General features: G+C 47.9%; 1 protein-coding gene across 2 annotated transcripts; it reads right to left on the bottom strand.

Annotated features, from left to right (window-relative positions):
* Nucleotides 1-105,407: 105,407 nt before the first annotated feature.
* Nucleotides 105,408-274,379, bottom strand: CDK5RAP2 (CDK5 regulatory subunit associated protein 2). 2 transcript variants are annotated; one of them, XM_044265030.1, is made up of 38 exons: nucleotides 274,151-274,379; nucleotides 263,594-263,661; nucleotides 260,238-260,305; nucleotides 244,613-244,723; nucleotides 241,030-241,106; nucleotides 234,358-234,481; nucleotides 231,541-231,695; nucleotides 225,951-226,113; nucleotides 224,800-224,853; nucleotides 223,840-223,959; nucleotides 222,897-222,989; nucleotides 214,206-214,424; nucleotides 200,595-200,765; nucleotides 196,691-196,828; nucleotides 188,928-189,025; nucleotides 184,123-184,253; nucleotides 182,582-182,691; nucleotides 180,325-180,453; nucleotides 173,762-173,857; nucleotides 171,765-171,949; nucleotides 166,421-166,853; nucleotides 161,001-161,232; nucleotides 157,473-157,595; nucleotides 152,719-153,295; nucleotides 150,691-150,923; nucleotides 140,266-140,314; nucleotides 137,492-137,667; nucleotides 132,890-133,009; nucleotides 129,022-129,138; nucleotides 126,902-127,091; nucleotides 125,756-125,877; nucleotides 124,465-124,713; nucleotides 121,699-121,776; nucleotides 120,407-120,672; nucleotides 118,450-118,593; nucleotides 111,372-111,498; nucleotides 105,968-106,014; nucleotides 105,408-105,503 (listed from the first exon to the last, which is right to left on the bottom strand). In XM_044265030.1, exons 1-38 carry the CDS (start codon nucleotides 274,204-274,206, stop codon nucleotides 105,447-105,449), a joined length of 5,706 nt encoding a protein of 1,901 aa, XP_044120965.1. In that variant the 5' UTR covers nucleotides 274,207-274,379; the 3' UTR covers nucleotides 105,408-105,446. The 2 variants fall into 2 exon arrangements, with proteins under 2 accessions (XP_044120965.1, XP_044120966.1); XM_044265031.1 differs by lacking the exon at nucleotides 157,473-157,595.
* Between the last annotated feature and the right edge of the window lie 13,979 nt (nucleotides 274,380-288,358).

Below are 288,358 nucleotides of genomic sequence, written 5' to 3'. Positions count from 1 at the left end.
TACTTAGGCAGCACAGAGGAAGAGTTTGGTATCCAACCTTGTGTGATTAGGGGAAGGGAACCAGAGAAGGCTTCCTGGAGGAGGGGGCATCCAGGCAGACTCAGAAATGATCCAGATTCAACAATTGTTTTTGGAATGCCTGCCAGACACCTCTCAAGCAATCCACCAGCCCTTTTATGTGCCTGTGTCATTAAACCCTTGTATGGAGGCATTAGTGTCCCCACATGACTCATGAGGAACTTGAGATTTGGGGAGCAGAGCTGGTGAGAGAGGGTTGGACTGGAATGCAGATCATTCTGACTCATGCGGGTGCTGGATCCCCAGACAAGGATGTGTGCCCTCGGAGCAGAGAGGGATGTGGGGGTGGACATGCCCTCAGGACACCAACTCAAGAGAGAGCTTGGGGGCCAAGAGCTCTGGGACCCCTTCCCTATCCTGACTCCCTGGAGTCAGGACAGCTGGGTTCTAGTATCTGGGCTGTGCTATCTCTCCACCCCAGAAGGTCAAACTCACACACTGAAGCATACCTGTAAGGCCCTTTACAACCCATCTCCCAACCTCCCCTTCCCTCCCCATCCAATCCCTGTCTCTGCCTTATGGAACATGTCCTGAAGTTTGAGTGGCCTGCAGGCCTTTTAAGGTCTGAGCAGAAATGGTCGTCAACCCCTCTGCTCTGTTCCCCGTCTTCTCCACCACCCCTGACACATGAAGCCAGAAATATGGAAGTCATTCTGGACCCTGACTCTTCCTCCCTCAGGCCCGACCACAGACTGGCCACCACATCCTGTAGATTGCCTCTGAAATGGATCTTGTCTACCCCATCCCCCACCACCTGGGGATCCTCGCTGCCAACACCCTAACCCAGACCACATGTCTTCCCTTTGTGCCTTGCACCCAACCCTACAATCCTGGCTACCCCTGCCACCACTCCCTTCCAGTTCCCCCTCCACACCTCCTGTAACAACAAAGCTTTTTTTGTGCAAATGGTATTTTATTACAGAAGACAATCTAATTTACAAATCAATACACATTTCAAGGAAAACATTTAGGCATCATAAAAGAATGCATGAATATAAAAATTTCAATGTGCAAAATTCAACAAGGAAATGCACAAGAAAACTTATGTTTAAACTATGCAGTTATTACTGTGCCACTGTGAAGGCAAAATAAAACTCCTCTTCCAGAGGCTAAAAAGGGAAGAAGAGCCGAAGAATGTAGCGAAGGCATTTCCACACGCTGACTTCAGTAGTCTGGTGTGTGCAGAAATGTTTCCTCTAGATTCAGGAAGTGTTTGCTGTTTGGATGGGGAAGAGAAAGATGTTGCACCTGGCTGCCCTTCTGGACATTCTGCCACTCTTCCCTATGAGCCACTGCTGCTGGGTGATTTCCATGAGCTTCCAACACTCATCAGGAGACACAGCTTCCCAGGGTGCTGGATTCTTTTCTTCAATTAAAACATCAAATTTCCAACAATGGGATGGGATGGGATGAAAGGGATGGGATGGGATGGGATAGGATGGGATGGGATGGAAGGGAAGGGATGGGAAGGGAAAGGATAGGATAGGATAGGACAGGATGAGGTGGGGTGGGGTGGGGTGGACAGCAACCACCTCATACCTATTAGGATGGCTACTAGCAAAACAAACAGGAAAAAAAGAAAACAGACAACACAGATTCTCCAGGATGTGGAGAAACTGGAAGCCTGTGCCTTGCTGGTGGGAATACAAAATCAGGTAGCTGCTGTGGAAACCGGTATGGTGAGCCCTCAAAAAATTAAAAACGGAGCTACCAAATAATCCAGTAATTCCACTTCTGAGAATATACCCCAAAAAATTGAAAGCTGAGACTCAAAACAGAGATATGTGCATCCGTGTCCATAACAGCATTATTTGTAATAACCCAAAGGTGGAAGCAACCAGTAGATAGACAAAATTTGTTCTCTACATACAATAGAATATTATTCGGCCTTAAAAAGGAAGGAAGTTCAGACGCAGGCTGCAGCATGAATGAACCCTGAGGACATTATATGAAATGAAACAAGCCAGACACAAAAGGACAAATGCTGTGGGACTGCATTTACATGAGGTACCCAGAGTGGTCAAGTTCATAGAGACAGGAAAATCGAGGCAACTGCTGGCTGCTGGGAGATGGGGGAGGCTGGAGCTGTTTCACGGGTAGAGAGCTTCCGTGTCGGGAGTGGAAAGTCCTGGACATGGTGGTGACGATGTTTGCACAACAGTGTGAATGTGCTTGATGCCACCGAGAGGCACACAAGAAATGGTCAAGTCAGTAAATGTTCCGTTACATGTATTTTGCCCCAATTAAAACCTTAAGCGTATCCAAAGGGGAGGGAGGGTGGTTGTACAGCGAAAGAAGAAACTCAGCTGCTGCAAAATTTGTAAGAACCACTAGTAAGGGGCACCTGGGTGGCTCAGTCATTAAGTGCCTGCCTTCAGCTTAGGTAACAATCCTGGGGTCCTAGGATCGAGTCCCGTATCAGGCTCCCTGCTCGGCAGCAAGCCTGCTTCTCCCTCTCCCACTCTCCCTGCTTATGTTCTCTCTCTCAATGTCTCACTCTCTGTCAAATAAATAAATAAATAAAATCTTAAGAAAAAAAAAGAAGAACACTAGTAAAAGAAGTTTTTTCTCTTCTGTTAGGATGTGGAGCGGGGACGCCAGTGGTGGCCTTGAGGCCAGCCTGAGGGATGCAGCTGAGTGGAAGGAAGACAGTGATGATCCCATATGATGCATTGCCTTCTTGCCCAGGAACTTGCCTCAGTCCCCTGGCTCTGGGCCGAACCAGGCAGGAGGACCACGCTTGCTGCACGGGTTGTAATGCAGCCCTTGCACGCCTTGTCAGAGCCTCAACCTCCTTATCTATAAAATAATAATTCCTGCCCTGCTCTTGGCACAGGCACAAAGGAGGAACAAAAGGAATCACAGAAAGCAAAGGGCTTTCTAAACAGACATGAAGGACGGTGAGTTCAAGTCCCTGCTGTGTCCAGGTGAATTTTGTCCTTTTGGGAGTCTCGGTCTCCCCATCTGAGAAATAGGCAGGGAGCAGGTAGTGCAGGGGATTGTTTCTTCCAGCTCTAGCGTCAACTAAATTTTTATTTCCTCTTTGTACCATTAAGCCAAATAAGGAAGTAACTGTCTCTGCTAATGATCCGTATCAGAGTTTCCAACCCAAAACTTGACTCCCCTAGACTGGAAAAATTGTCCAAAAATCCCCAGAAGACCACAGCCGCAGTTAGCCCCAGTCACCCAGCAGAACGCTCACGCTCATGTCAGTGTCCTAGGTATAGGGAATGTCACGACCTGGCAGCTCAGTGGGACCTGTAGAAGTGTGGTCCAATGTCTCTTGGGACCTATCCCCCTTCTACGTACCTTCCTATACAGCAAGACTCAGAGCCTGAAAACCACATTTCCCAGATGCCCTTGCAACCACGACATTGAGGGCAAATGGAGCTCCATCCGCATGAGATTCGGAGGGCAGAAGGGAGGTGGCACGGGAATGGGACCTCGGCTGATGGACTTCACTGGCACGTGGGATGCCAAATGGATGGTTTTGCGTTTGCTTCTGAGGACCGCTTGGACCAGTGCTCCTCAAGGCGGGGACTGTGGACCGGCTGCATCAGCATCCCCTAGGAGCCTCTAAGTAAAGCAGATCCCATTCCACATCCATTGAATTTGAAACTCTGGGGTGGGGCCCAGGAATCTGTATACTAACACTCTCTCCAGGTGATTTTTATGCATGTGGACGTTTGAAAACCACTGACTTAACATGTCCTCAGCCAGAGCAGTACCTGACACCTGTCATGTGGACCCTGGTTGTTAACATACACATACACACAGGGGGCCTATTATCTGATGTTTTATTAATATTTATAATTTCTCTGTTTATGTATTTTTATTTATTTATTTATTTGAGAGACAAAGAGCGCATGGGGGAGGAGGGGCAGAGGGAGAGGGAGAAAGAGTGTCTTAAACAAACTCCCCACTGAGCACCATGCAGGGCTCAATCGCAAGACTCTGAGATCAAGACCTGAGCCAAAACCAAGAATCAGAGGCTTAACCAACCGAGCCACCCACGCATGCCTCTTTTCTTATTTTTAAGTAATTTGCATACAGTAACATGCAACATTCTAACAGGTGCAGTTTGATTAATCTCCCATTAGTACTTACCTGTGAAGCCACCACCCAAATCAAGACATAGAACATTTCTAGCCCCCACCAAACCTTTATACCCCCCCAAATCACTTGTCCCCAAAGGAAACTACTGTTCTGAGCCCATCTCCATTTGGTACTTTTACCTGTTCTTAATTATCATATAGATGGGATTATACCATAAACACATTCTTCTGCCTGGCTTCTTACCCTTTGATATTGCTTCTGTGACCTTCTATCATTGTGTATAGCACCTATTTGTTCTTTTTTATTGCTGTGTAGTATTTCATTACATGACTATGCTACTATCTATCCATTCTGCCATTGATGGACATTTGGACAGTGTCCAGTTAGGGGCTATTATGAATATAGCTTCCAGGAACATTCTTGTCCTTGTCCTTTGTAGGATTTCATTTCTGTTGGATAGATGGATACCCAGGGGTGAGGTGGCTAATATTCAGCTTGCTTAGATACTGCAGGTTTGCCGAAGAGGGCATACCAACTTTCATCTGACAACAAAGTCTGCACGTTTATGAAATTGCATTTAATCCACACAGCTCAGCAGGACCTGAAATGTACCCAACCCACATTTTACAGGCAAAAGATCTGAGCTCAAGATGTCAAGTCACTTCCTCCTGGCCCTGGGTTCACTCCTGATGTGCCCTTGTCCATGTGGGCAACTCACTTTCTCCAGCCAGGCTTCATTCTCCCTATCTGTAAAATGGGTACATTGGCTGGCCAAACTCTTTTTAGCCACAGAACTTCTTCTTCAGGTGAACTCTTCTGCAGAAGCCTGACATCTGACAGGAAGAAAATCTGGGGGCTCTGGTGTCAGCTGGAGGGTCACAGAGCCCCCCACCCCAGACCACCCTCTACCCCACCTGACTCCTAGGGCTCCTCCCCATTGAGTAACCATTTGGAACAAGGTTAACTCACAGAATTCCTAATCCATTCTAGGAGTCTTCTCAACTCTGCAGAAGGATTCCATTACCCTGTCTCCGGGGGCTGTGCACAAGCCTCCAGGAGTCCATGGAGCCCCAGGGCAGGAAAGCTGGGGAAGACAGAGGGAACCCAGCAAGGCTGCACTGGCAAATGCCCTTTCTGGAGGAAGTTTCCCGAGGGCTGGTTCTTTCCTGTCCCACACAGAGCCTGAAATCTGAAAAATAAAGTTCACAATGGAAAATGCTGACCGTACCTTGACTAGACACGGTTGAATGAAACAAGATCCGAGTTTGTTGCCCTCACCTCCCCTCTGCACCGGTAATGCAGAGGCGACTTTTAATTTCCATCATGCAAAGATGCAATACATTAATTTTTGAAGAAGAAGAAAATATATAGCAAATTGGGAAGGAAAAAAAAAGCATTCATTTATTCCCAGGGCCACTTCCCAGCCAGGGTGCCAGAGTGGAGGTAGGGAGGTGGTGGGGAACAGAGGGTAAGAAGCCAGGAAGGGGACAGCAGAGGCGATTGCTGCCAGGCTCCACATGGTGTGGACCTGTGTGCAGTGCACAGAAAATCGGGCTGGGGACAACTCTGAAAGATGAAGTGAACCGGCACGTCCTTCTTCTCTCCATCCCTCTAATTTTGTCACCTCAGCTCCTCCGCCCCCAAAGAGCACCCTGTCTCTTCCCTTCCCCCCTCCACCTCCGGGTTCATCAAGCATCTACTGAGCCCCACTGGGTGCCAGGCATCATGCCAAGCAGCAGGGATCTACTGATGAACAAAAAGACACCTTTTCCTGGAGTTTTAGGTCTCCTGGCCTGGTGAGTCTCTGCCAAGGGGACCAAATTGACCTTCCCTTCTTGTTGCCACTGCGACCAGACACAGTGGGACAGGCCAGAGTCTCCCAGGTGGCCTCCTCCCCTTAGTCTCCCCTTCCAGCCCTTGCTCTTCACACAGGCTAGCTCCTCATGTGCCCCCCACTGGGATCCTATCACTCCCCCACGTAAACCTTCATGGAGCCCACTTGCTGCAAGGATGGAATCAAGGCTTAACACTGCGGCCCCTTCCCATTTACCCCACTACCATCCCCTACCCTGCCCTTGCCCCACCAAACCTGCAGTTTCCAAGACCTACCATTTGCAACCTCATTTCTCTGCCTAAAATATTCCTCCCACTTTCCTCTGAAAAACTCCTACTCATACCTCAAGGCCCAATTCAAACTTTTTACATTCTGTATTCAAAATGGACTTTTGTGAGGCCGTCCTGTCCCACCTTCATTCTTCCCAGGGGGACTTAGTAGCACCCGATCTCACTGTGTCCCAGGGAGATACTCAAGCGTCCTTCTCCCCACACTAGACCGCGAACACTTCCAGAGTGGCAGCTGAATCGTGTTCACATCTAATCTCCAGGGCAGAGCAAATCTTCTCAGTAAATGCCAAAGAAATGAATGGGTGGATAGAGGAATGAATGAATAAATTGTTCCAAAATCATTTGGTTTTCTACAATCATAAAAAGATATAGCTGGAAAGAAAACAAATGCTTTCAAAGCATTGGATTTTGTATAGCATCAGCTGGACAAGCCTGTGTTTGTTGGGGGTGACAATCAGCTGGATGGAAGAACAAAGGAGTTTGTTTTTCTCTTATTCAGCAGAATTTACATAAGTAGCCTGGATCGGGGAGCAGCTCTGCTCGGGAACCCACCCCTTTGGTCTTTTTGCTCCGCCAACCCTAGGAAGGTGTCATCATCTCCTTGGTCAATACTGTGTCAACAGGATGTCCAGGTGCAAGTCACAGGAAGGAAAAATAGAGAAGAAGAAGCTAAAGTCAAAGGCTCAGAACCAGGCCTCCTGCTGATGCGTCCCCCGCCAGACCCCCTAATGACGGGAGAGTCTGAGAAATTCAGCACGTGCCCAGCTGCAATGCAATCATTGTGAACAAAGGGGAGAAAGGATTGGGACTGACACTCACCAATCTCTATAACCCCATCCATGTGCAGATGGGAACTAAGGTTCAGAATGAGGAATGACATGACCAAGGTCGTGAAGCTCACCTTCTCCTATTCGCACCAGCTTCCTGTTCTCAGGATAAATGTCTGTTCTCATGTGTCTGCTCATAGATCAGATTCCTGGGAATGGGCTCTAATCTGAGACAGATGTCTGCATGCACGTGATTTACTGGGGTGTTCTCGGGACCAACACCTGTGAGGGAGTAGGGAACATAAGGTCAGGCAGAGGGAGAAGCTGACACAGTGCTAACAGAGGCCCCAGCTGAACCCAAAAGGAGCTCTTAATTGCAAAGAGATGATCATGTATGGGCACCTGGTTGAGCATCTGACTCTTGACTTTGGCTCGGGCCCTGATCTCATGGTTCGTGAGACTGAGCCCCGTGCCAGGCTCCACACTCCGTGCGAGTCTGCTTGGATATCTTCTCCCTCTTACCCTTCCCCAACTCTTGCTCTCTCTCTCTCTCTGTCTCCCAAATAAATAAATCTTCAAAAAAGAGAGAGAGAGAGCTGACCTTATATAGGTAACCCAAATGGAGCCATGGGAGCTAGGCCTTTTACCCCAAATCATATGTGTTCCCCAGGATGAATCATGACCTTGGGTGAGGTGTCAAGGCAATTGCCAAGATAGCCCAGCTATGAGCCAACAGCACCCAACCCTTCCAGCCCCTGGGAGCCAGGGTCCAGGCAGGGGACAGGGGTAGCATGCCCCCACATCCCCTGCAATCTCCCCATGACCCAAAGAACCGAGCCCAGGGCCTGGATCTTGGAAGATATTCAATAGTTCGTGGATTGTGCGGTCGGTTCTGAAATGTGCGTGACACTATGGTATTATGTATTCTTCCCGGTACTGTTCTCTCTCTCGTTGCTTGATGCAGGTGTGTGTGCTGCCCCCACACAATGGAAGGGAGCGTGTGGAACGCGGCAGATGGTTTGGGGATAAAAAGACAGAATCTCTACCATCCAAAGTTTCACAATCGAGTGGGGGCAGGAAAGACAGATTTAGAAGGAGCTGTAAGAAGTGATGAAATATGATGAAAGCACATAGTAGACCTTAGGCCAATATCTGCACAAATATAATTAATAAATAAAATCTGCATTGCTCTTTCCCCCTCCCATCAATGGCTTTCAATGCTTTGAAGCTTAAAGATGATGGTATCGTTAAGAGGATTGTGAAGTCTCTCCGATTCTCAGAGAATCTGAAATAAAGGGAAGGGAGTTATCCATAACTGGGGGCCTTCTAGAAGCCCTGAACTTAGTAGATCAACTCCCTGGATTCTCACCCCACCTCCAAGAGAGGGATGTGAGCACCTCATCTGCCATGATGGAGTTTCAGCTCAGAGAGGGGTGTGACCTGTAAGTGAAGAGCCAAAGTTAGCAGCCAGTCTCCGGGGTCTCAGAGCCCTGCCCTCCGGCCCTACTGCTGAGAGTGGGAGCCCGAGACAAAGTTGCCACTCCAGGATGACGCTGCCCAGGGGGTTGTGTATGTGGGCACGAGCCAGCCGGGGGCGGCTGAACAGGGACTCCAAGAGGGGACACTCGTGCTCTCAGAGCAGAGCTAGATCCCGTGGCTGATACACTGCCCAGAGCATGAGTCGTATTAGAGGTATTCAAACAGCCCAGCCAAAGAGATTATGTGACATTATTATTCTTAGACCATAAACCAATAACCAAAACAAAATAAATTGTTGGGTCTGGGCGGCGTAAAATATGGGCACAGACAAAGAGACATAGGGGTCCAGTTTGCTCTAAATCAGCTTAACCACCTAGTAGCTTCTCACATGATGGTCGTAATCTAGCACATTAGCGAGATTAGTACGTGGTTTTTGCAATTAAATTGCATATTTTATCACTTCTCCTTCTTTCATGCTATATAAACTTCCAGGAAATTACAGACTCATAAACTTTGGCACAAAGCATGAAGCAGTGGGAAGTGGAGAAACCAGAAAGGCACTTGGGGGCAGCTCCAAGTTGCACATTCCATATTTTTATTTGATGTTTTTTGGGGGGGGGGAAGAAAAGTCCTCCATTAGTATCCTCCATTAGGGTAAAGAAATGTCAATGAATAGATTTAGAGATGCGTCTTCTGATGCACATGACTGAGACCCCTGAGGATTACAGGCTGGTTTTTTTTTTTTTTTTTTTTTTTATTGCTAAGAGGAAATGTTTAAGATTTTAATATAGATGGATAAAGGGTGGGGAGTTATTCTGCTCTAAGAGCAAGAAAATGTGTTTTCTTCTGAATCTTCGTTTCTGGCTTCACCATGGCCCTAATACACATGACTTGGAATCAGAATCTATTACTTAGTAAATGTGAGAGAGAAATCCATTTGGTAGGGGCATACCTGGTGAGCTCTTTCTTGTGACTCTGTCCTCGTGATGTTTGAGGGATTCATCATGACACATGTACACACACATGCTCTCAGGTGCTCAGACCAAATTCGTTTCCTGGAACAAATGTCCAGGAAATTCTGTCGAGACTCTGTCAGAAATTCAGAGTCCAAGGCTCCAATCAGCACACCATTTCAAGGGCTGGACAGGGAAAATTCTTCTAGCTCATCTCTAGAACTCTCCTCCATGAACGCAGAAACATGAAAAGTCTAGGGACTTACCCAAGGTCTCCAAGCTAGGTGTTAACAGAGGCTCCACCAGAGGGTAAAATGTCGTGCAAATTCAGGGCTCCTTAGGCTGTCCCCGGAGGTGAAGAGCACAGAGCTCATGAACATGGGTATCAGACAGACCTGAATCCAGGTCTGACCCTCTACCTATGTCACCTCCCCTGGAACATAAGAAGAAACCTACTTCAAAGGACTTCCTTAAGGAGGGAGTGTGTATACACAGTGCTTACATCAGTGCCTGCCACACAGCAAGGTCTTCGCAAGTGTCAGAGGTTCTATTCTGATATCAAGATTATTATTGTGTGCATAAGAGGCATGGCGGTTCTAGGAAGTTGGTGTTCGAGTCAACTCATCGAATGTTTACCTACTAAGATATCTACTAAGTGCCAGGCCTTGAGCTGCCTGCTAGGGATACAGATGTGTGCCACACTAGCTCAGTTCCTTAAAGGCATCAGAGTCTGACGGGGCAGGTGACCACAAAGCCAGGAAGGGACTGCCTTGTGTAGGTATGTTAACAGAAGCTCTCCCAGAGGGGTAGCCCACAGTGGCAACACAAGCTGGAGAGGTCCAAGCCTGTGGTCCATAAAAGTCAGGCATCCAAAGGCCAGGCTCCAAGCCCCACAGCGCCACAGCTTACAGCAATGCGCATGAGGCTCCCTAACCTCCCTGGATCCCAGTCCTCTGTGAGACGGAAAGAAGGAATCCCAGAGCTGGAGCTGGGTAAACCCCACCTTGCAGCTCTGCTAGGAACGGGACTCAGGTTCCAGAAGGTGCTCTGAATTTCAAGGACATCTCAGCCACTATGGTGGATTAATTAGGCTCCTCCAGAGATCGGAGTCTCTGCACCCTTTTCCAATACGCGAAGCTCACATACTGAAATGTCCCCGCAGAGGTAAGATGGGAAGCAGCTTCCAGTCTTCTCCTAGAAGGTGCCACAACTCTTTCTTCTTTTTTTAAATTGTTTTCGTTTGTCTGGACAGCCAGGTTCTGCTAGGCCCTGCCCATCCCCCTTTACCAGCTTCTCTCCCCAGGCCCATGTGCCTGCCTTTCACCTTTGCATCAAAAAGCAGAGCCACGTGGTCCTCTGAATCGCTGTGTGGCTTGACGATTGCTCTCAGAATCCTCTGAATGGAAAATTTCTGTTCCATATGGTTCTCCCTGAGATAAGGCAGGAGTGCCCCAGAATGGAAGGCAAGGTGGGGGAAATGAAGGAAATTTCATTCATTCATTAATAAGTCATCAGGAAATACTGACGCAACTAATAAAGGGATGAATAAACACCCAGGAGAATTGGATTGTGGTCCACGCACGGCCTGGGCCCACCTCTGCATCCACCGTTTTTCTTCCTTTGCTCTTTCTTATTGATGCCAACTTTTGGCATATTTTATGAAACGCTCTAAGACATGTGAGTGTCTTTCTAGATTAAGGTGAGGTGTAGGTAGATTAGTCAATCATTTCTAACCCCAGTGTCACACCCCCAGGACCTATGAGAGAGGAAGGGTATTGATTTGAATGCAAAGGAGTCTTGCAAGCCAACATCAGCCAGAAATCAAGCTGGCGCTAGTTGGACCCTGGCCATCTCTGAAAGGGGAGAATCCCACAGCCTGTGCCACTCTCCACATTCACCACCAGGAACCCACATTCTGACCCCAAGACCCAAGTGTAGAAGAAGCAGGAAGAGAACCCGACCCATGGACACTGTGGAGAGGAAGCGGGAATGGAAATGTGAGCAAGCAGAGGGGACAGGGGAAAGGCTGGTGAGCCAGGACAGAGGAAGGAGTGCAGGCTGGGGAATCCAGGGCGTGGGGCCCTCGAGCTATCCCACAGATCCACTGGGCAACTTTGGGCAAGTCTGTCCCGGCTCCGGGTCTCAGTTTCCCTGAGGAAGTTATCAGTCAAGGGAATATTTTAGCAAAATAAAGAATGTGATTTCAAGCATGGATGCAGCGAGGAGGCGTTAAAAAATCCTGGTGGTTGGCTCCACCCACCACAATCCTGCTGTTGCCTGTGACGTCATCCACGTGGCAGAGGGTGGCGGTCGATCTCAGACTAGACCTACAGCCCATGGTCCAGCCAGCTTCACGGTCACTTGCTTGGAATAACCACTGCCCAAGAGGTCAGAGGCCATGTTGAGGTACAGTCTCAGCCCTGCTGAAAACCATAAGCTAGATCCAAGCCAGTGGGTGGACACACTAGCACCTGCGGTCATACCAAGGGAAGCAGAGGTCCTCTGTGCCTAGTGTTGTTCCCAGCATTTTTCCTAGAAGTGATTTTCTCCTTTCAATGGCACTATTAGAAGAGAGTTGCTATTATCTTCCCCCATTTTACAGGTAAAGAAACTAAGGCACAGAGGGTTTAAACCATTTCCCCAAAGCCACACAGCTTGTGAGGGGCAGAGGCAGGTGGGTGCCCAGGCCGTCTGGTCCCCCAGTAGGCTGTGTTGCCTCTCTGAGCCTGTGTGTGAGGGGAGGATCTTGACTCCATCCATCCAGCAGCCCTGGGGACCCCTTCTGGCTGGCTTTGGAGAGGAGGATGCCACCCTTCCATGGTAAGGTACGGGCTCTGCAAAGTGAGACCCAGACAGTCTGCCGAAAACCTGTCATCCTGGAACCCATCTCTGGGGCCACGTAATACTCCTGCCGCAAGAGCCGTCTTCCTGGCTGAGAGCTAGAGCCACCTTTTCCTTAAATAACAATTGGGTGGAACTCTGCTCTAGCCTTCTGAAAATGCTGAAGACAAAAGCACATCCTCGCACATGGGTCGGGGTAATTCATCAGCTATTAAGTTTAGCCGGCTGCGCCTTGCGATCATCTGCTGAGTTCTTCAAACTCCTGATACCCAGGCAGCACCCCAGATCAGCACCATGAGGATCTTTGGGGTGGGGCCAACCACCCTTATTTTCCAAAGCTCCCGGGGTGATCGTAACACGCGGCCAAGTTTGGGAACCACTCGAGACCTAATTTCTTAGCAGGCAGCCTGCGAGGGAGACACCCAGGAAAAGTTTAATCACTGCTTGGCTGCCTGTGCTCAGGGTCCAGATAGAGACACCCATGAAGGCTTCCTGGAAGACGTGGCACTTGATCTGGGCTGTGAGGACAGATGAAATCTGGAGAGGCAGGCATGAAGACCTGTCTTTGGCCCTGAAGTTATCCCCTTTCGGGAGCCACAGCCTCACCCCTCAATGTTTTTCCTCTTTCCTCTCCCTCTCCCCACATCCCCCAGGAATGAGCTGAGCACTCTAGACAAATACGATGTCGAGTGAAGAACATATGTCCTGCCTGCAGTTAAAGACCATTTCCCTACCTCCTCACCAGTCTCGTCGGGAAATACGTTCTCTCTGCTTTCACATTTTAAGGATGAGCAGATGGCCAAAGTTTTGATTCAGGAATAATGTCCATCTGAAAGGCCCACGCTCAGGGGCTCCTGACTGTCATCAAAGAATCATCACGGACACACAATCTGGACTCTTTAAAAGTCCCTGTTTCATCCAAAACTGAAATCTTCACCTCCCCGCCCTCAGCCCAGCTTCTCCTCCTGAGACTCTACCCCAGGAAATAGAACCCTGTCACCTAGCCTTCACTACCCCACCCCCGCAACTCACCCTGTTGATTTTACCTCCCAAATGTGTCTTGGCTCAGCCCCTCCTCCTCCATAGCCCGAGCTCGGGTCTCCCAGGTGTCCCAGGCCTCACTGCTCTCCTTTACTCCAAGTTTCTCACCCATCAGCATGTGCTCTACATGTGGCCTCAGAACTTTCTAGAAGGCTCAACTGACCAGAACATGTCCCAGCTCAACAAGCTCCCGTGACCTCACAGAGCCTACAGTGCTATTTCCCACCTTGGTCACGTTACAGCTCACATCGAAAATGGTAATATGTGTCTAGCACACTGGAGAAAACAGATGAGTGGTTCATTGCTAGAAGCAACCAGCCTGGGGCCCTGGCCAACCCAAGGGCTGTTAGGCTTAGGATCTCGGCACCTTTATGAGCCATTAGTGTCTGACTGACTAGAAAGCTCAAGCGCGCAGCAACAATCCCAAATATGTGTGACCATCAGAACTGTCTCAAGAACTTTGAAACACAGATCCCCGGGCCTCCTCTGACTACCACTCCTCCCGCACAGTCCATCTAGTGCAGGATCTTTTTCCTTAAGAGCACTTATCTCATTGATAATAATACAATCAAGGCATCAGTATCTAATTACAATCTGCCTTGCTCAGTGAACCTTAAGCACCAGTAGTCCTGCTGTATACCAAGTCTTCCTCACTCAAATCAAGTGTTGCTGCTCCTCCCAGAAAGCTTTAAGGATCTCTTCTTCTTGGCAACCCAGACTGAGTACTTTCATCAGGCTTATATGATAAACTTTGCACACTTTTGATAATGCCTGGCACATAGTAGATCTCAAAAATCATCTGTTGATGATGGATGGATGGATGGATGGATGGATGGATGGATAACTCTGTAGCTGGACACCAGTGAGAGCTCAAGGGGAGCTGTGTGGAACCCACAATAATAATAGTAATAATAGCAGTAATAATAGTCACAGTTCTTGCCGAGCACTGAATATGTGCCAGGCACTCTGCTAAGACCCTTATACACAAAATCTCTTTTAATCCTCACCAAATTCATGATTGGAAGAACACTCTGGAGCCATACTGCACTCCCTAGTGGTTATGTGGTATAGGGCAAGATGCATAATCCCTTTTCTCTGTGGTCTGGGCATACTATTGTCAACTTCATGGGGCTGTAAGGATGAAATGAATTAATTTAATACACGTAAAGTGCTGAAACCACAGCCCATACATATAGTAAACATACTTTAGTTGTTAGTTAGTATTTTAATTAGCTCCATTTACCAAGAAACTGAGACTCAGAGGGGTCACATAGTAACCAAGCAGCGGAGTTGGGATCTCAACCCACCTCTGTCCAATCAAAGCCCACGTTCCTAACCACCAGACCATATGCCTACTGGAAGAATAAATGGGTGGATGGATGGATGGATGGATGCACGGATGCATGGATGCATGGATGCATGGATGCATGGATAAATGGACAGACAGATGGATGGGTGGATGGATGGACAGACAGATGGACAGATGGATGAAAGAATGGGTGGACGGATGAGATTCTCTCCACCTCTAGTGCCTTCCACCTCTGCTCCACCAAACATAGACTCATTCCCTCTCAGTGCAATCTTCCAACAGCAAATACTTCCTAAGTGACTATGCAGGTCAATACCAGGGAGATGCATAAATGGATTAGACCCAGTCCCTACCTTCAGGTAGCTTCTGCCTAGTAACAGAAGGACCTGTGTATGAGTATGAAGATACAGAGTTAAAAGGGAGCTCCTTTATTGGCTGCCTACTGGGTGTTGGGCTAGGTTCTTCCTTATTTGCTTCCTCACTCTATGAGAGAGTGTTATTATTCCCATTTTATAATGTGGGAACCAAGGTCTAGACAAGTTAAATCACCTACCCAAAGTTGTAGAGCTAGGAAGGAATTTGAAATAAACTCTGCCTGATTCTGACCCACTCATATCACTCTGAGCTAATGGATGACATATTATAGCATGGAAAAGGGACACTGCTAGGATGTATACATCTGAGGATACTGTAATCTAGGGGTCACAGAGCCTCAGGCTGAGAGGAACTCTGTGGGAAGGGCTCAGATGGTGGTGACAATAAATTAGCCCAAATTGTCCATTTTCTAGAAATGTATAACTTATTGACATAGACTTGAAAACAAATCTAAACAAATCTTAAACAAATCTAAACCCTGAAGAGATCTATAACTATTACAGAAACTCAATCAATAATGTCTGCCTACCAAAACGCACACACAAACACATACACACAAATTTGTGTAAGTAACAACAGGGAAATCTAAGTACAATGGGTTGTTTCATGTCAGTCTCCTCAATGTGATCTTACATTACTGTTTTGCAAAATGTTACTATTGATGGACACTGCACAAAGTGTTCCATGGATCTCTCTGTATTATTTCTTATGACTGCATGTGAATCAACAATTATGTGTATAAAAATTTCAATTAAAAAATTAGTGAGAAAATAAAATCCCAACAGGAAAGCGAGCAAAGTATATGAACAGGCAGCTCATGGAAGGGAAAACATAAACGGCCAATAAACATATGTAGAGACCATCAAATTAAACAATGAAGTATCATTTCACACGAAGTTAATTGTCAATTTTTTTAAAAATCTGATAACACCAAGAATTGGCAAGGATGGAAGGAAAAAGGTATCCATCCACTGCTGTTGAGAATGTAAATCGGTACAAGCACTCGGGAGAGCAATTTTGGCAATATCCAGGCAGCTGCAGATGTGCGTTTTCTACTCTTGGCAACTCTGCTTGAAGCCTTTACCCGAGAAACACTCTCATACATACGCACGAGGAGACGTGTATAAAGACATTTACTGCAGCACTATTTATGAAGCAAGATAACCCAACTGTCCCTCAGTAGCAGACTAGATAAATAGTGACTTGTTAATAGGATGGAATTCAATGCAGAAGTTAAAATGGCTAAAACTGACATCAACTCAACAACCAGCTATTCAGTGGGGAGAAAGCAAGTTGCAAAATAATGCCTTGTGATAACATTTATTTCATTTATATAAAAATGAGACCGACAAATGGTTACTGTCTATTGCTGATAGGAACATAAATATGTAATGAAAGTTCAAACACACATACGGAAATATTTATGGGGGGACGCCTGGGTGGCTCAGTCGGTTAAGCGGTTAAGCGTCTCAGGTCATGATCCCAGGGTCCTGAGATGGAGCCCCCTACGGAGTCTAGAGGGTTCTTGCTCAGCGGGGAGCCTGTTTCTCCCTCTCCCTCTGCCTGCTACTACCCCCGCTTGTGCTCACTCTCTCTCCCTGTCAAATAAATAAATAAAATCCTTTTTAAAATGTTTAAAAAAGTAAAATAAATTTTAAAAAATAAAATAAAATAAAAATATTTACGGAAATGACTCACACCGGAGAATGGGTAACTCTGCAAAGAGACTGGGGAAAAGACAAAGGTGTGCTTTTCACGTAGCCGTGATGTTTTATTTCTTTGGAAGAGAGATTTGAAGCAAATATAGCAAAACATATATAACATTATTACATTTGGGAAATGAGAATGTAAGCAACAGTTATGTCTTTCCATTTAGCATGTTTTGGAATGCTTCAGAATTAAAAAGAAAAATAACAATCAGGAGAGCATACAATCCCTGATTCAGCAACTGCACTTCTAGGAATTTAACCAACAGATGATTTTGTGCACATATTCACAAACACCTTTACTGTAGCATTGTTTGCAGTAACAAATACCTAGAAACAACCTAAAAGTCCATCCAGTGGTGCCTGATGACACAAATTATGTAACAGCCCTAAAACAGAATACTACATGGCCATTAGTAAGACTGACATAGCTCTTTGTGGGCTGATATGGAATAGTCCCTAAGATGTACTCAGAAACAGGAAAACAACAGGTGCATAACATACACAGAGTGTGGCTGTCTATGTGATTATGTATGTACATGTGTGTTTTAAAGGGACAGTGCTAAAAAATCTTGTACACATATAACAACTTATAGAACACCCTGAGGCAGGAATAGGATGAAAAAAAAAAAGAGATTTTTAGTTTTCACCGTATGGTCTTATGTCCTGGTTGAAAATTTTTTTATCAGGTTCCTGTGGCTTATTTAATTCAAAAAAAAAAAAAAAAAACCTAATTTCAACAAATTAGAGTCACTGATTTCTAAAACAGCCTTCTATGAGAAAAACCATTTATTACCTGAATAAACCAATTTTGTAAATCAAAATTTAATCTACCTTTGTTCAAGTAACGTTTTCTCTTCTAAGCTTAAAAAAAAAAAAACCCAAGTGTTTGCAAAGCACCTGCTGTGTGTGGGCTCTGACTACACAGGTGTAGTCAAGACTACTTGGTTTTCCTCAAGGAACTTCAACAGTCCGGTGAGGGAGTGGGTAGATAACTAAGGAGAAAACCAGACAGAAATAGACCATTAGTACTATAAGTATGATGAAGACAGGCCCAGAGGACTGTGGAAATACCGAGGGGTTTTCTCAAAAAGGTTTCCCAGAGGAGGCGTCTACTGAATGAATCTTAAAACCTGAGTAGGCATTCTCCGGGGAAAGTGGGGAGGGTGTTCCATGCAGGAGCCAATGTAAAGCCATAAGTATGACTCAGCAGAACACACACTGAAACTGTGAAGAGCTCAGTGTGGCTAGAATTGGAGGGGGAGGTACCCTTTTTATAGACCAGGAAGTTGAGGCTTGGAGATGTTAAGTAACTTGCCCATGGTCTCCCAGGCAGTATGTGGTAAACCCAGAATTTGAACCTGTCACCTCCAAAGAGGGTGGGTCAGGCCTAGAAGATGGTGGGAGATAAGGCTAGTTAGTGAGCCCAGGGCAGACCCAGGAGAACTTTGGGATCATGTGGGCAACGGGGAGTAACTTGGTCAAGCATGAGTCTGTTCCTAAGATTTCATGACTCGGGCTCTCAGGAAAGATTTGCTGAATGAATGAATGAATGAATGAACGGTCTGCCCAAGATATCTCTGAAAATCAAAGCAGAGACCAAAGCAGAGGCTAAAAATGGTGACTCTGAAGAAAATGGTGGCAGTGGTGACACTTGTTACTGGTCAATTCTGTTTCCCTTTCAAACCCTCCTCCTATGAGCCCTTCCAGATCCTTAGACCCTAATCTACAGACCCTTGAGTTACCCTCACTGCTTTGTTAACTGTGACAAGTTTCCCACTATTTCTTCACCAAGGTTCTTTGCCTTTGACTAGGACTCCATAAAAACAGAACAGATTACAGAGACAATACTGATGTGGTTCAGTGTATCAGGTGAAGGGAGATTTAGAGCATTTGCTTAAAAAGAAAGACAAACCTGTCCTGATTCGTGGTCCTTGAACTTGACTTAAAGGAGCATTTCCAATAAAAGAACAGAAAGATGTACAATCAAAATAACAAATACTAGTATTACTAAAAATCAGATGTGACAAAATGAGAGGACACTTATCTTGAAGCCACTTGGTTGATTTGTAATCCCAGCTCCACCACTGTATCTGTTAGCTTTGCCAAAACAATGCTGTGTAACAAACAACCCCACTATCTCAGAGGCACATACGGTGACAAAGATTGGTCACTTGTGTTCCATGTCATCTAAGGTTTGGTTGCAGTGCTGAAGCTCTCTAACTCTGTTCCCAGCCACAGGTGGACTTGAATCTTCTTCTTCTGTCTCATTCTGTGACTCAGGCTAGAGGAGCAGACACCATCAGACACATGACCAGACTCTCCAGAGGACTGGTGGACATATGCAATGATTCTTAAAGCTTCTGCTCAGAACTAAACTCATTGACGCTTCCACTCAGATTTCACTAGCTGAAGCCCAAAATCAATGAGTTAGGTATGTGCCTTCCGCCTACCAGAGGCAGGTGAGTTACATGGTAATGGATGTGAATCTATACTTTCATGGGGAAGGAGGTAGTGACAAAGAGTTGTGAAGAAAATCAAGTTGATTATAGCCACTTGCTGAATGTATTTACTACACCCAGGAGATTTAACCTCTCAGCATCTGTTTTCTCACCTATGAAATGCAAATGATAAGGCCTCCTTTACAAAGTCATCCTAAGAACCTAAAGAAGCAATGATTATAAAAGACCCTAGCACAATGCCTGGGATATAATCAGGAGGTCCTTGTTTTTCCTTACCCAGGGGCTGGTGGTGTATCGAGATGTGAAGTGGAGATTTCCCAGAGCAGCGCTTCCTAAATTATGTTTGTTGAAGGAGCAATATTTTGTTTTGTTTACTCCCAGCTGGTATTTTTGTAAAACACAATAAAAATGAGTTGCTAGAAAAATAAAATAAAAATAGAGACATAAAGTGCTAGCCCCAATTTTTTATTATTAGAGTCAACAGGTTTATCAAATTGCATCCCACAAGAGACAGCCCGCTATAGCAGAGGTCACTGACGGTCAAGTTCCAAGAGTACTGGTCTCATAAGACTTGTCCCTTCTCCCATTATCCCTCCACTGCCCAGCTTGACCCTAAAGACACCAGCCAAGGGAGGAGTGTTCTGAATTCTATGGGAGGTTGAAGTTTCCACTTGGACCAGACTAGAATTAACCCCTGAAAGTAGGGCTATTTTTAACACCTAAAAGTGACTGAATAACAATAATGTTACCAATATTCGTTCATTAATTGTAACAAATGTGCCATACTAAAGTAAGATGTTAAGACTATAGCAACTCTCTGTACTATCTTCTCAATGTTTCTGTGAATCAAAAACTGATCTAAAAAGTAAAACTCAGTTAAAAACTTTGCCAAAAATAATTGAAAACCTCTGGGATCTGTCAGGGATGCCTTGGAGGGGTGAGGCATTTAGAGCCAACAGAACATGTTGGAAAGCAATGGAGAGAGAAAAGGAAAGCTGTTCCCGGTGTGTACCCTAAAAGGCCAGTACATCAATATCAGGTTGTAGTAGGCATCTGTGAAGATGGAATGGTCTTTAAAGTATGACAACATTGAGCTTTATCATTTTTTCCCTCTAATCCAAATGTAGTAAAACTCATCAGCCTTTCTTCTGTTTCAAGTACGGTGATACAGAAATGACCAAAGACCCTGCATGTGATTATCTGGAGCCTGTTGTTGTCCCTGTCCTCATCTCCCTATTTCTGGTATCAGCTCCTTCATGTTCCTTCTGAAAAACACCCTGTCCCACTCACCATTCCGGTGACCCAGGTAGGACTGAGTCCAGCTTCCACCCCTCTGAACCATTGATCAGATATGATCCAGGTCTGGCCAGTTCCCCAGGTCAGAGTAATTCACTCTGAGGTGGTCATACATTCCACCTTAGTCCTGTGGGTTCTGCCCCTAGGATGGCAGAAGTTCCCGTTCAGCTCTGTGGTTGGGAGGGAGCTGCAGCGCCCTCTTCTGGTGGATATTGTACCAGAGGGTCTGACTCATAAAGAGAACTACCTGGAAACAAAACTAACCTGGAGGAAAACACAAAAGAAAGTGCTAAATCCTTTAGCACCTAGATCCAGCCCTACCTGACTCAATACCCTGGGACTTTTCAATTATGTGACCCAATAGTTTCTTTTCAGTTCTTGTCTGGTTGGATGCTTCTGAGTTTTTGTTTAAGCCAATTTCAGATGAGTTCTGTTCCTTGCCAAGAAAAGACTGATGACAAATTTTGCATGAGTCCGGTCCTAGAGCTAGTTTGACAGGGGAGACAAACCTAAGAAGGAATATAACCAAGATGGCGGCTGGGCTCTCCTGGCCCTTAGAGATGTAAGTGCCTGGCTCAGGGATCCTCATTCCAAGAGTGCAACACAGCTTCTTCTCATTCCCAGAGATGGGCCGCTTCCTGGGCTTCTGCCCCACACCTGGGGCTGAGGCTTTGCTCTCTGTGTCTATTCTAAATCCACTCAAAAGCAGAGTCTGAACTTTAGCAACTTCCCAACATACCCAAAAGCATTTGTGAGTGATACAGACTTAACCTAAAAACTTCTCAGGGAAGATGAGGGAGGCATCATGCACATCCCATAGGGATCAACTTCAACCTTCAGTTCTAGACATTTCCTCCCCCCACCACCCCTCTGCTGCCTCTGTGGTGGAGGGGAGCCGAAGGACTTGCCCAGCCTCAGAGGCCTCTCCCTGGCCCCACCGCCAGTTGTTTTCCCATCCCGGACCCTATACTCCTAGATCTGCAAACCTCTTTCCTCTTATTATGCAAAGTGACTTAACTTTGGCTTCTGCCTGGAAGCTGTTGATTCACAAACACACAGAGGTGCTTGGCAGAACAAAAGCTTGCCTGTTAACTTAATCCACTCTCTTTAGAAGCAGTTTGGGTTTTAAACAGGAAAAGAAAAACTTATTATGGACAAAAAAAAAATGTTACAACATAATACAATAAATACTGCACTAGGTGAAGATGACAAGGTTTAGAGAGAGAGGGGAGGGGGAATCATGGACTCTGCCCAAGGTGCCTCTAGGAAGGCTTCCTGGAGGAGATGACATTCCAGGGCATCTTGAAACTAAGGCAGTTTTGACAGGCAGAGAGTAGAGGGAGAACGTGACCAGTGGAAGGAAGGACACAGACTAGAGTACAGAGATGGGAAAGTTCGTGGTCCACATGGGAAGCACCTTTTGGAGAGTGCCCACAACGCAGAGTGCTTGTGGCAGGGCCAGGAAGTAAGTAGGGTGAGGTTGTGGGATCCCATTCCAGCAGGGGTTTGGATGCCCATGAGCACCCAAAGTGGAAGGAAACTCCTAAGAGATCTTAATCAGAGCTGTAACACAGCCAGAGCAGAGGCTGTTTCAAAAGATCAGGTTGGTCACTAGATTGGAGAAGAAGGTGGAAGGCTGCTGGAAATGGGTAGAATTGGTGAGGCAATGATTCCAAGCTAGAAATGTAAGCAATCGGATGGGATTGGGCAGGGGAGCATCTACACACACCGCAGAACTTGGTAACCAATTGAAGAAGGCTGGGAGGAATAATTATCTGTCTCCCCTTTACAGTGTGCGCCCCTGACCAGTGGGTCTAGACTTTTCTACTTTGCATTCCCAGCACAGCCCCTGGTGCAGGGCAGGCACCCAACTGTGCAACACACTGTGCACGTGTGGGTGCGAATGCAAGGGTACTAACTGATGATCTGCAGGGGTGGGGGGTGGGGGGGGTCTGTCCTGAGCACTGAGGAAGAGGTCGCTGCCACAGAAATGGGGACCAGGGCAAGACCCGGGTTTCAAGAAGAACGAAGGAGAATGTTTAGAACTTGCTCGTGGACAAGGATACCATAGACCAAGATGAACAATGAGAAAGGATCCACTGAGGAGCCCCAGCCTTCATCGCCAAAGAGGTCACCAGGTGAGCAACTCTGTGAGTGGGAAGTACTTGGGTGCTTACCAGGACAGGGCAGGGCTGGCAGTTCAGGTCCAGGCTGGTAAAGGAGTCAGAGATCCACCTTATGGGACAGTCAATCAGACAGGCTAAAAGGAACCTTGAAGAACCAACCAGGGGACAAATCTCAGGCAACATTCCATTGCCACCATGTCGAAGATAATTAACGCTGCTGAGCAAACCAGCCCAGAACTCAGTGGTTTGAAACCAGAGGCGGTGACTGTCATGCTGAGACCCTGCAGAGAGGCAGGTCATCATGGTGAACAGCAAAAGCACAGGGGCCCACACCAAACCACACAGGCACACAGGCCTCTGATCAAGTCTTATCTGCTACCGTTCCATTGGCCGAAGTGACGCACATGGATGAGCTCAACAGATACCCACAGAGGGCAACGCTCGGCAAAAGGCGAGAGTATATTAGGCTATTACAATGGAGTGAACTGGGACGGATAGCCCAATCCCTCATACACCATTTTCCTTCCCCCAGAAGCTCCAGGCTCCCTCTGACACCAGCCAATAAGGCAAAACCATCATGTGAAATGCTCCCACCAAGAGAGGCAGACACCAGGATTCTGGAAAACCACAGCTGATGGAGGTCTAGTAAACCATAAGATCTGGGCCCCCGTCCACTCATTCGTACAACCCACACATCTGAAGCAATTAGAAGTCTTTTAAGGAAGGTTAAGTTGGAGGGTCTAAGAAATGTGACTATGTCCTTCTGACAAATCTTCCCATCTCCTTGAGAAGATCAGAGAGGAGACTTCCGTAGTGAATTCCAACCACGTAAGCCATAGCCACCAAGGTTAGCTCTAATGTCACCCGCTCCTTTGTCAGCAAGCTCCTCCCTGCGTACCACTTCATGCATATTTCATCACCACCTTAACGCCTTTATAAAATATTGATTGCTCATTCCCATGGCCCAGCCCAGGGCCCCAAAAGAGCTTGCGTGCCGATGTCTGGAGTGTGGGGCACGTTGCAGATGGCAGGACCCACTTGGGGGACCAGGAAGACCTTCTAGCCCCAGCAGGGAAGAGACACTTGGAGAGTTAAATTAACACCATGTTTGCTAATGAGAAAATGAGGATCCAGGAGGAGGGTTCACGGGAAGGCAGATGAAAGGAAATGAAAAGGTCAGGAGGAAGGAAAAAGGAAGTACTGGAGTTGGTGGTGGGACCAAGCTGAAAGTCTGATCATCAGCCGCATTTGTTGTTAAATTTAATGGGCTGTGGGTGTTGATTGCTCAATCCATAAAATGAGCTATTAATTTGCTGTTCTAACAGGATAGGACCCATCTTATGCAAATTGGTTTGAAAGCCAGCATCAGCTCTGAGGAAATGGTTCCCACCTCTCTAAGTCAGAAGTTTCCCAGAATTTTCCATTAGAGTGTGCTCAGTCTGCTTGGCGCTATGCCAAGGGGGAGGGTCCCTGAAGTCAGAGAATCTAGGTCCCTTGTCCATCCCCTACAAGGCAGATCCTCGAGGCAGGGCTATGTCTCTCTTAGTCACCTCCGAGTCCTCAGCACCTTGCACCGAATCTGGCACTAGAAGGAATGATTGACAGAAGGAATGTGTGAGCTCCAGCAGCAGATCTGCCACAGCCCCATGTGGTAATTTAGACAAGTTACGGCGTTTCCTTCTACCCCTCGTTCCACCAGCTGTAAAGTGAGGGCTTTGGACCAAGCGTGGTTGTGGAGCTCCCATGGTCTGGGTCATCAGTGAGCTCTTTGCATGGACTCTGGGGCTGTGATCCCTGAAACATGAAGGGGACTGGGACAGGCTTAGAGCCCTGTACGCACATGCCTCCACCAAGTTACTGTCCAAGACGTGGTCTTGAGGAAGCCCTAGCCTGAAAAGCCTCATCTACAGTCTTGCTCTGGTGCTGACTGGCTGGGGCAAAGTCACTTTTCTTCCGTGGGAATAATGGCTTTGACCTCATGGGGTTTAGGGAAGCTCAAGCTGAAACAATGCGGGTGGGGGCAAAGAGGTGCTTTAAAACTGAAATGTTGTGGGAACACATTAGCTGAAGGAGAGTGGGCTGTGGAGACAAAGGGATCGGGGTTCAAATCCCAGCTCCATCACATGTCAGCTGTGTAATTTGGGGCAAATTACCTAACCTCCCTGAGCTTCAGTTCCCACCTCAGCAAAGTCGCAATGATAATTCCTATCTCACAGGATTGTCAGGAGAATCAAAGGACATAAGGTGCATAAAGTGCCTAGTCCTACAATGTCAAGTACTGCAGGCCTAGGTTCACCATTTGCAGGACTCAATGCAAAATGAAAACAACGGTCTCTTGTTCAAAATTATTGAGAATTTTAAGGCATGATCACAGAATATTAAAGCATGTACAGGACCTTTCTCTGTGCAGGGTCCGGTGGGATGTGAGCCCAACACTGCTGACACAAAACAGCTGCCTAAGATATATTGGGCCTTTTCTTTTCTCTGCCTCAGAACTTGCTCTCCTCCACACATATAAATAGGATTTGGAAACTGTTTTTAGAAGAAAATCACTATTATTATTCCTGAGACGGCTTCACTTTTCTTCCTCTGAGCAGAACAGAGTCACCCGTCCTGATAGACATCAGATAAAGGTGGAAAGGAATCAGCTTGCTGGCTGCCAGCACACGCTGCCACTGGAGTCACAGGTTTACAGGATAAGCCGGGAATTAGAACGAGGAGGCGTGACCAGCAATGTTTTCCCACGCATGGCAGGAAACCATACGCAAGTTCCTGAGCACACCATGTTCCTTGTTTATGAACCTTCCGTGGTGCCCCTGGCAACCTCTGGCATCTTCAACGTAAAGTTCATTATCCCTAGAAGGCTGCTCAGTGGCCTCTGTGGTCTGATTTTCCAGCTGTCTTCCCTATACACCCTACCACGGTGCTTTGTGAATCTGTTTTTGCTCATCGCCTTCATGCACTCCAGTGTATATACCCATGCCTCCGTTCACTCAGCTTCTGCCTCCTGGAATGCACTTTCCCCATTTCTCAGTCCAATAAAAGTTTTTCCACCCTGAGTTTACATGCTACCTCTTCCAGGAAGCAAGCACAATAGTCTCTACAATATGGAGACTGTATCAGTCAGCTTTGATGTAGTAACAAGCAATCCCCAACTCTCAATGCCTTATAGCACAAACATGTGTTTCTTGTTCACATTACCAGAGGGCCACTCACTGAATGTGGATCAATTCTATGTGTCTGCCTGCTCAGTTTTGCTCCAAGTTTTTTCTCATTCTGGAACCCAGAGAGGGAAGAGCAGCACCGGCCCCAGGGGTGGGAAGAGCAGCATGTCTCATGTTTCCACGTGGTGGAGAAGAGGAAGGCACAAGAGGCAGAGCCAAACCACATGGGTGTCTTTTTTTTTTTTTTTTAAGATTTTTATTTATTTATTTGACAGACAGAGATCACAAGTAGTCAGAGAGGCAGCAGAGAGAGAAGGAAGCAGGCTCCCTGCTGAGCAGAGAGCCTAATGTGGGGCTGGATCCCAGGACCCTGGGATCATGACCTGAGCCGAAGGCAGAGGCTTAATCCACTGAGCCACCCAGGCGCCCCAGCACCCCAGCAGAAAGCTGCTGCTCACACAGGGTGTACCTCATGCTCCACTAGCCAAAGTAAATCATGTGGCCAAGCCCCAAGTTAATGGGATGGTCAAGGACATGCCACCTACAGGGAAGCATAAAGAGGAAGGGAATGAGAGATTGTGAGCAAATCACAAAATGGACTCAACAATCAGAGACCTGGTGCTTTGAAGTCAAATACTTCTTTCTGGTTTGAATCCCAGTTCTTCCACTTATTTATTGAGTGTGCTCAGGCAAGTTCTTAACCTTTCTGTGCCTCCATTTCACCATCTGCCCAAACAGGGCAATAATACCTATTTTAAAGACATCTAGGAGGGACCAAGTGAGGTAAGGGCTGTTGACTGTTTTGCACAGTCCCTGGCACATGGTAAGCACTCATAAATAATATTTTTATCAATATCTTTTTTTTTTTAAGAGAGAGAGAGTGCCAGGGGTAAGGGACAGAGGAAGAGGAAGAAAGAGAATCTTAAGTAGGCTCCACATTCAGCATGGAGCCAGACCCGGGACTCAATCTCATAATGCTGAGATCATGACCTTGATGTGAGAAACAGAGGCAAAAGAATTTCCTTACTACCTAGACCCCACTGACTAGTCCTTGAAACAGGCAGAGTGACCTTCCTCTAAGAACTCAGCTTCTTCAATGTTACTACTTTGTTAAGAGTAAAGGCAATCTTATCCCAGCCCCCAGGATCCTATAAGTCTACTTCAACATACAAAAATTCTTTCAGAAACTTCCTTTATCTCTACTCCCCAAGATACATGTTGGCACTCATCCCCCAAGGGTAAGTCCCATCAATGCCCATCTAGAGTGTCTCATGACTTAGGTTTTACTAGATAGTAATAAGTGACATTTTCCCAACAATAGTTAGCCCCCTCCAGGTCCTAGAAACCTTGCTTCCAAAATTCCTTAGAGAGTTAAGTGATCCCTAACCCCCTCCCAGCTTGAAAGTATACAATGGGCCACTCCTTATGACCCCAATGCAGCTCTTTTTGCCCCCCACTTCTGTCCCCATGTTTTCATAACACCACCTTTTGGCACCAAAGACATCCCAAGAATTCTTTCTTGGTCATCGACTTTGAACCCTAACGTTCTTCTTACAATAACCTGAACCAAAATCAAGACTTGGATGCTCAAACAACTGAGTCACCCAGGGGCACCCCTAGCAATAGCATTTTAAGTGCATTATTACTAATCATAATTTTTTATTTACTCATTTGTCCATTTTCACATTCATTTATTCAACAAACATTTCCTGCACATACATCAGCATCTGCCTGACTCCCCTTCTTAGGGCTTTTGTCCTGAAGAACTTGGTTTCCATTAACAAGTCCTGTGGTCCCCAAACCAAGGTTTGGCTGACATCTTCAGTCACTCTACAACTGCACACATAACCTCATCTTCATAGGAGAGTCCTGAAGATGTTTCCCTCTTGGCCCATTTCCATTTCAATCTAAGGAATCTATGATCACTCCAGTAAAGGAATGTAGGCACATAAAACTTTAATTAGTTTCATGAAGTTAAAATTGCTTTCATGGGTGGAAGGAATAAGGTAGGGGATGTTGAGACTAAACTAAAAAAAAAAGAAAGAGGAAAGAAGGTTGTAGGGAGAAAGAAAAAACTCTCACATGAGGCTAAAAATGAATTGTCTGCATTTTGCTAAAAACACTGCAAATGTCAGCTGATTCTGCTAAGGAATTGTCTTTGTAAATCACTCAGCTTTTCAAATGAATGAGAACAATGGGAGAACCCTGAGCTGGATAGCCATGTAGGTCTCAGCCCCAAACAAAGGAGCAGACAGTTCCCTTGAGGACAAATGGGGAAACAAGCAAAGAAAGGCACACTTGCCCAAATGCTTCCAGCATCTCCCAGACAGTTTGATTTAATAGAAACCCCACAAATCCCAGCTCTGCCTTTACCATCTGTGTAGCCATGAGCAAGCTGTTGTTCTGCAGTGAGTCTCAGTTGCCTCCAGTGATGAGAAGCAGCTGCAGGATCCCCTTCTCAAGGCTGCTGGAAGACTAAATGAAATACTGTGTGAAAAGCACCTAGTCGGTGCTTGGCACAGAGAAGTGAGGTGGAAAGAGTTAGATTCCTTCTCTCACTGTGTTGAGAAGCAAACTGTATTTGCTTTATTCAGAGTTGGGTGATTCCTGGGTTAAGCAGCATTCTCCAGAGAAACAGAACCAATAAGAGAGAAAAAGAGATGTATTAGAGGAAATTGTCTCACATGATTGTAGAGACTGACAAGTCCCAAGATCGCCAGCTATAAGCTGGAGACCCAGGAGACACATTGGCCTATGGAACCAGGAAGAGCCTATGTTTTGGTTTGAGTCTGAAGGCAGGAAAAGCCACCAACGTCCCAGGTTGAAGGCAGTCAGGCAAGAGAAATTTCTTTTTATTTACTAGAGAGGCAAATTTTATTCTATTCAGACCTTCAACTGATCGAACAAGACCCACTCACATAAGAGAGGGCAATCTGTTTTATGCAATCCATTTATTTAAAGGGGAAAGTCATCCAAAAATACCCTAACGGAAACACTCAGATAATATCTGGCAAAATACCTGGGCAATTCATGGTTCCATCAAGTTGGCACATAAAATTAACCATCACAGCTCTTAAGACTTCTGTCTAAAGCCAAGGTCTCCTAAAAAGACAGTGTCATAGCTTGCAGGTAGGCACAAGTCAGATTACTTTCTATTTTCCATGCTACTGAGAGGGTCTCAGCAACCCAGAGCATATGGCATGATAATTGCATGTGGTAAAAGACATTAGTACTGAGCCTGTTTAACAGAGGCAGTAATGTCTTGGTTCTAACCAGATACTGTAGAGGGTCAAAAGGAAAAACCTGATACATGTGTGCCTGAGTCCTGTCCTATCCAGTACACATGTGGCAGGAGAAATCAGGATGAAGTCCTTGTACCAGTTGTACCAATGAGCAGATCATGCAAGTAACAGAACAGGCCAATAAAGAAGTTCTTGAGTAATAAAGATATGGAATCATCTCACATGACAGGGAGTCTGGATCTGTGCCCAGGATTGCCTTATTCAGCAGTTCAGTGGCATCTGCACACTTGTTCAGCCTCTCTGGGGTCCATGGGGTCTTCTGGTCTGGTCTTAAGAGGGCTAAAATAGCTCCCATTCCTGGAAAAGAGGACCAAAGTGGGGAACAGGCTTTCTCCTCCTCCATCTCTCTCTCCACACAGGAAAATTTTGCCTGAACTTCCCCAACAGACTTCCCTCATGTCTCATGTTCATGACATTTGCCAAGAAGAATAGTATCTACGTCATTGGGGTAGGGGGCGATCCTGATTTATCTCCAGAGATTGGGCACATTGCCCTTCACCAAAATCAGAATTCAATCAGCAAGAAAGAAAAGAGCGTAATTGGATAGGCAACCAATAGTAGCCCCCATTGCTTTCAATTCGGGCTTGCCAATTAAGAGTAACAGGTCAGCATGAGGCTGTGTTAATGTGGCTATGAAAATAAATAGGTGAAGCAGAGGGACAAAGAAACTCTTGATCCCTTAGTAAACCAGACCATGTTTTATTTAAGGACTATGCCTCCATCTTGAGCCAAATAGTTATCAAAAAACATCAGTAGGCAAAAGACAGCATAACCTAAAGAGAATCTGGTTTTAGTAACACAGACAACTCCAAAGTAATACCAAACTGACATGGTATGGTCATCAAATAGGTTCTTTTTTATTTTTTTATTTTTTGAGGAGGGAGGGAGTTGAAATCTCAGTAGTAAATAGTAGTTTATTATTAATTCCTTTACTTTGCTCTAAAAGCTCTGTCTTATTAATTTTGTATTATGCTTACTTAGTTCTGCTATTTGCTCATGAATACCTCATCTTTTGTTCATAAAGTTGGAGAATCCAGAGCTTTTGTTTCCCTTGTTTCTGAATCAAAGATAGATGGTCTGAGAGCTACTTTCCCAGACTCTTACATCATCCTTCATCAAACACCTGACACCTGCTTACCCCTCAGGGCATAGAATACCTGTTTGCCCCAGGGGGTAATAACACAAAACAGAGGTAAAACTCTTGTCAGAAATCTGCAAGACCAAGTCAAACAGACATTGCTCATAGTAGGTACTGAATAAATGTTTGTCAAATTAATGAATGCTCAAGCACAACAAATAAACTCTAGCAAGGAAATGACATTTTCCTCAGTTTTCTTCTGGGACAGGTATTGTAGCTGGTTGGTTGGTTGTTTGGTTCATTGGTTGGCCAGTTTGTTGGTTGGTTGGTTGGTTGGTTGATTGTTTGGTTGGTTCTTTAATTCATTTGTTTACTGGCCAGTTGGTTGCTTGCTTGCTTGCTTGCTTGCTTGCTTGCTTGGCTGGTTGGTTGGTTCCTATTATGTGTAAAGCACTCTGCTCAGTGCTGATCCTTAAAAAGCCTCTTGCAGGAGTGGCACACACAGATTTTGCCATCCATTCCTTCATCTTCTCCAAGCCAGGACTTAATGCTGGGCTATGAAGAGAGAGACACCCAGGCCCAGCTACAGACAGTGATAGAAACAAATGACAAATAACCCAAAGGGGTACTGCCAGGATAGAGAGCTGGAAATGCAGGAGACAGTAGATCAAGTGCTCAGATGATCTACTGATGGCTTCTGGCATCCAATGCCTGATCGAATCTCCTCACCATCACTGACACACTGAATCATCTTCTGTAAGCCACTTAACCTCTCTGTGATAGGATTGTGGTAGGAAATAAATAGGAAATGCATGAAAAGTGTTTATCACAAGGCCTTAAGACCCATTAGTTACTAGGATTATTATCAGGAAGGTCAGAGGAGACTTGATGTAGGAGAAAGGGGCACTTGAGCTGAGCTGCAAAGTATAAGTAGGTGTTTGCCAGGAAAGGTGTGACCAAGGGCAGAAAAGTGGGAAAGGATGAGGTATGTTTAGAAATCTGCTAGAAGAAAAGCAATCCAAAGTGGGGAGCTATTTAAGACACAAACTTGCAACTAAGAGATAAATAAGTTCTGGACAGACAATGCGCAACATAGTGATTATAGTCAGCAATAATGTATTACACACTTCAAACTTGCAAAGAGAGCAGATTTTACTTGGTCTCACCACAAAAAAGAAATAACTATGTGACATGATAGAGATGTTACCCAACACTTAGGTGGTAACCATATTGCAATATATAAATTATCAAACCAACATATTGTACACCTTACACTTGCACAATGTTGTATGTCAATTATATCTCAAAAAAGGAGGGAGGGAAGGAAGGAGAAAAAACATTTTTCTCCAGGGATATGGGCTACGATCAGGCCATATGTATAGGGAAGGAAGGAAGGAGGAAAGGAAGGAAAGAAGAAGGGAGGAAGGAAGGAAGGAAGGAAGGGAGGGAGGAAGGAAGGAAGGATGGATGGTTGATAAGGGGATGCGGGAGGGAGGAAAAAAATCAAGATGGAGGTAGAAGTTCTAACATTTAGATAGGAGATCCAGAAAGAGAGAAATGAAAATGAAAACAATATTTGAGAGAGTTAATGAAGATAAATGTCCTGCAGTTTAATAAAAGGTAAAAAAAAAAAAAATTCTAATTAAAAGGGCTGAGGGGAGCAAAGAAAAAAAGCAAGAAAAACCCACACCAAATACCTCATGGCAATGTGTGAGCCTCATTCAAGATAAAGGATGAAGCCAGAGAGTTGGAGGGCAAGGAGGGAAAACTCTGCATTTCAAACCTGTCTGACCTGAGCCTTTCTCCAGTCCCCAAACTAGAAAGCCCCATCCCCTGCTCTATGGTCTCAGAGACTCTTGTGACTTTCTCTCAAGCTGAAGTTTATCAGGCTGGTTTCATCACATTATTATTAAATTCAGGTCTCCTCCTCCTTTGTAAGCACTAAAGACTCCATATATGCTTTTTGGAGTATATTAAACACAATTGCCACTGAGCAGCTCGTGGTCAAATGAGCTAACTCATACTCCAGTCTGAGCATCTCCCTGTCCAGTGACCATTCCTTGGGCCCATCTCCATCCACGGGGCTCTGGCATGTGTAGCTGTGACCCTGACACCCCACTGGGCTATGGCCAACCCCTTCCACCTCAGAGGACTAGACCCAGCCTCCCTGACTCCCTCACTGCCATACACAGGTAGAGTCTAATGGAATTAGACTCAAGGTCCGTGACAGGAATCTGCTCTTGCTTCCACCATCCGCTCACCCCACCCACTTTGAACCCCCAGTCCCAGGATTGCATTTCATAGTTGTCACACATGCCCAAATGCAAATGGACTGGACATGGTCACATAGTGCCAGGGTAAGAACCTCAGGTCTCCTGGGTCCCAAACCAGGATGCTTTGTCTGTCATGCTCCACTTTGCCTTCAGAAGACGCCTGTGAGAGCAAGTTTTTCCAACTGAGTTACCTGGTAGCTCTAGGTCTGAAGCAATGAGAAACCACAAAGTCATATGAAGCTGGATAGCCATAGGTGTCCCTCTCTTGTCACTCCTGTGGCAGTGGCTCTGAGTTAGAGAGACCAAGGTTCCCAACCCAGCACTACCACTGACCAGCTGCATGACCTTCAGCATTACTTCTCTCTATGACTCTCAGCTTCCTTCCCTCTAACGGCTAAGTACGGCTAAGTATTAATCCCTGGATCTCAGGTGTGAGGACAAAAGCAGATCATGTGCACCACTTGGGCCACAGAGCTGGAACTCAATAAATCTATCTTCCCTACCCCTTTCTTCCTGCAGCTATGTTGTAGGGAATTCAGTGAATACTGAGATAATGTCTCTCTAACTCACCACTGTATCTCCACACATATCAGAAGTATGGAAGGTGCCCATTAGATGATGGATGGATGGATGGATGGATGGATGGATGGATGAGTGAATGAGAAGTTTTACATTCTGATTATGCTAGGGAATTGATGGGAGGTATTAGGTTGTATAATGACATTTATTGGTATAAAATGAGTCACTAAAATGACTCAAAGAAATCCTTTCTGTCTTATTACAAAATCCAAGGCAATCCTCACCCTGGTATTTATTGGGCCAAGCTCTCTGTGTTGGGAAAATGGCTAAATTCTCAGGAGAAGAGTAATATGTTATGTCACATAATCTCAGCCTCTAATACTTGACATTATAAGCTCTGCTAATAACTCTAGGTCACTTGTCTGTGAAAGAAAGATAAGGATTTGAAAATTATGCACATTAGCATATGTAATCTACTACCCAATGTTGTTGACTCTGAGACCAAGATGTTTTAATTCACTCCCCCCACACCTGTCCTCTGACAACATTGTCATTTCAGGCATGTGAGTGGAGAGGGATGACTACAATGTGACTCCATTCTGGATCTTTCGTGTCATTCCATGTAGTGCTGGTTTCCACACATATTAGGAAGATAAGACCCTTCCCTGGAAGAAGGAATGTTTCTAGAGCTAAATACTAGCAATAATAATCCTTGAGGAAAGTCTGGGCTCACCTAGGATCTGCTGTGTGGCATTCTGCAAATTTTCTAGCTTCTCAATATCTACTCATTCATTCATTTATTCCCTACCTTCTTCCATCCTCTGAATCCATACTAACTTAATCATGGAATATAGAGATACACTTTCGTACCAGATGAAAGATGGTTACTAATCCCTGACCCTCCTCCTATGAAGAAGTGACCTGTATACACTCTTCTTTTACCTGGGCATGCTCAGTGGCTGCTTTGGCCAACAGAATACAACAGAAGTTGTGCTGTGCCAGTTTTCAGGTCCTGACTTCAAGAAACTAGCAGTTTCTACTTCTTGTATCTGAGACTACTCTCCCTGGGAATTCTGGAGGTCCTTGAAAGAAGCCTAACTTCCCTGAAGCCACCATGCTAGAGAGGACACATGCAGGCTATTGATCATCAATGGTCCCAGCTGAGCCCAGGCTTCCAGCCATCCCCACCAGGGCACCAGCAGATGCCACATTGTGCAATGACTAACTGTCCAACTGAGCCTTTCTTAAATTGCTGACCCAAAAATCATGCACAAAATAACATGGTTGCTTTAAGTCACTAAGTTTTGGAGTAGTTTGTTACGCAGCAGATTGCCAAAGCATCTTTTCCATAGGGAACAACAGAGCACATTGTGATTCAATTTAAGGCTTATTTGCTCTTAAGTTCTTCTTGTTTGTTGTTCATTTGGGGAAACCATGTCTGTGGACAAAAGTCCAAAGAGAAAAAAGCCACCTAGAAAGAAGGAGATAATCAAATATAAATAGACAGTTCCAGAAAGAGTAAATAAATGCAAGTAGTTAAGAAATGTTATACTACTTATTTGCCCATGCTACTAAACAAAGAGATGCAAGCCAAAATAATAATGGATACTCTTTTCACCTATCCAATTAGCAAAGTTTCTTTCTAATGATAGTAGTCTATGCTGGTGAAAGGAGGTGGGTCATTGAACATCCTCACAGACTCTTGAAAAAAGTAAAAATGGAGTATAAAATTTCTGGAAACCCAGTTGACTAGTAAGTTTTAGATCTTGGTGTCTATCCTAGAAAAATTATCTGATGTGTGGACAAAGATTTATGTACAAAATATATTCATCACGGTATCATTCATAAAAGTAAAATATTATGGGTAAAAAAGCTTAAATGTTGGGTTTTGGGGGAATGGCTAAGTAAATTGAACTGCCTCCACAAGATGGAATATCGTGCCACCATTACAAATGATGCTTATGGAGTGTTCTTAACGACATGGAAAAAATGCTTAATGATATAACATTAAGTAAAAGAGCAAGATAGAAAAAGGTTATAAAGTATTATTTCAGCTACTTTGAAAAGCATAAAAAGACTGTAAGGAAATACGATAAAATGTTAATGGTGTTTATCTGTGGGTGGTGGGATTATGGGTTCTTGTTTTTCTTATTTATTCTTTGCTGTATTTTCAACATTGGGAATGCATTACTTCTGCAATCTGAATTTTTTTTTTCATTGTTGTTGACCAAGAGTTGGTCAACAGTGGTAAATCTTAGGTCCAAGTTGAGACGCATGAATATGGAGAAAGGGGTATCAGGAGGCTTTCGAGAGTCTCTGGAATTGAAAGCCTGTGGTAATGCAGACCTTTCAGGGTGAAGTTTACTTTTGTCCTTGTCTGTGATAGGAATAATATTTGCTGAATGCATGAATGGTGTAAACACAGAGTCTGCTTCCACAGCAGGGCTTGATTTGATAAATAATCCCCACCTTGTTCCCAGGAAGTAGCTCTGGGCTCACCACACGCACACCATTTGGGACTGAGAAACTTACAACCACTGAGACAAACGGAAATGGGTCAGAATCCAGGTAAATTGTCTTCAGACTCAAAGTGACAAAGTCCTTGAATTTCAGACACCAGGAATCTGCTTCTGCGGCTCCTTGGGCACCTGTTTGGGGCTTTTTGTGGCAATTTCATATAGTGTTATTTATGAAAAAAGAAATGAGAGAGCAGAACTGTTTAAGGACGTGGAATTATAGAATTGTGGGCAGCAGGGACTCTCGAGGTCATATTTCTAGTCCAAACTGTTGTTTCACTAATGAGAAACAGAGACCCAAAAGGTGAGGTGCTTTGCCCAAGGTCAGCCCATGAGTCAGTGCAGAGCAGGACTAACACCCGGGTGTCCTGACTCCAGCTGAACTTACTTCTCAGTGCTGCATTCCCCAAGGCCGCAGTGACATTGATTCACCAGGTGATATGCAGCTTATATATTTATTTCTTTAATTGTCTTTTATCTGTATTACCTCATGAGGTCATGGAGCTTGCCTACTTGGTACATGGTAAGTACTCAAAAAATATTTGTTTCATGGATGGATGATGGAGGGAGGGAGGGCGGGATGGATGGATGGATGAATGGATGGATGTATGAACAGACAGACAGACAGATGGGTGGATAGATGGACAACCTGAGGCAGAACGGTATATTGAAAAGACCATCTGCTCTGGAGTCATGCTGACCTGGGGTTAGATCCCAGTCCTGCTACTTATTGGCTGTATAACATCAAGCAAGTCATTCAACCTCTCTGAGTCTCATGTAATTGCCTTGTAAAATGACAATGGAGGGTTTCTGAGAGTTAAATTAGCTACTATATATAGTATCTAAAGCTTTTTTGCTAAATTCCTGTTGCTATAGAAATTGCTAATTAGGAGAGCCTGGATGGCTCAGTCAACTCAGTCCATGATCCCAGGGTCCTGGGATAAAGTCCTTGCTGGGCTTCTTGCTCAGCCTTGTCCCTCTCACTCTCCCTCTCCCTCTGCCACTCCCCCTGCTTGTGCTCTCTCGCTCTCACTCTTGCTCAAATAAATAAAATCTTAAAAAAAAAAAAAGCTATCTGTCAAATAAAAATAAATTGCTAGTTAAATGCTACCTTCTCTTCTCCCTCCCATGAAACCAAGTCTGAGGCGTAATTGTTGTCTCCTGAGTCTTAACATGGAGACATCAGCTTTGTCCTGACTTCAAATAAACTCACTTGGATATTCTGGGAAAACAACTTCACGTATTACATCCATCAAAATAAAAGCCAAGTCAATTCAATGAAATTTGTTAAGTTTATATTGGGTGGCCAGATTGATGCTAAGACCTATACAGACACAGAGAAGAACAAGGTATGGCTTAGCCTTCAAATTTTTGTAAAGAAAGAAATTCCACATGTTCAGCCAAAGAGAAATTCTATGCCTCCAGAGCTCATCTGGTCAGAGGAACAATAATAATGCCCCCACAGCAGGTACAGGTAGTCATAAGACAAGAGCGCCAGCCTTGTTCAAGGTCTTCCCACCTGCACAGAAATCCCGAGGAGCTATGTCCCATGAAGTCAAACTTAAGAGAGTCTGGAGTCAAACTCCAGGTTTAGTGATGATGTCAAGACTCAAAAAGCTTCAAAGAACTGACAGCCCACTGTGTAATTAAAATTAGTAATTAAAAATACCTCCAGGAAGAGGTGGCCCTTGGCTTAGATCAGGGATGGTACATACCTGTCACTTGTGCCTCCCTCTTCACCCCATGCCATCAATCATAGCACACACTACACTGAGCCCAGGATCCTACTGAAACCCAAAGCCATTCTCAAAGACAAATAAAAAGATACCTACTTGCTCCCCCTGAACCAGTCACTGATTTGGGGTCAAGTTTGGGAAGCAGCATGATGCAACGACAGAAGTACATCTCAAGTCACACAGACCTGGATGTGACTTCTAACTTTTCCACTAACCTGCTGTGTGGCATTAGCTGTGTCAGTTTAGTCAGGAAATCTTCCCTCTCAGACCCAGACTTATTTACTTCTTTAAGAAACATGTTTGTGGCATTTACCATATGACAGACACCCTTCTAAGCACTTTACAAATTTTAGCTCATTTATTCACTGCCACTCTGTATGGTGGATGCCATTATTATCCCCAGTTCACAAATGGGGAAATTAAAGGTTAAGCAGCTTTCTCAAGGTCAAACAGCCAATAACCAATGGAGTCATGATTCAAACCCCGCCCTTAGCCAACATACTATGACTCTATAGTTCCTTTATCTGAAAAGGGAGACTTTAAAAGGACCCTGGATGAGCTGCTCTGAGAATTAAGTGATGTGAGATCAAGATAAAGGGAGAAGCAGATAGCAAAAGTGAGCAAAGCACAATGGAGTTCATCAACAAACCCTGAGGTTGATTCTTTACTTTACCAGAATTAACCATATGTGGTCTATATATACAAGGTAAATCTCATCAAATTTCAAGAACTGAAATCCTGCAGGGAAAAAAAAGTGAAAGTGAGCTACAAATTACTACCAAAACAAGAGATTGCTTTAAAAAAAAAAAAAAAAGGTAAAGAAATGCATGTTTTAAATAACTCTTGTGTCAAAGTAGAAATAACACTGGAAATTAGAAAGTACTTTCAACTGAATGATAATGAACATACGACATTTCAAAACTAACAGAGCTGCAGCTAAAACCATGTGCAGAGGCAAAATGCTAGCCTCAATTGCATATATAAGGAGAGAAGATAGCTGAAAGCCAAAGATCTAAGCTCCCATCTCAAGAAGGTAGAGAAGACAACAAAATAAAACAGAAGGAAGTAGGAGAAAGGAAATAATGGGCAAAAATCAATGAAAGAGAAAACAGCACAATAGAATTGATGAACAAAGCCAAAAGTTGATTCTTCCAGTACTAATAATATTGATAAGTGCCTGGCAAAACCAACTGAGGATTAAGAGAGGGCACTGATAACCAATACCCAGTATCTGTCATGACAAGGAGAATGTCACTGCAGGGTCCCATAGAGATTCAAAATATAAGGAGATATTAGCAGCAACTTTTTGCCAGTAAATTGAAAATATAATTGAAATGGGCAAATCCTAAGAAAACATAGTCTACTAAAATTGGCACAAGAGGACAAATAATCTGACTACTGTCCAAGAGCTAACCAAAGAAAAAGAATCCACCATGGAAACTTTCCCCAAAGAAAACCTCCAAGCCTGCCCAAGAGGTTTCTTAAAGGAATTCCACCCAGTGTTTAAGGAAAAATGCCATTTTACACAAACTCTCCCAGAGACTGAAACTCTTCTCAACCCATTTTATTTTACAAAGCCAGCATTATCTTGATACCAAAACCTGAAAGATAAATTAGCAGAAAATGACAGACTAATTTCTCTCGTGAACTCAGAGGCGGAAATCCTCAGCAAAATATTAACGAACAGAATTTGGTGAGTTGGTCTCTTGCCCATGTTTGAGGCCAGCTTAGCACAGTAAAGTTGCTCAGGGAATCCAAAACAGAAGTAGGAGTATAAACTGAGGTCCCTCTCTCTCCCAGGAAGCTGCATCCCCAGCCCATCAGAGGGCATCATCAATACAGTTAAGAGAAAAAAGGAAAGGCAGAAAGAGAATGAATGAGAACACTGTGATTATTTTAGGAAAGGAGAATGGAGATATCTCAGGCAAAATCACCGACCCATGGGCTAATTCACCCTTTGAGAAGGGAGCAGCATGCATGGAAAAGGTAGCTGGGGCGGACCCAAGGAGCCTGCTGGGAGGCTGGACATCTTTGTGGCTTAAAAGCAGAGGAGTCAGGGGGAAAGGGTCAGCATTTCGACACCTGAGAATGGACTCCAAGAGCCTCTATTTATAATTGAATCTAATACCCTCTGCTCCCTCCCACCTTCGTTCTCTCCACAGAGAGAACAAATGCATCTCTCTCCTAGCTTGGCAGAAGCGAGGCAGATTGGAGAGCTGAGCTCCTTTTGAAATGACTGCCCATCACGTGCCAGCCCTGATTGAAATGAAAAGGTCTCCCCCACTCTGAACAAGTCAGCTACTGAGGTGATCTGGGCCCTGCTGGAGAGAAGTGAGGGCCACTATCCTGACCCACTCACTGCCCTCTGTTATGAGCTCTGGGGAGGCCAGCAAATGGCCAGACACCATGGGAGTCCCTGAGGACCACCATCAGTGTGACCAAGAGAAGGTCTGCAGATGGAGGATAGTCCAGTCTTCTCCTTCCCCATGGGAGTGACTTGCCCAAGGTCACCTTCAGTGAAACCCAGGGCCCTCCTGTTCCTCCAGCCACTCTCCAAGGGGCTGTGATTACAGAACTCAGGATGACCTTCCACACCTAGCTCATCACCTCCTTCATTTACTGGACAATTTCTACCCTCATTCCTTGCACCCTTTCCAGTCCTAAAATGAGAGAGCCCATCCCTCCCACTTTTCATTCATTCATTCATTCATTCTTCGTTTCATTCATTCATTCATTCAACAAGCATGTATCTAGTGTGTGCCCTTTCTACTCCAGTTCGCTGGAGTAGAAAGGGCACACACTTCAGAGCCCTGACAAGTTTACCAAGTCACTTGATCAAGGCACTTCCCTCTCTCTGAGCCTGTGTTCTCACCTGTAGTCTGACTTCAAAGACCAACGCTGAAAAGCAGTAAGGATTAACTGCGAATTTACTCTTGAAGCCTGTGATATACTGATCGGTGTTTAATGGGTGTTCAATAAATGTCTGTTTCTTTTCTTCCTTATTATGTGCAGGCAATAGGATGACATTGGTGAGTCCAGTGTTTTTGCCTGACATCAAGAAGCTCATAATATAATTAGGGGAGATAAAAGATGTACAAGAGGAGCCGGAAGGAGAGGAGAACATCACGCAAAGCTAGGAGAATGTTTAGAAGAGAAGGAGTGGCTAAGCTACCCAGGATGGTGGTGGGACAGTGGGTTTTTCTGCTCATCACGAGGAGAGCGAGACAGAAGAGCTTGCAGCTGGCAAGATCTGGAGCAGACCCTGGGGGATCCTTGATGTCAGGTTTCAAGTGTGGGCCACGTTCTGGGTACGCCATGCCATGAAAGACAGGGGATAGAAGCCACTTAGGATCCATTGCCAAGTGAGTCTTTCGGACCACACCTTCCGTCCTTCTTGCACTGAGAGAAGGCACTCTGTCCCTGCTGCTCCCAGCCTTCACAGAATGACCTCCCCAGTTCCCAGAGAGTAACTGGCTCTCTGCTGTCTGTTACCACAAAGAGGGTCTGAGCCTGGGGGCCTCCATGTCAGGCTTCTCCTGAGGCCTCAACCACGGGTGGGGCCCCCAGCACCCAGATGAAAGAGAAACCAGGACACCATCCTGAAGCTTCCCTTGTCCTCACCCCTCTCCAACCAACCCACTGGGAAGCACTGCTCAACCCCCCTCTCTGAAATCCGCCTGCTTTCTCTCACCACTGCCTCCCCCAGGTCTGCCAGCTGAGACCCCCAGACCCACAGGCAGAGAGTTCTGTCCCTACCACACCCTGTGTAAAATTCTTCATGGCTCCTTCTTCTTCATGGACAAGCTGCGGACTCCTCTCCAAGTCTTTGAGATTCTCCCAGATCCGACCCCAACCAACCTCTGCAGCCTCACCTCCGGCCTCCGCCATCTGACCCCAAACCCACCCAGTCAGACCCAACAACTTTCATTTCTCTGGACTCATGGTGCTCTCTTGCCTCCAGACTTTGCACATATTACACCCCACACACACCATCCCCCCTCCCCCTCACGGCTTTCCCCTGATGTTATAGATTCATCTGTGTCCCCTCAAAATTCATGCAATGAAGTCCTACCCCTCAGTACCTGTGAATGTGAACTTATTTGGAGATAGGGTCTCACGGAAGTGGTCAAGGCTAAATGAGGTCCTCAACGTGGGCTCTTAAAAAAGGAGAAGATTGCAAACAGACACACAAACAGGAGAACATCATGTGAGGACGAGGGTAGGGATCAAGGTGATGCTTCTAGAAGCCAAGAAACTTCAAAGACTGCCCACAGACCACCAACATCGGGGAGAGGCATCAAGCAGACTCTCTCTCACAGCCCCCAGAGGGGACCAACCCTGCTGACACCTTGATTTGGGGCTGGTGGCCCCCAGAGCTCTGAGCCAATAAACTGGTGTTATTGAAGTTGCCCCATTCGAGGAACATTGTTATGGTTGCCCTGGCAAACCGATAGAGCCAGTGAAACCCTAATCACCCACCAAAACTCATCCTAGGTGCCTTTAACCGATAGAGCCAGTGAAACCCTAATCACCCACCAAAACTCATCCTAGGTGCCTTTCCTCTGGGAAGCCTTCCTGGACCCCTGGCCCTACACTCCCAGAGCCTCTTGTCTGTCCGTCCCCATACTGTAGCACCCATCACACTGTGTGGCCTCTGCGTGGGGCTCATCTCTCCTCAGACAGCCTGAGCACCTGCAGCTGCCCACCATCCATCTGGCTCACCAGTCCCAAAGCCCAGCATCCTGCCCAGGGCAGAGAAGGGCCCAGTCTGTGTTACTGAATGAATGAATGAATGAATGAGCAGAGGCTCATAACAGCCTGGGCTGAGTGGAGAGATGAGAAACTTAAAATTTCAGTGTCCACAAAGATGTGGAGGACTCGGGATGGCGGCTGTTCTGAAAGCTCAAGGCAGACTGGCTGGGAGCCATGTTCAGTCAGACACCCCAGGCTGGCTCAGGGTGTGATTTGGAAGAGAACACAAAGTGCTCCCCAAGACTGGGGCAGGGGATGGAGACAGGGGTAAGAAGGGTCAGCCAGGAGCCACCTCATGAAGGGTGGGGACCTCTGGGAGCTGCGTGTGGCAGCAGCGGGTTCAAGGGTCTGCTTCAGATCAGCAAAATTCAGACTGTGAGAAATTTGATGGAACTAATTACCTGGTTTCATCCACCAGATATCGCAATGAGGGAAACGAGAGAGATAGGATAGGAGAATCTATAGATTGAAATGAAGGCCAAGTGTGTTGGGGGATGGGGATACCTTCTATGCCAGGCCCTACAGATTGAGCTGAGTGAGTAATTTTCAGAGCAAAGTAGCAACTTGTGGGCACCCAGGAATCAGACATCCTGGAGAGGAAGCTCAAAGCAGGGGCCAACGCCAGGCTCTGCATTGTCTACACTGGCTGAGAGGGTAGGGTTGTGCCCACTGAGGGAGGAAGAAGGGGCCGTTTGGGTGGCAAAGTTTCCTGGACCCTGGGTTCCCTCTCAGTTCACCTATGGAAGCTCCTGGGGCTGCAGAGGTGGGCAAGGAACCTGTTCAGTCGGGGGATGGGGCAGGAAGCCGGTTATGGTAGCTCCGTGTACCCAGAGCAAGTGTCCAGGTGGGACCTGCAGTCTGGATGAAGGGAGAAATCTAAACCTGCCTTGTGCTCTGGGCATTCTAACCACAGGGAGAGAGCCAACATGGCCAAACCACAACAATCAGGAAGAATTTTCAAGATCAGAGAAGCGGCCCAGCACCAGGTCCTCTGGAGCCTTAGCTCCAAGGGACGGTGGATTTTACCCTGAGATGATGGATTTCAAGCAGATGAGTGTTATGATCGATTGTGTGTTGGGAATGACTGACTGCCACAGAGAAATGATACTATAAAAGGTAGAGCCACTGTCCTGGAAAGCCCATACATTCTGGAAATATATCTGGGTTCAAATTTCTGCTTTGGATCAGTAAAATTTTGACTGTGGGAAATTTCACAGGACTAATTACCTGGTTACATCCAAAAAATATTACAAAGTGAGAAAAGAGATGGAGAGGGGACCTATAGATTGAGATAAAGTGAGGCAACGCATCACCTATCACAATGTATAGTCCCAGTACAAACCCCAAACTAGCAACAAGCCACGGATAGGGGGGGAATGTGGACACAGTAGGTATTTGATATTTCAAAGAATTCTTGTTAATTTTATTTAGGCAGAATAATGGTATTTGTTTTGTAAAAGTCCTTATCTTTTTCTTTCTTTCTTTCTTTTTTTTTTTTTTAAGATTTCATTTATTTGACAGAGAGAGCGAGACAGCATAAGCAGGGGGAGCTGCAGAGGGAGAGTGAGGAAACAGACTCCCCACTGAGCAAGGAGCCCGATGCAGGGCTCCACCCCAGGACGCTGGAATCATGACCTGAGCCAAAGACAGACACTTAACTGACTGAGTCACCCGGGTGCCCCAGTCCTTATCTTTTAGAAATATGATCTGAAATATTTAGAGGTGAAATTAACTTTTTAGCATACAGCTTCCCTAGCTGTGTGCTGTGTGGGGTCTGGCAAGCCTCTTCACCATGCTGGATCTGTTTCCGCATCTTTAAAGTGGGCATCACAATATTCGGTGGGCATGTGCCTGGCACAGGGGAGGCTCCCAGTAAATGGCAGGGTTATTAGGACCAGTGCCCTGCCTGGAGGAGGTTTTCTACTGGAACTCCAATCTCCTCATTGACCTGGGAGCCCCAGGGACAGCCCCTTTGGTGGAGTGTGGGAAGAGGAGAGAATCTAATTTTCCAAGGTAAGCCTACCTGGGCTCAGAATGAGGTTGTCTCCAGATGAGAAGTCCAGTCCAGGGGAGTCCCCAGGCCAAGGTCCAGTCTGATCTCTAAATTTCTCCCAGCTCTCAGGGCCCAGTGCAAAGCCGCAGGGCCCGCAGGCGGGGCAGGACAGGACAGGACATTCCTGAGCATCGGTGGTCTGCCCGTGTGGCTAAACTCTGCTGGTTTTCTGCATCCTCAGGGGATCTAGCCTGCCCTCTCCCTTTGGCCATTTTACTCATCAGCCAGTCCCCCAGGGTCGTAACCACTTCTCCGAATGGCCTTTGATTAAAATCCAATGAAGCTGAAAACCAAGCCAGATTCACAGGAGACAGAAATTTCAGCCACTACCTCAGGGACTCAGTTTAATTCATTCAATGCACCAGGGAAAGGCTGGCCCCAGAATCGAGCCTTTGACCCCAGGGACTGGAGTCTCTGCACACCTGCCATGCGCCAGGTCTATGAATTACGTTGTCTCACTTGCTTTGCCGGCGCGGGTGGTTTTTCCATCTGCGCCCCTCTCCTGGGAGCCCCTAAAGTCAGAACAGAAACCACAGGTCTCTGCTCCGTGTAAAGGGAAGTCAGGTCACTCATGGCCTCTGCCCTGAACATCACCTTTCCGTGACAGTCAGATGTGAACCAACCCCGCCCCCCCCCCAGGCCGGCAGAACTAACTCCCCCTCTTTCCCCACCAATCACTTGCTTCCAGTAGGCAACGCATGGAGGGGGCGGGGAAGGGGCGGGGAAGGGGCGGGGAAGGGGCATAATGGTAAGGGGGCGGGGGCAAGTGAAGGGGGCGGGGCATGATAGTAACTGATGCGCATGCCCACTTCCATCCAGACTCCAAGTCCCTTGAAGGTATTTTCCAAACTGGGAAACAGAAGGACTGAACTGGTCCGGCCCTTGAGGAAGCTGGGGTGGAGACGCTGAATGAGAAGATCAGAACATGTGCCGTGTGCTGCCTACACCCTGGGCTCTGAAACAAGTCCTAGACCTTCGGCAGCACAGCTTAAAGGCATCTTCGTGCTGCAGATCGGGGACATTGCTCCTCCTGCACAAATGCTCCCAACACAGATGGAATCCAGAGCCGACATAGACTGAGGGGACACACGTGACAACACCAACCCCCTCGGCTCATCCCCTCCCAGGACAAACTGTGAGCCAAGGAAAACTACTTTGAGTAGGTGGCCTGGAAATCATTTCCCCCGTCCTTTGGCCCACGTTGGTGGCTGTCCTTTATTTTGATCGGTCCAACTCATTGGTTTTGATGGGACACGGTGGGTTGTTCAGATTTCATTTTATCAGTGTTAATCAACCAGCTTGTTAGTGGAGGCACCCTGACGGTAATCTCGAGAGCTATTTATAAAAACGCCCCTCCCCTACAAGAAAGTCACGAAGTGCGAGTTTTAAATGTGTTGGCCCGACTCCCTTATGAAAAACAAAACAAAACAAAACAAAACAAAAAGCTTCTAAAATGCAAGTTTTGAGAACATGAGGTTTCTGAGGAGTGCAGCTGTCGTGTTGGGGCAAACCAGACTGTGTTCTTCCCATTTTAGAGATGAAGAAGACAAGCAACGGGCTCAGCCACTACATTGTCATCACCACCGAGCTGGGCACGAAACTGAGGTAATTTCTAGTATATACCTACAAACAGAATTGCTGGGTGTATTGAATATTGCTAAACTCTCCACCCAGTCAATGTACCATCACACGACCACCAACGGGTCAGTTTCCGGGTCCCCATTCTTTTTTAATAGGGGCCATCTGCAATACATAAAGAACAAATTCACTTTCATTTTAGATTTCGTTTCTGGAATTATGAATGAGGTTGAGCATCTTTTCAGATATTGATATTCTTTTATTCTGGAAAGGGCCTGTTTGTAACTTTTGCCCATTTTTCTCTTTGGCTCCTCCATTAGAATTTCTAAGTACTTTTTTTTTTTAAGATTTTATTTTATTTATTTGACAGAGAGAGAGATCACAAGTAGGCAGAGAGGCAGGCAGAGAGAGGAGGAAGCAGGCTCCCCGCTGAGCAGAGAGCCCGATGCGGGACTCGATCCCAGGACCCTGAGATCATGACCTGAGCCAAAGGCAGCGGCTTAATCCACTGAGCCACCCAGGCGCCCCTATAAGTACTTTTATTAATGAGGAAGTGTTCTATCATGTGTCACAAATATTTTTATCAGTTTGTCATTTGCCTTTTCCATTATTTATGCCTTCTTGCCATACAGAAATATTTTTAAATTATAGGTAATGGGTTTGTCTATCTTTCTTGCCTTCATGGTTTTATGTGTTGGTTAGAGGAAACCTTGTCACTCAATGTTCTCTTAATTTCACCCACACCTACTTCTAGGACTCTGTGGTTTCATAATTTACATTTAGATCTTCCTTAAGTTGCTATTTATTTCAGTATAATGAGTGAAGTAGGAATGTTGCTTGTCCCATCCCAACCACAAACAACCAGCCAGAAGACCCAATACCATCTCTCCATCTTTACCATTCTGAATTAAATGCCATCCTACTAAACACAAAATCCTTTCACATTTTTTAATCTGTTTCTGCGCTCTCTATCTACATCCAGTATTGTATTATTTTCATCGTTACCATAGAGCAAATGTGTTCTAATATCTCATAGGGTTGGTCCCTGCTCCCCATTTTCAGATTTTTACTGTTTTTCCCATGCTTGGATTTTCATACGAACCATCATGTAATTTTGTCGTTACCTACCATGACTTTGTTACTGTTAACACATTGAATTTATAAGCAAATTCAAAGAGAATCATCAGCTTTACAAAATTGATACTTCCTATTCCGAATGAGGGGTGCCTGTCCAATTAGAGGTTTTTTTAAGGCCAATCATTGTTACAGGTTGAATTGTGTCTTCCCAAAAACTCATGTGTTGAAGTCCTAAGCCCCAGTCCCTCAGAAGAGGACTGTATCTGGAGATCAGTCTGTCGTGGCAACAGCAGAATTTAAGCCTACGAGCTGAGCGAGAGGCAGCCCCAAATTCCCACATTCCACTTCGAGGGGCTGTTAGGATTAAAGGTGCTGGTCAAGGCACTCTGCATACACTGAGCCCGGGCTACTCTTGAGGTATCTGGTATGTCCGAGAGGGTTGGGGTTGAGTCTCCACAGCATATCCCACACTCTACACAGACAATTTATTTTTTTTAAGATTTTATTTATTTGACAGATAGATCACAAGTAGGCAGAGAGGCAAGCAGAGAGAGAGGAGGAAGCAGGCTCCCTGCCAAGCAGAGAGCCCAATGCGGGGCTCAATCCCAAGACCCTGAGATCATGACCTGATCTGAAGGCAGAGGCTTTAACACACTGAGCCACCCAGGCGCCCCTACACAGACAATTTAAAGGCTTCCTTGACCCTGGGAAGTCTAGAAGTTAATCACGAAGGCATAAGGAATGTTCCTGGACTCAGAGAGATCCAGGGGACTGCAACCCTTGTGGCAAGTTTTGATGTCACCAAACTTGCGTGGGGACAATTTTCCTTGCCCACCACAGTTCAAGTAGAAAATGCATGGAGGATTCTATCTCGGGGTCTGGCACAGAGGAGGGGCTTACAAGGGAAAAGTGAATCCCTTGGAAGAGAGAGTAGAAAGAACATTGAAAGCTCTGCAGAAAAAAAGTGTAACAAGAAATGAGCCCCTTTCCCTCGAATGGGCCAATGCTGTGTGGGCCAAGGACAGTTTCTGTGGTTTTTATTTGCCCTTAGATGTTGACTTCCTTCTGTGGAGTTATAGATAGTCTTGACATTCGCTGCTTCCATTAAGTAAGAAGATAGGGAGCACACAAGAAGAGGTTGGGTGGGGAGGGCAGAAAGATTTTTTTTCCAACAGAAAAGAAATGTCATTTACGGAGCCATATCAGGCATCAGTGTTGCAGGGAACAGTTCGGATGGGGCAAATTAGGCAAATGTTCCCGTGATGAACCATCCGCGCACGATCAGTCATGTGACGGTAAATCTGACTTGAGTGGCAGCCCTGTTAGCAAACTGGAGAGAAGATTGATGCCCGTCCACAGCCAGGGAACGCACGAAGTGAAGAGCTCTTCCAGACACGCACCAGTCAGAGTATAAATATGTATCACTGGCTCCTAAAGTGAGTTATGATTTCATTCTCCTACTGGTACATGAAATCTAGAGAGGGCATTTGTCTCATCTTTGTATCGGGGGTGACAGCTCCAGCAACGTGGTCGCACAGGGGAGAATCTGCTTGGCAGATAAATCAGGTGCTGTGAACGAACCTGTTGTTTTCAATTTGATCTTGCGGAGGGGGGAATACCTCCCTGCACACGGACAGGACCGTCAGCGCACCGAGCGGTGCTTCCCTCCACTGTATCATCTGCAAGTGCTGTTTTCTCTAGCCTGTCGTGTCTCTGGACAGGCTGGTGTGTGGCCACCGGCCCCCAAATCTCATACAAGGTGCCATCTGGCTTTCCCACTAGAGGGTGAACTCTCTGGGGTGAGATCTGTGTCCAGTGATTCTGTATCCTTCCCTATCTTGAGGACAGGATCTACCACTGTCTGTTCATCAAAATGAACAGAGAGGTCAAGCCAGCAAACTCTCTTCCACCAGCTGCCAAAGAAGGACTGGCTGGGAGTTCTGAGCCAGGAGCTGGGGTGACAAGGATGAACCAGACATGATTCCTGCCTTCAGGTGGGCTATGGTTCTCTGCAGAGCTCAAAGTCCCCATCTACCTCCTCCCCATTATGTGAAGGCAGCAAGAAATGTCACTGTTCAGAAGCACATCTTTGTCATCTACACACAACAGAGATAATATTCCTTACCTCCATTGCTGGTTTTATGGAAGGAAGAAAGGAAAGGAGTGGAGGTGGGGGAGAGGAAGGGAAGGAGGGAAGGAGGAAGGGAAGGATGGAGGAAAGGATTGGAGAGGCAGAAAGGACTAAATGTGGGGACCAAACTGTCCTAAGACGTGAACAGGTGAATAAATGAGTGAATGAATGAAGAAACTCTATTTCTCCCTGCCATCTCCTGGTCCATCTCCTGGTCCCACAAGCCATCCTTCTTCTGGCCCATGTGGCAAGATGCCTGTGCCACGTCGTTATCATTCTACCTGGAGAGAGATTTCATACCCCCCCTCCCTTAACAGCCCACTTTTCAATAAGTGGAACCTAGTTAAAGGCCCACTGCTCTGAGAAAAGGCATCATTGGACAGAGAGCCCACGTCTTCACCCATTTACGACTATTAATAATACATGGCAAAAAGCTGCAGCTTTATTTTATGTTGTCCTCCAAGTCAAGCTCTTTAAATCAAATATTTAGGGAAGGAATATTTACTCACACATCCTCGAGGAAGCATTTCTGGTCTTAAAGGCAAATGCACCCTTTAGCCGTCATGGGCTGATACACACAACAGCCGAGTGTGGTTTCTTGAGTTCTCAAGTCACCCCTACCAACATAGATCAATTTTATGGATAAGGAAACTGAGGCTCAGAGGGGGATCAACTCATAAGCAGAATGGCAGGGGTTCAAACCCAAGCAGTGGAACTCAGGGCTCAACCTGAGTCCCTGAGCTGCCTGGAAGCCACGCCCCCGCTCCCCACCCCCCACCCCCGGGCCTGGGGCAGGAGGCTGAGACCTGGAAGTATGAGCCAGCCCACACGTGGGTGTCCACTCCTGCTGGAGGCAGAGCAGAGACATGGAGCCTGGTTTGAGAAGAGAAAACAAAAGGAGCCAAAGCCCTGAGCTAAGGGTGCATCTGAGCCATTTGCAGAAGTGAAAGAAGCAGTGGCCTGACTTTGGAAAGCTGGAGAGACCGTGACAGACCCAGGAGCCCTCAAGGGACAGTCCAGGAGCTTGGAGATGATCTGAGGGCCCTGGGAGCTATAGGAGGGACCTGGAGCAGGGCGGGGTGCAGCAGGGAAGGTGAGCACTCCATCTTCGGCCAATCACTCAGAGGCAAGGACACACCCCAGGGGTTCTGATGGAGATGCCCAGCACTGAGTCAGGAACAAAGTTGCAGAAAAGGGCATGCCACAGACCTTTCTCTTGAAAAAAGGCAGCAAATCCCTACTCTCTGTGGGGCTCTAGCTGGACCCTCTAATGGTTATACCCTAGGTAAATGATAGCTAATCCGGTTCCCCTTGTATGTAGGAATGCACTGAGGTCAAGGAGGTTGCAGGAGCTGGGGCTGGACAGGGAAGGCAAATGCAAAAACAGCCAGCCCTCGTGCACAGTAGTGAAACAGCAGCCAGCATTTAGTAGGTGCTCTACAGTTCCAGTCACAAAGGACGCACTTTCCCAGTGCATACGTTTTTTCCAATAAACCCTGTCAACACCCCTGTGGGGTGGTGGGGAGAGATCATGGTCCTTGGTCTGTAGATGAGGCTCAGAGAGGTTGAGTAATTGCCCAAAGTCACACAGCTAGCAAGGGGCAGAGCACATGGACTTTCGGCCATCACGTTTCACTGCCTCCTCTACTCCCTGCCCACAGCCCCCACTTGGGTCCAAGGAGCACTGAGAGTAGGGGGCGGAGGGACTCAGCCAAGTGGGTGAGGTTTGAGGAGGAGGAGGCGTTTCCCAGACACAAAAGGGAGGAAAGGGCCTGCCATGCAGGTGACAGCATCCAGGGCAGGTGAAGCCCACAGCGGGGTCAGGATCCTGCCGCTCAGGGAATGTGGCAGGAAATTAGGTGAAGGAGAACCTGGGTTAGAGCCTGAAGAGCACTGAGGTCCGATTAAGGAGTCGTAGCTTTATCCTGCCGGCACTGGAGGCCGTCTGTGCGGCTGATAGATGCACATGGTGCTTGAGGGAGCACTTGCAGGGTTTAGGGAGGACAGGTTAAAGCAAAGGAAGAGTGGCAACCAGGATATTGCCTGTGATGGCCACGGCGCCCAAATACTCAGCATCTGCTGTCCTCTCTGGGCTTAACTAGACTAGTAAATGCAATCATAGTTGTCTCCTGGGAGCACATTAAAGCCACTCCCTGTCCTCTCCCAGGTCAGCCTCCCCAGTGACCCAGGACTTTCCCTTCTGCTCCCCCCACTGCGAGACCAGGGTCCTCTACCTTCACACCCACCCTGGGGGCCTTTCTGGACTCCTCCCACCTGCCGGCCCTACACAAGTCTCTGGGTAAGACTCCTGGACAAAGCATGCTGTGTTCTCACTGCTGATCATCAAAAGGCAACAAGTCTCTGTGAACCCAACTATCTCCACCCCCAACTCCTGTCCTGGGTTCTCTAAATAATTACCTCCAGGCGCATTAGCAGCCTCACGCTAAATGCTGAAGTGTGTGTTTCCTGCTCATAGGGGTGGGTTAGCACTGACTCTGCAAGGGTCTCTAAGTGCTGGACAGCTGGATAGGGCCAAGCTGAGCGAGGACCAGCCCGAGGGTGTGGGCCTGCCCTCCCCACCTGCAGCTCAGGGGAAGGAGCTACCACGGAGAGGGGGTCATGTTTAAATGCACTTTTAAAAGGCCTAAGACCAGACAATTTCTGCAAGTGGAGAGGGGGCAGCCAGGGAGGAGCATGAGTTCTGCTTAATGCAAGAAAGGGAAGGTGAGATAGCAAGTAGAATGGAAATTGTGGAAGCAGCCAAAGCCCGGCGTTGTCCAGAATTAAGGTGTTTCCGAGGGCCCAGGTCTAAGACACTACTCAAGGTCCATTCCCAAACACAGACATTTACTGAGAATCTGCCTTGATGTCAAGGTCACACAGGTAACTGCCAGGATTCCCTTGCAGCTTGGAGAGTCAAATGACATTAAGTCTGACCCATCTCACCTTGCAGGTCAGAGACCCAGAGTCCCCCCTCAGCCTCCCTCTGGGCTTCCTGAATGTGGAATTTCAATTTCTTCTAGTCCACTCAGGCTCCCAAGGGGTTTTCTGCTTCAGTGACTCTGTTTGTTGCCTATAAGTACTGTCCCTTCTCCACGATGCATCACCCGCAGTGGACACCCACCAGCACCCCTGCCCCAAGATGACAGGAAAGGCAGACTTTGCTGCAGGTATCTTGGCACCTGGCAGAATTCCTAATACTTTCCTGCATCCACATGTCCAGCCAAGGGACCATCCTTGTCCCAGGCATCCTCTTGTCTTCCCACATGGTCTGACTCCTGCCTCTCTCTTTAGCTCCGCCTCCCTCACCTGCCTTCTTACACCCTGAGCTCTAGCCACTCTCCTATTCTTCATTTTATTGAATTCACCACACTCCTTCCTGCCTCAGGGCCTTTGCACAAGCTGTATGCCCTGCCTGCGATGTTCTTTCTTTGTTCTTTCCCAGGGGAAGAAGGAGAGGACTCCTACTCAATCTCAGCACAAATGTCCTTTATTCGGTGAGTGCTCCCAGGACTCCTCATGCTAACTATCCACCAGGACCCTATATTCTTCATCATTCTTTGGCTTTTATTGCACAATTTGCAAGAGTGTCACATGTCAAATTTGCCTACCAGATGGCAAGCTTTAGGAGGACAGGGATCAAATGTTTGGCAGATGACCAACAAATATTAGTTGAGAAATATATATATAATATATATATATATATGAGTTGAATTAATGAATGAATGGTGTGTTTGGGATAGAGAAATAGTTTAAGAGGAGTGGTAAATATCACTGTCATGTTGAAGGAGGGCTTCAAAGAGAAGGCAATACTAGTACCTTTTTGAGGTACAAAAAGCCCATCAGAGGGCTCAGATTAGGGACAGGGGCCAAGGTTCTTCAGAAAGAGCACAGCCTGGGGTTACGGAACAGAATAGGTATCTGGAGAAATTACGCATGGTTTCATTTGACCTGGGAGTTAAGTGCAAGAGAAAAAGGGGTTGAGGAGGCAGCTGGAAAGATGGGCAGGAGACGGAGTTAGAATTTAATAAAAAGGTAGCAGGAGCCATTGAAGGACTATGAGCAGAAATGATATGATCAGAGCTGATTTCAGAGCCAGGACACAGGCGTTAGTGGGGAGGGAAGCAGCCAGGTGGGAATGGCGTGGAGAGCAATGAGATGGCTGTCGTGGTGGCAGGGATAGTGAACAGTTGGGTGACTGGGGTGTGTGCAGTGAAATGAGGACTTTCCCTGGAGGACCGTGCATGGGAAGGGTTTGGGAAGTGCCTGCAGCTGCCACGATGGAAGTGTCCATAAGGCTGTGGGTTCTGTGATCAGCAGCACCTAGGCTAAAGGTGCCAGTCTTGGAGGCCAGCTTGGAGGTGGCATGGATGAGAGAGCACAGGAAGAATGGCTGAAGGGAGAAGAGCTCCTAGCTCTTTGCAGTCGTGGCAGTCGTGGTTTCATGGGTGAGGGAAGCTTCACTTGTGGGGTGAGGCAGGGCAGGTGGTGTTGGAGTTCAGGCTTCAGCTCCAGACCCAGAAGGCAGGAGTCAGAGGCCGTGGGAGAGATGAAAGGACTTGTCATCTTCTGCCTCCTGCCATCAGGCATCACTCAGGTGGGCCCTTGATTGCCAGCACCAATGAAACAGCACACCAGCGGCCGGCGGTCTGTCATCAGGGGCTCACGAGGCTCGGCTGAGCTGCCTGGGCTGTGTGCCCCCGAACCCGATGTGTCTTCAAGGGCACGTGGCTGGTCTTCTGCAGAGTAGATTTCTGCTGGTCTTGCAAAAGGACGTGGACCAGTGGAGTGGTCACTAGCAAAGGTCAGAATCTGTTTCTTGGTGGGGTAGGGGGTGGGGGACGAAAACAAAGGACTGGAGAAGGGAAAGCCACAAATCCCTGGATGGAAGTTGCCCTGAGCCAGGCAAACTCTGTGAGCTGGGGGTGATGATAGAGAGCTCGCTGTCCCAGGGAGTGCAGTCTGAGCGCCCCTGCAGAGCTCACGGTATAGAGAGAGCTCAGATCTCCAAGAACAGGTCAAAGGAGGTGACTCCGACTTCAACATTTCACATGCAAGGTTTTCTCTCGGTGCTCCTTCTCACACCTCACATGCCCAAAGCCTAGAGAGTTCTACCGAGCATCTCTCCTCAAACTCTCTGGCTGCGGTCTCAGCTACCTTTGCCCATACTAAGTGGCTACAGGCATTCTGAAGCCACATCTCCCCGTGGACCAAATCCTGCCAGCACCTCCCCTCTCTGCCAAAGACCAGCCTTACCACCTCCCCCATGCAGCCCTGTGGGGGGTGGGGGTCCTGTGAGAGCCACAGACGCCAGCAAGAGGGAAGATGAGACCCCGCTGTCAACAGTAGGCACATGGAAATCCAGCTTCGGGCCATGGTTTCCAGCTCAGTGTGGTGGGCAACCCTCTGTGAAGATTCCTTTGCTGCGACTACACTCCTCCCAGCCCCAGGGATCTTTAGTAGGGGGCATTTTGTGGAACCTCATCTCCACCTTCGGGAGGGGGATCCTGTCACCACAGTGACCCACACGGCTGGGGAAGCCGCTGTGGCAGCTGCCTCTCCCATCTTGTGTTGCTCGTGGGTTTGACCTGACAGCACCACTCATCCCCGTCCCCTCCCCATGGCCACTGACATACTGACCGGACGTGCTCAGGGACTACACGGGAGCACCGGCTCACCCCCAACCCCGGGACCACAGCTGCAAGCTGCACAGACAGGGGGACACACTTCTGGCTCATGTCCACTCACTGGCCCTCCTAGAGTTTAGCTCCCCCGGGGCCACTGATGGGGTACAGTCGTAACAACCTGGACATTCAGGGGAGCTGACAGCTCCTAAGAGTCAAATTGGACCAATAGGAAAAGGGAGCCTTTGGCCACATTCCTCCGCCTTCCGCCCTTGGACAGACTGAAGATACAGCGCTTTCTGCTGCCCCTAATGGCCAAGACGGTCACCATAGCCACGGTCTACCTGGGGTCTGCAGAACTTCTTCCTGGCCTTGCTGCCCCCAGCGCCGTGCTTGCTTCCTTGGGACTGCCTTCTCCAGACTGATAACCTGGAAGGTTGTGCCTCAGCTCCTATTTTCTGGGAAACAGGAGCTAATCAATCACAGTGTGGCCCTGAGATCTTAGAAACTTCCAATTCCGGGCCAGCGAAGACCCAGAGCTTCAGTTCATCCCCCTCCGGAGCTGCTCCACCAGGGGGCGCTTCTGAGCCACGCTTTCCTGACTCCCGGGACTATCGCAGGGCATTCTGGGTCACAGTCTGTGTGCCCAGAAGGGCAGAGGACAGGGACAGCACTTGCCAGACGGGCAGCAGCAGTGACTCCTGGGCTGCAGGAGTCCGTGGAGCCGTCGCAGAGCAGCAGGGCTGGCAAGCAGGGGACCAGACAACCCCAGCCCCACCCCAACTGCACCTTCGGCCGGTGCAGCTGGTGCTCCTGTGGTCTTCAGGCCTCCTTGAAAGGGGCGAGCTCAGTGCCGGTGTCCCTGAGGCACCTGTAACAGAAGTCCCCAGAATTTGGGAACTTCTTAGCTGGAGAAGCCAGGGCGCAGGACAGCCGGTCTGCCCGCCTGGGCTAATGGGAAGCAACATGGCTGTAACCTCGGCAATAACGGGGACTTCTCAGAAGTCCGGGTTCTGGGTATGGTTCTGGGAGATGCTGCTGACATTCAACCTAGGATCTGCTTCTTTGGTGCCACCAGTGATTCCACAAGCGCGTGACACTCCACAGTAAGACCCCTAGGGATGGGCCCCCGACCCCAGCCAGTACCATCTCTCCCGATGCCCTCCTCCAACCTGGTAAGGCCGGACCGAGAAGACGAGGGACGGAGCCAAGACAACCCGAGGGTCCATGTGTCTCAGGCCTTCTGATTCCAACCCCGTGCCCTTCTCCAGGAACAGAGAGAGGGTGAGAGCGACCAAGGCTCACTTCAGACAAGGGTCCTGTTGGCCTTGGAGGCGTCTTTTCTTAATTTAGGATACTGTGCACCAGTTGGCGCTGAGGGGTCCAAGGAGGGTGTCAGGCCTTAACCACATCCTCCCCAGGAAGTCCCGGCCACCCCACCCACCCACCCCCGCTCACCCGCCCCAAAAGCCGCTGTTCACTCTGCCAAAAATAGGCTTTAGTAGAAAAAACAGTAAAAGTCAAACATACCATCTAAACAAAATAAATGCATGTTCTAGAAGACTCCAAATCCCCAAAACTAACCAGATTTGTCAAAATTAAGAACCATCTTAGCGAGGATGAGAAGTGCTTGTGTCTGGTGAGTTGCATCATGGGGGCCCTGCTCTTTGTCTTTTTCAATACTATCATTTCATTTTTAAAGTCCAGGCATGGATTATTTTTATTAAACAATGTTTAATTATTAAAATGAGACTAATACATATAGAAATCATTATGTATTATTATGCACTAAATACATATGCTTAGACATATATACTATATATTATTTTGTGTATATTATATATCACAGGCATTCAGAAAGTCCTAATTTCATGATACAGTCTAGTCATATGTGTTGAACAAATTCACCTTAAAGGAAAAAGGGAGGGGTTTTGGTTTTTTCTTAACATTTTATTTATTTATTTGACAGAGAGAGACAGTGAGAGAAAGAACACAAGCAAGGGGAATGAGAGAGGGAGAAGCAGACACCCCACTGAGCAGGGAGCCTGATGTGGGGCTCGATCCCAGGATCCTGGGATCAGGGCCTGAGCTGAAGGCAGTTGCTTAACAACCGAGCCACCCAGGTGCCCTGAAAAATGGAGTTTTTAAAGACACCTGCTACAGCAGGTAACCACTCCTGAATTATAGTCCTCGGGATTCAAAAACGCATTTTCTCTTAAGCCAGTGTTATACCTTTGTAAGTCTTCATGCCGGCCCTGGTTTACAACATGATGTCTTTTGCTCCCCTTAACATTCTCCTTTGTTTTATTTTTGCAAAACTTGGTAAAGTGTTTGTGCAGCAGCCTTTCCAGGGATAATCATTACATTAAAGACGCATTTTTCTGGGCCTGTTTTAAGGAGCTCTGCACTAAACAGAGCTCTTCCGTCCCACGAATTTTGAGTACCTGGAGTATAACTGTCAAGTTCCCATGTCACGAAATACAGCAAACGCCACCCCAGTTGCTGAGATGCGTGTGCATCTATGAGAGAACACACCTACCCTCCTCTCATCTCACAACTTTGGTGATATTCCCCACCAAGACTAATGTCGGCATTCAAGACCCTGCAGATCGTACCCCAGTGTTCATAGCAGCAATGGCCACAGTAGCCAAAAAGTGGAAAGAACCGAGATGTCCTTCAACAGACAGATGGGTAAAGAAGATACGGTTCATATATACAATGGAGTATTACGCCTCCATCAGAGAGGATGAGTACCCAACTTTTATATCGACATGGACAGGACTGGAGGAGATTATGCTGAGTGAAATAAGTCAAGCAGAGAGAGTCAATTATCATAAGGTTTCACTTACTTGTGGAGCATAAGGAATAACACAGAGGACATTGGGAGATGGAGAGAAGTGAGTTGAGGAAAATTGGAGAGGGAGATGAACCATGAGAGACTGTGGACTCTGAAAAACAAACTAGTGGGGAGAGGGTTGAGTGAGCCAGGAAGTGGGTATTGTGGAGGGCACGTATTGCATGGAGCACTGGGTGTGGTGCATAAACAATGAATCCTGGAACACTGAAAAGAAATAAAATAAAATAAAAAAAAAAAAAAAAAAAAAGACACCGCTGAAAGTAAGGCATCCTCAGACACATGACGTGTGGTCCCCACCAGCTCCTGAACATGTATCACATACCCCACTGCAGCCAAGTTCACCTCCCCCGGGCCCTCCTCCGCCACCCCTCTATGCACTTCCCTGTCTCCCCCAGAATGCCCTCCCCTGATACCCTCACATGTCCACATTCCTGCAGGTGAGAACAGTAGTACAAAGAGCCAAGAAGTCGAGCAGGGACTGTGTGCATGGGGCACATTCTAGCATCCTAAAGTAGCCCGCATTTACCAAATGACTCCGACATACAAAGTCTCTTGTACCCACTGCCGTGTCATTTGCACAGCCATCCTACGAGACCCACCTCCAGAAAATGAGCAGCAGAGTCCGGGAACTTGCCCAGGGTCCTCCAGATCGTAGTGTAAAGGCAGGACGTGGACCAGGCAGTTCATCACCAGACTCAAACCTCACTGCAACACGACACTGAGCTCTGGGGAAGCAGGAGGCAGAAATGCCGTAAATACTTGTGGTCACAGAAGAAGGCTATAAACATGTCCAACAATTAAACTTTGAGTTCCCAGATGACCCAGCCATTCCATGCATAGGTGTCTGCCCAAGAGAAATGAAAACGTATATTCACACAGAAACGTGCACACAGGAGCCGAAAGGTAGGGGCAACACAAATGTCTGTCCATAGATGGACAAAATGCAAAATGGAACATTCTCCCGCCATAAAAAGGACAGAAGGAATGACACCTGCCACTACATGGGTGAACCTCAAAAGCTCTGTGCTAAGCGAGAGGAGCCAGGTACAAAAAGTCACCACGAGACATCACTAGTGACAGAGGCCGTGTGTGTGCCTACGCGGGACCCAGGGGGTAAACGGGAACTCTGTGCCTTCTGCTCAATCTTGTTAGAAACCTAAATCTGCTCTAAAAAAGAAAGACCATTTAAAAAATAATAATAATAATCCCTGTGTTGGTTTGCTAAAGCTACTGTAACAAAGTAGCACAGACTAGAGACACTTAATAGCAGAAATCTTAAACAAGAGAAATGTACCTAGTACCATTCAGGACACTGGGGGTCTTGAGATCAAGGGGTCAGGGGCTGGGTTTCTTCGGACGCCTCTCTCCTTGGTTTAGAGATGGCCGTCTTCTCCCTGTGACTTCACGTGGTCTTTCCCGTGTGGGTGCCTGTGTCCTAAGCTCCTCCTCTTTGTGAAGACAAAGCCTGTGAATACCCAACTTTTACATCAACATGGATGGGACTGGAGGAGATTATGCTAAGGGAAATAAGTCAAACAGAAAAAGTCGATTATCACACGGTTTCACTTATTCGTAGAATGTAAGGAATAGTATGAAGGACATTAAAAGAAGGAAGGGAAAAATGAAGGGGGTGGGGAATCGAGGAGGAGATGAACCATGAGAGACTGTGGACTCTGGGACTCAAACAAAGGGTTTTGGGCGGAGGGTAGGGGAATGGGTTAGTCTGGTGATGGGTATTAAGGAGGGCAAGGATTGCATGCAGCAATGGGTATTATATGCAAACAATAAATCATGGAACAAAAACTAATGATGTACTGTATGCTGACTAACGTAACATCATTTTTTTAAAAAGTTATAAATACTATGGACTTAAAAGCATTAAAAAAATTTTTTTAAATCCCATTGGATTAGAGCCCACCCTATGGAACTCAGTTTAACTTAATGACCTCTGCAAAGACGCCATCACCAAATGTGGTCACAGTCTGAGGGGCTGGGCATTAGGACACCAGCACATGAATTTTGAGGGACATATTTCATCGCCTAACGGTCAAACATCGCATGATCACTTTTATATGCAATATGCAGAGTAGACAAATCCATGGAGAGAGAAAGAGATGAGTGCTTGTCAGGGGTCCTGGGAGGGAGAATGGGACATGATTAGTTCATGGGTACAAGGTTTGCTTTCAGGAAGATGAAGATGTTTTGAAAGTAGGGAGAGGTGGTATTTGGGTCTATGTAGCAAGTGAATGTACCACAAGGCACGGCATCCTATGCTTGAAATGGTTAATTGTATGCTCTGTGAATTTCACCTCCATTTTATTTTAAGCTTAAAAAGAAGGCAAAAAACATAGGCTTCCCTCAAGATGCCTGCTCCCCCATTCCCTCCCAGCCACGCTTTGTGATTTCTGCCTCTCTTTGCCGAGGGGAGAGCAGGACTGGGGGCTAATGGGGCCCTGCATTTCCCTAAGAATGGTACAAGATTAAATCAAATTTGCCGAAGGAAGAAGAGAATGGCCCCCATTTTGGGAGAATGTAAATGAACCAATGCTCCAAGCAAAATATCAATCCAAAGAACCCACCGCCATGTGTCTGAGACAGGCCAGGTGTGACGTTTACTCCTCTGTTCTGGGCCTCCTGCCAGCGCTTTGCTGTAGAATCTTGGCAAATGCCATTGGCTGGGAGCGACTTCCCAGACTGGGCATAAGGATGTGGTGTTAGAACAACAGAGTAGCTAAACTGGGGGGCAGTGACAGGCTGTATTAATGCCTCCCTGGGGCTGAGACCTGGGACCCACCTCTTCTAGGGAGCCCCTGGGACTCCCCAGGTCTCTAGGTCACCCCTGGGTTCCCTCCAATCCAGAACTTCCCATGGTACCTTGCAGATGTCTCCCACTGGGAACTGGGAGGTCAGGGACAGCGTGGCATCCTAGCCCGAATGCCCATTACCAGGTGCAGGGTCTGAAACAAAAGAGCAGCTCAGTTAAAGCTGGAGACAAGAGAGAGGGGAAGAGAGACAAGGGAAGTCATACCATATAGAGCCACAGTACAGCTCAAAACAACTTATCTCATCTTGGGATCTGATCACCTCTGGCCTCACTTTCACCAGAGAGAGATGTTTCCAGACAACCAAAGAAAAACTGCTCCAGAAATACTATAAGTTCAAACAAGCACAGGTTTTGAAGACACTACATTGTACAAATCTTTTCCTTGCTCTGTCTCTGTCAAGTCCAAGTCCAGACCAGAGGCACCAATAGCACCAACAGCATCATTCACCATCTCAGAAACTGAAGAGCTTTTGCCTAAACCCCTGGGCACGATGATGATGTCACTGCATTCTGGGCTCCCGGGCAACCCCCATTACTCAGGCTACAGATTTCTCTGCTATCTGAAAGCATCCCCTTCCTGCAAAAGCTCCCTCCACCTTAATGTCATAAAGAGAAGTAACAACTACCAGCAACTTACATGGAAAAAAAAAAAAAAAAAAGCATGCATTCACAGACCCCAAAAATCACCTCTTGCAGCCTTTTCCAATACCAGAGGACACATCTTGCAGACAGAAGCGCAAGGTACATGACAGTAAAGCAAATGCTCGCAGACGCAGGTTAGAGTCCTGGTGGCAAATGTGGAGATCATGTGACTTAGTGGAGACCTAAATCACCTCCACTCCCAGCCACTCACTACCTTTGAGATTTAGCAGAACACACCCTTTGTGTAGTACAGTTTCCAAATCTGGGCTTGCACCCTCCCTTAAGTTGCGTGTCCAAATACCGGTTATTATCCAGACATGTAATCATTCACATGCTGTGTGCTTTCCCATTGGGATGTACCAAATTCGCATGAGACTGAAGGTCTCCTCCTCACTGGAATGAAGAGAAATCTCTTTAAGGTCAGCTACTTTTGTTTGCTGTGTATGAGCTCGAATGCTTTTCAATGGTGACCCTGTGCTTTCTCTCAGTGGTGGCTTTGCAGACACTTGAGTTTGTGAAAGGATAGGGCTGCGCCTGCACTGTGTGAATGCACGCTCAACTTTAGATTGCTTGCACTAAAATTTTCGATGCCTATTACTTGTTGAATTTTTGTGTTTTTATGTTGGAGTAAAAAAAAGAAATCTGGGAATGGGCCAAAAATATCTAGGAATTACTTGGTCTTTGGAGATACCTAAAAGTAATGTGAAAATGGAATTGGACTGAAATGTGCTATAATCCCGTTGTACTTTGATCTTTTATGGCTGGTGCATGGGGAGCCCAGCTCAAAGATGGCGTGGCAGCTTTGTGGCCAGGAACGTCGCTCCTTCTGGGTGGGAGTTTTTTGGCTTTCACGTCTTAGGCCACTCTTTGTGAATAACTTCGGTAAAAATAGGAACATAGAACCTGCACTTGAAAAGTTATGTACCAGAGGGCTGTAAGAAATTGGAGGATGAGGTGTAACACGGTTAACAATGGAAGGGGAGGGGCGCCTGGGTGTCTCAGTCAATTGAGCATCTGCCATCATGTCTCAGGTCATGATCTCAGGGTCCTGGGATCAAGCCCCACGTTGGGCTCCCTGCTCAGCAGAGATACTGCTTCTTTGTCTCCCTCTGCCCCGCCTTCATTCTCTCTCTCTCTCTCTCTAGTGCTCTCTCTGTGTGTCTCAAATAAATTAAAAAATCTTTAAAATAAAAAATAAAAAAACAATGGAAGGGGAAAGGAAACAGACCAAAGAGGAAGCCCCCAGCTTGTACTTTGCAGGTGGAAATGTAAAATGGTGTCACCGCTGTGGAGCATAGAGTTACCATGTGAGCCAGGTGTCCTGGACATGGGAGACTAGCCAAAGGAACTTGGGAAAGAGACTCAGGCCCTGGCATTCCAATGTTGACTGCAGCATTATCACAAGAGCCAAAAGGTGCAAATAACCCAAGTGTGCATCAACAGATGAATGGATAAATAAAATGTGGTCTATTCATACAAAGGATTATTGTGCAGCCATAAACAGTACAAATATTGTATGATTCCATTTATGTGAAATGCCTAGAATATACCAATTCATAGGGACAGAAAGGAGATTAGACGTTACCAGGGAGGGACACCTGAGTGGCTCAGTCAGTGAAGCTTCTGCCTTCAGCTCAGGTCATGATCCCCGGGGTCCTGAGTTCAAGCCCCGCATCAGGCTCCCTGCTCAGTGAGGAGCCTGCTTCTCCCTTTCCCTCTGTCTGCTGCTCCCCCTGCTTGTGCGCTCTCTCGCTCTCTCTCTCTCTCAAATAAATAAAATTTTAAAAATAAAATAAAAAGTTACCAGGGAAAGAGGAAAGGGGAGCTACTACTTGCCAGTACAGAGTTCCTGTTTGGGGTTTTAAAAAAAAAAAAAAAAGGTTTGGAAACAGAGCAGTGATGTTGCACAACATGGTGAATGTAATTAATGTCATTGAATTGATTATACACTAAACAATGGTTAAATGGCAATTTTTATGTTAGATCTATTTTGCACAATTTTTTTTAACTTAGGAACAGAGGAAGAGCAGAACTGAGGAACCCTAACTAGGTACCTGTGGGGCTGAACTGGCAGGAAGGTGGGGTGGGGGGGTGGTTCTTGATTTATTTCACTGTTTAACTGCTCATGCATTTGCAACATGTTCATAGTGTATAAACAATATTAGTGACTCTAGAGGATCCGTGTCTGTCCCATTACACCATTCAAGACTTTTTCTTCCAACTTTCTAAAAAAAAGTGTTATGTGGGGTTCCACTGGGAACCTCCGAGTTCTCAGCAAAAGATTTTTTTAAAGACTTTATTTGTTTGTTTGTTTGGAAGAGAGAAAGAGCACGAACCAGTTGGGGCAGGGCGGGGCGGGGCGGGGCGGGGAGAGGGAGAGAGAATGAATTTCAACCAGAGTCCACACTGAGCACGGAGCCCATCTGGGCGGCTCAGTCTCATTACCTTGAGATCATGACCTGAGCAGAAACCAAGAGTCACGCTCCCAACCGACTGAGCCACCGAGGTGCCACCCCCTCCCCACCACAGCAAAGGATTTTGGACAGAACTTTCAGCCTCAGTGCATGTCGGTGGGCAGCCCGTGATTGTCATCTTTCTCGGGCATGTGGAGATTCTGCCTGTGATGTTGAAGGGGCACATGCCACCGTGAACTTCAACCTGAGGGCAATTTGCACGCATCCCCCCCATCTCGGGAGGCAGCACTGGTGCAGCCACGCGGGAACAGAATGCTGTGTCCTGGAAGAACAGAAAGTAGGATTAGAAGAGCCAAAGCAGGTGGGATCTCCTCCCTCCCAGGATACAGACCCTCTTTCATGGTTTTGGTCGGAACTTTACTCTTGATCTTCGGAAGGCAGCGAAATGAAATAGAAACAAAGGAGTTTGTCAGCTCCCAGGTAGCCAAGTGGTGAGAAAGTTTAAATTCAGAGGACATGACAGGATAGTTAAAAATACACAGAGAGACCTGGCAACACCCAGAACAATGAGATAACAAAGTAGGTCAGGGCCGTTCGCGGTGGTCAGAGGATGCAGCTCGGCGCCCGGCACACAGGGAGCCCACACTGGGTACTGGAATAGTTGATACTGTCTGTTGCTTAGCATACAGAATTATGTATTTCAGAGCGTTGTCACTCATCCGTAGCAAATAGCAAAGTAACAAGGAAAGAAGAAAGGAGGAGAGACAGGGAGAGAAGGAGGTAGAGAGAAGGAGAGAAGAGAAAAGAAAGGAAAAGAGGGAGGGAGGAAGAGACAGGGGGAGGGAAGGAGGGGGGGTACGAAGGAGAGAGGGAAGGGAAGGGAAGGGGAGGGAAGGGAGAGAGAGAGGAAGGAGGATGAAGGAAAGGGAGGGAAGAAAGGAAGATGCTAGAAGAGGAAACTCACAAACGAATTCCTTTCAATAGGGAGATAAAAATATAAAGCAACACTTGGGGAAGGTGGGGGACTATTGACTGTGACGCATTGATCAATGAGAATCTGGTTTAGGGGATGGAAAGGATCAGAGTAGCTAAGAAAGAGCCAGAACAGTACCTGGTAAATTCCAGAAAAATGCAGAATGACCAGTCCCTGATGTAGAGAGGGTATGTAGATGCAGAGAGGGGAAACAAGGAGGCAGAACAGACAGACTGGGGGAGAGTTACATATTTTTTTTTTAATCTCAAGAGGAGAGCTTCCTGGGGTAAGACAAAATCTTCATCAAAGCCACCTGCCAATATGCCATCCCAGGTGCCTTGAAAGCAGAAAGGCCACTTTATGCTAATGACGTGATAATAAAGGGAAAGACATATAGAAGGGAAGAAACAGTGCACGTGTGGTGTATGAACTTCCTTCTGCCTCTAACGAATTACCACGAACTTAGTGGCTTAGAACAGCACAGGTTTGTTTCTTTTCTTACAGTTCTGGACGTCAGCGGTCCAAAATGGGTGTCCCTGGGCTAAAATCGAAGCATCTGCAGGACAGCTTTTCTCCTGGAGGTTCTAGGGGAGAACCCACGTCCTTGCCTTTCCTGGAAGCTGGAAGCCGACAGTCCTGGGCTCGCAATCCCTTCGTCCACCTGCAGAGCTCACAACACAGCACTGGGAATGCCTGTCTCTCCTCCTGACCATGGCTTCTCTTATGTCTCCTTCTTGTACTTGTAAAGACCCTGTGCTTATAATGGGGCCATCAGAGAAGCCTCCCTCTTTAAAGGTCATCTGAATACCAGCGTCAATTCCGTGGGCGACCTGAACTCCTCTTTGCCATGGAGCGTAACATTGTCCCAGGTCAGGACAAAAATGTGTCCTTGAGGGAGCCATGACTCGGCTTCCCACAGGATGGAACCACCATGATTTAGTTATCACCATCCCAAGAAAAGGTCTGAGAGAAGTCTGGGCTGGGCTTTGCCACAGATGGAAGCTGGTATTTAGGGAAAGACTGTATCTTGCAGCCACCTTGAACCTCCAGCCCAAGGAGAGAGACCTTCCAAGTCTTGGCCCCCTGTGTCTCTCCCTGGCTCTAGTCGGACGCCGTGTTGAGGAATCAATCATGCAGCCCCATATCCCAGCTACCTCACCAGGCTGACACATCAGCCTCACTGCCCGGAAGCAAATCCCAAATTCTCCTCAGCCAAGACTAAAGAAAGACAGACGTCTGTTCATCATCCTGGAGCTCCTTTCGGAAAGAAGTGGGGAAGCCTCCTGCATGGATCATTCCCCTGTCCTCCCCCTCTCCCTGGCAGGTTGGACCCATCCAGACAAGTCCACAGTAGGCTTCATTCTTAGATCCATTCTGCAGGTGAAAAACTAAAGCCTGGAGATGTTAAATGGCTTGTCCATGGCTTGTCCATGGCTTGTCCTGACAAGTAAACATGGAACTGGGATTCAGCTCCAGATCCAACTGACCCCCAACGTTCAGTTGCCCATTCAACGAGCTTGAGTATGCCATTATTTGGATTGTAAGTACACAGATACAAGGCCAGGATCTATTTCCAATGCATTCAATTTAAAGGACACGCTGACAAAGAAAATGTATTATATATAGAAGAATATATATGATATATTGATATCACATATATAATGGATATTATTCAGCCATAAAGAAGAATGAAATCTTGCCATTTGCAATAATATGGATGGATCTAGAAAGTATAATGCTAAGCAAAATTAGTTAGTCAGAGAAAGACAAATACCACATGACTTCGCTCATATGTGTAATTTAAGAAACAAAACAAAAAGAGAGACACACCAAGAAAATAGACTCTTCACAGTCAGAGTGGGTCCCAGGTCATGGGCACTGAGCCCTGTACAGAATTGTTGAGTCCCTCTCTCATCCACCTGAAACTACCATAACACTGGATGTTAACTACACTGGCATTGATTTTTTTTTTTTTAAGGACACACTGGCATTTATTCGGTTAGACATAACAGCATCAGAGTTTGCACCAGAAAGCCAGGGAGGCTGTAGTAGCTCCCAGGAATGACAACTCACCCTGTCCTGTTGGCCAGGGGATGGTTTCCGTAGAAAGGGACAGCTAAGCCGAGTCACAAGATTCAGGGAGGATTCATCCGGGCGAAGATGTCCTTAATAGGGGACCTTACGGGCAGCTCTGTCTCTGCTCTAGGTCTTACTCCAGGTCCCAGAGAAGCCTCTGTCTACCTGAGTTATTGTCAGTCATAACAGCAGAGGAGATCATGCAAACCAAGTGCTGGTTCTGGAAGTTTCTTCCTTGAAGTCACACACGTCACTTTCCCTCTATTTATTGGCTCGAGAAAGCCACGTGGCCAGAGCCGGCAGAAATGGGGAGGACCAGCAAGGGGTGATCTGTAGATGTGAGTAAAATGTAACCCATCATACACAGAGGCAAACTCAGAGCCTGTATTTCACATACCCGCCTAATCACAGAGGACTCGATCTTCCTCTCCCTGAGGCAAGAAGTCATCAAAGGCAGGGAAAATTTGAGTTCACAACACTGTGTCAGATGGACCAGTTCCTGACTGTGGGAGTAGGCATCCCTCCCAAGGTTTTCCTAATAGATGAATAATAAACATTCCACTGAAATCTTTAAACGGATAGAGGAGTTTAATTACAAGAATTTAATTTTTCACAAGCAAAAGCTGCCTTTATACAATTACAGTGAGACAACTTTTAATTAACTTTGGAAACTTTCTTTTGCTTGGAAAATCTAATTAAAAATACTTAGGGAACTATTAACATAACACAAGATTCGGGCGGGGGCAGAAATAATATTGAAAAGGCATGGGAAAGAGACAGGGAAGAGATGTCACTGAGAGGTCCGTGTCACCTAATTTCCCTGAGCATTCAACGTTTCCTGGACCTCCCCAAGCTCTGGGGACATCAGGGAGGGATTTTGCCAGCAGTGGTTTTGTGGGATTCCTCTCTGCAATGGAGTCCAGCAAGACTTCTGTCTTTCCTTCTTGTGCTTTTGGGGCTCCCTCACCTCTGATGTATGGGATACAGAGGAAGGGGCGAGTGGCTACAGTGTCCCTGGGAGGGGGCAGCCAGGGTGATGTTGTTGACTTTGCAACCTGTCTACCCCTGATGTGTGCCCAGGGAGATGTCAACCACAGCGGGTCTCGAGAGCGGTCCCCGATCCCACAGCACCAACATCAACAGGAAGCTGGTTAGACAGAGAATCTTCCAGACCCTCAGGCCCCTCCTGAGAGCCACTGGGTCTGAATGGACACTGGCACATGATGTCCAGGTGGGACATGTGCACGCCTCGAAGTCTGAGAAGCACTGAACTTGGCCACGGAGATCTCCAAAGGTAAGGTGCCAACAGTCTGCTTGGGTCTGATGTTCCTAACATCGGTTTGGGGAGCACGGACGTTCCCAAGTTCGAGTCAGGAAGTCTGACCTCCACGTGCTCCTTGAGGTGCCCCTCAACCATCCTGGCTTGTTTCCTCACCTGTGACTTGAAGAGAGCAGTGCCCACCCTTGCAGGTTGGCCAAGAACATGGGTGGGCAGCGCTGAACCAGGGACAGCCGCCTCAAGTTTCAGAGTTCTTTGCCAATGACGTCATCAGGCAAGGCTGGTCCCATTGAAAATCAAAGATCCCCTTGGGGGTGAGCTGACCGAGAGTCCAACCCGGTCTGACACCAATTCACCAAAGACCTGGGGCAAATCAAATCACTGCTCTGATCTCCATTTCACGACATTCTCAGCAACCAAGCAGACAGTCACAAAATGTGCAGGCTCAGCTGAGATCTAAGATCATTTGTGAGGCTCTTGAGGGCTCTGGCGTGTGTCATTTGAATAGAGCTTCCTTGTAGGCAGACCCCACCTCCCCAGGTGAACGCAGACTGAGGCAGAGGGATTTCTGGCAAGGGCCGGCCCCCTGGAGGCTTGCGGAGGGAAGGGATGGGACCTCTGCGTGTTACAGAGATGTGGCTTTCTCACTTAGTCCCCTCTGCGACCCTAAAGTCAAAACCAAAAAAAAAAAAAAAAAAAAAACCAAACTAAACTGATTCTCAAGTGGCTCAGCCTCCCCCGGCCCACCTGGCCTCGCACCTGCCCACCAGGGGCTCCGAAGACAACCAGTTGACCCAGATTCCTGAATCCAACGGCCTCTGTCAGGTTGTGCAGGGCAGAGCCATAGGGAGGAACTTTAATGTTACACTGACCCCCTGTGGAAGTCAGAGGTGGCTGACAGGGCTCCCACCTCCAGCAACCCCCCACGCGCCCCCCCATCCACCCAGCAGGACTCCCGAGGACCTTCCTAGATGCCCTCAAGGAGGGCCATCCACCAGCTGCCTCTTCTGAGACAGAGGCCACTGGCAAACCTGATTGTATTGGGGGGAACCCACCAAGGTCAGACAGAGGACAACAGAAGGGGGCAAACCCTCTGCTCTAGGCTGAGCCCCCCCACCCCCGCCAGCTTCCACCACCAGCTCTTGCCTGGATCTTGCTACAGTCTTCTCAGTAGCCTCCCTGCCCCCAGATTCACCCTCCTCCGGGCTGGGGTACATCCCTCAGTCTGGCTTTCAGAGGACCCCGTGATCTAGCACAACCTGCCTCAGTGAGGCCAGGAGCATAGAACAACTCCCACGCCCATAGCTTCCCTTTGCTCAGGCTGTTCCCCCCACCTGGAATCCCCCCCCCAGCCCCACCGGCCTCCTCAGAGTCTTGCCCAGGACTCGAAAGAACAGCAGAAACGCCCCCTCCTCACCTGCCTTCCCTCCTGGGCTGGCGCCTGCTCCTGCCTCGACCCAGACAAGTGGCGGGTCACGCACCCTCTTTATGCCTCTATTTTCTCAAATATCCCATCACGGTATCACATCACTACCCCAGCCAGTGAGGCCTGCAGGAGAGGCATGGGGTGTGATGACATCACAGTGGCCGTGGAAACCGTTAGGTCTGTGACTCGGTCACATTACACCCTGGCCGTTTCTGCCACGCTGTGTCTTGCGTCGTAGAGAGGTTTTGTCTCGCACTCTGACCCAGAAGGATGGAGCGTGGGCCAACGGAACCAGCGAGTGGCAGAGTCGGGCCCGGAATCCTGAGATCCCACTCTGTGCTGAATGCCAAAGACACCAAGAGGCCCTCAAAGAGCCCCTGGTTGGTGGCGGGGCCGGCCGGGAAGATTACGGTTCAGGCTGCTGAGGGCTAGTGCAGAGGCACCACATAGCAGGGCCCTTGACCCAGCCCTGATGGTCAGGGAAGGCTTCCTGAAGGAGGTCACATCTGAACTGAAACCTGAAGGGCCAATGTGTGCTGGCCAGACGGTGCACGCGGGTTGGCAGGGAGGTGTCACGGGTGTGGGCGATGACCCCCAAGGGGAAGGGACCACGAGAGGCCAGTGTGGCCAGCGCAGAGATTGGGAGGGAAGGCGGCAAGGCTGGAGGAGCCCCATCAGGCAAATACTGCAAATCCGAGCTCAGTGGAAAGGCTCTGCCAGCGTTAAGCAAGAACGTGAGATGGTCAGATTGTGCGCTAAAAACCACTCCTGTAACTTCAAGATTGGGGATGGGGAGGAGGTAGAGCGCGTCAGGCAGTCCCTCCAGCAGACACTGCCCCTACCCTTGGACTCTGCCCAGCAAAAGAAAGCTCCAGCCTAAACTGCAAGTCTATAAAACTGAGGGGACCACAGAAATAGAGTCCCAGAGCCCACAAGGAACTTAGATCCATGTCACCACTGCCAGACCGAACCCCCAGCACGGGACTCGCGGCTTCCTCTTCCCACTTGGTCTCGCCCAGTGTCCGCCCAGGGTCCACAGGCGCCGGTGCGAACCGTCTCCCAGGGAGAAGCCGAGATCTCGCAGTATCAGTGTCCCGGTCTCCATGAGCCTGATTTGGATCCCAAAAGGCCAGAAGGGCATTTTCTGAGAGCCCAGAGCCCAGAATGGAGAGAACACACTGCTTGCCGCGCTTCTGCTCCGTTTTGCCTGGTTACTCTCCAGGTGAGAGTCACTGGCGGGAAATGCCAAGGAGAAGGAAGACTAAAACCCAGCAGGGTGAGGACCCAAGCCAAAGGCCATGGCACCTGCCAGGGGGCAGCCCCTGATAGGACAGGCACTTATTGGGGGGAGGAATGGGGCATCTTAGGGCTTCCCTGCTTCCTTCAACCACCTCACTTCTGAGGGTTTTCTCTCCATTTGTGAATTTCTGAGGGGGGGTGGTTCAGGGAGGGTGTGCAGAATGGACACAGGATTTTCCACACGTACGTTCGAGACTCTGCATGTCTGTGTTGGAGTGTTCTGTGTGTTTGCCTGGAAGTGTTCCGTGGGCAATTTTGCTTGTTTCTTTATGGGTACAATTCTTCTCAGCATTCAAACATGTGGGGTCCCATTTGCCCCTTTGGGGGTGTTTGTGTAGGAACCCACGCATGCGTGCAGCTAGGTGTGAGCTCAGCTAGGCGTCCGTTACCCACACCCCGGGCACCAAGTAAATTTCTGAAATGTCAATCTGACCCCAACATCCTCCTCTCACACTGATTTCTATAACGGCCCACCTGTCTGTCCATGTGCAGACCGGGAACAGGAAGGGCACCATGGGTGCGGGGGTCTCGCGATCTGGCATCTGATACCATGGGTGCAAGTGCCCGTCTACCTCTCACTAGCTGGTGAGCTCAGGACAATGAACTAATTCAGCTATCAAGTGCAGAAGATAGACAAGTCCACGACCTGGATTAAATGCTGTGTGTGCTGTGCATGGTCAGGGCTGCACGGTCAGCCCTCATTCTGCGCCCCGAGCATGCCAGGCCTTTCCCAGCCGGGCCTTCTCCCATCTATCCCCAGCCACTCACCAGATATGCCACTGGCCCCTGTGTGTCACACACTCTGCGAGTCACAGACAAGCTGCCCTCCACACGCCAAGCAGTAGGCAGTACCAAAGGGGAGCAGACCATACCCAAGTCGTGTGGAAAGAACATGGGAGCACAGCGGAGGGCTGGGGAATCAGGGAAGGCTTCCTGGAGGAGGCAGCATCTAACCCATAACCCAAAAGATAAGAAGGCATCGGCTGGGTGTAGGGAGGAAGAAGAGACAGCCAAGCAGAGGGTACAGTGTAGGACGATGAGAAAGAGGCATTGGAAAGACACAGGAAGACCAGGGAGTGTCGGCTGTGACATCAGCGCTGCCCTCAGTCCCTTCCACATCTACCAACACATTCCTTCTCACCGCAACGAGGAAGGGCTGTCGTCCCCACTTTCAAAATGAAGAAGCCGAGGCCTAAAGATGTTAACTAACTTCTCCGAGGTCACACAACTGTAAGGCTGCAGAGGGAGGGGAGAAGAGCCAGAGCAGCCTTGAGAAGCAGATGCAGGGCCCGCCAGGTGTAGGTTCCCAAGTGCCCTGGCTTCGGAACAGCAAGACTGGTAAGACTCTCCTGGTCTGCTCACTCAGTTGGATGAGCTCGGGCCACTGGTATCTCCCTCAGCTGCCAGGGCTGCAAAATGAGCAGGATGAGAGCCTCAGACTAACGTCTCATAAGGAGGAGCTAGAGAAGGAGTGCCTGACCTGGGGCCTGCGCCCAGGAGGGCTCCTTTCTCCTCTCCCTCCCCTGCAGGGCAGCGTGTTGAGCACCCACACGCTCACACTGCAAACATTAGGAGCCGCCAGTGGAGAGCAGCACCCCTGCCCTGCTTCCTTTCACTCCTGCCCCTCGTAGGCTCGTTTCTCAGCCTGCGCAAGGCAGGACATGGTGTCCAGCATTTAGGAGTCTTGCCCTTGCAGATACTGAGAGGATGTTCTGGAGAGTGTTGTTCATCCCAGCAGGGAGCTGTATCTGAGACTCGGGAGGATGGGCTCTGTCAGCCTCTCTCAGAAATAGTTATGGCTTCTCTAGGCAACAGCAAACAAGCTGTAGATGCTGCTTTCCCTCTTTGCTTTGGCTGCTGGGGAGCTCAGAGCCAAACATAAGTTTGATCATCCAGCCCTATCAGTTTCCTAGTGCTCACTGAGAGGGAGCAACAGAGGCCCTTTCCACAAATGCAGACAACTTCCCAGCATATAATAGAAGCTCAAACCTTCTCTTAGGTGTTTGTTTGGCATGCCTTAAGGTATTTGTTCACTCCTAGCTTCAACTTTCTTACTCTTTTCCCCCACAAAATAAAAATACACACTTCCCACTGGAAATTCCACCCCTCAGAGATAAGGCCCATGTGTGTATTTTGGTGACCATACTTCCAGACAGGCATGAAACAAAAGTATAATTTTTATAAAAATAGCGTCATATAATTCACTCAACTATATGTCATGGATACTTTTCACATCAACGGGTGAAAGCCCACAGGGACGCACTGTGTGCCCTAATATGGATTACCCCAATTTCTTTAGCCAGATCCCTGTTTCTATGCATTGAGGCTCTTTCTCATTCCGACAATTATAAGACAGGCGGCCTTGACCTGTTTTATGCTGGTGCCTCATTTCTCCCATTTGTGTGATCTTTCTCTAACAAACACCTCCCAGAAAATGTGTCTTACTTTTGTTTTTAACCTGTCCATATTCTCCGAGTTGTGCAAGTGGCAAATCCTTTTGGGAGCTAGAAAAGAGGGGGGAAAAAAGATATTTATAAAATGAAATAAATGATGGTATATTACCCATTTGGCAAAACAATGGAGTATTATTCAACCGTAACAAGGAGTGAAGCACGGATATGTGGATGAGCCTGGGAAACATGCTAAGTGCAAGAGGCCAGGCACCAGGGGCTCCTGGGTGGCTCAGTGGGTTAAGTCTCTGCCTTCAGTTCAGGTCCAATCTCAGGGTCCTGGGATCGAGCTCCACATCGGGCTCTCTGCTGAGCAGGGAGCCTGCTTCTCCCTCACTCTCTGCCTACTTGTGATCTCTCTCTCTGTCAAATAAGTAAATAAAATCTTCAAAAAAAAAAAGGCAGCCAGGCACCAAAGGGCTCAGTTTTTATGATTCCATTTATGATTCCATTTGTATGACATGCCCACAACGTGCAAAGCTAGAGAGACAGAAAGTAGATAAGCACCTGCCTCAGCCTGGGAGATATGGGCTGGGGTGGGGCGGTTGGAAAGTGAGAGGTAAAGGGTAACTAACGGGTTTGCTTCTGAAAAATGAAAATGTTTGAAAATGAATGGCGGGATGGTCGCACGACTTTGTGAATAAGAGTAACATTCAACGGAAGTGACTTGCAATGCCGTTGAATAGCGCACTTTCAATGGGGGGGGTGGGTTGTAGGGTATATATCTCAGTAAAGTTGTCCCCAAAATAATAAAATATAACAAAACAAAACAAAATAAAATAAAAAACACGCTGAACAGATCCCAGGAGGCTGAGAGGAGACAGGAGGTCTGTAGGAGAGCAGGGTGGACATCGATGTCAATGGTTGACATCGTGGGGCTCCTTGTCTGGAGAAGAAACCAGGAGGCAGGGTCTCGCCTCCACCTCACTCTGGGAGATGGTGGCCAAAGGCTCCTCTGAGGTTTGGGGACACACAGGAGATGTTCCCAGACCTGCAGTGCCTCCCGCCAGACTGGCAGGCGTCCCCAGCCTGACCTCCCCAAACAGCTGGCTCCCACCAGCTAGGAAGGTCAGGAATGCAGATAGCGTCTCCTCGGGGCTCATGTCCTCTACGTGCTTCCTCTCGAAGCTCTCCGATTACAACCACTTTTTATCATTTGCCAAGCAAACCTATTCCCTTGAAATTTGCTAATAAAAGCCAAGAAGCAGCAAACTGAAAAGAAGAAGAAAGAGCCCTCAGAGTCCGGAAGGGCGGAGGGCGGGAGGAGGAAGCAGCCCCTTGGGGCCCATTTCTGTTCTTTCTTTCTTTTTTTAAAATATTTTTTTAAAGATTTATTTATTTATTTTAGAGAGGAAGAAAGGCATGAGCAGGAAGGGGCAAGGAAGAGTGGACCTGGAGCAGATTCCTCTCTGAGTGGGGAGCCGGATGTGAGGCTTGAGCTCAGGACCCCGAGATCACGACCTGAGCCAAAACTAAGAGTTAGGTGCTTAACCGACTGAGCCACCCAGGTGTTCCTCAGGGCCCATTTCTTGCCCCCATTGTATCAGGCTGGATCGCTGGGGCGTCTGGGGGACCGTGGGTATGGCAAGAGTCCCACCACGGCTCCACATGGCATCAGCCTCCAGAGAATGTGCCATGGGGACACTCCCAATGGCTGAGGGCACAGGGAGGGGGGCAGCTGGGGGCCACAAGCTACCAGGTGGCCTCCGACTTTCCAGGAATATTCCTCCTTTCCCGTCACCCTCCCGAGGGCCTTGCCAGTCCATTCAATGGGGCACTGGAGTGGCCCGGAGGCTCAGAGGCAGGCCAAGGCTTCAATCCCACTCCCCAGTTCCAGGGCCCCGACCAAGAGACTTTTCTCCCCTGAGCCTCAGTTTCCTTATCTGTAAGATGAGGATGATGGCCACAATCTACAGTTCATTTTGTTCCCTGGGTGGTGTGAAGATCCTGTGACCCACTGGACAAGGATGAAAAGATTTAGGGCAGCAGATCCTGAAGACCAGACTGACGGTCCCCGGATCCCTGAGGACGCATATGAAAATACAGATTCCCAGGTCCCCTCTCAAGGGAGGAGTGGTTCTTTGACTATGGAACCCAGTGGGACCCAGGCATCTGTATTTGGAAAAAGCCTTTTGGCCCTTCCGGGGGGGCAGCCAGGCCCGGGGAACTTCTACTTTACAAACAAACGTGGGTGCAGCGTCTCTGTGAGGGCCGGGGCTTGGGCAGCAAAGGCAGGCCGCTGGCCGACCCGGGGAGCAGCTCTCGGCTGACCAGTTACTTTTCTACTCTGGGCCTCAGTTTCCTCCTCTGGGAAATGGGGGATCCCACCCGTCTTTCAGGTATGGTAGACAGGATGTGAAGTACTTAGCCCCTAATGAGTCCCCAGTAAAGGGCAGCTGTTACCATTTTTATATTAGTTCATAGTTCGTATTGTTTTTAGAGGCTCTTAGCAAGTTCTTCATATGACTTAAAACCCAAAAGCCATCATTTTTTATGTTCTTTGCCTAAATTTTTTTTCTTTTTTTTTTTCTTGTTCCATTCCACAAGTAATGTATGTTCATTGTAAAGATTCAAATAATCGAGAAGGATTGAATGCTACTCCTTACAGTTTGGGGCACAGCTTTCTGGACATTTCTGTAAACAGGAATAAACCTACGGTTGCCATGTCATTCACACACACACACACACACACACACACACACTGGAATCCTACACTGCAAGTTGTGCTGAAATGGGTTTTTCTCCATCCAACAATCTATCATGAACCTCCTTCCAGACCAGTATATTGATCTATTGACCTAAGGCCTAAAAAGTGTTGTATTGGGGCATCTGTGTGGCTCACTGGGTTAAGCCTCTGCCTCTGGCTCAGGTCATGATCTCAGGGTCGTGTAATCGAGCCCTGCATCGGCCTCTCTGCTCAGCAGGGAGCCTGCTTCCTCCTCTCTCTCTCTCTGCCTGTGTCTCTGCCTACTTGTGATCTCTCTCTGTCAGATAAATAAATAAAATCCCTAAAATAAATACTTTAAAAAAACAAAAAGTGTTGTATTAAGTGGGTGTGCCATGATTCATTCAACTAGCACTTTCTGAGGGACGTTTAGGTAGCATTTTTCTGATTTTCCAACCGCGTGAACAAATCCGCAGGCCCATCTTTGGACATTTATCCTTGACCCTTCGGCAAGCCTTCCTAGCAGCCACCACGGATCCCATATCAAATATTTAAAATGCATTTATCTCATTTAATCCTCGCTGCATCTCTGCCCAGTTCGACAAGTAAAGACGCTGAGATGGAAAGTTTCAAGTTCTGTGCCTCTGCTCCTAGAGCTGGTAAAGGGCAGGGCCAAGATGAAGCCCGTGGTGGACTGACAGCATCCCTGGCCCTAACTTTCGCTGCCTCCCTGTGTCCCTCCCCAGGCTGGCCCCTCCCACACTGACTCAGTGACTTTGGCCAATGACACACCAGCAAACCAGATGCAAGGAGAAGCCTTAAGAAACGTTTGCATATTTCTGCATCTGCCTTCAAACTCCTGCTCTGCCATGAGAACAAGCTTGGGTGAGTGGGCCAGAGTTGGCCAGAGAATGAGCAAGGCCACGAAACATCTCCTCCAAGGCCATTCTAGACTAGCAAGCCCCCAGCCCTCTTGCCAGCTGACCTAAGATCTGTGAACAAGCCCAGCCAAGACCAGTCAATCCTACCCAGATCAGCAGAACAGCATAGGTGACCTGCAGAGTTTGAAAATGAATAGATAGTTCTTATCAGAGCCACTAAGTCTTGGTAAGACTTGCTCTGATTTGTTACACAGCAATAACTAACCAATAAAAAGCCAAACTCTGACTCACAACCCCTGCTTTCCCCAAGAGCCCACAGCCCTTGTTAGGGGTCAAAGCCCTACCCATAGCCTATATATAGCAGACACCGTGCTGACAGGTCTAGAGGTCAGGACTGCATAAGATAAGGCCCCGCCACTGAGGAGCTGATCGTCCAGTGAGAAAGAACCTCATGAGTGACTACTGCTCAGAGATCGGAACCTGGGGCTCAGAAGGGATCTGGACACAATCACACAGCACTTTAGTTACAAAGAGTAACTTCAGGCTCTTGACCTTAAATCAAGACTTCCTGGGGCCACTCAGAACTAGAAGCTTTCTTGAGTGTCAATAAAAATTACTTTATTGGCCTAGGTGCTACCCCTGACTATAGCAGACAGCAACCCAGGGACAGCCTGTTCCCAATTTAGTGAGTCAAGTAAAAGACCTCCAGTTTCCGTCTGAAGGCATTAACTGCAAATTTATATTTGAGGCCCTGTGTGCAGTTTTTTATGCATCCTTAAATACCAAAACATAATTACCAATGTCAATACATAATGTTTATTTCTTTCAGAACCGACATTTTAATTTTCCTGAGCAGGCGGGAAAAATGATATGCATAAAAATAATGACAAATATTAAAAGTCTCCCAAATAAGGGACCGGGATCACCCGCGTAATCCTAAATTTAAATGCATTCACGATCACAGCCATATTAAAGGTCTGATAAGCCAAATTAGGTTCCATGTAAGCATAATTAATCTTCCTTTTCAATGAAGATATTACAAGGGCGTTAATTTGAATCCCAAAGGCCTTTGGGAAATTGAATTATATAGATAAAGCAAATATTTGACCTTTTACAGATAATTACTATTTAAAAAAAATTCACAATGCAAATGAACAGCAAGTAAACCTCGGGTGTTCCTAGGTCCTACCGAAATAAAGTTCTTTCTAAATATTCAGCAAAAAAGAGGCAGATAGTGTGCTCTGTTCCGCCTACCGGTTTTTCCATTTCAAATTTGGAAGCATAAAACTCCAGCCAGGGGTCCTGGTGTTTATTAACAAATAATTGAATGGAATTGGCCGGTGCCGATTATGTCAAATTTGCAAATTATCTGTTATCGTGCATAGGTCATTAAATTTCAGAAGACACAGCAAATGCAGCTACAGGGATGATCCCAGGCCAGCATTCAGCGGGGCTGATGCTTACCCCGGGGAATGACTCAGCCCGGGAACTGTGCTCCTGACATCTGTGAGTCAGGTCCCTGTGTCCCCAGGGAGGGTGGGAAGGCGGAGCCAGTGTCAACACGCCGGCCCTTCCCTGCAGACAGCTGGTGGTGTAAAGGAAAGAACAGGTGCCTAGGGCCACGCGAGGGGATGAGTGACCCTGGACCGCCTCTGGCCTTCAGTTCCTCAACAGTGAATGAGTAGAATGGCACCAGCGGTCATGGCCTTTCCCGACCTGAAAGGAGATTGTGGAGCCCTAATGCCCGAGGCCTAATGTCCTTTGCCATTGAACAGACCTACCTTTGTGTCCTGGTCCCCACCCCCTGCCCCATCCCCTCCCATCAGGTCCCCTGAGTTTTCCAATCTGCAGAAGGGGTCTCTACCACTCACGCGACATCCTGAGGTTCCAGCGAAGAGGACGTAAGGAAGGGCTTACCGGCACCTGGCAGAAAGGAAGCATTCCTGGATGGTCCCCTGGGCTTCAGCATGCCGTGTCCCTCCCCCACACCCCCGAACAGCAACCCCCTCCCCGATTCCAGAGCATTCCTCGTCTCTGGGCCCAGGATCTCGCACATTCGCTGCAGCTCTGGCCCTAGCCCCTTCGCAGAATGAGGCAAACACAGAGGTTCAAGGCCAGCTTCACCGAGCACTAACCTCCGTGCTGTTCTAAGGGCTTTACCTGGGGATTTCACGGAATCCCCTAGCAATCCTATAAGGCAGGCCAATTACTGTCCCCGCCTTAGAGAAGAGGGAACGGAGAGCCGGAGACATGGCAAGACCAGGGCTCACACACACCCTCTTTTATCCCACGGGTGCCACCCCCCACAGCGCACACATGCTGAGCTGGGGCCCAGCCACATTCCCTCCCCACCTGGGCCACACCTTCCCAGTGGCCTGAACGCAAGGACAGGCGCCCCCTCCTCTCCAAAAGCCAAGGCCTTTATTTCATCGACCCACTCTAGCAGATTCCCAGGCTCCCCAGCTGGCCAGGCCTACAGCCGGAAGGAACCATGACCAAGTGACATCGAAGAGTAGACCTGAGGTCCTCCCTAGTCCCCTCAAGGGGGACATTCTAGAACAGTGTCTACTTCTGCTTCCTCTGAGGACTGAGCTTGGCCCCAGCTACAGGGGCCAGTCACGTCCCCAGGATGTTCAGATCTGAGTTCAGAGCTAACAAAAGGGCTTCCGTGAAAAAAGCAGGCTCACGGGCAGAAGGGCACGAAGAAAACTCCGTTCCCAGTGACGGGACAGAGCAGAGAGGCCAGCTTTCCTGGGCTTTCAGAGGGAACAATTCTTGAGCGGATTTTGCAGGATGAATGAGAGGCCAGCAGGTGAAACCGAGGGAAGACCGGAAGCAAAGAGAAGCCGTGGTCCTCATTCCTTGTGCACCGTTCCAGCCCCAGACTCCCCTCAGCCCCAAGAGCTGCCACCAGGCACTGACCTCACCCCTGGGCCCCCAGGGGCTGGCAGGATGCAAAACGGGACCCGCTCAGAGCGGGGCAGAGGGATGATTGCCCCCATCGAGCCTATTCCCCATTGCGTTCCAAGCTCACCCAGGCACCATCCAAAGGCCTCACCAGGGCTCTGCAGGAAAGGAAGGTATTAACATTGAGACCACCTAAGGAAACCCCACCAAACCCTCCCCCTCCCCCACAGCCCCAGCAAAACAAGTCCAAAGCCTCAGCTCGCCGGGAAGTGTTTTCAGGGGGACACACTGAAAATGGCCAGAAACAAAGTCATCTGCCCGCCATGGTCACGATGGAGTCTTCTATCGCTCTGATTAGAGCAGAACCGAATCTGGCCAGGTGAAATTGAGTTTGTACTTTTCCCTAATCATACAATCTTCAAACACTGAACGTCCTAGACCCAATTAGTCTGCCTTGATCTGAAAGGAGAGGGAAGTCGTCCTTATTGACAGGAGGGGAGTGAAACCCCAGAGCCTGGAGTTATAGGTGATTGATCAGCTGAGTCCCCAGGAAAAGGGTGCACGGCCATGCTCCCAGGCAGGGGGTGGGCTCCCGGGGAGGTCTGCCTGCTATAGGCAATTTGGTACCCCCACGATCTGGGCCTTTCCAGAATAGGAAATATTTGTTTGCCAAGTGGGCTCCACCGCCAAGAACAGGACCCCCGTTAAACCTCAGATTGGGCTCAGACCGTCCTCAGGACCCCACTGTCCCTTTCCCAAAGACGGTCTCCTCCCGCAACCTCTTCTTGCACTGAACACACTTTCCTGGTGGTTTAATCTGCCCCCTTTGGCTTACTCTGCCCCCACTGTCTCCACCCTACACCTCTCTCTTGAGATCCAAATGCAGAGATCCAGAAGCACCTCTGGGCCTCTCCATTCAGTGTGGCCCAAATGAAGTTGGCATCCCCATGTATCAAAAGCCCCAAAGCAGTCAGAATGAATGGAAACCCCAAAGCCAGAGAATATCCTAAATGTTGAAATCCATGCATATTTCACTTAGCTTTCTCCTAACCCTATAAGGAAGTACTCTTATTAGCCCTATCTTAAAGACACATGTTGTAAGAGTCTTTGGAAGACCAGAAAAGAACTTGGCCATGACTCTGTAGATACTGGTCTGTTGCTGCAAAGGAAGGAAGTCTGAAGCCAAGCTTGACTTGTCCCTTGCTGGGTCACCTGTTAAATACTTCGCTTTTTTCCTTCTTGGATCCTTGCAGGTTATTTGGTTTGCTCTTTTTCTTTGTAATTCAACACATTATCCAGAATTCATCGAAGTGGTGGTCTTCCACTGGCTTGGTCAGGAAGGAAGGGGCCTTTGGACCTACACGGTGTGGCTTTAATTTCTGCCTTGGTGCCAACTGTCCCACTCTTTCCACAAGACCCACCATCATACCTACTATTTCCCCATATTTTCTGTCTTTGTCCTTTTTTCCTGCCTTCTAAGGAAGCTTTTTAAGATTGTCCTCCACACGGTTGATTTGATTTTCTGTAAAGCCAATTCCACCATGAAGGCTTCCAAAGATACTGTAATGATTCCATTGTCCTCTGGGTCCCTTGTCAATCTTCCCTGTCTCCTCCAACTCTCTTAATATTTCATGGAGATTCCGTTCATCTCCGCTTCCTCTCCTTATAGCTTTCTGCACGAATTTCAGAAAAGCCCACCATCTCCTTGCATTCTCCCAAGGGTCCAAAATGAGTTTCTCCCATTTCTTTTTGGATCCAGAGAAACCACTTCTGAGAGGTCGAATCATTCTCTGAGTTTTGAACAATAGCCTCTTTTAATTATTTCAGCAATATTTTTTCAGAGGTCCCAAACCATTTCTTGAAGAAGAAGGTGAAACAACACTGGTTTATTCACCAAATATTTACTAAGCATCATTAGGTCTCCAGCACTGCGGAGAAGGCCAGTGAGGCCTTCGGGAGCTCCTGCCCACAGGTATAGAGAAACTCCAAATCTGTTTCTCCTCAGGGCGTGGGGTGGCTCTACAAAGGGAACAGGCTGTCTTCTGCTCCTGCCACAGGTCTGGCAGAGCTCTATGGATGGTACACTAAATCCTGAGTAGGATCCAATGATGCTCATCATTTGGGGGAAGAAAAAGAGCGCTCGCTGTCCCTTCCCAGGGCTGGATTTACACAGCCGGTTCCCAGGAGAAGGGTTCTGCTCCTCCGTGATGGAGACAGGTCTCTCCCTGAGCCCTTGCCCTACCTGCTGAAAGGGACCAACCACGGAGTGGAGTGGGGAACCTGGATCTTGCGGTGTAGACGGGAAACTGAGGGCAGCTGGCTCCAAAGCTGAGTATATGAGAAACCAAAGCAATTGTGGCTAACAGAGGGCAGCTCCTGACAGCCGTGCCCAGCCCCCCTGCTGCCTAAATCCTGCTCCCTCCACAGTACGGGGCCACAGCACCAGGGAATGGGAGCAGAGCCCACTGTGGCTTGGGCAAGGCAGTCAGTGGGACAGAGAAATTTCTTTGTCAGCAAAAGATGTAGCTCTGGGATTTTTTTTTTTTTAAGTACTTGTACTGAGGTTATCACTGACACACAAAAACCAGCACATTTTTAGCGTGCACAGTTTGACGAGTTCTGATGTGCGTCTACACCCACGAACCCATCACCACCATCAGCTTCATCCCTCCCTAAGTTTCCTTCTGGCCCTGTTGTTGTTTGTTTTGGGTTTTGGGGTTTGGGGGTCAGAACACTTAACATGGGATCTACCCTCTTGAAAAAATGGACAATTTTTTTGGCGTGCAATGCAGTGCTGCTGATTATAGGAAGTATGTTGTTCAGAGGATGTCTGGGACTTATTCCTCTCGCATAACTGTAACTTTATACCTATGGCTTATCGCTCCCCCGGTCCACCGTCCTCCCGGACGTGACAACCACCCCCCTCTTCTCTGCTTCCACGAGCTTGACCATTTTAGATCATCTCATGGAAAGTGGAAGCACACATGGCTTGTCCCATGACCGGCTTATTTCACGGAGTGTGACGCCCTCCAGTTCCATCCGTGTCACAAAGGGCAGGATTCCCTTCTTTGGGGAGGCTGAATAACATTCCGTTTTATGGACAGAGCACATTTTCTTCATCTGTTCATCTGTTGATGGCCATGTGGGTTATTTCTACATCTTGGCCCTTGTGAATAATACTGCAGTGAACGTAGGAATGCAGGTAAAATGAAGGATTTCTTAATCTCAGGTCAGAGGGAAGGTCTTGTGGTAAAAAGGTAGGGGGGGAGAAAGCTCCATACCAGACTGGTATGATTCGTGAGAAATAGCTAGAACTGTCCCTGCCTTTGAAGAACAGACATAATTCAGGAGAAGAAGAAAGTTAGAACTCCATGTAAACTAAGAAAATACACGCACGCATCTTTGATCATTTCAGAGGTGCACTGATCCCGCACGTCCCGAGCCCTGCGCTCGGGGGGATAGGGATGAAATCCATGACACCTGCAATTTGCCGCTCACGTGCAGCCCCTGGGACCAGCGGCATCAGCTTCAGCCGGGAACCTGTCCACAATGCCAGTTCTCAGGCCCCATCGCAGACCTGCTACCTCAACGTCTGAAATTTAACAAGATCCCCAGATGACCTGCTAGCACATTAAATATTGAGAAGAGCAGATTTTTAAAAAGAGACAAGTACTGACTTAAAAAAGGGGCAGGTGGGGAAGGGAGAGGAAAGCACATAGAGGAGAAGAAAAACCGTGACAGCTGTTGCGTCCAGATCACCGGCACGTGGGAGCTCGCGGCACTAGTCTCCACTGTCACAGCAATTTGAAATGTCTGAAGTAAAAAAGAGAGAGAGAAAAGCACCAATGAATGGATGGAAAATATCATGGTCCAAAGACAGCAGAGGTCACCACTTCCAGGGACTTCCGGGGAGGCTGAGAGAAGGTCCAGCCTCCGTGTCGCAGATGCCATGCCAGCCCCAGGGACAGGACGTCAGAGGGTGGTTTGTCAAAGGGCTGCCTTTAGGGCACTGGGGGGTGGGTAGCCGTGACCTTGAAGACCAGAAAGTACGAATGGCACACAGGGCGAAAGAAGAAAACCCACCAAGGCAGCTCCTGGTGGGATTTCAGCTTTCTGCAGGTATAAAGAGCAAACGTGAAAGCCTTCTAGAGTGCAGAAAATCCACCGGGGTCAGCCCCCAGGGGATGCCATAGACGGAGCTGGCTTCTGTACCAGCTGCCTATGGCCGCTGTGACGAGTCCCCACAAAGTTGGAGACTTACATGGACACAGATGTATTCTCTTGGAGCTCGGGAGATCAGAAGCCTAAAATCACCTTCACCAGGGGCAAGTCAAGGCGTCTGACTACCTCTATCCAGAAACCCTAGCAAAGAACCGGTTACCTTGCCTGGCCTCTTCTGGCTTCTAGAACTGCATTCCATGATTCCTTGGCTCTGGGTGCCTTCCTCCATCTTCCAAGCCAGCAGTGTGATGTCTTCTCTCAGCGGCTACCTGGCCCCCTTCTTCCTCTGTAGACAAATGCCCCCACTGCCACTCTCCTGTAAGGACACTTGTGATTACATTTAGGGCCTACCTGGGTGGTCCCCATCTCAAGATCCTTCATCATACCTGCCAGTCAAGGTCATATTCATAGGGTCCAGGGATTAGAACCTGGATATTTGGGGGTGGAGGGGCAGGGGGTGTTACTCAACCTGCCACAGCTTTTAAATTCCAAGGAAAAGTGGTTTCCGTCGCAGGGTTCTATACAAAGCCAACTCATCAAACAAGTTCCCGAGAATGCAGAATATTTATCCTTCTGCACTTGAACTTAAAAACATGTGTCTGAAGATGCTTCCATAACTAATAATAACTTTTAGAATTTTTGAAACAATAGAAAGGCAAGCAATCCAATTTGAAGGTACACAAAGACCTGAATAGATACCACTCCAAAGAAAATGCACGGTGGTCAAGAAGCACATGAAAAGATTCTCCAGCATCATTTGTCACTAGGGAAATGCTCCTGCTTCATACCACATAGGGTGGCTGTCATCAAAAACCAGAGAATAGGAGCACCTTGGTGGCTCAGTTGGCTGAACATCTGACTTCGGCTCAGCTCATGATCTCGGGGTCTTGGGATCGAGTCCCGCACCAGGCTTCCTGCTCAAGCGGGCAGTCTACTTCTCCCTCTCCTTCCCCCCTACTCTCAAAAAAATAAGTAAAATCTTTAAAAAAAAAAATAAAAAGAAATCTTTAGTAAAATCTTAAAAGTAAAAGTAAAAAAAAAAGAAAGAAAGAAAGAAATCTTTAGTAAAATCTTAAAAAAAAAAAGAAAGAAAGAAAGAAACACAGAGAATATCAAGTATTGTCAGGGACAGAGGGTATGGAGAAATGGGAACCTTCCTGCATCGCTGGTGGGAATGCCAACTGATGTAGCCCCTGTGGGAAACACTGTGGCTGTTCCTCGGTGAGTTAAACATAGAATTACTCCATGACCCAGCAATCCCACTCCAAGGTATGGACCCCAAAGAAGTGAAGGCAGGAACTCAAACTGATTCTTACTCACAGATGTTCATAGCAACACACTTTCCAACAGCTAAAGATAGAAACTACCCAGCTTAGTAGATAAAACATGCTCTATCCCATGATGGGGTATCATTCTTCCAAGAAATGAGGTAGTTACTGTTGCATGCTTGGAGACATTATGTTAGGTGAAAGAAGCCGGACACAAATGGCCACATACTGGATGATTCCATTCATTCGAGTGTCTGCAATAAATACATCCACAGAGACAGAAAGAAGGTTCGCCGTTGCCAGGGGCTAATGGGAGAGGGGAATGAGGATTGACTGCTTCGAGGGGACAGGGTTTCCTTTTAGGATATGATAAAGTTCTGGAAGAAGATCATGGTGATGGATGCTTGACATGGTGAATATACTTAATGCATTGCAAAGCACCTCTAAAATCGCTCAATTGGTCAATTTTATGCTTAAAAAACTTAGGGAAGAGGAAAAGCATAGACACAGGAAACGATAGCTACTCAATATAAGTTAGGACCAGCTTGCAAGAAACCTTGCAGACGCTGGTGTTTAGAACATTCCTGTGAGCATGGAGGGTTCCCAAACACAGGATTCCCTTCTCCTCTCTACAGATAGAATCACATCACCTTGGTTCTGCAGTGACGATTTCCACGATCTAATGAGTATAAATGGTATCTCATTGGGTTTAAAATTTTAGAAACAACCTATAGAGAAATCATGAGAGATCATCGTGGTAACAGAGAGAATGTAAATGTTACAAACCTTGACAGCGCAAGAATAATTATTTAACAAGAATCGGGGGGCGAGCAGGAGACAGGGGAGGAAGTGTAAGTATACTGATTCTTTATTTTTCAGCTCAGAGATCGATACTTACCATCTGAAAGGAATAAATCAAGAAATAGAGACTAAGTATGGTATTAAAAGTTACAAAGGCAATCTGTATGAAAACTCAGATTAATACCAGAACTAAATTCAGCAATGGAAAGAAGTGGAAGACAGTAAAACGTGGTCAACGTGGTCAGTTTCTCATCTTTCTTCGCAAGGGGGAAGCAGATACTGCCTGAAGGAGGTAAGTCAAGAAATAGAATTAGATTTAAAACTTTGATTGTTAAAAAAAAAAAAAAAAAACTTTGATTGTTGGTCAACATGAGTCTTTGTCTGGCTTCAGATACCTTCTTCCCCTGGGGATTGCTCACTTGTGTGGCTAAGGTGGGGTGAACCTGCCTCTGTGGCCCAGGGGGAGAGTCACCCACTCCAGCCTGGCCAGTTAGAAAGTCCCCTGGGACTTCCAGCTGGTGCTCTTGGGGAAGGTACCAACTTTCAGCCAGTGTTGTCACGTTGGAGGAATGTGAATCGGGGCCTTTCTGTGCCCATCTTTTTGCTACGGGCATGCGTCCAGGTAGAGGCTGAAGCAAGTCGGACCCAATGACGTAGAGGAGTCCCTAGACGTGCCTGGAGCCCTTATCACCCTTCAGATTCCTGTGATCTTACCCGGTGAAAGGCTCAGTTGGTTAAGCAGCTGCCTTCGGCTCAGGTCATGATCCCAGCGTCCTGGGATCAAGTCCCACATCGGGCTCCTTGCTTGGCAGGGAGCCTGCTTCTCCCTCTGCCTCTGCCTGCCACTCTGTCTGCCTGTGCTTGCTCTTGCTTCTCTATGACAAATAAATAAAAAGTAAAAAAAAAAAAAAAAAATCTTAAAAATAAATGAAGTACCCAGGGACAGCCATTTGGCTCCTGTGCCATGCTGATGAGTGGTGATGACCCAGGGAATCCTCCAGAAGGAAGGGGGAGCTCACCAGCATTGAAAGGGGTCAGAACAACAGCCCATGGACAACCTTAAGGCTTTCAGGACCAGGACACAGACGGAATTCAGCGACCAGACCATCACTCCTTGTGGGAATAATGATCGTGGCAAGAACTTGACCTTGGGACGGCCAGACCAGTGTCCAAATCTCACCACCCAGGATCTGCACAAGTTGGACACTCTGACGTTAGTGTCCTCATTACTGAAATAAAGATAATACTATAGGGCGCCTGGGTGGCTCAGCGGGTTAAGCTGCTGCCTTCGGCTCAGGTCATGATCTCAGGGTCCTGGGATCGAGTCCTGCATCGGGCTCTCTGCTCAGCAGGGAGCCTGCTTCCCTCTCTCTCTCTCTCTGCCTGCCTCTCTGCCTGCTTGTGATCTCTCTCTGTCAAATAAATAAATTTTTTAAAAAAAGATAATACTATAATGCCTGTCCCACAGGGTAACTGAGACGGTAAAATAATGAATGAAAAGGGAATGTATCAATGACACTAGGTTTTCTTTCTTATGACCCTTAGTTTGGTCCCAAGGTTGGCCAGTTAAACTGATTCTGTTGTCGGACCATGGGCTGTCCCCTTAATTAGATACTAACCACCTACAAATGTATGCTGTGGTTCCCAGGGCTGTGACAGTGTGCAAGGTTCACTTCAACCCCTTCCAAACACTCAGGGTGCAGGTGGGTGAGAAACCACCCAAGGGTCACAAGTCACTCATCTAAGATAATCGTCAATCTCCCCCATCTTTTCCCATGGGGCACCTCACCCTTCTGGTCACTTCTTCTCTTAATTCTATTGTGTTTTTTTTAATGCCATCCTCATGAAGGGACAAAGGGGATTGTTTTAAGTAACAGGTATGATTCAGATGATCTGTGTGTCTGAAGATAGGAAGAGAAATCATCGTGGGGGGGCACATCTAATGGCTTGGCACTGAGATGGGGCAAATTATTAGTGTTAGATTCCCTCTGTAAAACTTTATGTTTTCTCTTATTCTAAATGTAATATTGTGTCTTGTAATCTTTTATTGTAAGTAATATAAGTAATATTATTTATCGCAGGAAACATAGAAAGATAAAGAAGAAAATAAAAGTTACCTACAATCTCACAATCCAGATTTAAACCCTGGTTAGCCTTGTTTAACATTTTGGAAGACTTTCTTTTTTCTTTTCAGACTTTATTTATTTACTTGATATAGAGAGAGTATGAATGGGGAAGAAGAACAGAGGGAAATGGAGAAGCAGAATGTCAGCTGAGCAGCGAGCCTGACGCGGGGCTCAAACCCAGGACCCCAGGACTGTGACCAGAGCCGAAGGTGGATGTTCAATTACTGAGCCATCCAGGTGCCCTTGAAGACTTTCTTCCGCTCTGTTATTACTAATACTCTTGAAATCATATTCTATGTTCTACCCTGCTTTTTCCATTCAACATTATGTTGTGAGCATACTCCCATTTCATTAAAAATTCTTTTTTTTAAAGATTTTATTTATTAATTTATTTGACAGAGAGAGAGATCACAAGTAGGCAGAGAGGCAGGCAGAGAGAGAGGGGGAAGCAGGCTTCCTGCTAAGCAGATGAGGGGCTCGATCCCAGGACCCTGAGATCATGACCTGAGCCGAAGGCAGAGGCTTAACCCACTGAGCCACCCAGGCGCACCTCATTAAAAATTCTTTTAAAAATATTTTTCACCACATATAATGTTCCAAGGCATCAAAATCCATTTAATCAAGCTCCCGTTAGTAAAGAGTTTAGATATTTCTGGTTTTCCACTACTGATCACTCACCCTAATTTTTTTAACCTATTCAAAAAAATTTTTAAAGATTTTTATTTACTTATTTGACAGAGAGAGAGAGAGCACAGAAGCAGAGGGAGAAGCAGGCTCCCTGCTGAGCAGGGAGCCAAAAACAGGGCTTGATCCTAGGACCCTGGGATCATGACCTGAGCTGAAGCCAGATGCTTAACCAACTGAGTCACCCAGGCAGCCCCATTTTTTTTTTTTAAACTTACTCAATAAGAGGCTTCAACCACGTGTATGTGAAGTAACTGACGGGTTCAGCCCTGCAGCCCTCTAGGTTCACAGTAACGCACTCAGGATCCCAGGTCCACCCTGAGGTCCATGGCCACCCACACAGGGGGCGGTGACCCTGCCCTAAAGGTCTTCTGTCCTCCTTTGCCTCCCGATCCTCCAGGGGGGCATGCCAGTTCCCCCTGACTCTTCCTCCAGTTTGTATCTCTGAAAGCAGAGACTGAGGCCTCAGCCATGTCCTTCAAGAAGGCTCTAGGCTTCCTATGCAGGCAAATCCCTCCCCCTCAGACCCTACACCCTAAGGTAAATATGCAGCTTTCTAAACCCCCAAAAGAAATGGTCTCTAGACACCCTAGCTGCAAACCATTAGGTGCCTACAGACTGTGTCTGTGTCATTGAGACCCCTGCATCTGCCCTCCTTGCCCGGGCTGGGGGTGGGGGGCGGAGCACCATAGGAGGCATAGCCCAAGAAGACCAGCCAGAAAGATCCTGAGCCGGGGCTCTATCCTACAAGCCAGGGAATGGAGCTCACACTGGAGACAGCATGGCTCTGCGTTCTCAACACACTCCAGCTGCTCATATCCCCTACATCCCATCATTCCAGAGTCTGGGCTGGGACAGAGGCCATCTGGGGTCCAGTTATAGCCCAGTTACTTACATGTTCTGTGTCATTGGGCGAGTGCCTTCCCCTCCCTGGGCTGTGGGGAGGGCGGAAACGGGGTATGACCAGATGACCTTCAAAACCTTCCTGGGTCTGAGCCCCACAGACAGGACTCCATCTACAGGACACAGTGGGAAGGGAGTTCAGCTGACCGGGGCCTCAGGGACACAGACGCTGAGCTGAGGTGCACCGGCTTCTTCCTCCTCAGACCTTTCCCTGGAGGGCTCTGGGCAAGCGCTTCAGCAAGCACCTTGGCAAAGGCCTGAGGCCAGACATGAAGGAGAGCCAACGGTCTCCCCTTCTTGAGGCAAACAACAGCTGTCACAAGTCACAGGGCTGCTGAGGTCAGGTCTCCCCAAAATCAAGTGTCCTCGTCAGAGAGACCAGACCGGGCGTGGACGGGGAGCGGGCAGGGGGGCCTCCTGGCGGCCGGCCCTGCGAGGCGTGAGCCTCGGTAGGTAACGGGAGTGACAGCTTTCCGTCCACAAAGCAAAATAAGAAGCCGTGAGTCTATGCAGATATAAATAAGTAAGTGAACAAGTTTAACGAGGAAGGGGATACTTGCGCAGTTTTAAAAACCGTCCCCACAAATAATCACTAATTTCAAAGGTAAAAGAAGTGTTGTCCCCACGCGAACTTCCTAATGGTGATGGTGACGGCCTCTAAGACGGTCCCCAGGGGTTGTCCCCTCCCCTTGAATGAGAACACGGCAGAAGAGGTGGGATGTCACTTCTGAGGTTAGGTCTTAAAAAGACTGCGGCCTCTCTCTCTCTCTCCCCTTCCCCGCACCCACCGTCTGTCTGTCACAACCCACTCTGCCGCAGGCAAGCAGCCGTATTGTGTGCAGGGCAGCGGAGAGGCTCTCCTGTCCCGAGGTAAACTGAGGGCCCCAGTCCAATGGCTCGTGAGGACCTCAAGCCTCCAACCACCACCTGAGTGCGCTTGCAAGGGGGTCCTTGAGATGCAGACAAGGCCGAGGACGGATGTAATCCTGGCCAGGAGCTGGGCTACAGCTTGTGGGTCAAAAGCATCCAGAATGCTCGAGCCAGACGCATCTGGCTGAGCTGCACCTGGGAGACAGCCTAAGCCCCTGACTTCGGGGGGTGATCTGTTCAGAAGCAGCAGGTAACTCAGCTTTATCGTGGTTCTGAGGACAACGTCCGTGTTTGCAGAAATAGACGCTGGCGCGTGGGGACAACAGCAGATGGGGCGCTGTTCTCAGACGGTTCGGGAATGAAGAGTGCTTCCTACGGACGACCTCCCTGAACATCGAAGGTTGTTTTCAGCTTATGATTTACTTTAAAAACAAGTAATCTGGGGACACCTGGGTGGCTCAGTGGGTTGGGCCTCTGCTTTCGGCTCAGGTCATGATCCCAGGGTTCTGGGATCGAGCCCCGCATCGGGTTCTCTGCTCAGCAGGGATCCTGCTTCCCTTCCTCTCTCTGCCTGCCTCTCTACCTACTTGTGATCTATCTGTCAAATAAATAAATAAAATATTTAAAAAAAACAAAACAACAACAACAAAAAAAACAAGTAATCTGCTCCATGGTCACAAGCGTGGCTCTGGAGGGGCAGTACTCAGGACACAAGGAAGTCAGTATGCTGTGGGACTTCAGCCATTGGGATCTCTCTCTCTCTCAAATGGGAGGGAGCCACCCCTGCCTTAGAACCTTCCTTGACTTTCTGTTGCCCTGAGGATAAAATCCACGCTCCTGGGTCTGGCATTCGAGGCCACTTCCCCACGCCCACTCCACCCGCACACCTTTCACACCCTCCTCCAGATAGGGCACCTTCTAGCAGCTCCTGGAGCCCTGCACTTTCTACACACACACATGCACACACAGGCACACACACGCACACCCGTGTTTTCTCTGCCTGGAATGCCCCACTCCGCTTCATCCCTGGATGGTCCCCACAATCCCCTAAGCCTTGTTCCAGAGCCTCCCCTCCCTCTCCACGCCCACCCTCCCCAGCCCCTTCTCCCTCTTGAGTCCTAGCACAGCACGCTACTGTGCGGTCGGGGTTGGGGGACGTTGGAGGCTCGGCCCAATTCCCTGTGGGCACTATGCACCCACAGCGCACGGTGGCTGCTCCCTTCCAAGGTCCCCTGTGCCTAACAGAGATGCAACCCGGGAGGGAGCCCCCAGCCACTCGCCACAGGGACTGTCACTCAGTCAGAGAAATACATTCAAGAGCCAGTCTTAGGGGGCGGAGGGCCCAGATTCTGGTCCCCAGAAGTGACCTCCCTGTGACGGGCCCTCGGTCCCCAATGGAGCCTTAGAAGGCCCCCAGGGGATTTCAAACCCTGCAAAGGAGCAATTTGTACTTCAGGCCCGTTAATGAATCCCTAAACGGAGGAATTAATTACTGTCTGTCAAAATTAGACTGCTCCTTTCCTTCGAGATGCATCTTCTTTTTATTCTTAATTAATTTTTAAAATTACGACGTCAGTGCGAAGAGTAATTTATTTTACTTTCAGCATTATTTCTCTGATAAGCAATTTCATTTTATGCCAGGCGCCTGCCTTGGTACCCATTTGTCACCTGGGCGCTCGCTTCTGGGGGCTGAAGCAGACCCGAAGGGACGGGGAGCTCAGGCCACGGCCTGGCAAGTTTGGGGTTTGTAAAGTGCCCCTGCACGGCTGCCCCAGGACCCCACAGAAACCCTTCAGAAGCAGAGCCGGTCATCTCCATGTTCCAAAGGAGGAAACTGAGTCTCACAGGAGAGAAACGACCGGAACACGCTGGAAGAAAGGGTCCCCATCCAGGCTCAGACTCCCAACCTGACAACTCTTCCCCTTCACCCGGGTCCTCTGCTGGGGCCTCTTTTGACTTAAAGACCTTCGATTTCGACCCCGGGGCTGACAGGACGGGTTCTGCATGAGTGTGGGGGAATGCCCTCCAGGCGTGGGGACGCCCCGCCCTGCCCAGGGGCCCACCGCACGCTCCAGCCCAGAGTCACACGCGAGGCTCCTGCTTCGTTCTGCCCCAGCGAGGGTGCACAGGACGCGCCCTTCCCTGGGCCTCCGCCCCCGGCAGCTGCAGGAGGGAGCCCCGCTCCCCTGCTCGTGAAGCTTGGAAGATGTGAGCCTGGACGCCGCTGGGCAGTGCGTCCCCCACTGAGGAGGGAGGACCGTGGCCCAAAGAGAGAAGGGGAGATGGAGGTGTGGTGAGCCCCCCCCCGCCCCAGTCCCCGTTCCAGCGCCTTCTGTGGCCTGCGCCGGCCTTGCTCCTCCCAGCTGGTTCCGTGAGATGGTGAGCCCCGCCAAGGTCTCAGTTGCTCTGAGGGGGATTTGGGCCACTTTCCGTCCGCCCTGCCGGTTTTCACTGGCCCAGGTGCACTCACAGAGCAGGAAGGACCAGGTCGCTCAGTCCGTCATGACTCAGGCACGGTCAGGTGACCCTGAGCGGTGAGGGTTAGGAGGTGACATGTGGACCTTCCGCACCGTAGAAATGGTCTGTCCCTGCCTGTTTGTCCCCTCTTGCCTCCTCGGGAAGAGCCCACGAGTGGGGAGGCTGACATGCAGGCCGCCCGCCCATCTCCCAGCCCGTGTCTGTCCCGACTGTCTCCGCATCCTCTCCCACAACCTTGGGGGGACAGGAGCTCACAGCCCTTGTTCCCTGCCAGCACGTTTTTGCCAGACCCTCCGACCTGCCTATTCATATACAACCACACCTCCTCCAGAAGGCCCTCAGGCCACCCCAGAAAGGGTGACGCGTCCCCTGTGATGCCCGTCCCGTGGTGACCCACATTCCTGGAGCAGAGCTGCTGGGTTGGGACGTGTGTGAGCTATTTCAGGTCCCTGGACCAGCTCGCCCAGGCCCCGCTCCGAGAAGTGTCATTTATCCAGCAGATGGTATGGAGGGCTTACAGGTGCCAGGAGACGAGGTCCCCGCTCTCACCGAGGGTGGCATCGACGAAGGGAAGAGGGACAGTACACAGAGGGCACAGCATGGGTAAAAATTACGCATGGGAGCAGGAGCACAGGGGGCAGGTCGTGTTTGCAAATCGGGGTCTGTGTGGGCCTCACTGAGAAAGCCTCTAAGGGGATGAGGGAGTGAGCCACGTGTGGGGAGGGCGTCCGAGGCGGAGGGAGCGCCCAGGCTCTGAGGCAGGGGCATCCCGGCATGTTCAGGTGTGAGCGGGGTGGAGCCAGGGAGCAGGGGAGGCTGGGCTGGAGGGAGAGACGGGAGAGAGGACAGGGGTGAGGGCAGAGGGTGACCCCATGGGAGGCTGGGAGGGGCAGGCACAGTTGGTCAGGAAACTCCAGAAGCGCTAGGGGTAAGTGAGTCGTAATTTGGGAAGGTTCCCATAATCTAGGTAGTGAGAACCACAGACATGGCTCATGTCGGGGAAGGCAAATGACATCGGGCTACGTGGGGATCAGGGCACAGCTGGGACCAACCAGTCAGGCGTGTTCCCAGGGGCAGCGTCTCGAGCTGGGACTTGGGACATGTGTCCCAGAGGCCGTGCTGGCTTCCACCATAACAAAATCTGGGGGGTTTTGTCCACCTGAGGGGACTTAAACCAACAGAAGTTTATTCTCCCACTATTCTGGAGGCCGGACGTCCAAACTCCAGGTGTGGGCAGGGCCGTGCTCCATCCCAGGCTCTGGGCAGAAGCTTTCCCGGACTCCTCTTCCCTCCTTCCTGCCGGTGGCTTCACTGGCTCGCGGTGACGTCACTCCAACCCCTGCCTCTGTGGTCCAATTGCCTTCCCGCTGTGGATCCCCATGTCTTCACCTGGGGCTTCCGCCCACCCATGTCTCTCTCCGCCTCTTACAAAGACACCCCTCCTGTGGGGTTGCGGTCCCACCCCCCTCCAGGATGACCTCATCCTCCCCAGTGACGTCTGCAACAATCCCATTTCCATAAGGGCCCACTGTGAGGTGCTAGGGGTTAGGAGTCGAAAGCGTCTTTAAGGAGAGATACATAGTTTCAACCCAAACCAGACTTCTAACCTCCCAGGGACCCTGTGTGTGCCTTTGGCTGTGCCGCGCTCCCTCTCTGGGCCACAGTCCGTCTTCCTGTAGGACAGAGGGGCTGGCCACCCAATGCCCCCCGCAGCGGCTGGTGCCTCTCCAGGTCCTTCTGAAGAAACCCCACTCCTTTTCTCGCTGGGCCGCCTCTGATCTCCATCACAGCAGCGTGAGGGCAAGAGCTTAGATGCTTCCAAACTGTATCTTCGCCATAAAACAAATATTTTGAAAAGCCTTTTGATGTCGCTTTAATGGAGTACGGAAGACACTGTTCAATCCCCCACATTTTTAATTCCATCCTTTTTGCTGGTTTTTTTCCCCCCTCTTTTAAAGCTTATGTTTGCTTTCATGTTACCCGTTATTTATTTAGTTGCTTGTCAATTAGTGTCTATTCTCCAAGCGACAAGCACATTAGCAGCTGCAAAGACTGGAATTAAAATTTGCAGCCCAGTGGGTGCTCCGGAAACCGCGCCTACCACCTCTTTGTCATTTCAAAAGATGACCTTCCTCTCCCTTCTTCCCGTTCCTGATTTAATTCCAGCCGACTCCTCCACGGTCCCTGCGCTGACGTGATGGCTTTGAGATGGAACTTTTTCAAATGCACAAAGGAAGATGCAGCTCCTGTTCACGGTGGCCTTTGATGACAGTTGGTGTAAGACAGGAGTCGGCTGGATTTGAATAACGTGCTCTAAATTGTCAGTGCAGGGGTTCTAACTGAGCTTGCCTAATATGACACACACCCCCGTTCAGCAGTTCAGCAAACACTTAACGAGGTGATGCGAGATGGTGGGGACACAGTCCCAGCTCCAGGGCTGGCTCCTTGATTTACTGGGCACTGCCCCCGAGCAACTGAATGAATCACACTGAGATTTATTCCCTTGTCTGCAAAATGGGAGAATTAAAACCAGCTGCAGAGGATGTTGCCAGGACGGAGACTGAGTGTGTGGAGGTTTGCAAAGCAGGCTTCAGCCCCCGATTGTTCCAGCAAACTCGAGGCATTTATATGTGAACGTTCATCTCATGGCCAGAAGGTCTCCGGGGACAGGAGATGGAGGATGAGAGTCCCTAGGGCAGAGACAGGAGCCTGTCCCCAGTCTAGGCAAGGACAGAATCTGACCACAGTGCACAAGGCTGCAGGCAGCAGGTGGAGAGATCATGAGACCCCAGCCTAAGCAGAGGGGAGCTTCAGAGCCCAACCTCAAGGCAAACAATCAAGGAGCCAGGAGGGCAGCATTTTTCTTTCTCTGTTCCTAACATACTACTGCACAGATCCAGGCGATGGAGGAATCACGATGGCTGAGCAACACCTGCAGCCACCACATGCCTTTGAAAGGCGCCTTTGTCTGTCCTTTGTCTCCTGGAAGTGGGAGAGATTCTCCTAGAGGCTCTAATGGGAAGACATGTTCCCGCAGGGGACAATGTGACTGAGTGTGATTCTGCCCAGATCCCATTATAACGCAGTGCCCTGCATGGGACCTCGGTTCTGTCACTGCTGGAACCCAAGCGGCCTGAGGAGGACATCCCAGCGGTTCCCCTTTGGCGAGAGGCAGGACAAGAAGCCCGCTTGAGCCCTGGCTCCCCCTGACCCTCTCTGTGACCTCAGGCAGTTGTCTTCACCTCTGAAAATTTCCTTCAAGTATAAAAGGAGATAAAGCTTAATTTCCAGGCAGGACTGTTTGCTGAGAGATTAACAGTGGAAAATACACTTTAAAATCTTAAATGGGGCTTCCTTCTTTTCTCCAGTGTTCTTCCTGGGTGACCACACCCCGGTCACAGGGAAACCAGATGCTGGGCTGGAGGTAGGAGAGGGAGGCTGCTGCTCCACACCTTGATATGCCCATGCCTGCTGGCTCAGGAGCCAGAACGATGCTCCCACAACCCATCAGGCCACCCCTCCTCTCTTCAAGAACCCCCATTGTCCGCCCTCTCCCTCAAAGTCACACTGACCTCTGAGGACCCTGGTCACCTCTGAGCCCTTGTCCCCCCAGTCACTGGCCTCCCCTCTGCTCCCAGCCTCCTGGCTCCCTCCTGTTCCCCCACCCTCCGTGTTGCTCCAGCAGCTGTCCCTCCCCTTAGCCTGGGACACACTTACCTCATCTCTTCCCGCTGTGCTCTCCTGTCCTGGGGGGCCAAAGCACCTGCACCCCTAACAATGGAGACTGCTCCCTCCTTCGTTCTGCTCCTGCGTTGTTAGAACCGAAGCCAGGGCCCACAGATGCATCCCCCAAACCCAGAACAGTGCCTGCCACTTGGGTGACACCCATGCAAGAGTGACAGCGGCCCAGGTGACAAGGTCTGGATCAGCTTAGGCCAGCGAGGTCCAGGGAGGAAGCCCTTCTAACCCACTGTGCCGCAGGGTCCCTGGGGCGCCTGGTCAAACTAGGGACAGCACAGAGCCCCACACCCCACTCGCAGGCTAGGCACCCCTCATCAGGTTGAGAGATTGACCCCCATGCAGCTAGGGTGGAGAGGCCTGAGTCCCAGCTCTGGCCCCAATTTGGGGTACGACCTCAGGCAAGCACTTTCCACCTGGACGAATAAAGCATCGGGCCACTGGTCTGCAAAGGGGGCCCCTCGGAGACCCAGTATTCTGTAGCTGGGTCTCAGAGAGGGGATGGACATGTGGGGGGCTGGCTGGCGGTCAGGCCCCCTTCTGTCTGCCTGGTCTACTGGCCTCCAGTGAGATCTTCCTGACGGTCGGTTGGGATGCTGTTCCTGGCAATGGCTGGGACCCGGGGGACGCTGGCTTCACACTCCCCAGCTGTTGGGTGGGGAGGGTGGCGAGTGACCCCGAAGTGCCCTCCAGACTCAGAAGCTCAGGTGCTTGGGGTGCCCGGCCGTCGAGAGGTCATGAGGCTGCGTGGGAAGCAGGTGAGGAACGGGCGACGGCGTCTGCAGACGGACAATTAGCATCACACAATATAACACTCTAATGGCAGAATCTTTTATATTAGAAGAGACATTATGGAGCGCGGTTCCATCAAACGAATATAATAGACTTGTTTTATATTACAATGCACACTGTAATTACACATTTCAATAATTCCTTCAACGCCTAACCTAGAAGCATCCTGCAGTAATGGAGTCCAGTAACCATATATAACAACCCGCCTCAGGGGAGGACGCTGCGGGGGGTGACGGGTGACAGAGAGCCGGCAGAGAGAACCCTAGTCTCCTCTCCCCTGGGGCCACTTGGCTTCCAACTCTGGCTCTGGACGTTCTTCAGAGGGGGCGCCTGCCCATCTAGACAGGGATGCCCTCTTTGACATCTCCAGCTGCTCTCCTGCAATCCTGCAGTCCCCTCTGGGGACGGGGAGCTCACTACCCCCCGGGCTACCTATCTAATGGGCCCTGTCGTTAGGAATTTACTCTACACTGATATCGGCACATGGCTTCCGGTCTCTAAATTCATAGGGTCATATTTACATTGACGATTTCAGGCATTATATTAGATTTCTATTGTAGCCATAACAAACCACCACACACTTGGGGGCTTCAAACAACACAAATTTATTCCGCAGTTCTGTAGGTCACAAGTCTGATGTGGGCCTTGCTGAGCTAAAATCAGGGCGTTGGCAGGACTGTGTTCTATTCTGGAGTTTCTAGGGAAGAATCTGTTTCCTTGCCTTCCCAGGCTTCCGAGGCCATCTGCCTCCTTGACTCAGGGCCCTTCCTCCACCCTCAAAGCCAGCCGCTCGCTGACCCTTTTCTGTCTTTACAGCTCGCTCTGACCACGGCTGGGGACGATTCTCCTCTTTTAAGCACCTCTGTAATGACCGTGTCCTACCTGGATAATCCAGGATGATCGCCCCATCTCAAGGTCTTTAACAGTAAGCACACCTGTAAATTTCCTTTTGTCACATAATGTAGAGATTCACAAGCTCTGGGGAGCCCAGAATGGACCCCTCCGTGGCACAGTGCTCTGTCTGTCCCGGGCATTATTTTCTTATGACAATACCAAACAGGCTGGGAGTTCCTCTTTTATGTAAAGGACATGATTATTTATAGTATTAAATGTGACAATGTTTTGTGTAGTGTTTGGCATATACATGTTTGATGAATGAAAAACAAATGCGGTGAGCCCGGGGGGGGAAGGACCAGTGATGATGGAGTCCCCTTTGTCAATATCCCTCCTAGAGCGAGGTACAGGAAATGATCACAAGGCTCACCGCCCATTATGACGGGTCATGGACAGAACAAGACTATTCACCTCTCGTTTGGACTCTGCCTCTACCTCTATTAATGCAGCCAAGGTAACATCAGCATTTGAGGCCCTTTCTTTGGATAGTCTGTTAACTTAGCTGCTTGCAATCCATTAAAACCCCAAGTCTGTCTCCAGTTACAAGGGGACAAATAGGATTGTGCCCATTTTCTAGGGAGATAAACTGAGGCTTACACGTGAGGGGCTGAGGTGATGCCTGAGGGTATCCTCAAGGATGTGTGGAGTCAGGCTGAGGGGGGTGGGAGACGGGCACTTCAATCCAGGAGACACACACAAAGCCTGGCTCTGCAGGGGAAGAGGAGGTGCCTCTGGGCCGTGAGGAGTGTGAGAGGGCGGGCCCCTCTGGGTGGGGGCAGACGTCCCACCAGTGCGGAGCCCAGAGAGATGGGAGCCCAAGGCCGGGATCAGACAGGGGAGGGCCTGTCTGCCACGGAGGAACAGGAGCTCGGTCTTGGGAGGTGTGCAAGCCAGGAAGTGAAATGACCCTCGGCCTTCTGGTTGATAAGCTCTTATCCACAGAGACCAGATGGATGCAGGAGGCAGCGAGGCCCACGGGGAGGCTGCAGCCCTCACCCCGGTCGTAAGGAGGGGGAGGAGGGAGGGAGAGGAGAGGACAGAGCAGAGAGGCTAAGGAGAGAGCAGGGTACACTTGGCTGGGAAGAGGCAGCGAGAGGCCAAGGGCAGCCCTGGGGAGAAGGGAAGGGTTAGGGGACAGGAAACTCCCAAGGGAGGATGAGAAAGGATGGATTAATATCCTGATCTCAAAGATGAGAAACTGAGGCTGGGAGAGCTCACATGCCCTCCCCAAGGTCAGGCAACCAGGGGGCCACGGAGCTGAAACACAGGCCATTTCCACACAGCTGCCTGGACCACCATCCTGGTCCTGTCTCCAGTGCAAGAGCTGCCCACAGCCGGGTGCCCAGGCCACCTGAGGGCGGGACCCCGAGTCAGCAGACCCAACAGGAGTCCCAGCAGGCCCCCAGGAGGCCACCTCAGGCCACTGTCCCCCTGTCCCCTGCTGCCCCAGCATAAGCCTTTCCACAGCAGCAGTGAGAAGAGAGCAGGGTCGAGCGTCCTTAGGTTAGGCCCACCTGTCATGGAGCTGCTCTGGGTCCTCATTTCCAGCCTTTTTCTCCCCACCTCCTCTTCTCTGGCTTTCCCCTTCATCTTCCTTCAGGCACCACTGGTTCCTCCACGCTGAAACTGGGCCTGAATCCTGGGTCGCTCATATCCAACTTCACGCTTGGTACCCCGAGCGCAGTTCACTACCAGGGGGTCCTGATGGCCTCTGTGCCTTTGCACAGGCCGTTCCCTCCACCTGGCATCTTTCCCCATCCCCTACCTGTAACATCCTGCACTCTTTGCAGGACAAAGTCGGCGTCAACACGCTTCAGCGCTGTCCCTTCTCCATGAATGAGGCCACACCATGGCCATAGCTGGACCCAGAGGCGCTGACCCTCCTGTCCCTCGCCCTCACCCGCGTGTGTCCACACACAGCCCCACTCAGTCAACTCAGCAGTTCCCGAGTCCCCCAGAGTGGCTCAAATCCACCCCACCTCCTGCACCCGGCCTTGCCCAAGTGAGGACACTGGCCCGGACACACGCCGCAGTCTGCCCCCTATCCCGGCCTCCTGGTCCCCCGGTCCCTCTCCACAGCTGGCTCCATCCTCCCCAAATACAGATCCCTCTGAGTGTCCTCACTGCCTGACATCCTGTCCAACGAAGCCTGCCCACTTCCCATGGCACCTCCAACCTGTCCTCTCTCTGTTGCTGAGTAGATCCCAAGCTCCGACCAGGCCAGCAGACCATGCACAAGCCTTTACCAGGCTGTTTGCTCTGCCTGGAAGCCCCTCTTCCTCCCCTTCCCACCTCACAAACCCCTGGCACCACAGGGCCCCCTCCCGGTCATGTCTGAGGGCTGTGGGGAGACTCCCTCCTGGGCACCCATGTTCCTGTCACTTATCACCACCTCCCAGAGCTGATCGTGAGCTAGAAGGTGAACGTCTCCCACCCCACCGGCCCGGCAGGAGTCACACACATTCCAGGTGGATCTCCAGCCAGTGGCCTCCACCACCACTGGGCCTTGTCAGCGTCCATGACCCCCGACCCACGGTCACGCTGGAGAACCAGGGCGGACTGCTCTGTTTCCACGTCATCTGCCATCACTGGCCATGCAGTATTACCACTGCGTGGCCACAGCCACATGTGGTTCTGTTTGGCAGAAGAAAGTGGCGCCAGTACAAACAGAGGGTCTAAGCCTGAAAACCTGTAATTAAGCCCTCATGTAATGCCTGTTAAGAAGGATGTGACTACGGGAAGGTGTCCCTTAGCCACTGTGCATTTACTAAGGTGGGGCTCAGGTAGGAGAGGGGCCCACCGTGCCCAGCGAGGCCCCCTGGGCAGAGGCAGGGCAGCGGCCTCCCCAGAGCTGGGGTCAGATGGACAGAGCTGGAAGGGCAGGAGGACGGAAGTCCTAGAGGGGTGAGCGAGAGGCAGCTCCCACTCCCCATCTCCTGTTGGGGATGGAGAGACGAAGCCCAAGCCGGGGATGGAGCTGGACTTGGGATCTGCTGGCAGGAACCTTCTGGACACTGCCAGTGTGGATCCCGCAGGTGCCGCCCCGGGCCATCTGGGCACTTGCCATGCTGAACCACCCACACACAGCACACCGGGGGTGGGGGGGCCTGAGCTCCCAGCTCCGACTACAGGCCACATGACCTCGGGAGGGCCGCTCCGGAACCCAGGCTCTCATCTGGAAAAAGCAGCAGCTCCCCCACAGGTCTGTCCCATGACTGCATGAGATAATGTTATAAAGACAGCGTGGCCCCCAGGTCCCCCCTGAACAAGGCTTTCCTATTGCCATTTTTAGTCATCTGTTCTTCCCACCAGACTAATTTCTTCCAAAAGGACATCAGAGAAGCCCTGGGAACGTTTGGCGACTGAATATACTGGCTCCCCTGTGGCTGACACTAGGACTGGAGTGGGGAGCAAATCACACCAGTCTGTGCCTTCACTGACCTTCTAGCTACTGACAGGGAGAGGCATAACCCAAAAAACAACACGTGACAATCCATCACAACAGTGGCTATGTTCCTGTGAAACGGAATCATGCCGAGATAGTGTGTAACAGGGTTCCTGATGGAGAATTCCCTGACGAGGCTCTGAGGCATGAATAGGAGCCAACTAGCCAGAGAGACAAGAAAAGCCAGAGATGTTGATGGAAGCATGTTAGGCAGGTGGAAGCATGTACAAAGGTCCTGTGGCTGGAGAGAGGAAAGCCCTATGAGGCTGCAGCATGGGGAGCTGAGAGGGTGGGCCACTGGAGGAGAATGAGGAATGGACAGGACTCCATGCACCAAGGGCCTACAGGTCATGCTAAGTGCAATGGGAAGCATTCAATGTTTTAAATGGAGATAATATGACCAGCTTTGCATTTTAAAGAACCCCTCTAGCTGGCATATGGGGGTATTTGGGGAGGGGAGGGCTGGATGTGGATAGTCCAACTAGGAAGCCAGCAAGTTATCCAGGCGAGAGATGATGGTCACCTGAACCAAGATGGAGATAAATGGAGAGAAAGGAGACAGAGTGGTCGTGATCGTGGATGGAATATGGAGGGTGAGGAAGAAGGTGGTGACAAGGGTGACTCCAGCATGTGCAGCTACCCCAGGGCAGAATCTTGGCTGAGATAAAGGAACAACAAACCCCCGCGATGTGGCCATCGTCTGGGATATGGTCAGCCACACTCTTTATCTTTTTGCATCACCGTCTTGCAGATGAGGAAATGGAGGGCAGGTTCTACTCGGACCCCGAAGGCCAGGACAAGATCCTGGGTCTCCGGACCTGCCCATACCCAGTCCACCTGGCGCCAACAGAGTGAGTCGGGAAGGTCTCCTCTGTGGCAAGAGGTAAACACGTCTGGCCCTAAGGCAGAGCCCTGGGCTTCTCAGAAGATGGGATGAGTAATTTTGATAATTGAATTTTTGAGTTAGACTTAAAATATAGCCAAGATTGAAGAGGCAATTTGGCAGGGTCGGCAGCCCCCAGGCAGGTCTGCCTCCACAATGCTGAGAGCTTATTAACAAGATCACTCTTCCTCCCATTCCCAGCCCCTATACAAGTGGCTCTCGGGGCTGCTGTGTCGAGGAATTCAATTGTGGGTCTCCAGGGCTCCTCTCAAGTCACCGAGAGACGTGTCGTTGGGAAGGATAGTGAGAATACTTTGGCTTGGAAGGTAAGGAAGGGCTGCAGTTTTTTGAATAGATAACATCCTGGGGTGACAGGATCATCAGAGGACAGGACAGAGAACAGGTTTTGAGACTCAGGTTCAAATCCTGGCTCCCGCATTTACTAAGGGGACTCTCTCCCTTCTCTCATTTGTGAAATGTGCAGGGTGGTGCAGATTAATGAGATCAGGGGGGGTACAGCCACCGCTGTTAAAAGTGGGCACTGGCCTGGGAATGTGGGGATTAACCTCAGGGCTCCCGGCAGGGAGGTGGGCAGGTGGGCCAGGTGATGTGAGCAGGGGGCTCCCAGGTGAGCTGCAGGCCCTGTGCCCCTCCCCCCTCCCGCTCCCTCTCTATATGTTTAGCCCCTGCAGCTGCCGCTCTCAGGTGCAGCTCCTCGGCTCACGTGGTGATTAATTTCACCACCGGGGAAATTGACACAGCCTCCTGAATTCAGCTGCTGGTAAAATTAACTCACCAGGGACAATGGAGCTTTCTCCAAGGTCCAAATTGTCCTTATTGCAGTTTGTTCTTGGCCTGAATCCAGCCCCAACAAACCAGGCTGCTCCTGTACCCCCCAAAGAGGAGGGAGGGCCTTCACCAGCCTAAGGTTGGGAATATTTTGCCCGAATCTAAACTGAGCGGCGAAAATCTACTTTGCTTTGAGTTACTGTGTTCATGGACAGCTGCGGGTGACTAAGCGAATAGCCAGCCAGATTCCCAGAGCTCCTGCCTCTGTGGGCCCTGCTCTCGGGCATGCCTGGGCTTACCAACCAGATGGACCTACGATGTAGTAGAATCCAAGGTGGATCACCTCAACCCTCCCAGCACATGCCCTTGCCAATGACCAAGTTGTGCCCACGGGCTGGGCAGTAACCGTGTGCAGGGCACTATATGTACCACTTTCCCTGCTGGTTCAGCTGAACACGGCTCTGACCTGCAAGCCTCGCCTGGGCACTGATGACAGACTCCCCATCCCACATGTGCGTAAGCGTGCATGCACATGTGCACACACACACACACACACACTCCTATGTGCTTATGTGCATCTGTGCACATCAGCCACGTGAATGCAAAGCAGTGCTTCAAAAATCTGCTTGAGACCAGCCACTGAGAAACACCGAAGACTCACTGATTTTTGGGAAAGGTCTTATTGTTCAGCAAGTTCCAAATTTTGAGGCTCATGACTGTAACCAGGACTGAGCAGAGGGGGGGAACTGCCGTTTCACGGGCACAGAGACTGGGAACGAAGCACACCACCTGCGACGTGGCTCCAAGCCTCCTGCTGCCTCCCCCGGAGTGCACTGAGCCATCTCGTATGCAGACGGGAGCTTCCGTGGAGGAATCCATTTGTGCAACTTCTCGAAAAGGTGGTTACTGCGTTATTTTATGGCGAAATCTGAGTTTTCACACACCGTTATGTATTAAAATAAGGCACATCTCTGCAAATATTTGTCATGAAGAAAGCTCAGACGACAGGAACTCAGGCAGAGCGGGTCCCTCTGACCCCCCCCCCTTGCCCTGCCCCCGTACTCCATGGGAAACCAAGGCCGAGAGGCAGGAAGACCCGCATGAGTCCCTGCCCCCCAGCCCGGGCTCCCGCCACTCCCGATGCCCCTGGTTCACACAGTTACCTCAGTCATCGTCGTGTCCGCGGGGCTACGGGGCAGCAGCGAGAATACAACAGGGCGGAAAAGGGATTCAGACATGGGAGGCAAGCCTCGAGAAACCTGGCGGGAGGAGAACTAAAAAGACAAGGAGCCCAGGGGTAGGCAAAGACCTCCAAGAGGTCAAAGCAGAGGAGGGGACACGGAGCAAGCAAGCTGATGGAGAGGAGGCGATGATTCAAGGGCAAAGTGTGAGAATGAGCGGGTGGGGAGGAAGGGCAAGGTGACGTGTCCCCCACACGGACACTGAAGTCTGCGGGATGACAGCCGGCATGGGCCCGGAGGGAGGTGGCGTGGGGATTCACCATGCTCCCAATGGCAGGCTGCTCTGAGGACGCCTGCCTGCTCACGGGCATGGAGGCAGCACGGGGCCATGAGGCAGAAGAAGCAGAGCTGAGCAGAGCCCGTCCTGCCCACAGAGCTGGGCGCTCCTGGGCTGCCAGTGCCCCTCTGGGGCATGGCGGGCTTCTGCGGACAGGGCTGAGCCCCACCCGGCTTACTTCCCGGGGCTATCACTAAGCTCAGGTCAAAGACAGGGGATGATTAACCACAAAGGTCGATGACAAGAATGGAGCAAACCACGAGGCAGTGTTATGGGACAACAGAATGGAGAGATCACCGTTGTCACTGCAATAACAAGTCCCCGCTCTAAACCTCGCTTGGATCTCTCCTCCTTGGGAAGGCATCCCCCAGGGGACTGGCCTGGGATGCGACCACGCACCGCTCAGCACAGGCACCAGAGCCTGGCTGTGCCATAGGGTGTCGTTCCTCTCTGGACACCCGAGGGACCTTAGCGGAGAGCCTGGGAGGCATCCGAGGGCCATGCCATTCCCTAGACCCTGGCCTGTCCCACTCTGGAGTTCGGGACCCGGGCTTCCAGGTTCTGCACGGAGTCACTGAACCACCACATCAAAATGACTCATTCAGTGAGGTCCCCCACCGCAGAGCTGGCTGAGCACGAAGCCAGTCTGAGGTGGACCCGAGGCCGCCACAGTGAGGCCACAGCCACAAGGTCAAGGGCCCAGCGCCCCAGAGCTCGGGGCCTGCTCGAAGCCTCGCAGCCAGGCACCCGAACGCTGTCTGACGACGCCCCTTAAACCAACTTTTGGAGAGAAAACACAAAGTGGAAAGCAGATTTCCTTCAGCCAGACAGTCCTTTTCTTCCCTCAATAAATCGAAACCACGCTTGTAACAAAGCCACAGCGGGAGCTCAGTGGGAACCGCAAGCTTTATTGGCTGGAATTTCTCCTCAGGAGCCTGGTCGGCTGGGACTGGATGTTCCTGGATGGGCACCCCCAGGCCTAAGCTAGGAAAAGGGAGGGAGAAAAGGAGAATTTTAGGTCCCATGGAGGGCTTCTGAAGTAAGATCCCCAGCAGAGTTAAAGGTGGAACTGTTACTCTGAAACTACTTTCAAAGACACACTGTTTAATCACTAAATATTTACAGAACCCAGCGCCCATGAGATCATATTATATTCCCTCATTCGAGAGATGTTTATCAAACGCCTACTACGTGCCAGGTGCTGTTTGCTGTACTTCTCACTCATAAAAACAGCAAACAAATGTAATAATTAGAATAAGCCCTGAAACCACGCCATGATAAAATGAAACCTTTTATGTGCTGCTGGTGGAAAAACGCAACTGTTTGTGGAGGACCTGCGGCCCGGTGTCACCTTCAGCTTCATTTTTCAAAAGAAGTCCTTTCCTGCCCTGCGCCCATCCCCCATGCCCCAATTGGGCTTTCAATAACAGAACTCAAAGGGGCATTACCTCCAGGTTTCCTCTGGCCTTCCGAAGGATTTTGTGGGTTACGACCACTGAGAAGAAAGAAAGAAAGGACTGTTAGACACAGACGCTCAGGGAGACGGTGTAAAAGCCAGCTGCAGGGAGGAAGCACCCCCCGAAGCCCAAATGGGTCAGGAAGACGTGTGGACGAGCCCGAAGCATCCAGACCCGAGAGAGGTGTGCAAGGCTCCATCCACCTGATGAGGGAGCAGGAGGCTGGCTGAGGACAAAGCAAAAGCTGGCGCCTTGCACCCCCTCTTCACCCGCTCCCCTCCATATGTGTAGCATTCCTCAGGCACCCCTGACTGCCATAAAACGATAAATAGTTAATCCTGCAGAACAGGAATCTCCCTTGCTCTACAGGTATCCTAGAGAACTAAACAGGGAGGTTACCTTATCAATAGCACAAATTTCCAGAGGCAAATAACTCTCATTTCCTGAAGCCCTAATGTCCCCCTCCTCACTATAAACTGGAGGAGACTGAGGTAGAAGGGAATGTAAATGATAGCAGGGTCATAATACCCCACTAAGAATCTCCGAACTATCTTGATGTTAATGCCTGACCTAAAAACGACATTGATCAAGCCATAAGGGCAAGGAGTCCCCCCTGCCCCCCGGAACCTTGTAGGCCCACCTTAGCACGTGAGAGCTCTGTTGAAATCTCCCATCCCTTCACCACCTCCCCCCAACCGCAAGGTATGTGACACGCCTACCCTCACAACCCGGGGCGGCAGCATCTCCGCCTGCCCACGGGTCCTGTCCCCGTGCTCTAATAAACCACCTTTTTGCACCAGAGACGTCTTAAGAATTCTTTCTTTAGCCGTCGGCTCCGAACCTCACCCCACCGAACCTCACCTAGGTTCTAGAACTTCATCACACCCATCACAAACTCCAAGACCAAAGAATCCATGGCGGACCAGAGTCACCTCTTCAAGGTCAGGCTAAGCTACAGGCTCACAGCAATACCAGCCCATGTTACAGGCCTGGCAAGGCCTGCGGATGCCCAGCGCCCCCAAATGACCCAGGGCTCACGTCTATGGGTCTGAGAGGTGATGGTGGGCAGAGGCCTGGGCCTGACTGGCACCCACACGCTTTGGTCTCCTAGGCCCTCTGGAGGCACAGCTCTGGGAAGGCGGTCTGCCTAACTCCAAGCAAGCCCATGTGCCAAGGCCCAAGGCAAGGGTCGCAGGTAGTCCTAAAAAGTCAATTTTTACCCTTAAAGCAGGACTTTGAATCAGTTGGGGGAAAGCAGGAACTCTGGGCATTTTTTCCTCCTTAGGTGTCCTTTAGCTGGGAAAAGATCTCGACATGGTTCCCTGAACGGGAGGATTCCAGGGGTTCCATGGATCAGATGCTCTAAGCTGTGTGCAAGGCAGATGCCCAGTGTATCAGAAGCCCCGGGAGAGAGCAGGTGCCTGCCTTTCGGGGCAACAACTGTAAAGTGAGACCACGTCCTCCCTGAATCCTTCTCTTGTCCAAGACACACACCAGCAGCGGTGGGAATCCCGCCACTGAAGATCCTGGCCCAGTCAGGGGTCCGCTCTAAACGCGCCTCAGTGAGGGTCACGAAATCCACGGGCTCCCCAGGTTAGACAGAATCAAGGTTTCTGGAACTGGGCCCTTGGCCAATGGTGCCCAAGGATGAAACAGACTCCCCATCAATGCACACACGGCGCAACTCCCCAATGGCTCGTTCAGAACAGGAGCCATGTGGTGGCCTTGGGAAAATATTTATTTCTTGCCTCACAAAAAATTTCCATTGAAGTAACAAAGTCTGTTTGCAATCTGGGACACCGGGGTGGGCGGGGGGAGAGGGAGGAGAAAGACAGCCAGTGTGGGCTTCATTTTTAACTGGCAAAATTCGATTTCAGAGGTGCCCACTGTCTCTCTGCACCCTCCCCCCCCACCCCTGCTCCAGGGCAGGGGTTCTGCACCTGCATCCGGGGTTATGCTTAGGAGGGGTCCTAAATCCCTGGAAACTACATGTGGGTCTTTGCATGTGTCTGGGTAGATGTGTTCTGGAGAGAACTCCTACCTCCCCGGAGACTTGCGAAAGCGCCTTGACCCAGAAAAGATTAGGCACCCCAGGTGTGGAGGTTTAAAATCATACCAAAGGGGGACCAGAAGTACCAAAAGCACAAGACTCCCCATGAAGAATGAAGACTCACCTGCCCCAAGTGTGAAAGGGCCTCACAACTGAACAGTACTGCTCACCTTCCAGAGCCCGGAAATCCCTGCTGCCAGGAGAAGCCCAAAGGACAGAGCAGTAAAAAAGCTCATCCCAAATCCAGGCGTGCCCAGTGCTGAGGCGGGACTCGAACCCAGGACTGTCCAACTCCACGCCGGGCTCTCACCTCAGCAGAGGGCTAACAAGGAAGACACCAGCTTCGGCGTCTAGTTCGTGACAGGCAATTTGCCAAATGTGACCTCAGGGAATACTGCGAGCCTGTCGGGACAGCATCCCTGGATCAGAGGCTGGAGGGGAAGCCATGGTTCCCAATCACATGACAAGGGAATGGCAGGGGTCCTTGGGTCTCCCTGTGATAGCTTTCCTTCCTTTCCCCTGCAGACTCTGGGACCAGACGAGGTGTTCAGCTTGACCCAGGAAGGGAGGGGGGCAGAGGAGGGGACACTATACCCACTTTCGCTTCATCCCTCAGAGCCAGGAGCAGACCTGAGCAGCCTGGCACTGGAGTCAGTACAAGCCAGGGTCGGCCACCAGCTGGGCCACCTTGGGCAACCCCTCACCCAGCTCTGAGCTGAGCGCTGAAGGCACGGAGATGGGTGACATTGCTTCCGTGGGGACAGTGGTCAGAGACTTTTGTGGTGCTATGAATGGTTTGCCACCTGTACACAGAGACTCCAGTCTGAACTCATGGGAAAAAGGAGGCAGAGAACTAGCATTTGTTGGGCACGTGCTCTGTTCCTGAAGAGTACAGTAAAAAGTTTAGGTATCATTACCAACCCAATTTACAGATAAGAAAACTGAGGCACTTCTTACTAAGTTGTGATTAGAACCCAGGCCTGTCTGGCCAGCCCGAGTCCTCTGGGGTTCTAGTCTCTGGTTAGAGATGAGGAATCAGAAGGTCGGGGAGTTGGAGTCATTTATTCCAGGTCACACAGGGGTACAGAAATTTGATCTGTGCTCATTAAGGACTCCAGGATTCCTGACGCGGGGCTCAGAGGCGGGACCCACCACAGAAGCTTGCCCATCTGGACCTACTGACACTCCCGAAATCTCCTCACCGGCATGAGAGGTGAATTTCATGTACCCCGCGACTGTCTGGGGGCTGCCACAGAGCGACGCCACTGCAGAATCCCGACTGTCCCTGGACTTGGCGGCTGTGCAAAACTGCTACTTCCCATCCCCGCCACCCTGGGGCTCTAACCCAGTGCCCCACAGCCGCCTCACGCATGACCACGACCGGCACTGCTCCCCAGAGGCCCCGCCAGCACTTTACTCTCTGAGTGATGGGAAGCCCAGGCCAGAACCCCGTGACAGCCACCACTCGGTCAGAGCTGGCTCCTCTGTCTGCCCAAACCATCCCCTTCCCTCCATGCCCCAGTCCTGCCAGGCATCCCTGCTGTGGTCAGGGAGACCGCCACAGCCCCCGCAGACATCTCTCTGCCTCCTGGCCCCTCCCTGCTCAGCCACAAGGACCTTCGAAGATGCAGTGGACCACATCGGTCCCTCCTGCTCATTCTGGAGTCTGTCCACAGGCCCCCTGTGACCTGGTCCCTATTTAGCTCTTTCTCTTTGTCTCACAGAGCAAATCCCTTGGCATATCCTAAGTACATTCCTGAATACTTAGTTCTTACCCTTGAGGCCACCTGCCATAATCCTTTCCCTACCCTCCTCTAACTCCTACTCCTCTCTCAAAACCCCATCAGTCAAGAGCCTTGAACCACCTGAGGCCGCTGGGACACACTCAGTGTGTTCCCCTGCAGCTGACTTTTGCATCTGCCCCACAGCTGACTTCTGCGTCTGCCCATTAAGTAGCGCTCTGTGCTGGCAGGAACCATCCCGTTCACCTCTGTGCCCACATGCGCAGGGAGGAGCAAGTTAGCACCTGCTCCAGGTCTGAGCCTCCTCCTTCTGCAGTTCCAACTCTGCTAGTCTCGCAGAGTCTGTTTTCAGAAGGTTCCTGGGTTGGGGGGTCGGAGGGGTGTGGCTAAGGAGAACTCCTACCTGACAACCACCTATGTTCTGTGCTTCTCAGAAATGCCCCAGAAATGTAGGCCTTGGATAAGAGAGCAGCACGGGGCAGGCTGGCGGCTCCAGAGGAAACCGCCACGGTCGGCAGCCCTCCCAGAACAGGGACAGGGATAGGGGACAGCGAGGCTCGGCCAGGGCTGTGATGCCCACAGGCACAGGCAGAAACTAGGCAACTGCCACTGCTCTAAACACTCAGGGTGCGGTAGTGTGCAGGTTTCTACTGGGGACAAGGATCTGCTCCCACCATCTCCGAAGCTCCTGGATCAGAACGAGCGCTGCCATTACAAATGTTATTTCGCCTCTTTGAGCCCGAGTTTCCGTATATGCCTTGAGAAATATTTCTCAAGGGACGCCTGGGTGGCTCAGTTGGTTGGACGACTGCCTTCGGCTCAGGGCGTGATCCTGGAGTCCCGGGATCGAGTCCCACATCAGGCTCCCAGCTCCATGGGGAGTCTGCGTCTCTCTCTGACCTTCTCCTCGCTCATGCTCTCTCTCACTGTCTCTCTCTCTCTCAAATAAATAAATAAAATCTTTAAAAAAAAAAAAAAATATTTCTCAAAACCATCCCCTCCCCCTGGAGCCTTGTGGCCCGGCCAAGGCCCTCCTTCTGGCCTGCCCGGACCAGTGCAGCAGCCACCAGCAAGCTCCGGTCCCAGCGACCCCTCCCGCCTCAACCTTCCACCTGCAATCTTATTCCAGCCACGGGAACAGCCGTAGGCTTCTCACACACAAGACCTTCCTTCTTGCCTCTCTGCCTCTGTCCATGCTGCCCCCTTTCCACCTGACGCACACCCACTCCTTCCTGAAAACTCAGCTCAGCTGTCCCTGTGTCCAAGAAGCGGACCCTCCAGGACAGAACGACGCTCTTCCCACGCCCCTCTCAGTGTTCCCTGAGACCCTACCCCACACACATTCCTGTCAAAGCACACGCCATGCACCTGTCTCCCCAGCAAGAGGACAGTGGCTGGCAGCACGTGGCCTCTCCACTGAGGTCTGTTAAGTGAATTTATTTGTCTGCAGGTCAGAAAGGACAAAGTATGAAAGGAAACCCATAAATAGGAGGCAGGATGACAGGTGATCTGGGCTCCCAAGTGGGTGTCCAGGACGGGGTTTTTAGTCCTCAGAGGCGTGAAGTGGTCAGACACGGCGGCCCGCCCCCAACCGCTCACTTACGCTGATCAAAGATGACTTTTTCCTGGTGCTTGCTCAGCTGCAAAAGCTTCACAGAGTTTTGCAACTTCTTTTCTTGTTCAAACAGCTTTTTGTGTAGTTTGGTGATCTCTGCCTTCATTTCTCCAGTCTCAAGAGAAAAGGAATTGGAAAAATGAACAAAGAATACAAAATATCCTATCACATAGGAGAGAATTAAAACACACACAAAAAGATGCTCAACCTTACTAACAGCAATATTTGAATGGAAACTAGAAGCCATTCTCTGCTGGTCGGACGGGCAAAACCAGGCAAAATCCAGCGGGGCCAGGGTGTGGGGCGAGCACTCACGGGCCTGGTGGGTCTGCCAGTTAGCATGGTGCAGGCGGAACAGCAGGAAAGACTTAACCAAACTGTAAGATGCGCTTAACCCTCTGATCCAGCACGTCTACGCTCAGGCGTGTACCCCCAGCAATAACTCTGTGGGTACAGACGATGCCTGGGTTCCTGGGTGCTCATCTCCGCGCCTTCTTAGTAGAAACCAGTAAACAACCTGGTTTGCTTCGACAGGGGTCTGCATAAAGAAATCACGGTACTCACATACAAAGGCATAATTTTGCAGCTATTAACAATGATGTTGGAGGGGCACCTGGGGGGCCTCATTGGAAAGGTCAAGATCTTGGGGTCCTGGAATCAAGCCCATCAACGCTCCCTGCTCAGCAGGGAATCGGTTTCTCCTCCTCCCTCTGCCCCTCACCCCTCACTCACTCTCTCTTGCAAATAAAATCTTTAAAAAAAATGATGTTGCAGAACTCTATTTATTGACGTGGGAAGATCATAATTAGTGACAAAAGAGACGGAACTGCTGCTGTATACCAGGCACTCCTGTCTCATAAAACTGAATACACAGCTCTGTCTCTGCAGACGCGCACGTGATGTCTAAAACATGTGATGAACAAAGAGAAAATATCAAAATGCTCACAGTGACTTATCTCTGAGACGTGATTTGGAAGTTTCATTTTTCATTTTTAAAAATGTATCAGAATTGTTTGAGGTTTTTTTTTTAATAAAAACTATAATGCTCATTAAAACAAAAATTTTAATGATAAATTTTAAAAAGAGAATATAAAAGTGTGATTAGGAGAGTATGATCCCTGGTGAGCTTTCATCCTTCAGAGGTGTGGGGAGAGTGGACGGGTGGCAAGCCAGAGTTCCCAGGCCTCTAACATGAAACAGACACACCCCACAGCCTCCCTTAGCCAGTCTCCGCTGAGCTGGTTCACAGAGTTAAGGACACTCCTTTCTCATCATCCCCCCCGACTGTACAATATGCTGGCACAGGCTACAGTCTGTGACAGGGAAAGACCTCTGCTCCCCAAAGGGGAGACGTCGGGCTGCCCGCTTACAAGGAATCCCACTTTACTTTGTTCCCAAACTTGTTTATGGCAGTTGCACTTGCAATCAGCTATGGGATTTAATTAAGCATTAAGTAAACCCATGAAATGTGTATATGGAAAGAGAATTGGTTGTATGAAAACTAACATATGCCTCAGGAAAGACCTGATAAAGGCAAGTCACTAAAAACCACATTTCTGGCAAATTAGGTGTGGGTGAATCAACTCTGAGGGGTGTGGGAGGAACGCAGTCTAGAGGAACGCTGTATTCGAGTTGCTTTACAAGTGTCTACACTTTTTCTTCATCTTAAAGAAACAAAAATCGGAAGTGACAGACATACATTATGGATGTGGTTTATGAAAGAAAGGAGATGTGAAATTCTCACCAGCAGACCCACATTCAAAGAAAAGGCCCTGGCCCCACATCAAAAGAAAGGCAACCGAATGTACATTTAACTGTTTTCAGTTAAACTACGCTGTTTAAGGTATGTATCATCTCCTGATTCCCTGCTTTAACCTACTTTCAAGATTAGCCAACTGTCTCAGCTACAAGGACGTCAGCTGTTCGTCCAAAACAGAACTAATTTAAACTTCAGGTTTTCTCTGATTCTTTCCTTGCGCTAAGAGCCCTCAAAGACTTGTGTTCAGGTCATGGCCTCCTAGACCACACATTCTGGGACAGTCATTCTCATACAGCCAGCTGTGGAACTGGGATCACCTCCGACCACATTCATCTAGAGTGAGATGCAGAGAGGATGAGGCCTGAGGACGGACCATGGTTTCCTCACCCCTGCCTGGCTGACCTCTAGTCCTCTGTCAAAACTCAACTTGGGCAACATCTCCAGGAAGCTTTCCTTGAGACTCCTCCCTACCAGAAGCCTAGGTTGGTTACTGCTCCTTTGGGCACTCGGTATGCCCAGTCCTTTCTTCGTCATTGCCCATTTTGTGTTGAATTTAACTGATCATTTACTTGTTTGCTGCTTCTCCTGAGACTCAAGTCTTCCCTCTGACCCCTAGTGCCTGGTACGGAGTAGGTGCTGTTGAGACCCTTTGCCGACTGGTAGGTTATATTTTCACCTGCACTCCCAACACACCCTGTCCATCTTCTATCCAGCACCTAAAACGAGGCATTATTATTCGGCATGTCTGCTGTTCCTCTGAACTAAAATCTTCAGTTTTACAAGAGGGCTCCAAGACCAGCTCGGTCCCTTCCAGCTGTGATGATGACAAATCCAGGAAGTTTCCGTTCTCACATCTGGAAAAAGGTAACATAATACCTCCCTTTCTGGAGGCTCCCGTAAGGCATGAAAGGAGATGGGGTGTGTACAGCACAGTGCCTGACACTGAGGAGAACCCAACAGAGGATCTCATCCCTCAGGCCACAGAGCCCCGCTCAGAGCTGGGACCCATGCCCCTTCCAGGAGGCCACCCACTGATCAGGAGTGTTCGGCCTGCCTCCTGGAGCTGGCTTCTTGAATTCTGTTTTATACTGAACAATCTCAAACATTCACAAAGTAGAAAGAATGGGATAATGAACTGCTGGCTTTAGCGATTATCAAACCAATGCCAAACCTGCTTCACCTACACCCCTGCCCATCCATACCTTAAAAGTATTTTTAAACTCATCCCCAGAAGCCTATCATATTTCATGTCCATAAAATATTTTGGTATATAGTTCTAGAAAAAAGATTCTTTAGAAAGAAAAACAACATTGTCACCACACCTACGCTGATAGAACAAAAAAATCTGATAGAACAATGACAATAAAAGAAGACGTGATGTGCGTGTGTGTATGCGTATGCGTATATATTATGTATATACACACACACACACAATGGAATATTATGCAGCCGTCAAAAATGAAATCTTTGCAAAGATGCTGATGAAACTAGAGGGAATTATGCTAAGTGAAGTAAGTGAGAAAGAGAAAGACAATTATCTTATGATCTCACATATATGTGGAATTTAGCAAACAAGGCAGGGGATTACAGAGGAAGAGAGGGGAAGAAAATGAAACAAGATGAAACCAGAGATAGAAACAAACCATAAGAGACTCTTAATCTCAGGAAACACACTGAGGGTTGCTTGGGAGGAGTGGGGGATGAGGTGGCGGGGTGATGGACAGTGGGGAGGACATGTGATATAATGAGTCCTTGGGTGTTATTTAAGACTGACGAATCACAGACCTGTACCTCAGGAACAACCAATACATTATATGCTAATTGTACTTAAATAAAAAATTATTTAAAAAATAAAAATTGCGGGACGCCTGGGTGGCGCAGTTGGTTGGACAACTGCCTTCGGCTCAGGGCGTGATCCTGGAGTCCCGGGATCGAGTCCCACATCAGGCTCCCAGCTCCATGGGGAGTCTGCTTCGCTCTCTGACCTTCTCCTCGCTCATGCTCTCTCTCACTGTCTCTCTCTCTCAAATAAATAAATAAAATCTTTAAAATAAAAAATAAAAAATAAAAAAATAAAAAAATAAAAATTGCTTAGTATCACCATGTATGTCAGGAGATACATTTCCCTGAGCCCATCATTTTTTTTGAACAACTGGTCCAATTCACCAGCATCCAAATGAACTTCACGTTTTGCATTTGATAGGTCTCTTAAGTTTCTTTCAATCCAGTGGTTCTCAGGGCTACCAAGAGGACTTATAAAAACAGACCACGGGGCCCACTCCCAGACTTTCTGATTCAATCAGTCTGGGGTGAGGCGCTAAACTTTGCCTTTTTAACAAGTTTCCAGATGGCACTGATGCCGCTGGCCCAGGGACCATAATTTGAGAACTGCTGAAAATCTGGAAGTTTTACTCCCCCTTTCCCCTCTTTTCCCCCAGGATGAAAAGATGCTCTACACTCATATTGTACATTTCCTGTCCGACCTAGAATCAAACCATTTCTCCAAAAAGTACTGGTTCCTATTAGTAGGAAAAGGTATTTAGAAACCACAATTTGGCACTAGAGGTGCTCACTGGTACTGGAGTGGACATTTTTAAAGACTAAACATAAGTGTTTTTAATAGGAAATGTATCACATATTGATATTTCCAAATCAAAAATGGCAGGATTTTTACTTCTTTGTTTTTAAATTTTTCTCTTCCCTGATAGTAAAAATCTTAACCTACTTAGCTATTTGTTTTATCCTTCAATAGAAATTTAACAGTTTTAAAATACCAGTACCAACATCACATTAACAGTATCATCGCTGAAAACAATTAAAATATTTTTTCAGTCCTTTTTACCCTTAGAGTACTTCTCTCTAGGGATATAGTCAAATTACTGTGTTTTAGTCTTGAAATGTTTCCTTTTTGCATGGGTATGCCTTCAATACTGTATCTATAGTAAGGTTTGTTTCATTTTGCTACCTATTTTAAGAAACTGTTTTTTCCCATTTTGATTTATTTTTAATTATTTAAAGCATTTACAGTTTCAACATCAAATTTACAAAACGAGATCTTTACAGAGAAATCTGATATCCATGCCCTTCCCTCCTCTTCTGTCATACCCCTACAAGTAGCCTGTTTTCTTATTATTGTTTAACCTTCCAGTTAAACAAAATTTTTATAAACAAATATGTATATATATTTGTATCTCTTCCCACAACTTTCTTAGATAAACCAATGTGTATGACACACACTTCCCAGAGTAATTCTAGGGATTGCAGGGGATGGCATATTAAATGCAAAAGGCAAATTAATGACACTCAGAGAAAACCCTAGGTCGTAAAAAAAAAAAACAAAAAAAAACACACACAAAAAAACCATTGGGGTTCCTGGCTGAAAACTTGTAAATCTGCTTTACACACATTTCACACTAAGAAAAAGTCACTGTATGAAACATAGGCAGGGACAGAAAAGTGGCTTGAGGCAATTTAACACATCACAGGGGGTCTGTGTACACCAGCAACTGTATCAGACTGACTCCAAGGTCCTTTTTCTGGCTCTAAAATTCTATGATGCTAAAGTGAGCATAATCAATTATATAAGAAGCGCCTGGAAAGAAGGGTGAGTCATCATAAGCACTGGCCAGTCCCCAGACTAGTCTCCTGGTGGGGGGCAGGGAGGATGGATGTGACTATAATTTATATTTACACACACAAAAGAAAGAAGAACTACATTCCGTCTATTTAACAGACATTACTGTGTACTGGGGACAAAAACATTGCATCAAGTTTCATCCACATTGTGCTTTAAAAATCACATGGGCAAGTTCTTGTTCGGGAAGATGAGAAAAAAATTATTATTCACTAAAAAATATGAACAAAATAAACATGGCCCTTCCTGGGAAACAGAGAGACATAGACATTAAACAGACAAATAAGTAATTTGCGACATATGATGAAGCAGAAGAGGGCGCTGGGCCTGGGTGACCGGGGAGCCCTCTCTGACCCTGAAGTAAGATGGAAGCTGAGACGGCAAAGGTGAGAAGAAGCCAGCCAGCCAGCCAGGAGGGAGCCCGGGCAGACAGACAGTCAGAGCATCTGTGTTATCGAGCCTAAGATGGAAAGAGCTCAGTGGGGGAGCAGAAAACGAAAGGCCAGTGTGGATCTGGCACCCAGTGGGCCCTCTTCCTCTCCATGTCCCCACTGGCTAAAAGTGGCTTAAACATGATTTCCCTGCAAAATGACTGGTTACCTACCTCCCCGAGCCTAGTGCACCCAAACTTCCTTCCTAGGATCCTAGAGGGAAATCACAGGACAGGCTCATTAGAACCTTCCGAGCAGAGAGAGCTGTTTCGCTGCTGCCTCTTTGCCACAGCTGACAGATCTGAGAGCTGTCAGAAAGGGTTTAACTAGATGAGTAACGACAAGGAAGGCAAATTTCCCTCTGCCGTCCTGCTGGCCTTTGGCAAAAATTTATAGGTTGGATAAATGCAGGGGGCAATATCTATCAGACCACCAGGCAAAGTTCTAACCCTTCCTTCATCTGCCTGCTCTTCCTCCTGGGAGGCTTCTCGGACGACCAGAGCGGTTGCTTGCCATGGCATGATGCCAGCTGTCTCCTGCCGATGAAAACCCAGGGAGGGCCTCCACTCCGCCTGACTCCTGGGTTGTGCCATGAAAGATGGGAATGAGGATGGCTGTGGGATCAACCATTCTTAACTCGGTCACATTCAAGTTGCTGCAAAGTCAAGCTTTCGAGGGAAATTTCAATGATTTTATAAGAAATGATTTTCAATAGTTAAAAGAAAAAAAACTTTCTAAGTAGTTAAAAAAGATTGAAACTAGAACCCCTACAGTATGACTCTGAAAGCTACCAAAGGAATTAGATGGTCCAGAGAAAGGCACCAAAAATGCACGAGATTTAGAGTGGAAGGGAATGAGCTAGTCTATAAGGACAAACTAGGACTTAAAATCTACAAAATGAAAGCATGCCCTCTGGATTCAGATAACCGGCTCTGTCACCTCAGTTGGGCCTCAGCTTCCCTGTGTTAAGACACAGTTAGGACTTCCCTCCACAAAGACAAGCTAGGAGTGGGGCCATGGTCAGGTCAGGACCACAGGCCGAGCCCACAGGGGTGCCAGGGGAGAAGGCAAGAACACACTTGAAGCAGCCAGCACAATGCCTGACACATCACCCTTAAACACGGCACCTCCCCCTCCCTCTGACATGTTCCCCAAACTGAGAGCACGTCTGCCCAGGCTGGAGACTGAGACACAAGCCCCAGTGGCATCCCGTAGCCTCGGGGTCCACGTATCACCACCTACCTGTTCACACTGAAGCGTGCACTGGCCATTTGTGGGGAGCGAGACCCTCCAGAAAAGCGTCAATAATCTCGCGGCCTCTTCGAGGATTAGCCTGGCTGTGCCCACACTGGTGACGAACCTGCTCAGAGGTGCCAAGTGTGGACCCTGCACGAGGGACGGGGAGGTGGGGGGGAGAGAAGGTTGTTACATGCAATTGAAAAAGATTATGGACAAGCCAGCTTTAACGAGCAGCATAAATCTCCAGACCGTAGGCTTGTGCCCACATGCTGGGCGGGAGCCTGGGGCCAGACGACACCTATTTATTGTTCCTAAAGACCGATGAATCACAGATTATGAGAGAATTTCGGTGATGATTTTAGCCCAATCAATAAGCATGATTAATAACCACCTGCGTAAAGTGTATTTACTACGCCAAGCAGAGGGAAGAGGGTCCACAGAGAGCCACTGGCACTGCTCCACCCCACAAAGCCTCTCCCGAAGGCAAATGGTGCCAACAGCAAGGGACGCAACATGAACGTTTCTGTCTTCAGCAGCCCCTGCTAAACAGCTCTACGCACTGCCAATATGAAGTCGGCGCCTCGTAAAGTGTCCCTCACCCTCCGCCGACACATGCGAACCCTAACTGGGGGATGTCAAGGGCAAGAGAAAGCCAAGCGCATGAGTCAGAGAAGGGAAAACAAAAAACATTTTAAAAAGAGAAGAAAAGAGCACTGTCTCCACAAATAAATAAAATCACTACAAAATAAAACGATGCCCTCCTTTTAGCTGTCAAATGGGCAAAAAACCATTTATAAATAAAATCACTCTACGAAGAATATGGTGTAGTGAGATCCTCTCACTTGTAAACGGGGACACATATTTTTGACAGTAATGCATCAATAATTCTCACCAAGAGCCCTGAAAGGTTCATGACCTGGGAGCTGCCACACCAGCAATTCACCCCTGATGAACTAATCAAAGATGCCCTGAGCGATCCGTTTACAAGGACGCTTGCCACATCCTAAATGTCGAAATATGGCCAAAGAGTAAATAAGTGGTGTTACAGCCACATACTGGCTTATTTTTCAGCCAACAAAAGTTCTAGAAAAATACTGAATAGGATAGGAAAATTGCTTATATGTTAACTGAGAGTCAAAACATGAAATTCATGTGGAGTCAGTTTTACTAAACTTTATGAATGAGCGAAAGAGTGTATATATATGTATATATCAAAATTTTAAGCACTGAACACTATGTGATGTTTTTATGTTCTTGTATAATAAAGATTATGATCAGAAAAGAACAGTAATCCTATTAGCATTTACTAATTCATTCAACAAACATTTACCAGGCACCAACTGCACACCAGGCCCTGTGTGAGGTAGTAAATATGCAACACTGAGTAAGAGAGACACTATCCCTGCTCTCTTAAAGTTTATTGTCTAGTGAAATGTAAAATACAGAATGACTTTTACAGTAGGGTAAAACAAAATAAAACAAAAAGGCAAATCAGGCACCAGGAAGCCGGGGGCCTCAGTAAGGACCTGAGAAGAGGGACTAGAAAACATGACTCACGGAAGCTTGGTGGTTGGGTCCAGTCTGGGAGGACCAAGAAAATGTGACCCCCACCCCCGGAGGAAGAGCGTGAGTAACTTTATGACAAGCACCTGGCACTCGGGTCCTCAACAAAAGGTAACTTTAAAGTGAGGAGGATCCAGTGGGATGAGGCAGGAAGGAATGACCCCAGGGAAGAGATCGCACGAACACAGAGTACAGACCTCAGTAACTGCTCCCCCCATAGAACAGCCCCAGACTGGACCTGACCTCTGAGCTCTCGTGGGCTCCATTTCCTGGTCCCTCCTCTCAGGGCCTTACTGAGGATGCAGGCGTCCTTTGCCTCTCAGAGCCCTCAGGTGGCCCCTTCCACTTCATGCTCCCCGTGAGCAACCTCACTCCCTCCGGCGGTCAGTCAGGTTACCTTTGGTTCCAGCTCTGGGCTTGCGGGCCGGGGAGCCTCTTGGATCTGCAGGGCCATCTCAGCAAAGAGCTTCTGGCCCTGGCCAATCTGCTGGCACAGGGCCTCGTAGTCCCCAGTCAGGCCCAGGACGTGGCAGCCACTCGTGTTGGCCCACAGGCGGTGGCCAGCAACCAGGTGGGACACACATGGGTTGCTGGTGACCGAGCTGCCACTGTGGCAGGAGAGGGAGTCCGTGTCATTTTCAGAGGGCGGAGGAGTCTCTGAAGCTACAACAGGAGAGGGAAGACGTCAGAGCCATCTGGGGCACCATCCTGTGTTCGATGAGCTGCGTTCGGCGATGCTGAAGCCAGGTGCGAGGACAGAGAAAGGCCTTCAGGCCCAAATGCCACCGTTACAGACAGGGGAAAGTGGCCTGGGACCTTCGTCTGTCTGCTCCCCCACCCTGGCCTTATTCGTCTGATGGGAGAAGCTCAATTCAGGTCAACCAACACTTAGCAGGCACCCACTCTGCAAAGACCCCCGCTCTACACAGACGAATCCAGCTAGTGTCTGCACTCCATGAGCCCACGGTCTCATCAGTCCCCACGCGGGAGGGGTAGCGGCACGATGACGAAGAGCCCGAGCTCAGAGGAAGAAATAATCAATTCTCTGTGCAGGAAGAGAGATCAGGAAAGGCTTCCTAGGAGAAGCAACAATTGTGCTGGTTGAACAAGCAGCAAGAATTACACTGAACAGAGGTAAAGCCTGTTGCTTTTACCTTTGCATCAACGAAAGTACAGATGAATAATTCTGACGGGGGCCTCTGGAAAGGCGTGGCACCAAGAAGTCTGCATTCGGGACGAGTCTCAGGGCGGAAGGAGGATTTGCATGGGCAGAGAATGAGACAAGGGTGGCTTGGAAAAGGACGGAGCCGCACCACACGGTCCCAGCGAGAGGAGAGTGTGGGCCCATCTGCAGGATGGGGACCCCTCTGGATGGTCACATCCATATAGGAGGACAGGGCGGGACGGGCCCACTGGGGTGCACGCTGGACGCCTTAAAGCCACACTGAGGTGCTCGCGCTTCCATCTGAGGCAACAAGGACCCAGTGATGTTGCTGAGGTCAGTAACCCTGAGGAACCGATTAACTGGTGTCGGGGAGGAGCTCACCAGCTAGACATGCTGAGAACATGAAGCCCCAAATCCTGACAAACACTCTCCTGATTTGGGACCAGGGACCCCGTTTCATTCCATTTAAAAAGTCCTACTGCCAAAGCCAACCCCACCGGAGAAACCCGGACTTCAGCTTCTACCTGATCGTGGAGGCACCACCAGTGTAGAATCAAACAGGTCACCGGAATCATCTCTCGCCGTGGGGCCCGTGTCACCGCCTACAAGACGCAAAACAAGAGACAGAAAAGAAACTGTCATTGGTATTGGAGAAAGAACTGAATGAGAATACAGTAAAGTATTAAACACACAACAGGACTAGGATCCCCTCAGCAGGACCCCAGGCACCGAGACTGAGCAGGCCCAGCGTCCTCTCTGGAAGGACCCCCCCATCCAGCAAGTAAACACGCAGCTTCACTGGTAGGTGGCCAGGACTAAGGGAGGGAAGCATGGGGCTGTGGGGTCCTGGGGAGGGGCTAGCCCAGAGGAGGGAACATAAAGCAGGCGCAGGAACGAGCAGATACAAAGGCACAGAGGCGTGAGCCAGCAGGACGCACTGAGGGGTGGGGGTCAAGCAGGTGGGAGGCTGAGCCCAGGGTGCAAGGCAGGGCCGCGGTGGGACGCAAGGCTGGAACCATGAGGACTGAACGACCCCCCAAGGGCATCGGGCAGGGCAATGCCGAGCTGAGGGCAGTGCTGTGGACTGGAGGAGTGAGTCTGGAGGTTTCCACAGCTATCCAAGCAAGAGACAAGAGGGACCCAAAGCAGAGTTTAGGAAGTGGAAACGATGTCAGGAAGCAAAGTCAGCTGGACGCTGTCCGAGATGACCGCCACACCGTGAAGTCTAGAGGGTGTGCACATGTCCGACTCTCAGGAGCACCGTGGATGGGACAGCACTGTTTCAGACCTTGGGGAGGAGCAGAAGACAGAGGGACAGGGACAGGAGGTGACCCACCCAGCACTAGCAGAGTGTCGGCAGCAGAGCAAGGAATGTGCCGAGTCTAGGCCTTAGGATGGCTCGCCAGCTCCTTCTTGCCCAGGAACCTTGAGGCACCATTGGGAGCCACCTTCAACGCCGGGTCCAAGGAGCTGGCCCCTAAGAGGGATCACTTTCTGCCAAAACCAGTCATCTTTAGAGCAGAACTTTCAAGTAAGTGCACTAACTATGATCCTGAAAAGGCTTGTGCATAGGAAGAGAGGCCGCTGTTGCCGGAATTCCCACCTTCACTGGAGGCCACCTTGGCACTGAGGAAGCCCTGTGGATTCTGAACACACTGTCCTGAATGCCTCCTGCGAGGCTGCCCCACGGCTGACCCTAGACAAATTCCAGAAGCAGGCGAAGGTTGCTCCACGGCCGCCTCCCTTCAGCTGCCCCAGCTCTCCCTCCCAGGCAGCCCCGGCCCTGAATCATCCTCCCTGCCCCGAACTCCCCAGCGGCCCCCGCAGACCCATCGGTCCCATCTCTGCCACACCCGAAGAAGGGCCAGGAGCAGACCTTTATTTCAAGCAGAGATGCCACTGCCAATGGACAGCCCATGCAGAAGGCGGCGATATGGCTCCTTTCCAACCCTCTGAGATTCCGCTGGTCGGATTTTTATCCTAAGAAGTGCTGTTTAACAGCAAAAATCACATTAACGTCTATGTTTATTAAAGCTCCAAATCAGAGACCACTTTAATAATCACCACGGTAATGGTTTCGTGACTGAGGATCCTCTGAAAACAGTAATGAGGAAGCCCGTGTGAAAGGGTGGGAAATAGTTCTGAGGTAATATTGGGTGAAAACAAAGACAGGAGGCAGAGTGGCACAAAACCCAATGCGAATGATGTAAGTTCATGCCTGCATGTGATCGCCAAATGAAGAGAAATATGCAAAGGAAAATATCATCATTCTGTAGAATCGTGAAGGATTTTTTTTTTCATTTTCTTTTTTTCATAACATCACATCATCTTCTGTGAAAATTTCAAATTCCTTATCAAGGAGAGATCACTAAACCAATCACTACAAGTCCTAAAGCATGCTGACTCGGTGCTCTCTAACAGATTTTAATTTTTTAAAATTAAAGGCAATAGAATTCCCAATCCCAGAAGAGATTAAGTCCAAATTTTCTACAGTACCTGTCACCTGTCTATAAAGTGTGCAGACACTCCCTGTCCCCCGGGATGTGCGCACCCCCGGCTCTGTGTGTCTCAGGACACTTGAGGCTCCGAAAAGCCAGGCGCTGCTCCAGGTACAGCACTGGTCTTGGAGATGAAGAATCATTTCTAGCTCCAGTCCTGCCACCTACTTGCTGTGTTGCTTTGGGCAAGTCCGGTACCCTCTCTGGGTCTCAGTTCTTTCACCCACAGCGCAAAGAAGATGGCCCGGCCGATTGCCTAGAGCCTGACAATTTGCTGGCTTATTCCTAGCCCAGTGCTGGGCAAGTGACAGCACAATGACAGGAAACCCTTGTCCCTTCTCTGCTATCCTACTCAGCTTAGTAGAGTTAGACAATAAGCCCATGAGCAAATGCAAAACAGAAGCAGTTTTCAAACCGACCAGGATGCTTTTCTGCTCCTACAAAACACTGAGAGCCAGAGTAAGATGTTTCGAATCTCTCTGAAAGGCAGTAGCAGGAGGAACTAAAAAGGACTTTCAGCCGTGGCGTGCTGTGGGCAGGGCTGAATGGAAGCGGGGATGAGACTGGAGGTGATCAGAATGCTGGTGGCCCAAACCCCACTTCCTGCCACCAAGAGGCCCCCAGACGGAGACTACACTATCCCGCCGAAGAGGACAGCTGAGCAGCGATCAGGCCCCTGGCTCCTGGGGCAGCGGGTGGTCTGCTGTCAACGGAGGGCACCAACTAGAAGCTCCCGTGTCCCATCGACACACACAGGGCCATCATCTCCATGAGAAGGAGCAGGGGCAGTACCGTGCTTGTCCGGCTGCGGGGGCCACTCCGGGACGGACAGGGTCTGGAGAGCCGCGGTGAAGGCTGCTTCATGAGCCTTCTTCCCCGCCGTCGCCAGCTGCTCCTCCAGCCTGCCCTGCAGCGCGCTGTTGGTCTCAATGCTCTTTTCCAGCTGCCCCCGAAGAGCCTGGATCTCTGTTAGGAGACCACGCAGGTCACTGAAAGGGTCCTGCCCCCTCCAGCCTTCTCCTGATGTCTCTGCTCCGGCCTCTGCAAGCAAGAGCAAGGGGAACACCTGATGGCTTCCGCCACCAAAGGGTCAACCATCAAAGGAGCTCCACAGTGTTTTAAACCCACCACCACCCTCCCCTCCCTAAGAACTAGGTACAATTTAAAATAACAACTTGACTTTAAAAACAAAAATATTGGCAGACTTAATTGCTGCTATTCCACAGGCTAAATAAGAGCTGGAAATTAATTTTCGCTTCTGGCCATAAAAGCCTAGCAAATTGCACACCAAACCCCGAAATTATGTCTAGTAGTAATAAAATCTATTTGGGCTAGAATTATAGAATGAAAGGGGCTGATTTTAAGAACCACAGTATATTAAAAAGGCACAACAGCAAGAATAAGAAAAGCAACTTGAGGAGAAAATGGAAGGTGTGAGGTGACCCTTTTCTAGATAAACTTTCAATAGGGAGAAATCATCTGGAAAATTGGTTTTAAAAAAAAAATGCTACCACACCTCAAAACTGATTCTAAAACATCAGCGTTTGCAGTCAAGTCGCTCTGATCTGGTATCTGTCAGAGGATCTGGGCCAGTAACCATTTCCACAGCAATGCCCTGCATGTGGTAGGCGCTCCAGAATTATTGGCCAAATGAATGGGCAAAAAGAAACGCACTCTAGTGGAAAACTCATAATCAAATTATTCCTTGAGTGTCTGCGACGTCCCACGTACTGTGGTAGGATGCTTTTCATAAATGATCTCACTGAATTTTCAAAACTCCACAGACTAGCTATTAGAAGACACGTTTCATGGAGGAAAAACAGGCCCAGAGGGGTGAGGTGACCCCCCAAAGGCGGCATAGCCAGGAGGCGGGGCAACGAGAATCCAGCTCCGGAGCCCAAGCCCATCCACACTGCTTCAGAAGAAGAGGAAGCCAGAGGGCTTGTTGCAAAGTGTGCCCCCGTTGCCCAGCAGGCCAGCGAGGGCTGTGATGACAGCATTTCAGGACAGTGAGCTGAAGTGAGCTCACAGCATGGACGCAGCAGCCCCAGGACGGGATGTGCCTCGGGCCAGCGCGCAGTACCTCTTGGCCTCCTGTGCTCTTCCTCCAGCCTCTTGTACACCTTCAGCTCCACGCGGAGGGACTGCAGGAGCTCGTCATTCTGGGAGAGCAGCTGCTGCCTCAACTTCGCCTCCTCCTGAACCCTGGAAAGGCCCCACGGCCACAGGGAGGGGATGTTAATTCTGACGCCCGGGGATGGACTCTGACTCCACAGAGCAGCCCTTCCACCTGCAGCAGCCGGCAGAGTGCAGATGAGACCGACGGGGTGGGTCAGGATTCTCAGCAGGACCCCTCTCCCCCAAGGACCACCCGGGCCTGGCCTTGTCCGTGTGCTATCCACCCCATGCCGTCTTCCCCGCCACCCGAGGGGCACGTGCTCTCTGCTCTTCAGCGTGCGGAGCCGAGGAAGCGAAGCGTACTGCGTTACGGCTTAGCCAGGGGTGCAGAGCTCGGGAGGGACCCGCACCGTGTGACAGCTCGACAATGATCTTGCTAGGTCAGCGTACCACCCTGGGCGACCAAGGGTGACATCGGTAACTGAAAGAGCGTGGCGGCGCTCACGAGCACTGAGGAACAACAGGAAACACGTGGGACAGGACAGGGGCGAGGGCAAACTGCTAGGGACACTTGGTGTGGGCCCTTTAATGTCTAAGTAGGCCTCCGACCCCTCAGCACAGAACCTCCCCATCTCTTCTCCAGGCACGCCGACTGAAAGTCGAGGGCTTCCCACGGCTGCAAAGGCCTGTGGGCCTGGGCAACCCGCCATCTCTCTGCCCCTTCCCTCCAGGTGCACTGGCCTCCCTGCTCTGCTCTGCACAGGCCAAGGGCACCCCTCCCCAGGGCCCCATCCCTTTCTGCCACAGTGAGCTCCCCCCGACCCTGCTGTATGCAGAGCTCATGTCCCTTTGCTGCCCTCGGGTTGCGGGTCAAATACCATTTTTTTCAGAGAGGTCTCCCCTGACCTCCCCAGATAAAGACCAGCATTCTGCCCCCCATGCCCCGGCCTGCTCACTTAGACGACTTTGCCCCGAGTGCTTGATTCCCACCCGACATCATGCGCCGGACACTTGCTGGCCTTCCGGGCGCTCAGACAGGGGCCCGCACACCTGGCTCTGTGACCGGACGCCTGGCACGGCCAGTGGCGATGGGGGTGCCCCTGAGCCCTACCTGCTCAGCTCACCGCGGCTGCTGCCCACCTCCCGGAGCAGCTGCTGGCTGTGCCGCTCCAGCCCGCAGACCTCCCTCTGCAGCCGCTCGTTCTCCCCCTTCACGCAGGCATACTCTCGTTGAAGGAGCTCGAGGTTCGCAGCCTTCCTGGAGAGGGACTCTCGTAACTTTTCATTCTCCTTCTGTTTATCTGCAAACACAAAAAAGCGCCACTGAGAAGAGACACCATTTGTTTTTTCCAACCTTTTTACGCAAATACGGCACTTCAGCTCGAGCACTCCAGGAATACAAAGCAGAATGAGATTTAATCTGGCATTTATGATTTTGGCATTCCAATTATCTTATGCATTTTGGGCAGATAAATCTGTCAACATCAAGGCTGCAGATTAAACGTCACTGGGATGGAATGGGCCTGTTTAATTTTCTATACAATAATGGGCCGTGCAAACCTACTTTGCCTTCGCAGAGCAAACAGTGGGTATAAATTACAGACAGAGGCAAGAATCTGCCCCAGACTCTGGCAATGCATGTGAGGGAAGTCTGTAAGCCCCCATCTGCTCCTCAGACCAGGACAAGGGCACCACCCCCAAGGAATAAAATGTGCCCACAGCTTGGAGACGGGCAGTTAAGAGTATGACCTGGGGCAGAGAGGTGTGTTCAAGTGCACTCTGCTGCCCACTGGGGCCAAAACCTCGATGGAGTTTCTTGACTTCTCTGTGCCTCAGTTCCCCCACATGCATCGCTGTGAGGCTGAACCGAGATACTGCACACAAAGGGCTTAGCTCAAGGCTTCCCGAGAGCTCCCCAGGCCAGCTCTTCTCTGGGCTGCTGATGGCGGCGGCTACCAGGTCTGCAGCTCTGACGGCAGGCCTCACACCAAGAGCTGCATGGCTATCATCTGATTTCATCTTCGTAGCAAACCTCCGAGGCGGTACTATTTTTCTCATTTTCCAGATCGGAAACAAAGGATCGCAGAGAGGAAAACTTCCCCAGGGTCACAGAGCCAAACGGGCCACAGCCGAGACAGAGACCCAGCTTTTCTGATGCCACCCTTCACCACGGCATGACCATTTCTGAGAAAGTGCCCCCTCCCCCCTCAGACTCCAGCCCCACGACACTTCCTACAATTCCTGACTGGTCGACACTCTCCCCGCCTCTCACACCTAGGCTTCTGCCTGCTTTCTTTCTTCTATTTAGAAAACCCTGGCTCTTCTAAACCTTAGGCACGGTGGCTAACCCCTGCTTAGCCTGCTGGACTGAGCTCTTGAAGCCGAGCCTCTCCTGGGTGAAGACACGGTCCCCAGGGTCCTGTGCTCCCCAAGCCTGCCTTTGTCCTGGCTGACCCCCATGCTGGCCTGCCGTGGGTTGCCTGGCAGTCTCTCCCATCCGCCCACAAGGCCCTCGAGGAAAGGGACCAGGACCCACTCTTTCTGTATCAGTCTACACAGGCCCGGACACATTTGCTGAGTGCGTGATCTTCAAAAGCCTCGATTCTATCTCTTAAGCCAAAAACAGCATCAGAACCCTCCAGAGAGAATGGGAGAAGCTGGCCCAAATCCTAGCTCTACAGATTTCTAGCTCTGGGACCACCAGCGGGTCAATTCCCGAGGCCTCAGGTTCTTATCTGTAAAACATGACTAATAATTCCTCTGTCCAGAAACATTTTAAGTATTCAGAGATAATGTAGGTGAAAGCTCGCCGGGGGCTAAGCTCCAAAAAGAAACAATTAAGAGAAGGGATCCTCCTACGAAATACTGGAAAAACCTTCCTGATAAGAGGGAATCTCTGGATGAGATTTTGGCAGTAATAGATTTCAGCAGTAATAGATTTCCAGTCTTTCTGTCTTCCACTGTAACCTGTGTGCTTACTAGAGACGCCGTGCTGAGGGCTTCACAGGGCTGACTGTCACGACAGCCCCATGAGGTACGTCTATTTTACAGCTAAGAATACTGAGGTTCAGAGAGATTAAGTAAACTGAGGCACAGAGTCACAAAGGTACAGAAGCCACAAAGTCAAAGAGCCACAGAATGTGAACCTGGGTTGGTCAGACTCCAGTGCGTTCTTCCCATGCCACAGAGGGCTCTGGGGTCCAGACTGCCGGTGGCTCCTTTAGTTCCTACCTCTGGATCCCTTGGCCAGCATCATATTGAGAGCCTGGTTCTGCTTCCTCAGGAAACAGATCTCTGATGTCAGAGAATTATGCAGCTCTGATCCATAAGCAAAAGCATTTGTAGAACCTATAAAAATATACATAAATAGTGATTTATGGTCACCAGATCAATATGGATGGAACTTTCTAGAAAACAGTTTTAAACAACGAGGAAACACAACATGCAATGGAAATCATTCCAGATGAGGTATCACCAGAGCCCAAAGGGAAATGAGAGTGAGCATGAAAGAGGGGGCAAGAGCCGCCCCCATTCTTACCTCCTACACGTGAACTGAGGTAAACAGGTTCGTTTCTGCCCTCCCCAGCAGACGGTACCTCTACCATCCCTACTCTGAGCTGAAAGTGGAGTCATCCTCAACACTGCTCAACCAAGCGAACGTGACTGCTGGTTCTTCCTCCCAAGTGCCTCAGACGCTGGCTCACTCTTCCTCTGTCCCTGGAGTTCAGACCTTATCAGCACGCCCTGACCTTGCCTCCCTGCTACTCTGCCAGTGGGGCTGCACACACTCCAGTCATGATATTCTCTGCTAAGAAACACTAGACGGCCCTCCCCTGCAAAGACAGACAATCAAACAAACCAAACACAAGGTCCAAACTTCAGGTCTCCATGACTTCACTTCAAGCTCACGCACAACCCTCTCTCTCTCCACCCTCGACTCTAGCGTCCTCGAATGCAGCCGGACCGGGCTACACCTGTGCCCCCACACACTATGCGGTCACACATCTCCCTGACTTTGTAAAGTGAGGTCTTTATTCCCTGTGCCTAGAATGCCCAGTTCCTTCACCTTCACACTCGTCTTTCAACTGTTAGCTCAAGTTCACTGTGTAGTCTAAGTGTTTACTAAAAAGATCCGGGTCTGAAGCCAGACAGACTGGGTTTGAGATTACTTACAAACTCTGATCAGTTTAGCTCAGGCTACGGTCCTTCTCCTAAAATGCTACCCCTTCCTCTGGCCAGACAGCTGCCCTGAGACACAACCCCCTCCAGCTCTCTATCCCTGCACCATATATGACATCCAGAGCACAGGAACATGAGACCCTCAGGAGAGCACAGGGCTTTCTACACGGGGCAGGCAGATGCTTCCCTCCCCGCCTCCCTTACCACCCCGCAGAAGCAGACTGCTTTCCTAAACTCCAGGGCAGCTAGAACATGAAACCTGAAGGGAAGCCTGCTGGAGGCTTCTGGGAAAGATTTCGAACTCGGATGAAAAGAGGGAGGAGCCCCGAGCCCCACCATCTTCATTCTGATGCTGCAGACACTGTCCTGAGAGGAGGTTATTTATGCTCAGAATGACCACGGTCCTCGTGGAGATGGACCCCAAGCCCTGCCAGCCTATCACTGAGCCAGTAAACCTGCCTGGAACTGCCTGTGTCTGGTTCTCTTGTTAGGTCAGAAAATATAAATCCCCATTGTTTACACCAGTTTTCACTCATATTCTGTTCTCTGCAGCTGCAAGCATCCTGGTACACAACTGATTAGAGGTGAATATTCAAACTCCCCATAAGGACGGTGGGACATCAGGCCTCCCAGAAGCCAATGTGGCACATTCTCTCTGCTCTCCAGCACCACCTTTCCCCATGAGAGTGATTCACAAATCACAGCGCCATGTAATCTTTCATTCCCGTGTGCCTCTCCCTGCCAATCCCCTCTACTCTCCCCTATGAACTCTAGTGTCTTCTCGGAGACACCTGGGTCTGAATCATGGCTCCGGCTTCTTAATAGCTGTATGACCTCGGGCTGGTCATGTTACTTCCCTAAGTCTCCACTAGCCCAGTAAAAATGATCCACGTTGTTATTATTACTGCTATTATCATTTATGTTAATATCCTAACGGGTGGTGGGCTGGAGCCAAAAATAGGACCGAAGCGCCCTCTGGATGAACAGGAACAATCCTACAGATGAAGTCGGCTCTGGCCACAGCTGGGGGGGGGGTCACTTCTCGAAGGAAGAGTCAGGCCAGAGGCCAGAGCCGGACAGAGCCTGAGCTGGCAGGGTGTCCTCTGAAGGCCGTCACTACCAGCTCCTCCACCTGATGACAAGTTAACCCGCGAGGTGAGAGTTTTTAACAACATTCTGCCTCAGCATCACAAGGAGCCCTGCCTTTCTCAGACCTGCTCCCAAGATGAACGCCTCACAGCAGGGGGGAGGCGGAGCCACTTTTACTCCCTTGTCTTTCTAGAGGTTGTGACAACAGGGCGAGAACAGCGTGTCTTTCCAACACTGTAAATACTTTATGAATGCCTTTTTGTAGACCTTCCATCACAGTGAATTACTCTCCAGAGCAACAGTGCCAGCTCCACTGTAGCTGGTGGCCATTTGAGCCCCCAAATAATTCTATAATTGGATTTGCCAGGAAAAATGTAAAACAGAATGAATCTAATTCAGGCATTACCACGAGTGAATGTGAAGGGCCCAGGCATGTATTTCTTCCCCGCGTTTCATAGGACTAATGACTCGGGTTAATCAATTTCCCTGGGGGTGAGAGAGAGGGCGGAAGCCGGGTGGGGGAGGGAGGCAGAGAGAGTGGCGTGGATCCACTCTGGACCTCACAGACCACAGCACATCAGCACGTACATGGCTCTGGAAAGACCTTCTAGGCAGAGGGCTGCGACGGGCCAGGCAGGAATGAGAACTGGACCAGGGGTCCCAGGACTCAAGTGCCGCCGCCACTGAGTACATCTTGCAGAACTGTTGTCTCGTCTCTAAAAACGTACGGTCACCACTTGTGGCAGGGCTCTGCGACGGGACGCTAATAATGTGATACAAAATAAAAGGGTAAAATAACTTGGTAATGACAAAGAAAACCACCACTTACTGAGTGAGGCACGGAGCAAGGCCCTGTTGAGAGCACTGCTTCACTGACTCTCAGGGTGGCTGTGTTTGATAAAATAATTCAGTCTGGAAGAGGCGGGGTGACTTGCCCAAGTCCCAGAGCTAATAACCAGAAGACCTGGGGTCCACACCCAGCTCAGTGCAACTCCCTAACAAACTCGGGCTTTTCCTGGGGCACAAAGCTGCTCTCCAGACACGGTCTTCGTGGAATGAAAACAATCTCTTTGGAGCAATAAGGAAAGATGTCCAAAACACACTGCTCAATGAAAAAAGGGACAGAATGACAGATAGGAAGTATTCTAGGAGAAGGAGAAAATGAGCATATGCATTTGTATTTGCATTGAGAAAGCCCTGTTAGCGTGCGGAAGACAACAGAGGGGGGAGGAGAGAAGGGAGAGCAGGATGAATGGTACAGAAGGGAGACAGTGAGCTTCGCACTGGGTGAATGTCTTCCTTATGGGAAAAATACGTATTTTTAAGTCTTTCATGGAAGAACACCATTCAGACCTAACCGAGTTTCCATGCAGGCATACCGGCAACCTCGTGGCTCACCAAACTGCTAACAAGCTCATACTTTTAAGGTCCATTACTGATGAAAAGACGAAATACCGCCCTGTTTTATTTTAAAATACCTCTACTTCTCTCCAGCGACCAAAGTCAGAAGAGGAGCCGGCCCCGCTCCGGGCTGCAGAGGCCAGCAGACTCCTTCAGGGCCAGGGATTGTGGGGGTCGCTCTGTCCAGTCAGCTCACCTGACTCATCGCCACGGGATAAAACGGGGATGATTCTCCCCACTTTATAAATAGTCTGCAGTGTTTAGCGAGGTCACCGTGGAGGCAAGCAGCGAGGTCAGGATCCGAGCTGAAAACTCTCTGGCCACCAGTGAGTGTGAAGCTCACCAACACACAGCAGGCGATCCAGGCAAGTGCACCCCAGCCGAAGCCCTCGCAGGCGCGGCACAGCCCTCTGGGGCGGCTCTCCCTTACCTGGATCGAGTTCAGACCCTTGCCGTTCCAGCTGTCCCCGAAGCTTCTCGTTTGTCTTAATAGATTCTTCTAAACGTTTCCTCAGACTTCGAATTTCTTGAATATGTTCCATTACTAAGTCTACAGGAGGGAGAGTTATTTTTAATTTAAAGTCTGAAGCCCCCAACAAATTGAATAATTTACAAATTATGCAAGGATCTTAAAATTCCAAGTCGTGCTGGATGTATTCAGATCGTCGGTAACTGGCAACACTTTCCCGGGCTTGGTGAGGCTGAGCGACTGCCCACAGCCCACGGACACAGTTCTGTAATGGTTCTCTGCAGCCCTCCACGAGCAGGGAGTTCTATATCACATGGAAAAATTATATTCCATACAATTTTAATGCTAACTCTAATGCGGCCCTTTATTCTTCCAAATATCAAATATTAATTTAAAACTTTCCTCATGGTGAAACTAACAGATCACTTTCAAGTCTGTCTGAATTGCCTGAGCGTGGATTAAACCACTTTCATAATGAATCCAGATATTTCTCTGAAAGGACTATGTTTATCCATTTATCATTTACTCAGTTGAGACTCAAAAACAGAGCAAAACAGTAATCCCAGAGCTCGTGAAAATGGTAAGAAGTGTGTACTCTCCAGAGCACATCCTGTTCGCGTGAATGTAAATGTGCGTGACTGCTGGGCTATATTTTTATCATCAGCCTTAGAAAGGTTCTTTTCCAAAGTCTTTCCTCAAATAATTCTACTTCCAGGAATCCACTCAAAGAGATCACCAGAGATACTGATAACCACTTGCCAGAAAGCATGAAAACGTTCATCTGAAGCACTATTATAGAGCAATAAAAACTGAACATGACTCAAATTATTAAACCAACTGTATTACATTACATTGCTGTGATACAGTATTCTACAGCTACTGAAATTATAATATGAAGACTGTATCATCTTACAGAAAAATACAGATACAAAATGGATTATTCAGCATAATTATAACATTTTTAAATTTTAAAATTTGCAGACAAAAAAGACACATAAACACAAAATAAGAAAATCTATCCCGAGATATTAACAGCAGTTGCCTTTGGGTGGAAGAGTTCAGGTTTTTCAAAACTTCTGTATTCTATCTTTTTTAAATTTATTTTTATTTTTTCAGTGTTCCAAGATTCATTGTTTATGCACCACACCCAGTGCTCCGTGCAATACGTGCCCTACTTAATACCCACCACCAGGCCTTCCCAACCCCCCCACCCCTCCCCTCCAAATCCCTCAGTTTGTATTCTATCTCAGTGTAACATTTATTCATACGTAAAAATTTAAGTTTCCCAAATTTTCTACCATGAGCATGCCCTATTTTTTCAGCCACTGCCACATCTCACTTTAGCAAAGAACGAAGGATGCACAGTTGCAATCTGGAGGTAGGTTTCTAGAATCAGTGTTTAAAGCATAGCCACATCAAGTATCCAAAGCCAAAATTAATGTCTTTAATTCATCAATTACGGTACACTCAGTATGTCTTCGGAATGTTTGTTTTAAAACATTATACTAATGTTATGACCCAGTTTTAATTCCTCCAAAATGGCTTTCGTTTAAAAGTAGTACAATGTTACAGATCTTTTCCTAATTAAATAGTAATTCTGCCATGAATGTGAATGTTTATGAGACGACTTAATTCCCAGACCTTCAGCTATCTCCTGTTAATGCCAGAAGTGTGGCAGTCATTTGGTGGGATGCATGAGGCCCTCCTGGCCAGCCCAGCGCTAAAAGACCCTGTGCAGCAAACTCCTGCCACACCTCCCGCCCCTGCCCTGCTGCCCTGCAATCGTCCAGCCACTAGTCAGGTCCGAGTAAGGCAGGAACTTATCTATTCTGATCGCAGTCCTCCTCGCTGGTTTATATCCACATCCCACGCTGCCGGCTTCTTGGGTAAATTGGTTCGCAGCACCTGCCACTGAGCCTGTCCAGGAGCCAGACTCATCATCAGGGCTTAAGGAAACATTCCCAGTTGAACTGGACACCACTTATTAATTATGCAGCCCCAACCAAGGAGAAGGAAACACTAGACTCGTCTTTACAAAATGGGAGAAAAATATCTGTCCCTCCTCTAATAAACATCCTTCCGACAAATGCTAACTCTTTAATACCATAAATCCTGCGAGAGGCAACCAGCAAAAACCGTGTGTGTATCTTTGGCCTAGTAGTTCCACCTTACAGAATCTAGGTTAAGATAATGCACTGAAATAAGGGGAAAGCTTCATGTTCAAAGACATTCCCTGCGGCAGTGTTCACAATTGTGAAATTTTAGAAATGACTTAAATGTTCAGCAAAAGGGGAACATAAGGAAAACTGCAGTTCAGCCATTCAACGGACTATTCTAAAGCCACTAAAAATGATGGTATGTAACAACATGTCAGAAAGCTTATGATAGAATGTCAAGTGCAAAAAGGAAAAATACTAAATTATCTCTCTACTTAGAATATAAACATGACAAAAGGAAAAAACAGATGCAGAGACCAAGAGTCTGAAGAGAAGCAAACCAAAAAAGCTAAGAGTGGGCTTATTAGAATGGCTCCAGAGCACTGCCCCCCCCCCCAGAAAGTGCCTGCTAATGCACAAGGAGGGCGTGACAAGCCCAAGGTCATGAGTCCCCAGAATCATAAGACATAAGGAGATGCCTAAAAGGTTCTGTATTAGAAATAAACCAAGACTGGCGTGGCAGACATGTGGGAGGGTAGAAACAAGAGGGGCTGACAAAAGAAACCGAGAGTGAGGTGCCCAAACTGTAGCAGAAGGGTTTGAAAGAACAGGGGTCCCACATATTCCCTTTAAGTGATCTGGCTTGCTGTACTGTTAACCCTCACGCCCTTGTAATTCCTCCAGCCCTCAATCAAAGGTGTTCCTCCCACAAAAAAGAGTCTCAGGGGTTCTTGGAAATGGACTGAATTCCTTGCCGGGCTGATGGAGTGCAGAAGGAAGTGCAGCTAAGGACAGGAAAACAACTCATGGGTCTGACCCACACGAGGAGAAGGCAGATCAAAGAGCCAGAAATAACCGAGAGAAACCTAGTACGTAGAAACTCACAGAAATCATACAGGGATACAGCCAGAAACCCAAAGAAAGCAAATCTAGGTGAGGAGCCCGGCTGACACCACACTTCTATCAAACACGGGTATTCGTTGCTCTGGGTATTTTCCAACTGTGCTCCTCCAGGCCCAGGGTGTCCCAGAGGAGCCTCAGGAGCCGCTGTAGAGGACAAAGTCTCACCCATATCTTAATTACATATTAGGCCTCCATATAAAGTTCATCTGAAACAAAGTGGGGAGTTGTTGCTAAAACAGACTTTGAATTTTTGAAAACACGTTCTGTGTGATCAGGTGTCAACAAAAAGCGTTTAGAGGGGCGCCTGGGTGGCTCAGTGGGTTAAAGCCCAGCCTTTGGCTCGGATCATGATCCCAGGGTCCTGGGATCGAGCCCCACATCGGGCTCTCTACTCAGCGGGGAGCCTGCTTTCTCCTCTCTCTCTCTGCCTGCCTCTCTGCCACTTGTGATCTCTATCTGTCAAATAAATAAATAACATCTTTAAAAAAAAAAAAAAAGAAGAGTTTAGAAAGGAGGTGCCAGCGTCTGGTTTGTGCTCTGCATCCATTCTGGCTGCCTTGCAAATAACCACTGGAAGAAAGGAGAGACCAGAGGATGTCAGCTAAGGTCCAGAATCTATACCAGGGGTCAGAAAACCACAGCTCCTGGGTCAAACCCACCCACCACCTATTTTGGTAAATAACGGTTTATTGGAACAGAGCCACACTCATTCACTTACATTTTGTCTACGGCTGCCTTCTGCTACAACAACAGGATTGAGTAATTACAACAAAGACCATATGTTCCACAAAGCCCAAAATATTTACTATCTGCCCTTTCCTAGGAAACATTTGCCAATCCAATACCTCATACCTAATACCCCAACAGGAGGTAATGGAGACTACAAATACAGAGGAGGTAAAGGAGAGCTCAGGGGCACGTGGAGGTTCGGGAGGCTGATGCTGCCAACTGAGCCCATGGCCCAAGGTCAGTGGCAGGACGAAGGGGCTGACCCAGTGGACAAAAGGTCACACCCTGAAGGGAAACACTGCAGATCGCTAGAATTACAAAATACCCTAGCAGGGGTTCAGGGGGACGGTGGGTGGTTAGGTAACTGGGACAGCTGTACAATTCCAAGCATGGGTCTTCAAAGTGACAGGGTCTCAGAAGAGCCTGAAGGGGAAAATGGGAAATTAACCAGACTTGGAATGGACACAGAATCTCAGGGTCTGCCAGTCTGGTTTCTGCCACTGTTAGAAGAGTAAGGAAATGGCGAATCACATAATAAGTCATCATTAAGAAATAAAAATGACTCTTCCCCAATCACCAACACTTTCAACAACCACAGCTTTCCCCAGTGATAAATGAGAGTCTGAATGACCAGCTCTGGCCCTGCCAGGATCTCCCTCCATCAGACGAATATTCAAATGTCACTACACTCTGCTTACTCAGGCAAGATGGCAAATTACTGTTTAGACCAGGAAGCCTTGGCCGCCTCTAAAATGCTTAGCAAAGCTTAGCTTACCTTGAGAAAAATGGTTCGTCAATACCGAGGTCTTCCCGGTCTCGCTGTCTTGCTTCTGGTCTTGTGAGAGGACGGACGACTTCTCGGACATTTCATAGTCGGATAACGCATGAGAGGCAGATGGCTCAGGAGACTCAGGGAGGATGTGCTGGTAGGTGACACCGTCTTCTTCCAACCTTCACCATCGGGATTGAGAGAGAAATTGTTCCCCACACTAAGATCCCAAGCCAGGACCAGGACTTGGGAACACTTAAGGTTACTTGGCCCCTTGTAATCTCCCCGTATTTGCAACTTTGTTTTGGAGCCCTTTTGTTTCCCCAGAGCATTTTATTAGGGAGGACACTCTAAAACCAAAAAGCGCTCAGTGGGCTTGAGTCTGGAGCCAGTGAAGATGGGGGAGCCACTGTCTGACTCATGGGGAGGGGCCCTCCACGAGAGCACGAGTCAGTGCCCACTCTGTACCAGGCGTGTTAGACATACCGTCTTACTCAGTCCTCACAGAGACCCTTTGAGCGCGAGAGGACTATCCTGCAGACTTGGGGAGCCTGAGGCACAAGCTTGCCCACAGTCTCACCACTTGAGCCCAGGTTTGTCTGTCTCCGCAGCCCTAGGAGAATGCGGGAGGCCAACCCAAACCCATGAAGCGGCCTTATGGGTTTAAAAATCTTAAAACCCTCAGGGCCCCCACACAGGTCCCAATGCCACCACTCTGGCAATCATCTGATTAACCTGTATTTCCCAAGAGCCACCTGAACCATGAGGAAAAACACCCTGAACTGGGTGAAAAGCCCACATGAATCTCCATTATAGATAAGCTCCTTAATTTAAGCTCTTTTTTTTCTTCCACTTTTTCCTATTACTTCTTGTCTCATTATTCATGAGCTCAGACAAGAGCAAAGGACTCCAAAGCTGCAACGCATTCATTAACAGGTAAACACCAGATGCAACTTCACTCAGACAGCGTGATGGATGCACGGGCTTGCCGCTGCCTTGCAAAAGTGCCGAATGGGCCAAGGGCACCCATTTAATTAGCTTAGGAGTGACCCGTGTGAGTGCTAAGCCTACAGCGGAAAAAGGCAGAACAGAAGGAAAAGAAACCAACCTGTCAGGGATGGGAAGGGTGACACATGGCTGAGGAGGGCTGAAGCAGACTCCCTGCCTCCTTCCAGCCCCCTCTCCAAGCAACCACGGTCGTCTTTCACGACAGCAAATCTGATTTTGTCTGGCCCCAGCTTATTCTCCTTCAAAGACCCCCCTCTTCCCATAGTATAGAATTTGGACTCCTAATACATAATCTGAGGACCAGCCCAGCACAGTCCCATCTGCCTCTCCAGCCTCGACCCTCAAGTTCCCTGCACCAGCTCGCAGGGGCCACATCGCTCTTGCCTCATACACACTCTCCGACAACCCCTGCCCAGGCCTCTCATCCTTTAGATCTCAGTTGAGACTGTCTGCGCATTGGGAGGCCTTGCTTGCCCTCTCCATAGCCCGCCACTGGGATGCGATCCATTATTAGGAGGATGGAAGTAGAGGGCTGAACAGGGAGGGATCTGTGAAAACACTGTGGTGGGAAAGGAGTGCTTCTTCTGAACGTACAGATGCTCTGACTGAAATGTCCTCCGGTAAGCTGGGATGTGTCCCCACCTGCTTACTCTGTGATGCTGTGGCCTTCGTGATGCCAAGAAAGTCCAAAATTCTGGTCTCTGTCTCTTTATTTTACCTCCAGAAGCCCAAAGGTCTGCTGCTCCAAAGAGGAGGGAAATACACGTAGCACTCCCAAAGGTCAGAACCTTTAAACAAGGAACCAGAGGGGGCAAGGCCTTGACATTTCCTGTAGGCCATCAAGGCAAACTAAGGAAGTACACAACACATTTATTCCATCAACAGTTTTTGAATTCTAACTATGAGCCAAATAATTAAGGCGGAAGCAGGTATAGAGATATTCAAGACACAGTCTTTGTTCTCAAAAGGTAATATACAACAATAATAAGAGAACAGAGTCTGACAGATTCAAGTTCAAACCCCAGCTCTGCTTCTTAATGGCAAGCATGCAGTTCCGACCCTTGTCCTAAAATGGGAACGGTGCTTGCATGGTAGTGTCAGAAAGGATGAATGTGAATGCCTAGGGTAGCAGCCGACACACACCAACACCCACCGTTCACGCTAGCTCCTTTCCTCTGTCGAGGAAGTCTGGGAGTGGAGAGACAAATGCAGGGCGTACTACAACGCCATGTGCTAAGTGCTGTAATGTGACAACATGCCAAGTACTACAGGAAAAATAACTGATCCTGGAATGCAGAAGAGAGACGGGGATGTTGGGGAGAGCCAGGTTCACTGCTATATCAATGGACTCTGAAGAAGGATTTTCAAACTACAACAGGAAGAAGTCAGGCACAGGCTGCAGAACAGTAAAAAGTCAGGGAAGACTGAAGCATGAGGAACACGAGAGAAAGAAAGATGGGTCCGACTGAGCAGGGCCTCAAAGCTCAGGCTAAGGCATCTGAAATTGATCCTGCAGGGCCCAGGAGCCAACAGAAGGAACGTGTCATCCTCGTCAAAGCACCAGGCAGACAGACGTCAGGAATGGCCCAAAACAACTGAATGAAGGCTGCAGGGTACACGGAGTAAACGCCTGCTTGTGCGCGGCCACTGTCAGTCTCACAAGTGTGTGTGCCTTGCCCACGAGCAGCGGGAAACTAGCCCACCAGGAGGGAGCCGGCACACCCAGTGGACAAACCCACCACACATGCTTCTCCCCCATGCCACACGCTCACCTCTCCATCGCTTCATTCTGGGGACTCTTGTCCACTTCAGCTGATTTCCCTGGGAGCAGAAAGAACATCAAGAAGAAGGAAAACGTTAAAAATAAACAAATACTGTACCTCTGGGACAAATAATACATTATATGTTAATTTTAAAAATTTGAAAAAAGAAAGAAAGAGAGAAAGAATAAAACCCAGTATTCCCTAATAATTTCCTGCTGATACACTTGCAGAGGCCCCATTCCATTTGCTTAAATACTCTTTGGAACAATCCTGGAAATTTAAAGGAGGATCACCAAGAACACACTCAGACCAGCGGCTCCTCATTCATCCCCGCTCTGGCAGCAGTTCTAGGAGGGAGGGGACAGGCCTGAATCTAAGAACCCATCCCCAAGGTGCTGCTAGGTGCAGGTTCTTTTCCCACCTCTAAAAACTCAGATACTAACAGAATACACGCTTGTTACAGGAAATGGGTAACGAACAAGAAAAAGAACGTAACATAACATGTCCTCAGTACGGACATGTTATGGATTTCCTTCCGTTCTTTCTTCCGTGCATTTTGGCATGGGTGACACTGTACGTGACTTCATCTTTTCCCTTCGTATTTCATTCTAAGGACGCTTCTTACTGAGCTTTGCCTTGGAAACCTAATTTGGAAGGACTGCATTACCATTCCACTGCAGGGAGGCATGCACCGTGGTTTCTGCCAGTCCCCTATTTGACATGTAGGTCATCTCCAATTTTTCACTTTTATAAGTCAATGAAATAAACATCTTTGTACATACAGCGTTATCTGCATTTAAATGATTTCCTAAGGAGAGACTCTCAGAAGTGGGATTAGCAGGAAGAGGAGTATATGAGTGCAGATGAATAAGCCAGGGCCTGCGGCAGGGGAGGGACGACGAGAAATGGCGAAAGAAAACAAAATAAAGCTGAGAACGTAAGTGGGCAAAAGATGCACTGCTCTCTCCTGCACGGCAGGCTTTGCTGTTTGAAAGGAAACACAGGAGCCCAGGTTTCAAAGAGACTAACAACTTCATGTTAAAAATACTTCAGAACTCTGGAAATTGCAGACTGGGATGAGCTCTTTGAAGAAGCTAACGCGTGGCTAAAGAAAAAAAACAAACCCTTCTCGAGCTGCACTTGAAAAATGAGACTATAATTAAACGGCACCCACACATTCCATTTTCAAAACTACTCCAAAAAGGGAAAGTTCTTGAACACCACAGTGCGGAGGAAAAGAGCACCAGAGACTCACGCATTTGCCTTGTGCCTCGTGGACCCCACATGTGTGCTCCCCGGGGCTAGGAGGTGCTGCTATTGGGGCTCCCTCAACACCCCAGCAGGACAACAGTGGGCAGAGAGAGCCAGTGTGACATCCCGAGGGCTTGAACATCACCTGCCACTGCAGGGCACTGGGGGGCACCAGCAAGGAGTCACACGGGCCCCCCGAGATCAGGTGCCAGGCCCCAAGGATGACGACGACAACGTCCTCTGGCCTCACATCGATCCCACTGGCACAGGGTCAGGATCTCCATGTAAGAGTGAAGCGGAAATCCAAGAGGTCTGCCGTGTCCCCTCTCTTCCTCCAACATCCCATCACCTACTTCACTGTAAGCTCCAGCTAAGCAAGGGATCTGGAGACACTCCAGAGCTAGCTTGACCACAAATCTAGGTCTTGATCCTCTTGGTTACATCCTGGCCAAAAACACCACGACATTTTGACACCCCAGAAGGTAGGGGGAGGGTGACAGGCCCTCTACTGCATAGAGGGGCTCCACGCCTGTGTCCTCTACACTCAAGAGGGGAAATCGCCATCTGCCTGGGGCAATTTCCCAGACACTGACTGGAAGTCCCAGGCCTCAAGACCACCATGAACAGGCAGAGACAACTGTTGTTAGAACAGCTCAGCACTTTCCATCTTGCACCTGCACAGGGCTGCTCCCCAACATTCAGCTGTCACCCTGACGATGGGCCATCTGCCCAGCCCGGCCCTCCAAAGGGCTCAGGAGTCTACACGCACCAGCCATGCACATGACAGCATCGTCTCCTGCTGCAGCGGACCAGTGTGCTTTCAGAGGACGGACACACACCTCAGCAACTTCACCGGCTAGGGGATCACTGCTCTGGGGCACGCTCTAAGCACTCTGGGACTCCTGACCATAAATTCATCGTGTACCTATCACAAAAACCTCTCTTCGATTCCTGACAAAATCCAAGACCAGAGAAGGAAATGCCCTGAGGCCATCCAAAGCCCGGGCTTCTCTGTCTTCGAATAGGACATCCTGTGCAGAGCTGCTAATGACTCCACAATTATATTCTGCCCATTCCCCTGCCACGATGGAATGCTTTAAAGCCAAATGACAAATTGTTAGTGTGGGATTCACAAGGCCATCATGACAAGCGATGCATTGAATTCCATGGTGGAAACTGCCTTCACACAGGTGACAGGGTACCATCTGTCAGCCTATTCAGGAAGCTTAGGAAGCATGTCATGAAGGCGCTGCTCCCATCTTTCAGGCAAATCTCACCACTACACTGAAAAGCTTAGAGTAGGTGGCAGTGACAGGGGGAGGGGGAACTTCATCCTTTCAAACAAAAAGACTTGTAGTTATCCGATCCATACCGGAACCAGCAAGAAAACTATCCTGCACCACAGTCTTGTAACCGGTCGGCTCTCCCTCTTCCCTGCACTGATCCATCCCGAACGCTGCCTGTTTGAAAAGCCTCTTTTGAAACAGTCCCCCTCATTCCAAATCCACCAACCGTACAGAACCCAGTTCTAATATCATAGCCTGGCATCTCCTACGTGACCCAAATGCTCCTTGCTTTGCATCCACTAGTCATTTGTAGAATGTATTTGCAGTTCCTCCCAGATGCCTGTGCCTGTGCCTGTGCCTGATGCTGAGGGTAAGGACGAACGAGGCTCCATCGTAACCTCAGTGAGTTCACAGCTGCGGGGGGATGAGGGACCCAAAAGACAAATACACTACAAGGCTGTGACAAGGGGTGGCACGAGATGCCATGGGAAGGCCTGCAGAGGAAAGGAACGTGAGCCAGCCTGGACCACCCGGGACAATTTAGAGGAGGTGACCAGGGACACACGTCTGAGGCAGGAAAGAACTGCTGCATAAAAATACGAAGCTGCTAAAGGGCCACATGGAGGGCTGATTCTATGGATACTTAGGAAAGAGCTTCCATTTTCTCTGATCGCCTGCCTACCATGCTAATTATACCTCGCACGCCCCCTTTACCACTCCTAAAATACCCTTCCCCGGTGATTTGCAATATGGAAGGTTGAGCTCTAATACCCTTTCCTCCTGGAAGCCTTCCCTTTGGAGCTCAGGGGCGCCTCATTCCGAGCCCCCACTACGTGGGCCAGACAGTGTCAGAGGACCTGAATCAAAGGGCTCCCGAGAGTAAGATCCAAACCACATAAAACTATCAGTATTGTCACCAAATCCTGACTGAACACTACAAGTATGGCCCCAGCTTAGTTTGGGAGCCAGGACAAAACAAGGCCCCATCTTCCAGGAGTCTATGCCCTGAAGAAATACAATGTGCCCACAAGGCTTCATTGCTGTCACCCCCTGTGCTCCCAAGAATGGTTAGACGGGATACCACACTTCAAATAATCTCATTTAATCCTCACAAATAACTGGGCAAGATGGGTACTATTCCCTCCCAGAGGAAATGTGACCATTAAGAGGGTACGAGAAGCATAAAGCTGGGATTTGAACTCAAGTCTTTCTGGCTCCAAAGATTCTGTTCTTTCCGCCCGGCGAAGAGCGTCCATCACGAGGCCAGACACGACTGTCATAGGCAAGCTACAACCAACCCAGAATAAAAAACAAAACAAAGAGTTTTGCATCTGCTTGAGGTGAACAAAGAAAGCTTGCTAGAGGATGAACAGAATTCCTAGAAGAGAAGAGAAAATACAAACCTTCTAGAAAAGGGACTGGTTTGAGCAAAATCCCGGAAGTGGGGAAATGCAAGCAAGGCCTGCAACACAGAAGTACCAGCTGGGACGCGCAGCTGGGCAGGAGTGTGAGAGGCACCACATCATGGCGGTCAGGAGGCTAGGCTGTGGAAGCAAACTGCCTGGGCTCAAACCCAGACTCGGCCACTCCTTGGGTGACCTCGAGCAAGTAACTTCCCTTCTCAGTTCCTTATTCATTCAATGAAGGTGATAGGTAGTAGCTACTCACAGGCTGAGAGCATACCCAACACAGAACACACAGCCTATAAAGCCCAGCCTTCCTCACTGCTTCTCCATCATCAACACCGTCATTCTCGCTGAGCGGGGAGTGACCCGGGACAAGGCAGACCTGTAGAAGGCCTTGGAAGAAATGCATGGTGTAGGTTCATCCGCGCAAGCACAAGAGAGTCCAGAGAAAGGACCCCCACAACTGTCCTCTACCCATGTGGCTACACCCTGACACATGTGGTGAGCTCATGGGGGAAAGAGACCACCTCACAACCTTCTCGGTTCCCTCCCCAGTGCCGACTCAGAAATACCCGAGGAGCACACAGTATTCCTGACGTTTGCTACTGGCCTCGGGAGGCACCAGGAACAAGGACACCACGGGACTGCAACACCAGCTCTCCAACTGCTTTGGGTCCCAGCGCACTTCAGGAATCTGAGCTATAGGTCCCCTCCCTGAAAAAAGGCACTCAGAAAATCTTGCAGGATTCTGGACCCTAGTGAAATCCCTAGCATGTAAAGCTAGAAAAGATCCCGGCTCTGGTCCTGACGAAGAGTGGGAAAGCACACTATCATCCTACTTCCTGGGTTCTACCACGTAAACATTATTAAAGGAAAGCAAGGATATGTACAAAGATTCCAATACACTGTTCTTTTAATAGCCCCAAACTGGAAACACCCTGAATGTCCACCTAATGGGGAATGATTAAGTAGATTATAGTACATTCATACAGAAGAATGTTCTGCAGCCACTAAAACTTACAATGTAGGTTAGTATTTATTATCTACAGCTGAACAAAGGGGAAGGTTGCAAACAATTCTGGTTCTACAAAAAATACACATACATATAAAAAAGATCTGGAAGTATAAACTCCAGGGTGTTCATTTTTGCTGTATAAATAATGCAACTATAGGAGTATTTGCTTATCTGTTATTCCACAATAAATATGTACTGCTTTGTATTAAGAAAAAAAAAGACTATATTTAAAATTTTTAAGAACTCATGCTATGCAACTGCCTCAAATATAAAACTATTCTACAATAAGCTCCTTTCATAATTCAGAAGCCAAAGCCCTTAGATAGCATCCAAAAAAGAGACCCACCTCTGTTACATTTTATTCTCTAAGAATAGGAGTTGTCGTGAGGTACCTGAGACTTTTATGTCTTTTGTACAAGAAAATAAAGTTCTATGTTTGTGTTGTCTGCGAAGCCTGAAATGCTTCTGCTTCCAGAACCCGCAGGAAACAAGAATTGAGATCTCCTTGGGCTTGTCAAGGTAAATAAGTAAAAAACATATCAAGGGGGGGGCAGTTGGATGAGGGAGGGAGGGCAGCTGGTGCCAGAGGCACTCTCTCTCAGCCTACCACTTCCTCGGGCCCTGGTTGAGGGTTTGTAGGAAGAAGAGAGAGACAGACAGAAAATGCCTCAGGCCAGGAAGATACAGCTCTATCTTGAGGACACAGTTATTTCTCCAATATTAAAATAAAAACTAGCTTTTTTGGAAACTCTTAGTCAGGAGAAAGTGGATTTCACAAAGCTGGGAAAAGTCACCTGTCCCTGTGTCCTTGGGCCTCGAGGTCCAGGGCAGCTGGTACTAGGACAATAAGTCTGCAACAGGCCTAAGCTGCTGGGTTCCGTAGAAAACCTGGGAAACATTCCCTGGGCCCAGAAGCCCAGACTATCCCACGTTCCATCTTGGAATTAAGTTGAACATATGTGGACCCTCACGAGCCATCTGTTTTGTAATGTATGAAGACAGAAGAACTAAGGTCAAACCTTGGTTTCGCCAAGTCGGTTGTAACTTTAGGCAACTGATATGCCTCCGTAAGGCCAAGTTCCTCCAGTAAAACAGGTTGTTCTGAGGACAAGCCCCCGACTCACAACAGGTAGAGACACTGGCAAGCGCAGAGCACCTGGGAGCCATGCACCCAGCACTGAGTCGAGGCTCGTGATCTAGCTCTTACAGCTCACCAAGGAAAGCCTCTGATCTCGAGCAGAAGGAACATGACCTGACTTACATTTTGAAAAGAGCACTCTGACTACTGTGCAGGAAGGGGCCACGGCAGGACATGGGGGGGAACCCGGACCCCCAGGGGGGCAAGGACTACAGTAACCCACAAAAGGAGACTGCAGCAAACCAGAGCCATGGCAGCAATGAGGTGGTGCGAGTTGGTCAGATTTACAACACACACTGAGGGCAGAGCCTCGAAGGAGCAGCGAGTGGGTGGGAGGAATACTGGGTGGTAACCACTTAGAAATCCAGGGAGGAAAGAATGTCCCCCAGGAGGGAGAGGACTGACCACATCCAATTCTACTGTCAAGGTGAGGGAGGTGCAGCCCAAAACCAATGGCCAGGTTCAGCAAAGTGGCAGGTGTCAGTCCCTTGGGCACATGCCGTTTCCGTGGAGAGGCTGGGATGTCTGAAAGCCCAATTCCAGGAGCTTTGAGAGAGAAAGGGGGGCTGGAAAGCAAACTAATGGATATAAAGGAGAGAGACAAAAATAAAGACTTCATATAGGCAATTAAAATGGATAAAGTTTTAACTTTGGAACCACTTTCATATTTTTCATTTTATTCAAAAAATAAAATTAAAACAGAAAAATGGGGGAGGGGAAGCCTAACATTGAGCACAAGGAGAACTAAGTAAATGTAATTACATTTCAAGTGAATAACATATCAACACTGTAGAAAGAATGAAGCCAAGGAACTTTTACATTTAATATCTGACTATATACCCTTAGCCTAAAAACTAGAAGAACTACGGGGCGCCTGGGTGGCTCAGTTGGTTCAATGTCTGCCTTAGGTTTGGGTCATGATCCCAGGGTCCTGGGATCGAGCCCCACGTCAGGCTCCCTGCTCAGTGGGGAGCCTGCTTCTCCCTCTCCCTCTGCCTGCCGCTGCCCCTGCTTATGCTCTCTCTCTCCTTCAAGTACATAAATAAAATCTTTAAAATAAAAAAAAAAAATAAAAGAACTACAAACAAATCATGATGTTTTAGTAGGTCTGTTTCTCACAGTGGTATGGAGAGGGCAGTTCCGGACCTATTTGTGTGTATTACAAGGAAGTGAACACAAGAGCGGATACACTGATGTAGTGAGCACCGGGACCCTCACGGCTGGAGATGGGAAATAACGTGGAAGCAGAAACACCACGAAAGGACACAGTGGGTTGGTCTGGAATTGGAGGCACCTACTGTGAAACAGTAATTTTTTAAGTAAATTACCTATATGTATGCATGCATGTGAGATATATCTTAGTGCTGCCTGTTAATGGGCAAAAACACCCAGCACCAAATCAGTTTTTAAATAGCATGCCCCTTTCAGATGAACCAGGGGGCACCTGGGTGGCTCAGGTATGATCCCAGAGTCCTGGGATCAAGCCCTGCATTGGGCTCCCTGCTCAACGGGAAGCCTGCTTCTCCCTCTCCCAGTCCCCCTGCTTGTTTTCCCTCTCTCACTATCTCTCTCTCTCTGTCAAATAAATAAATAAAATCTTTTTAGAAAAATAACAAAATAAAAAAAAAATAGAGGCCCTTCCCATTGCAGGGAGAAAAATCTGTGACGAAGAAAGAAACAAAGAAAGAAAGATAGATAGATAGATAGATAGATGAACCAGGGCTCCCTGGAGAAATGGCTAATTCAGGGCAGGGACAGTATCAGTGAGGCTGAAACATCTTTTTTTGTTCCAGAAAGTACAGAAGTGCTCCCCAAGAAGATGGAGACCCGTCAAAAGGAATTACCACTCTTCAAATCCCAAACAATTTGAGCATCAGTAGAATGATGGAATGAAATATAGTCTATTGAATAAAATAAGAAGCTACAAGTCGACAACATTAATAAACAAATATAAACAAGTAAGCAACAAACATATAAACAAAAAGGGAGATGAAAGGAAGAGTTCATCCTCCCAGCAGATGCCACCTGATAAAAAATGAAGAAGGAATGATGGTATGAGGAAAAAGATCACCATATTTCCAGCAGCGTAGTGACAGGAGAGACAAGGAAAGTCCAGGAAAACTCAGGTAAATGTCTGAAGAGGAGACAGACGCTTACAGGATCACATAGTACGCCCCACTGATTACTTGTATATCACACAGGAAAATACTGTCATTTATATTGACACACACCGGACACACATCACCTCAACCCAAGTGATCAAAATTATTTTCACCGGCGTGCCTGGGTGGCTCAGTGGGTTAAAGCCTCTGCCTTCAGCTCAGGTCATCATCTCAGGGTCCTGGAATCGAGCCCCTCATGGGGCTCTCCGCTCAGTGGGGAGCCTGCTTCCTCCTCTCTCTCTCTCTCTCTCTCTGCCTGCCTCTCTGCCTACTTGTGATCTCTCTCTGTCAAATAAATAAATAAAATCTTTAAAAAAAAATTATTTTCACCAACAACAGGACAAACCGATGGCACGTGCATCATAAACACGATACCAAGAGAACACAATACTTAATGCAGCATTCTTCCCAAAACCACACAACTAATCTCACTGAATTTATCTAATCTAATCCCAAAAGAAACAACAGATAATCCTAAATTGGGGCAGTGGCCTGAACTCTTTAAACAGGTCCTCATCATAAAAGAGGTTAAAGACAACCAAAGACACACGACAACTAAATGTAATGTGGGGAGTGGGTCCTAGATCGGAATCAGGAATAAGACTCATAAGACATTACTGAATCAATTAGTGAAATTTTAATGTAGACTGTCTATGAGATAACAACCCTATGTCATGGGTTTAATAATGGTGCTGTGGCTATATAAGAGTGTCCCCAGTTTGAGGGGCCACACACTCCGACACTTCTAGGGGGAGGGGAAAAGGGACATGATATCGCCAATCCACCCTTGTAAAGTTGACAACGATGATGATGATGACAATGATAATAATGGTGGGCTCCTGCGTAGTAATAAAAATAATAATGATAATGTTGGGCGCTTAGAGGGTGTCTGGCTGGCTCAGTTGGAGGAGCGTGTGACTGTTGATCTCAGGGTCATGAGGTTTGAACCCCACATTGGGTGAAGAGATTAATTAAAAATAAAATCTTTAAATAACAATAATAATAAATTGTGTATACAGATGGTCCCTGACTTATAATGGTGCAATTTACAATTTTCAACTTTAGGATGGTGTGAAAGCAACAGGCATCCAGCAGAGACTGTATTTCAAATTCTGAATTTCCATCTTTTCCTGGGCTAGAGATAATGCAGTACGACCGTCCCTTGCGACCCTGGCAGTGGCAGCGAGCCACAGCTCCCAGTGAGCCGTACCATCACGAGGGTCATAATGGATACAACCATCTTGGACCCACGCGGCCATTCTGCTTCTCACTTTCAGTACAGCCTTCAATGCAGAACATGAGATAGTCAATATTTTATTATAAAAGCGGCTCTGTAGGAGGGTATCACCCAACTGTAGGCTGCTGTGAGGGTTCTGAGCACATTTATGGTAGGGTGGGCTAAGCTATGATGGTGGGTGGGTTAGGTGTGTTAAACGCACTTTAGACTTACGATGTTTTCAATTTTATGATGGGTCTATTGGAATATAATTCCATCATAAATCAAGGAAGATCTGAATACACAGAAAGAAAGAGAAAATGACAAAGCAAATATGGCAAAACTGATGAAGTAAACAGTATAAAAGAATTCTTCATTCTAGTCTCAAAAAAAATTGCAAATGATTGTATTTTTTATTTAAATGCGATAACATCTACTCAAGTACCTAGCACACAGCAACTGTTTCACAAAGGTTCTCTTTCATCCCTCTTCTAACCACCTCTGACCCTTGAAAATATTTTTTTCACCCATAAACACCTGGGGTTTTTTGTTTGCTCGTTTTGCTGAGTCTTGCCAACATTTAAAACTTAGGAGTTCTTAGCACCTCTCCCCTAACAAAAAAAAAAAAAGAAAGAAAGAAAGAAAGAAAAGGAAAAAAAAGATTTCCACCTTCTCTTAAATTAAGAGCAACCTAGGGCACGAGGCAGGTGCCAGGGGCGGTGCCTCCGAGCTGGCCTCACTCCTGTGCCTCACCAACTGGAGCCCGGGTTTGAACAGGGCGGACCATCAAGCCCATGGAAGCATCACTGGAAGGAACAGCAGCCGGCGTGGCCCTGCTGTCACCTCATCAGAGCAGAGGTAAGTGCTGCCGGGGAGTCGGCTACTCCCGGGCCCCTCCGAAAGAAGTCCTAGATGAATAAATGATGGGTCTTAAGACTCGCAATCCCTTGCCCCACTTACCGTTGAGAAACAGCTTTTCCAATTTCTCGAGGAGCTCCGCACATTGATTCAGCTGCTCCTGGAAACCCTCGGCCACGGAGTGATCCACGTCGCTGGCCTGAAGCAACTGCTCGAACGCCGTGATCATGGCGTTCATATGTTGCCGGTAGATGACACAGATGCCGTGGCTATCCTTAATCTGCTGTCTTTGAAGGGAGAGCTCCCGGGCTTGGGACTGAACTAATGAATCGTATCTGATAAAAGGGGGGGGAGGGGAGGAGAGAAAATGCTTGCACCATTTTAGAATTGAATTTTTGTGACCTTAACACTAATTGGAAAAATGACAGAGCACAATTTTTAAAAGCCTGCAGCTATACAAGTATACATACTTCTAGAAAAATTGGAAGTCTGCAAGGTCACTCCTTCGATTTCAAAACAGCCAACAAATGCTGGAACAAAGGTTCTTCTGCAATATTCTTAACCTTATAAAGCCCCCAATTACAGTACAGACTGGCAAGAACTCAAGAGGACAATTAGTTTCCATACATTCTTCAAAAACATTATTCTGAATTATAGAAACAAGTGCTCCAAGGGCCAGCAGACCTACCGCAAATTCTCGTGAAGAACGAAAAAGAAACTGTAACACGGGAACACCAAAACAGGGGTTTCTCTTCTCGACCGAAAGGTCAGGGAGTAATCATAATCCTAAAGACCATTTATGGAGGGTCTGTGACCTGTCAGTCACTGCACTAAGTGTTTTTAATAAGTTAACTTCTCCTCACCATCTCCAGACAAACGGACGCACCTCCTCGTTTACAGGGGAACCAAACTCAGATCGCCAAGTTAAACAGGGAAGGTTTCGGACTCAAACACAGTCTGCCCTCAAAGCCCATGCTCTATTATACAAAACTACCTCCTGACACCACATGTCTTTTCCTGTGTCGGCACACGAGTAATCACAGGCACAGAGCAAAACACAAATTAAGGAAAACACAGCTCCTATTAACCACAGCCACAGTCACCTGGCCCCGGCGTGGCCTGGCGAAGATGCTGACCCTTCAGTTCAGCGTGTTCCCCTTCCCTGAAGAGGACAGTACGTGGGGCTGCTGACCCCCTCCGCTGGCGAGCACACATGTAAGGGTCACATGATAGCTGCGCGGAAGGCGGGCGGTTTCTTGGGTGAGGAAGGACACGAGAACTAAGGTGCGACGGGGCGGGCCTGTGCACCGGCCTCACCTCAGAGCAACACCGTCCGCACCCTCGGACCGTCCGCTCAGTCACAGCAGCCTCTTCGAGCCTCAATTCCTCATCCACGGACACATGTTCAAGAACACCTTTCCAGGTGATTTTGAGGATTAAATAAGAAAGCGCCTACCTGGGGGGCTGACACTCCTGCCGTCAATAAATACAAGCTTCCTCCCATCTTGCTGTTCGGGAGGGCTTGAAAAAATTCACTCTGGCTCATGATAATTCAGAACTATGTGTTTGTCTCAAATAAGTGACTAATAAAGGCCAACTTTACAAATGATTGCTTTTTTTGTCATTAGCTCATAAAGCAAAACTCTACATATCTATGTCCATTCAACATGATCTAAGAATTCTTCTCTTTCAGGGGTAAAGACCTGGAAAGTATCTATATTCTTCCCACCTAGGGAATGATGCCTAGGACATCAGTTTCAGTCCCACAGTGAAAGCCAACAATGGGGTCCAGGAGTAAACACTGCCATTCTGCAAACGTACCACAACTCACCAAGCGACTGGAATAATACCTTTCTTTGCCCTCAGTTCCCAGCTTGACGAGGGGAAAATCCACTCTGCCAATTTCAGAAGACACAAAACTAGACTGCTACAGCCGCTGTTCTTTGTGGCCTCCCGTTCACCTCTCCACAGGGCCCAGCTGCCCTAAACCCACCATCAATCCTTCCCCAGTACACAAGCCCCCCCCCCCCCCATTGCCGGAGCATTCCCCTGCACTCATGGGCTCCGACCTAGTGGCAACACAGGGGAACTGCAAGGTCCTAGAGTGGGAGAGGCAGCAGTGGGATGTACCTGGAGGGTGAGAGATCTCTGCATTTATTCTGCAGGTTATGGATTTCACTGAAAAGCTCCATGTTCAAATTCTGCTCCCTCTGCAGCTCGTGCTCCTGTTCCACCAGCTGCTGTCTGAGGCCCTCCAGCAGCCCACCGTCGGTCACCTCTGGAGCCAGCTGACGAAGGATCTTCATGCGCTTCACATAATGGACTTGGTGCAAACTTGAGAATGTCATTTCTTCTTCATCGGTACTACCCTTGGGCTTGTTCAAGACGTCCTGGCCCCCTTCTGTCCCACACAGAACTGTGATAATGGCCTCGCTGCACTGGGAGTGCTTTTGAAGCTGAAGTAAGAAATTCCGGTAGCCCTCGAGCTCAGTTTCCAAGTCACAGATTTTCTGTTTTAAGTTTTCTGTATCACTTGAAGTGTCCATTTTTTCAGACTGATGGGTCCCAATCACACTGACTTCGGTGGAAAGCTGGTTCTTAGAACTCGAGTAGGCAGCCACTGAGGTTGGGCCTGGAAAATCTTCAGAAGGATTCTCTTTGCACGTTGGCAGGATGGCAAGGCCATCAGGCTGGCAAATTTCAGAGTCTGCGAATCAAACACACTTATGTCAGTACCTTCTTTGCTGAAATCTACCCCTTCTGTCCCTGCAGAGCCTAATAAGCCTCTCTGACTCCAGTCCTTCCTCTTACCTCTCAATCCACCCTCTTCCTCAGAGCAACTATTCTAAAAAGTTCTAAAAAAGAACTAGCTCTAAAAAGACCATGATAACCACCAGCGCCCACCTAAAATTCATCAACATCCCCACTATGTTGAGGATTAAGCCCAAACTCCTTCTTATAGCATCTGGGACCCTCCACAATCTGGTTCCAGGCAACCTACCCAAGAGCATCCCCTCACACCTCCTATGGAGATTCCCAGAATTCCTTGCACACACCAGGCTGTTTTGTGTCTCTGTGCTTTTGCATGAGCTGTTCCCTCTGCCTGGAATGTATCTGGTCCTCTACGCCCACTCAGTGAAGTCCTACTCATTCTTCGACATACAGATTTGATTCTCCTTCTGCAAAAGCCCATCTTCAAACTTTGCCAACCTGCCCCTTCCTCTGTGTTTCCACAGCATCCTACACAAACTCGTCCTGGACACACACACCGTGTTCTGGGTGCAAACGCAGGAGCGACACCAGCTTGCTTATTTACATAGCCATCAGTGGTTTGGATTCCTCTCTCATTCCTTCACAGAAGGGACTGGCCTTTCCCCTTCATGTTCTCGGGACCTGGTACGGTCCCTCACCCAGACCGGCAGTCCAAAGGGTCAGACAAACACTGGGCAGCATGTGAGGTGATGTTCAATAATTCTAAAATCCCTATGACTGAGGACAGCCTTCACTTCCACGTCTAACAGTTTCCAGGAGGTGCCGCGACGTCCCCTGCAGTGTGCTGTTTCACTGACGCACGACCCTGCCGGGAGCTATTTCCTGACAGCTGGTTCTGAGCCCCAAGACGGGCGGCCCAGCCTGTGCAAGCGGTGGAGTCGTACTGAGGAGAGAAGGCGCAGCTCTGAAGTCAAAGAGAAGGCAGACCGCGCCCAGCTTTGCCGCTTGCTGGCAACACACCAGCCCTAGGCAAGTAATTTAATGTCTCAGAGCCTCAGTCTCCCCCCGAAAGACGTCTAAGCAGCTTGTTGTGAGACTTCCAGCTCAGACGTCCAGCTCTGCGTCCAGAGTTTCTGTCCTCAATGAGAGCACGCTGCCCGCTGTCCAGGGGAAGCTCCGCTCAGGATAAGGGGCATCTGAATGCTTACTCAGGCGGCAGCAGAATATAACAGAAAAACCCATCCTCACAATCTAACCAGGTCTGGTTTCAAACTCTGGCTCTGCCATTTACTAGCTGCACGACCCCAGGCACATAACTTAACCTCTCAGAGCCTCAGTGGCTTCATCTGCAAAATGGAAAGAAGACCGTTTACTGTGAAGGGTTGTGTCTGCCGTGTTCTGAGGATCCAAGGGGACGCTATCCACGAAAAGCGTCCGGCACACGGTAGTGAAGGAACCCGACAACTTTTGATACTCTCTGCTTCCCTCGAACTGCCAGAAGACGGAAGAGGATGCCTATCACAGGAGGCAGGACTGGGGCTGTGGACCAGGGCAAACGCTGCCGAAGCAACCGTGTGGGTAGGACGACAGGGACTGGGAGAGCTCTCAGAGGGAAAAGCACACAAAAATCCTCGTCAGACTGTATATTCCAATTTCTGGGTTCTGCAACTGTTCCTCGTGGCTGTAAGCCCATTCTTATCTCTGTGTTCACGAGGCAAATACCATAAAATAACTCTTTTTATTTTAGAAAGCAGCTGCTACATGACCTAAAGGAAGCATTTCTAATACAGCATTTCTACTGTACAAAATCTGTGATAGTCACTAGTGTCTGCCGTCTCTTGGGGTGCAGACATGTCATTTGTCTCTGTGCTTGGGGTCTGGCACAGGGCCTGGGGCAGAGAAGGTACTCTGTAAGTAACTGCTGGCTGAACGAGTGTAAGAGATAGACAGAGACAGAGGGAGAGATCTCAGTAGGTTTTTTTTCTGGTAAATCACCTTCCAAGTCAAGGAACTATCTTTGCCATAATAACCTCATGATAATGGAATTTCATGGCAAGAAGCAATGTTTGTTCACTCTGGGGAATAAAGATTGGTTTCGATGATTTTCATTAAGTAATCATCAGGCAGAGACAAATGTAATAAGACACACACAAATGTCCTTCTGTGATGCAGACTGTGGTCAGCTCTGATGCTTAGCTACACACGCACACAAACACACATACGCACACACACACATACTCACGCATCTCAGAAAGTGGGGGACGGTGTGCATTCTCCTACCAACACTTAACCTCCACTTTCAGCTTCGCTCCTCACAACACAACAAATCTAACATGTACACATTTGCCCCCAATCTACAGCAGCTTGAGATTAGGCAGCAGCAAAGATCTGGTTTCCGGGCTCCAAGGCCGGTACCCAGCACGTCTCGTGGCCCAGCATCGACACGGCAACCTGATTTTGCTCCCCACAGCCCAGGAGCCCTTGATGAAGGGCCAAAAGTGGATCTTTCATTTAAAGTCACTGCATGGAGCGTGTGGCTGAGGGAAGGCCGTAAGCTGTGGTGTACAGGGTGAACCCGTGGGTTTAGCGAGGCCTCAGGACACACAACTGGGCCAGGGCCTGGCCGAACGCCAAGCACCTCCCCTATGTGAAGACTGCATGGAGAGCCTTCCCAACAGCCCCGTGAGGAGGCTCTAGTCTCCCCATCTTCCAGAAGAGGAAATGGAGTTTTAGAGAGATAAGAACTCACTTAAGAGGGAGCAAGCAGCAGAGCCCTTCCCTCAAAGCCGGGACACCTGCCTCCAACACCCTGAATGTGGCCTCCTAATGCCTCTCTCCCTTCCTCAGTAACATGTGTGGAATCCCCTGCATTCGCTTCTCGAGGATCGAGGAGCTACTGAAGAGCAAAGAACAGTGACGGCATCATACACGGTACCAGCTTTGCTGAGGGCAGCCCCTGAGCAAGTCAGCTCAAGATGGAAGCGTGGCGGGAGCTACTGGGAGTGTCTCCCCAACCAAGGGCCTCGGGAAGGCCTTCCCTAGAAAGTGACACTGAAGCAGAGACCTAAAAGACAGGGACAGGGACATCAAATAAACAGAGAACATTCAGGCAGAGGCAACAACACCTGCAAAGTTCTAGAAGCACCTTCAGACAAAGGGAAGTTCACTGATGCTGGGGATTTGGGAGGGAAAGGGAAACGGCCAGTTAGACAGGAAGCCTTAAGTGATCAACTAACTATGAACAAGAAATCCAAAGATATCCCCAGGACTGTTTATTTGCATTAGAGGAAATACTGCAGTTCTGGAACTTTCTACCATTCAGCTAAGGGTACTTTATTGCTTGTAGAGGGCTTCAAAGCCCTGAATATTCAGAAATATGTGACCACGTATCGACCGCACTGACTGGAGGCCTTGGGAAAGCGTACACCATGACTCAGTTCCCGAGAGACTGGCGTCCTCATAACCACCCCATGACAAACTTAAAGAATTCCTGAAGACAACTGTTTCTTACAGAATGAATTAGGTCCAGATGAAAGGTGACTCTTTTTTTTTCTAAACAAAGGCAAAGGGGAGTGGATCTAAGGTAAAAAGAAAAATGTCAGCACGTGTTCATTCTGGTTGAATGGGAACACGAATATTCTTTTATCATCCTTTGTGCTTATCTACATACCTAAGAAGAAACAGATGCGACTTGTCTGGGACCTCACTAACGTGTCTGTACCTTTCCACTGAGCGACCTGACACAGCCCGCACACCAGGAGGCAGCTCGGACTCACCTGTGACCCACCCTCCTGGGCGGTGGGAGGCCAGCAATGCCCGCCTAACGCAGCCAGTGCCATACGGAGAGCCACCTGGCCGCAGGGTTGGCTGTGGGGTTCCTGCGAGCACGTACTGCACCCGCCAGCACCCAGGCCAGGGAGAAAAGCATGACAAATGGTCCAGCGAGCTCAGACACCCTGTCTCCTGTACCCCCACGCGGCTACCCACTCACCAACTGGATGACCCTGGGATCAATTCTTTTTAAAAACTCAGCTTCCTTATGTGTTAAGTGGGAATAGCAATGATGTAGTAAAGTGCCCGCTGCAGGGCTTCATAACAACTTTTCTAGGCAACACCCCAGGAGTGCCTGGCACACAGAAGCTGTTCAATACACACAGGGGTTGAATTCTGACCGGTCTCATAGCTGGTGTGCTGGTCACTGTCCCCTTCCTTGTCTCTCCAGTCACAGGGCATGGTTTTAATTTCCTTTTGCTCTCCCGGGCTGTCCTGGTAGGCTGCTCCCACAAGGGGCTGGGCTATAGGCATTCATGAAGAGAAGGAAAAATAAATAAAACCATAGACTTGAAACTTAGCCAAGCAACTGAGAAGAACACAAAGATACAACGGGGAAAATAAAAACACTAGGGAGGCAAAATGCAATTTATAAGATAAAATTAATCTATCGAGCTGCCATAACAGGACATAAAAAGCATAAATACACTGCAGCTTGTCTCAAATGGTTTAAGTCCAAGCTCTCAAAAAACTATGAGTGAGAAAATGAATTCTATAGACTCATGCCCACTTTTCTGGAGAAGAGAGAGGCCCCGGGGTCTACTGGGCAGCTGCGGGAGCAGCACCTGGCTGAGGCACCCTGGTGTCTCAGCAAGAAATGAAAACGATGGTAAGGGCATACTGCAAACCCTGGACAAAGCACCAGGACCTCTACTGGGCTGAGTCACCTTTGCCATAAAACCTTTCCTCCCTGAATTGTCCCTCACTTCTGCCCTGCACTGGCGTGTTTCATTATCTGCCCCTTCCCACTAGACAGGGAGTTCTCAGAAGGGAGGGACTACCTCGGTCCTCTCCATCTCTGTCTCTGTCTCCTACATCCAGTGCATGAGGTTGGGAACACGGCAGGTGCTGGGGGAATATTCACTGAGTGCATGAATAGATGTCTGTAAGGAAGGCTGGCTGGAGAGAAAGTGGGAAGGGAAGGAGAGAGGGAAGAGCAACACTGCCAAAGTCCCCCTTAACTCGAAACTTCCACTTTGGGGAACTCAAGAACCTAAAGATCAGTGGAAAATACCACGCACTATCGGGCCTCGGAAAGTCTGTATGGAAGGTATCAAGGTGCTAGGTTTTATGAGGCAGTAAAGGGCGCGGGCCTGGAAGACAGGCAGGCTGGTTCAAATCTAAGTTAGTGACAGCGTGACGGCACCCAAGTCACTTTGTCTCAAAAAGTACCGCCTCATGCTAAAACCACCCCAAGCTAAATCATTACTGCTCCTGCCTCGAGGACTGTTAAGAAGATTCCGTTAGATCATGTACGTAAAGCGGGCAGTGAGGCTGAAAAAATCCCGGGAGCCCATCTTATTCGTGACACAGGAAGTGCACGGCTCCTAGCTGTCTCCCAGCCTGGAGCCACCTGCGAGATCTCCATGTCGGATGGAGTCTCCCAGCCCAGAGTGCCAACTTTTCAATGCCAAAACCCCAAATAAGCTCAGTGTCCTCCCTGAACATGCACCTTGCCCCCTCGTACTAAGGCCCCGGCTGTCCCCTGGCACTGCCTCTCCTGCGGCCGCCCCCGAGTGGAGCCAGCCCCTGGCCATCTTTCCCACAAGCCCTGTGATCCCAGACCTGGAAGAGTGTACGGGCCTTTTCTCTCGCTGACACCGCCAGGTCATGCTCTCTTCCCTAAAAACTCCAGCTCTGCAGCTGATGCAGCCAGACCAGCTGGCTGCGGTCACCTGCGGTCCCGGTTCCCTGAGTCCCTTGCGCCTCGCTGACGACGTGGCTCCTAACTGCCCTGTGTCTCCGCCCCGCTTTATGGGAAGACTCCTCAGAGCTGTGATTCTCACCATCTCGGTTCCTCTCCTGCACCGGCTCTCTGGAACCTGTCCCAGGCGGGCCTCAGCCGCGCCAGGACAACAGCTCCTTCAAGGTTGCCAGTGATGACCCCCCCTTACTAAATCCCAAGTCCAAACCGCAGACGTTGTCGGACTGATTCACAACACCCAACCCAGCGAACCTGCTCTTTCCTCAGCTCCCAGACACCGTCCTCATGGCTCTGCCCCTGCCTCCCTGGGTGCTCCTTCTGCGCCCAACCCCTGCTCACTAGAGAGTCCCAGTCCCAGGGCCTGGATCTGTTCCCTGTGTCTCCAAGTCTCAGAGCTTCAAATGCCAGTGATATGTTGACATTTGCTAAATTTACGGCCCTGTATCTCCAACTGCCAACCTGGCACCACCACGGGGCTGGTCAACAGGCGTCTCAAGAAGTCCCAGACCAGACATCAGACGCCCGCCTCTGCCTCTCCCGCTCAGGGCGGCACAAGCCATCACTCCAACGGCTCGTGTTACCGGTGATCCTTTCAAGCAGAGCTCGGCCTACTTCTCTCTTCAAGAGCCAAACACGGACTGTTTTGGGCTCTGCCAACCACAGGGCCTCTATCACACCTATTCAACTCCAGCAGTCACAGGCCGTGTGCAATTAGTGACCGTCACGGTGCTCCAAGAAACTTAAAAACGGCCAGCGAGCTCGGCCCACAGGCCACAGCTTGACCATCCCTGCTGTAAAGCTGAAGTTGCGCCACTCCACTGCTCCAAACCCTCCATTTCTGGTCTTACCTGAGTGACAGACAAAGCCTGAGAATGGTCTCATGGGCGCACCCGACATACTACCTCCCTGACCTCCTTCCTGCCTTCTCTTCCCCACTCCACTCCAGCCGCACAGCTGGCCGCCGCCTTCCTCGTCATCCAGCTTCTCAAGTTCAAAGCAACGTCAGGGCCTTCGCCCTTTCCCTGCTGCCAAAAACGCACTTTCCAAGCTGACTCGTCCCCTCCTCTCCTCCCGGTCTGTGTTCAGATGTCACGTCCTCAGGGAGGCTCTAGGATCCCGCAGGTGGCGGCGCACTCTGCCCGGCTCCCCTCTGCCCACGCCCTCAGCCCTGCTCTCGCTTCCTCCCCAGCACCTGCCATCTCTCGTCCGCTCTACCTGCTCATCAGCATACTGTCCTTCTCCCCACGACAGGAACAGAAGACAGAGACTTACATCATCTGCTTTATTCACTTCCTCCCCAGGGCCTACGACAGTGCCTGGCACAGCAGGGTTTCATCAGTACTTTTTAACCAGATCAATAAAAGACTGCTGCTGTTGTTTTTGGTATCGTGTGCTGCTGCATGTGCTCACAGCACAAGTTCATAATCAGGAGTCAACGTGTGTACTTCTGTGGACTCATGAACCCTCTGAAAACGAGGTCCAATACTACCTTGTGCTCACCTACACCGCTCTGGGATGGGGTTTGGAATTAGCCCTGAGAAAGCCAGAGTAATACAGCCCAAACGTTCTAGAAAACTTACATACATGATGCCATATGCCTGAGGCTTCCATAGACAAAGCCAAAAAAACCCACCCAGATTCAAGTCATTCCACAGCTGGGTTACCTGCAGACCATCCCAAGTGAAGGGAACGGTGACCTCACAAGACCCACGAGCACTTCCAAGTCCCCCTTATCCAGACTCCAGAATAAAATGAAAACAATAGATTCACTTTCCTTATTGTGTTCCTTTGATTGTGCATTTGTCAAGACTCAAGATTAATCACGGTAATTCATAAAATTTATGCTCAAACTTACTGCAGTTCTAAACAACAAGGCTGACATTTCAAGCTGCTCTATCGGGTCATTCATCTAGCTCACGGAGACGACATTTTTCTCGGTGCTTACCTTTCTGTAGCGTTTTGTCTGGCGCTGGCCTCCCCTCCATCATTGCTTCAGCCAGAATTAACTTTTGGTGAAGTTGCTTATTGCGGATTTTAAACTCCTTCAGCTCCCCCTGCAGCTCCAAGACTTGGCCCTGCAGCTGGGCCACCACCTCCTGGGTGACGGGAAGCTGATACATATTTCCTAATGACCGGGACGGCTTTATCAGGATGGGCAGGCGGGACTTCTTAGCCTCCTGAAGAGACACGTACACAGGACAATGAATGCACTTCCTCTGGTCACAGAGGCAACACCCTCCTGCCAACCTCGTAAAACAGGATTCACACCGGCTGTCCAGACCTCTGGTTCCTAGAAGGGCATCTATGTTTATCTCCCATTCTACAGGACTTCTGTCTTGGCAGGTCCCCTCCTGTGACTGGCAAGCGCCAAGATTTTCCTCCGCGACACCCTCTTGGCCCTGGCCCGCTGTCTCTGTGGACATCCAGATGCTCGACATATGGCAACCCTTTTCCCAGCACAATCTTCTAAATAACATTTTCTTGCTCCGTATCTATTTCTTCATTCCAACCCCGTGCCCCCTCTCCTCAGTCTAAGCCAATCTGCTGGTCCACCGAATCCCCGCGACTGAAGCTGTCCGTGGCTAGCGGGTCACTAAGCCAGTGGCTCGGAGCCCCCACCTGCCCACCCTCAACATGTTCATTTCCACCGGCTCCCAGGCACTCCGAAGCCAGCCCAGCACTCGGCTCCTTCCATCTACCACCCAAGTCCCCCGCCCAAAGCTATGCTACTTCAACACCCAACGTCTTGGTCAATCACATCACCAGCTCCTCACTGCGTCACCCAAACCGGCGAGTCTATCAAACCGTTCTTTACACTCGTCACCCGCTCTCGCCACTCACGGGGCTCCACTAATTCCAGCTGGGCTCCCTGGACTCTCCCCACCCACCCCGCACTGTCTTCATCCAACCCCAAGACACTGCTGGCAGTCACCTAACCACGGCAACCACCTCCTGAGCGCCCTCTCCCACCCCTCATGCCCTTTCTAGTCCGCTCTCCATACTGCGGCAGGAAAAGGCAAACCTAACATTCCTTGCCTCTGCTTACAACGACTGGAACACTTCCCAGTCTCTTATGACCAAGGTCAAAATGCGTACCACAGCCGCCATGCTGTGCATAACCTGCAGCCCAAGTCACTGCCCCTCTGCCATCTCCCCTATTCCCACACACTCATCTTCTATCAGTTCCTCAAATGTCTGTGCTCCTTCTACCCTACGGCCTTGGCATACACCGTCTCCCCTGTCTACACACGCTTTCTTGCCCACCCCCATGTCTCCCATACCCAATACATTCATTAGGACTCCACTCAGATGTGTCTTCCTCAGGACAATAGGCCTTGATTTCCAAGACCAATTAAAAGATGAGCAAAGGGTCTAAAAGACACATCTCAAAAGGAGATCTATATATGGCCAATAAACACATGAAAAGATGTTCAGTGTCATTAGTCATCAGGGAAATGTAAATCAAATCTCCATGAAATATTGCCACTCCCAACTCATTAGGACAGCGTATGACCAAAATAATAACAAGTGTCGGCAAGGCTGTGGAGAAATTGGAAACTTCATGCTTCTGGTGAAAATGTAAACAAGGGACAGCTGCTGTGGAAAACAGCCTGGTGGTTCTTCAAAGGGTTAAACACAGAGTTCCCGTATGACCCTGCAATTCCACTCCTCGGTGTTTACCCAGGAGACGTGAAAACACACATCCATGCAAAGACTTGTGCATGAATGTTCATAGCAATATTCTTCATAATAGCTAAAAAGTAGAAACAGCCCAAATGTCCATCGACCGATGAATGGATAAATAAAATGTGCTACATCCATACAATGGACTATCGCTGGGCAATAAAAAGGAATGAACTGCTGCTACACACTACAGCATGAATGCACCTCGGAACCATTACTAAGCTAAGTAGAAGCAGTCACCGAAGATCACATGTTATATGATCCCATTTATATATAAAACACCCAGAATAGGCAAATCTATAAAGACAGAAAGTAGATCAGGGGTTGCCTACAGCTAGGGCAGATGGGGGGAAATGGGAAATGACCGCCAATGGGTCAGGGTTTCTTTTTGGATAATTAAACATGTTCTAAAATTGATTATGGTAACAGTTCTACAACTCTACGGATATACCAAAAACCAAACCAAACCAAACCACTGCACTATTTATTTTAAGCAGATAAATTGTATGATACATGGATTAGGTTGTTATTCTTTTTTTTTTAGGATTTTATTTATTTGAGAGAGAGCACAAGAGCAGGATGAGGGGCAGAGGGAGAAGCAGACTCCCCACTGAGCAGGGAGAGTGATGCGGGCAGGACTTGATCTCAGGACCCTGGGATCATGACCTGAGCTGAAGGCAAACAAAAACGCTTAACTGACTGAGCCAGCCAGGTGCCTTGAGGTTATTATTTTTTTTAATTTTTTAAGTGGAAGAGAAGAAACCTGAGAAGGAAATAAGAAATACTTGGGACCCTGGGAATGATGAAATCAGCAAGGTCTCTCAAGCAGGAAAAGGGAAGAAGGAGCCCTCCTTGCACATTTTAGGTTGTAAAATGCTTTCAAGCTCATTGTCCCACAGTCCTCCAGTAAGCTCTGCATTCCCAGAGCTCACAGGAAAACAGAAGTTACGGGGCCTATGTTTCAAAGAACCGAGATGTCCAACAACCAGTCCAATGTCATACAACAAGAATGTAAGAGCAGGACCTCCCAACAACTCTCCAGCCTCTATTGCTCAGTTAAGGAAAGTGAGACACTCTCTGCCCCAAAGTTCCAGGCCAGAGAGCAGGTTCAAGGCCAAGGACAGTTTGAGGTGGTGAAGGGGACCAGTGGTGAAAGGGGCAGGGGAATGCCTCATCAAAGAGGACTGCAAAATAACAGTCATTTGCCTGTCTCCACCAATTGTCTCCACCAATCTTTATTCTTGGATCCAAATCTGTGTGTCATATGGCAGGAGAAAAGATATCTGCAAGTGCACAAATGCCAAAGCCAATTTCAGGCTGGAAGACTGCCGTCAGTCAACCTAATGCGGGTTTTAAAATAACACCACACAAAATGCTACCTTATGGACACTGAGCACAGCCCCACCTACCACCTTATTAAAGATGTCATAACGGAACTCCTCACTTGGGGGTGGTAGGAGGGCAGGAATGCACACACACTGGCCTGACATGCACCTACACAACCATGCACAAGGCACTGGCAGGCACTTGCCACACATTTCCTCATGTTACCACTGCAACAGCCTCCGGTTCCAGGTCACACGGATCCCACTTGAGCCACCAAGAAAGGGAAGCAGCCCTGAAGCAATCCCCGGTACATCTTATGATGGTATCCCTTACCGAGGGCTCCTCCCTTCCTGAGAGGTAGGTTTAAAAAGTCCCTATCTTGGGCACCTGGGTGGCTCAGTCAGTTAAGCATCCGACTCTTGCTCTCAGCTCAGGTCTTGATCTCAGGGTCATGGGTTCAAGCCCCACACTGGGTGTGAAACCAACTTAAAAAATAAATGAATAGGGGCGCCTGGGTGGCTCAGTGGGTTAAAGCCTCTGCCTTCAGCTCAGGTCATGGTCCCGGGGTCCTGGGATTGAACCCCACATCAGGCTCTCTGCTCTGTGGGGAGCCTGCTTCCTCCTCTCTCTCTGCCTGTCTCTCTGCCTACTTGTGGTCTCTGTCACATAAATAAATAAAATCTTTAAATAAATAAATAAATAAATAAATAGATTCCTGTCTGTCCATAAAGCTGGACTTCAGTCTCTATTCCTACTACTCCTCTCAACAGCTGACTCATTCTGGACCATTTTCTGAGCCTTTCAGAGGCTCTATTTCTTCATACGTAAAATGTCAGGAATATCTACCTAATTTACACGCTTCTTGGGAAGATTAAATGTGATGATATAGATAGAGAATATCTAGCACGATCCTCGCACAAACAACAGATGCTAAAAAATAAACACAGTAGCCTTTCTTTTGAAAACATAAGCAAGAAGGATAATTCCAAACTAAAAAGAAATTAATATATTTGGGGAAATTACTGAGTTCATTCGATTATGCAATTTTTCTGCACAAAGGAGGCTATCTCCCACACAAACTGGGGGAAAAAACATCTAGTTTTCCTAATACACAGGTACAAACTAACAGAGCTGGGGCAGATGAAACCATTTCTATTCCATCCAAACTGCACAAATTTGCATCTGGAGTACCGTTAATATAATGGCAGTGTCTCTCTCTTTTTTTTTTTTTCTTTTTGTCTTTACTGATATCTTTAGAAAACCCTATTCTAGAAATTACAGTTTTGGTACATAATTTAAAACAATCAAAAGCAATTTTGCTAATGATATATCTAACTCCCTTTGGTATGCACAAAAGCAGTAATTTAGTGGTCAGAAAATAAACTTAATTCTCCATTCTGATGCTATGAAGCAGTGTGTACAGCTGATTTCTCAGATACAAAACACCCATCAGAAACAAGAACACCAACAGCCATCACCGGAGTTCTATTAGAAACATGACCTACTTCTCCACCAGAATACAGACATCTCCCTGCTTTGGGGATCATCAGCCCTGACCCCTCTGCCCACAAGGAGTTTAGTAAAAGGTCCAATCAAATACGACCAAGAGAATCTGGCTTTTAATAATATGGGAGATTGGATGGCATTAGAGGCGAAGCATAGAGACAACCTCTTGACTGAAGCAAAATGCATTCCCCCACCAGAATCGGAGCCCACCACTCTGGGCCAGCAGGAGCTGGGGGCTAGCCTGGGAAAGGGTAAGGCTGTGCCATCAGGCACCCTGGGGTCCCAACTCAGCCCTGTAACTGCTGGCTAACTGTGGGCATTCAAAACCACGCTTCCTCATCTCTGACAGGTGTCGCAAGGATAAGAGAATATAGATGAAGCTCACAGAATAGAACCTCTCCACCACAACGTCTGCACAAGATAAAACCTAGGTTCTCAGGCCTCCTCCTCAAGTCAGGGTATCACAATTTCACCTGCGAACATAAATATCCCCCAGTAGGTGAAATTCATACGAAATTTGGCACATCTCCCACAATGGCATCTCCCAGAGCCGTTACAAGGTAAGATGTTCCTGATACACAGCATGAAAGAAAAAGCTACACACAGATGTATAAATACGACTCTATAAGGAAACTGCACAAACGTCATGACGTACAGACAAATAAGACTGGGCGGGGTGGAGAGAGGTTAAGACACACACACACCTCTAGGCAGAGGCCAGACGAGTGCAGGCCAGGGAGACACCGGATTTTACATACATCAAAAAAAGCAGTGAGATCAGAGTTGGTTTTTTAGCCTTTCATCTGTATAAAATAAGAAAATAAATGAATAATAAATAGAAAAGCTTACTCTGTCAGTCCCGCTGGGGAAGGAAGGGGCAGTGGCCTGCTGTCCTGGTGCCATGCACAAGTTCTCCGGCGGACCCTCAGTGTGAAACACGGCGTCTGGTGGCTTCTCTGCCCACGCCTCTCTCTTGCCCTCGTTCTGGAATCTGCGCGTGTCCCCCTCCACCGCCACGGTCTGCACGGAGGCATCTTTCAGCTCCAGCTTGGACACCTGACCCGTCCTTCCTAGCTGGGCTGTCCGCAGCGACTTCCCTTCATCGTGGGACTTGGACAATGAGTTGACTTGGTTGAAATGTCCGAGTTCACTTCTTAGCTGAGCAGCCATTTGCTTAAGAAACTTCTCAGTTTTACCATCAAGGTGTTGTGCAGACACTCCCTGCTCTGTCAAGCACGTTTGTTCCAGGAGTAGCTCACGCAGCACTTTCAGAAGGTCTGGCCTGTTTTTCCAAAAGAAAAGGAAGTGGAAGAACTAGGTTTTCTGCTGTAGCCTCATGCCCTACCAGATTTCCCAAGTCTTCTCCACTGACTGGCCCAAACTGTTTAAGTTGTAGGCCCGCTCGCCATATGCCACCAAGGATTCTCTCCCCTGTCACCTCATGACAACCACACCCGGTGGGTACTGGCATGTCCAACTCATGGATAAGAAGAGACTCCACATGTACACTACAAGTGAGAGGGCCATGTGCTGTAAGGATGCAAACAGGGTCTAGAAAAAGCTGGGCTTGGAAAGGAGCAAAGAGGGTCATCAAGAATTGTCATTTCTGACCATTGTGAGGTCCACCCGGCCCCTGGCCCCATGCCTACATCCGGGGGCGAGTATGGCTTAGGAGGATCTGGTCAACCTGGTGGGCCCATTAGTGACCTGGCCCATCACTGTGCACAGTCAGGCTCAGTACACAGGCACTGAATGCAGGGATACTGCGAACTACTTGGAACAGAAATAGTAGTGAAATCACACAAAAATGGCTTCAAGTTTTAACTCAGAGATGCTCTGGAAGTAAGGTAAGTCTCCCTCCACAGGACAGCAATAAAGACGAAACAAGAGAGCGTTTAAGCAGCAGATACTTTAGCGCACTGGCCATGTGCCCTAGGCTCCTACAGATCCCAGCTGCGGCTGTGTGCACACTGTGTAAACGGTGCCGGAGACACAGACAGTCCCACTTAGAGTACTGCCTACCTCTCGTCACTGCCTTGGGGCTTTCCCAGAGCTCCCAGCAGTGCAGTGAGAAGTGGGGACCAGTTTATATGCCATGTGAGCACACACGGGAGCCCCTCCCACTCCACTCTAAACCCATGTAAGTGACAGCAAAAGATATATAACAAATACTGTAAGATGCCCCATAGGCCTCAAAATCAAGGTAAAATTTACCCAAAGGTCAGAAACGGGGGAGACCACAGTCAGGAGAAAGGGGACATTCGCAGAAAGCACTGGGGGCAGAAATTCCTCCCATGGTGGAGGAAACCAGGTAAATCCCATGAGCCAGAGGCAGCTGTGGCACCCCACAGGAGGAGGAGGGAGCACAGGGGACAGAGCAGGGCTGTCCACACCCTGGCAAACCCAACCTGCACACATGACCCGTGAGTATGACAGACAGGTCACAACCCAACAAATCAGAGTTCACACTCAAGAAAATTAAATAAACAAGGAAACCTGAAGATTTTAATGTAAGTATATGTAAATCATCTAAAAAATAAAGGAGAGTGGCTCATTTAAGAAAGAAGAGAGAAACTAGGAAACAGAGACAGGAAATGATGTTAAAAGGGACTGGAGCAGGCAAGGACAGAGGGAGAGGCCGGTGGGAGAGCGGCCACTGACATCGAGGTCAGGCTGAGGTCGTGGCCGTCAGCAATGACCGAGGACAGAAGAGGCCCACCTCCGTTCCGCTCACATTTTCTCTCTGCCATTCCTCCCACCTGCCTTTGGCCAGGGCCAGCCTCTGCAGACGGACTCCCTGAGCATACCCTGATGGTCCCTGCTCCATATCTGGGTTCCCGCTACATGTGACAATTGATGTGAGGCCTGGTTCTACCTTTCCCATGGAGCCCTCCAAGAGCCAAGGGAAGGCCCTACTCCCTTCTGGGTTCAGATCATCTATCTCTGGGCCAGAGGCAACTCTATTCAGATCACACAGCTACAGCACACTGAAGGAGGGTAAAAAATAGAAGTTTAAAAAACAAAATTAAAATGTATGGTACATTTTCCCTTCTAATACGGAATCATCTAGACTACACAAGCCATCTTAAAATTTAGTAAACCCAGACTTTAAAAATATTTCTGGCACTTTAAGCGTGTTAAACTAAATTGTCCTTTCCTCTCCTTCCCTTAATATAGATTAAAAATAATGACAACTACTATTCAGCTAGCCGAAGGAGGACCGTTACTCACCACCAAACAACACACAATAAAACCGAGGACAAAGATTTTACAAATGGGTAGTAAAAGGTGGTGAAAGAGGCCATTAGAATATACTAAAGTGGGGGTGATGTTAAATAAAACATTTCAAGTGTTACTTTGCTAGAATTCTGAACAGGAGATTCATTAAGCTGTCACCGTGATCGGGACCTTTTTAACAGTTGAGTCGAGGGTCTTGTCAGAGGCCCAAACATTGTTTATAGACCCTTCCAGGGGATCTCTGCCACAGTGAGAGATGTAAAGGGGAGGAACTGACATTTGTGAAGCACGTCCCCTGTCAGGTCCTTTAAATACACCAACAACATTCAGGCCTTGCTGTATGACTAGGAGATAGGGCCAAACCTAACCCCATTTTACAGATGAAGAAATGGGCTCATAAAGATTCAAGATCCCCTAGCAAAGTGGCAGAACAAAGACTAGAATCCAGATATTTCTGACTCTGAAGGATCAGTACACTCTCTCCAATTTTCCGCACTCACCTTCTGCTGTGATGCTGGGCTTCTAAGCATCTGCACTGACACTTAAATACTTAACTGAGCACCTGCCACCTGCCATGTAAGGCAGTGGGCATACATTGTGCAAAGAAATCACAGGGCTCACATTTCACTGAGAAGACAGACAGACGTTCACGCAAACACTGATAACTAAATAAGACAATGTGCAGCAAAGACAAGTACTATGAATTAAGGGAGCAAGGGAGGGAAAAAGTTCAGAGACCACGTGTTAAAGCAGGATTTCCCATTAATGGTCAGCAAAGGCCTCTCTACACAGCTGATGTCTAGCTGAGATGCCACCAGTCACATACACACCTAAGAAGAGAACATTCTAGGTAGAGGGAATGGCTAGTGCAAAGGCCCTGAGGTAAGAACCAGCCTGGATGTCTGAGGAGCAGAGCAGAGCTCGGTGAATAGGAGGGGTAGGTGATATGGGCAGAGAAAGAGGCGGGTGCCAGGTTGAGAAGCTGTGATCTTACTGTAAGAGCAATGGAAATCTGCTAGAAGGTTTAAGCATGGAATGGATCTGATCTGACTTAAGTCTTATTAAAAAGATCACTGTGGCTGCTCTATGGAGAATGGACAATAGAGGAGGCTGTGCTGCTGGGTTCCCGGCAAGAGATGGTGGCAGTTGGGACCAAAAGGGAATTCCTAAGTAGAAGACTAGTGTTTCTCTGACCAATCAAACCCTGGTTACCCCCAAGGACTCCTCCAGAATGTTCTCCGACGGCTCTAGCATTTTATAGCTAAGGGAATGTCAAATCCCCAAACGTCAGAGCCCACGTTTATGAATAGGAGATTGCCAGGAGCAGCACCCAGAAAGCTGGTGTGAGGGTAAGGGGAGCCCGGCACGCGATGCCCCATGTGTGCGCCAGGAGGGGCTGCAGACCACCGCCAGGCCTTTGGGAGGCCTCGCAGAGCCACGACTCCACTTCGTTTTGGTGGGCTTTGGTGCACTGTGAGTGACAGCTGCACAGAGAATAAGATCAGGGCTGCGGGTTTAGGTTGGTGTGAGAAAACCTTTTCTAACACTACAACTGGCCTCACTGGTCTGGAAGCCTATGGAACAGATACTTACAGAGCACAGGGAACTGAACGAGAGATGTCACAAGCTTGCCTGGCAGGCAGAAGATGTTTTTTTAAAAAATGTAACTAGGTCTTCATTTTTAAAAAGCAAGAGATTTAGAATACAGTTTGGGGGCTTCCACTGAAAGGCTGGAAGGCTGGAAGCCACAAGGGTCAGCTGGGGCCAAGAAGCTCCTGCCCACCGGCAGGGAGCACATATGCCCCAGCTGGCCCCGTGCCCACTGTAGCCCACCGGACTCTCCCCCACTCACATCACCCCTGCACAGTCCAAGGCAGTCCCAGACAGGTAGCTGCATCTCTGAACTCTGATGGAATGTTTGGGATCCTGACACCAAGAAAACACCCCCTCTCTCAAGCACTGACTATGGTCACCTAAGTCCCTCTGACAATTAACTAGAATGACCACTAGACAGGTTCCCCAAGAGAAGACGTGCTAGAAAAATGCTGGACAGATGCCAGAGAGTGGGGACGGGTCAGCCTGCCGGAGCTCACAAAAACAGAACACTGCAATCCTTTTTTTAGCTAAAGAATGTCGATGAGGCTTATTCGACCAATGATGTAAGAAACTGTAGGGTTCCTGGATCTTGCCAAGAGTCACGGGCAGGAGTCGGCAGCTCCTTTCTCTACCTACACTGGAGGGAACTGGACAGTTTCACGGAACACACACGACCGCCGGCCATGTTCCTTACACGGGGCCCTCTCTCATTCCTCACGGCACCTGAGGAAGTGGTTGGAGAGACGGGGGTCCCTGAGCGAGGAAGGCACGGCTCCTCCTGGCTCCAAAGCCCAGGCAGCTGTTACGATGGTTCTCAAAGAGTGTGCAAGGGGACAGTCTCCTCCTGAAGAGGTAACATTAAAAATACAAACGTACCGCATGTTTCTCCTGTTTTGTTTTCAGGCAAACACCCTGAAGCATTTCCTGACATAGGACTCCCAGCAGATAAAAGGAGAAGAGAACTGAAGTTCAAGCTCAATGTAAAAGAGTGAGTCACGACTACAGTGGCAATTTTTAAGCTGTTGCAGTTCTTAAGCTACTGGAGAAGAGACTCCAGTAGGGCTGATTCCTCTCGCTGACAGCCAGACAGCCCTTCCCAGGGCTCCCAGGACCGATTCCAGAGGAAAGCTTTCTTTCTCTCTTTATAATGGGCTTGCATGAGGCTCTGCTGAGGTCCCCTCCCAGCCACTAGCACACAGCCTAATTACTTAATTGCATGACTGGCAAGATTCCTTCCAAGACATTTCAGGGGCTCACTCAGCTAAATGACACAGCACTGCCATCTACATCCATTTAGCAAAATGAGTTTGTTCTCCCCTCAAACTGGAGAGAAAAAGCAACAGCGGGGCCCCACGTCTACCTGGATTCGAGTAACAATGTAGCCTTCTCGTTGAAGAAAGGGGCAAGCAGGTTCAGGAGCTCGCCGCCTTCTACACTCTGGTCTCCGGGGCAGCCAGGTTTGTGGGTTCCATCGTCTAGAATACTGGAATCCGTGTGCCTCAAGTATCCGTTTTTGCAGCCCCCTTTGGGATAGTCTTCCGTGACCTGCAAATCAGAACATCTGGTCAAAATACGGACCTTGGAAGAGAGGAGGGGCATACGTGGAGAGGGAAAGAACGGAGACCGCGAGCAAATGAGCAGCACAAGCAGGGCAGAGAGCAGGCTCCAGCTCACAGGTCCACACATGCGCCTTGTGGCCGGGCGGGCAGACACTCCCGCAAGAGCACGGAGAGCTTCACACCACTTTTCCTCACCCTCACTTCCCTCATCCACAAAATGGGGGGGAGCAATGCCACCTCCCAAAGGGACCATGAGAATCAAATGAGATGACTGATTCACCTAAGGTCCTGGCACAGTGTCCCGCCCACCATGGGCAGGTCCCCCCACCTCACGACCCAACCCTTGTGAGTTAAGAAGGGTATGGAGCCCACACCATGAACAATGCTTTAGATGTCCATTAAATACTACCTCTCGTGATGTATCCTCCCATTACAGAGCAGAAAGGCGTCTTACTCTTTACAGAGACATCCTAATTAACATGACTTTGATTTGTCTCATTAGGAAAGTAGAGGGTTCCTAATTCCTATGGAGATGTTATTTACGGATCCACCTTTTGGGGTCACTGAGGACCCCACAGGAGTGGTACCAAGGATTCATCTAGTTAAAGCTTGTACTGGGCATGTCCTGAGGTGCTTCAATTAGCATTCTCCCCCCACTTTCCAAAGCTGTAAATTTCTTCCACCAGTCTATAAATAACTCCCCTTGACTGCATTACTGCTGGTGATATACACACTAGCCATCACACCCCTCTCTCACACTTGTAAAATGATTAAGATTTTTAAATGGAAGACCAGACCCATACAAATGAGCTGTTATTTATAGGGTCTTGTTTGCCACCAATCTAGTTATTAAATCCATCTAAATAAGTACCCTCCAAAAAAGGAAAAGTCTAGACTATCATAATACAAAGAGAGAGAGCGTTTCCTGAGCACTTAGTACATACCTTTCTATTTAAATATCACAAAAACTCCAGCAAGAACGGATTATCTTCACTGATGGAAAAATTCAGGTGTAGGGGTGAAGCAAGTGCTAACTGAGGTCACAAAGATAAAGACTAAGACTCAAAATCAAATCTTTGAATTGCTTTGCTTCCCAAAACCACCTATATTTTAATGATCTTGCATTCATGACCTCAAGAACTTGAACACCTTAAAGGTTACAAAGGCCAGATCTGCAGCCTCCTCGGTCCCACCGCATCCTAGTCTTTCCGGTTCTTTCAACCTTCGAGAATGTTTGTCCCAAATGCCTGGTATCCACGTGACTGGAGGAATGTTCTCCAAAGGAGTCACATTCTCACCAATGCCCACACGACACTAAGCTGGATTCCAGGTCAGGAGACTGGGGAGGGCCTCTGAGTGTCCTTACACTGCAACCAAGTGATCTGGGGCTGCACAGAGTCCAGAGACAGGGGCTCTTGTCCCAACTCGGTCACTGACTTACCCTGTGCCCTGGAGAAATCCCCTCCCCTCAGAGGTCTCAGCTTCCAATGCATAAAACCAATGGGTGGCGTTAGCTCTCCAAAGATCTGACCACGTCCAATATCCAATGCCTGTTACTCTTACAACAACCCTGTTTTTACTGGCAACTCCACGTCTTGCTGTTTCTCGACTGGCTCCAACACCCGCTTGTAACTCCTGGGAAGGAAGAGACCCAGCGTCTCTACTCTCCACCACACACAGCAGGCACTCGAGACAGGCAGAACGAACAGAAGAGAAAACGGATTCATTCCAAACTGGAAGACCGGCTTGGGCACAGAGAGGGGAGGACAGAATTGGGAGTGGACTGCGGCGTGCCTACCTTGTCACTCTGCTCCAAATGCTGGTCACTCAGGAAATTATTCTCGTCATCTTCTCCAGTTCTGGTCATGTCCTCGTCCTCCTTGCTAGCCAGAAGCTACATGGAGCATGGAATGGTGTGAAAATGCAACCCAAAAAAGTACGCAGCATGAATATGTATGAATAAGTCACTGATGTCTTTTTTTTTAAATGCAAAACAAAAAACAAACCAGAAAGGAGGCAGAAACAAATGCCAAAGCCAATGAAATAAAAATTAACCAAAGTTAGAGATGCTAGTTCTAGCAAATCACACACAGCTGTCTAGGATTGAGCATAATTGAAGGACAAATTCCCCAAGAAATAACGAAAGCCATTTCCCCCTGCCCTCGCAGGGCCTTCCCTGAGCTGCTGTAAATCGAATGTGCTGTCTGTTGTGTGGCTGCCATTCCTGCAGTGGCTAAATTCACTTTCAGATTATATAAAAGTAACAAGATTTTGGAAAAAAGCTATTGATGGAATTGAAAATATCAAATAGCAAGAAGGCAGTAAATGAAATTTATGCCGTGGCCGATTTATGCATCACTTCTCCTATTTAGCACAGGGCATAAACCACTTTTTGGACTGTCACACATCTGAGATGGACAGTCCCAGCCATGCTGTCATTCTGCTGACAAAAAGTCCTCATCACTAATGAGTATCGAGCTTGCCTGATGAAAGCTTTATGCTTTGGAGATGAAGAACAGTGTTCTATAACGACTGCATAAATCCCTACTGCTTTCAAGAAGTGCAAATCCCAAAGCTCCCACATTCTGCAGAATGGACGGCACAATGTTCTCAAGAGGGCCAGATCTCAGCTCGGTGCAAGGGCGAAAATTCTAGCCCTGGGGCACCTGGATTAAACCAAATAAAAACAGAGGAGAGGTAGCCACACCCAGGGAGGTCATCAGTCAAAGCTGTGTCAGAAATTGCCAAATCTCACCTCACGGATGAAACTGGAAGCCCCACCCCGGCACGTCAACACCACACACAGCCCGGAGTCACTGGCGGGGCGTGTTGTACATACGAGAGTTGTAAGGTCCCGTCTCTACAGTTTTATTTATCAATTCCTACATTTAGTCCAGACTTTTCCCAGACCAACGTACATTTTTCTGATCTTCCCTTTATAGGAAACCCTTATTTTGGAAAAAGCAAAGAAAACGAAGCAAACTGACTTCATGAAGTCATTCTATAGAAAACTTTCCAGGACCAGAACACATTCAAGCTAACCATATCCGAATCTGCCATCGGGATCAAACAGGACTGATGACCTTACACATCAGAGCTACCTAAACTGCCGAGCATGTATAGGCTAGCCATGTGTGAACATACTTCCTAAGGCATAAAAGTTTCTACGTACGGATGAGGAGTTTCCCTGCATCAGCATCTTCCTTCATCCTTAAAACACTCTCAAGTGATAAAGACTAACTAGAACTAGCAAACTTGGGGGAAATACAAAAGGTCTGACTACTGCAGAAAAAGCACTGGCAGTATCTTCTAAAACGAATAACCTCCTGGCCCAGGAATTCCATTCCTAGGTACTCACTAAGAAAAATGAAAACAGATGTCCCCGTAAAGATCTGTACATGAATGCTGAATGTTGGTATCAACTTTTATCATAATATCCAAAACCCGAAACAATCCAAATGTACATTAACAGCAGAATGAATAAACAAGTTTTAATATATTTACACACTGCAATACTACTCAGCAATAAAAAGAAACACACTGTTGGTTCAAATGCCATGGATGAATCTCAAAAACAGTGAAGTCAAGTGAAAGAAGCTTTATACAAAAGAGAGTGTACTTGATGATTCTATTTTTGTGAAAGTCTAGGGCAGGCAAAACTAACACATAAGGGCACCAAAGAAGAAAAATGGCTGGGGGTAGTGGCAAGAATTGATAAGGGTCTTGAGGAGGTGTGGGTTATACAGGAACACATTATTTGTAAAACTTAGCGAATACAGACTTAGGATATCTATATTTCAATGTATGTAAACTTAACCTTAAAAGAAAAAGTAACCATAAACATACACTGAGGTTAAGATACAAGTGTTGAAGTATTTCAGAGGAAAGAAGCGTACCATATTGGTAATTTACACTAAAATTTATCCAAAAGGGAAGATGGAGGGACGATGGACATGTGGGCCATGTTAACAGGAGAATCTTGGTGGGGAGTCCGAAGGTGTTCAGTGTCAGGTTCTTCTCGCTCTGCTGTGTTTACATTTCTTCAGGATAAAACGCCGAGGGAAAGTCTCTCCCATCTTTTAAAAAACAAAACGACAGTCTCACTCTGATTCTCCAACAGCTCTGGTCACTCAGCGTTCCCTGCCTCTCCAAGCTTCTTGAGAAAACGGTCTACCCCCACCTCCTACAACTGACTTTCGTTGCCAACACTCTCTAGATTGCATGTGCGAGGTCCCCAAAGACCGCCTCATACAAGAGACAGAACACACGTGGGCCTAAGGAAGAGGGATGGAGAAGCTCCTCCCCGGGCCCGTGGATGAAGGACGGGCCCCCGTTAGTTAAGCTAAGCGAAACACTGGTCACGCACACCATTCCAGGTTGAAATATCAAAGTCATTCTTCGTTTTCAGAACCACCACCACACCGCGGTGTGAATGGTGATATACTCAATACAGTGAAATAAAGATTAACTTTTGTTTCTCTTTACCTCTGCTGACTTGGTCAAAATGAAAAGTAAACTCAATTTCCAGCAATGGCCAAGAAATTAAATGTTGTAGACACAGAGAAATGTCCCTCGCTCCACGTGTGAATGGCTCCTTGGCAACTTCTCGATTTTTCCTGCCTTCTGAGAGTACTTGCCCCTCGTAGACACCCCTCCTGGGAACACAGCCCCATAACAACTGTGCTCTCCTGCTTCCACCCTGGCTTCCTGGGCTATGCCTCCTTCATCTGCTTTGCTGGTTCCCCTTCCTCCTCCAGGAAGAAGTTCCCTCCATCTCAAAAGGTCAGGCCCCTGTCCCCATGTTCCGTTAGCATTCCTCATTCCTCCTCCACAGCTCCCACCGCCCGCAACACACACACACACACACACACACACACACTCGGCAGCTACCGCCCCTCTGCTTCCCTGCACCCCAGACCAGATGGGGCAGTTCTAACACCAACGCCTGGTGCACAATAAAACACTGCTGAAAGACCAAACAAATGAATAAAGAATCCTTCATAATGAGAGCTGAGACCAAAGGGTTTTCAGCATGACCTCTGGTCTTGCTACTCCAAGAGCATTCTTCAGAGTACCAGCTTATGAGAGATCCAGACTGTTGGGCCCCACACCAGGCTCAAGGAACAGGAATCTTCATTTTAACAAGATGCCCAGGAAAGTCACACGCACATTAAACTTTAGCAGCACTGCCTGTGGTGTCACAGAAACAACACTGAACAGAGTCAGAAGAAGGCTCTAGTCCCAACTCTGCCACTAGCTTACCAAAAAAATTAACTGTTTTACTGAGTGCCTACTACATGCCAGGCACTGTGCCAAAGGCCCTTTATAAATAATGTAAAATTCCTAACTTATGAAGTCAAAGTCTTAGAAATCCTCCTCCTTCTAATGAAATTCAATCTGCTTCTGACAAACTAAATTTTATTCTGCCACTAAAGCAGAATTTAACAAGCATCCCCTCCTTCTGAGCACCATGTCTGTCCTCCAGAGTCATACGTCTTTTTCTTATTCAACACAGCAACCCTTCAAATACCTACGTTCAATTAAATTATGCCCCTCAATCCACATTTTCCTTCCATCCAAAAAAAAAAAAATCTTTGTTTTCTAGCCATGTCTAAAACTGATGACGTAAGTGAATAATAACAGAGACTAGCTCCTTCTACACACTCACACACGTTTCCTGCACCCCACCCCGGAGAGGGGAGGGTTCTGCACAACACAGGGCCCGTGGTTTGCAGGGCTCACCCCCTGGACTGTATGCTGCTCCAATCACTACGGCACATCAATCCTCAACCACATTTTATAATACGCAAGAACCAGTAAATGAACATAAAGAAGGAGGAGCAAACCGATTAGAGATGATTTTCATGCCCTTTAAAACCAAAGGACACCTGTCCCCAGTCTTCTGTTTGTTTCGTGGGTTGTGAGGTGAGCGGCCCACATGCGGGAGCAAGCACTCTCTTCATCAGCCGGGGGGACCACTGCATGGCAACCGTGTTGAAGACAAACCCGACAAACTACGTCAAGGGCCTTCTACTATTTATACCCTTCATCAAATTACAAGTTGCAGGGGAGGCTATATGTGAAAATAAATTAGATGCCTATTTTATAGCTGTACCTATCTCTATCTATACTTTTGACCTAGCAATTATGTACATATCTGGGAATACAGTCTAAGGGGGGGGGAGCCTAAACCCAGAAAAATATTTGTGTCCAAAGACACTCATCAGGTAATTTAAAATAGTGAGTCACTAGAAACAATCTATATGTCCAACAGTAACGAGGCCGTTAGCTCAATTTCTGTGCATCCATAAAATACAGTTAAGATGCTATAACATAACAGCAATTAGAAAAATAAAACAGGAAACAAAACCGTATATGCACTGTGGGCCTGCACGTGTTCATAAAAACAGAGAAGGAAGGATTCCAAAATGTTAATTAACTGTGCATGTTTTAAAGTGACAGGATTGGGATAATTTCTTTTCTCTATTTTAACCCAATGTTTTGGGCTAATTAAATATTGGAGAAAAATACTGAATTTTGAAAACACGAAAAAGATTTGCTCTCCTCCCTACTCCCCCACCCACCCATCCCCCAATATACAGGCTCCCAGGAGCAGGAATGGTGCCCAGCCCCCGCTCTGCAAGCCCTGCGGTTCAGAAAAGGCTGTGCACAGCCTGGGCATCTCCAGGCCTCATCAAAAGAGAACTACACGCATACCCAGGGCATGGCAGCCTCCTCCCTTTGCCATGCCACCCTCGCCTAAGCGACCGCTCCTCCCTCGGCTCAAGATCACTGTGGGAACAGCTTCCTTCCCACGAGGAATTTCGGACCTGCCCACCCCATTCCGGGGAAAGACAGGAAATGGCTACAAAGGACAAGGCTTTTCACAGGGAACATCAAGTTGAAGTGCAAATCTGACAAACGATTCCAATCTGAATCGGCTGGTATTGAGATCTCAGAGTGGGAAGAGGAAAAAGCCTCTGTTCTCCAAAGGACATAATGGGACATTTAACAGATTTTTTTCAAAGGGCAAATGAACAAACAAACTCGCCATTTACGACTCAAACGAAGTAGGTGAAGAATGAGCTGCTTATTAAAAATGCTGCCTTGGAGAAAACTAACCAAGAGACTTGTTTCTCCCTAAATGGACTGCAGATATTCTTAGTTTCCGAAATTATCTGGAGCCTGGGAGGCTAAGATCAATAACGTTCCTGTCTCAAAGGCAGCAGATGGCCAGAGCGCAGCATCAGTACCTGTGAGCGGCTCCCACGTTGCGGGGGGAGGAGACAGCGTTCGGGCTAACAGAGCTTTCCCCAGAACGCGGCAACAAGACCTCCTTGACCTGGCAAGCTAGGCTGAGTTCAAGACAACCCTGAAGACTGAGAAGACCAAGAAGACTGAGGGGCCCGGGACCCACGGACAAAGGCCCTCCTGCCCTTGCGAGTAACAACAGCTCCAGTCCTCTGAGAAAGGCTAACGGAGGCCCGGGCCAGGCGCTGTCCGTGGCGGAGTGAAGCCAGTCAGGGGCTGAAGGGAGGAAACAAGCTCTTCCTCACTGGCACGATTTCAGGGTCTCCCTGCTGTACGCACGGGCCAAGAACGGAGACTCAGAGACAGCACCTGACAAAGACGAGCAGACACACAGACGGGACCGGGCTGGATGTGGCCCCCCATCTCGCCCGGGGTGGGAGGGCTGACCGAGTACACGAGCCCAGCAAACTAGAGGCCTCTTCATGGTCCTCCTGAAGCCACCATGATTTAACCTTTCCTGGCCCCTTTGGACTTTCAAATGCCACCAGCAGAAAATTCCCACAGCCCAACGGCTCAGCTCGGACAGGCTGTGGACTCCCCGCCGCATCCTGTGCACAAGGCAGACTGTGGGAGCCCCCAGGGTATGTGCGGGGATGACATTATGTCCAGTCAAATCCATCAGTCCAGAGGCCACAGGAGTGAGGAGGTGCACAAAATTCAGAAGATTCATACAAAAATGAAATATGTGTTACTCATTTGTTTTTCAACATTAGTGGATTTCTTAAAGCAGCATCTACACTGCCCAAATTACCTGGGTGATGCGGCAGCTCTCCAGATTCCTCTGAGACCAAACCGCTCACCCAGATGTGCCATCTGCAGCACAGGGCCCAGGGCCGGACCCTGGCGTCAAAAGCTATCCAAAGATAGCCAAAGTGTCCACGCAGACACACCCCAGACTTCCAGGGAGGCTGCTGACTGACCAGGGCCCTCGAAAGCACATCCAGCAAATGCAATCTCAGCAGGGCCTCCTCGGGACAGATGCAGTCCGGAGACATCTAGGGGGCCGGTACCATTTTGTAGTTAGCGCAGAACACGACTGTCTCTCCTTACCTCAGATTGTCCTATCGACTCAAGTCTGTCACCTCCCTGGAAACCCATGCAGGAGAGATCAAAAATGGTTTTCTTCAGGTGCTGGTTGTCTGTATACAGTTCCTTCACTAGCTGTATGAGGTCACTGACCTGGGGGATAAGAGCAGAGAGAGAAGTGGCTGCCCACGGCCGACCTCGGTTTCCCAGGGCCCCCGCCCTGCACACAGACCTTCCTGGCTTCTCAGCACCACTGCAGGGGGCGGTGGCACAGGCAGCCGACTCCACTCTTCCGGCAGCCCTTCAGGGTGCAGTGAAAACGCCACTAGCACACCTGTATTCTAATCCCACAGCCACCCCTCCAAAGCCATGCTGGGCTGAGCCTCCATTTCCTCATCTGTGATGTGGGCTACTGTGGGAATTGATCAGAATCATGGTCACAGTGCAGTGAGGTCCTGGCACAGGCTACTATGACAGCTAAGACGATCTCCGTCTGGTACATGAGGCCCCCTGAAGGACAGGCCCCCAAGACTGACATTTCTGAGACTGTGTCAGGGCCTTCTTTTAGAGCATCAACCTTCTTCTTTGCATACCTACCTAGCGATGTCAGTAATAATAATCATCTTCAATTACAAAGCAGTTTACAGCTACTAAAATACTCCCACAAGCTTTAGTCATCCATTCCTTACAAAAATCCTGAGGAGGTGGACAGGCTGGAATGACTATTCTCATTTTACAATGAGGAGCCGGCGTACAAAGAAGTTTATTGCCCAAGGCCCCATAGCTGGGGATGTGTGGGCAATTAAAGGACATACAATGACGGCCAAAGTGCCTCACTGTGGGAAAAGTGGGAAATGGCAGCTGCCTCCACAGAGGCAGAGCAGGCCTGGAGCTGAGATCCCAGGGCTCCGAGTCCAGTGCTCCTCCTTAAGGCATGGGTCTCACTGGACCAGGTACATCAGCAGTTAAGCAACACCACCTTTGTTGCCTATAAGCTTCAAACCCCAATGGCCAATAATTCTGCAGATTTCTTAATGGAGTGAGCATTAGACCCTCCTGTAAAGTGGGAAAGCTCCCCCTGACTACACAGCAGATGTCCAGTACAGCAACACATGAAGACAAGCTGGACCCAACCCTCGAGGTTGTAGCGAGAAGAACAAAACATTCTGACTCTATAAACATGGACTAAGTGCCAACCATGTGAACTGCCTCATGCCCTGAAACATTGCCACAGGAGGTGCTGTCAGCTGCCTTCATCTTCCACATTTGCTTCGTCTTCAAAAACTAAGATGCTTCAATGCTCCTTGCTCTGCTCCTCCCAAAGATACTGAAATTTTTAATTCTCCTTTCTATTCCTTACTTTTAGTACCTTACATCTACTTTCTCTCTCTGTCTCTGCAGAGAAGGCCCTCCACCTAGACAAACTCCTATTCACCCTTCAAAACCCACTTCAGGCCTCACTTCGGCTGAAAAGCTTCCTCTGATCAAGAGAGCACTCCCCAACCCCCGACAATTAACCTCTCTTTCTCTGCTGCCTCTGCTCTGCATATCCGCCCACTTCGGCAACCCCTGCACCCCATACTGCACACAGCTGTTTACACGTCTGACTACTCTGCCAGAATGTGAATTATTCCCAGGCAGAAACCGAATCTGTCATACATACATGATAACTGTATAATGAATCAGTCTCCTCTGACCTCACACTTCCTACTCTTACCAGTGCTTGTGAGGATCCTGAAGTACTAAACCACTCTAATCACACCAACAATCTACAGATTGAGAAACCTGGTTTCTAATTTTAAAGAGAGATTTAGTTATCAAGTCTGGATCTTTATTCTTTCAGAAAGCACGTATTAACGCCCACTGTGTGGGGTAGGTACTGGAAAATGAAAAATAAGTAAGGTACAATCACTACCTTGAAGATGCGCACAGCCTGGTGGGGACAGAGACGAGGAATCGGATAATTCCAGATCAGGATGTGCACGACATCAGTGCAGTTAGGTACAAGAGGAGAGGAGAATGACCTGAGGGAGGGCCTGGAGAGCATTTGCTAGAGAAGATCAAGCTTGGGCTGGTCCTCCAGTCTGAGAAGGAGGGTGTCAGGCACGGGGGAGGGCATGCCAGGTAACAAACACAGAAGGAACAAAGAAGGAGCAAAGACAGGCAGGGAGAGAGGGAAGAAAGGAGAGGAAAGGGGCTTTCAGATTCTCACACCTCGGATCAGGAACACAAGAGGCAACAAATAACCAACAAAGGACCAAAAGTTAACAGGTCAATATACCTTTTTCTTAAGTTCTTCTTGAGAAAAATGTTCCACTTGAAACCGATTGGGCTCTTCAAGGCAAATACTCAGATAAGATGTTTGATCACTATAAAATGAAAATGGTTCTTCTGCAAAAAAAAAAAGGGGGGGTGGTGAGGGAGGAGGAGAAAAAGCATATCAGAAATAGATCCTTCCAAACCCAATCCTAGTATAATCCATATAAGGCAATTTGAATTGGGAGAAGTGGGGGTTGTGGGGGTCGCTACAAGGGGAGTAAGTACAAATGGGGAGTTGAATGTACCACCTTTGGAGCAAAAGTAATTTTCCCTCTTTCTCTACAGGCTGATATTTCAATGTATGGTTTCATCATGGGCTGCAGGATTTCACTGTGGCCTGTTCTGAATTATAATTTGCATATCAAGTGTCGTACCTAGGGACCACTCTGAGTGGCACCAGCGAATGGTGATTTCAGTTCAAATGAGGGAGCGATTCTGTTTAGGTGAGAATTCAGGAAAATTAGACGTGACCCTCAAGGGTAGTGCTCCTGGGAAATAAAAGGGCCTGATGTATTTTTTACTGGCCCCAGAGCGCTCTGTGGTCGTGAGCACAGCAAGGGCAGAAATGGGCTGCTAGATCTAAGATAAGAGAAGCTCTGGTCACCTGCGCAAAGGTCTGCTTCCTCTGCGCCAAAGGTCACATCGCAACAAGGAGAGAAGGCACAGAGGAAGGGCAAGCTATCTACTGAATGACGCCTGTCTACAAACACGATCTCATTTAACAATCTGGGGATAAGAACTGATACACCTAATGTACTAGAAAGACCTACACTCCAAAGGATGATATTCTGGCTTGAACGTGACTAAATCAACCCCTGCTCCCAGCCCGAGCCCCAGTTTCTTCATTTGTAAAATGAAGTCAACACTGACGCTGGCCAGTAGGGTAATCGTCAGGACCAGAGATGAGAAGTTAAGTGCCTCGTCCTGTGCCTTGTACACAGCAGATGCTTCAGACACATCAAGTCCACCACTGCCAAATCCTTGTACCCATACGTGCCGGGTACCAGACTCAAGACAGAGAGTAAGTGGATACTGGTGCAGACTTGCGGGGGCTCAGGTTCTAGCAAGGGAGAGGGCCGAGTGTTGTTGTGATGAGCACAGCAATGCTAGAACCACAGGCCCCTCACCTTATAGTCCCCCCTAAGGAATCCACTTGTGGTGGTCATGACAACGATAAGAGCAAAGTCTCACCACAAACAGCAACCTCAGTGCCATGCATCTGTGTGGTCCAGACTCTGCAGCAGGTGCCCCGCTAGGCAAACGGACACGACACACTGAGCCCTTCCACAAAGGCCGAAGCTGGACACACACAGACCCGCAGGGCCAACATTAACAAGGTCACCACAAAAAAGAGGAATCCAGATGAAATCCTCGGGGCTCCTCCTCCCCTATTGGAGTTGGGGGCTCCTCCTCCCCTACTGGAGTTTTGGGACTTTCTTAAAGTTCAGCCGAGGCCCTCCACATGAGAAAACCAAAAGGAAACACATACAGGAGAGCACGCACCTTCCCGCCTCCGAATTTCACTGATCTGCTCCTCCAGGGTCCTTTGCAAATTCCGATAGGCGAGTACATCCTGCTCTAGCTGCTTCCGCAAAGCAAAAATGCTGTTTAACTCAGTCTGCAGGCTGTTGATACTTGGTAAAGGAAGACACCAGAAAAAGTTTTTACTTAAATTCCAGTTAGTTAACATGCAGGGTAATATCAGTTTCAGGTGTAGAATAAATTTAGTGATTCAACACATCTGTATGTCACCCAAAGACACCAGCCATTTTCAAACAGACCTATTTGTGCTTTAAGATACAAAAGCCAACCAGCCTCCCCTCGACTGTTAGGTCATCAGTGGGTTTTTTTCCGATTATAAAAAGTAAATACATCCTTTTGGGAAGTTTGAAATACAAGAGCATAAGAAACTACCACGATCCCACTACCAATTAACATGGGGCAGGCTGCATGTCTTTTTTTAAGACTTTATTTTTAAGTAAACTCTCTACCCAAAGTGAGACTTGAACTCCCAACCCCAAGATCAAGAGTCACACACTCTACTGACTGAGCCAGACAGGCACCCCCAGACTGCATTTCCTCCCAATCTTTTTCCCTGAGTATTTTTACCAGGTGAAAATACTTGACGCATGATACTGAATTGTGTGTTCCTCATGTATTTCCCTGTATTTTTGGAAATTATTTGCAAGCTTCATTTTCAATGACTATGTAATATTAATCAGGTGAATGTCTCACTGTTTATTCGAACTGATCCTCTTATTAGTGGACATATGGGTCATTTCCAGGTTTTTGCTACAGGTATAAACAGGGAGAGATAATGTCATTCCCCAGAATATTTCTCTGTTTGGAGTAATGCCTTGCAAGGGCTTGGGTGTAGAAGGGGAGGCTCCCCAGAGCCTCAGTGTCACCTGGCGCCCAGGCTTCAAATGAGAGAAGGGAGAAGAGCAACTATGTCACTCCTGAAAGACATGGAACTGGGGATGAAACTGAGGGGCAGGAAGGAAGTGGAAGAAGAGAAGAAGGAGGGAGTTGGTAATAGGAGGGAAGAAAGGACTGATTCAGGGGCCAACAGAACTCGGCTTTCATAGGTCAGCCCCACTCACAAATGCATTGTGGGATGGATTTTTATTGGAGGTGGGGAGTGCCAAGTCACATCTGGGTCAGTGTGACACGGTGTGACCTGAACAGAGAGCCTGCGTGAGACCAGCAACCCAGAATTCAGAAGAGGCCATGAAAATGCACACCTCCCAGAATCTCCAGAAATCCTGGGGTGCTATTCAACAGAACTTTCTGGAAGTTAGAAGTGTTCTGTATATGCACTATAGGGTAGCCACTAGCTAAGAGTGTGCCTACTGAGCTGCTGAAATGCGGCTAACCACTGAGGAACTGGATGGATAATTTTTCTTAGTTCCAATGTTGATAGTCCCCTGGCTAATGGCTACTGATCTGGGTGGCGCAGACCCACCAAATGGGCTCTGGCTTCCGCCTACTGTGGCACATGGCCGGGATCTGAACTGAGTGCACCCAGCTCTCAGAGGAACAGAGACCCCAGCCAATATCTGCATAACATAAATGATGTTTCACTGAATATCTCCGTGCCTAAAGCCTTTCACATCCAGGTTCATTTCTTAAGCCCGATTCCCAGCAGTGCAATTACTGGGTCAAAGTATATGAACATTTTTCAAGACTAGCAAAACACATTAACAAATCAGAAAGCCTCCTTTCTTAAGTTCTGAAAAACACATCACTCCCTGTCCAGTGTCTGACCTATGGTTCCCTAAGAAGGTCCATCAACACCTTGAGACTATCTGCAAAAATGTAACATGTGGATCTTCCAAAGGAGAGAGCCAAGGAGCTTTCATCAGATTTTTCAAAAGGGGTCCAGAGCCCCAAAATGGCTAGGAGCTACTGCTCCAAATGTCCGTAATACAGACTCAAGCCCCACTCCCTTTCAGAGATTTCTTCCAGCTCCATCCATCAAACCGCACGTAGAAACCAACATATATCGGAAAGAAAATAAACCATTATGTCTAATCGTCTATGCTCGCCGCTTTGACGATGGTTCATGGTGAAGCGGTCTTCTTGCGAAGGAAGGGGCCCTACCAGCAGCTTGTACCTAGTTCCATTTCAAGACAATCATAATGATCAATTTGTAAGGCTGATGGAAAAACCTCACAGAGGTGTCACAGCACTCGCTTGGATGCAATTGTGCTGCAGAGACACTTAAGCAGGGGAAAAAAGGAAATTGTTTTAGCGAAGCTGCTGCGATTAGGGCTGAGGAACACTGACTGCTTCCCTCCCTCTTCCATTTTCTGACAGGGTGAAAAGTACACAGCTGCTGCTCCCGTGTCTGTCATTTATGTTCCCTAACTCCGGGGCCTTTTCAAGGTGTGAGGAGCTGGTGGAACAAAAGGTGTTCCACCTAGAAAGAAACAAAAGCCCTGTGCGTTCCTCCTTCTGCAGGGGGGGCGGGAGAAGGCACGGCAGGGCACGGCAGGGCACGGCAGGGCACGCCACCGCTAACTAGCTCTGTGACCCCGGGCAAGTCGGTTAAACTGCCTGAGTCCTGGCCGCCTTCCTCATCTGTGGAATGGGGACAATTCCTTCCCTTCAGGACAGTTTGAAGGATTAACTGTCAACTCTGTTGAGAGTTACATGGGAAAGAGTTTAGCACAAAGCCAAACACACAGATGCGTTATTTCCCTCCGTCCACACATCCGAGCGCCTCCCAAGTGAAAGAGGATGCTTGTAAGCCGAGCTTTCTGATTCTCCTGAGTTATAGTGGTGATTCCCATCTGGGGACAATTTAACCTCCCGAGAGAGATGTGGCACTATCTGGAGACACTGCTGGCCGTCATGCTGGGCAGGGGAGGGCGCTTCTGGAACGCAGTAGTAAAAGTTGAGGTGCTGTAAAGCATCCCACGCGGCACAGGACCCAGAGAAGCTGCGGGGATTTGGCCCGTCCCCCCCACCCCCACCCCAGCTTCCCAGCTTCACTCGGCCCTTCCCGAGCAGTAATGCCAAGCAGCTAAGGCTTCTGGAAAACGCTCATTTTCAGAGTGATGCCTACTCCCAGAATTTCACCAGCATGCTTCCGTTTTCTCTAAACTCACTTCAGATCAACAAATCTGAAAACAATCTCCTATCTCAGAAGACTGGACGCAGGTTTGGCGTGGGGTCGGGGGGGAGCTCACCCACTCAGCGCGTCCCACGTGCCCACTCCACCCAGCCGCGGCGACAGGCGCTGGGAAACGGAGCCGCTGAGGAGACGAGGTTCCGCCCTGAGGGGCACGCGGCTCTGATGAGGGGGCAGGCCGGTTACGGACAAGCACCCAAAGGGTGGCGGGGGCAGCCGTGAGGGCAGACAAACAGCAACAACAGCCTCCTCACAAGTGCAGTCCTCCAGAGGAATTCTCGAGGGGCCTCTGGGAGAGGGTGTGGGGGCCCAAGCGAAGGCAGAGGCAGGAAGGCATGCAGCCTGGAACAGTGAAAACCGTTCCAGCCCGAGTGAAAGGCTTCAGAGAAGGGGCAGTAAGGGGCGATATTTTAACTTTTTATTTTAGAAATTTTTAAACATACACAAATGAAAAAGAGCTCATACAAGAGCCCCTCCCCGTTTACTCACACCCAGCCCTGCCCACTAGGCAGCCATGGCTGCTCCTGTTCCCCCAGTATCCCCACCCACTTCCTCTGTTCCTGTATGGTTTTGAAATGAACCCCAGACCTTGTACCCTTTCACCTGGAACTACCCTTGTGTGTAGAGAGAAGATCACTGTGTGAGAAATCACTGAGGCCCAGAGGGCCCACCTGCCTGGGCACAGAGCTAGGATAGAGCATGACCACGCGCCTACCGGAGGCTCTCATCACCACACCTCCCTGGCGCCAGATCATCTCAGCAATCCTGTAAGACACAAGTCACTCCAGGACACAGAAACTTGTTGGAATCCCTGAGTGTGGCCACTCACCACCCGTGTCACTTTGGACAAGTCACCTCACCTCTCTCAGTGTTCATGGCCTCGTGGACCACGGGGATAACAATATTACCTCACAGAACAGCTCTGAGGATTGTATGAGATAATATACACAGAAGCACTTTCTAAATCTATGATAAGGAGAAGGGAGTTGGGGTAAATTGGAAGGGGAGGTGAATCATGAGAGACTATGGACTCTGAAAAACAATCTGAGGGGTTTGAAGTGGCGGGGGGGGGGTAGGAGGCTGGGATACCAGGTGGTGGGTATTATAGAGGGCACGGATTGCATGGAGCACTGGGTGTGGTGAGAAAATAATGAATACTGCTATGCTGAAAATAAATTAATTAATAAAAAAATTAAAAGTACAATAAAAACGAGTATTATTATTATTATTGTTATTTTTATCCTACATTCATTAGGATAAAAAAACAAACAATCCAAAAATCAGACAATTATTTATTTATTTATTTATTTATTTGAGAGAGAAAAAGAGAGAGTGCCTGGGGGGAGAGGCAGAGGAAGAGGGAGAGAAAATCTCAAACAGACACTGCACTGAGTGCAGAGCCTGGCATGGGGCTCGATCTCATGACTCTGAGATCGTGACCTGAGCCAAAACCAAGAGCCAAATGTTCAACCAAATGAGCCACACAGGTGCCTCAAAACCAGATAATTCTTGATATAAAATAGGGTTATGTGATTTAAGTAAGGCAACCATCATCCAAGGACTTTAAGCTCCCTAAATCAACGGGGAGGGCTTTGCTGCCTCAGACACGAACACTGTTTGTTCAAAATACGAGTGTCTGCGTATGTATATGATGCCCAAACAGTAACCTTACCTGTCTGGGTCCTGCAGAGACTTCACCAGATGAGTATAGATGTCCTGCTCCTTCTTCAAGACCTGAATCAGCTCTTCAGAGTCTAATTGCTGCTTTTCCTGGAAATGACAATGGGTATCTGACATGAAGGGAAGAATTTCAAAAGAGTACATCCTGACATTATGCAAACATATGTGGGTAGTTTACAAATCCAGACGGAGGTGATCCCCGGTGCCAGACCCTGGCTCAGGTCACAGTCAGAGAGCACCACCTGCAGGAGAAGTGGAAGAATGACTGTCACCGTGTCCCTCGGAACAAAGCCAGGAGGTGTGCTTCCAAATACTGAACAGCAGCTCTAAAAGGAGCATCGTTGCTGCCCAGCACAGCCCTCATGGAACTGCCACCCCTCAGGGCTGCTGGTCTTCTCTTCCTCGTCACTACCAACAGTGCCTTTCCACATTTGCTCTTGCTCCAAAGATGAGAAGTGCATCTACCCAAACCTGGTATTAGGGACAAGGGACTTACACTGAAGTAGAAAAGGCCAAGTGAGCTGCACTCTAAAGGCATCCCGAACGGAATGATGACAAAGGGATCGGAGACGGGTCTCTGCTGCTTACCAAGCATGTGACCTTAGAGACTAGCGAAAACCAGTGGGGGAAAGTCTGAACAGAGTATCGGGATATCTACATAGACCCAACACACCTCAAACTACTTATTAATGACAGGAAAAAAGAGGACCCATAGAGTCAAGACACCTAGAGGACACCACCTTCCTAAAGTTATCAAAGAAAGTCACCGTGGCCAGCAACGAGGCAAATCGAAATCATGTACCAGCAGACAGGACACAATGAGAGGACATGCCTGCCCAAGACACGGACCTGAACCCAACCAACGAGGCAACATCAGACAAACCCCAACGGAAGGACAATCTATGATGACTGGCTCGGACACTCCAGAAGTAGGAAGCGCTTGAAAGTCAAGGAAAGACGGAGAAACTATTCCAGACTGAAGACTAAAGAATCAAGATAGAGCAACGTGTGATCCTGAATTGGGTCCTCAGGCTATGAGGGGCTTGGTGGGACAAGCGGTGGAACAGCAGTGAGTCTGAGGGTCCGAAGTCATGGAGAGTCTGCTTATACCACTCCTGACGGCGTGCCGGGCTGAGCGGACAGTGTCCCTGCTCCCAGGAAGTACACACTAAAGTATTCAGCGGTGACAGGGCTCCACGTGGGCGACATACTCTCGGATGCCTCGGGAAAAGTAAGATCCTTGATTCCTGAAACAAGCCTGTAAGTGTGAAATTATTTCAGAATAAGAAAAGAACGTGAAAATAAATAGTTAGCGTGCAGAATATCTAGCACGGTGTCCTGCATGGACTGGACGCTCCCTGAACGCCGGGGTGGGGGTGGGGGTCCTTCCATGCCCGGGGATTGCACACTGAGGGCAGCCCCCGTCCTTCCTGCTGACCCAGGCTTGCTCCTAAAGTCAACACAGCACCTAGGACAGGGGCTTGTAACCCTGTAAAAACTGTGGGAGTACTGTTCCTGCCCCGAACCACAGCAGCATCCGCATTTTCCTGTGACCCGGCCATCAAAAGAAATAGCTAGTTTGTGTGTGTCCCAGGCACCTCGAGTATCCTGAAGTACTTACTCTCATCACTACTTCATAACCACGGTGGTACCACACTCACCCCACAATCTCGTCGTCGAGCACGTTAACAGAGAAGCGCCACTTCCAAAGCGCCTTTCTAAATACTCTGATGAGCAAATTTCAAATTTCAACACAGTTGGTTTCCTTTATAATGCTATGCATACATTTTACACATTTAAATCCTCTTCCAGCGAAGAAATCCCTGACTTCAGCAGACTACAGTGGGGATACAGAGGGCAAAAAAGGTCATGAGCCCCTGACCTGCAGGGATGTGGCTAAGCTTCTAGCCCTGAGCAAAACCAGGCAGAGGCACCACCTGCTGAGGGGAAGGGTTGCAAATGCAAAACCACCATTCTGGTCATGATAAGTCAGTTACCCAGACTGCTAGAAATGTCAGGCCCTTTTGTAAATCGTGCCACATGTCACTGGCACAAGGAGCTCCCATCTGCTTCGTGTGCACAGTGACAGTGTCATGTGGGATTCTCCCGGCTCCCACCTGTACACACCATGTGTGTCGACAGAGGGTCCTAGGGAAGAGCCCAGGCAAGAATCTAACAGGCTAACCAGACAACGTCAGCCACCATGCTCAGTGCTCCCTGGGCTTTTTCTCACTGAGTCCTCAAAACAACCCAATGAGCTTAGGTGCTACCCCTCCCCTCATTTCTGTGATGAGGGGACTGTGGCACAGAGCGCCATCAGCAGGCCCAAGGTCAGGGGGAGAGGTAGGGTGTGGGCCCAGGCAGCCAGACTCCGAGGCCTGTGCTGTTCAGTTCACCCATCAATGCTGCACACTGGACGCAGAGCACTGGGATGCTTGACAGGGTCACGTGGTCATGGGCAGCCATGTAAAAGGCAGCCAAAAATGACAGAGAAAATAAAAACCCACTGCTTCTTGAGAACTGACCATGAAGGGCAGTGATGGTTAAAAGTGTGTGACCCGGGGGTGCCTGGGTGGCTCAGTGGGTTAAGCCTCTGCCTTCGGCTCAGGTCATGATCCTGGGGTCCTGGGATCAAGCCCCGCATCCAGCTCTCTGCTTGGCGGGGAGCCTGCTTCCCCCTCTCTGCCTGCCTCTCTGCCTACTTGTGATCTCTCTCTCTCTGTGCCAAATATATAAATTAAAAAAAAAACTTAAAAAAAAAAAAGAGTATGTGACCCTACTAACTGTGTGACCTTGAGCGAGTTCCTCAACCTCTCTGTTTCAGTATCCGAACCTACAGATGAAGGTAATGACTCTACGTAGCTCAGAGGGTTGTGACAGAGATTTAATGACTTAATCTACACAGAGTTCGCACAGTGATGCCTGGAACAAAGTCAATACTTGGTAAGTGTCAGCCATACTTCTATTCCTATGTCCTGGGACTTTGCTGGGCACTTTACACATATCATCTCTAAATGAAACCAGGGAGGTGTGTTAAGCTTCCCATTTTTCAGATGAAAAGACTGATTCTCTGAGAAAAGAATATTCGTTTGAGTCCATCCAGCTAATAAGTGGCAGTCAGATTTGTGCTCAGGTATGTCACTTCAAAGCCAGTCAGGAAGGGCTAGGAAAAGAAACAGGTAAATACGGACTTCTGTTGCACGGAGTAGACTCCAGACGTGGAATGCAGGTGCCCAGTGAAACAATCCTGACTCTGTGGCCCGTGTCTTAACCGGATGGCGGTGAGCCAGGCCGCAGAGGACACCCTGCAAGGTCAGGGCCGGGATGTCTGGCTCAGCTCCCCTCTACCCTTCTGGCCAGCAGCTCCTCCAAACCCTCTCTCCCAAGCCCCCAGCCTCCCCCCACCAGCTGACCCACACCTGCCCTTCCCTTCTCCCTGTTCTTCCTTCTCAGTGGAACGAAGGAAGCCCTCTGTCTGCGTTCCCGGGGTGGGGGGGGGAAGGGAGGGGAAGCTCCTCCCCTCTGCAGAGACCGTCATTCACCCCTCTCCACTGCCACACTCCCAGCACCCTACAGGGTCTGCTTAGGCCAAATTCTCACCAGGAGGCCTTCCTTGACTGAGAAAAATGCCCTCTTCTGGCCCCCAGGGTACTCTGTTCACTTTCACTCCAGAGCCAGTGTACCAACCACCTGGTGACAGGCCCAAGGGCCCCGTGTTGGCAGCTGTGTCCCCAGCCAGGCACAGTACCTGGCGCAGACCAAATGCTGCCCCAGATACTTGCTGACCTGATGATTAAGTAGGTAAGAGGAAAACACAGGGACCAACGTGAATCTTAAGAGCAGAGATTCCTGTGGATATTTTACATAATGGAAGTCAGAGTGAGTCAACGTCTTCCTAGAAGCAAATAGCTCACCCATGTTAAATAAATGAACTCTACAGAGCCATTTGGGTCCCATTTCATCAATCACCTATTCCCCTGCGTTGAATCATGCCCCATTAGAATGAAGTCATTTGGCTCCCTCAGCAGAGCTGACAAACTGGCAGATCTCCTTGGCATAGAGGCAGTGGGCCCAGGCTGCCCCGAGGGGAGAGACAAGAAGCACCTGCTCAGCAGGAACAAGCCACCGCACCCCAACTCCTGCTCCTCCAAATAAGAAACAAACCAGACAGGGGCCTCTCATCCCAAAGACCATGACAGTCACACACCTACCGGTGTCTGACTCTGTGGTTTATTCCCCACGGCCCTTGGTGACCACCTAGCTCACCACTTCCCTGTGTCATCTGAAAACAGTCCCTAAAACATGGGGGCAAGACCCTGGAAGAGGACTCGCTCAGTGAGCCATGCCCCTGGACCCATGCCAAACCAGGATGATTCTGTCTTCAGATTCAGAGATTTCAACTGAGAAACCAGAAGTCCGGGACGCTGGGTGTGTGTCACATCAAACACAGCCCTAGAATCTAAGGCTTCTGGCGTCCACAGGGCCGCTACAGTCTCACCCTGTCCAAGGCATGGCTACTCACTCAGCTCTCGCGGGGCACCTGGGAGAGCCCCTGGCGTACCAGCAGTAAGTACTCCCTTCCAGCACTGTTGCTGTGACCACACGACTCAATGTTGGATTCTACAGCTTCCACTCAGAGAGCCTTAACTAGTGACTAATGCATTCAGTTATTTCCAGTCCTATCGGGACATAAGCATGGAAGTCCCCCAACTACAGATCAGGAAGGTGAGTTTCAGACAGATTAAGTGACCTGCCCGAGGTCACAGAGCTAGAAAGAAGAACTGACATTCCAACACCAAATCCAGAGCATTCCCTGCTCTGCCGGGCTTCCTCAATGATTTGAAGGAAACACATGTAAGGCGCAGACCACAATCCGAAGGGACGGCAGATATGTAAAGAGAAAGCTTAATGGCTCCCCTCTTGGTAAGCAGGGCAATTTAGCGGCCTCGTAGATGGATGGCGTCTGCTTTGGTAGGTATGTCACAGCTCAGCAACAAAGACATTTATTTTAATACTCAGGAAACTCAGCACTGATGTCCCAACCATCTCAATAGCCAGGCTATAAATCTCTGGCCACACCACAAGTTAAATACAGTCAGTGTGCTTTCCTCCCCGTTCTTCAATTCCCTGATCACCCAGAATTAATTCTCAGGATCACCCAGTGATTAGAGGCAAAAGAGACTGCCCCGAGTCCACGGAGACCTCATCACAGCCTCAAGTTCTTTGTAGAAATGGGCAGAGGATAAACCCTAAATCAACACAAAGTGGCCAAAGGCACTGCAGAAGAAATCCACGTTTTCTAGAGAGAAAGAAGTACAGCACACCTTTCTTGGGGAGGAGAAAACCATAGGCTGTAACAGTCAGGACTGTGTAGACGCGGGCACCAAGAAATTTATAATTCCAAAACGATCATTTATAATTCTTTATCCACAATTTGCAATTAGTCTTGCAGAACAGAATTAAAGCCTTTGCTGAAGTACTTGGGCATTCTGCACAGTAATTTAAACATCACCAGGATCCAAGTGTAACTGAAAATGATATGACTTTTTACATGTGGTTCTGTGAAGTGCAGACAGCGCCCAGTGCAAGAAACCAAAAAAGTGGTAGCTGATCAAACTAGTGAGATGAAACTGTAAAATACTCAGCCTGTTCAATAAATCTATAAACATCTCATTCAACATTTAGACACATTTTCTATGACTGAAACGGGATTCAAAATAGCAAAGTTTGATGAAATGCACTCAAATCAGTGAAGATCTGTCCATCTAAAACACCGTGATGGGCTGCTACCTTGTTTCAAAACACTGAACTGTGCCTTATTACAGGTTTTTTTTTTCAAAGATCTTATTTAGGGGCACCTGGGTGGCTCAGTGGGTTAAAGCCTCTACCTTTGGCTCAGGTCATGATCCCAGGGTCCTGGGATCGAGCCCCACATCGGGCTCTCTGCTCCGCAGGGAACCTGCTTCCTCCTCTCTCTCTGCCTGCCTCTCTACTTGCTTGTGATCCCTGTGTGTCAAATAAATAAATAAAGTCTTAAAAAAAAAAGAAGATCTTATTTAGTTATGAAAGAGTGTGTGAGCAGGGGGAGGGGCAGATCAGGAGGGAGAGGAAGAGGATCTCAAGCAGACTCAGCACTGAGCGTGGAGTCCCATGTGGGCTCAATCTCATGACTCTGAGATCATGACCTGAGCCAAAACCAAGAGTCGGATGCCTAACCAACTGAACCACCCAGGCGCCCCCAGGTTAGTGTGCATCCTAACAGCCAATTAAACTTGGCCAAAATCGAGTAACTATATGCAAGATTGACTCACCCTCTGAGATTTAGTTATTGGACGTGCCTGACATTCCCCAAGTGGTGACAGAGCCCAGAGAAATATCCTGGCCTCCAGACTTCTGGCCCAGCCCAGGAGTTCCCCTACTCCATGCTGACACTTTCATTCAAGAGAAACGGCAAGATGCAAGTCCGCGAATGGTCAGAGTTAAGAAAAAGTCCCCACTTGCAGCCACTGATGCCCCCCAGAGCAGGGCTGATGCTGAGCTGACCCACAGCCCAATGGCTACTACCAATGACCCAACCAGCCCAGTGGCCCCAGCCCCTCCCCCAAAATCCCTCAGGGACCTCAGGGACCTCTCCAAGAGCCAGTAACTAGAGCGTTGGTCTCTGCACGAGAGCAGGGACTCCAGCCCCACTGCCTGAGCCTGTTCTGATGCCCGTGCTGCACCGGTTGTTAATTATTTTGAAAATCACCCTTCACAAAACCACAAGTCTGATCAGAGCCATTCATCAAAGAACTAATTTGCGTAAGAGAGCTCTCTGTCTTCGGAATGTATGGACTTAATTAAAGCCAGGTTTAAAAAAACAAAACTTGGCCTACGATGAGCTCCTTTCCTTTCCCGTATCTGGCTGCCGAGTTGCATTACATGCAAGCTGGGGCGGGGGCGTGGATTCAGAACAATCTGTATGCGTCTCTCGCAAACCAATCTAATTAATCATTCATTCATTCACTCAACAAATACGTACTAGGCCAAGGACTGGGCTAGGCATTGGGATTTAGACATGAATCCCAGTTCCTTAACCTAAAGTGCCCAACCCTGGTGTGTAGGGGCTCCGGTGAGGGCAGCAGGAAGGCGAATCCTGTAACATCAACGCAAGGATGGGCATGCAAAGTGCCGTGTACCAGGGAGGAAGAGATGTCGCTGCCAAGCAGCCTCAGGGAAGGGGACAGCAGCGGGGCACTTTCAGGGATGTTCAGGAGTCACCCAGTAAACAAGAAAAGCCATTCCAGGCAGATGGAACAGCATATACAAAGGCCCAGGGAGAGGTGCAGACACAGCGTTTTCAGAAACATGCAAGAAGTCAGCTGTCATTAGAGATGATGCAGAGCGACCTGAGGCCACACCAGGAAGGGCTTGCTGCCTCAGTTTCTGTGTGTATTCGGACAGGAAAACTTTCTTAACGTAGAAATGACATACAAAGAGATTACACAGCTGAGAGGTAAACGCTGGGACAGCAAATACGGGGCTCATCTCTAACTAAGCTGTGATTTACCAGTTTCCTGTGTGGTACAAACACCAGCACTCAGCCCAAGGGTACTCATCTCTAAGGCAGACAGTCTAAGAACCCTCCTTCGACCTCTTATGAGCTCAATCACTGGCAGGAAGGCACCGGAGGGGTCTAGGTAACGAGGAGTTACCACACGCGTGTCAGGAAGCACATGAACTCACCTGCACACATTCAAGTCCAGCCAAGCTTACCTCCGAGAAGATGCGGCTGCTGCCGGGTGAACACTGCGAGCACTTTTCGGAGAAGCCCTCCATCCTGACCCCGAGCTCCCCTCCGGTCTGTGAAGGATAAGTCTGCTGCACTGCTCCCAAACCTTTTCCACTGAATTTCTAAGGAAACAAAACAAATCACAAGAAAGTTTTCAACAAGAGAAAAAATTTTAACAGACTGTCCAAAACTCTTTAAGGAAAAACATTTTATTTTTTCTTCACATTTTTTTCCTCAAAAAAAATTTCCATCATCCCCAAATACTAGGCAATTTCAAAATTAATGCAAGTGCCTTTGTTATTTGCCACCAGGGGAAAAGCAGCCCGCAGCCATGCGTTGGCAGGGGTGACAGCAGTCATTACAAAGTGCCCCTTTCCTCACCCCTCAGATGGCCGCCCGGTGGGTATGGAGGACCAAGCCCAGGCCTTGGCCTCACAGGATGGGGTTCCCATCCTGGGTCCCCCTTGGCCAAGGTGTGGCCTCTGGGTCTATTTCCTATCCTAGGAGGTTACTGAGGTGATTAGATAAACTGTACATCGCAACCCAACAAAACCCAGTCTTTCTCGAAATATCACACATTTGACAAAACTTAAACTATCTATTATCTACGAGAAGATCTGACTTCTAGGAAGAAAGGCTGTGACTGTTGTTTTGGGGTCTGGTCGCATGTGAAAGGGTCCTTCGTATTGAAGCACATCACTGACCCCTTCAGAAGGTCTGGCATTCGACAACATGACAAGACTAGAGACTGTCTCTCTAGTCTTTTGGCCAAGTTCAAGCATAGAACCTATTCCTAACTATTTAAAACCTAGTAACTCCTTGACGAGGTCTCTGTCCACTTTAGGTCAAAAATTAAGGGCAAGAACCACATCTTATTTCTAAGTACCTAACAGAATTACTTCCGCATGTCAAACGTTTATAAGAAATTAGATGAGCACAAACACAAAAGAAACAGAGGCAACTTCTTACAAAAACCTGTTAAACTATAAACAGTAAAAACAAATCAAATGACCAACACGGACTTTCGAGAATTACCATCATACAGCTGTGTTTGACTCACACTTTCCATTTTCCTTTTCTAGAAGTCCAACTATACGTGCACACTGTTTAACAACAGTCGGCACGGCTTACTTGAAAAACTGGGCCCCCCTCCCCACCTACCATAGGAGTTTAAGGACTTAGTTCTTATAACGTCTGCCCCACCCCCAGAAATCATCCTCATAGTTACAACACAATTTCAGTTCAATCGACAGTCCGCATTCGCACTGTTAGGACCACACAAACAGTGGGCACAACTCACCCATCTAGCCTTCCGAGATTACATTTCCTTCCAGATTTGTTTCTTTGCTTTCCTTGGAATCAGTAACAACTGCTTTACTGTATTTATTCATTTAGTTCATAAAACTAAATTAGGTACTTAAGGTAGACTTATCTCTAAAATCTCTTAAGAGAATTTTTTTTTAAAGATTTTATTTACTTATTTGACAGACGAAGATCACAAGTAGGCAGAGAGGCAGGCAGCGAGAGAAAAGGAAGCAGGCTCCCCACTGAGCAGAGAGCCCAATGCGGGGCTCAATCCCAGGACCCTGGGGATCACGACCTAAGCCCAAGGCAGAGGCTTTAACCCATTGAGACACCCAGGCACCCCTTAAGAGAATTTTAAAATGCCTTTAGATGGGGCCAGACACATCAGGTCAATGATGGGTTCCACTTCCACTTCTTGGAGAAATCCCAGCTGAGGCCCTGTCTCAAGAGCTCAAATACAAGCTCTCTGCATCCTGGGCCTTCCGGTCACCACATCCCAAGAGAATCCCCTACTTGCTGGATCCCACGTCTCTCTCCTTTTGGGCTTCTTCCTCATTTGTATGGGATCACTGTCCAGGTGTTCCCTGCATGGGGTCCCCAGGAGGCAGAGGGTTTTTGGCACCGAATGTCAGGGAACGGCTTTGTTTGCCCTCACTCTTGCTGCTGGCTCAGCTGAGTATGTAATGCTGGGCTGGACACCATTCTTCCTCAGCAATCTGGAAGCCCTGCTTGCCTGCCTTCTGGCTTCCAGTATTGCTGCTGAGAATTCCGATGTCATTCCAGCTCTGGGTCCTTCACAACTCACCTTGGAACCTTTCAGATCCTCTCTTTATCCTCACGTGCTATGATTTCACAAGGGCATGGGCATCTCACCATTATTTGTGCTAGAAGGAGAGGGACCCTTTCAATGCACAGGTGCCTGTCCCTTCACTCTGCAAGCTCTCCCAATGCTGTGAGGATTCCCTTCCCTCTGCTTTGCGTGCCCCATCTCTCAGGACCTCTGGTCAATCACATACTGGAACTTCTGAATCAGGCCTTTCCCTCTCATTTCCTCACCTATCTGTTTCTCTGTTGGATTCTATTTTCTAGAAGATTCAGTCAATTTTATCTTCCAGTATTTCTAACTCTCCTATTAAACTCATTATATCTGGAATCATACTTCCGATTTCCAATAGCTCGTTCTTCTTTTCCAAGTTATCTTTTTTATCCGATCCTGATCTTAGTTCTTATCTAAAGATTACACTATTGAGGTCTTTTAAAGCTGTCTGGTTGCTTCTCATCCTTCTATTTCCAGAGCCTCTACATAGCCTTGTTCTGTCTGGCTGGCTTTCCTCTTACACACTTTCCCCCTGTTTGGGGAGCTCAGGCCCCCATCTACCTTTAAAGGGAAGAGTGCTCAGAAGCTCTGAGTGTGGGAAGAACACACCGACGGCAGGCTCCCTGGCAAAGGACCAGGTGGGGACAGACTCGTTCTGTTGGAAGATACCCATCTGTCTTTTCTCCCCTCAGAGGACTCTCAATGTTGAGGATGCACATTTCCACGCCCGTTTTCATTTAAGAGACTCACTCCTGCCTTTAGGTGCATCTGGTGACCCACTTCCCCCATCCCCGGTTTATTAAGGTCACCAGAGAGGAAACCGCATGCTCCCCCGCCCCCCATCTCCTGCTAGTGAAGAGAAACTTCACCTAACTGCTCAGCGTTCCCGCCAAATCTCCCGATTACACAGGGACCAGGTCCCTCTACTGCCTGCTGAGCTGCTCTGGGCTCTGTAGGCTATACCAGCTTGCTTCTTGTTGGCTTTTCACCCCAAAGGCATGGAGCAGAGTGCTCTTAGTCCTGTGGGCTTGTATCTTTCACCCCTCCACTGTCTCTTTAACAAAGCTCCAGTAGGAAGCAGAGCTTAACACCCGTGTTGAACCCACCACGGTCACCTGTCAGCCTGCACTAAATCAGAACTTCGCTACACAATCAGACAAGAAGAGTATTCCCAGACCAAATGGGGACAGTTAGAGGAAAAGCACAGAGGGGTGAGAGGGCCTGCCACACCACGGAGCAGCAGACACTCACACCAGAAGTACTGTTGTGAAGCGAGCTGGCCACTAAGGCAGAACAGGCCAGGGCCTCCATCGGGCTCTGCCGTGGACCCGTCTCATGACCCAGAACAAGGTCCTTTCCTTCTTGCTGGCGGCTGACACCCATAGCACATAAAGGAAGCTCTGATGTTCTGACATAACGCAATGAAGACTATCATCATTGTTGCCAGCCTTATTTTTATACAAACGTTTCTGCAAAAGAGTTTTTAAAGAAAGAAGCCTGTGGGGGCACTTGGGTGGCTCAGTGAGTTGGGCCTCTGCCTTCGGCTCAGGTCATGATCTCAGGGTTTGGGATCGAGCCCCACATCGGGCTCTCTGCTCGGCAGGGAGCCTGCTTCCTCCTCTCTCTCTCTGCCTGCCTCTCTGCCTACTTGTGATCTCTGAATATCAAATGAATAAATAAAAATCTTTAAAAAAAAAAAAAAAGAAAGAAAACAGCCTATGCCAAGTCAACAGATTGAAATACAAAAGAAAAAGAAGTTATGGTACCTGAAGCAACAAGTCCTTTGGATCGATGCTTCCTGTTAGACTTCTGATCATTTGTTCTTGACTGTGCAATTTCTTATTACTTTCACTCAAAAGACTCTTGTAACGATTCTCCACGGCTTTCTCTCTTTCATTCACCTCATCACGTAGTTTCTCAACTTCATTTCTAAGGTCCTACCCGAAGAAAAAGAAAAAATAGAACTTACTTGATAAGCACTTCAAGATGATCATCTCTCCTGCTTACCGCTATACAAGAGCAAGCTAACACGTGCATTTAACAATGTGCACTTCCTTCTCTTTTAAAGTCTGATGAAAACCAGCTTTAAGAAGCTGCCGAAATCTGGAAAAAGCTTTATGCACAGATATTTAGCACAACATTGTTTGCAATACTGAAAAAAAAAAAAAAAGAAAGAAACTAAATATCCAATGAGAGGGAATTAATTACTTTTTTTAAAAATAAGGAATTAACTATAAAGAATATGGCATTTTGGGGCACCTGGGTGGCTCAGTGGGTTAAAGCCTCTGCCTTCAGGCTCAGGTCATGATCTCAGGGTCCTGGGATCAAGCCCCGCATTGGGCTCTCTGCTCAGCGGGGAGCCTGCTTCCCCCTCTCTCTCTGCCTGCCTCTCCGTCTACTTGTGATTTCTCTCTGTCAAATAAATAAATAAAATCTTTAAAAAAAAAAAAAAGAAGAAAAAAAAAAGAATATGACATTTAAAGAAGTGCAAAATGATGGCACTTGGCTGGCTCAGTTGGTTAAGCATCTGACTCTAGAAACTCAGCTTCAGCTCAGGTTTCGGCTGAGATTACGATCTCAGGGTCCCAGGATTGAGCTCCGTGTTGGGCTTGGCCCTCACCTGAGAACCAGCTCGTCCCTCTCCCTCTGCTCCTTCCCTAACCCCACACTGCACACTCTCGCTCTCAAATAAATAAAATCTTTTTTTTTAAATGCACAATTATGAGGAAAACAAACACTACACAATATGATGCCGATTGTCTCCTAAATGTTTATACAAAATATCGTTGAGGCTATGAGGAAACATATCAAAAAGAGTAACAGTATACCTAAATAGAGGGGCTGTGGGGACTTTCAATTGATTTTTTTTCTTAATTTTTCTGAGTTCCTAAAATCTCTAAATCAGTCTATATTACTTTCACAATCAGGAAAAAAAAAAAAGATCTTAAATAATGACATTTACAATTAACATGGAAAATGCTTGTGTTATAATGTCAAGGGGAGGAACACAAAACCAACAGCGAACAGTGTGATTTGAGCCACCTCAGGATCTATGCTATTTGTAATACCAAAATATTCATAACAGAAAAGCTGGAAACTGCCCAAATATTCACCATAGAGGAATGAACTAAGGTACATTCTCACAATGGAGCACTCTGAAGCGATCAAGAGAAAGGAATGAGGGCTCTATAAACACAAAGCCTGAAGTAATCTTCAGAATATACTGCTCAGGTGGGGGGGGTCAGGAAGACCCCAATAGGGAAAAAAAGTATGGATAACATACTGTCATGTATTTAACTATGAAATAAAGTAAATGGTTGTTTACAGGGAAATAAAAAAGAGAACAAGGCAGAAGGAGCGAGTAGAATTCATTTTACAAAGGTAACTTGAAGCAAACCCAATGTTTGGATAACTATTTGAAAAGCAAAATAAAAATCTCCTACAACTAGAAGCGGAGCAAACAAAAAATAACCTAATTGTGTATCAGGTTGATTGGTTAACCAAACAGGGAGGAATTATTTCAGTAACTTAAAAGCAGAGTAATTTAGGGCACCCAGCTGGCTCAATCGGTTAAGCATCTGCCTTTGGGTCAGGTCACGATCCCGGAGCCCTGGGATCGAGCGCGGCATTGGGCTCCCTGCTCAATAGGGAGTCTTCTTGTCCCTCTCCCTTGATTCTCTCCCTCTGTGCTCTCATTGAAGTAAATAAATAAAAACTTAAAAAAAAAAGAAGAGTAATTTGTGTACCACTGGGGGGCTATTTCTCTAAGGACAAAAGGGACTACTGCAGAAAATCTTACACTATTTTAGTAATCATATTGGAAGAAATAATATTCGTATTATTATTCTGAAACTGTGTGCATATATATATATTTATTAAATAAGTCATTATTAATGTGATAACCAAGATTACAAACCTAAGAGAATACCAAAACAAATATAAGCTTAAAACATGTCTCTGTAAATATGAATTGGAAATATCAATATGAACTTTTATTTTCTGTTATTTCCTTTCTCTCACCAAGAAAGCCTAAAATCGGCATCCTCCCCAGTATCCAGACTATAGTCTCTAAATACCATTTCCCACCAAAAAGAACAAGAATGATCAAAACACGGTCCCTAGAACAACATTATCAGCATCACCTGGGAATGGCAAATACAACAGATACCCAGAAGAGCGCTCAGTAAGTATCTGCTGGACGGATGGAGAGGGAGATGGGAGTGCTCCCATTTTGTGAAGGCCGAAACAGGCTCAGATAAAGTAACTTACCCACCATCACAGTCACTAAGGGGCAGCACCTGCCTGATTCCAACTCTGACTGCGAGCCTCTCAGCTCACTTCTGCACCACGGCCACGGTTTAGATTTCTTTCAACGTGATCCACATCCTCGGGGCGCCTGGGTGGCTCAGTGGGCTAAGCCTCTGCCTTCGGCTCAGGTCATGATCTCAGGGTCCTGGGATTGAGCCCCGAATCAGGCTCTCTGCTCAGCGGAGAGCCTGCTTCCTCCTCTCTCTCTGCCTGCCTCTCTGCCTACTTGTAATCTCTGTCAAATAAATAAATCAAATCTTTAAAAAAAAAAAGATCCACATCCTCCTAGAATCATCTGACCCATGCTTTTAGAAACCTCCCTCTGAAACCTGGGTAACAGGGACCACAAAATCTTGCATGAAGCCATTTAGGTACATCTTTAAAGTCCAATAAATCTGCCTGCCATCCTGGAAAGATCATCCTAAGAAGATCAAGTCTACTTTTTCTTTCTTTCTTTCTTTTTTTTTTAGAGAGGGGGTAGGGGCAGAGAGAGAGAATCTTAGCAGGCTCCACACTCAGCATAGAGCCCGACTCAGGGCTCCACTTCACGACTTTGAGAACATGACCTAAACTGGCCCTGGTCATGTGTACTTTTTAAGCTTAAAATATTTCTGTATTATGCTAAGAAAAAAATACCCACCATTCACATGCACAGTAATTACTAGTCCACTTACATCATTTCCAGAATTCAGTACTCTCTTCTGCGCAAACACCTATAGGACCCATTATTCTGAGGTCTGGTTCAAGTTCTAGCATATATGCGCGTGTACAACAGTAATTTACTCCATTCTCCCACCTCATTTGCTTATACAATTTTAGTTCAGGTACGTAAATTAAGAACTTGCATGTTTTAAGTGATAAAGGTGACTAATGTGCTACATTTCTCCCACGTATCTCCCAAACTAAGACACTTGACCTCTTCCAAAGTCCCACAGAGCACATGTAGCTGGGTCATTCCTCAAGATTAGGGGTTCTTAATCTGAGGTCCACCGAATGGGTCCCCGGGAGCCTATGCAAATTTGTGCGTGCGTATATTTTTGGTGGTAGCGGGCCCTCAGCACAAGTCAGGTCACTAAAGATAACAAAGTACTTCTACTATTTACCAAGCACAAGCCGAGCCACGCATGTGTCAAGGCACTTTTACGGAAAGCACCTCTAACCCTAATGATGGCACACATGGTAAATATTAGGAGCCCTATATTTGCAGAATGGAAACCAAGGCTCACAGCGGCTGAGGGATGTTTACAAAGCCTTACGCCTAAGTTCTAGTACTGAAATCCAAGCCCAAGTCACTTAGACCCCAAATTCTGCATTCTCTCCACCCAACTGCACCACTGTTAAGAAAAACCAGTCTGCGACATGGGCTGCCATTGGTCACTAATTCCAGTGCCCTGAGATAAGGTTCCAGTAACTCAAGGACTCAGGACTGATGGAATATCCAGCCTGAGACGGAGGCCCTCCTGCTAATGAACGGGGCAGGACCAAGGATCTCGGACCTCGAGTGAAGGGCAGTCAGAAAAGGCCTGAGGTAAGAGGACCACGGCAGGGAGGGGGAGCCGTGTGCTGAGGCGGCCTTGAGGAGAAGCAGCTGCCATGGCAACACGAAGGCAGTGCAGGGCTCCCAGCTCGGCCCCAGTGCGCTTATAACCCGTGTTTAGGGGAGGCATGGAGACGGCATGTCTCGCCTAAGCAAAACAATCAGAACTGAAAATTGATAATCTTGGGTGGTTTGCCCAAACCTCTTTCAATATTCCTAGGCTGTGAAGACAGGGAGAACTAGCCCTGAATCCGGTTCTACTGCTGACTAGCTGTGTGACCACAGACAGATAACCTAAATCCTTACAAGTGCTTCCTTTCCAGCAAATGGGGTTAATAATACCGGCTCCTAAGGTCCTGGGAGGGTTAAACGAGAGAATGTGGGATGGGTGCCTGGCACAGAAGCAGGTGTGTGGGAAATGACCTTCTGTCATCCCCCACCCCTGCACCCCACGCCTCCCCACACGCATATCCTCCAGGCTGCCTCTACTCCAGGCTTCTCCCTGCGGCCACAGCATCAGCACATCACCAACCAGCCAGCCACCGGAAGCACCCCTCCCCTCCCTCTCACACACTCCTGCCCATCCCACAGGTAACTCAGGCCTGCAGGCGGAGCCAAGCCTCCACACAGAGCTCACGAGAGATGAAGGCAAGTATTTGGTGCTTCTGTGTGCACACGAGTGCCCAGATCCTGCCCTGCCAACTACCGCTCTCCCCCACCCTACCCTCAGAGTTCTCAAAGGAGTGGAATCCATCAGTATGGTAAGAACCAATCTCAGACCAGGAATCAAAGTACAAGTCGGTGAAAACTGCATACCCAAAGCAGGGCTTTCCGATAAAACTGAGGGTTGTTTTTGGTTTTGCTTTTCGAAGGAGGAGGGTATATGCATCTTAAGGAAGCCACCTGCCCAACAAGGGCCAGGCGTGCTTAGGTCTGGGGCAAGAAAGTCAGAGAATCTGGAACTTGGGTCTTGTCTTCAGGTACAGTAACCACGCGTCGGCAAGGCTGGCCCAGTGAGCACCCTGGACTCTGATCACCCGGACAGTCACCACTCCTCCCTTGAGGAGGTATTAAAGAAGACGACAGGCAGAATCTGAAGTACTGGGGAGAAAAGTGAACCCCGTGCATGCTCAGCCCTTCCCTCCCTCCATCCCACTGCCCCGCCTTCTTCAGAAATCAGCTCGCAGCTTATCATCAGCAACAGCTCCGTAACTGGTCTCCCTATGTCTGTCTTCACCCACCAAATCACACATATTCCCCCCTGACACTTACATCTCTACCCAGAACCCTGCAGGGACCCCATGCTAACTGCAGAGGAAGACACCGTCCTTAGAGGAAGACACCGTCCTTAATAAACCTTCTTTCCAGGCTCTTCACCCACTGTGGGCTCCAGCCTAAAGCCTCCCTCACCCGACCACCCAGTCTTCTCCATCCTGGAAAAAAAAAAAAAAAAGGTACAATTGTGCCCGATTCTGCCTGGAGAGAGCATGCTTACCTTGCCAGGCCCAATCCAAGTACCACCTCTTCCGCAAAGCACCCCCCTGACTAATCTGGCCCTCAGCAATCATCCTCCCAAAATAGCACCTTTTTCTGCGAAGCTCTAGAGCATTTAGGAAAGGACCAGCCCTTTACATCCGTGCCCTCCCGCAGCGCTCACGGCAACCCTGCAAAGCAGACGATGCTCTCATTCCACCCGTTTTACGGATCAGAAAACAGAGGTTCAAAATACTAAAGCAACTGAACCAAACCAAAAGGTGCTGGAATCAGGACTTGGAAGTCTGGCCTATTCATGTTCTTTTCACTAAACCAGTGATTTTTTTAAACTGAGCTCAAGAAGCCCAAGGCTGGCTGGCTATCGGTATCATCTAACTACATGTTCCTGGGCCTTCCTCCAAAACCTGACTCAGTTGGCTTGGGGGAAAGAATGGTAATGTGTATTTAATTGTAAGGCAAGGAGCCACCATCCTAAGGAAACTGCCAAGCCCCTAGGGTGTATCTGTTTGACTTGCTTCTGAACAAAGGGACAGGTAAGAGTTTGAAAACCCCTCTCTGGTACCAGACCCCACCTTGCTTTCAGGCGAGCACGCCACAGCAGGATCTGTGTGTGATGACATCAACTGAGTGGCCTCGCTTTCTACCTAATGGGTAATTTTCCTTTAAGATTCGCAGGTGCACTCGGGACCAACATGGAGCCGAGTGTTGCCTTTGCATACCAAGGCATTCTCAGGGGAGGATGACAGAAAAAAAAAAACGGATTATTTTAAAAATAAAATATCCCTGTAATCTTAGACTCACATTAGAAATGAAAAGCCAGGCCCTCTTACTTCCTTCTGCAGTCAGCTGGTTTGTTTTATCTCTGGCCAGATGGAGAACGAGAAGGTTCTCATCCATCAAATTTCCACCTTCTCAGGTTTCGCGGTGAGAAAGCTTGTCAAAGTGCTCAGTGGTTCCCTTTAAATACACAAAGGAAACTTCTCCAAAATCTTAATGAGGAACAGGAACCCAGTGATGTAAGAATTTCCAGAATTAGTATGAGATAGTGGTGTTCGGGCAGCATTCTGTGGAGCCTGGCTGCCCCTGGGGGCTGCGGCGGAGGCGGGACACCGTGCGGACGAGGCGCCAGGCCTTCCCCCCCCATCTCCCTGAGCAGCTCTGCTTTCAGGTTTCCTCTTCAGGAGAGTCCTATTTGAACAAAGAATCCCTATGATCAAACAAACAGACAGACAGACAGAAACCACCGGGATGCGACGGCGCTCGCACACACAGAGCTCTAACAAGCCCAGGTGCTACTGCGTGCTGCTGGCGTGAGGACGGCGAGGACGGACCGCAGAAGTTCCGGGCGGGGAGCTCAGGGTGGCTTTGAGCAGAAAGGAGCGGAGGCTCACACTGGGCAGGGCTCAAGGCCCAGCTGGGTCACTTAGCCACCAGGCACCACACCTCTCTAAATCCCCACCTGACGATGTGACAGACCATTCCTGCCCTTTCCACCAGCCAACCCGCTATGCCCCCTTGTGCCAGGCTCATTCATGCCTCCCCAGGGGCCCTCCTTTGACCAGGAATGCAGTTTTATGCTCCCTCTCCAACCTGCCCCCCCAGCAAATAGCTACTGACCCTTCAAGCTTCAGCTCCAATCCACCTCCTCTGTGAAGCCTTCCCTCCCACCCCCTCCCACTCTTAGCAAGTTCCAGGCTCTGTGCTTCCAAAAAGTGTTTGGCCCATCCCCCTACCTGCACTTATCATGCTATATTTTAATTAGCTTTTTGTCTGTGTTCCTAGTCTATCTCTCTGCCAGATTCCTTCAGAGACTGTGCCTTATTTGATTCAGTCCTGTACTCCCCGTGCCCAGGACAGAGCCTGGCACAGAAATTATAAAGAACCAGAGATAAGGGAAAGCCTCCAGAAAGACGACAGCAATTCTACGCGAAGACTGATGGGAACAGCCTTTTAAAGCAGCTTCCACGGCTGCCCCATGCACAGCCACTGAGATACTACAGAATCTGTCACTTGAAACGGGTTCTGCCTCCCTTCCTAGAGGGATCAATCAGCTGGAAAGGAACAGACTAGCACTTTCTTCAGAGGAGAGGTGAGTGTGTGGATCAAGGAAGAAATTTACAGCTTTGTTGATTTGGCTGGTAACTGGGCAAGCCACATTTACTAGTCAACAGTGTCCATTAGATCCTAGCGGGCAGTGGTTTGTCATTCAAAGTCCTGAGCCAGCATCTGCCAGGCAATTAAAGCAGGAAAGGAGGAAAAAAGTCCAATCCACTGAGTACCCAGGAACCAGAGGACGCACTTTCTCGTGCATTAAGTTGTATTATTCATTCATTCCTCCTAAAGAAGGTATAATCAACCCCATTGTAGGGGAGGAAAACCCGAGTTTAGAGGGGTTAAGCCACTGACCTAAAGGCTTAGAGCTGAGTGTCTGCTGAAGCGGAGATTCAAACCCCAATCTGGCCCTGTTGCCCACTGCTCCAAAGACACCAGTTCAAACTGTCAATTTCTCCTTCCCAGGGCAGGGGCATCATCACCATCACCAAAACAGCACTTATCCATCAATCAGCTAAGGTGTGGCAGGTATTATGTTCATAACTGCTTTCCCCATCTCAGATCATCCTCACAACTAAGTTCTGATTTTCTAACGAGAAACAGGCACCATCATTTGAAAAGGCAAAGCTACTGGCTCACAGTCCAACAGTCAACCAGTGACAGACCAGGACTCAAGGTCAGTTTGACCCGAGTCTCTGCACTCAGCCTCTCTTAAGAGTGACGGGAAATGCCGAGGCAGAACTTCCGCCAGCACAGATCCACAAGGACTCCCATTCAGACTCTTCATACCTGATTAAACCAAAAACAAGGCAAGGGGAGCTCTGACCCTTGGTAAGAATCACACGACCTCAGGTCTGTGGTCCCAGGCCTGCCCAACCAGCTTACAGACACTGACTCCAAACGCCGTGTTTTGACTACGGATCACCAGAGATGCTCTGAACGCTGTCACAATCTTGTCTGGAGCTATCCATCAACAAACACATGTGAAACCAGAGGGGTTCAGGATGAACTACCCTGAAATTAAACCAGCTCTTGTCAAAGCACATGGGATTAGCCAGCTGGGTGACGGGTACAACTTTAATTAGATTTTTGGATTTTAGCCAGCAAATGCATCCCCACAGAGCTAAGTGCCCAGGTACTGAAGCACACACTTGTCAGAATAGCGGACGACAGGTCTCGAAACAGATGAGAGCATTATGAGACAGTCTGGGGAATACAGCTAAACCAATGTCTCATATACGCTGCTTCTATAAAGCAGAAGAAAAAGACTAGCACTTGCTCCTCTCCCCACCCACCCCGAGTAGCATATAGAATGCCTGAACCAGAAAGAGCAAATCTAAAATAAAGGTTTACCTCTATCACGTTCCACCAAATGTGCACTCACACTCACACACACACACGCACATGCACACATACGTACATACTAAAAAGGAGAGTCTTAAGTCACTGGAGCCAAACAATGCATTAAAGTCAAGGTGTGAGGGCAGGGATGTTGACAGCCTGAGCAGCATTCCTGTTAAAAACCACACAAACCGCAACACGTTCAACATCACTGTTAGGACACTGACTTGGGAATACCAGGTTTGTTGCTGGTTTGTTGCAAGCGCCTCCTGAATGTCCTTGTGGGGATGTGCATCCCTATGGTGACAAGGGGGTAAAATACAAGAAAAGGGATCTATCCGAGAGACCCTCACGTTTGGACCTTTCCAGCTGTAGAAAGATCTCCCAGGTAAAAACCAAAGCTTGTATTCACCAGGGCCTACCGACTGTGCCCGTACCACTGCAAGTATGCCACGAATGTCCCCTGGATAAACAAATGAATGACTGCAAAGGATACCACGTGCTGAGTCAGCTGGCACTAGGTCGCCGCAATCACAGGCAATGGGAACGAGCAGGCTGCTCATGGCCTAACCCCACCATGCCCTGGCACCATCAGACATGGTGGACTCCCACGCCCCAGCCACAAGATGTCCGTTCACATAGGAGCTGTCTCCCTCTGGAGAGATTAGCAGCACACACAACGAACCGGGCAAGAAGGCTCTCTGGCATGAGCAAAGGATGGTCTGACAGCACCCAGAAGATAACCGGTTGGCTGACCATCAGAAAGGATCCAGGGAATGCTAAAACAACAACAACTGGCATGTGTGCCAGTGGCCCCCCCGCAGGGCTCATCCATGAACACGGCTGCAACATTGCTGAGCTGGTAGTTCTTGTCCAGGAAACAAGAATAACAGGAAATGGCCAGACACTGTCCCCCAGACTGGAAACCATACTCCTTGCAAGCTCCTGGACCTGGGTGGCACAGACGGGACCACAACACTGCTCACACTGCAGGCGATGCCGGCAAAGGCTCTGTCCTGCTCCCAGAACCTTCCAGCAGCCCTCCAGAGGGGCACTGCCCTTGGGCCGGAGGGCCAGCCAAAGCTGTCCTTTTACCTTAACCTGCTCATCTCCAGACACTGGAGACCCTGTAACCGAATTTCCCTGTTTATTTTCGCTGCCAGGAGCCACCAGCTGAATTTAAGTCCCCGTCTTTGGTAGGGGGTTGGGTACCACAGCATGCGTTTCTCCTTACTCACTCTGCTTCCATTTCCCTCGCCACCCTTTTTTTCTTGACCTGAATGCCTTCACCTTTATTTTTAATCTCATTTATATGACTTCCCATAAACCTCTGAAAATGTTTTTGTAACATCAAAAGGAATAAATTATAATATTTAAAGTTCCAAGTAATACTTCAGAATACCTCAAATCGGGCATTTTGTTTTGTTTCCCCAAAAATACCGTATGTTCTCACACCTCTGTGCCTTCGCCCGCCGTACAAAACCCTCTGCTCCCTTGCCTATCGATTAACCTTTATTTAACTCAAGCTTCAGGACCAGCTCACAAGTTCCTTTCCCCGAGAGCCTTCTCTGACTCTGCACGCCACTTCCCGGCTCCGTGTTTCCAGGGTACTCTGTTCACATTGCTATCATGGAACTGCCCCAGGCCCCGCCGAGGGCCTGCACGGTGCTCAGTGTTGCTGAACGCATGCGTGGATTCCTTTCCTCTGCCAGGGCAGAAATAGAGGCACTAGGGGAGCCTGGCTGGCTGAGCTGGCTAAGCACCCGACTCCTGATTTTGGCTCAGGTCATCTCAGGGTCCTGAAATCAAGCCCTCTCTTAGGCCCCACCTCTGCATTTATCCTGACACCATAAGGCAAACCACCACCCACGATGTTCCTCAGTCGCTGAACAAGCCAGCACCCCAATGTCTGGGGTGAAACATTCCTATGAGATGGACACAGCCATAGTCTTAGACCGTCACCAGAATGTAAGCAGAGATACCACCGTGATGCAGTCAGGCACAAAAGGAAAGAAGCCATGGCCAAATCATCTTACCGGAAACACAGATGACCTGAGGTTCAAAAGGAGTTGTGAGGAGAGGCAGGTAAGCATTCAGAGTGGATAGTGGCGGCTTTGGTCTGGGTAGCCGCTCATCCCTCCCAAACATGCGCTTCTAGAGGAGGCTGTCCATGATGGAACTCACACGCGTGCGCCTGAGCACAAGACACACTTCTGACAAAGAATGGGTATGCGACCCACATCGGGCCTCTGGCCGTCCTGACAGGGACCCAGTGGGGGCAACGGAGTGTGAAAGTCCTCCCTCCTCTTATGTAATAAACCAGAAATATGTGACCCCAGCAGGACACCGACAGTGGTCCAACTGCCCGGAACTGGAGTAAGGAGATGCGAGTCAAAGCAGCCAGTTCCCAGAGACGGAGCTTCGGTCCCAGCAGTGCCCCAGTCTCTGTCCCTCCAGCACTGCAGTCACACAAGACGAGAAACTGCTCTTTTTACCTACGTTTTTTCTGCCGGTTTCTGTCACTGGTGGAAAATAACAAAAGCAAAAACCCTCCCACCCGCAGTATTCTTGACCCCAAGCCCTTCCTCACTGTCACATTCCCCTTACTTTCTTCACCAAACAGCGCTTCCCTCCTTACAAAGATGTGCACGCGTTACAGAGGAATACAGTCAGCTGTCAACAACAGCCCAATGTTATTCCAGAAGCACCAAGGTTTACATGAATAAGTGAATTACGGAACCACCAAACAATGTCTGACACCAGAGGGACAGGTAAGTGAACTACAGCCTGTCTACCTGATGTAATATTATACAGCCATTTCAAATGTTTACCAAGAATAAGTTATAATGTAAAAAAATCACATCTTTTATATAGATATGGATATATAGATACATGCGTATCCCCAACCCAAATTCTACTGAATGAACCTTTTTGTAATGACAGTGGGGGTGAAGAGGACAAGTTATGTTAAGTTAAGAACTTATCCAGCAGTAAGGGTGTAAGACCAGCCTATGAAAATGGCACCTCTGTCAAAGGGCCATCTGGCCAGTCTTTTCTTTACCTCCTCCATTCAGCACCCTACTCAAACCTTTTTCCTCTCGCTCAACTCAAGTGTCCCCTCCTCCTAGAAGGTTTCCCGACTACCGCATCCCACCAGGTGACACTGAAAACCAGGAAGAGCTACCGTGTTATTAGGGTGGTGGGTGATGTTTTATTTTTAACGGTGTATTTATATTTAATGATATATTTACATTTAATGGTAGGTGATGTTTTATTTTTCTAAATTTCCATTACCATTCCCTTAATGTTCATTAATATTTTTGTTAAGATATACAAACATCTGTATTTCAATTCTCGTGTCAGTGTTAGCGTTAGGATTTCAAGCAGGGGATCCTGACCTCCCTGCCCAGAGCAGGCTCTGGAGAACTAAACCGTAGTCCCCAGAGGTTCCCTCTGAGAACTCTTCTCTAAGGACTCTGTCCGCCGGAGGTCCTCTGCCAGCCCAGGGTGCCTGTGCAAGTTACTCATAGCATGTCCACAAGCACTCAGACTCAGGCCCTCCCCACCTCCCTGCGCCAAGGCTGTGCATCTGAACGTGACTCTTGGGATGCTGAATACTTCAGTTTAAATACAATAGAAATTTTCCTTTTTTTTTTTTAATATTTATTTATTTATTTGAGAGAGAGTACAAGCAGGGAGAGGGCCAGAGGGAGAGGAAGAGAGAAAACCCTCAAGCAGACCCCCTGCTGAGCACAGAGTCTGAAGTAGGACTTGATCCCAGGACCCTGAGATCATGACCTGAGCCAAAATCAAGAGTTAGACACTTGGAGCACTTGAGTGGCTTTGTCAATTAAGGAACTGGCTCTCGATTTCAGCTCTCTCTCTCTCCCCCTTCCCCGACTCACTCTAAATAAATAAACAAATAAATAAAATCTTGTAAAAATTAAAAATGAAAAACTAAAGAGTTGGACATTTAATTGACTGAGCCACCGAGGTGCCCCTATAATATAAATTTTTAAAGATAAACTATTTTTTGCCTACCAGATCCAGAGAGAAATTTTTAAATGCTAACATCCAATGCTGAACGAACAGTCTTTTAAACAGGACAAACCTAGTATTATCCTTCTGGGAAACAATCTGAGTACACCTATATAATAATGTTAAAAATATTCATACTCTTTGACCCAATAATTATGCCTTTATCAGGAAATAATCAATGTTAAAAATATTTAGAGGCAAGGACATTTGCTATTGCATTTGTTATAAGGAAAAAAAAAAAAGTGTGACAACCTAATGTTCCACCATAAGGGACTAAATAAACTGTAGCACGTCCAAGTGATGAAATACTAACGCTTGCATCAAAAAACAAACGTAAGTTTCTGAAGAACACTCAGAACATGGCAACACACCAAAGAGAATACGTAATTAATAAAGCATTTGCAAAACCGCATTTCCAGGCTGATACCAATAATGTATGTGTATGGGTGTGTGCACATGCACATGAGACAGAGAATTTCATGATGAGATGATGTGAAATATTTTTTCCTTTACACTTTCCAGATTTTTCTAAGTCTTGTGCAGAGATCTCCCTCAAACCAGAAACAGCTATCAAGAGCCGCAACCCGACCACGCCACTGCTGCTCACGTGAATGGTGTGGTCGCTTCTGCTCCTCTCACGATGGGCTTCCTCCAAGTCCTTCTCCAGCCTCTGCCTCTCCTGCTGCAGAGTGTTCAGCTCCTGGGTGACTTTCTTAATGTTCCTTCGCAGTCTGTGGTTCTCCGCGCTCTTGCTGAGGTTTTCGGAATTCAGCTGTGCGAGAAGGGCCGCCTTCTCTAACAGAGCAGCCTCATCATTTTCAGACCCCTGTAAGAGGAGGGAGACAGCGGAGATGAGCTGATTTCTGTACCACACTAAACACACCAAGAAATCTCTGCTCCTTCTTCACCTTGGGGTCAGCGGAAGGGAGCTAAGAAACGAAAAGAAAGGGGCACCTGGGTGGCTCAGTGGGTTAAGCCTTTGCCCTCGGCTCAGGTCATGGTCTCCCGGTCCTGCGATCAAGTCCCGCATCGGGCTCTCTGCTCAGCAGGAAGCCTGCTTCCCCCTCTCTCTGCCTGCCTCTCTGCCTACTTGTGATCCCTCTCTGTCAAATAAATAAATAAAATCTTAAAAAAAAAAAACGAAAAGAAAAACATTAACATAAACAACCTCCAGGACCCAAAGCACAAATATTAAGAAGATTCTAAAATAACAGAGTGATGATTATGTTATCATGTTGATGTTACAATGTTGACATTAAGAGGGGAAAAGGCTACAATTGTGTAAAAGAAGTGTTTTCTTTTTCTTTTTTTAAAAGACTACAAGGAAAAACACAGATGTTCAGAAACTGTCTTTAGTTAGGTGGATACATGGGTGATTTTCTTCTTTCACTTCTTTCAAATTTTCTAAGTCTACCGAGCATGTTACTTTTGTAATCATTTAAAAAAAAAAAAAAAAAAAAAACTTCAAGGGACACCTGGGTGGCTCAGTTGGTTAAGCAGCTGCCTTCGGCTCAGGTCATGATCCCAGTGTCCTGGGATAGAATCCCACATCAGGCTCCTTGCTCAGCAGGAATCCTGCTTCTCCCTCTGCCTCTGCCTGCCACTCTGCCTGTGCTCGCTCACGCTCTCTCTCTCTCTCCTTCTCTGACAAATAAATAAATAAAATCTTTTTTAAAAATTATTAAAAAAAAAAAAAAGAGAAAAACTTCAAGTTATTTATAAAAGGTAGAACACAAAGAGCGCTATCTGACAAGCTGAGGCAGATTCAAGGACTGGCAAAACTCCCAGAGGTTAGAGCAGCTTGGACCCACAGTCATCAGCATGGCAGTCCCATGGCCACCTCCAGTGGCCATAAATTCAGCAGAGTCCAAGGGTTAATTGTGTCCAAAACATTCTTACTTCATTAACACACAGTTTAGTAGAAAATACATATGAGATTATCGAGCATTTGAAAAAATAGTGTAACTCACCAATAATCAAAAAGAGCCAATTAAAATAAGCTTTCATTTAACAAGATGGTTTTAATGAGAATATCCAGTGCCGGCGAACTTACTATGAAGCAACACAATTAATATTAACTTTACAAGAGCTGACCAAGCATCCAGAAGCCAAGAAAAATATTGGCAAGAATGTAAATTAATGTAACTCTCTATGGACAGAATATATACATCAAGTGTGCGTGTACAGGATAGGTGTTCACACTCATCCCAATGATTCGGCTCCAGGATTCAATCTCAGGGGAAGAATCCAAAATATGAAAAAGCCTTATGTACACAGTCATCCATCACAGATTTACTGTAACAGGAAAAACTAAGAACCTAAACTGATAACAAGAGGATATTCCAAGTCACAACATGGTATGAAAAAACAGAAGATTAAATTGTAAATGCTCTAAAAAAATAAAATCTATGCATAGGAGAAAGCCGAGGGGAAAGGAAAAACCTCAAAATGTTAACAGCATGGCTGGGTGATCTCCTGATTCCCCTTTTTAACTTCTTTCTAGTCTCCCGAAAGAAAATTCGAAACACATATATTACTTATAATCAGGAGAAAATAAACTTTTTTTTAAACATCTGTTCTTTGGATTAGACAAAGGCTCATGATTAAAAATTCAAAAGCAAGGGACCACAGGCTGTAGGGTAAACAGACTGGCTCCAGCCTCCTGGCCTTTCCAGGAGATCCAGCTTCACCACCAATGCTGGTTAAGTCCTAGTTGTTAGGAGACGTGGGCTATAGCCACCGTCAATTCCCGAGAGGTGAGGCCCGGCCATCCCCTATTTGCACACAGCTACGTAAGACCTCGAAACAGGGACTGAGGGGGAACCCAATTCACATTTCAAAGTCGGTTTTGCAGAAGCTTCCATTTTATTTTCCTTAAAAAAAAAAAAAATTAAGATTTTATTTATTTAGTTGAGAGAGAGAGCACACATGCAAGAGAGAGTGAGTACATGAGCAGACGAAGGGGCAGAGGGAGAAGGAGAAGCAGGCTTCCTGCTGAGCAGGGAGCCAGAAGACACAGGGCTTGATCCCAGGACCCAGGGATCATGATCTGAACTGAAGGCAGGTGCTTCACCAACTGAGCCACCCCGGCACCCCTAAAATCAAAATTTTAAAAAAAGAGTGGGAAACGAAGGTCACAAGACCTAAAAAAAAAAAAATCCGGGGCAATGCTTATTTATAAAAACTCAAAAAACAGCTTCCCCCTCTCTCTCTGCCTACCTCTCTGTCTACTTGTGATCTCTGTCTGTCAGATAAATAAATCAAATCTTTAAAAAAAAAAAAACTAAAAAACAAAAGAATACAAGAAAAACTCCCATCTTGAGCCATTTTTATGTTACATTTTATTAAGCACTGAGTATGTATGAGGAGCTAAACCAGGCACTTTTGCACACACTGTAGTTCCACTCCTCATACCAACCCTACGAAGTACACATTACTGTCCCTATCTAAGCCACGGAGGCTCAGAACTGTTAAGTGACGAGTCTGTCATCAGACCATAATTGATTAAATCTGGGACTCTCTCCACAGCACTACACTGCCGTGCCCGTTCCAGGGAAGATTCCAATTAACACCAATAAACTAGTAAGAATTAAAACAAGAAGACTGAATTCAAAGAGGGGAAGGCTAGAGCCAGGAACACCAATTAGGAGCCTGTTAAACACAGGCCAGCCATGGTGACAATTAAAATAATAGTTATCATAAAGTGATGGACGTTCTGTGGGTTATCGCATAAATGATGATGATAGAGCTTCTTTTAGAAAGTTCAAATTCATACTCACACCATAAAGATACTTTCCATTTCCGTTTTCCTTCAGTGGCCCTCTTAAGTGCCCAGAGACACTCTGAAAAGTTTTGTACTTTTCCTGCATGACACCCTGCTTTCGGAACTCCTGTCATCAGAGGGGGGGCTTACAAACAAGCAGCAAAATGTTTGGTGTCATTAGACCTAGTCAGAAACTCAAGGCCAAACATTATATGAGCCAAACCACGTTTGGCTCCATTCCCCACGGTGCGGAAACACGATGAGTCTAACAGAGAGAGAGTCACAGAGCCCAAGGTTCAAAGCCCGGTTCCAGCCATGTCGCTTAGGAGTTGACTTTTCTGCTCCTCGGCTTCCTCGTCTGCAAAATCTCTGTTTCATGGGCGGTCGTGAAGATGAAACATGACACCAAAAGTTCCGTGTCTGGGAGTGCGGGATCAATAAATCTAGTTCCTATTCTCCAGCACGTGCATGATCTTCCATTCCCAGCCAAGAGACACTACGGAGAGTTTCCTCCAACTAAAAGCTATCTGCACAACACCGTGAAGAGACGGCTGGCAAAACCGACCACAGTATCTGCTCTATGTTCATGCCGGAAGATGATACTACCCAACTTAAGGAAAACTTGACAACATTTACTGAGTTACACCCTATGCCCAGGTGCCCCGTCTTGTGTAATCCTTGTGAGGATTACGGGATCTAAGTGTGATTATCCGGATTTTACGATGTGTAAGCAGGTTGGGAGAGCTCAAGGATCTGGCCCATGGCTACAGCAGTAGTGAGGAGCAGAGCCAAGATTCAAACACATGTCCCACCCACATCCCCCCACCTAAAAACAATGCGGCACATACATACAGAGGCCTACATGTGGCTGTTCAAAAAGATTGTTGTTTAAGGGGCACCTGGGTGGTTCAGAGAACTAAGTGTCTGCCTTCAGCTCAGGTCATGACCCCCACATCTTGGAATCAAGTCCCGCATCAGGCTCCCTGCTCAGTGCTCCCTCTCCCCGTGCCTGCCGGCGCTCTGCCTACTTGCGCTCTATTTCTCTGTCAAATAAATAAATAAAACCTTTTAAAAAAAAAAAAAAGGGCTGTTTAAAAAGCAATGGGATAAAACACACACACGAGTGCACGTAAAACTGCAGAAATCTGAGTAAAAAGCAGGGACTGCACCAAGGCCGATGTCCTGGTTGTGATATTGTTACTAAAGTTAGGGACGAGGTCACCTTTGGGAGAACCAGGTAAAGAGTATACAGAAACCAACTGCATGTGAATCTACAATCATTTCAAAATGAAAGTTTTAAAAACAGAGTGGCAGATCTATATATACTGTTATGATAAGAATATTCGATGAAAGGGGTGCCTGGGTGGCTCAGTGGGGTAAAGCCTCTGCCTTCGGCTCAGGTCATGATCCCAGGGTCCTGGGATCGAGCCCCGCATTGGGCTCTCTGCTCAGCGGGGAGCCTGCTTCCCTTCCTCTCTCTCTGCCTGCCTCTCTGCTTGCTTGTGATCTCTGTCTGTCAAATAAATAAATAAAATCTTTAAAAATAAATAAACACATAAATAATTTTTAAAAAATATTTGATGAAAAAAAGATTATAGAACAGAATAGGTCTGATCCCTTCTACTTTCTCAAAGGCTGTATGTCTGCATAAATATGCACTGAAAGAGTCAAGGTATTAATAGTGAACATCTTTAGACACGAGTTTATTGGTGACACCTATCCACCTCTTCCCACAGTTTTAAGTATTTTATAAATTCCTACAACGTGCAATTTTACTTTTATAGCTGAGGAGGGCGGGGAGGAGAACAAAATGCACAGGTATGCCCCACTTTTCAAAAGTTCACATTACGCCACTTCGTCTTATAAAAGACTTACAATAGCACCTGTTTTCACTAACCAGGAGAAATCAGAAGAGGATTCGCACTTTCATGAGAAAAGGCACCCAGTCACACTCACAGACACACACAGTGATTCAGTGGTCGTCAGATGAGAAGGGGGTGGAGAGAGGGGCAAAAGAGAAGAATGGGGTTAGTAAAAGGTACACACCTCCAGTTATAACACAGGTCACAAGGAGGTAATGCCAACACAGAGAACACAGTAACACTGTAACAACTATATGTGGTGACAGGTGGCAGCTAGATTTACTGTGACCACTTCGTAATACATATAGACATTGAATCACTATGTTGTCCACGTGAAACTAATATAATATTGTGTGTCAACTACACTTCAATAAAAAAAAAAAATTAAGTGAAAAGGGCATTCCGCCTTTGTCTGGCAGTGAGCCTTTACCCACCAAGCTCCTACACGGCATCCCAACCACACCTCTGAACTGCGAAGTCTTGGGAGTTTCTGTGCTTTATCTTGATTTATTTTGTATATCTCTTAACAAGATGATGTGTCCTAAAAGGTCAGAAAAGCCTCAAAAAGAGAAGTTGTTTTTGGGTCTGAGAAGGCTCAAAAATTTTTCCATGCAAATCAATGGTAATTGCTTCTTTGCTTTACGCCATTTTGGCTAATAAAGATTTCATACGGAAGCTCTACTTTTGGATAGCGGGGGAAACCTGTATTTTCCATTTGAAATTACATACTTTTCAATGGGTCTAGACATAGCAGCAGGCACCCCACACAGCAGCCTTCACACAGGCACACCTGTGACTAGAATTCACATCTCTGCACTGTGGCAACCACTCCAAGAATGTATCACGGCTGTTGTTGTTGTTGTGAGGACCTATTTAGAAATTGTCCCTGCTCCCCTTCCCCCAGGGGATTTACAGGTAACAAAGCCCAGATACAAAGGTGGGTCAGGCCAGGTGGAGACATCTGATCAGTGGGGGGCATGCATACTGTCTCCCTGGTTACCAAGAAGTATGGGCCCGGCCCTTTGGGAGCCCTTTTGGTGCCAATCCCAGTCAAGGTGTAATAGGCTGGTTCAAATGTCTACTAGGGTAAACTGTAACTCGATTGGTCACCTAGCATCACTGTGGAGTTTCCTGTGTGTGTTACAATCTCATTGGCCACCTGTGCGTGGCCAGGCCCGACCGCATGGCCTCTGCCCTTAAAAGCTAGCCTGTGAAACAGAGAAGGGTCGCCCTCTCTTGGAAGAGGTGCGGCCCCGAACATTCGGTTAGATTCTTGATGCTTGGCATGAAATAAAGCTTTGCTTGACCTTCGCTTTGTATCAGTCTCGCTCCTTTAATCACAGACCCATTATTGGGGCATAACAGTTGTCTCAGTGTCAGGCTTAATGCCAACCCTGTGAACTTCGGCTGTTCTATTCAATCTGCAATTAGTTCAGATCACATGCATCCCCAAAAGGTCCTACTATGTGGAAGAAAATGCATTTTAAAGGGCCTGTGCAACATTCAAATGTAGACCTTATAATGGAACAGCCAATATAACCATACCACGGGCATTTACTCACACACCCAAACACACACAATCAGAACAGTGGCAAGGACAGAGATTTTGGGGGTGCCTGCGTGGCTCAGTCATTAAGCATCTGCCGTCAGCCCAGATCATGATCCCAGGGTCTCAGGATCGAGCCGTGCTCAGCAGGGGGTCTGCTACTCCCTCTCTCACTCTCCCTGCTTGTGTTCCCTCTCTCACTGTGTCTCTCTCTGTCAAACAGATAAATTAAATTAAATTTTTAAAAAAAAAAGAACACAGATTTTGGAATCAGACTTAAGTGCAAGTTCCAACAACCTGCCAAACCAGGAGACATGCTACCTCCGTGGCTAAGGGCTAAAGCGGCACGCAGAACCTAAGGACTTTCAAAAGTCTGGGGCTTCTGCATCTTGCAAGACAAGAACCCCAGCCAACACTGTTAAGTGACAAGCCCTCAAAAATCAGGGGCCCCTAGCTGGCTCAGTCATTAAGCATCTGCCTTCAGCTAAGGTCAAGACCCCAGGGTCCTGGGATACAGCCCTGCATTAGGCTCCCTGCTCAGCAGAGAGCCTGCTTCTCCCTCTCTCTCTGCCTTCTTGAGTTCCCTCTCTCGCTGTCTCTTTGTCAAATAAATAAACAAAATCGTCAAAATAAATAAATAAAAGACCTCAAAAATCATTCTGAAAGTCTTTTAACTAGGACTGATGGTTAGGAAATTAATAAATGTTATGCGATAAATCTGGGTAGCATTTAAATGTTCAAGGCCGAACATAACAAGCAAAATATCAGCGATTATAGGGATGTCTGTCTGGTCTCTCTTGTCAACTGCCAACATTGTTTTCCTCAAGCAGTAGGAAATATCAATGGCGTTCCTAAGAACTCGGCTTTTAAAACTTGTTACTTTCAAAGCAAGAGGGGGAAAAAGGCGCCTCAGTGTAATCCCAGCTCCACTCCATCAACCAAATGGCAGGGGAGGCAAATCTGAGATTCCAAAGGCAGAGACTTGCCTATGCTTCTAGTGCACCATGATTTAAACCAAATTACTTCAATTATTCTTACTGTGAACCAGAGCGCTGCAAAAGATAAGACGTCGGACATGAATCTTAAGAATCAAGCAGTCTTAAATTAGACTTAACTTCTAACTTCTAGCTTATAACCAAAAATACCATGGGGGGAGAGGCGGCAGGGAGACCTTCAAGCAGTATGGGCCTCATTCAGATGGTAGAACCTTATTGACTCATTATTAGTAATAGGGATACACTGTATAGAGAAACTAGAAACAGAGCAAGAAAATATTTTAAAAATTAAAAACACAATACTAAAATTAACCAGAAAGGTAGAACATCAAAGAGGTGACCAGCAGGGGTCCTTAGAGTACAAGGCTGGGGAAAAAAAGGAGAAAAGGCAGGTCAAAACATCAAGGTGTGGAAGTGACACGTGGCAGGGAGCAGCTGGACTAAAGAAACCAGGATAGGGGCAGGGTGGGGGGCGTGTACAAGGAAAGGCCTGCAGGATACTGGCTCTGAGGCAAACCCTGGCTCTCTCACTTAAACCGCTTTTGTGACCCTATACAAGTTACTTGACTTGACCTGAACCTGAACCTTGACTTGACCTGAATAAGTTGACTTGACCTGAACCTGGATATTAACAGTGCCTCCTCCATGATCTGCTGCACAGATCCCTTCAGCGAATCCAGAGAGGGCCCTGAGCACAGGGCTTTGCACATAGTATGTGTGCAGTAAATGCCAGCCATTACTATCAACAATTACTACATTTAAATCCTGGTCCTGCCCCACTGAGCTGTGGGACAATCGATAAGCTGCCCACCCTCGCTGCGCTTCAAAACCCCACAAATACAGCAAGGATGATAGCGCCCTTCCCCACAGGGCTGTAAAGATGACAGGAGTTAACACACATTTTGCATGGTCTCCTAACCGTGGGGGTCGCTGCCACCACTGCCATTAGCGTAATGAGGAGGGGGCTGGAGAAGCCCCCAGAGCTGGGAGAGAACATCTTGTCCTGAAACTGGTAACTCCATTAACATAGGCCATGCAGGGTTGTCCCAGGCTCCTCTCAGCTGCTAGGTCTTGTCCTCCCCCAGGAGTCTGGACCAATGGCACAGCCACTTCAAGCCAAGTGAACGCTTACCTGGAATTTCTGTGTCTGTGCTTTCAGGGGCACCTCTGTGACTTTTGCAAAGGCAGCACTGAGCTTTTCGATCTCAGAGTTAAGGTCTTCCACCTGGGTCAAAGTAAGAACAGCAGCCAAGTGTGCAACGGGCCAACTCAAGTGCTCTTCCTACTGGACGGCGCAGTCTTCTGATCAAGGGCTTCGTCCTCAGGGAAGGCATGAAATCGGAGAAGCGGGACTCCGACTCTGGCCACTCACTAGCTGGGGACTTCTTAATCTCCTTGAGCCTCAATTCCCACAACCAGAAGACGAGGAGACTACTACTCACCCCACTCCAGCTTCAGTAGGGCTAAGTGCGTGATGGGTACTGGTGCTCAACTCAGGCCTGGCTGAGAAGCAGCATTACAGCACTGCTGCCCATAGAGAGGGGCCTGGCCACTCCAGAATCTCTCATCTCTGCTGACCTCCCCCTGTAACCCCGTCAGCGGTAACGCCCACGGCCACACGCTGGACTTGGCCAGCACCCACGATGGCCCCTCCACACTGCTACTCTACACTGAAGGTCTCCAACTTCAGCTGGGCCCTGAACTCCCACATTAAGCAACGGTAGGAATGGTAACTACTTTACTATGAGCCAAATCTCTGCCGCATCTGACAACCGGTGATTACCCAGACTCTCCCCTTTTATCTTCTTCGGCACCACAGTTTCCTGGTTCTCTTCATACTTGTGCAGTCATTCCTGTCTCCTCCGTACCCTCCTCTCCCCGTCCCTGAAATTCTGATGTCCCCTGCGGCCCCATCCTCAGCCCTATTCTTCTCCTTCTATACATTCCCAAGACAAGCAGACCCACTCGTAGAATTGTAACTCGCACCCAAAGCTAAAAATTCAGGGTTGGACAGGCCAGCCACAGAGGCTAATAAAGAGAAATCTCACTTCGGGTGTCTCAGACTCACCACATACCTCTTTTTCCTTTGACTTCAATGCCATGGTTAGACCCTGAATGGCTTTATCCCTCTTTAAACTATTTTTCTTTTCTGTAGCAATTTCTCTTTCCTTCTCTCTCAGGTCCTCCTGAAGTGCCTAAATTAGATTAGAAAAAGATTCACTAAGTTGATGCGTTCCAACCAAAATGCACTGTAAATACCTCTGTAAGAGCACACTCAGACGCGGTTATTCTATCTTATTCCTGTCACCGTGTGATTAATGTTTCCAAGTAGAGCTGAACGCAGCGGCGGCAGCTCCCCGTGATGGTGCTAGCGCTCACGGCAACAGGGCTGGGGGAGAAGAAGGGGATCAGATCAGTTAAGACGGTGACAGCTGCTCCTGTGGGAAGGACTCCAATGCCTTATGGAATTTGAATACAGTCACATCAGAGTCTTTGAAACCTACCAGGTTATTTGGGGGAAATAACAGATCATTAATTTCATTCCTTAATGCTACAAAAGCTAGCAGAGAATTTGGTTTGATGGAGACTGAACATACACATTCATAGTCTGAGTTCATTTCTAAAGATGATCAGGCTGCCTCCCTCCCGGCTGTTGTGAGGATCAAATGAGGTAATGGACGGCAAGCTCTTTCTAAGCTGGCAGGCGCCGCATAAATGTCGGTCGCTAGGACCGGGGGACACGGAGCAGCGGCAGGTCTGGGTCCCTGCTTGAGCTGCTCCAAGTCACCTGATCTCGGGAAAGGGCCCTCGCCTTTCTGAGCCCCACAAGCCTCATCTGCGCAATGGGAATGTCGGCTTTACAGAATTCCTGCCGAGACCGAGAGGCCTTCTCTGAAGTCCGGAAGGCCTCAATGGCACCCGCTGGCATTCCCTAAGTGACAGCTATTGTCACACCAAACTACCTACTGCTCTCGGAATAAAGCATGAGGCAAGGGGAAATCTTCAATATGTTATTTTAAATTGCATCAACATACCTGGATCCTCTCTTCAAAGCGGTGTCTCTCCTGCTGGCGCTCCATTTGTGCAGCCTGAGAAAAGGCATTAATTGGCACCGGAAGGGACTCACAATCCAACAGCTTCCCCAGAACAATCAGAACGACCGTCTCATTTCCTGACTTCCCCACCGCTGCGGAAGTCACGGCAGCAAGTGTCCGCTCCTCCCCGGCTCGCACGGTGTCCCACCCGAGTGAAGAGGAACGTAAAGACCAGCCAGCCATGTGAGATGTGAGCTGATCACCAGCCCCACAGAGAGCGAACCACGGAGCCGCTGGACGCTGAAAAGGGCCAGCTGAAGGACAGGGCCTGCAGGGTTCAAGGGACGAGCAGGAGCCACGGGCTGATTACAGCCAAAAACTAACCAGTGATGCTCCAGAAATCACTGCCGAGGCAGGGACAAAGAAGACTCTGCTCCATAAAAAATCAAGACTTTCCCAAATACCCAGAACACCCACACTGGGAATCCAGCACGTGCACGGGCCACTCCAGGTCCAGTGAGCGCTGGGAGGTCTCAGCTAAACCCACCGGCACGTGCAGGCCCAGGCCGCCCTCCTGCAGCTGCGGCGGGGGCTGCCTCATGTGGGGGGTGGGAGGTAGGGAGGACCTCTGGGAAGCTCTGGGGTCTGGTACTAACAACCCAGCAACTCCTCTGAGCCCATTTCCAAATTCCACAAGGGGACCATGACCAGGACCTCGCAGAGTGGCCAGAAGGATTAACCGCAGCGGCACACTGACCTGCTTCGCCAACCACCTGGCCCGACACAACATAGTTCCCTTCCCCCAATAGTCTCTAACCACGAAGTTACAACAGGTACTAAGTTTTATCCTGAGAAAACTCAAAGGATAAAAATAAAGTCCGGGGGCAACAAGTTAACACACAGTGAGACAGAGACAAGCAGGTATGGGCTGTTTTTCACAGTTTTTAACCAACTGTGTCTAAACATGAGGCTGGAAGGGGGAAAACATGTCGGGGCCCCTGACAAAGGAGGTTCCTGCTCATTCCTCGGCTGCTGGGGAGCTCATATTTGGAAGCAGTCGGTGTGACTCGCAGGGACTGAGGATGCATCCCCTCTGCCACAGCGGAGTCCGGGGTGCTAATTCAAGATCCCTCCACACCCCACTGGCTCACCTCGGCTCCTCCCTCCTGGTCTCCCCTTGGAGCAGCAGAGAGTCCTCGGAGCTCCCCAGATGACACCCTCTCATCAGGACACGCCATCTGAGATTTCTCCTCTTTAAGGCACTGAATTAAAGCATCTTTGCTCTTCAAAGACAGCTTCAACTCCTCAATCAGTCTAAAAGTGAACAAAATTTAAATATTAATTCTAAGCTGTTCTCTTAGCTCAGTGGAGCAGGAGGAGGCAGGAAATGGGGCCAGACATCTTCAAAGTAGACATGACCAATGACTGAACAGAAACGGAATCGCACTATGCAGGTCGGAGAGTAAGGGCCAGAATTCCCGTGACATTAGGTGTCCCCTCGCCTCCAGCAGGACCCCGGCGGATCCAGCCTCCGAGCTGCCGGACGACGGCCGGACCACGGCCGGACCAAGCCCCACCCCGTGCTCAGACTTTCAGCAGCCCCCACCAAGGACGGCAGCAGACTACTAATTTTTTTGACCAAGAATCCTTTCTGCAAAAGAAATGGGGCCCTGAAGCCTGAACAAACATGACCGATAGAGTGGAACTATCCCATGGAGTAGGCAAAACCCGAGAACCTCTCTCCCTGGCTTCTCAGGGCAACGTTTAAAATACACTGACTTTCAAGATAAAGGCCAAACTCGTGAGCAAGGCAGTAAGGCCCTAGCTTTTCAGGCCTAGAAGATCAGAGGCCCCGTGGGCAGCTTCAGTTTCCTCTCGCAGGAGGCCACCACCAGCTCCCTTACCACCCGGGGCCTCGCTTCCAGATCTCTCCACACACCAGGCTGTCCTGTGCCTCCAGACCTTTGGTCACACTTATGCCCCCACCTAGAATGCCCTTCACCACTCCATCCCCACCACCTGCTAATACACACCCACGGCCCTGCACCCCCCCGAAGCAACTGTGCCAACCACACCCTGAGGCCCCCCCCTCAGGTAGAGCTGAACACCTCCTTGGGGCCACCAAATTATGCCCCCTGACCACGACCAAGTTATTTAACCCCTACGCGTCTATATCTCCTCGGCTATAAAATGGGGATTACTTGCTCATGTGGATTAGAAATAAAACATCTAAAATGGCCCCCATACCTCCAGGCATACAGCACAACTCGACAAATGACAGTTGCTATAATTATTACCCTTTTTTAACATTCAACAATTAGCATTTTGCCAGAGAACCCTCCGAAGAGCCTTTCTGTAGCGAAGCCTCGAAAGCAACTTGAATGGCAGGAAGAACAAAGGCTTGACAGTCAGAGAGCTTCCCTGGCTCCCAGGGTGAAGGTCAAGAGTCAGCTATAAGTAGTAAAGGCAGCTGGCAATGCACTGGTGCGATGGTATGAATGCTCCTAGCCCCCCAAAATTCAGATATGAAATCCTAACCCCCTCAGGTGACAGGATTAGGAGGTAGGGCTTTGGGAGTCAAGTAGGTCACGTGGGTAGAACTCAGGAATGCGAGCAGTGCCTGACAAATGAGGATCCAGAAAGATGCCTGACCCCCTCCACCGTGCAGGGATGCAGTGGGAAGTCTGCAGGCTGGAAGAGGGCTGTCACCTGACCATGCAGCCACCCTGGTCTTCCAGCCTCCAGAACTGTAAGAAATAAATTTCTATTGGTTGTGAGCTACCTAATCTCTGGTATCTTGTTATAGCATCGCAAACAGGCGAAGACATTTAGGCACAGAGGGTACCAGGGCAGCACCAGTGCAATGCCACCAAATCTGGGACAGAGGAGTAAGATTGCCCTCTAGGGGTTCTACTCTGAAATCATCACATAATCAACTGAAGAGGTAAAAGTCACTAATTGTATACTTGAAACGGGTGTGCTGTATTGCAGGTAACTTATACTTTGACAAAAATGATTTGTGTTAGTTACCTTAAAGCAAGTTCCAGTAGATATGGGAATGAGAGAGGCCAGCCTGTGGGGACTGTGGCCCAACTGGAGCATGGGGCTATCCACAGAAGTGGCCTCAGTCCTGCAAGACCACAGCCCAGGCCTGCCACACCTTCCAGGTTTTTCAAAGAAGCTAGAAAGCCAAGCTTCTATGTGAAACTAGATTTTTTTTTAAATAGTAGCAACTAATTCAAACTTTTTTTTTTTTTTAAGATTTTATCTATTTATTTGAGAGACAGAGAGCACAAGTGGGGAGAGGGGCAGAGGGAGAGGAAGAGGCAAACTCCCCGCCGAGCAGGGAGCCCGATGAGGGGCTCGATCCCAAGACCTTAGGATCATGACCTCAGCCAAAGGCAGACACTTAACCAACTGAGCCACCCTGGCACCCTTAATCCAAGCTTTTAAAAGCACTGTGTAGGCCAAATAAAACATATCGTTTGGCCACATCTGACCCACAGGGCTCCCCAGTGTTAGCTGCCTTAAGGATCCAGACTAGCTCTAAGGTCAGATCGCAGGAGATTGAGTAGTTAGAGCAAACAGCTTTCAAAAGGGTGGAGGAAGCTCAGAAAGACATCAGCAGTGCCCATCAACAGGCCAGTCTGGACGCCACATCTGGCCCCACCTCACCAGGGCATGCCCAAGCACCCTAGTTCCAAGTCCGCTTAGCAGCTCACCTTCTGACCCCCATTTCGCTGGTAGGCAGGCCTGCCCAGTAGCTGGTCAACAAATCAATTTATAGCTCCTTCAATCTAGACTTAATTCATATACCCATGCACCTTCTAGACTCACTCTTGGATGTCCATGAACCCTCAACCCAACATTTCCCAATAGAACTTATCTTCCACAAAAGACCTCCCCCACAAAAACCTCTGTTCCTTCCCCCTTTCGTTCCCCAAACCCCGCACACTGTACTGCCATCCTGCAGTTGCTCACGCTCAAAACCAGTGAGGAGGTATCTCTGCAGCCTTTTTCCTCATCCCCAAACTCCTCGACGACCAAGCCCTTCGAATTATCCTGTCAATTCTACCTTCCAAACATCTCTGCCTGTTCTCCTCCATGCTAGCTCCGTCACCTCAGTCCTGGTCACCGTGATCCCTTGCCTGGAGTTCTCCATCAGCCCGAGGGGCAGTCTTCCCACCCAATCCCAGTGCCAACCCATCCTTTAGGAGCAGCCAGAGGGAGAAGAATCGCTCTACAGCCAGACCCTGACACCACCCCATTCCCACTCTTAACTCATCAGCAGCTTGTCACATGCCCTGAAGACAAAACGCAAACTATCCAACAAAGCCCACAGGATCTGGCCAGCTTCCCTCTCCTCGTCTCTTCCCATCTCCCTTCCAGAATACAACTCTCCAGCCACGCTATAGTTCCGTAAGTCCCTGGGTCATGCTCTGTGCCCTCTGGCCTCTGAACTTCCATACATTTGGTACCCAACGCCTGAAACATCCTTTCTTCCTCCAAGTAATTCCTCCTCTATCCTCATATTTCCCCTGGGAAGCCTCTCCTAATCCCTCTGAACGAAATCGGAAAGATGTTAGGTTAACCCAGCATTTATCCATGTGGCCCCTCTCACTCTGCTCCTGCCCTCCACTCCTCCCACCTAGCTAGATGATGAGCAAACACTTTGACATGAGGTTCCTTAGGAGAGGGACCCCGTCTGTACCATTCATACCTATACTCTAGTCACCACTTACGGAGCAGAAGATGCTCAGGAAGTATTTGTGAACAAAGGGCATCATGATCCAACAGACCAATGAACCAACTGCCGAGCATCTGCTGGGACCCCTGCAGGACCCTCCCAAATCCACTCTTGCCCACGACCTCTTCTCAAACCCACCCCCAGCCCTCTCCCTTCTTCCCCTTCACTGGCACCAGGAAGTCTGTTTTTCTCTTTTGGTGACTGCCTCTGCCATTCTGGTCTCTTCCCTGAGTTCCCTATTTCCAATTTAACTGCTGGAGACCTGCAGTTCCACGGGAAAGACAACCCTGCAAACCTTCTAAAGGCTTCACCACTCATTAGCTGGGAGAGATACAAGGGAACGTATAAGTAATTTGTGTGGAAAAGGATTCTAGACTCTCTCAGAGTACAGCGCTAGAAAGGTTGCGACCCTGAAGGGGAAGCCCAGCCAAAAAAAAAAAAAAAAAACCCCACATCGGTCTGGGGAGGCTTCTCTTCTTAGCCACATAAATGAGAAAAACGCTCACTCACTCAACCCTGAGGTCCTACACCTCACAGAGAACTCTGTTTCCTGACTCTTGAGATTCATCCCCAAACTCCCATTTTCCAGATCAAAGCTAAGACAAGGCTGCAGCACATCAAAGAAATGCTAGCTCCTCCAGACACTGAAGCTAGGACACTTCGTAAGTGGAAACCATGGCCTCTCCCTCGGTCTGTTCATTCCTCTTTTGTAGATAATCCTAAAACAGGAAAACAAGTTGTAGACTCAAATCGCATAAGGGGGTACGGAGGCAGAATGAAAAGCGACCAGCAGCTGGGAGTTGGGGCGACGGGGCACCAAAACCCAAACAACACGGTGGGCCCGTCAATCGGGAGTCACTGAGCAACCGAAAAAAAGGGGACTAGAGTCAGTACCCTCTATTTAAGGAAATAAAAAAGCAGATCATTCGCTTTAGAACAATTTCTGTCAAATTCCAAATGAGGCTGGCTCTTCAGTAGGTCACAGGTTAGCCAGAAGCTTCACTGTATTTAGTTTACACAATCTTCCACCTGGTGACCAGCAAAGCAAGGCAAGAGATTCAACATGTAAGGTTCATGATAAAGAAGAAAACCTCAACTCACTCCTGATCAGTTTTGAGCAAAGTCTGATTAAGATTGCCTAAAGGTTTAAAAAAAAAAAAAAAAGACTGCCTAAAGGTCCTATGGCCCATCCATTTCTCTGACTACATGGCACACATTTTATTCCTGGACCAACAGAGAGCTCTATACTCAGTCTACACTGTTTTGGCCCCTTGCCGATATACTAATCTGGGCCCTCAGCCTGCATTAAAAGAAATGATGAGGGGCACCTGGGTGGCTCAGTTGGTTAAGCATCTGCCTTTGGCTCAAGTCATGATCTCGGAGTCCTGGGATCCAGCCCCAAGTTGGGCTCCCTGCTCAGTGGGGAGTCTGCTTCGCCCTCTCCCTCTGCCCACCCACCCCCGGCTTGTGCTCTCTCGCTCTCAAATAGATAAAATCTTTTTAAAAAGAAAAAAAAAAAAAAAGGCATCATGAAAAACAGGTCCCACAAAACTCACTAGCATCTCCTGTGGGGATAAAATCACTTCCTGTTCCCTCTTGGAAGATTCACAGGAGAAATTTCTCCCCTACGATGTCGAGTAAAACGGCTTCTCCTGAGTTCCTGGCTCACATTCTTCTGTGAGCAGTGTGACTCTTAATGTTCATCAAGACTGTTTTTCTCTCCTTCCTTTGGTTACCAGGAAGCTCACAGTCAAACTGAAGGCTACGTCTAGTATCTGAACAGAACTTTTTGGCGGGATTTCTTATCTATAATTCTATTCCTGCCCTCAAAGCCCTAACCCTATTCCTTTTCCCTCCACCCCGATCTTACTCCAGGTTTTCTCACTGTGGGGAAGCAAGCAGAGAAAGGAGGGGTCAGAGATTGGGAAGATGACACCCTTTCACCCTGCTGCCCGGGAAACGGATGTCAGCATGTCGCCGAGATAGAGCCAGACCTGTCTTTCTGTTCCAGGACCACAGCCATGTCCAAGTCCCCCTCGTGCCTCTTCTTCATCTCTGAAAGCTTCTTTTCCAAGCTCAACCGAAGAGCCTTCTCTGTTTCCGTCCCCGCAAAGGCCTTTTCCAGTTCTGCTTGGGCAGCTTTCACATCCTAGAGTTAAATTAAATGCATTTGATGCAATTTTTCAATACAATTGGGAACATTTTTGAAAGGAAATTGGATTAAAATATAAATATTTATGACTTTTTCTCCAGCACATTTCCCCTCCTTGAATTGTACTATACATGGGCAGAATCAGTAATAAATACATTTGCCAGCCATTTTTCCCTCTTGTATCCTGAAGAGTAATAAGCATTTCCAATGGAAAAGACTCAACTCTACAAAAACTGTATTTTGGGGTTTGAAAAATCAGATCAATATTTACAGCTTGAATGAGAACAAGGAGAAACGTGCCTCTCAATACTTTTCAACATAAATTCCATAGTCCCCACAACCCCCATACAAATACATCCCACACCCCACCGCCCTCTCCCTACTTCTTTTAAGATCATGACTACACATCTCTCAACTACGTTCTATCTCCAAGGTGACGTAGGTGATGAAAAACTATGTTCTTCCTGAGAGCTCAGAGAAGCCAACAAGGAAATTCCCTTAACCATGCAGGCAGTGCCCACCTCGGGAAAAGGGCCCTGGAGCTCAGGAAAATGACCTGGGGTAGAGCCGGACCTCCAAGTGCCCACAGCCTTGGACTACATTACCAAGATACAAGTCAAATCAAACTGGGTTCAAAACCCAGCTCTCCTAATGATTTGCTGTGAGATGTTAGAGAGTCACTTAGCTTCTCTGGGCCCCAGCTTATCTCTAAAACAGGGATCACCACCATCCCAACAAGGATGTGCTCTGTCAAAGGCTTGCTGCACCACAGGAAGCTCAAAGAATCACTGGCTTCCTCTTCCCTGTCCTTTCCCTCCTCGGGGCCGGCCCCATCACTGCCCCCACTTGGGTGGGAGAGAAAGCCTCCCCTCCCGGGGAGGCCTCCCTGGCAAGCTCAGTGATAGCTGGGAAAAGCCACTGCCCAATATCCCAAGACAACAAACAAAACCTGTTTCCTGAGTGCCTGTTAAATGCCAGGCTTTGAGCAAGGAGCCTGATTCATCTCATCTCCAGTCCTCACCTAACTAAAAACATTATGCATGGAGAGACAGCCTCCAGCGGCTGAGAATGCAGGCTCCACAGCCACAGCACCCGGCATTCCTGCCTGTGCCACCCTGAGCAAGGGATTTGGCCACTCTGTGCCTGGGTCATTGTGTTTTTGTTTTTGTTTTCAAAAAGAATGATAAAAGTATTTACCTCACAGGCTTCCTGAAGGGATGAACTGAAAGGATGTGTGAAAAGGCTGAGAAGGGGGCCTCACACGTGGCAGGCCCCCAGACACTGCTAGGGCCACGGCTATTAGGACATCACTACTGCAAAGCAGATGTCACCAGCCTCCCTTGACGGATGAGGCCATGGAGGCTCGGAGAAGGGGACAAGGCCAACCAGCGACACAGCAAAGGGTCAACCAAGCACGGGCTGGCAGTCAGGCCAGCACCCTAAAATGCTGGCCGGTGCCTCCTGGGGAACAGAAGATGACTGAACCAACAAGGACGTTTCAACTAAAATTCCGAATTTGGAGTCGGAAGACTCTTGTTTCGGTTCCAGCTCTGAGGACTAAGTCTCCCTCCCTCTCAGAGCTGTGTCCTCATCTGCATTTTGGACCTAGAATCTACACAGCCTCGTGGGGCCTGTGCGAACAACACAAATGCAAAAGACCACTCTGGGCTGCAAAGACCGCACTGGAGCATCTGCCTTCTGGATCCAGATATGCTCTGTGCTGCCATCCCTCCTCGGATCTAAGGAGAGCCAGGGTTCCAGGTGGAGAACGGGACGGAGACCAACAGACTTCAAAGACCGAGAAGGAAGTAAGCAGTGTCACTGAACACTGGCTGACTGTGGGCAGAAACTTCTAACATCTAGGAGACCGGATTTTTTAGCCAAGACACAGCCTGCCTCCTGGTATGGTCACAGGAAGCGCCTGAGAATAAGCAAGAGGGGTTCCATGCAGCGTCACCCTGAGAAGAGGCATTCGGGGAACACTGGGGTGATGTGGGATGGAGGCCAGGTACCAAGGACAGGGCTGCGTGGGCATGTCACGGCCTGCAAACCGGAACCCACTTTCAGGCTTAGCGCCGGTCAGAGGAGTGGCTTCCCCGCTCCGGGCCTCGGTTTCCTCCTCTGTAAAGTCAAGGGACCAAACTAGGTAAGAAGAAGAGCAGGGGCTTGAAGACCAGCAGCCACAATTCAACTCCAAGCTCAAATTCTGACTAGTCTTTCCGTACTTCACTGTCTGCGTCTGCGGGAATGGAGACGACGGCCGGGAGGCAGCGTGTGAGGGTACCAATTCTATACGCACGGAGCCTCAGACGGGGCGGAACCCTCGAGCTGCCCAGTAAGGGTGGCTCCCATTTCTGCTGAAACTCTGAAAGTTCAGAGGAAAAGGAACAAAATCCTGCCCTCGCCTCTTTTTTTTTTTTTTTAAGATTTTATTTATTTATTTGACAGAGAGAAAGAAAAATCACAAGCAGGCAGAGAGAGAGGAGGAAGCAGGCTCCACGCTGAGCAGAGAGCCCCATGCGGGGCTCGATCCCAGGACCCCGGGACCATGACCTAAGCCGAAGGCAGAGGCTTTAACCCACTGAGCCACCCAGGCGCCCCCGCCTTTGCCTCTCTTAACCCGTGGTCAGAACACACTGGCCAGGGTTTGCAGACTTGCCTCTTCCAAATGCAGTATTTTCTTGGTTAGGAGATCTTCGACCTGCTGCACCTTCTTCTGGGCATCCTCTCTCACCCGCCGAACTTCGGAGCCACCCCCTTCGGCGAGGCTCTCAACTGCTTTGCTGCAAAAGGGGGCAAAGGTGTCAAATCCATGGGGGGGGACAGTCAGACGGGGATTTCAGCAGCCCCCAGTTTGTCCCTTCTCCCACACACCTGCGCTGCCGTTTGTTTTTTTTTTTTTTTTTAAGATTTTATTTATTTATTTGACAGACAGAGATCACAGGAGGCAGAGAGGCAGTGAGAGGAAGGAAGCAGGCTCCCCGCTGAGCAGAGAGCCCAATGCAGGGCTTGATCCCAGGACCCTGGAATCATGACCTAAGCCGAAGGCAGAGGCTTTAACCCACTGAGCCATTCAGGCACCCCGCTGCTGTTGTTTTTAATTAGTATTTGTAATTCAAAAACACGATAGTGCAGTATATGAATGTTTCAAATCAATCAACATACACATCTTAAACTTAGATGTTACATGTCAATTATACCTCAGTTTAAAATACATATATGTAAACACAAATTAAGAAAGGAGAATCATCTGTAATCTTACCGGTCAGAATAACCAAGTTAACATTTCAGCAGGGGAAATGTCTGTCAGACTTACAGACATTTTCTACAAAAAGAGAATCATGTATCTATGATCTGATTTTATCACATAATATACTGGGTCAATAAATATAAATCTATCATTTTTAAAGGCTACATATTAATTCACTGTGCAAAATATACTGTAATATATTAAATCAAACCCCAATTTTTTTTATTGATGTACAGTTGACACACCTCAATCCCCTATTTTTAAAGCTTTCAGATGGAAAAAAAATTAGATTTCTAATTTTATATTATCTGAAAATATGTCTAAAGCACAGAGCCCATTATAAAGTACCCAAATAAACATTAGTGTTATTATTTATTGTATTATAAGCAATGTTATCATAAAAACATCCTTGTATGTTTATTATCTAGTGATTTCCTTGGATCAATTCCTACAGAGGGAATCACTGGGTCAAAGGGTGAGCACACAAGACCTTTGATAGCTGTTGCCCAATTTCCCACTAGGACATTTCCAACAAAGTACCCCTCCGCCAGTGGCGGAGGGACAGGCCTGACAAACCAACATGCAAAGAAGTAGCACACCCCAAAAATAAATCTGAGGGGTCAAGGGCTTTTATACATCAGCTTTTGCCAAACGGAGTGGGAAGCATTTTAAATACAGCACGATCCATCTGCAAGCATCAGCTACCACTTGGGGCATGAGGAGGGGACCCTGCACAAGCAGCACCCGCTCCGGAAAAATGCAGAGTTCGCACGGCGGTGACACCACGGAATATTGTGTCCAGTGGACAGGGAGGGGTGGGGATGACACACCAAAATCAGACACAGGACCACAACCACGGACGCCTTTCATTTTGGTTCTCCTCAAAAGAAAAATAAGTGTCAGATATGAATTTGTGAGACATATACTCAGAGCAGTTCTCATCAGATTTCTAAAATGACTGCAGGTTTCCAGAAGGCAGAATAATAAAGGAAATGGCTCCACCTAAAGCTGGTTTCTCGGAAAAACTGCCACAGAACAGATTTGGTCACCACCAGCCTCCCTGCCCTACTTTGGGGTATATACAATTTTCCCAACCAAGAGCCTTGTGATCAGACACTCACATGTACAGGCCCTGTGAATTTCTGACTGAGAACAATGGAAAGTCAAGAAGGCCACACTTGCTGCCCAACCATCAAACATGAGTTGCCTGCAAATACAGACTTTATTCATATCATGCTTCCTGTCACCAATAAGCCTTCAGAAGGCCCCAGTGACATGACATCATTTTAAAGGAATCCAATGCGAACAAGTGAAAGAAAGAACGTGGGACTCTGAAGCTTGAACCAATTTGCTTCCAAAAGTAGACTCTATTATGTCCTTAGGGCGCCTCCGGGGAAATCACCTCCACACCTCAGTTTCCTCGGTTGAAGAACGACATGACTGCCTCTGAGAATTCACGTGCTAACCCCTGTGGGGGCCACATCACCGTGCCCCTTCCTCTCGGATCCGAGTGCCGCCTGCTGTCCCTGAGGCCACCTGACAGGCCCTGTTGCGATGTTCTGAGAGGCCTCGGTCTACCCCTCTGAGCTGAGAACGGGTCATCCTCCGGCCAGAACTAAGGCCACCACTGCCACTTCCTAACGCCATGAAATGTCCTCGGCCACCACTCCCTAGGTCATTTCTCCAGCAGTGCCGTCTGGAGTTCATGGGGATCCAAGTCATTCCTATCACTCCTCAAGACGTCTGACACATGGCTGAAGAATTCCAGACTAGCGGCTTTTCTTCCTGAGCCTTGGACATGGGATGTTCCCAATCCTGAATTCCCACTAACCACCAAGTGTTTTAGCCCTTGGGTTATACAGGGCCTCCTCTACAGAACGGTTCCTTCTGCCCACCCACCCCGACCCACACCCCAACCCCTGCCCAGCAAGGGCAAGTACACCGTCTCCTTGCTGTCGACCCAGATCGAACCTTGGTGTTTTACAGTTGGAATCATATACGTTGTCAAGAGGCGGACTACAATTTTTAACAAGTACCAGTATTATTCAGTTTGTTTGCATTTTAGTTATACCAATAAAATATATTCCCAATAATAAATGTTCCAACTTTTCATTTATCATCTTTGTATTTTACAGTTACTGTAGCAATAAAATTTATACTCAGCAGTACGGTGCAATTTTCCTCTACTAATGGAATTATTATTTTTGTTTGTGTTTTAAAGCTACAGAGATAAAATTTACTCCCGACAATATGTCTGCTTTTGTTTTTAATGTCCCCTTATTGGAACTGATAAATATAACAATGAAAAGCCAGCACACAAACATGTTTACTCTGCCACAGGCAGAGTGGGCTCCCGAGCCAGACCCATCCCAACCCTCTGGTACCAACCTGGACAGGCCCCCGAACTCCTGAGCCCCAGTTTTCTCCACACTCAAATGGGAATCCCAGCTGCCTCACAGCATTGTTGTGAAATTGATAAAGTGTGTCAAGTGCCTGGCACAGGGTCTGGGGCAAAGTAGGATCTCAATAAATGCCAGCTCACTCCTCCTACCCTGTCTCTCCTTATAGAATCTGGGCCAACAGATGAGAGAGAGAGAGAGAGAGCAAGGCCTAAGGCGAGGCAAGGGTAGGACAAAGTGGTCTAACCCAGCATTCCCCCTGATACAAAAAAGAACTTTCTATAAATACCACCCCCGCTTCCCCCTTTTAACTGTCAACACTTTCCCTTGATTCTTTCCATTCTAATTATAGTTCTTGAGAATAAGCAGGGGCTTTTCCTGTGACAGGTCCCATATCTTCCACCCGCCCCCGCCCTCCAAAAAAGCAACCACCATGAAAGGGTAAAAGGTTGCTGAGGGCATTAATAAAGGTTATTTTTCCACCACAACAATGTGCCACACACACTTGGACGTGCTGGGCAGTGAGGGTAGAGGGAAAGGCACACTTCGCTGGGATGTGGCAGCCCCTGGGCTTGTGTTAGGGCAGGCAAGGCACACAAAGGCCCCACAAAGGAGGAACGGGCGAGAAGCCCCATGTTCCACTAAAGGAGAACAGACTCTTGTCATGGCTTTAGAAGAGACAGAGTCATGTAGGAGGCACAAGAATCACACACATGGAAAGAAAAAAAGAATACGAAACCAGTGCTGGACCAGAAGTTAGGGGCTTGTGTTGGAATCCCAGCCTCCATCACCCTGCTGAAGTGGTGTTCCTCACGGTCCTTTCCTTCTCCAGGCCGAAACCCCCAACTCTCCAAAGTGAGATCTTCCTCCAGATGTGCCTAGCTCCCAGGACGATGGCGTGCAAATGGAAGCAAGAGTGTTTTAAAAACTGTAAAGTGCTGGGGTCCCTGGGAGGCTCAGTCGGTTCAGTGTCCCACTCTTGATTTCAGCTCAGGTCATGCTCTCAGGGTTGAGACGAGCCCCGTGCCAGGCTCCGTGCTGGGCATGAAGCCTGCTTGAGATTCTCTCTCTGCCTCTCTCTCTGCCCCTCCCCTGCCCCCCTCTAAAAATACATAAATAAATAAATAAACCAACAACCAGCCAAGTGCGGCACACACATGGGAGTGAGTTTCTACACCAGAGAAGCTCAGGAAGAGTCTGAGATGCAGGCTCCGGGCAGCCACGCGGGATTCACCATGAGCCTCCGTGTCAGGTAAGTGACAGGGAAGGCATCTAGACTGGGAAGGGACAGGAGGCAGAAGTGTCAGCCGGGCCAAAGCTAGAGCAGCAGGAACAGAACATTTTTAGTGCCTGTGAGCTTATGCCGGTGGGATAAAGAGCTGGTGGAGAGATAAGTCATTGCAAACATTCTTAAAAACAGAGCTCTGGATCTTGGGCCCTAACCTAGGAGTCGTCCCTGACATGCCCTTCCCAGCCATTAACAAGCCCTGCTGATGCTGCTCCCAAATGTCCTTCTAACCCACCCGTCCATCTCCATCGCTAATCTCTCACCTGAACTCCTGGACGCCTCCTAATGGTCTCCCTGCCTCCCTTCGTGCTCTGTGGACCATCACTTCCCACTCAGCACCCACAGTGACCTCTACAAAACTAAACTCTCACTGTGTCCGCTGCTGGAAACCCGTGACTGCTTTCCATTTATCTTGGGATAATCTCTGTTGTGGCCTCAAGACCCTCCAGAACAAGGGGGAGGCCCCCCGACTTCCCGTATTTCCTCAGACCTGCAAGGGCACTGGCTCATTCCTACAGGCTCCTCGGGGCCCCTTCCCAGCCACACGTCTCTGCGGGCGGGTCTGCTCCTACTCTGTCAGCGCCCGTTGCTCCTCTCCTCTTTCTCACAGCTCTTTTCCCACTTCATATCCAAATGCTGACTATTCCAAGTATTTTCTCGCCATCACCTCTTCTAGAACTTAAGCCCCATGTGTCTATCTGGATCACCACTGCACCCCCAGGAACCTAGTCTCAGGGCAGCACACAACAGCTGCTTAATAAATGTTTTCTGGATAAATTAATAAAACTGATCAGACCCAAAAAGGTCTGTTTGGGTGACTTGGGAACCTATGCACAGAAACACGTGCACGAGCCCTGAAACCACTCGGCCCCGTGTGTGGCATGGAAAAGAGCGCACCATCTTCGTGGGTTTGGGTTCCTGCAGGTGCATGCCTGCGAACAAGTCCTAGCCACGACCTGCAGCAGGCAGGGACAAAAAAAAAATCCAAGTTCAAACTCTCCTACTGGCTTCCGACTTGGTAAAGTCGATCTGACTTCCTGCCAGAGAGATGCTGTGCTTCAAAATGAAAACAAGAATAGCAGCAAAATAGCAACAGAAACCAACAAAACAAAAACTTATCAATCTAGTTTACTTGTTCAATCACTCACTTATTCATTGACTCATTCAGAAAATACCACGTGTGCAAGGCCGCCGTAACTCAGGGAAGCCCGGGAACCTCTAGTCTTAAGAGCCAGCAGCAGCCCAGCGGCCAGCGGCGTGGCAGAGAGAGGAATCACAGGGCCAGGCCCAGAGCAGTGCCGCTCCATCCTAAACCGAAGGCGCCGTGCTCCTGGCCCACCACCTCACGCCGGAGCTTGGCTCCCGTGACAGACGAGGCGTTTTCACTTAAGCTTTCAGCCACCTCCTTGGGCTCAGCCCTGGGAAGTCCTAGTCCACACTCACCAAGCAAAATTCTGTACATTTTGGGGTCCTGGACCCCAGACGCCCTCTGTCCCTGTGACTCCATGAGACTCCAGGCGTGCTATACACCTCCCCGGGCTCTGCTGAGCTGCAGACACGAGAAGAGGGCTGTGCAGATCCACAGTATACAGCGCAATTACGCGGTAAGCACTTATGAATAGATGGATAACCAATCAAGTCATAGACTGCATTCTTTAAACTGGGCTTGTTGATCAATAAATATTTAAATTAATTATGTGATTAACTGAAATAACAGTTTTCAAATGGTTAGTTTTAAGCAGGACACCTTTTTGAAATAAAATATTACAAGAAACCCCAGTGTGCTGAACAGATACAGAAATGAGTTATTCTGAAAAAAAAAGCCCTACCTTCTGCCCCCCCAGCCTCACTCAGACCCCTGTGAGCCCCTCCAGCTTCCATAGCAATGAAAATGAATGAGCTACCGCTAGAATTCAGGACAGGGAGGGATCTCACATATATGGTGCTGAGGAAGGAGGCCAGGCACAAAGGGTGTGTGTACAGCACACGATTCCATTCCTATAAAGTTCAGAAACGGGCAGAACTAATGATGCTATCAGTGGTCAGTGCAGTGGTTGTCCTGGTGGAGAAGGCTAAGTTCTGGGAGCACAAAGCAGACTGCCGGAGGACTGGTAATGTTCTGGTTTATCTGGATGGTGCCCCATGAGTCGTGTTTGCTTACTGAAAAGTCATCACACTGTACCCTTAAGATGGGATCGCTTTCCCCATTATATTACACTTCAAAGTTTGTTGAAAAATAATTAAATAAAAACGAACACCTCCTTGGCATCCTTGGGGCCCAGAGAGAGCAAACTGGCCTAGAAAGTGCACGGCTGTGTCCTACTGACCCACTCAGCCTTCGCCACCGGGACCCCAAGCGCCCTGCAAGCAGGTGACAGGACAACAGGTACTCACGAGGCTTTGATGAGCAGCTGCTCTCTCTCCTGGAGGTCCCGCTTCAGACTCTCTACTTCCACCTTGAGTTCGATGTTCTTCCAGTCAAGAGCAGGAAAGAAAAGAAACAATGTAAAATGCGGAACACCGGAACGTCTGCAGTGGGGAAACCGCTTTCAGCACAGACTAACTTACATGATGTTTATAATAGGCAGATGCTAGATTCAAAACCTCATTAGCCTCAGGGCACAGGGAGAAGGGAATTATTAAACACTGGTGGTCTCACAAGAAAGCCCTGGGTTTCTCAAGACTTGGAACAATTATGTAAATTTTCCAAGCTTCTAACAGCCAGAGCATTCAAACACTGAGGCATAAATGTCATACAAGTGAGGCTGATTTAAAAATTGTTTGCCCTCCGCCAAGCAAATTTACAAGCAATTCTGCAGTTTGCTTTTACCATTCCAAGGCAATTACTTCTGGTTGTTTACAATCATGCATGTGGGGGCTGCAGCAGTGGGAATGTGTTACAGCTTCAAAACAAAAACAAAAACAAAAGCAAAAAGCCCACAACATGTGGATGGATAAGTGGGAGGTCACATCAGCGCGCATCATGTTTCAGTGTGCGAGCTCACGGTCTCACGGCTCATCCAAAAGAGCCATGACTGCATGGGGCAAGCTGCCTATAAGGGACACCACGGTGCTCTCCAACCAACCACCCTCCTCTTAAGGGACTGGAATGAGGGGAGTCACACATGGCCGTGGGCTTCTAACTCACGCGGGAATCCAAAGACAGACTCTCTGGCTAACAGACTACAATGTGAGACAGCGGGGCAGGGTCGAGCTGCCCAAACTGGTCCACAAGTGTATTGCAGACAGAATATCAGATGAGCTCAAGTAGGAGAGACTGGGGTCTGAGTGTGTAGTTTGCAACGGGGTTGCTATAAACCCAAGATTTCTCTGATATCTTGCTCCTGTTTGGTTTTAATAATTCATAACAATTTTATATTCTACTCCATAATACATGCATATTATTTTAAATAAAAACCCCATTTCCAGGAAAATTTACCATCTCGGGGGACACACCTCCCATCTTTCTCCCAAGCAGCCTTGGGGGAACGAGGACCCCAGAATGAGAAGTCAGCAGGAATGAACACCAATCCATTAACGAGGACAGGAATTCAAACGCTGCCTCCCCTCTTTACCAGGAGGAAACTGTCCTAAGTCAGCAGCTGCTCATGTATTCCTCCTGTCCTGTCCCAGACATATTCCAATCACCTGGGACAGGCTGAGCAAGGGACTCAGCACTGGGACACCATGGTAAACAAGGCAGACACAAGCCCTGGCTTCATGCTAGCAGCAAACACAAAACCGGAAGCACCAGCCTGTACTCGTCCTTGCAAGCACAAGTCCAGGAGGGAAGAAAGCAGAATGTGTCCTTTCAGGCCACTCAAGCGTCAAATGAATGACACAAGCCCACCTGACACAGGGGATGTGGGGAGCAAATGAGCTAACAGATGAGAAGGGCCTGGCAGACAGCGCTCAAGATTTTCTTCGCTGTCAACAACAAGAGCTGAACAAGTCATCTGTGAGGCCGAACTTTTTCTAAAAGAAGCTGATCTTCGAAGAAAGGATGCTTCATGCCAGTGCATTGGTCTTCAACTGCATTTTGTGAAAACCCTTCAGACAGAGGGTTCCTTTTCTGCTCCAGGAAGGGCAGGGGGTTTCTGTGGTGGGAACTGACACCAGATATTCTAAACTGCTTTCTGACGAACTAACTAGCACCCAACCCAGGGATCTAAAAGGATGGAGGGCTCATGTGTCCACTAGGCTATTTTTCTCAAGCCCAATTCCTCAAGTTATAAATTCATGCACGTGATAGTAAGTTTCCGAACCACAAATCAAGACACCATACAAGCTGAAAATGGAATATCATTATAAAAAAGAACGAAGAAGCTCTCAAACCATGGTTAAGGAAAGATATCCAAGATAGTGTTAAGGAAAAATGCAAGGTGCAGAACAGGACGTGCCTGCGTTTATGTAGAAAGGGGATTTATACAAACACACGCACACACATACACATACACACACGCTTGTATATACATAAAATTCCTCTGCATAAATAATTAATAACATCAGTTAGATCTGGAGAACTAGGAGACAAGGGTGGATGAAAGTCTTTTTAGTGTATTCCTCTGATGCCTTTTGAATTTCGAGCCATGTACTTATCCAAAAACTTGAAATAAAAGCGCAGTTAAATCAGGTCATCTATTCAAGCCATGTAAAAAGAAGAAAGGCTAAACAGCATAGGACAAAAGGTCAGCAGGCCTATGTGCAAAATCCACCTCTCATAGTAGCTATGTGACACCAAGCAAGTTACTGATCTTCTCTGAATGTCAGTGTCCTTTTCTGTAAGATGAGGATAATCTCCACTGCACAGGGCTGTCCCGACAATTAAAATAAGATGATGAATGTATCAACGCCCAGGACAGTGCCTGACACAGAACAAGCAACTAACACAATTTGGCTCCTTATCGCCCAGATGTATGTAACCGTACTTACATAGAAAATGTTTTAGGCTATTGGCCTTTCCTTCAAATTACGACTGCATCTTCACTCCCTTCCAGAAAAGGAGACATTCTCACTGCCTTTCCACCCCCACACTACAGAAAAAAGAAAACCGTCTTAAGGCACAAGGGGGCTTTTCAATTCTTGGAAAAGCTCAGAAGCACAATACAATCCCTCTTCAAGAAAAGCCCATTTAAGTTCATCTGCTGAAACTCAAGGAGAGGTAGTTTTCTCCCTCCAAAAGTTTCCACTGGTCCAAACTTCAGAGGGGAAAAGATGGACCAATTCCCAGGCCGAGGGCTAATCTACTAGAGAAAGCCAAAAACTGGGCACTGAAATATTGCTCGTACTCATGTCTTTTCACGAAAGCCAAGTTCTGTTTTCCACTCTCAGGAGGAGGCCCCCAGATCAAGACTTTAGAAGGGAACAGACGTTTTTCTGACAGTTTACAAGCAAGCGCACAAGGAATCCAGAAGAGTCACAGCACAGAAAACTGACAGTCCTAACCTGGGCTGCCAAGGGAAGCTCGGTAAGACAATGGTGATAATTGTCAAGCACTGACTGTGTGCTGGGGCTCTTCGTCTGTCATCTCATTCTAATCCACACCAACAACCCTGTGACAGAGGGATGATCACTTCCCCCTGAAAGCAAACCCAGGGAGCTGAGGTGTCCCGCCTACGGTCACACGGGTTAGTTGGTAACAGCAGTTACCAGCAATCTGCAATTCCAAAGACATTCCACCACTTCACTGCTTTTGTCTAAATTATAAATAATTAAGAAAAGGCAATGGAGATAAAGACAGTAAATCAGAATTCAGATTTTAAAACGAGAGAAAAGATTCCCTTAAAATTAATCTTGTATCTCTTTGCTTAATATTAAGGTCATCCTATTGTCTTTATGCTGTCCATAATCAATTCAAATTAAATGAAAGCAGCTCTGTCTATTCAGGCTCACTCTGAGAACAAATATTAATCAAATTTCTGCTGGGAAGGACTATGAGCAAAGAAACTGGGGGTGGCGGTGAGAAGTGGGACCTCACAGTTTTATAGATGTGCTCGGTGGGGCCGTCAAATTCCTGTTGCATTCTTTCCTCCAGGAAATAGATGCGGAGCTTTAGATTAAAGTTTTCTTTCTTCAATTCAGTGATTTGCTGGAAAATAAGCACAGAAGGGTTATCGAAAAGCAAGCTCTAAAGCATGGTACCTGCATTAACCCCCACAGGTCCTAAGGCCTAAGGCCTAAGGATTTAATGTTAGGATTTAAATGTTAAATCCTAGAGAAAATTTCCCTCTGCCGCAGCTATACCAACCCAGGAGTAAGTCGTTCTCAATTTTAAGTAAGTTGTTCTCAAATTTAAGACAAGCTGAGCACTGGAATGATACTGACAGGAAAGCATTCATGTCTCCACATTGGTAATAAGTAAGGAAAAAAAGAAAAAGAAAATAGAAAGAAAGAGGCAAATCTCTTCTTTACAAAAGAAATCCAGTAAATAAATGTACAAGGATAAAAGGAAAAGACCACCATTATACACCCACTACAGTAGTAACTGATTCAGGCAAGAATCACCAGCACTAAAAGCATCAGATAAAAGATCACTGGAGAGCAGGATATTCACCCAGCTTCAAGATAATGCCCCCAAAATGGCTTATTAATTACAAAAGGAAAAGCTACCATTACTATTCATTTATTTATTTTAAAATTTACTTATTTGAGAGAGACATAGAACATGAGCATGCATGGGGAGAGGGAGGAGGGGGAAGGAAAGAATCTCAAGCAGACTCCCCGCTGAGCACAGAGCCCAACACAGGGCTCAATCCCACAACCCTGTGATCACGACCTGAGCTGAAATCAAGAGTCCAGTGCTTAACAGACTGAGCCACCTGGGTGCCCTGGTACTGGTACAATTTAGGAATCCAGTAGACATCACCTCAATCAAGGGAATATATTAAATATCACCGGTAGTGGGACAAACTGACGTGCCGTGCCTCCTGAAATAAAGCACTGAAAGCAGCAACTTCATTTAAAATGTTCCTACCCACAACTTTGAGCCTGCACCCAATTAAGGAGTCCACCAGACAAAGCCAAATATAAGGATATTAGCAATATAATAGGCCTGAACTCTTCAAAAATCTTTTTTTTTTTAAATTTTTTATATTTCTATTTGACAGAGAGAGGTAAGCAGGAGAGGGAACATAAGCAGGGGAGTGGGAAAGGGAGAAACAAGTTTCCCGCTGAGCAGGGAGCCCGATGTGGGGCTCGATCCCAGGACCCCGGAATCACCTGAGCCAAAGCCAGATGCTTAACAACTGAGCCATCCAGGTGCCCCTTCAAAAATCTTAACAACAATCTTAAGGCAAAAATGGTTGGGGAATTCTTTTTAATAAGTAGAAGTAATGGAGGCATGATTACTAAGTGCAATGAAAACATACAATCAATCTTGAATTTAAAAAAAAAAAAAAGAAAAGAAAAAGAAAAAGAAAAAAGCTCCATGAGGCTAAGTGGGGGAATCTGAGCAACAACTTTGTATTGGGTAATAGTATTATGATGTTGCAGGAGAATGTCCTAAGTAAGAAATACATGTTCTGTACTTAAGGACGCTGTCATGATGTCTGCACTTAACTCTAACAAGTAAGAAGGAATAGAAAAAGAGAAGAAAGCAAATGAAGCAAAATATTAATTGATGAACCTAGACATAGTATATATGGTTGGTTGTTGGGTGATTTTGCAACTTTTCCATAGGTTCACTTTGCTTGTTCATGGATATGCCCACAGATACCATGGGTCGTAAAACAAAGCTTACAAATTTAAATAACTGAAATCAAACCATGTTCTCTGACCATAATAAACTTGAGCTAGAAATCAATAACAAAGAAAATGGAAAATCCCCAAATACTTAGAAATTAAATAACACATTTCTAAACAATCCATGGGTCAGAGAGGAAGTCTCACAGGAAATCAGAAAATATTTTGAATTAAATCAAAATGCAAATATTATCAAAATTTGTAGAATGCAGTTAAAGTGGTGATTGGGGAAAATTTATATGATTAAATGTGTTAGAAAATAAGAAAGGTTTCAAATCAACAATCTAAGCTTCTACCTTAAGAAGCTATAATAAGAGCAAAAAAGCCCCAAGCAAGCAAAATGACAGATACACTAAAATAAGAGCAGAAAATAATAAAATGGAAAGCAGAAAGATAACAGGAAAAAAAGCCTACTTGAAAAGATGGTTCTTTCAAATGATCAATGAAATTGACAGACCTCTGGCAAGACTGGAGAAAAAAAAAGAGAAGACATAAGTTACCAAAATCAAAGAACAAAAGAGAGGTTATCACTACAGTTCCCACAGCAGAGGGATAGTAAGAGAAAAATGCATACAACTCTATGCACATAAATTGGACAACTTGGATGAAATAACACAATTCTGTGAAAAGCACAAATTATCAAAATTCACCAAAGAAGCAACAGATAGCCAGAATAGTCTTGTATCTATTTTAAAAATTGAATTTGTAATTAAAACCCTTCCAGGAAAGATAATTCTGAAACAAGATGATTTCAGTAGCAATTTCTATCAAATATTTAAAGAAGAAATCATACCATTTCTACACAATTTCTTCCAGAAAACAGAAGGTAAGGGAACTTTCCCACTTCATTTTATGAGGGCAACATTACCCCAATACCAATACCAGACAAAAACATTACTATAGTCTATAGAAAACTATAGACTAAGTCACTCATGAATAGAGATGGAAAATCCTCAATTAATTTTAGCAAATTGAAAAAGCAGATTAATACATCATGAGTGGGATTTATCCCAGGAATATACGGCTAACTCAACACTCAAAAGGCAATCCATGTAATCTACCAGACTAAAAAACTAAGAAGAAAAAATATATAATCATATCAACAGATGCAGAAAAAGCATCTGACAAAACCTAACAAGCCACTCAAGATAAATACTCAGCAAACTAGGAATTAAAGGAAACTTCTTTAATCTGCTAAAGAGCATCTACAAAAAAACCCATACATTTACAAACAACATATTTAATTAAAGATGAAAAGCAATGCTACTTCCCTAACACTGGGAACAAGGAAAGGATATCCACTCTCACAATTCCTATTCAGCATTGCATTTGAAGTCCTAGACAGCATAATAAGGCGAGGGAAAAGGAATAAAAGGCATCCAATTTGGAAAGGAAGAAATAAGCCCCATCCTTATCTGACGGCAATATGATTATCTACGTAGAAAATTGCAAGGAATCTACAAAAAAGATCCCAGAATTCTGAGTTTAGCAAAGTCAATATGCAAATACCAAGCATATTTCAATAAACTAGAAACAAAAACTGGAAACCGAACTTTTTTAAGCACCATTTTAGAATACCTGCAAAAAAATGTAAATTTATAAATATAAATCTGATAAAACATTACGTATGCTTAAAACCACAAAATGCTGAAGAAATCAAGAACCTAAATAAGTGAAGAGATTTACCAAATTCATCGATTGGAAGACAATATAATAAAGATGTCAATTCTCTCCAAACTGATCTATAGATTTAACATAATCCCAATCAAAATGCCCACAGGATTTCTGGTAGGTAGAAACAAGCTGATTACAAAATTTATCTGGAACAGTAAAAGAGCTAGATGGGTGAAAACAACTTTGAAAAAGAATCCAATCAAGCAGACTACATAAATAGACCCATACAATTACAGCTAATTGATTTTTGACAAAGCTGCTATTAACCTTAAAAATGAAACTGCCAGTTCTTCCACCAGCAAAAGATGGGTTTATTCAGGAATAGCAGAGAATTGCAATCCAGGACAAGCAAGCTGTGGCAAAACCAGAGGCCAGTCCAGAGAACAGAGGCAAGAAATGCTGTTTTACACAGGAAAGGGATTAGTCGGGAAGGGCTGAAAAGTCCATTGGGGTAAACTGGGAGTTGTAAGTATGGTGGCTTCTCCCTGGGTGACAGTCTCTCATTGGCTGGGCTGTTGCGGGGCATAAGAAACCTTCCTTCCTCCTGCTGGGATAGTTAAGTACCTACGAGCAAGGAGCTTCTCCTCCTGCAGGCTCAGAGACTGACAAGTGACAGGGCTGAAAGCTCCCTCTGCTGGCCTCTAACTCCATTCTAAACAAGGTTTTCCTTTTACTATTTTTCACAGTGAAAACAGTCTGAGGGGTTTGAAGTGGCGGGGGGGGGGGGGGGGGGTGGGAGGTTGGGGTACCAGGTGGTGGGTATTATAGAGGGCACAGCTTGCATGGAGCACTGGGTGTGGTGAAAAAATAATGAATACTGTTTTTCTGAAAATAAATAAATTCGGAGGAAAAAAAAAAAAGAAAATACAATTCAGTGGAGAAAGGCTAGTCTTTTCATTTTCAACAAATGCCATGGGAACAACTGGACATCCATCTACAAAATAATAAATCTGATCTGATGATTAGACATCTATTTGCAAAAAAAAAAATGAGCCTCAACCTATCATACCTTAAATAAGAGTTAACTCAAATTAGATCATAGATCTAAATGCAAAATATAAAATTATCTAACTTTTAGAAGAATAGATGGGAGAAATCCTTGGGACCCAGAGCTAGGCAGAGATCTTATCTAACACCCCAAAGCCATGATCCACTTTAAAAAAATTTTTCATCAATAAATTGAGCTTTGTGAGAATCTAACATTTGCTTTGAAAAACAGTGTTAAGAAAATGATTAGACAAGCTACCTCCTGGGAGAAAATATATGCATACCACAAATCTAACATAGGAACTGTATCTAGAATACATAAATAACTCCCAAAATGTAATTATAAGAAAACCATGTAATTAAAAAGAAAAAAAAAATAGGCCAAAATTTTTCAAAGGAACCTCACAGAAGAAGATAGACAGATGACAGATCATCACAAGAAAAGATTTTCAACATCTTCAGTCATTAGGAAAACAGAAATTAAAACTACAGTGAGTTTTAGTACCTGTTAAAAATGGCTAAAAAAAATTTTTTTTTTAATTGAGAACACCAAATGCTGCTGAAGATATGAAGCAAATGGGATCTTCAAACTCCCGATGGGAACACAAAAATGGCACAACCACTGCATAAGAGTTCAGCAGTTCCTTACACCTCCTCCCCACCAAAAAAAAAAAAAAAAAATCTACACTTAGTACATGACTCAGCAATTCCAGTCCTAGGTACTTACCCTAGAGGAATGAAAACCTACATTCCCCCAAAAACCTGTACACAAATGTTTACGACAACTTTAATAAGAGCCACCAAAACCGGGAAAGAACCCAATGTTCTTCAAAGGGTGAATTTATCAAGTGTGTATCTGTATGATGGACTAATACTCAGTAACTATGATACAAACAACAACATGAATGAAATTCAAAGACCTTATGGTAAGGGAATGAAGTCAGCCTCAAAAGATTATGTTACTGTATGATACCATTTATAAGACATCTGGAAAAAGCAAAATTATAGGGACTGAGACCAGAGCACTAGTTGCCAGAGGTTTGGGGTAAAGAGAGGGCTTGACCATAAAGAGACAACGCAAGGGAATTTTTTGGCATTATGGAATGTTCTGTATTCTAATTGTGGTGATGGTTATATTAGCCTAGAACTGTACAGACATATACCAAAAAAAACACATATTTATATGTTTTATACATATATATGTGTGTATTTTGATTATGACAGCTTACAAGGGAGTACATACTTGTCACAACTCATCCAACACTTAAAACTGGTGAATTTTGCTCGTTTTAATTATTTTTCAATAAAGCTGATTTTAAAAGAACTAAAATGAAATACAGTAAAATAGTAATAGCTATACTCGAATGTTAATACATCTCCGGAGGGGGGGAGGGTCCAGCATTTTAAAAAAATAATTGGTTAGAGCATATAATACTTTTCAATAAATATATTTTTCAGACAGGGCGCCTGGGTCGCTCAGTGGGTTAAGCCGCTGCCTTTGGCTCGGGTCGTGATCCCAGAGTCCTGGGATTGAGTCCCACATCGGGCTCTCTGCTTTGGCAGGGAGCCTGCTTCCCCCCCTCTCTCTCTGCCTGCCTCTCTGCTTATTTGTGCTCTCTGTCTGTCAAATAAATAAAATCTTAGAAATATATATATATATATATATATATATATATATTTCGGAATATATATATATATTTCGGACTGGATAAAAGAAAATGTTAAACAGACTCTGCATCAAACTGTCCTTGGCCCTCTTGTTAACACTTACATTTTCTGTTTTGTCACTAACGAGAACAGTATAAGAAACAATTGGTAAGTTCATTAAAGCCTCCCTTTAAATGTTTTAAGGAAACAGCACATAAAACATTGAAACAAAAAAGTCTACCCCACCAGATGCTTCCTATAAAGAGAAGCCTTATTCTATTACACAGCCAGCAATAAAATATTTATGGAGGTTGCTTAGAATACCTGCATTGTACACATTGCTACAATTCTTAACAACACTTGAAAGAATATCTGTCCTATTTATAGGTAAAGGAGTTTGTTTGTTTTTTTTAAGATTTTATGTATTTATTTGACAGAGAGAAATCACAAGTAGATGGAGAGCCAGGCAGAGAGAGAGAGGGAAGCAGGCTCCCTGCTGAGCAGAGAGCCCGATGCGGGACTCGATCCCAGGACCCTGAGATCATGACCTGAGCCGAAGGCAGCGGCTTAACCCACTGAGCCACCCAGGCGCCCCAAGGTAAAGGAGTTTTAAACAAAACAAGAGAAAGGTCAATCAGCCTTGACAAGGTTAACACAAACCCCAGATAGGCCCAAGTGAACACAATCAGCTAGAGGCACCATCTTTCCCACAACAATGCCAGCCCTGTTTTCCACTTAATTCCACATCCCCCGTAAGATTTTCCCTGACTAGCCCCATTACGCTGGACTGGGGACCCTTCTACATGTGTCCACAGACCCTCTGCTTCCTTTACAATAGCAGTTATCACACTGCATTGCACCAGCTGGTAACCTGCTTTTCTAACCAAGCCATCTCCAGGAGATTGGGAGCCACACTCACCTTGTACGTTCTCATCTGAAACTTAAGAGACTAAATACCCAGTGGCTGCCTGGCTGGATGGGTGGATACATTAGGAATTTCTTGGGGCATCTGGGTGGCTCAGTCAGTTGAGCGTCTGACTCAGTTTCAGCTCCAATCATGATCTCAGCGTGGTGGGATGGAGCCCCGTGTTGGGCTTCACACTCATTGGGGAGTCTGCTTGAGATTCTTGTTCCTTCTCCCCCTGCCCATCGCCCACTTACTTGCGCACACAGGTGAGCATGCACGCACGATCTCTCTACATATATATAAGAAGAAGAGGGGCGCCTGGGTGGCTCCTTGGGTTGAAGCCTCTGCCTTCGGCTCAGGTCATGATCCCAGGATTCTAGGATCGAGCCCCACATCGGGCTCTCTGCTCGGCAGGGAGCCTGCTTTCTCCTCTCTCTCTCTCTCTGCCTGCCTCTCTGCCTACTTGTGACCTCTGTCTGCCAAATAAATAAATAAAATCTAAAAAAAAAAAAGAAGAAGAAGAAGAATTTCTCGAAGGCAATATGATACAAGGAGAGTCCCACAGACTTCAGATTCAGATCTGGTTCCCATCACACCACTGATTTTTGACCATCGCTCTTAGAATTAAACTCCCTGCCATGGGTACTGAGACTTGTATGATCTGACCACCCCGCCTCCTCTCCAGCCTCACTATCATCCTGTCCCTCACACACCATGTTCTCACTTCACTGGCCTCCTTTCTGGTCCTCAAATGCACCAAACCCATCTGCCGCCTGGCTCTCTGGGCAGCACTTGGTGGCCGCTTCAGTCCCGTGCTCTCATCGCAGTTCAGAGGCCCATCCTAACCACCCCATCAAAAGTGGCCCCCGTCTCTACAACCTGCACCGCATCACTCTTGAACACAGAACTCTTAATTTTCTTGCTAGAACTCTTTACAATCTGTACTCACGTATTTACACATCTATTATTCATTATCACTCTGAGTATAGGACTATATTCCACTTCTGGAGGACAGGGACATCAGCTATCTGCTCACAGCTGTTTCCCTTGAGGTGTTAGCACGGTATCTGGAACACAGTGGCTGCTGCATCAACATTTATTAAAGGAGTGAATAAACAGATGAGTGAATACAATCCCGACCACCCTGTTAGGTGTATGACCGCAGTCAAGTTCATTTTTCTGTGTGCCTCCATTCCTTTTTATAGATTACAGGAATACTTATCTCAGAGACTGATTATAGGATTAAAAGAAATTAATTAGAATTTTTGGTATTGTACCTAGTATGACATAAGGACTTAAAATATATTAATAACCTTCTCATTTGTATTTTTCCCTTTAAGAGAATCAAATTCAATAAGAAGTCGGGGGTAAAAAAAAAAAACCTTGAGCTGGAAAAACTGAAAACAGCTTACCATATAGTAGGAACAAACACCCCCAAAATAAAACCCACCAAATATGACTTAGAAACTTAATGCTGAAACATAAGCTAATACATGAGCTGTACTTGGCCACATCCCGGCCCTTGGAACCCCAGGACTGTGGAACTGCAGTCATCTGAAATGGGAAACCTCCCAACATGATGATGGGTGGTGCTTTCCAAAGCTGGAAAGAGGCCCCAGCTCAGCAGCAGGACAGACTCTAAAGAAGCTGCTGTCACTCTGGCTTCCTCCCACTCCCTGTCAAAAGCTTGCCTAGCCTAGAGCTCCATCAGGAAGGGAAGAAAAACAAAAGCCAACAACATAAAAAAGAACCAGGGCAACTCCACCCAGGCCCACCTCTACTGAAATCTGAGCAAGGCACCTAACTCTGGTGATGAGTTTCAGTGGCCTGCAAGAGTCTGGGCCCTCAGAGCTGAAGCTCACCCCACCAGGTCATCTTTGGATTCAAGGCAGCAAGGGCAAAGAGCAAGGCCCTTCAAAGAGAAAAGGCTCTTTTCTCGGGTCACTGGAAAAAGACTGACCTCCCAGTGCTACCACTTGTGAGCCATGTGACCTTGGCTTGGGAAAATTATTTAACGTCTTTGAGGCACTGCTGGCTCATCCATAAATAAGGCTAAAAATCAGTTGCCTCATGGGAGTGTTGTGACAATGATAGGAGTTACCTTGCAGGCAGAAAACAGAGGACAGCTTTCAAAGGAACCCATGCCTCACTCAAGCCCTCGATAAACAGATCTTTGGGCCATCATCAGTTTTTCTATGCTCTTTGAAAGTCCAAAAACTGTTAGGCCACTCACCTAGACATCACAAAAACCATGACCTCTTGCTGCCCAAAGTTCACCTCTGCTCAAAAATACAATATGTGAGATCATTCTGCCAGCAGCAGCTAAGCGAGGTTCGTAAAACGAGGAGGACACTTTGGAATCGGTTTCTGATTCCAATTCTCTCCCTCGTGTCTTCAAATCACGAAAACCGTTACTAGGCAAACATCTGTTTATTCACAAACAATACTGTAGCCATAACAGAATTTAAAAACTGAGCCCCAAACAACACTTGGAATATAACTACATTACAAAACCAATCTTTTTATGTTCTTTTCACCCTGCTGGTCTGTCATACGTATTTTTTATGTTGTTGCAGAATTATTCATCATTATCAGGTGAGATAACCGCCCTAGGTTCCACTGCACTGGCTCACAGCCAACTACTTGGCCATTCCTCTACTGAGAGATTATGGTTTCAGTGGGTCTCCTGGAAAGCGGACAGGCTTTACAATCAAAAAGACCAGTTTAAATTTGCCCCTTTTAGTTTCTCAACACACCACGCTCACAGGCAAGTCATGTGAGCTCTCCAACCTCATCTGTGAAACACCTTCCTCAGGAACTTGTTGCAAGACAAAGAGATAAAAAATGTAAAACACAATTCCCTTGTTTCTATTTCTTCACAATGGTACACAATGTAGCAACAAACAGCTTCACACACAGAGCTTTTTCCTTCCACTGGGTTGTTTCCTAGGACAAATTTCCCCAAAACAGATTACTGGGCTCAAGAGTAATACTATTTTTATGACTATCAAAATCTCTTTCCAAATGGCCTTCAAAAAGATTGTAAAAATTTACACTGCCCAGCCCGCCATCTGGCCAGGTTCTGGAGGGCATGGGCAGGACGTGCAGAGGTGTGAGAACATACAGCATTCAATCTGGTAAGCAGGAGGCCAAGGACGAGCCGTAAGCAAGGGTGAACCCTGCACTTAACACTGACCAGACAGCCCACCAGCCACAAGTCAAACTTGAGTCCCACAGCCCTTGGTGCTGGCAAGTCCCATCTGGAACACAGCCAGCACCAAGGACAGCAGCCACAACCCCACTTGGCCAGCTACAGACCATCCTGAACGCCGTCCACTGACCTGCCTCCCACCCAGTTCTTGGTCTCCTGCCTTACTCGAATCACACCCCTTGTTCTCCCTTCTTAGCCTCACCTGCCTGCATTACTGATTGCTCTACTAGAACCCAGCGTGGCCCCACCCCAATCACAACTCCAGCCTGCTCCAACTACCAGTCTTAGCCACTATCTCAACAACAGCAGCCGCCCCCGCAGGCTTAAGGCCCCAGGAGCTGTCCTGGCATCCGTTAACTTCATCTTCATCACAACCGCACGTGACAGAAATTATTTACCCATGTCACAGACAAGGCAACCAAAATTTACAGATCTGGTTTCTTATATAAGGTCATACATTCATTTAGTTAACAAACATTTATTGAGCGCCCACCATCCTGTTAGGTTTGCTGAGAACCAGGGAGAGAGTAGAAAGACACACGTTAAGCAAGTACATAAATAAAACATGTAATTACAAACAATTGTAAGATCCAGAGTGGAAAAGGCCGGGTGCTGAGTGCCTGCTATCAGAGTGCCAGAGGTCTCTGGCAATTTGGGGAAGGAGTTAGGGACAGCCTGTCTAACAAGGTCACATTAAAACTGGGACATGAAGGGCAGGGGCCTGCCATTCAAGGAGAGGGAGAAAGGGGATTTGAGGCAGAGGGAGGAGCACGTGAGAAGGCCCTACCCACATGGGTTAGTGAGAGCAGCCCGTGCGGCCGAGCACAGGGCATAATGGAGACAGGCAGGTGCTGACCTCAGCAGCGCAGGACGAGCCCATCATACAAGGCAGGGTCTTGTGGACCATGGCGAGAAGTTAAGGATTTCCTTCCAAGATCAAAAAAATTTCACAGATGGATCAAGAGAAACTGAACATTGCTGGGGCCTATCAATGTCCCCAGAACCGAGGGAGTTGGCTGTGATAAACAGTCCTCAGATTAGAATGGACACCCCAGCGTTATGTACCCACCATGTGACATCCCGTGAGATGCTTCCCAAACCCTCAGGACTACTCTGACTCAAAGACAGTACCGGCCCCACTTTACAGATGGGCTTCTCGAAATGACTTAACCAAGCTCATAGGTCAGTTAGTGGCAGAGCAAGACCTAAAGCCCCCTCCTGGTCATTCTCCAGTCCATGTCATATCCGAACACCACGGTGCATGAAAAGCTTCCCACACAGGGCCAACAGGATGGGGTGGAGGACAAGGGCATCTCTTCTCTGGGGATAAGTAACTCACCATAGGCAGGTCACAGAACAAATCTAGTGATGCAAACCTCCTAGGTAAAACACTAAATTTGACCAACTGCCTCAGCTGAGACCAGGAATTGCCAACAGAAGGGACTAAAGGCCTGGATACAAGAACACCAGCACCTCAGGGCAGGTGGGTGTGAGACAAGAGCTGCAGAATTTACCCTAAGGACCTCATCTTGGAACCGTAAAATGATATACACACAAGGTTACTCATCGAAGCTTTGTAAGAGTGAAAAAATCAGGGGCGCCTGAGTGGCTCAGTGGGTTAAAGCCGCTGCCTTCGGCTCAGGCCATGATCCCAGGGTCCTGGGATCAAGCCCCGCATCAGGCTCTCTGCTCAGCGGGGAGCCTGCTTCCCCCTCTCTTTCTGCCTGCCTCTCTTCCTACTTGTGATCTCTCTCTCTCTCTCTGTCAAATAAATAAATAAAACCTTTAAAAAAAAAAAAGTGAAAAATTAGAAACCACCTGGGACGACCCACAGGAAGAGATTATGTGAACGACGTTTCAAGCCCTCCCTTTTAATACAAGTCTTTGTGAACAGCTGGTCATTAAATAATACTATCCACTGTATTAACAGAAATGGAAAGCTACCCATGTCATTCTCTGTCTAGAAGCCATAGAAAAAGCCAGATTTCAACCTTTCCATGTACAGATAAAGATAGCAACATGAACTGATACGCTGATCCAGGTTCTGGGCCTTCCCTAATCACCTGAAAAATTCTGAGAGTGAGAGAGAAAAATCGATTGACTCTAACATCCAGAACAGGTCTCACCACAACAGCATAATCCTTTACTAAACGCTGCCTCTGCCAGGCCTCCTCAGGTCAGGAGCCCCCACTACACTGTCAGCTACAAAGGACCAGTGAGACGGGCTCCTACCGAAGACCAAGCTGACTGAACAGCCTCCTCCCCTAAGGCCTGCCCTACCGGTGAGCACAGCCTCAGCTAATGAGGCTCTGAGACAAGAGACCACCAACTGAAAGACCCAAAAGAAGGAAAGTGGCTTTCACATGCTGGAGTAAGGAAAGATCTGCCCGTGTAGACCCTGCTTCCCAGCCTGGGTAAGTCTGTGCCCTCCCTGGGCTGCAGAGCACCTGCGTGTCCAACGAAGGTACAGGAGGAGCTCCCCGAGATCTGGGACCCTGCCCGCTTTCTGACCCCTCCTGACCACATCCCGGGCTCCAGCATCACCCGCGCAGCAGCCCTTCACCGACAGGCCACCACCAGGCTGGCTGCTCCCTCCTCACAGCACCAACCCCAGGGGCTTTTAAAAGCACAATTCTGGTCATTTCCCTCCCAGATTAACATCTACCACCAGCAACCCTTCATCTTCAAGACAAAGGTCAACCAAAGAAGTGTAACACACAAGACCCCCGACCCCTGCCTTCTTTGGTGGGCTTACTTGTCTCAGGATCCCGGACATGGCCCCCTTCCAGCCAGAGGAACCTTACAATCCCCTAAACTCCTTGCGCCCAGCACTCCTGTGCTGCCCTTGCCCACATTGAGTCCCTGTGCCCGGGATGCTCTCCTGGTCTCTCACCTTGGCTAATGCCTCCTTGTCCCTGATGACCCAACTGGAGGGATGCTTCCTCCAGGGAGGCTTCCCTGAATCCCCCAGGCCAGGTTCAGAGCCCTCCTCTGTCCCCCACAGCACTCTGTACTTACCTCTGTCACTGCACTGTTTCCCAATCCATCTCCCCAACCAGCCTGTGACAGGGACGCCTACCTGGGCCTGGTCTTCATCTACTGCAGACTCCCTAGTCCCGGGCACACAGCCTGGCACAGGGCATATATTCAAAATATCTGTCAATGAATGGATGAACTCTGACCAAAACCGGAGACATCAGCTAACAGACCCTGACGCTCAGTTTCCCAGCATCTGAGACTAGCATAAGAGGAAGCCTGAGTTTCCCTTTAAATCAAAAGTATTCCAACCCCTCCTTAACATGCATGCTAACTTTAAAATTAGCATTCAATGCCAAGAGCATTTCCTATAAGCATCCCACAGAAAGTTCAGACCACCTCCACACAGAGATCATGCACTTCGCAGCTCAGGCCAAATGGAACATTTCAGTGACTCATAAAGACTTGAAAGGGAGACGCTGAGAACACTGTGGTCATTTCCATTTCAACAGCAGAATTTGCTCTGGAAAATGCTACAATAAAAAATATTAATGCCATAAAAACCGAACAGCAGCCGAAGGACCTCAGTCATAAAGAAAAAACATAAATCCTAAAACCGATCAGCATAGAAGGCTCCCTCTCACCTTCAAGAAAAACAATGTTTAGGTCCTCGGGAACCCATCTAGGGAAGGGAGACTTAAGTCCGTGACAGAGTTAAGGAAAAGAAGAGCGGACGGACAACAGGACGGTGAGAAGAAAGAGCTGACACAAAGAAGGAACTCGGTGTCTGGCCTCCCCACGCTTCACACGCACGCGCCCGCTCCGCCCTCACTGCAGCCCGAAGCAGCAGAAACTGGGATTGTGCTCATGGCAGAGACAAAGGACAGAGAGATGAAGGGAGCGGCCCAAGGTCCCCCCACAGGCAGCCGGCTCCCGAGGCCGGGCCCCCAGGCACAGACAGCCTCCCAGAGCAGCTCTTCGTGCCGCATGCTGGGCCTCGCTGTCTCCTACCTACAGAACGAGGCTTGGACTCAATTCTCAGATTCCTTCCCATTCAAAAGGCACACGATTAAGTGTGAAACCAACATTCCAAGATACTATTAAGTTTTTCCATCCAGAAATAAAATTCAAAATGGTGCCCTTCAGAAATTAAATAACTCTGTATCTTGCGGAGCAGCTCTTACATTAAAGGAACGCACGTGAAGAGCTGAACATTTAACGTGCCCAGCTCAGAGCCAGAGCTCGATAAACAGCAGCTATTATTACTCTTATGATAAAACAGCAACAGCCATTTAATACCAGAGCACGTTTTAATTATACACGATGTGGAATAATCAAATCTCATTTGTTTGAGGCCCCAGACCCCACAGCATAGATCGGGTTGTACAGTTGAAATTAGAACAACTCAAAGCTCGGAAATTACTTGTTTCCATTAGAGATCTGACAAGTCATTTCTTCAATTGGTCACTGGTGGTTTGCAGATAACTATTAGCAGTAATGAGTATTCTAAATTAAATCCAGAGACAGTACCGCTCTGTTCTGTAAAGACAACTGGGGAGAGAGAAACGTAATTGTGAAGCGTCCTTCTCTCTGGCCTCCATCTTCTCCCTGATAATCATCTCCTGTGTCTTGCATAGTCTGGCTTTCATTTGGCTACAAATGAAGAAGGGTCTAATCCTTCCCATGATAAATGAGCACGCTGAACAGGTAACTTGTTAAGGAGAATTGGAATTGGAAAAATAACCTTATTTTCCTGTTCCTTGACAACAAGCCCCCTCCACTAACAGATGAAAAACACGATGCTGGAAGACACTTAGCACGGGAGCCGGATCCGTCACCACGTAACCCGTCCTCACTCTGTATGCGGACCTGGGGACAGGCAGCTCCCGTCTCCTTCCACAGCAACAAAGATGAAGCCTGCAAAAGGCAAGGCGCTGGCACACGGCAGTGGGAAGAATAATGGAATCCTTAAAAACCTGGATTTCAATCCCGGCTCCGCCACTCGAGAATTATGGGACTATAAACGTATCTCTCTTAGGCTTATGATCTCTTATCTGTAAAATGGGGATAATATAAGTGTCTCAAAGAGTTCTGGCAAGGACTAAATGGGACCATTGGTAACATGCCTTACGTTACAGGGACGCCTTTGGCAAACGTGAGCTCCTCTCACGGGCGGTCTGGGAAGAGCCTGATGTCCGGGCCACAGGGAGGACACCAAACTCCCCAAAGCTGGAAACTGGTGATCCTGGCGGAACCCGTGTCTGGCCCCGTGTACAAAAGGGCTGACGGCATAGGTATGGGCTTGTCACACGGAGAACACCCACAAGACACGGCACTGCCCCGGACTCTGGCATTATCCAGCCTCGACACTTCTCGAGAACTACAGCTCCCCCCGGGCCTGGCTGGACAGCGGCAGCAGACATGGTGTGTGAGGGAAGATGATGTGGCATCTCCACTTACATTTTCAAAGTCCTTCATGTTCCGTGCTCTGGTGGGAGACACCGTTTCTTCTGACACGTTTGGGAGCACTATAAAAAAGGTAAAACAGACACAGGAAAACGGCATGGTATGCAAATTGCCCAGCAACTTTATTAGGGAATAGAGCCCAGAAAAGAAAAAAAGAGAAAAGAAAAAAAAAGGCAAGAACAGCTCCCACAGTATATCCTGCTGGCATTTTCTGTCTGTTGTGATTTACTGGCTTGAGTCTAGGGAAAGCTCTAAACCATTATATTTCAAATATTTACAAATTACTTAAAGTAGCCCCAGTGTAACGTGTCAGAGAACAAACCCCAAAAATGCGCCGGGCATGTGGCCCAGCCAAACTGTGCTGATAGGCACTTCCCCAGTGCTTGTCATACGGTTCTCCTGCTGCACGGTGTACCATCTTCACGCGCCAGCGACTGAAGCAGAGGTCACTGACTGGGGTTGGCAAACTTTTCCTTAAAATGCCAGACAATAAATATTTTAGGCTCTGTAGAACATAAAGCCCGAAATCTGTCACAACTGGTCAGCTCTTCTGTTGTAGCACAAAAAACAGTCACAGAAAATCCATAAGTAAGGAAGCTGCATTCCCATAAGTTTTACTTCCAAATGCAAGCAGCAGGTTGGAAACTGCCCATCCCCGCTTCAGGGTGATTACAGACTTGGCCGATGCCCAAAGCTTTCCATAGTTCCTTTCTTCCAACAAACGTTTATTACACACCTACTGTGTGCCAAGCGTCATGCTAGGTGCTGGGGAAAGAATGGACAAAGAGACGGTGAGCCTGTGCTCAAAAGGCTCTGACCTAGGGGGCAAGACAGGCGGGTAACCAAACTGGCACCGTGCTCACAGAGTGCCTGGCGCTGTTCGGATGTTGGGGGAACGTGCACGGCACCAGTGAATGAATCCATTCTTCCAACAAATATGCGCTGGGGGCCTACTCTCCGCCCGGCACAATTCTAGATCTGGCTACATCAGGAAACAGACAAATGGAGCTGATGGGCTCTAGAGAGAAGATGGAAATGAGCAAAATAACAGGATAATTACACAGGATGTGAGAAGGTGAGAAAGGCCATGGAGAAAACTTAAGTGGATAACGACTGGAAAGATCCAGAGTGGGGAGAGGACTGCAATTTTAAGTCAGGGCCAAATCAGGAAGTTTGCACTGAGAAGGTGCCCATCGGGCAAACCTGAAGAGAAGGGCAAAGTGAGAAGCCCCGTGCCCGTGAGAACCAGCAGTAAACAAAGGCGTCCACAGGACAGGAGGTATGTGAGGTGCTGGCGGACAGACTGCACACAGCCTTGTAGGCTCTTCTTGGGACAGGGAGCCCCCAGAGGGCCCAGAGCTGAGGGGTAACACACTTGGACTTAGGTTTCTACCTCTGGCTGCCTCGCTGAGAACAGACTGAAGGCACTTAGAGGGAAACGAGGGGACCGGTCAGGATAGGCTGGAGACCACGGTGGCTTAAAGCAGGTGGCAGGACGAGCAGGGGAGGAGGGTCTGATCCTGGATGTTTTAAAGTCACCAAAAGGAATAAATGAACTGAAACAGGTGAAACGTGTAAGCTTGGAGAGGAAAGCGCAAGAAATGAGCCTGGGGAGAGCCAAGACAGTGGTGAGCCTTGAGCTGAGTCTCAAAGAGGCAGCAGGCAGAGGAAGACAAAAGGAAGAAGAAACTTCCCAAGCAAAGGCCCAGAGTTAGGCATGGTCTTCAGAAACCACTGACCCAAAAGAGGCTCAGGAAAGAGGCAGGCGCAGACTGTCAAGAGCCCTGTGTACCAGGCAAAGGGCACAAAGGCTTGTTTTCCTGGTTCTCAGACTGGCCATGCTCTCCTACCTACGCCTGCGTCCTACCTGGTCCTACTCATTCCTCAAGTCTCAGCTCCACGATCACGGTCTTAAGAAATTCGTGCCTGACCCACCTCCTCCACACCAGGGTACCGCTCCGCCTGACCCCCTCACTGCCTGGCCCACCTTCTCCACACTGGGGCACACACCCCCAACCCCCTCACTGCCTGGCCCACCTCACCCACATCCCCACTCACGGCACCTTTTTTCTTTGTTCATCACATTAATCATATGATTTACCATGACATTTCTTTGTTGAACTCTCTATCCTCCAGGCTGGGTCACAACCATGTTCAAGGCTGAATCCCAGCATTTAGCCCAGGGCTTGGCAACTACACTATGGGCTGAAGCAAAGAGCAGTCCTATCAATTCTCCACTTCGAATTGCCTGCTCACAGGAAGAACAGAAACTGCTGGATTTTGCATTTAAGGTAGAAGTTAACAGGCTCTCCGGGTGCCTGGGTGGCTCAGTGGGTTAAGCCTCTGCCTTCGGCTCAGGTCATGATCTCAGGGTCCTGGGATCGAGTCCCGCATTGGGCTCTCTGCTCAGCAGGGAGCCTGCTTCCCCCTCTCTCTCTGCCTGCCTCTCTGCCTACTTGTGACCTCTCTGTCAAATAAATAAATAAAATCTTGGGAAAAAAAAAAAAAAGAAGAAGAAGAAGTTAACAGGTTCTCAAGGAAAACCTGAGGGGGCCTATAAGTTAAAATATTCTCCAGAAATTACACCTCATGACACTGATACTATCTGTTCTTAAAACTTCTTCCTTCTGCATGTCTCATCACTTTGGAGACGAGGAAAACAAAAACACAAACACAACCACAAGTGAAACCCTCTCTGAGATACTTAACAAGGCAGATTAGCAGCACATCCCTCAGATGCTTATGACAGCATTCGCTTCTTTCAGAAACAAAAATTATGAAGAATGCTTAGCAAAAGCCAAATTGCCCCGTGGAAAGTCTCCTCCTAATCCAGCTTAAACACAATAGACTGCTTATTTCCTCAGCGCCGTCTCCTGTGGTCTAACCAACTATTTGTCTCCAAAGGGCAGGCCCGTGGAGGAATGCTGGGCCTCGACCAGCAAATGGAATCCAGCAGCCTGCCAGGAAGGCCTTGGCACAAGGACGCTCAGCAGCACGCAGGGCCCCCCGCTGCTCGGCGGCCGAGACCAGCAGATCCTCCAGGCCTGACCCAGTCAGTTCAGCCTTCACAAAGCCACCCAGTTCGGCGAACGCCGGCTCAATCTCTACGAGCCTGGTAGCAAGAAATAGAGCTCGTGGAATATGGCATAAAGGACATCAATTCCTCCATGCCAGTGTTTATGAAAGGAGGTAAATAGCAATTCAGTAAGTACAAAAAACACTGAGCACCTCCAGAGAGCCCCTCACCATGCCCGGGTAGGCTCTGGGCCCCAGAGACTTCGAAGCCCAGTCCCAGGCCCAAGGCCTCAAGGGCCCCACAGTCAAGAGAATGCCCGGCTCTGTATACTTACCACCACTTCCCAAACCAGCAATGGGGCTGATGCCATCCACTTCGTCCGGTAAATTGGGAACAAGGCCACTAGGAGAGAGCATGGGCAGGAAGACATGAGTCAGTGTTTGAACAACAGAGACCGTGAGGACTGCCTGGACTGCACTTGACAATCATCAGGCCATAGGCAGGGAGCAGCGCACAGCTGAGCTCGCGGGGAGACACGTAGCGCAGAGGGGAAGGACTCCGGCTCTGGGGCTCTAACACGTGATAGCTGAGTGACCTTCAGCAAGGACGGTCATTCCTCATTCATTCATTCAGACAGCAAGTGTTCCAAGTAGCGTATATATGCCAGGCGCAGAGACACTGCGCCAACTGTAAGCTACTGACGTTTCTGAGTCTCGCTCTACCTGCTACATGGGGCTATACCACCCACTCCCTGTAAAGATTAAATGAGTTCATGTTTATGACTCTTGGCTCATAGTAAGCACTCAATAAGTGCTATACACTGTTTTTGTCTTTACTAGAATTGTCACTATTGACATGCCTACCACGACCAAAAATTAAGCTTCTAAGAACCTGATACCAACTCAGACGCTTTGAAAAAGTCAAACAAAAATGCAAACTCCAAGAAATTTTACTGGTTGAATTATAAAAACAGGTTAAGTGAGGATCTGGAGACACTGACAGAAAACTGAACCATAACAGGAGGTATGGTCGGCCAGAAAAGACACTACGCTGGATTCTGTTCTAAGCTCTGTCATATAGCCTCCCCGCCTCACTTCTTTCATCCGTAAAAGGTGAACAGCAGCTACTTCGTAAGTCACCGAATATCAAAGACACAAAGTGCCCAGCAAGGCACCTGGCACATTGAGGGCACTCCAAAAATAGGAACAAAATATTACTGTCACCAGAAAATATCCAGCGCTTTGGAAATTTATGAAAGATTTCCCATTGTGAGAGCTGCCCGTGCCCCAAGAGTCCATGCATTTTCAAAGGGAGGCGCTAGGGCACAGAGTCAGCCTGGCCAGAGTCACATGGCAGTCAAGTGGACAACCAAATCCAGAACCCGAGCCTTTTCTGTCTAACTTCCAATAATGCTTCCCTGTCCCGAGCTATAAACGATGGGTTGAGGCACACTCAGCTTGACTTTCCGGCAGTTTGTTCTCTCCATGTTTCTAAATCCAAATCCATCCTGTTCTGAGGAAAATTCTGTCTGATCACCCAATTCTGGGGTTGGGAATAGACCTTTGCCATCAAAGCCAAGCAAAAAATTGGATATCATAAGATTCCAACATCAAGAGAACAATGACATAGTATGTGTCTGCTACAAAGATAAGTGAAAAAAACTTCAGTAGACTATGGCTTCAACTACAAAAAAAAAAAATACATGTACACTAAAGTCACCTCAAATCCTTCCTGGAAACCAAGTGGGCTATGCATCTGTAAGAAGACAAAGGGAATATTAAAAAATTATCATTTGTAGGAAAATGAGAGATATTCTCCTCCTTTCAAATTTTCTATACTTCTTCATTTCCTCCAATAACCATCACTAGAAGAACAAACTCCATTCCCTAAACTGAATATTAGAAATTAAAAACAAGTTCAACCAGCACCTTTTGCAGATGGTGGCCCAAAGGTCCAAAGTGCTACACCAGCTTACTGGTCGAGCTTAGCCAACAGTCTGGTCTGCACATTCCCAATCTGGGGTTCTCTCCACCACAGCCACTAACTAACCGCCACTGGCTGAACTGGCCCAACAGTGACTCCAGCGAAGATGAAACACACTGGAAAACTACATGGCAAGCAAAGCCAAAGAATTTGGTCTTAGACAAGTTTCCAAGAGGCAAACAATGAAGCTTGAAAAATGACACTTGACATTCCATTTATGAAAAGAAACCACTATTTAATGCAGAAGTTCCTACCTCGTTCCTGCCAAATTTCCATTTGGACTTTACCTAACCACTTTCAAAATGCTGTGACTCTGTCATCTGCATCTCCCGTCAGCTCCAGCCACCCTCCAGCTTCAAGTAGCTTCCTCGTCCCCTTTGCTCTTAGCTGTGGGACTTCAAGGACCCCCACTAGAAATCAGAACTATGCAAGCAAAAGCATAGGGCTTAGGTACAATTTTATCACGGTATCGGTGGGGGAGATAAAGGCCCAAAAGGGGAAGAACCTCTTGGCCCAAAATCACAAGGGGATCTCAGCCACGCAGAGACCAAAATCCAGTTTCTCAGGGTCCGTATTCCACTTGCTCACCTGTGCCGGGGCCGCCCAAAGCTCCTAGACGAATGTGGCACCTAGTCACCGCTGGCTTCCTCAAAGGCCAAGTACAGCATAACCCTACTGAGCTATCGTGTGGGGCACCCACAGGGGAACAGGCACCACACTCGGGACAGGTGGCCTCCCGCTGTGGCCTCACCATGGCCCTTCTGTGGAAGGTGGTAGTTTTTAATTGTTGCCTTTAAAAAAAAAAAACCACACACACACAAGGAACGCAGAAGCTCAGAAAACTTAGTAAGCTGAAAGACCCGAGCTGGCCTGATTTCAGGCCCCGTGCTCTTAACCTCTGCAGCCCCTACCTCACCCGGCCCATGGATGCCCCTCACGCCTTCCTGCAGGGGAACATGATACGGGCCAAATGAACGGAGGCAGAGGACTCCCAGTGACCGGCGCAGAGCGCCCTTTCTGAGGCTTTTTGTCGACTCCGCGTTGGGTCAATGAAGAGACGCTCAGCCGCGCTTTGCCACCTCACCCTCTTGTCTCGCTCCACCACCACCCAAAAGGCACAGTCGCTTTCTGTGCCATGTGTGGCAGAGCCGCTGTCCGTTCACACCACAAGCCCCAGGAAGGCCCAGCGGACTGCGTGCTTTGTTGATAAAGTGTCGGGAGAGCTGTGACTGGAACTGGGCACCACGTTCAGAAAACAATTATCCCAAGTGCACTTTGGTCTGTCTTTTAACAACTCATTTTTCATTCTGTTATTTATTCTAAATTAGCGAAGAAATATATAAGCAAAAAAAATCCAAAGTAAGACATCGAGACGGCCAACGGACACATGAAAAGATGCTCTACATCACTGACCAACAGGAAGGTGCAAAACAAAACCACAATGAGATACACCCTCCCACCTGTCAGAAGGGCTAGACTCAAAAAGACAAGAAACAACAAGTGTTGGCAAGGATGTGGGGAAAACAGGAACCCTCTTGCACCGCTGGTGGGAATGCAGATTGGTGCAGCCACCGCAGAAAACAGTATGGAGGTTCCTCAAAAAATGAGAACTAGAATTACCATATAATCCAGTAATTCCACTATTGAGCGTTTACCTAAAGAAAACAAAAACACTAATATGAAGAGAGATGCACCCCTATGTCATCACAGAATTATGTACAACAGCCAAGATAAGGAAACAACCTGAAGGTCCATCAATAGACAAACAGATAAAGATGTGGTATGTACGTGCCCTGGAGTATTAGTCAGCCAAGTAAAAGGAGGAGATCTCGCCATTTGTAACAACATGGACTGACCTAGAGGGTATTATGCTAGGTGAAATAAGTCAAATTGTTTCATTTATAATAGAGATTCTACAAAACAAAACAAACAAAAAAGCAGAAACAGACTCATAATCACAGAGACCAAATGGGTGGTTGCCAGAAGGGTAGGGGTCGGGGAAGGAAGGGGCAAAATGGCTGAAGGGAGTGGGAGGGAAAAAAAAGACAAGCCTAAAGTTCTTGACTACTCCCCACTCCCATCTGAGCCCCCTAGGAGGTCATCACTGCTGTTGGCAAGACATGTGTCCTTCTAGGCCTTTTTCTATGTATTTACAGATACAGGGACATAGTTTCATTTTGTGGTTTTAAAAGCAAAACAAATACCATCAAACTGTACATATTATTCTGCAGTATCTGTTCTTTACATAATGTGTCCCAAAGATGTCTTCATGACAGTACAAATAGATGTACCTTCGGGTTTTTAACTCCCACAAAGCATTCTACAGCAGTGTTTTTCAAACTTCACTGACCACAACCCAGAGAAGGAAATATATTACCCTTAAATTCTTGAAATGCTTTCTATTCTATGCTATTATATTTTTAAAATTCTAGTTGACACCTACAAAATTGAATTTCATGAGCTGCCAATGTGTCACAGTCTAAAATTCACTTTTGAAAGGATGTGTATTTACCCGATCCCCTGACGGTAATTCAATTTGCTCCCAAGTTGTTCCTTCTACAAACAATGCTTTATGAATATCCTCATACAGGTCTCCCTGTCCAGGTGCGTGATAATTTCTCTAAGATAACAGAAAGTGGAATTGCTGGGTCAAGACATATTCACATTTTTTTAGTAGGCAAAGGATCTGAAAATACAGTGGCCCCTTGAACAACATGAGTGGAATAGCATGGGTCCACTTACATAGAAATGTTTTTCAGTAAATACTGTACCGTACTGTAAATGTATTTTCTCTTCCTTACGATTTTCTTAATAATAAATTCTATTTATGTTCTAGCTTCCTTTACTATAAGAATTCAGTATATATATAATACATATAACACACAAAATATGTGTTAATCGACTGTCTATGAATCAGGCTCTCGGTTAACAATAGCCTAGTAGTTAAGTTTTGGGGGGAGTCAGAAGTTACATGTGGATTAACAAGTATGTAGGACATCACGCTCCTAGCCCCGTGTTGTTCAGGAATCAATTGTACACAAACGGCTATAGAAACACAAGAAAAAATGTTCAACATCATTAGTCATCAGGGAAATATAAACAAATACAAGGAGATACCGTGTCACACCCCCGAGGCTGGCTTCACCAAAATGACAGACAATAACAAGTGATGACAAGGCTGTGAAGATACAGAAGAACCCTCTTCTGCTGCTGGAGGGAGAGCACAAAGTGCTGGGCAGTTCCTCAAGATGTCAAACATACACAGCGTTAGCATATGACCCAGAAGTTCTACCCCCAGCTCTATACCCAAGAGAAAGGACAACACACATCCACACAAAAACTTATACATGAACAAATGTTTATAGCAATATTATTCATAGGAGCCAAAAAAAAAAAAAGAAGAAACAACCCAAATGTCATCAGCCAATGAAAGAACAAAGAAAACATGTTATATATATCCAGTGGAATATTATTTGGCCATAAAAAGGAATGAAGTATGTCACAGATACACCACGACATGGGTAAACCTCACAGATGACCACATAGTATAAGACTTCATTTATATGAAACGTCCAGAACAGTCAAATCAATGGACAAAAACTAGACTGTGGTTGCCCAGGGCTGGGAGCGGAGTAGGGGAGGAGAACTAGCCGGTGTTATGAATGTTTGTGTCCCCTCCCAGAATTCCTAGGTTGAAACCCTACTCCCTGTCCCAAGTGATAGCGTTAGGAAGTGGGGTCTTTGGGAGATTATTAAGATTAGATGAGGGCAGGAAGGTAGAGCCCCATGAACGGGATTAGTGCCCTTACTAGGGTTACAAGAGATTTGCTTCCTCTCTCTGCTCACCACCCGAAGAGGAAACAATGAGAAGTTAGCAGTCTGCAACCCATAAGAAGGCTCTCAACAGAACTCAGCCATGCTGGCACACTGATCTTGGACTTCCGGTCTCCAGAACTGGGAGAAATAAATTCTGTCATCTATAAGTCAGCCAAAGTCTCTGACGTTTTTGTTACAGCAGCCAAGCTTAGACAGGGAGTGACTGCCAATGGACACAGGGTTTCTTTCTTAGATGTTGAAAGTATTCTAAAATGGGATTATGGAGGGGTCCCTGGGTGGCTCAGTGGGTTAAGCCTCTGCCTTCAGCTCAGGTCATGACCTTGGGGTCCTGGGATGGAGCCCCTCATCGGGCTCTCTGCTCAGCGGGGAGCCTTCTTCCCCCTCTCCCTCTGCCTGCCTCTGTGCCTACATGTGATCTTTGTCTTTCAAATAAATAAAATCTTTTTTTAAAAATGGGATTATGGTGATGATTGCACAACTCTGTAAATACACTAAAAAATCATTGACTAGTCTGTTTTCAATGGGTGAACTTTTTGGCACACAAATTACATTTCAATAAAGCTATTTTTAAAAAAACACACCTGGGCATATTTTTAACACCAAACTGTCTTCCAGAAAGACTACAGCTGTTGACACTCTGTGTGTGCACTTTTTCAGTGATTACAATGCAGCATTTCACTGCTAAATATGGAGCCTGTGTTTACATGGTATTTGTCTTTTTAGAGACTGAACAAAATTGACTCATTCAACAAATATTTGTTGATCCTCTACTATCTATGTGCCAGACATGGTTCTAGAGCTAAAGATACAGTGGGGAACAAGCCACCCACACTCCCTGCCCTCACTAAGCTTATACTGGTGACTGGGAATACGTTCTACAAACTACCAGCCTAGAGGCACCCCTGATCCAAGCTCAGCCTAAAATCAAGCCTACACACCTTCACCAAAATTTCATCCCACCATCCTCTTTCTTGACCTCCTTCTACAAAAGTCCATGAAGGCATTCTTGGCCTGACAAAGTATGACTGTGTACAAACATGCAGGAAAACATTTCCTTTTGGTCTGCCCCTCACCAGAAAGCAAGCACTTGTTGGTCATGCACCAGAGGAACCCACAGAAGAACAAACCTGGGCCCAGGCCTTCAGAAATTCAGTTAGGGAGAGGCAGAACCGCAGACATGAAAACTAAGGGACAGATCCAGGGTAGTGGGCACCAAGGATTTTGTCCAGGAAACCGGGCAACACCGTAACAATAAAATAAAAACAGCTAACATGTAATGCACCCCCAGCAGTTGTCCGGCACAGAATACACAAAGCTTTGCTCCATCCATATAGTCACCCGATAACTAGGCATTATCACTGAAGAGAAACTGAGGCTCAGAAGGGTTGACTGAATTACTAAAGCAACTCAGCCAGTAAGTGGCCAAAGCAGCATTCAGATCCAGTCGTCCTGAGTACAAAGACCAGGATCTTCCAAAACCACCTGGCAGGGCTTCATAAAGGGCCTTAGCGTGGGGGAGGCTCCCAGGCATGGCATCTGAGCCCGACTCTCACAGGCCTGGAGTGCTCTGGGGCACCCACAGGTGATCAAGTTTGGAGAGAATGACGCATATCGACCGATTCAACAAAAGTCTGAGGACAAACTGGACTTGTTTCGTCTCTAAAACTGGGTCTTGAAAATACCAACCAGAAGTACTCGTATTAGTTTAAAAAGAGATGATTTTATTCCATGGATTTTTCTCTTCCACTGTGACCATCTAATGAAGACTCTGTCTCAGGACCTTTCTGCCACTCTTGAAGGGCCAGTTCACGTGGCAGAAGCTTCCTAAAATCCTCCCAGAGGCCTCTCAGCACAAGTTCAGAGAACTAGCTGAAGGTAGGACAGATACCGAGAGCCAGCCTTTGGAGTCAGAAAGCCTGGATTAAAATCCCGGCTCCAATAAGACTCCTAACTGATAGAGGACAAAGGGGGTTGATGGAGGGACGTGGGTGGGGGATGGGCTAGGTGGGGGATGGGGATTAAGGAGGGCACTCGTTATGATGAGCTCTGGGTGTTGTAAGTATAAGTGACAAATCACTGAATTCTACTCTAGAAACCAACATTGCACTGTATGGGGACTACCTAAAATTTAAATAATATAAATACATAAATAAATACATAAATAAATAAAGTAAATCTTTGCTCACTCATGTACTTTTTTATGGAATCCCAGACCATTCACTTCACCTCTCTGAGCCTCAGTGTGCCCACCTATAAAAAGGGGATAATTCTGTCCATTTATGTGCCTCATACCAGGTTTGGAACCGGAGTCACAAAGATGAACAAAACACAAGCCCTGCTCGGCAACAGGTCAGAGTCTAATGAGGAAGACAGACACGTTATAGGTGTCCCTGCACCATCCAACACAGAGCCACCAGCCACACGTACCTGCTGAGCACCTGAAATGTGGTAAATCCAAACCAAGAAGGACTTGTAAGCGTAAAATGCATACCAGGTGTCAAAGACTTTGTAAGGTAAAAAAGAATGTGAAATACTTCACTAATCATTTTTTATTGTTTGCAAGTTAGATGGATAATATACGGAAATTTGGGGTTAAATCAATATATTATTAAAATTAATTTCACCTGTTTCTTTCTTACTTTTTCATTGCGGCTCCTAGAAAAGTTTTAGTTACATAGGTGGCTCATGTTATATTTCTTCTGAACAGTGTCAGTCAATAAAACTCAGTGAGGTAGGGGCGCCTGGGTGGCTCGGTCAGTTAAGCATCTGCCTTTGGCTCGGGTCATGATTCCTAGGTCCTGGGATTGAGTCCCTCATCGGCCTCCCTGCTCAGTGGAGAGTCTGCTTCTCCCTCTCCCTCTGTCCCTACCTCCGCTCATGTGCATGGGCTCTCTCTCTCTGTCTCTGTCTCTCCCTCTCTTGTGCATTTTCTCTCAAATAAATAAAATCTTAAAAAAAAAAAAAAAAAACCACAGTGAGGTAAATAAGGGCTGAGCTGGGGCCAGAGATGGGTAGAGGTGGCTGGAAGAGCACAGAGGGCCCAGGTGGGGATGGGGGCAGGTCAGCGAAGCCTTCCTGACATGGAAATCTAAGTGATACCTGAAAAATAAGAGGCATTAATAAGGCAAAAGGGGAGAAGGGAAGGCAACCCAGGCAGCAGGAAGAATGAGTGCACAGGCCCAACAGTAAGAAAGAACAAGGCAAGGCCACCCGTGACAAAGAGCAGCCAGGCAGAGGGAAGTGTTTGGGGACGAGAAAGGTAGGGACAGAGAGGACAGAGGAGGTTAGTGAGGTAAATGGGGCCAACTTACAAAGGACCTAGGAAACTATCGTAAAGAACTTCATCTAGAGAGGGATGGGGAGCCAGGGAGGGTCTGAAGCGGGTAAGAGACCAGTCACAGGAATGTCTACAGCGAAGGCAGGAGGGGAAGGCAAGGGAGGAGATGTGTTCATCTGCAGAGTCGCTATGCTGTTCAGACACTGGTCATAATCCTTTCAGATTCAGCCATTTTTCAGATGACAAAAACGGGAACTCCCAAGGGGTCTTGCCCAAGACCACAGGGTTGTTAAATACAGAACTGGGATTAAAACCCACCTATGCCTGGGTCCCAAAGCCCAATGGCTTGGTCAGCTGGCACAGAGATAAGAGCTGAGACCATTAATGGACTTTGTCTTAATGGCAGTGCGAAGCACTAAACATATACACAGCAGCAGACTGACCAGCAGATTCACACCGTAAAAAGGCTTTCACACTGTAGTATAAAGACTATTACCGGCGTGAGGACAATCCAGGTGAGAGGTCCTCCCCAGTATGTTAGGACAGTGGTAATCAGAGGAAGAGAAAGGGCCGTGATGAACTACCAAGGATGCTGTCAGGCAGGAGCTGCAAAGGGCCTTGCTCTGTGCCTGATACATAATGGGTTCTCAGTAAACACAGTAATCATGTGTCCAGGTTTGCCCAAGATAGGACCAGTTTATGACCGTTGTCTAGTCGTAAATATTAATTGTGCCCATTTCACTGTTAAAAGTATCCCGGGTTGCACAATAAACAACATGGGCACCCTCTCAGTGAGGGTCTGTCGACTAAAACCAGCAGCCTATCCCCAGCAGAGCTGGATAAACACTACGGATTCTCAGTCAGGGCTCTCCTCCACGTCTTTCTTCCCACTCTCCACCAGGAGCCCCCCAAAACCAAACGGCCCCAGCCCTGGAGCAGTCTAGGGCTCTGTCAGGCTTTCCGACCAAAAGGTCCCACAGACAATGTGGGCTCCATCAGCCTCTTGGGTCAGGCCCATTGGGAGGCTACTCCCAGCCATTAGTCCCCAGTTTGACATACAGATGATGACAATGCTAAAGACGATAACACAGGATCATTTTTTTAAGCACCAATTATGTGCCAAACACTACTCTTGCCAAGCAAATCGCGGGGAAGGCATATTCTCTTTTCATCTTCACCCCAATTTCTGTTGGGTGGATGTTACTATTAGCCCCATTTTACAGACGGGAAAACAGGTTAAATCCCTTTACTAAAAAGTCGCACAACTGGTTAGGTTAAAGGGTTGGACCTTAATCCAGTTCTGTTCAACTCCAGCCACAGTTCTTAACTGCACTTCACTGCCTCCGTCTTGGTGGCCACTATGTGACCCCATGAACGAAGTCCAGACACACCAACTACCTTGCCCATAATGAAAGCCAACCTCCAAGTCAGAATGAACCATCAGGTGCCCCCAAGGTTCCTACTCCTCAACCAGCCCCTACCAGTGGTACACTCCAAAAGGTCCCCACCTCTCCCTCTTTCAGAAAACCCCTTAGCGGACCCTCACATCCTCTTCAAAGTATTTCCCGAAATACGAGAGGCAGGTGTGATGTAGGTCGGGACCCCCGGTTCCCCCACATCAGTATAAGCTGCTGGGTCCTCGAGACACGCCCCATCCCAGACCCCACCCCACACACTGCCCCTGTCCGGACGCCTTCAAACACCAAGGGGAAACCCCAAGTCCCGGTTAGGGTGTACCCCCATCAGCGAGAATCCCGGCCGGGTTACCGCGCCCCTGCAAAGCCCCGGCCGCACCTGCAGCCGCTGAGCGTCCCGGGGAGGGTGACGTCCTCTTCCAACACCGAGTCCATCGTGGACACAGAGGAGGTGGTGGCGTTGGTGTCTGTGGCGGCGGGGTCAACTGGTTCCCCCCGCTGTCGCGACCCGCAGGCTCCCCAGGTCCCCGCCCCCTCCAATCCTGCTCTTGTTCGGACTTTGGCGGCGCCGCTGGAATTCAAACCGCAGCAGCCGCCATCTTTCCCGGCGCTTCTTCCTACGGAAACGAGGCGGGGTCAGCGAGGCGCGCGCGGTGAAGCCGACAGACAGGCGCCAGAGGCCGGGCAGGGAATCGCTGGCGGGTGCCATCTTGATTAAGGGCATAAGCCCTCGCACTTGGACCAGCAAGACTAAGGAAAGAGAGGCAGACTGCCATTTTTTGTGAGGGCGCTCAGGCCGAGGCCGGGGCAATCGCCATCTTTGTTGAGGGCAAAGGCCGGCTTTGGTCCGTTAATTCAAGCGGGAGATGGGAACCCAGTCTTTAATCGACCCTCAGAGTTCCTAATCCAGTAACTGTTTTTCTAGAAAAAAGATCCCCTAAACTTAAGGGCCATTATACTGTGCATCCAGAAGGCTTTCGCCTTGAGCTGAAACTCAGATAAGCAAATGCCGCCTCACTTTATAAAAATCCTATCTGCGGAATCCCAACTCCAGCAATAGTTTGCACACTTCGTTTGAGGCAAACAAGCTCATCCTTTAGAGCTGGTGGTTAGCAACACTCCTCCAATCTCCCGAGGCTTAAACGCACCTGAGATCAATAAACTGAGGCCCAGAGAGAGGAAATGAATCGCCCAAAGTCATGAACAGTATCTGTCAACAGACCCACAGCTCCTGCCAACTAGATCAGGGCTCTCCATAACTCCGGCTGCCCTTCCTAAAGCACAGAGCAACGAGCAAACACACAGATTTTGACAGAGATGGCTGGCGAAGTCAACCTACCTCTCCCCATCTGGTGTTGCTACCTTCCCCCTGTGAGCCATCAGAAGAATCCTGGAAGAAAATAACTTGAAAAGATGAAGGAATGGGCGGAGGATGACTTTGCCTATAATCAGGTACCAGTCCTAGTGTGCTAAAATATAAGTGTACTTCCCAAAAGAGGCCTTCTCTAATCCTCTAATGTAAAGCAAGCCCTTTCTTCTGTTCTTGGCAACCCATATTTTTCTTCTGTGGCACTTAACCACATTTTGCAATTATGTATTTATGTGTTTTGAAAAAAATCTTCCTTTTGCTCTAGACTGGAAACCCCATGAGGACAGATACTGTGTTCTGATTGTTCACTGCTATATCCCCTACACTACGCCTGCCACCCAGAAGGTGTTTTAAAATATACGTGAATGAATGATTCAACCAATCTGGAGAGTGGGGGCTAACATCTATCCTGCAAGATTTTTGTGAAGATGTGAGGATGACCCAAGATACGTCTAGAAGCCCTGTCAACGGTAATCCCATACATCCCTCTCCCACCCCTCTATTAGCTTCAGTGAAGTCTACAAAACTCAGGATCCTGTACCTGTCCCTCTTCTTCAGCCACCCCTGAATCAGCAATAAAACAGCAGCCTGAAAGAGAGAGTGGCCAGGAACTAGTTGGCACATCAGATGCCCCGATCCAGGGAAGAGACAGTCCTTGACATCCTGGAATGGCACTAAGTTCAACCAAAGACATGAGTGTGTCCCAAAGCAGGGGAGCTGGAGGTATCGGCACATCTGCCCTGGTTCTGCCCCCAGCCCTCTGTGATCTCTGCAGACCACTCCTCTGGGCCAGCTTCTACACCTCCGAAATAAGAAGGTTGGACTAGATGGATACCTCTGGACCTCACAGCTCTGGAGGCAATTTCACTGTCTTTCTCTCAAAGCTCCAAACACACCGCCAATTCTGCTCTGGTGAGGGAGGCTGAGTCACGAATCATCACTTCCCAAATGAAGGCACTAAGTTTCCATCCCACAGATGGAAGCTCTTGAGGAAAGAAACGAGGACACGGACTTACACATTTGGAGCATCTCTCATGTGTGACTTGTGTCCAGCGTATCACATGTACCACCTCCCTGAACTCTCGCAATGGTCCTCTGGAGTAGGTACAGCTGTTATTCTTGTTTTACTCACAGGTGAGAAGACGGAGACCAAAAAAGGTAAAAATAACTCACTTCCAGTCTCATTGCTGCTGAGTTCCAGAGGTGGGATTGGAACCCAGGTTCCTCTAAACTCCAATGTCTTCATTGTTTCAGGTAGACTGTCTTTCCTCTCTGTTTGGTTTTCTACACTTTAAGATTTAGGATTAAGACGTGAGGTCTACATCCAGATAACAGTATTTCAGTGATGTGTTCACCAGACTCTAGTCCTTGGGTAACTACTGCAAGGTGGCCACAAGGCGGATCTTAGTGTTGGCAGCATGATTGCAGGACTGGAAGTGTCAACACACCTGGATTCAAACTGGAAGTTCCTCTGACTTTTCCTATGACTGGGGTCCCTTCGCCTTGCTCCTCCTTGGTTTTACCATGTGTAAAATAGGGCAGACAATGCTAAGCTCACACAGATGCATTATCTAACTAGATACTTTGAAAACTACATAGAAAGAGACTCCGCGCTCCATAGAAAGAGCCTGCCAGCTCCTTTCCTTATGATGAATCCATTGCCCTGTCCAGCAAATGTTCCTGGATGGTATGCTTAAACCCTTCAGTGAAGCTGGAAACTGAAAATAGAATCCATTGACAACGGATAGCCTATTTGGGAAGTTGTTTTTCCCATTTTCGTGGTCAGGGATGAGCCCTTTGCCCCCTCCCTGTCTCACCAGGGCCCTTCTCTCTGCCAAGCCTGGAGATGACATCACCACCACCAGCTGTTTGGGCTATCTGGCTCCATCTCCTTGACAACAGCCACCCAGCCACAAAGCTGGCATTATTATTCTGTTGGTCTAGGTTATAGCAAATGGCTGGGAGGAAGTAGCTTGCAGGCAGATGTTTCTCATTAGGGTAGAGCCTTCCCGAAGTTTTTGCAGTTCAGCATCTCATCAAGACACTTGAGCTGCCATTACTAGCAGAAAGAATAACTTTGTAACATCAAGACCTACATGTTGCTTATTTTATCCTCATGCCACTAGGAAGTCTTTGGAGCTACTGCCCTAATCTGCAGACCAAGAAAGAAAGGATCATGGAAGGGAAGAGTTTTCCCAAAGGCATTCTTTTCTTCTTTCTTTCTCTCTTTGTTTTCTTCTCTTTTTCTTAGCTTTTCATTCAGAAATAATTCCAGACTTTGAAAAGAAGTTGCAAAAATAGTACAAAGAATCCCCAGATAGCATTCACCCAGCTTTCTAATATAGTAACATCTTATATAACCATAGTGTAATTGTCAAAAATAAGAAATTGCATTGATACAGTGCTGTTTACTACAGACCTTATTTAAATTTAATCAGTTTTCCCATGAATGCCTGTTTCTTGGATCCAAGAAAGGATTCCACCCTGCATTTAGTTATTCTGCCTCCTGACTCTCCTCCAGCCTGTGACAGCTACCCTGTCTTTGGATTTCATGACACTGACACCTGAGGAAAATTCTTGCCAGTTATTTGATAGAATGCTTCTAGGTTTGGGTTCACGTGGTGTTTCCACATAATTAAATCAAGACGTTATGCCACGAAGGCAACCAAAGTGATACCATGCCATTCCCAGGGTGTTAGGAGACAGAGAATGTTCATACATCTCATTCATTGGTAATATCAACTCTGATCCTGGCTGAGGTCCTATCTGCCAAGATTCTCCCTGGCAACATTATTATTTTTCTTTTTGTTAAAAAGTCTTGTGAGGTGATATTTGGGACTATGCAGATATCCTGGTTTTCATCAGACTTTCACCCACTTTTATCTTTTTATTTATTCATGAGAGACAGAGAGAGAGAGAGGTCGAGGGAGAAGGTGCCCAATGCGGGGCTCGATCCCAGGACGCTGGGATCATGACCCAAGCCGAAGGCAGACGCTTAACTGACTGAGCTCCCAAGCACTCTCACCCACTAGTTTTAGCATCTGTGGAGAACTCCTTCCTAAAAACATTGCACAATCATGACTGTGGATTCACCAACTGGTGATTTACTATTTTCATCATTCCTTCTACATGACTTTTAAAGATTTTATTTTTAAGTAATTTCTTCACGCAGTGTGGGGCTGGAAGTCACAACCCCAGGAGGAAGAGGCGCACATTCCACCAACTGACCCAACCAGGTGCCCCTCCTTCTATATTTTTGAACTGGAATTCTACTGGAAGAAAGAGCTTTCTCTTCTCCATCCTTTAGTTAGTTATTTACTGAAACCCATATGGACTTGTGGGTGTTCGCTTTATTTGGTGGGTTATAATTCCTTACTATCCTTATTTCTTTTGTTACACAGATGGTCCCAGATTTGGCCAAGGCACCCTTCTAATATGTGTGTGCTAAGTTCCAGACCCAGGTCTGACCGGTGCCAAGACTGGCAGAATTTCTAGCATGTCACCCCGGCCCCTTGCTCTCAGAAGCTCATCCCAGCCAGCCCTCCCCATCAGCCGTCCTCAAGTACCCACTGTCCTCTCCAGAGCATAATGGGCTACTGAGCTAGTGATGCCATCTGGGCCCACACGAGTCCCAGGATGTGCACAGAGTCGGTGCCCAATGCCAGTTTGTCAAATTCACATCAAGTCCTGATTTTTGATTCGCGATGGAAAGAGGAACGAAAAACTCTGCATAACAAACAAACAACAGGTAACGAGGGTAACACAGCCACCGGATATGATCACAGACCTGCCAATTCAATGTTCTGAGCCTGCTTTCTCATTTGTGAACTCAGTGCATCAGACCACAACATTGAGGGGCCCCTTGGCTCTGATTCCGTGAGTAACTGATATTAGATACCATGTATTGATGAGCTATTTCTATGAGCTGGACGAGTGTGAATAACATTCTATTCAGTTCTCACATTAACTGCATGAAGCAGGGACAGATTATACTCCAGTTTTCTAGTTGACAAAACTGAGGCTCAGACAGAAGGGGGAGGTGCCTGGCTACACAGCAGCGAAGTGGAGGAGGTGGGAGTTGAACCCAGATGAACCCAGCACTTCATTCGAAAGCCCATTCTCTTAATCACGAAGCCGCAATGCCTCTCACTGAGTTCCCCCGACCCCTGCCTTCAGAAGCTGGTGAAAAGGCATCATTACAAATCAAAAAAAAAAAAGACATTTTCAATACTTTGCCTGTAAAAGAAAACTAACAGCAAGATTCTAGGGGCACAAAGAGAAGAGACTGAGTCATTCTGACTGAGGGGTTGGGGAAAGGTGTTTTAATAAGCAAGATCCATTCCCTGAAAAGAAAATACAAACTTGTTCACATCTTATGTTCACGAGGCCCTCACTTTTTAAGTCCAGCAGAAATAAAACCACTGTTTGATGCAGCACTATTTATAAAGCCCGTATCACATTTTTCATCCCTTGATGCTTTCTTACACGCAGGCAAGTTTGTGAGCCTTTATGAATAAGGACATTGAGGCTCCAGACATGAACCAGTTTTCCCAAAGTCACACAGCAAAAGCTAGTGACAGAGAAAGGAACTTGGACCTCAGTCTCACAGTTCCCAAAAGCTGATGCTTCTGAGCCTCTTGGCAACTTCCAAAAGGCCCAGCTCCACCCCAAATCAAAATGTCCCGTCACTGATCATCCTCAGTACCCCAGCCAGATCCCCGTGTGTCTAAACCCAGAGGCTGGCAGATTAGAGAGTCAAAGGCTTTGGGAAAATTATGCTGGGAGAGGTTTCCAGCATCCTTCCCAGCTGCACTTGGGAGTATGTAAAGTAGCAATAGCCACAGGCAAGAAAAGATCATGGAATTAATCAACTGAACATTTTGCAGCTTAAAGGAAGCACAAAACATGTTGACTGTAAGTTGCAGGGGGTGGGGGGAGACCGCCCCTCTCCCTCAAATGCAGTGACTTTCTACTGAGAGAGCAGGTCAGGACCTAGGGAAGGAGGGACACAAGTGGGTGGCCGCAGGACACACTTCCTCAAAGGGATGAATGTAAGGCCCTTTGCCTTCATAATCTGCCTCCCCACCTGACCCCCACCGCTAGCAGGCCACCAGCTACGCTGCCTAGGTTGTGTCCTGCTGGAGGACATCCAGCCAAAGGACAAGTAGAGGTTGAAGTCCAGTCTGCTCTGCTCGCCACGCTGGAGGTTCTGTTTCCCAGGATGAATCCATTCCAAAGAAGGCGCATCCTTTTCTGACTTGCCCAAAGGGCCTCCGTACTCGTGTAGCTCTTGAACACTGGGAATGTGGTTATGTGAACGACGAACTGAATTTTTTAAAAAACTTGATCTTGGGGTCGCCTGGGTGGCTCAGTGGGTTAAAGCCTCTGCCTTCAGCTCAGGTCATGATCTCAGGGTCCTGGGATCGAGTCCCACATCGGGCTCTCTGCTTGGCGGGGAGCCTGCTTCCCCCCTCTCTCTCTGCCTGCCTCTCTGCCTACTTGTGATCTCTCTGTCTGTCAAATAAATAAAATCTTTTTTAAATAAATAAATAAAATAAAAAGCTTGGCCTTACTTAAATTCATAACGGCCATGTGAGGCTAGTGGCTGCTGTATGCACGCAGATATAAGATATGTCCCTCACCCCAAAAAGTGTCCTTGCAATGCGGTCGAATCTCCCTTCCACCTCAGGAAACCACTGGTCTGCTTTCCTTCACCAAAGATATGTCTTACCTCGACTTGAGGATACCTAGAGTCCTACAGTGTGTACTCTGGCTTTCTGTGACAGAGAGACTTTTCACTGCATATCCTAGGGTCTCTGATAGTCCCTGGCAGATAATAGGTGTTTAATACATGTTGGCAAGAGAATGAATAGATCTGAGTTAGAATTAACAAACTCCTCCCCGAAACTTTTCTCTGGCCCTCATAGTATTACAAGAGCAGGAAGGGCCCTCACGGAGGACATTTAACTAAGTCTCTTGGATGTTCCGATGGATAAACTGAGCCCCAGGTGGGTTCAGTGGCCTGTGGCAATTCACTCTGTACGGTTCTTACCGCCTGGATTACACACTGAGCGTGCAGACTCCTAGGCCCGCTCTTGCCTCCGCTCACAGAGCCCACGTCTCACCCATTCCCTACAGGCGGACGCAGCCATGCTTACGAGACCCTGTGGGACCGCAGGGACATCTGTCACACCCAGCCTCCTGGCCCCGGACCCCTCCGCAGCGCCTCCGCCTCCCCCAACTGAAAACACAAAAACATCAGCAATTCAACTTAGAAAAGTATTTCGTTTCACTCCAAATATACTTAAAACCGAGGAGTGGCCTTACTCCGGTACTGGGCTGTGGGTTGGTTTTCTACTCAGAAAACAAGTCCCCTGGTCCCTGGTCCAATTCCCCAGTCATCACAGAAAGAACAACACACAACACTGCATTTTGGGGAGTGAGGGGTGAGCTGGGGAAAGCTTTTATTAATGATCTCTTGGACAAAAAGGAGGGAGGGAGGAAGTATCACTCGGGGTAGATATGGCATGAGCGGGGATGCTTCTCGTATAAGGTTTAATTTAACCTCGGTGCAACCCTGAGGTCAGCACCATTCCTTTTACAGGTACGGACAGGAGCACTAAGCCAGTTATGAACTTTCCCAGGTTGGAGGGTTGCTGGCTGCGCTGGGATCCTGGTTGCTCTGAGTACAAAGCTGATGCTCTTCGTACCGCTACGGATTGTGTTTTAGAATTCCATGAAAGAGATTTTTCCGCTGCCGGGCCAGGATGCATCCTCTAACTCGATAGTAACCGCTAAGTCACAGATGTCGTTGGTTGATGGGAAACTCAGCGAAATTTGGGTGTCCGCTGCTAATGCAGCCTTTGGCTTAGGTGTGCTGACAGACTTCTGCCTCCTCTTTGTCACCTTTAACTGATGCTTTAACACCTTCATTTAATAGTGCAATAATCTCTGTCTTTTCAGACAAAAAGCCGAGGTGCGTGTTATAAGGAAATAAAACTAGTCCTTTGCCCAGGTCCCATGCCTGTTCACATCGCTACCTTTTCCTTTTTAATTCAGGAAATTCCAAATATCACTGTCACCAAACTCTGATTCTTGCTCCCGAGTATAAAGACCTCTCCATTTCAGACAATTCCTTTGGAGATTAATGGTCCGTTGGAGTCTATACAATTTGCTTAATTGCCCCCAAATTATTATCTCAACTAAAACAGAATCTTAATAGACAACCATTAATGTCTTTGTCCTTGTCTGGAAGAATCTCATCTTTTGGCAAAAATAGCTTCTTCAAATGAAAGTGGATAATCCCCTCGCATGGTGATTAAAGATAACAATGGCTCATTTAGAAAATGTTTGGAGGAAATTAAAAAGCTGAGCGATAGCCTGTTGGTTCTGCAAGTGACTAAAAATAAAGGCAGGGAGGGGCGGGCCCCCAATGCATCCATAGATCAGACTGAGCATCCTTCCTACATGGTCAGCAGGTGCCAACATGTGTGAGGATCTGCAGTCCGGTGTGTGGGCGAGATCTCGCTCTCTCTGAAGCAATGAACTTGGTCAGCACCATTCCACCGAAGGAAATCCTGTGCTGCTTCTTCCCTTCCCAAAACATTCCTACTTAAAAGTGACTTGGTGCTGCCCAGAATAACAGTCTATTTGGGTTTTGGTTCAGGCTTACATTAATTGGAAGCCTTTACCAACCAAATTATACCTAGGTCTCTCCACCAAGTTCACCAATCCAAACATTGCAATGTAGCTGACTCACCCATTCATTTACCAATACTTGTGGAGCTCTTTCTGGGACCAAACCCTATGCTTAGCAGTGGGCTTAAACAGGTGAAGATGGCTCAGCCATCCCACTGAACAGATAACTTGAGAGGAGACCGAGTACCATCATCATCATTTTCTTCTTCATCTTGATCATAAATCGATGTTGGATTTGGTCTAATGTTTCTTCTCTTTCTATTGATATGATCATCATATAATTCTTTTCCAGTTTGTGTGCCTTTGCATGTTGTACCAGCCTTGCAATCATGGGATAAATCCCAGTTAGGAAGTTCTATCTTTTTAATATTTCATTGTATTTAGTTTGCTTAAGTTTTCTTAGAAATATTGATGTCTGTGCTCATGAGGGAAGTTGGAGTGTAGTTTTCTTGCGATGCCTTTGCCTCGTTTTGGTACCAGGATAATGCTAGAATGAGTTGGGAAATACTGTCTCTGGAAGAGTTTAGATAGAATTAGTATTATTTTTTCTTTACATGTTTTGTAGAATTCACCAGTGAATCTATCTGAACCTGGATTTGGGGGTGGGTGGGTAAAAATTCCATTTCTGAGTACAAATTCTATTTTCTAATAGATATTATCTATTGCTTTTTGAGAGAGATTTGACAGTCTGTGTCTTTCAGGGAATCTGTGTGTTTTGCCCAAGTCATCACATGTATTGACTATGTGGGGAACGAGATGGAGTGACTTGTCGAGAAAGGGCCAAGCAATGACACAAGCAGCTAAAGGCACCGCAGCTAAGACCTGGTATCGCCGAGATGGCTGATGACACACTCAGAGCCAATAACCTGCAGAAACGTCTGCAAAGGCCCACGTCTGACTATATCCCTTTTAAAAAGGGAGGATTTGTGTAGCCAGCTGCCAGACTCCTCAGACACTGACCCCTCTCTGTCCGACCACTTCAAAAAGCATCTGCAGCCGAAGGTTCTGCCCGGCTGATCTCCAAAAAGAACTGAGATCATTCCCTGCTTGAACATAAGCAGCAGCAAATGCCGACAACAGACCTGGATGGGACGGAGGCCGGATCTCAACGGCACACCCACAGACTGACTCCACGTTGGGTCCTTTAACTTCCTACCCCCTGTTCTATCTTGTCGATTGTGTTGTCTTGCACTTTGCTTTGTGTGATGTGTGAGAAGCCAAGCTAAACACCTAGTGAAATGTCCCCGGGTTTGGAATCCTGCTTTATAATTGTGTTAACTTTGCTTTACGACTGAAGAAAAGCCAATATTGTGGAAAGACACAACTGTGTGCGCCTTCTGAGCGAGTTCATGACAACCTCAACTTCCCTTATTGTCCTTTTAATAGTGATAGTCCCTCCTTCCTGATCTTGGTTCTCTGTGTGCCTTCTTTCTCTCTTTTTAAAATTTTCCTGATCATTCTGGTTGCAAGTTTATCGACTTTATTTGGATTGCTCAAAGAACAAACTTTTAGTTCTGTGGATTTTCTCTATTGTTTTCCTTTGTATTTATTTTTGCCCTTATCTTCATTATAACTTATCTTCTGTTATTTGGGGTTTCTTCTGCTCTTCCTTTTCTAGTGGGTTTTTTTTTTAATTTTTATTTTTGTTTTTTTAGTATTTCCTTTTTTGAAAAAAAAATAAACATATAATGTATTATTTGCCCCAGGGGTACAGGTCTGTGAATTGCCAGGTTTACACACTTCACAGCACTCACCATAGCACATACCCTCCCCAATGTCCATAACCCCACCACCCTTCTTCCAACCCCCCTCCCCCCAGCAACCCTCAGTTTGTTTTGTGAGATTAAGAGTCTCTTACGGTTTGTCTCCCTCCCGATCCCATCTTGTTTCATTTATTCTTTCCCTATCCTCCAAACCCTCCACATTGCATCTCCACTTTCTCATATCAGGGAGATCATATGATAATTGTCTTTCTCCGATCGACTTATTTCGCTCAGCATGATACCCTCTAGTTCCATCCACGTCATCACAAATGGCAAGATTTCATTTCTTTTGATGGCTGCATAGTACTCCATTGTATATATATACCCTATCTTCTTTATCCATTCATCTGTTGATGGACATCTAGGTTCTTTCCATAGTTTGGCTATTGTGGACATTGCTGCTATAAACAGTTGGGTGCACGTGCCCCTTCGGATCACTACATTTGTATCTTTAGGGTAAATACCCAGTAGTGCAATTGCTGGGTCATAGGGTAGCTCTATTTTCAACTTTTTGAGGAATCTCCCTGCTGTTTTCCAGATGCCCCAGCTTGCATTCCCACCAACAGTGTAGGAGGGTTCCCCTTTCTCCGCATCCTCGCCAACATCTGTCATTTCCTGACTTGTTAATTTTAGCCATTCTGACTAGTGTGAGTGGTATCTCATTGTGGTTTTGATTTGTATTTCCTTGATGCCAAGTGATGTGGAGCATTTTTTCATGTGTCTGTTGGCCGTCTGGATGTCTTCTTTGCAGAAATGTCTGTTCATGTCCTCTGCCCATTTCTTGATTGGATTATTTGTTCTTTGGGTGTTGAGTTTGCTAAGCTCTTTATAGATTTTGGATACTAGACCTTTATCTGATATGTCATTTGCAAATATCTTCTCCCATTCTGTCAGTTGTCTTTTGGTTTTGTTAACTGTTTCCTTTGCTGTGCAAAAGCTTTTGATCTTGATGAAATCCCTTCTAGTTTTGTTTTTAAGATCTTTGATTTGAGATCTTTTCTCTGTTCTAATATACACATTCAGTGCTCCTAATTTCCCTCAAAGCACTGCTCCAGCTACATCCCACCAGTGTGAAATGTTGCGTTTTCATTTTAATTCAGTTTAAAATACTCTCTTTTCTTCATTTTTTTCTTTGACCTTTTTATTTAGAAGTATGATAGTTTTAAAAGACTTCAGAATTTTCCAGCTATATTTCTGTTTCTAATTTCTAATTCCATTGAGGTCAGAGAAAATATTTTGTACAATTTGATTTTTTTTCTTGATTTATAAGACATATTGGGAGACGCCTGGCTGGCTCAGTCAGTAGACCATGTGACTCTTGAGCTCAGGTTTATGGATTCATGCTCCATGTTGGGTATGGAGCTTACTTAAAAATAAATAAACAGACAAACAAACAAATACACAGATAAGAGCTGTTATTGGTTTCAAGTCCTACATTCAAGTCCTAACTTCGAGTTAATTTTTGAGTACGGTATAAGACAGTGGTCTGGTTTCACTCTTTTGCATGTGGCTATCCAATTTTCTCAGCACCCATTTATTGAAGAGACTGCCCTTTTCCCCTTGTATATCCTTGGCTCCTTTGTTGCTTTAAATTAATTGACCATATATGTATGGGTTTATTTCTGGACTTATATTCTGTTCCATCTACCTGTCTGCTTTTATGTAAAAACCATACTGTTTCATTACTGTAGCTTTGTAATATAGTTTGACATCAAGGAGCATGATGGCTCCAACTTTGTTCTTCTTTCTCAAGATTGTTTTGGCTAGTCAAGGTCTTTTGTGATTCCATACAAATTTTAGGATTATTTGTTCTATTTCTGAGAAATAAACCATTGGAATTTCAGTAACAATTATATTGAATCTGTGCATTGCTTTGGATAGTATGGATGCTTTAATAATATTAATTCTTCCAATCTATGAGCATGAAATATTTTTCCATTTATTTGTGTCTTCAAATTCTTTCATTAATGTCTCATAGTTTTCAATATATAAGTCTTTCACCTCCTTGGTTAAGTCTATTCCTGGGTATTTTATTCTTTTCATGCAATTGTAAATGGGTTTATTTTCTTAAATTTCTGATAGTCCATAATTAGTGTAAAGAAATGCAACAGATCCGCTCTCTGCCTGCCTGTCAACTTGGGATCTCTCTCTCTCTTTCAAATAAATAAATAAAATCTTAAAAAAAAAAAAAAGAAATGCAACAGATTTCTGTATGTTGATTTTGTATCCTGCAACTTTACCAAATTTGTTTATTGGTTCTAACAGTTTTTTTGTTTTGTTTTGTTTTGGTTTGTTTTAGTGGAGTCTCTGTGGTTTTCTTTTTTTTTTTTTTTTTTTTTTTTAATTTTTTTTTTTTAAGATTTTATTTATTTATTAGCGAGAGGGGGAGAGAGAGCAAGCACAGGCAGACAGAATGGCAGGCAAAGGCAGAGGGAGAAGCAGGCTCCCTGCCGAGCAAGGAGCCCGATGTGGGACTCGATCCCAGGACGCTGGGATCATGACCTGAGCCGAAGGCAGCTGCTTAACCAACTGAGCCACCCAGGCGTCCCTGTGGTTTTCTATATATAATATGATGCCATCTGCAAATGGTGACTGTTCCACTTCTTTCTTTCCAATTTGGATAGGTTTTATTTATTTTTCTTGCCTAATTGCTCTGGCTAGGACTTCTAATACTATGTTAAATAAAAGTGGCAAGAGTGGACATCCTTGTCCTGTTCCTGATCTTAGAGAAAAAGCTTTCAGCTTTTCACCATTGAGTGTGATATAGATGCAGATCTGTCATATATGACCCTAATTATGTCAAGGTAGTTTCCCTCTATATCCAATTTGTTGAGAGTTTTTATCATAAATAGATGTTGAATTTTGGCAAATGTTTTCTCTTTATCTATTGAGATAATCACATGATTTTAAAATCACTTATTAAAGTAGTCTTTATATCCAACATGAGGCTGGAACTCATAATCCCAAGATCAAGAGTCACATGCTCTAGTGATTGAGCCAGGCAGGTGACCATTTGATCATATGATTTTTATACTTCATTTTGTTAATCTGGTCTATCCCATTGCCTGATTTGTGAATGTTGAGCCATCCTTGCATCCCTGGAATAAATCCCATTCGATCATGGTGTATGATTCTTTCAGTATAGTGTTGAATTCAGTTTGCTAATATTTTGTTGAGAATTTTTGTGTCTACCTTCATCGGGGATATAGGCCTGTAATTTTCTCTTCTTGTGGCATCCTTTTCTAGTTTTGGTATCAAGGTAATGCTGGCCTCATAACATGTGTTTGGAAGAGCTCCCCCTCTACTGCTTTTTGAAAGAGCTTGAGAAGGATTGGCATTAATTCTCCTTTGAATGGTTGGCAGAATTCACCCGGACTTTTATTTGATGGAAGGTTTTTTTTTTTCTTTTTTTTAAGATTTTATTTATTTATTTGACAGAGATCACAAGTAGGCAGAGAGGCAGGCAGAGAGAGCGAGGGGAAGCAGGCTCCCCATGGAGCAGAGAGCCCGATGTAGGGCTCGATCCCAGGAACTGGGATCATGACCCGAGCTGAAGGCAGAGACTTTAACCCACTGAGCCACCCAGGCACCCCTGTTTGATGGAAGGTTTTTGATTACAGATTCAATCTCCTTGCTAGTAATCGGGTTGTTCAGATTTCCTATTTCTTCATGATTCTGTCTTGGTAGATTCCATGATTCTAGAAATTTATGCATTTCTTCTAGGTTGTCCAATTTGTTGGCATATAATTGTTCATAG

Source organism: Neovison vison, chromosome 9 (assembly GCF_020171115.1).
Source record: "Neovison vison isolate M4711 chromosome 9, ASM_NN_V1, whole genome shotgun sequence".
NCBI lineage: Eukaryota > Metazoa > Chordata > Mammalia > Carnivora > Mustelidae > Neogale > Neogale vison.
Note: the sequence above shows the minus strand (reverse complement) of the source record. Positions and strands in the feature narration are given on the sequence as shown.

What these genes read in the sequence shown, in the direction of transcription:
- CDK5RAP2 (XM_044265030.1), bottom strand. Translation starts at nt 274,206, where the DNA reads ATGGACTCGGTGTTGGAAGAGGACGTCACCCTCCCCGGGACGCTCAGC. An exon ending in GAAGCGACCACACCATTCAC is followed by an intron (nt 200,766 to 214,205) that starts GTGAGCAGCAGT and finishes TTCTTCGGGTAG; the next exon opens with GACCTTAGAAATGAAGTTGA. An exon ending in AGGGTCTGAACTCGATCCAG is followed by an intron (nt 129,139 to 132,889) that starts GTAAGGGAGAGC and finishes ATATTTTTATAG; the next exon opens with GTTCTACAAATGCTTTTGCT.